The 288,358-nt window shown below is 39.5% G+C and overlaps 1 protein-coding gene and 1 pseudogene across 3 annotated transcripts; both read left to right on the plus strand.

The window, feature by feature from the left end:
• The first annotated feature begins 89,449 nt into the window (after nt 1–89,449).
• On the plus strand, nt 89,450–89,787 carry LOC112425839 (10 kDa heat shock protein, mitochondrial pseudogene; annotated as a pseudogene).
• A 14,400-nt stretch (nt 89,788–104,187) lies between these two features.
• Nucleotides 104,188–215,681, plus strand: LOC105477278 (prostate androgen-regulated mucin-like protein 1). 3 transcript variants are annotated; one of them, XM_011733733.3, is made up of 5 exons: nt 104,356–104,443; nt 124,836–124,903; nt 181,333–182,058; nt 202,079–202,157; nt 211,698–215,681. In XM_011733733.3, the coding sequence occupies exons 3-5, from the start codon at nt 181,395–181,397 to the stop codon at nt 211,780–211,782; spliced, it is 828 nt and encodes a 275-aa protein (XP_011732035.2). In that variant the 5' UTR covers nt 104,356–104,443; nt 124,836–124,903; nt 181,333–181,394; the 3' UTR covers nt 211,783–215,681. The 3 variants fall into 3 exon arrangements, with proteins under 3 accessions (XP_011732034.2, XP_011732035.2, XP_070949607.1); XM_011733732.3 differs by lacking the exon at nt 124,836–124,903 and having other exon boundaries at nt 104,188–104,443; XM_071093506.1 differs by lacking the exons at nt 104,356–104,443; nt 124,836–124,903 and adding an exon at nt 177,813–177,924.
• The last annotated feature ends 72,677 nt before the right edge of the window (nt 215,682–288,358 follow it).

Below are 288,358 nucleotides of genomic sequence, written 5' to 3' on the forward strand. Positions count from 1 at the left end.
AGTGAACAGACAACCTATAGAATAGGAGAAAATCTTTGCAATCTACCCATCTGACCAAGGGCTAATATCCAGAATATGCTGAAGAGGATGTGGAGAAATAGTAACGTTTTTACATTGTTGGTGGGAGTGTAAATTAGTTCAACCATTGTGGAAGACAGTGTGTCAATTCCTCGAGAATCTAGAACTAGAAATACCATTTGACCCAGCAATCCCATTACTGGGTATATACCCAAAAGATTATAAATCATTCTACTATAGAAACACATGTTCACGTATATTTATTGCGGTACTATTCACAATATCAAAGACTTGGAACCAATCCAAATGCCCATCAATGATAGACTGGATAAAGAAAGTGTGGCACATATACATCATGGAATACTATGCAGCTATAAAATAGGATAAGTTAATGTCCTTTGCAGGAACATGGATGAAGCTGGAAACCATCTCTCTCAGCAAACTGACACAGGAACAGAAAACCAAACACCTCATGTTCTCACTCATAAGTCAGAGTTGAACAGTGAGGAAACATGGACCCAGGGAGGGGAACATCACACACCGGGGCTGGTCGGGGTGTAGCAGGGTAGGGAGGGATAGCATTAGGAGAAATACCTAATGTAGATGACAGGTTGATGGGTGCAGCAAACCACCATGGCACGTGTAAACCTATGTAACACACCTGCACATTCTGCACATGTATCCCAGAACTTAAAGTATAATTTAAAAAAAAAGAAAAAAAAAGAATTTCAGCAAATTTTTACAGTTTCCTTCATATAGGTCTCACACATCTTTGTTTTATTCCTATAATAAATGATTTAAAAAAAAAAAAAAGTATGGCTCAAAAGACAAGAAAGAAAGGCAACTCTCAAGTTGATCAGGAGTCAAGCTCAAATCTATCTCCCTCTGCTGGCTTTGAGGCAGTATTTTTATTGGAAAAGGTTAGAGGGTAGATTCTGAGATTAGTGGGTAATTAGTGGAAACAAAGGAGAAGTAGGGAAAGTCCTTGAGTGTGCACAGTTATTTCTTCATGTTACTTCCTGGGTTTCATGTGCAAATGTGAGGGGAGTTAGTATAAAACATGCGGTGGAAATTCAGTCTGTGACATCTACAAGCTCCTTCTGCCCAAACTCCAGGTGGCCATCTTGGTTCAATTTCGGCAGGTTCTTTTATTTCACAAGTGGAGGGAGTTTCAGTGTTACAGCGAGTTGTTTCTTCTCTTATTTACCATCCTGCAAACTCAAGAATTTCTGTTAGTCATAGATTTCTTTAATTATTTGAGACATGGTTTCAAAAGTCTAAAAAATAAAGCATAATTATATTTTCAGTGGAAACAATGTGCCTCTCTAATAGTTCTGGCAAAGGCCATGGTTTGATGCTTACTGACCTGACTTGGGTCATATGATTACCCTTGAGCCTACCTCTGTGGCTGGGGGATGGAACACTCTGATTTATTGGTCCTGTATCATCTCACAAGCACAGAGTCAAGGAAGAGGTGTGCTCCCTCCCCATCTCCTTCCCTCTCCCTCTCCCACCTTCATCATCCCTCCAACCCCTGCAACACACACACCCCACGGACTTGATGAGCCCATAGTTACAACAAAAAACATTCAGCATTGCTATTGCCTTTTTTTCCTTCAAATTTACACTTAATAGAAGCAGAAGACAAGAACATTTTCTGAAATGAGATGTCTTTGAAGTTTTCTAAAAATTACGTTTGCGGTAACACTTTGAAATGGGACATGGAATCATAGTAAACAGCTAAAAAAAGTCTTCTTTCCTATTTTTATATAGTTCAAAAACATGTAAAACTAAAAGTATATGATTTAGTATACATACTTATGCAGCAAAACCTATGAAGAAAAACAAGGGGATTTTTAAAAACACAAAATTCTGGGCAGTGATTACTTTTGGGGAGAGAACAAAGGAGGGATTGGATCAGAAAGGGCACATAGGAAGTGTCAAAAATGATGTTGATATTCCATTTTTCAAACACGGTCTATGGATATTCATTTTATTCTTACTCTTTATGTTTTATATATGTTATACAAATATTATTGTAGGAGTATTTAATTTTAATTTTTGAAATTAAAGAAAAAAATTTAACATGTTTAACTTGAGAATTTTGTAACTAGGAGTTACAGAGTTTAAAAGGAGTGTGGTTTGGCTAGAATATCATATAATTTGCAGGAGCTATTTGAGAGGCCCACCGCTCTGCATTTTCTTCACCTTTTCCCTTCTATTTAGCTGCTAGAACCTGCCCAATTCCATGAATAAAGCGGGAACTGAATTAGACAGTCATGCCACCACCTTCTCTCCAGTGGTCTCCTCACCACCCATGGCAATGGGACTGCTTATGAAATATTCATGAAAGGCCTACACTAAATACAGCACAATTTCAGAATCTATGGTGCTGTGCAGTTGCTTTGGATTTAGAAAGAAGAAACAAGAAAGTTTGAAGGGCATTCTGTTCTGCAGGCTTTCTCCCAACACCCCTGTGAACTCTGGGTGCCATGTGTAAAACAGATACTCTAAAATCTCAGGTGCTTCATCAGAGATGAGACCATGTGCTGCAGACGAAATGTTTGTAACACCCAAAATTCACATGTTTAAGCCCTGTGCCCCAGTGTGATGATAGTTGGAGATAGGGCCTTTGCAATAGAATTAGGGTCAGATGAGGCCGTGACCGTGAGTCCTCCATGGTGGCATTAGTGCCCTCATAAGAAGAATCATCAGTGAGCTTGCTTGTGCATTCTCTCTCTCTCTTTTTCTCCCTCTCTCTCTCCACATGCACCAAGAAAAGGCCATATAAGCACATAGCAAGAAGGCAACCGCCTATAGATTAAGAAGACCACCTTCACCAGAAGCTGAATTCTGCTGGAGCTTCATCTTAGACTTTCCTGCCTCCAGAACTGTAAGAAAATAAATTTCTGTTGTTAAACCCACCTGATCTATTGTATTTTGTTATGGCAGCTTGGGCTGACTAATATAATGACTGATTATATACTAATATGCTAAAATATTAATATAATGACAAACTTTATGTTGGTATACTGACTAATGATAACGAAGTCGTTATCATTAGTTACACAGAAACAGGGTATGTTTCCATGGATTTCATTGTCCTGAATATATGCAAATCCCTCCTAAAAAAAAAAAAAAAAAAAAAAAAAAAAAAAAAAAAAACTGAGTTTTTTGACTGGGTACGATGGCTCAAGTTTGTAATCCCAGCACATAGGGAGGCTGAAGTGGATAGATCACCTGAGGTCAGGAGTTCGAGACCAGCCTGGCCAACAAGGTCAAATTCCGTCTCTACTAAAAACACAAAAATTAGGTGGCATGGTGACCCATGCCTGGAGTCCCAGCTATTCTGGAGTCTGAGACAGGGGAATCTCTTGAACCCAGGAGGCTGCAGTGAGCCGAGACTGCGCCACTGCACTCTACCCTGGGCGACAGAGTGTGACTCCATTTCAAAAGAAAAAAAAAGTTTTTAAATGATAAATTTCAGCTATTTTTGTTTCATTCTACATATGGCCAACCTTACTTGGAGTAAAATGAGGCAGTTTTGTGCACAGCCTGATTTCAGGGAATTCAACCTCCTTGAAAGAACTCACGGAGGACTTTGAAGCTCTGCAAATCCTGTTTCTGTCACTCTCCAGCTGTGTTGATTTATCTTCTCTGAGCCTGAATTTTCTCATCTGTAGAAATAAAATAACAATTCTCACCGTGGAGGCTAAGGTACGGCACCCTTACATAGGTAATCTATGTAAAGCATTGAGAACAGTGCCGGACATATAATCAGTATGTAATACATGGCAGCTCTTATCTCAGCCGGACTTTTCTAGCCAGCAGTATACAGTCCATCTCAAATCACTAGTGTCTAGCAGTCTCCAGCACAAAGGAGGTGCTCAGAAAATGTTTGTGGGATGAATAAATGAATAAATGAGCAAATGAATGGATACAGGAAACATAGTAATTTCTTAGATAAATTATACTGTTTTCAATGTCCTCTAGGCAAAGACCACAAAGAACACACCTGTAGCTGAACAAATTGGATTTCTTATCTCCATGGTTGGGAGGAATGTATACCATGGGGAACAGTGGGGCACCTCAGTAAGAGTGTTAGAACGAACTTATAGGATTCAGGCTTTGGGTTAGGAGACTTTGGAGAAAGGTTTAAGAAAGTGGGAATTTGATCTGAATTCGGTGTTTTCAGAAAGTGGGTATAAATCTATGATTGGCTTTCTTAATAAACCTTTATCTATAGAGAGGGAAGACTAGAGCAAGGTTAATATTGTAATTAGTGAAAAAGTAACCATTTCTTGTATTAGGCAGGATAGAGGGACATGAAATCCAGTAGGTATACTGTTTAGTCACTAGAAAGGAATATCAGTTTGGGTTCTGCAGGTAGCAGACACCGAGACAGATTTAGAAACGCAAGAGGTTCATTGGGAAGCTGGTGGAGGGAAAGAATACCCTTGAAACACAGCGCAAAGAAGCAGGAATGGCAGAAAAACCTTTCAGCCCTGATGCTTACCAGTCCTCTGCGAAAAGAAAGGGACGAGAAAGCAGGATTGGACTGGGGCAGCCTTAGGCCGTGATGCAGATCTGACAAGGCTCTGCCAACCCAATGAGTCACTCAGAACCACTGGGCAGAAGCAACCTGGCCCTACGGACTCCGTTCTGCCAATGCTTTCAGTATTGTCCAGAAAATGCTTGGCCTCAGGTGAAAAGCTTTGGTGGATCCTCAGTGTGCTGCAACTGGAGGCTGTCAGATAACTGCCCTCTCTGCAGTTGGAAGCAAAATATTTCATGAAAGGAGACCCAAGTGGGACAGCCCTTAGCTGTCTCAGAAGGTGTATTCAGCAAGGAGTAGGAGCTCTTCCTCAGGATCTGCTGCATCCAAGGGGAAGTATCTCCGAGTAATTCCGTTTAGTCCTGGATTCATGTGCATAGAGCAGCATTCAGTTGGCTCTCTTTGTTTAGTAGGTGCCCTAATACTAGAAAACAAGTAATCAAGAAAGCCAATTCAAAGAATAACATCACTAGGGAAAGAGACTGCTCACTGAAATGAACAAATAGACCATCCCAGCAGCATGGCTACTGGGTCACTTCCTGATTATACGGCTGACAAAACCCATCCACAGTGAGGTTAACTCACTTACCTAAATCACAGAATCATGGAGCTAGGGAAGAACTGAGGTTCATTCTGCCTACTCACTCTCCTTAAGAAGCATCGGCACACAATAGATCCATCACCCCTGCATAACCAAATGAAAATTGTTTCCAAGCATGAAAAGCTAAGTACTTGTTTTGGATGCTGTTTAGCATATCACAGCTTAACAGCCCGTGAAATCTCTACAGAAACAGTCTGTTAAGTACTACTCACACATATCACACCTTGCATTATACCAGACATTTTTAATGACTTTGGATTTTCAGTCTATTAATGTTGCTGCAACTGAAAAAGATTCACAGAGGTTAAGATAAAATTCTGTGCTCCTAAATGGAATATGGGCATGTTACACATTTTAGTGTTGGCCTTTACTTTGAGATTATGACCACGGGTCATGTATATTTTATGGAAAATTTCCATAAAGTATACAGTGAAGAGATAGGAAAATATTTAAATTATAAATCAGTTATTATTACTTTAAATCAGTCTCCTTACGAATTGTTTTTGTTGTTGTTGTTGTTTGTTTGTTGTGATTTTTTTGTTTTTTGTTTTTGAGATGGAGTCTAGCTCTGTTGCCCAGGCTGGAGTGCAGTGGCATGATCTTGCCTCACTGTAACCTCCACCTCCTGAGTTCAAGCAATTCTCCTGCCTCAGCCTCCCAAGTAGCTGGGACTACAGGCGTGCACCACCATGCCCAGTTAATTTTTGTATTTTTAGTAGAGATGGGGTTTCACCATGTTGGCCAGGATGGCCTCGATCTCTTGACCTTGTGATCTGCCCCGCCTTGGCCTCCCAAAGTGCTGGGATTACAGGCATGAGCCACCGCACCCGGTCAAGAATTTTTTAAAAGTTCACTGTGGGCCGGGCGCGGTGACTCACGCCTGTAATCCCAGCACTTTGTGAGGCCGAGGCGGGCAGATCACGAGGCCAGGAGATAGAGACCATCCTGGCTAACACGGTGAAACTCCGTCTCTACTAAAAATGCAAAAAATTAGCCGGGCGTGGCGTCGGGCGCCTGTAGTCCCAGCTACTCAGGAGGCTGAGGCCGGAGAATGGCGTGAACCCGGGAGGCGGAGCTTGCAGTGAGCTGAGATCGCGCCACTGCATTCCAGCCTGGGTGACAGAGCAAGACCCCGTCTCAAAAAAAGAAAAAAAAAAAAAAAAAAAGTTCACTGTGAGTCTATATTTATCAAATACAGACAAGGGAGAAGAGACAATCTGCATTTAAATGAGATAGTATCTCTACTGTCACATCCTCCTTGCTCACTCCCAACCTCAAATTAAAATCAAATCATTTTGCCATATCGGCAAAATTCATAGGCAGATATCTAAATGTTTTCTAAAACAAAATACATAGAAATCCCATTTGGCAAGAGATGGCTCAAGTTTTAATACGCTGTAGTTAGAATTATTCGGCCTCTTCTGCTGTGCAAATGACACTCCTAAGCTCATTCCTACATTTCTGGCCATTTCCCAGATCACCTACCTTACTCTTCCATTCTGTAGACCTATCTATTCCAGGTCTACTGAAGAAGCAGGCACAGTTTGACATTTTCTCTCCCTCCCTCTTATTCCATTGCAACCTGTATCTTTTTGCTATCTCATGTATCAGAATGTTAAATCATTATTATTTGGGCTCTTATTTGTAAAATGTCTGTCTCTCTACAAGACTATTAAGTCTCTGAGGGCAGAGGCTGTGTCTTCCTTGTTTTATGTTGTATTTCAGAGATTGGTGTTCATAGTGTTTTGATAAATACAGTTTTCTTCCTTCAGACTCAGGTACACACAACTGGATCAATCATTTCTCTCTGCTCATGAAGCACAATCAATGCTGGCCCATGCAGGCCTTCCTTTAGTGTATCCTCCTCATGTTTCCCACTCAATTAGTTTGTTCTTACTCACATTTCCCCCACACCTACCTGCCTTCTTCTAACTACTGGCAAGACATCAACTTTGCTGTATTTTGTATGTAATCTGCTACTTGACATCACTGGAAATTATCACTATTTTCTAATTCTCTAACTAGGCAATGGTTACTTAGACTGAAATGTATACTTGAAGATTATGTAATGGTATTTTATATATGTAATTATTTTTAACATAAATTTTATTCACGTGCGACATACATACTGAAAAGCAAAATCATAGATGTACAGCTCAGTGAAGTCTCCAAAATGGGTACAGTCATATCAGCATCCATGGAAGGAGCACCACCAGCTCCTCCAAGAGGCCCTCTGTACCTCCTTCCAGACACCTCTTTCTCAAGCAAGAGTAACCACTATCCTGATCTTTAATACCATAGATTAAGTTTACCTGGTGTTGGACCTTTTTTCACTGAATCATATAGTGTATACTCTCTTGGGTCTGGCTTCTTTCTCTCACGTGATATTTGTGAGATTCCTCCTTACTATTGTCTGTACTTGTAGTTTATGTATTCTTATAGCTTTATCATATTCTATTATATAAATATATATCATTATTTATTTACATACTATAATTGGAAATATATATTATCTTCAGCTATTATTTATAGTATCTATATAAATATTCTTGAACAAAGCTTTTGGTGAACCTACGTACACATTTTTGCTGTTTACTTACCTACGTGGGGAATTATAGATCTGTCTGATGTGAAGGTTTCTTTTTGAAATATACACTCAGATGTGGGATTGCTTGCTTAGAGAGTATTTTCATAGAGTTGTACTACATTGGTCTCCAGAGTGAATGTACCAGTTGTCACTCCCAGCACTATGCATGAGGGCTGCATATCCTACATACCTTTGCTAGCACTTAGTATTAGCTAACTTTCTAATTCTTGACAAAATGGTGTGTGGCAAGTGATATCTCTTTCTCATTTAATTCATATTTTCTTGATTAATAGTTAGGTGAAGCTTTTTGGGGTGGACGGAGCACTTAAGTATTTATCAGTCATGTGGTTTTCTACTTCGTGAATTGCCTCTTCACGTCTTCTGCCATTTTTGTTTTGAATGTCTTTCTCTCATGTTGATTTGCATAACTGTATTATATATACTAAATATGAATCACTTGTTAGTATTGAAAATATTCCCTTCCAAATATAAACTGTCTATGGGGGTACCTTATTACACACACACAAACATTTAATTTGACTTTATTTAGTAAAACTCTTCTTTTTTTTTTCTCTTTTTTCTTTCATCTTTAGTGTTTGAACTTGTGAGGTCTTATGTAAGAATGCTTAACCAGTCATTAGATCAACAAAAGCTTTGCAGTTTTATCTTTTATAATTAAATCTTAAATCCATTTTTTCAGTATTGTGTAAGGAATCCAACTTTATTTCTCTCCATATAGTGAACTAATTTTTCCTGATATGTGATGCTCTCTGACATGTAATAAATATTCAAACAAATATAAATCTGTTCCTGGACTCTCTATTCCTGCACTAGTGCCACTTTAAGTATAAAATATAACTAGAAGTGAGAATTTCTACTCTTTGATTTTTCTTAGCTATTTATAGACTTTTACTCACCCATATAAATTTAAAAAACTGGTCAGCTTTCTTCCAAACAGATCCTACTAGTACTGGTATTGGAATTATATTGAATTTATAGAATCATTTTAGTCAAATTGACATATTTACAGTATAAATTGTTCAATCCATGAATATGGTCTTTCTCTACATTATATTTTCTAAGATCTAGCTGAAGACATTGTATAATAGTGTGTTAAATTGTTATAGTACCTACTGTTATACACAGGAGTAAATACAATGTTTTATGGGAAAGATACAAACATAAATGTAATTTATTGTCACCCTTTTTCTTTGTAAACTGTACACAGGGATTGTGCTTGTTTATGACTTAGAGAGCATAAAGATAGTGGGGAAAAAAACATGGACTAGAAAGTTATGAAGACAGGCAGACAAGGAGTTGAATTCCAGACTCTACTCACAGGCTATGAAATGTTGAGCAAATTACTTAATCTCTTGTGCCTGAATTTCCTAATCTCCCAAATAGAAGCAATGTCCATGCATAAGTGAGATGACGTATAAAATGTTTGGTGCATGGTGGGTGTACAGTAAATGCAGCTTTCCTTCCCTTTTCTCTGGTTTTCTCCTAGGAATCAGTCCTATGCAAATGCTTTAAGTCTGTCATTCCCCAGCACCTTTCATACAGGTAGACTCATTTTCAACACCCCACATCCCACCTCCACAGTCAGCTCTCTTGTTCCCAGGGTGACAAAACAAAATTCATTTTCATCCCAGAAGAAGCTGCAGATAGACGTCTCCCCTTCCTTATGTACTATATCATTCAACTACTAAATCATCAGGCCCTGAATACAAATAACTATGACTTTAGCCAGGCGTGTATCACTGAAGTACAGATACAAAAGTGCCCTTCTTCTCCATTCTAGACATAAATCTCTGTGTATGCCCTATTTTTAGTCATACATGTAATTGCATTTGATATTTCACATACATTTGAGTAGCCTTCTAGCTATCCTTTACCACTTTGCCCTGTTTAATTCCTGCGTGCATTTTTCCAGTTGCAATTATACCTTCATGTTAGTTTACACAATGTTTTCTCTCTCTTCCTCTATACCATAAGCTCATGAAAACAGTAACTCTAATGGTTTCATTCATCAATGTATGCCCAGGACCTGCACCCAGGACAGAGTGTTCAATAAATACATGTTGACTGAATGAATTAGTTTCTTGATTAATTGAATGTCTAGGTCCGAGGGGCAATTTATTATCAACCAGATAAAGAATTTTCTTTAAAGACTTAAACATTGATATACATTGTTTCTGCATATCCACGTTACTAAATTAGACCCTTTGATTTTTCAAGGTATTTAGAGATTTTCAATGATGAAACTACACAAGAAAACACTAGATATCACACCTTCAATAGAAATTAATTCTTCTCTTTCCATACCATTTTTTCATAAAGGAGGTATAACCATAAAGCATAATTCTATACACAGAGTAGGTATTCAATAATTTTTGTAAAACACACCAATTAAATTAGGATGAGTTCATGTCCTTTGCAGGGACATGGATGAAGCTAGAAACCATCACTCTCAGCAAACTAACACAGGAGCAGAAAACCAAACACCACATGTTTTCACTCATAAGTGGGAGTGAAACAATGAGAACACATGGACAGAAGGAGGGCAACATCACACACCAGAGCCTGTCGGGGGGTTGGGGGCTAGGGTAGGGATAGCCTTAGGAGAAATACCTAATGTAGATGACGGGTTGATGGGTGCAGCAACCACCATGGCACGTGTATACCTATGTAACAAACCTGCACATTATGCTCATGTATCCCAGAACTTAAAGTATTATTTAAAAAATTTAGACACTAAAGCTGAGATTGTTGCAAGACAGTTACAGCAGAGTGTAAAGAGAATAAAACTTTAGACTTCTAGTGATTAATGATATATCAAGGAAACTTATAATTCTAGGAAGAGTAAATAAGATGGGGTACATGGGTCATGTTCTGCCTTGTAAGACATTAGTACAAATACCAGAAAATTTCCATCACATTTTTATAACACACACACAAGCTCCTCCATTAAAGTTCACATGGCTTTTACATATAAATAGCAATGGACCAGATTTTTAGGGATCTTAATTGGTACAGCTTGTATTTGAGGGCTTGTGAATGCCGGGTTACAGAGTTTGGTGTGAGGAAATACAGTATTCCCCCTGGGAATCCCCAGATTTTCACACCCTCTGAGTTATGGAAGTCACCATAGCAACATCTGTGTACATCACTGCTCTAGTACGGATAGGCCACAGCTGCTAAGCTTTACCAGGGATCTATCATGCCCTGTCTGGCTGAGACTAAGTCACAGTCTTAGTCGAAGCTTTCTGAGAATCTATGAACCCTTGAACTCATCCCAGGAGAAATAATTAAAGTCACACTGATTCGCGTAGCATACGGGACAGCAGTATGTCATTAGCTATGTTACGGTTCTAGACTGACAGTCCTTGCAGAAGGCAGCTGACTGCATCCGAGAGGTGTGGCCCCTGAGTGGCCACAGAGTGGCCAAGAGGGAAATGCACTAAGCAATGAATTATCTCAGACTGAATTATCTTGGCCAAGGAAACTGGACAAAACTTCATGATTCCAGGTCACTAACCACACTTTTTGTTAGGGGTCATAGGCCTTTTCTGATTACTGTGCCTTAAATTTAGAAATGCAGGCTATTACTCAACTACCTCGGTAAATGCCTCTGGGATTGTCAAGTTCTGAAAATGTCTGAACACGATGGAGAAAATGTACACTATAAAGATATCCAAGTGGAGAAAAAGAGTCCACGTGTGCTTCTCATGGGCTGCCAGGTCTAATCTGTCACATGATCTGTCATCACTGAAAAGATGGATATTAGAATAATATTTATTTCTCAGGAACTAGTAGTTATATGCTAAGTATCAGACCTAATATACCCTAAAGCCTACTTTGTTAGGACCCCCTACTCGGATATGTTAAAAATCCACTCTCCTTCTAGTACATATGTTCAGATTGTGCTCTGTTCAGGTGTTATGTTCAGGTATGCCACAACCATGGGAGCACCATTCACATCATGGACACGTGATAACATTTGAGGGCATGTGAGCCAATGTAGAGATTTAACCTAATAGCCAAATCCTGGATCAGCAGGTATATTAGCCAGGGTTCTCTAGAGGGACAGAACTAATAAGATAGATTAGATAGATAGATAGATAGATAGATAGATAGATAGATAGATAGATAGATAGATTAAGGGGAGTTTATTAAGGAGTATTAAACTCACACGATCACATGGTCCCACAATAGGCTGTCTGCAAGCTGAGGAGCAAGGAAGCCAGCCCAAGCCCCAAAGCTGAAGAACTTGAAGTCTGATGTTTGAGGGCAGGAAGCATCCATCATGGGAGAAAGATGTAGGCTGGGATGCTAAGCCAGCCTAGGCTTTTCACGTTCTTTGGCCTGCTTTTACCACAGCCATGCTGACAGCTGATTAGATTATGCCCACCCAGATTAAGGGTGGTCTGCCTTTCCCAGCCCACTGATTCAAATGTTAATCTCCTTTGGCAATTCCCTCACAGACACACCCAAGATCAATACTTTGCATCCTTCAATCTAATCACGTTGACACTCAGTATTAACCACCACAGCAGGCAAGACATCCTTTTACATAAACCCACACTCACACATGTGGTCATGCACATATCTGGGGGAATATGCATGCACACACGCTGTAGCACACACATATGTGTATGACTGTGCCTTATTATGAGCTCACTCTGGGTGTTCCCTGAAGTTACATTTCTTGCTCACTACTCTAAGAGTCTTCATTCCTACCCAACACCATGCCAACCTGCCCTGGTCATCTCACAGTTGGTGCAGAAAAAGTGTGCTAGTTTCTGGTGTCCAGGATGTGGCACTGAGTGTCCAGAATTCTACAAATCTCTCAGAGAGTGGGTACAAGTGCATACAACAGTCAAAGATGTTTAGAGAAGCCAGATGTTCCAAAGGGTAACATCAGAAAATAAACTCTAAGAAACAAAGTTCTAAGCATTTAATTATAAATAATCCATATGAAGAAAGAAATGGAAGGCTTAGTAGGAAACTCCTGTTGCTCAAACAGTATGTCAGTGAGCCTGGGTTTAAAGAAAGGAGAGACATGAGGGGTGCTCAGGATTGAGGGTGAATATCGGACAATAAGGAAACTTGTACCAACAGTATAAGGAAGACAAACAGAAGCTTGAAAAAAAAAATCAAGTAAGTGAACAAGAAAGGGATGAGCCACTGAGGCATATGGAGAGAGGGTGAAGCTAGTTGTCTAAGGTTACATAGACACAGAGCATAAATGACAGAGCCAGATTTTGGACCCAGGTCCCTGCCAAACTATTGTAATACTACTCCTCATGTTCAGTCCATCAGTGAGTCCTGCTGGGTTACCTCTGGCCTTGTTCAGGCTCTCATCTAGATAATTACTATTTCCCCAGATCAATCTCTGCTGAAATCCATTCCCCAGGATCTGTGTAGACTAATCTTCCATCTGATCATGTCATTCTTTTTCCGAAAACCCTTCTAGGGCTTTCCATTTTTTCCCTAAATATGATAGCTGGCTCTCCTTGATTTGACCCCCATATCCTCTGCAGTTCCAACTCCTGGCACTCCCCTTCCAATACTCAGCAGTGAGACTGCACATCTAAAGGGTCTGTAAACTTCTTCATGTTTCCCTGCCTTTACTCACGTTGCTTCCTCTGCTAGGAATACCTTCTTCTCAACCTCCCATCACAACATCTTTCAAAGCTTCGTATAAGCTCTACCTCCAACCTCAGGATACCTTTTCTGAACTGCCAGCCTCAGAGAAGCATCCTATGTGAATTCTGACCATGGTACCTTGACCCTCTTACAGTGCTTACATGGCACTGAAACTTCCTCAGATACTTATGGATCTTTCTCCCTCACTAGAGTTTGAACTTTTTAGGACATTAAACATGCCTGATTCATTTCCCCCGCAACATCTACACAAGCACATTGGCTGCTCAAAAAAATGTTCGTTCAACTCTACATTACATTGAGCATCAATTCCTCTGTGGCCCATAGAGCAGGGTTCCCTAACCCCAGGGCCTGTACCGGTCTGTGGCCTATTAGGAAACAGGCCGACAGAGCAGGAATTGAGTGGCAGGCAAGCGAGCAAAGCTTCATCTGCATTTATAGCCACTCCCCGTTGCTCTTATTACTGCCTGAGCTCCGCCTCCTGTCAGATCAGCAGTGGCATCAGATTCTCATAGTGGCACGAACCCTGTTGTGAACAGTGTATGCGAGGGATCTAGGTTGTGCACTCATTAAGAGAATCTAATGCCTGATGATCTGTCACTGTCTCCCATCACCCCCAGATAGGACCATCTACTTGCAGGAAAACAAGCTCATGATTCCCACTGATTCTACATTATGGTGAGTTGTATAATTCTCTCATTGTATGTTACAATGTAACAACAATAGAAATAAAGTGCACAATAAATGTAATGCACTTGAAACATCCTGAAACCATCCTCACCCTTCATCCCCACCCCCACTCCTGGTCTGTGGAAAAATTGTCTTCCATGAAACCAGTCCCTAGTGCCGGTTGGGGACTGCTGCCATAGAGCCTTTCATTTATCTTTTTTTTTCATTTTAATATTTTATTTTATTTTATTTTATTTTATTTTATTTTATTTTATTTTATTTTATTTTATTTTATTTTTTGAGATAGTCTTGCTCTCTTGCCAAGGCTGGAGTGCAGTAATGTGATCTCGACTCACTGCAACTTCCACCTCCTGGGCTCAAGTGATCTTTCCACTTCAGCCTCCTGGGTAGCTGGGACTGTAGGGGCACACCACCACATCCAGCTAATTTTTGTATTTTTTTTTATTTTGTAGAGACAGGATTTCACCATGTTGTCCAAGCTGATCTTGAACTCCTAGACTCAAACAACCCACTCCCTCAGCCTCCCAAAGTGCTGGGATTACATGCATGAGCCACTATGCCTAGCCCCCATAGAGCCTTTTATTGTTTGGCCATCCAAACCAATCCAAAGTTTCCCCCGCTCCTCCCTTTTCTATGGAATGCACCTTACAGCTCTAGACTCTCTGTTCTCCTCATAGTCCTAACTGCACACCCTTTCATTCCCATGGCTCCCTCTCCCTGAAACACCCTCCTATTGACTGTGGAGATGCCAGTAAGATGCCATCTATCCTCCTTCATCCAGACCAAGGATAAACTTCTTCATAAATCCATTCATGACAGCACTGGTCTACTTTGTTCCTTTCCATACAGCAACGACACTCAGTAACAGCCAAGCAGAAACTCTCTATGCTCAGGCAGGACTTAATGACTATTCGAGCTAACTCTAGGATAATCAGAAAGTGGGTAGGCTTGTTGGTCAAGGGTTCCCAAATGTCAGCAGTATCTGCAGGTCTTCTCAGGCATGGAAGTTTCTTTCAGACACTAACTTTTCACACTTCTGGCTGGGGGAGTACATCTGGCTGCAGCTTTTTGAAAGCGGAATTGGGAAAAGAGGATTGTGGAACTCACCACTCAGTGGGTAGACATTTATTTAATTTCCAGTTTTCACACTTGCTTTCTGACATGACCAATGTCCTCAGGTTTAATTTCTCTAGAAAGTAAACTCATGCTTTCCTTTCAGGGTAAAGGAAGGAATCCAAGGATCCACTTGTTCCATATAGAGTGTTTCAATCAATTCCCCTACTTCCAATCCCATCTCTTGCCATAACGTCTGAAATAACAGCTACTCCAACTCCTAAGCCCTTCTGGGGCTCTCTGGAGTGAATAGGTTTCCTGGTGTTTATCCTCCCCTGAAAGATGCCAACTTGCAAGATCTATATTAAGTTTCAGGATCTGATCTGTATTTATTTTTTAAAAAATTTATTTTCCACCTTCCTTCAAAATATAAGTCAATGGAAACTAGCAGAAATTCTGTTTTGTTTACTGCTAAGAAGAGTGGCTGGTAGTACTTTGTATGTGCTTTCCATTAAAGCCATGGGACTCGTGATGTTTCAGTCAACAATGGGCTGTATATACAACAGTGGTCCCATAAGATTATAATGGAGATGAAAATTTTTTATTTCATCAATTCCTGTATGCTTTTTGTGTTCAGATATATTTAGAAATGCACTTACTATTGTATTACCCATTGCCTACAGTGTTCAGTACAGTAACATGCTGTACAGGTTTGTAGCATAGGAACAATAGGCTATACCATATAGCCTAGACGAGTAGTAGGTTATGCCATCTAGGTTTGTGTAAGTACATGCTAGGGTGTTTGCACAATGAAGAAATTGCCTAATGACATGTCTCAGAAAGTGTACCTGTTAGTCATAAGACTATGTATATACGCGTGTGTCTATATAATCTATCTAAGTATGCATCTTGACGGCTGAAGTAGTTTCTCTCTCCCCACCTCTTTCTCTCCTTATGGGTTTATAATAGTTTTATTTATATACTATTATTTTAGTGGAATTTCAGGGGACACACAAGGTAAATGCATATATTCAGTCCACTGGGGTTAATGAGAAGTCTGTTCCTTTTTTTTTTTTTCTTCTACATCCTCTTGCAGTTTATTTTCCACAAGAATCCATGTAATTCTGTTGAAACTTAGGTCTGATTGTATCTTTCTGTGCTCAGCATCATTCAGTAGCTTCCCAATTCACTCTGGGTAGAATCCAAATCCCTATCACGTTTACACAGTCCCACAATTTGGCTCCCTACTACCTCCCCACTGCGTCTTCACTCACAGCTCATGCTACTCCTCCCCTTCACTCTGCTCCAGCCACCTGGCCTCCTTGCTCTTCTCACAATACACAAAGCACATTCACACCTCAGAGGTTTTTTTTTAAATCTCTGTTCCCTCTTCCTGGAATGTTTTCCCCTAGATAGTTACATTACTGACTCTCTCAATCTCGTCAAGCATTTCATTGAACAACCCTTTCTCAATGAGTCTTGCATTGACTACCCTGTTTAAAATAGCAACTATTGCTGCCCCCATCTCCTCCCCTGACACTTGCTTTATTATCCTCCATAGAAATTATGACAACCTAATGTTCTATGCATTCGATTTTTAATAGTTTATTTTCCACCTTCCCTCAAAATGCAAGTCTATGAAGACAGAATCTCTTTTGTAATCTGCTAATAATAGTGCCTAGAACATAATAAGTGCAAAATTGATATTTGTTTCATGAGTGAATGAGCAACTTCTATTCTTTGAGATTTCTAGTTAGGAAAAGCTGTCAGATAGCACAAGGTGGCCCTAACCAAAGTCTACTGCTAGAACATAACCCAAACGAGAAGTGAGAACTTCCCAAAAGGAAAGGGCAAGCCCACGATCAACATAAGACCCTAAGATTTTATGGGAGAAGCTGATTCCAGCACGGCATATGCCTGAGACTGAAAACATCTCCAAATCAACTACCTAGCATTCCTTACATGGCATCATAACAAAAAGAACACTAGCCAACCATGTGAATATAAACTGTGAAATAAGCATGGGATAAGACCACAGGTTTAGAAATACACTTACTATTGTATTACCAATTGCCTACAGTATTCAGTACAGTATTCAGTACATGGGGTAAGTTTGAAAACCTTCTGGAAAGGATTCACCACTCAGGATCCATTCAGAACCATTCACTCAAGCTTCAGCAACAGTGTGGCTGCAGAGCAAGTGCCTACACATGGGACCACTCAGAACCAATAGTCAACAACGTAGACACCATAGGGTTGAAAGCAAAACAATAGTGCTTGTGAACTGACAAGGCTCTGCAAGTTCCTCTTTCTGCTTGGCCTATGACAGCTGAACTGACCTTCTTAAAACCAAATAAGCCCTCAGAATTCTGGAACAATCAAAAGGGAACTTCTTTATACCCGGGTGTAAAGTGATTAAGCTGGAAATAAAAGAGATTAGGCCAGTTATTTATATAAAGCTGGTGAAACAAGCCATGATGACTAGAGTATTATGTATTTAATAGAATGATGAAGATTATTAACTGTCTTTTAGACTTCCTCTGATAACACAGGCATATATTCTTTTCTTGCACTTCACTTTATTGTGCTTCACAAATAATGTGGGTTTCTTAAACAAATTAAAAGTTGGTGACACCATTGTGTCTAGCAAGTCTATGGGCACAATTTTCCAACAACATGTGCTCACTTTGTGTCTCTGTGTCACATTTTGGTAATTCTTACAATATTTCTAACTTTTTATGTCTCCTATATCTGCTATGGTGATCTATATAATCAGTGATCTTCAATGTTACAATTAAAATTGTTTTGGGGAGCCATGAATCAAGCCTATATAAGACAGCAAACTTAATCAGTAAATGTTGTATATGTTCTGACTGCTCCACCAACCAGCTCTCTCTCCAACTTATCAGAAGCCCGTATTGTTTGACACACAATAACACTGAAATTAGGTCAGTTAATAACTTTAGAGTGTCTTTTAAGTGTTCAAGTGAAAGGAGGGGTCACATGTTTTGCTGTAAATCAGTGACTAGAAATGATTAAGCTTAGTGAGAAAGACATATCAAAAGTCAAAGTAGGCTGAAAACTATGCCTCTTGCAACACCCAGGCAAGTTATTAATGCAAAGGAAACGTTTTTGAGAAAATTTAAAAAGTGCTACTTCAGTGAAGACATGAATGATAAGAAAGCAAAAATACCTTATTGCTGATAAAGAGAAAGTTTTAGTGGTCTGAATAGATCAAACCAGCCACAACATCTCCTTAGGCAAAAACCTAATCCAGAGCAAGGATAACTCTGCTTAATTCTGTGAAGACTGAGATAGGGGAGGAAGATGGAGAAGAAAAGTGGTAAGCTGGCAGAGATTTGTTCATGAGGTTTAAGAAAAGAAGCCATCTCCATGACATAACAGTGCAAGGTAACGCAGAAAGTGCTCATGTAGAAGCTGCTGCAAGTTATCCAGAAAATCTAGCTAAAATAGCAGATGAAGATGACTGTACTACATAACAGATTTTTCTTTTTTTTTCTTTTTGTTTTTTTAACTCTCTGTTTATGTTCAGGGGCACATATGCAGGTTTGTTATATAGAGAAACTCCCGTCATGGGGGCTGTTGTACAGATTATTTTGCCACTGAAGCACTAAGCCTAGTACCCAGTTGTTATTTTTTCTGATTCTTTCCCTCTTCCCGCTCTTCACCCTCAAGTAAGCCCCAGTGTTTGTTGTTCCCTCTTTGTGTCCCTGTGTTCTCATTATTTAGCTCCCAGTTATAAGTGAGAACATGTGGTATTCGGTTTTCTGTTCCTGTGTTAGTTTGCTAAGGATAATGGCCTCCAGTTCCATCCATGTTCCCTCAAAGGACGTGATCTTGATCTTTTTTTATAGCTGCATAGTATGCCATGTTGTATATGTACCACATCTTCTTTGTCCAATCTGGCACTGATGGACATTTAGGGTGATTCTATGTCTTTGCAATTGTGAATAGTGCTTCAGTGAACATATGTGTGCATGTATATGGAAGAATGATTTATATTCCTTGGGATATACACCCAGTAATGGGATTGCTGGGTCAAATGGTAGTTCTGCTTTTAGCTCTTTGAGAAATTGCCACACTGCTTTGCACAATTTTAAACTAATTTACACTCCCACCAACAGTGTGTAAGCATTCCATTTCTCCACAATCTTGCCAGCATCTGTTGTTTTTTGACTTTTTAGTAATATCCATTCTGACTGGTGTGAGATGGTATCTCATTACGGTTTTGATTTGCATTTCTCTAAAGATCAGTGATATTGAACTTTTTTTCATATGCTTGTTTGACACATGTATGTCTGCTTTTGAAAAGTATCCGTTCATCTCCTTTGCCACTTTTTAATGGAGTTGTTTGGATTTTTCTTGTAAATTTGTTTAAGTTCTTTGTAGACTCTGGATATTAGACCTTTGTTAGACAGATAGATTGCAAAAAAATTATCCCATTCTGTAGCCTGTCTGCTCACTCTGATGATAGTTTCTTTTGCTGTGCAGAAGCTCTTTAGTTTAATTAGATCCCATTTGTCAATATTTGCTTTTGTTGCAATTGCTTTTAGTGTTTTCATCATGAAATCTTTGCCCTTGCCTATGTCCTGAATGGTATTGCCTATCCTACCTTTGTCAGATGCATAGTTTGCAAATATCTTCTTCCATTCTGCAGGTTGTCTGTTTACCCTGTTGATAGTTTCTTTTGCTGTGCAGAAGCTCTTAAGTTTGATTAGATCTCATTTGTCAATTATTTCTCTTGTTGGAATTGCTTTTGGCATCTTTGACATGAAATCTTTGCCAGTTCCTATGTCCAAAATGGTATTGCTTAGGTTGTTCTCCAGAGTTTTTGTTTTATCATTTTTGTTTTTGTTTGTGTTTTGAGATGGAGTCTTGCTCTGTCATCCAGGCTGGAGTGGAGTGGCACAATGTTGGTTCACTGCAAGCTCTGCCTCCTGGGTTCACGCCATTCTCCTGCCTTAGCCTCCCAAGTAGCTGGGACTACAGGCACCCGCCACCATGCCCGGCTAATATTTTGTATTTTTAGTAAAGATGGGGTTTCACTGTGTTAGCCAGGAGGTCTCAATCTCCTGACCTTGTGATCCGCCCACCTTGGCCTCCAGGGTTTTTATAATTTTGGGTTTTACACTTAAGTCTTTAATCTACCTTGAGTTGATTTTTGTATATGGTGTAAGGAAGGGGTCCAGTTTTAATCTTTTGCACATGGCTAACCAGTTATCCCAGCACCATTTACTGAATAGGGAGTTCTTTCTCTATTGTTTGTTTTTGTCAGCTTTGTCAAAGATCGGATGGTTATACGTGTGCAGCTTTCCTTCTGGGCTCTCTATTCTGTTCCATTGGTCTATGTGTCTGTTTCTGTACCTGTACCATGCCAAACAACAGATTTTCAGTGTAGACAAAACAACCTTCTATTGGAAGAAGATGTCATCCAGTACTTTTACAGTTAAAGAGAACAAGTCAATGTCTGGCTTTGAAGCTTCAAAGTACAGGCTGACTCTCTTAGAGGATAATGCAATTAGTGACTTTAAAGTTAAAGCCAATGCTCATTTAACATTCTGAAAATCCTAGGACCCTTAAGAATTATGCTAAATCTATTGTGTCTGTGCTTGATAAATGGAACAACAAAACCTGGATGACAGCTCATCTGTTTACAACATAATTTACTGAATCTTTTAAGCCTACTGTTGAGACCTACTACTCAGAAAAAGTCATTTAAAATTACGGCACATTGGCAATGCACCTAGTCACCCAAAAGCTCTGATGGAGATGTACAAGAATATTCCTGTTGCTTTTCTGCCTGCAAACATGGCTTTCATTCTGCACCCCATTCATCCAGGAGTAATTTTGACTTTCAAGTCTTGTTATTTAAGAAACACATTTTGTAAAGCTATAGCTGCCATAGATAGTGATTCCTCTGATGGATATTGGTGAAGTAAATTGAAAACCTTCTGGAAAGGATTCACCACTCGGGATCCATTCAGAACATCTGTGATTCCTCAAAAGAGGTCAAAATATCAATATTAACAGCAGTTGGTAAGAAGTTGATTTTAACCCTCATGGATGACTTGGAGGGGTTCAAGACTTAAGTGGAGGAAGTAACTATCGATATGGTGTAAATAGCAAGAGAACTAGAATTAGAGGTGGAGCCTAAAAATTCGGAGTGAATTGCTGCAATGCCGTGATCAAGCTCGTGTGGATGAGGAATTGCTTCTTATGGATGAACAAAGAAAGTGATTTCTTGACATGAAATTTAGTCCTAGTAAAGACACTGTGAACATTGTTGAAATAACAACAAATAATTTAGAATATTACCTAAGCTTAGTTGATAAAGAAATGTCAGAGTTTGAAAAGATTGACACTCCAGCTTTGAAAGAAGTTCTAGTATAGATAAAATGCTTGGAAACAGCATTTCATGCCAAGAAATAAACATTTTAAAACGTCAATTGATGCAGTAAACTTTAGTGTTGTGCTATTTTAAGAAACTGCCACAGCCTGCTGAGCCTTCAACAACTACCACCCTGATCAGTCAGCAGCCATGAACATTGGGCTAAAACACTCTACCAGCAAAAGCATTACAACTTGCTGAAGGCTCATACGATCATTAGCATTTTTTAGCAATAAAGTATATTTAAATTAAGGTATGTACATTGTTTTCTTAGGCATAATACTATTGCACACTTAATATACTACACTATAGTGTAAACACAAATTTAATTTGCATTAGGAAACCAAACAATTCGCATGACTTGCTTTATTACCATATTTGCTTTATTGTGATGGTCAGGAACCTAACTCTCAATGTCTCCCAGGAAAACCTGTAATCACAAAGTACCTAGCAGTGTCCAGCACACAGAACTGTTCAAAAACTAGGAAATACTATTAGAGCACCTGAAAAATATTAGTTACATTTAAATGACCATAGTGTTAAACACTATGACAATACAATTTTCTCAGTTACTCCTCATTGACAAATTAAAAAGTTGGACATCTTCCATCAAGGCACTCAAGTTGTGTCACTAGTATTATATGGGGGAAAGCTTACATCAGCTTCAAGGAAATTAGTATACATGACTTAATTGCAAACCCTAACAAAATAATACAGGCCTTTATTCAAGTGACCTTTTAACTATATTACTCTCATTTTTAATTCAATTCCCTCCTCTGTAAAAAGGAGGGAACTACTACCTCACAAGCATTTTATGAGGATCAAATGAGATAATGTCTGTTGGCAACACACAAATGTAAGATTTACTGTTGTGATTGCTGATTCACTTCAGAGTGCACACTCACTGTATGCTTTGAAAAGGTACTCTTTGCACAATCCATGAAGTGATGTGTTCGGAAGCCTCCGAAAGATGGATTAAGCCAGACTTCTGGGCTCCCCTTCTGACTTCCTGGCATCTGTAAAATGGGGACAATTTATGTGAATGTTCCATTTATAAAGTTCTGGAATGGTTTCATACAAAAGACACTGTATGGTGGCATAAGGACATCTTTACTTTCATCCTAGGGACAACTTGGAATTGCAGACATTACTAAATCTGAATGGGTTGTGTAGTGCAAAAAACCATGTTGACAATGCAATCCCCAACATTTCTTCCATGTGTTACTCAGGTGTACATGAATAAAAGTGTGCTATGTATTTAATTCAATATAAATATTAAACCCGTTATGAGTAATTCAGAAATCAAATAATCATGGATTCTTTGGGATTGGAATTTTACAATACATTTATGTAGTTTTTTGTATTTTTTATTTTGTTTTTGAAGGAACTTTGAAGCATTTCCTGCTTTTGCCTTCAAGGTAGAGTTGCCAGATTTCACAAATGAAAATACAGCTGTGGCTCATGCCTGTAATCCCAACACTTTGGGAAGCCAAGGCGGGTGGATCACGAGGTTGGGGGTTCAAGACTAGCCTGACCAATATGGTGAAACCCCGTCTCTATTAAAAATACAAAAAATTAGCTAGGCATGGTGGTGGGCATCTGTAATCCCTGCTACTCAGGAGGCTGAGGCAGGAGAATTGCTTGAACCTGGGAGGCAGAGGTTGCAGGGAGCCAAGATCATGCCACTGCACTCCAGCCTGGGTGAAAGAGCGAGAGTCCATCTCAAAAAAAAAAAAAAAAAAAAAAGAGAGAGAGAAAATACAGCCAATAAAATTTGAGTTTCGAACAAACAACAAATAATTATTTGCCTTTTATAGCGAGTTGATCACTGATTTTTGTTTTAATCCAAAGGAAATAGTTGTCTATAGTTGTATTTGGGAAATTAAAAACGACTCATATTTTAAGGCAACAACAAACTTACACTTTCTACATAGATTTTTTCTTAGTATAGCCTGCAACTGGAAGAAACTGAATGTTTTAAATATGGGAGTCACATAATCAGAACTTTAGGACAAGCGTTCTGGCACATAGTGTGTACAACAGATGAGGATAAGCAAATCCATTTAAGATTTTCTTGTTCAGGGAAAGACAGAAGTCTGAAACTCAAGCGACAGAAACAGAAATAGAAAAGAAAGGAAACAGTGTATGAGAGACGTTGTGGGTGATGAGTCTACATGGCCAACCATTATTAAATGAGGAAGAAAAGAGAAAATTAAATGTCAAATGTAACTCTAGAGTTCTAAGAAGAATATGTCCCACTTGAGAAAAATAGGGAAAATCAGAAGAAAAGGCTGAATTTGATGAAAAGAATTCTAATATATCTTTAGATCTTGCAAAGTTTAAAATGTCTTACTGATTGAGCATATCTAAAGCAAAAGGCATCTAAGTCTAGAAGTGAATTTAGAATGCATGAAAGTGACCTTCCAATAAAAGTAGAAAACATATGTACTTGAGCACATGTGCATGTATACATACACACAGCTTTAAACATAAAAATTTATGTACTCCTCCTGGCATGACACGTTCTGATTGTAATTTCATCAATTCAATTAATCTTCTTTCCAAGAAAAGCAATCATAGTATTGCTTCATTTGCTTAATCCAACCAATATTTATTAAAAGTATTGTCTTGGGTCCTGCAATGTCCCACATGCTGAAAATACAGAGGTAGACACAGACAGGCTTCTGCCTTCTAAAAGGCACACCAAAGACAAGAGTGATACCTAAATACACCATACCCTTTCATGGGGAGGTAAGCATCAGGAAGAAAAATAAAGCAGGATATATACTAGAGAATTACTGGTTTTCTGGGAATCTATCTCAGAGGGAGGTCAAGGAAGGCTTTCTGATAAGATAATATTTGAACAAGAACCTAGATAAAACAAAAGAGAGAGAGAGAGAGAGATGGGAGAAAGAGGACCAGGAAGAATAAATAGCAGCAGCAAAGTCCCTGAGGCCAATGGGGTAGAGAGTATTACTTATTCACAACTCTCCCCTCTGCTCCTGTTCATGACTCACTCCGGGCAGAGTTACGTCCCACCAACTTTAGGCTTGGGTGTGTGTTTTGCTTTGAGTCCAATGGTATGGGAGTGAATATAATCACATATGTCTAGAAGACTTGAATATTCTTGTATGGTTTAGCCTTGCCTCCAATGCTCCTGCCACCTGCCATAAGAAGAGTATGCCCTGAGAGTTTGCTGCTCCCAGAAACACATGGACCCATCTGACTCTGACATATATCAGAGATACCCCAATCAACACACAAAGCCATGAGCAAGAAAAACGTTTTTGTTTTAAGCTACTGAGAATTGGCGTAGTGAGGTGGTGTTACACAGAATTATTATAACAGAAACATGACAAGTACAACAGAAATGAGCTCGAATATCTTTGGAATGAGAAAAGGCCAGCATGGCTACAGCAGAGAACATATCACGAAGGATTCATGGAAAAAAAGTTGGTAAAAAAAATAACAATGGACTTTGGATGCCACTAGAAGGGGTTCAAGTTTGAAATGTTCTCTAAGTGTGATAGAGGAGACTGTAAGGCTTATGCTTTAAAAAGAACTTCTGGATGTTGTGTGAAGAATAGATTTAGAAGGAACAAGAAAGAGAAGAGCTACCATTAAGAGGTGTTGCAAATTGTCTAGGCAAGAGATGATGATGATTAGACCCAGAATGTAGCAGTGGAGAAGAGAAGAAGTGATTCTATTTGACACATATTTGAAGATTGAGATGGCAGGACTGGCTAGGTTTTGGAGGTGAAATTGCGGGTCAGGAGGCATCAAGTGGTCCAGAGGTCCCTAAAGTTTGGGCCTGAGTAACTTCCTGGTATTTTTCCAAAACTGCTACATGCTCTAAGGGAGACAAAAGAAACAAAAGACATGGTTCTCATGTACTGAAACCTTATAAAATAACCTATGAATTTTAAATTAAAATAGCCTTTGGTTTGGACCAACTAAAATTCAAATCCTATATTAAATGCTGAAGATGTCAAAGAACGTGTTATATAAGAAATTGCATTGTTTACGTGTATATGTAGATTTGTACACCTATATTCACACACACACAATTGTAACTGCAATTTATATCTACCTTAAGGATTACATATACTGAGTTCTGTGTGATTTGCTGGCAACTCTAATTTCAATTACAATATTAATATTAGACACTAATGAGAAGGGACAAGTGAGAAATGAGAAAGACATTACCTGGAATTCTTACATAGGAGAAAAAAAAGTACATCTTTTAGGTTTTAAGTATGGATGTCTTGGAGAGACATCAGCTCAAAAGTAGCAGAGCTGGGCTAATGGAGCCAGCCAATCTGATTCTAGAGCAGTGCTATACAGGCCAGAGGTTGGGGGAGTGTGTACAGAGCTTTATGAAGTCAATGTATCTTTGGCTTCTCCTTTAGTCACACTTAGACTGGTTATCATTGGAACTGCTGCAGGTTATCTGCTTCTGGCTTGTCTTTCCTTTCCATCCTGGTTTTAAGCTCCTGGAGAAATTCCATATTCTGATTAATCATTCTGACTGCTTAGCAAAATGTTAGACATGATTCATTCATTCATGCACACATCCATGAAACAAATATTTACTGGGCTCCAATGATGGAGCAGGGCCTGTGCTAGAAGGAGAAGATACAAAGGATAACCTAAGGTCTTCACTTGTGAAAGGACAGGTTGTAGTGGAAAAGCCAGAGATATAAGTTCACCATTACAGTGTGCTGGGATGACAGATGTATAGAAGTGAAGTGCTGTGACTCACAGCAGGTGCTCAGAAAAGTAAGACATGCTTTTGTTCCCTTTGACCAGGTATTAGAAGAGTGTATGGACATCCGAGGACTGACATCTTAAACTTACTATGCGCTGGGTAGCTTAAAACAACAGAAGTGCTGTGACTCACAGCAGGTGCTCAGAAAAGTAAGACATGCTTTTGTTCTCTTTGACCAGATACTAGAAACATTCTTCTAGTATGGATGTATGGACATCCGAGGACTCAGATCATAAAATTACCATGGACTAGATACCTTAAAACAACAGAAATGTATCCTGTTCACAGTTCAGGAGCCTGAAGTATAAAACCAAGGTCTTAACAAGGCCACTTGCCCTCCGAATGCTCTAAAGGAGAATCCTTCCTTGCCTCTTCCAGCTTCTGGTGGCTCCTGGTGTTTTTTGGCTTATGGAACCATGACACCAATCTCTGCCTCTGTCTTCACAAGGCCTTGTTTTCTGTGTGTGTCTCTCTGTCTTCTTCTTTTCTTATAAGGACATCAGTTGCTGGATGACTAGGGCCACCCAAAGTCCAGGATGATTTCTTCTTGAAATCCTAAACTAATTGTATCTGCAAATACCCTATTTCTAAATAAGATCACATTCTAGGTTCTGAAGTTCTTATTCTGAGAAAAAAGAAAGCTCTTCTTAGTCAGGAACAACTTTGGTAGCAAGTGAGAAAAATTCAACACAAGCTAACCAAGGCCAAGGGGAAATTTGGAACTCACATAAGCAAAAAGGGCTGTTTCATAAAGCAGGGGCTCAATACTGCCAAATCGTTTCTCCTAATTTGTTGCTTATTCATCCTGGCTTATCTCAATGTCAGCTTCGTTCTCTCTCCCCATAGACAGCCTCTCCATAAGGCTGGAGACAGGGCCACTAATATGATTTGGCTGTGTCCCCACCCAAATATCACTTTGAATTGTAATAATCCCCAAGTGTCAAGGGTAGGGCTAGGTGGAGATAATTGAGTCATGGGAATGGTTTCCCCCATACTTTTCTTGTGTTAGTGAATAAGTCTCACAAGAGCTGATGGTTTTATAAATAGGGGCTCCCCTGTACAATTTCTCTTGCCTGCTGCCATGTAAGATGTGACTTTGCACCTCATTCACCTTCCACCATGATTGTGAGGCCTCCCCAACCATGTAGAACTGTGAGTCAATTTAACCTCTTTCCCTTATAAATTACCCCGTCTTCAGTGTGCCTTTATTAGCAGTGTGAGAACAGACTAATACAGCCACTGACCGCATCAGCACTCATGCCCTTCATCTACATGCTCAGAAAAGAAAGGGGCAGGTTGCCCAGCTCCAGCACAAAAAAAATCTCAGGGAAGAACTGACTGTGTAGGCTTTTTCCCCTAATAAATAGCCATGCCATATAAATCTTTAAAAAGAAAAAGAAAGTTCTCCTCAGATGGTCAAAAAGGAATAGAAAGGGCTGCACCTATTGCCAATCTAAAGAGTCAAACAGAAATGTTTATACTTAAAATTTTTGAAAACGATTTGTAAGTTTTTAACTGTCATTCTTCTAATAAAATAACAATTTAAGAATTTTTAAAGCATTGGGAAGAAAATAAAAGGAACAATTCATTTAACTGATGGGACAATATGACAGGCATCCATCCATCTTGGAGAGAAAGGTAGAAAAGAACCTCTCTTTGGTAACAAAAGGTCACCATGAGATTTTTATTTTGAACTCTCTATGTAGGATGTGAATAGTATGAGAGTAAACACATTTTTCTATGGAAAGTCAGATGTAAATAGATTAGGATTTGTAGCCTAAAGGAAGAAAAATTTGAGGTACTATGGAAGTATTTATATAACCATCTTTAATATAATTATTTAAAACTATATTAAAGAGAAAAAAAATCCTTAGCTTACAGATCATACAAAAGCAGGTTCCACGCTGGGTTTGCTCTACAAGGCCATGGCTTGCCAACCCTTGGTGTAGGCCATCAGGCAGCAAACCTTCAAAGTCTCCCATTGAGGCATAATCTTGGTTTTCTTTAAATTCATATCCAAATAACATTAAAGATGATTAAGACTCTAACAGCCATCTTTTATTTTTTTTGGAAATAGAGTCTCTTTCTGTCACCCATGCCAGAGTGCAGTGGCATGATCTCTGCTCACTGCAACCTCTGCCTCCTGGGTTCAAGCGATTCTCCTGCCTCAACCTCCTGAGTAGCTAGGATTACAGGCACCTGCCACCACACCTGGCTAATTTTTGCATTTTTAGTGGAGATGGGGTTTCACCATGTTGGCCAGGCTGGTCTGGAACTCCTGACCTCAAGTGATCCACCTGCCTCAGCCACCCCAAGTGCTGGGATTACAGGTGTGAGCCACCAGGCCCAGCCTCCACCAGCCATCTTAGTTTGATTTTTTCATTTCACCCATAAGGAAACTAAGACCCAGGGATGTGAAGCAACATGTCTGTGGTCCTTGGGCTCATCTAGAGAAGAACCCATACAAGAACTCAGGTTCTAACTCCTGGGTTCCAGGACTTTGTACTCTATACCAAGATGCCTCTTACAGGTTCATTCATCTCAAATAACCCAAACCAGTGTACTCAAGCTTGAATACTCAAGTGTCTCTGCCTCGGCTAGGCTTGATCACATAGTTGGGTCTCAACTCAAAGATTAATGCAAATGACATGGCAAACGAGTCAAACGACATGACAGTTGTGGGAAGGGAGATGTCTCTTTTGTGAAGTGCACTTTATCAAGTCTGCAAGGCATCTAGTGCTGCATGCAGCTCAGGCCACCAACCTCCCCACACTTTCACACACTGCAGTGACAATACCATTAACAATAACGAATAACATTTTTGAACACTTACTCTGTGCCAAGCACTTTTGTTACATTTTATAAGCATTGATTTATTGTTTTAAGATTCCAAAAGAAAAATTCATCTTAGATTTTCTTTTGCGTACTTTCAGGAGACATATACAGGCTGAACATATTAATAACGCACATGGCATGACTCAATTTATTTGTCATTATTGAGGCTCGTTTTGAAGGCTTGTAATTTATGGCTCTGACATTACACTATAAATTAAAACAGGGTGGATGTCTAATATAACTCACAGGAATGACGTTCCACCCATGAAGCACAAATGCTCAAAGATGGAAAGCAGCCAGCATGACATGTAAAACCTTATGTATGATAACTTCTTGTGTTCCTTGGCATGCAGCAGATTTACTTCACAATAGACACCTCTACCACCCTCTTCCGTAGGTGATTTGCTCTCATCTGTTTTGGATTTTCAAGGCATTTCATCAAATCCCACACGTGGCACCAGAGATACTTACACTGAGACCACCATGGAAACAGAAAATATTGCGAAATGAATTTTGAAAATTCGACCTTGTTTACTGGCAGAAAAGACAAGGATGAATAAAAAGTTTGTTTTGCACAATAAATACAGAAAAGTTCAGTTTAAAGTGTCTACATAAACACAATAATTCTAATAACAAGAAAATAAGCATTCACAGTTCTAACGTCAGATGCCTAACTGCCTCTTCAGCCTGCCCTTCAGTCAATCCAGACTAGTTGGGGGGATCTGGCAAGATGGCCGAATAGGAACAGCTCCGGTCCACAGTTTCCAGTGAGACCAGTGCAGAAGGCAGGTGATTTCTGCATTTCCAACTGAGGTATCCTGTTCATCTCACTGGGACTGGTTAGGCAATGGGTGCGGCCCACAGAGAGCAAGCAGAAGCAGGGCATGGCATCACCTCACCTAGGAAGTGCAAGGAGCAAGGGGCCTCCCCTTCCCAGCCCAGGGAAGCCACAAGCAACTGTACTATCCAGCCCAGATACTATGCTTTTCCCACTATTTTTGCGATCCGCAGACCAGGAGATTCCCTCGTGTGTCTACACCATCTGGGCCCTGGGTTTCAAGCACAAAACTGGGAAGCTGTTTGGGCAGACATTGAGCTGGCTGCAGGAGGGTATTTTTAATTATTATTTGTACCCTAGTGATGCTTGAAACTCCAGCGAGGCAGAACCATTCATTCCCCTGGGAAGGGGGCTGAAGCAGGGGAGCCCAGAATGCTAAGAACCACTGGCTTGAAATTACCACTGACAGCAGGGAAGTCTGAAGTCAATCTGGAACAATAGAGCTTGGTGGGGGAAGGGACATCCGCCATTAGTGAGGCTTCAGTAGGCAGCTTTCCTCTGACAGTGCTAAGGACTGGACGGAACACAACACATCGCGGCCAAGTGGATGTGGCCAGACTGCCTCTCTAGATTCCTCTTCACTGGGCACGGAATCTCTGAAAGAAAGGCAGCAGCCCCAGTCCGGGGCTCATAGATAAAGCCCCTGGGACAGAGCACCTGGGGAAAAAGGCAGCTGTGGGCACAGCTTCAGTGAACTTAAACATTCCTGCCTGCTGGCTCTGAAGGGAGCAGTGGATCCTGACAAGGAGTATTCTCCCAGCACTGCGCTCAAGCTCTGCTAAGCGGCAGACTGCCTCTTCAAGTGGGTCCCTGACCCCTGTGCCCCTGACTAGAAGAGACCTCCCAACAGGTGTTGACAGATACCACATACAGAAGAGCTCTGGCTGGCATCAGGCCAGCACCCCTCTGGGATGAAGCTTCCAGAGGAAGGAGTAGGCAGCAATATTTGCTGTTCTGCAGCTTCCATCAGAAAAAAGGCAAATAGGGTCTGGAGTGGACCTCCAGCAAACTTCAGCAGACCTACAGAAAAGGGGCCTGATTATTAGAAGAAAAATTAACAAACAGAAAGGGATAACATCAATATCCACAAAAAGGAACCCATACAAAAACAATTCCCATCCAAAGGTTGTCAGCCTCAAACATCAAAGGTAGAGAAATCCATGAAAATGGGGGGGCGGGGGGGGCAGTAAAAAAATGGCTAAAAATTCCAAAAACCAGAATGCCTCTTCTCCTCCAAATGATTGCAACTCCTCTCCAGCAAGGGCACAAAACTGGACAGAGAATCAGTGTGATGAACTAACAGAAGTAGGCTTCAGAAGGTGGGTAATAACAAACTCCTCTGAGCTAAAGGAGCATGTTCTAACCCAATGCAAGGAAGCTAAGAACCATGACAAAAGGTTACAGGAACTGCTAACTAGAATAACCAGTTTACAGAATAATATAAATGACCTGATGGAGTTGAAAAACAAAGCACGAGAACTTTGTGAAGCATACAGAAGTATCAGTAGCCGAATCAATCAAGTGAAAGAAAGGATATCAGAGATTGAAGATCAACTTAATGAAATAAAGCATGAAGACAAGATTAGAGAAAAAAGGATGAAAAGGAATGAATAAAGCCTCCAAGAAATACAGGACTATGTGAAAAGACCAAACCTATGATTGATTAGGGTCCTTAAAAGTGACAGAGAGAATGGAACCAAGTTGGAAAACACACTTCAGGATATTGTACAGGAGAACTTCTCCAACCTAGCAAGACAGGCCAACATCCAAATTCAAATATTCCCTATTTAATAAATGGTGCTGGGAACACTGGCTAGTCATATGCAGAAAATTGGAACTGGACCCCTTCCTTACACTTTATACAGCAGCACATCAAAAAGCTTGTCCACGACGATCAAGTCATCCCTGGAATGCAAAGATGGTTGAACATATGAAAATCAATAAACATAACATATCACATAAACAGAACCAATGACAATACAAAGAGCACCACTGAGATACTCCTCAAGAAGAGCAACCCTAAGACACATAATCATCAGATTCTCCAAGGTTGAAACGAAGGAGAAAAATGTTAAGGGCAGCCAGAGAGAAAGGTCAGGTTATCTGCAAAGGGAAGCCCATCAGACTAATAGCAGATCTCTCTGCAGAAATCCTACAAGCCAAAAGAGACTGGGGGTCAATATTCAACATTCTTAAATAAAAGAATTTTCAACCTAGAATTTCATATCCAGCCAAACTAAGTTTCACAAGTGAAGGAGAAATAAAATCCGTCACAGACAAGCAAATGCTGAGGGATTTTGTCACCACCAGGCCTGCCTTACAAGAGTGCCTGAAGAAAGCACTAAATATGGAAAGGAAAAAACAGTAACAGCCACTGGAAAAGCACACTAAAATATAAAGACCAAGGATACTATAAGGAAACCACATCAACTAATGTGCAAAGTAAACAGCTAGCGTCATGATGGCAGTATCAGAATCACAAATAACAGCATTAACCTTAAATGTAAATGGGCTAAATGCCCTAATTAAAGACACAGACTGGCAAATTGTATAAAGAGTCATGACTAATCGGTGTGCTGTATTCATGAGTCCCATCTCACATACAAAGACACACATAGGCTCAAAGTAAAGGGATGGAGGAATATTTACCAAGCCAATGGAAAGCAAAAAAAAAAAAAAGAAAAAAGCAGGAGTTGTAATCCTGGTTTTAGATAAATCAGACTTTAAACCAACAAAGATCAAAAAAGAAAAAAGACAAAAAGGGTGTTATGTAATGGACAAGGGATCAATGCAACAAGAAGAGCTAACTATCCTAAATATATATGCATCAATACAAGATGACCCAGATTCATAAAATAAGTTCTTAGAGACCTATGAAGAGACTTAGACTCCCACACAAAAATAGTGGGAGACTTTAACATCCCACTGTCAGCATTAGACAGATCAATGAAACAGAAAGTTAATAAGGATATTCAGGACTTGAACTAAGCTCTGAACCAAGTGAACCTAGTAGATATCTACAGAACTCTCCACCCCAAATCAACAGAATATACATTCTGCTTAGCACCACATAGCACTTATTCTAAAATCAACCACATAATTGGAAGTAAAACACTCCTCAGCAAGTGCAAATGAACAGATATTATAACAGTCTCTCAGACTACAATACAATCAAATTAGAACTAAGGATTAAGAAACTCACTCAAAAGAACACAACTGCATGGAAACTGAACAATCTGCTCCTGAATGACTACTGGGTAAATAAGGAAATTAAGGCAGAAATAACAAAGTTATTTGAAACTAATGAGAACAGAGGCACAATGTACCAGAATCTCTGGGACACAGCTAACGCAATGTTTAGAGGGAAATTTATAGCACTAAATGCCCACATCAGAAAGTGGGAAAGATGTAAAATCGACATCCTAACACCACAATTAAAAGGGGTCAGTGACAATTTCACTATCAGTGATAATTTCAAGCCAGTGGTTCTTAGCTTTCTGGGCTCACTTGCTTCAGCCCCCTTCCCAGGGGAATGAATGGTTCTGCCTCGCTGGAGTTCCAAGCATCACTAGGGTACAAATAATAATTAAAAATATCCTAAAATCACAATTAAAACATCACAATTAAAAGAGAAGCAAGAGCAAACAAATTCAAAAGCTAGCAGAAGACAAGAAATAACTAAGATCACAGCAGAGCTGAATGAGATAGAGACACAAAAAAAAAAAATTTAAAAAAAAAATCAATGAATCCAGGAGCTGTTTTTTGAAAAAGTTAACATATGCATAGACCACTAGCCAGACTAATAAAGAAGAAAAGAGAAGAGAATCAAATAGACACAATAAAAAAATGATAAAGGAGATATCACCATTGATCCCACAGAAATACAAACTACCATCAGAGAATATTATAAACACCACTACGCAAATAAACTAGAAAATCTAGAAGAAATAGATAAATTGCTAGACACATACACCCTGCCAAGACTAAACCAGGAAGGAGTCAAATCCCTGAGTAGACCAATAACAAGTTCTAAAATTGAGGCAGTAATTAATAACCTGCCAACAAAAAAAGCCCAGGACAAGATGGATTCACAGCCAAATTCTACCATAGGTACAAAAAGGAGCTGGTACTATTCCATCTGAAATTATTCAAAACAATAGAAAAAGAGGGACTCCACTCTAACTCATTTTATGGGACCAGCATCATACTGATTCCAAAACCTGGCAGAAACACAACAAAAAAAGAAAATTTCAGGCCAATATCCCTGAGGAATATCGATGAGAAAAATCCTCAATAAAATACTGGCAAACCGAATCCAGCAGCATATCAAAAAGCTTGTCCACAACGATCAAGTCATCCCTGGGATGCAAAGATGGTTGAACATATGCAAATCAATAAACGTAGTACATCACATAAACAGAACCAATGACAAAAACCACATGATTATCTCAATACATGCAGAAAAGGTCTTCAACAAAATTCAACACCCCTTCATGCTAAAAAAATCTCAATAAACTAGGTATTGATGGAACATATCAAAAAATAATAACAGCTATTTATGACAAACATATAGCCAATATCATACTGAATGGGCAAGAGCTGGAAGCATTCCCTTTGAAAACCGGCACATGACAAGGATGCCCTCTGTCACCACTCCTATTCAACATAGTATTGGAAGTTCTGGCCAGAACCATCAGGCAAGAGAAAGAAATAAAGGGTATTCAAATAGGAAGAGAGGAGGTCAAATGTCTATGTTTGCAGATGACATGATTGTATATTTAGAAAACGCCATTGTCTCACCCCAAAAACTCCTTAAGCTATAAACAACTTCAGCAAAGTCTCAGGATACAAAATCAGTATGTAAAAATCACAATCATTCCTATATACCAATAACTGACAAACAGAGAGCCGAATCATGAGTGAACTCCCATTCACAATTGCTACAAAGAAAATAAAAAACCTAGGAATACAATTTACAAGGGACGTGAAGGACCTCTTCAAGGAGAGCTACAAACCGCTGCTCAAGGAAGTAAGAGAGGACACAAACAAATTGAAAAACATTCCATGCTCATGGATAGGAAGAATCAATATCACCAAAATGGCCATAGTGCCCAAAGTAATTTATAGATTCAATGCTATTCTCATCCATGTACCATTGACTTTCTTCACAGAACTAGAAAAAACTACTTTAAATTTCATTAAGAAAGGCTGTATATTGTGATAAAAGATAATCCTAAGCAAAAAGAACAAAGCTGGAGGCATCACGCTACCTGACTTCAAATTATATTACAAGGCTACAGTAACCAAAACAGATGGTACTTGTACCAAAACAGAGATATAGACCAATGGAACAGAACAGAGACCTCAGAAATAACACCACACATCTACAACCATTTGATCTTTGACAAACCTGACAGAAACAAGCAATGGGGAAAGGTTCCCTATTTAATAAATGGTGCTGGGAACACTGGCTAGCCATATGCAGAAAATTGAAACTGGATCCCTTCCTTACACTTCATACAAAAATTAACTCAAGATAAATTAAAGACTTAAATGTAAAACCTAAAGCCATAGAAACTCTAAAAGAAAACCTAGGCAATACCATTCAGGACATAGGCATGGACAAAGAATTCATGACTAAAACACCAAAAGCAATGGCAACAAAAGCCAAAATTGACAAATGGGATCTAATTGAACTAAAGAGCTTCTGCTCAGCAAAAGAAACTATCATCAGAGTAAACAGGCAACCTACAGAATGGGAGAAAATTTTTGCAATCTATCCATTTGACAAAGGTCTAATATCCAGAATCTACAAGAAACTTAAACAAATTTACAAGAAAAAAAAATCAAAAAGTAGGCAAAGGATATAACAGACACTTCTCAAAATAAGACATTTATGTGACCAAAAAACATATGAAAAAAACTCATCATCACTGGTCATTAGAGGAATGCAAATCAAAACCACAATGAGATACTATCTTACACTACTTAGAATGGTGATCATTAAAAAGTCAGGAAACAACAGATGCTGGCAAAGATGCAGAGAAATAGGAATGCTTGTACACTGTTAGTGGGAGCGTAAATTAGTTCAACCATTGTGGAAGACAGTGTGGTAATTTCTCAAGGATCCATAACCAGAAATATCATTTGACCCAGCAATCCCATTACTGGGTATGCACCCAAAGAATTATAAATCATTCTCTTATAAAGACACATGCACATGTATGTTTACTGGAGCACTATTTACAATATCAAAACTTGGAACCAATCCAAATGCCCATCAATGATAGACTGGATAAAGAAAATGTGACACATATACACCACGGAATATGAGGCAGTCATAAGAAAAGATGAGGTCATGTCCTTTGCAGGGACATGGATGAAGCCGGAAACCATCATCCTCAGTAAGCTAACACAGGAACAGAAAACCAAACACCACATGTTCTCACTCATAAGTGGGAGTTGAACAGTGAGAACACATGGACACAGGGAGGGGAACATCACACACCCAGGTCTTTTGTGTGCTGGGGGCCTAGGGGAGGGATAGCATTAGGAGAAATACCTAATGCATGTGGGACTTAAAACCTAAATGATGAGTTGATAGGTGGAGCAAACCACCATGGCTCATGTATACCTATGTAACAAACCTGCATGTTCAGCACAGGTATCCCAGAACTTAAAGTAAAATTAAAAACAAACAGACAAACAAAAAAATCCAGGCTACTTTCTCTTCTACTACGTCTCCATGTTTTCTAGCCTTTGTCTCTTCCCTCAAGGGCTTCAACACTCATCTCAGATGATGCTGGCTCACGTTAGTAGTGTGAGTGATAGAGGCACATCTCTAAAGGATCATATGTCATTAGAAAACTTTCCCCAGACTCGGGGAACGGTCAGGGAAGCTCCTAACTTAGAATCGTTAGTCCACATAATTGCTTCTCAACTCTGCCTGCACAAGAGGATAACCTGAAGAGTTGGGGGAAAAAAAAAAATAGCACCCAGTCCCAAACCCAGATCCATTGAATAAGTATCTTAAAGGTGATACAAGGCACTGCTGGATTTTAAGAGCTTTGTGGGTGATTCAATCAGGTTTGAGAACCACTGACCTAAATTCTAAATTCTACCTTGTCCCCTAAGACCTTAGCTCTCTTAAACCCCCATTAATAAATACTGCTCTATAGTATCTCCTCTGAAGTTCTGGGATCAGATGTGTTTCAGAATTCAGATTTTTTTTTTCATTCTCTATGTGTGTAAATATGTAATACCTTCAGAAGAGTCTAGGGCAGCACCTCATAATCAAACATTAACCTTCTGCAGTGAAACAAACATCCATACTATATGGAATCAATTAAGACTATAAACAGCCTTATCTTAATTGAGGTCAATTTTTATTTCCAAACGAGTTAAGAAACATTTTTCAATTTCAGAGCTTTGGAATTTTGGAATTGCAGGTAATAGATTGTAGACCTGGGCTAACAAAGTAACTCCCTTACCCAAAATACATTTATTTATCACAAAGACGATCTCTTCCTTGACAATCTTACAATCTAATTGGGGGAATGGGGTAAAAAGTATGTAAGCAGTCAATTATAATCAGGTCAACTTTTCTTAAAGCACGCTTAGTATAATGGTTCTCCATCCTTGCTGCAAGTAAAAGTCACCCAGGAACTTGTAAAAATATTGATGCCACAGCCACACCCCAGATATAATTAAATCAAGTTTGGGAGCATAGGCACATTTAAGTTTGAATAGTAAAATTAAAAATAGTTATGAGACCAGGGAAATTGGCTCACACCTGTAATCCCAGCACTTTGGGTGGCCAAGGTGGACAGATCATGAGGTCAGGAGTTCGAGACCAGCCTGGCCAATATGATGAAACCCTGTCTCTACTAAAAAAATACAAAAATTAGCTGGGCATGGTGGTGCGTGCCTGTAGTCCCAGCTACTCAGGAGGCTGAGGCAAAAGAATCGCCTGAGCTGGGAGGCGCCTGAACCAGGGAGGCAGATGTTGCAGTGAGCCGAGATGGCAACACCACACTCCAGCCTGGGTAACAGAGTGAGACTCCATCTCAAAAAATAAAATAAAATAAAATAAAATAAAATGTGAAAAAAATATCATTAGAAAAAAGCAAGTAGATCGATGCTCTATTACTGAATATAAGTGAATGTGGTTTTGAAACTTGAAGTCTTTGGAGTTTGGACAGTTGGAAAGAAACTCAAGATAAAGGAGAAAGCTATTGAGAGATATGGAACAAAGATGAGGCATAATAGAACAGGAGATATTTGGTTTTGCTGAAAAAAAATTAATATGCTTTTCTTTTAACCAGTGCTTTTCAGTCAGCTGGGGGATAGAAGATGGCAATGAAGAGCTTGAAGAAGTTTCTTGGCTTATTCTTCTATATTACCCTCTGTTCTCATACCCATATTCCCCACACCAATTGAAAACAACATCTCTAAATCTTCTGCTGTAATGTGGCAATTCATCATATGTGATTGTGTAACATCTCATTAATTTTTGTAGCTGTAATTTAGGTATTTTGCTAAGAGTTAGATTGTTGTATATTTATGCCTTATTTTTCCTAACTAGATTATAAACTAGAGAACAGAGATTTTTAAAATAATTTCCTATAATTCCCCACAGTACTTACTCCTATGTCTTACATAATTTAGATTTTCAACAATATGATTTTATTTTATACCCAAACCATGGACCTCCACTGAGGCTGATAAGGCTGGAAACAAGATAAATCAAAGAAAGTAAGAAATATATGAATGGCTATTTTTCCATATCTCAAATTTTGAATGCTCACTCTTGACCTAAACAATGGAGTGAGAAATACAAAACCCAAACATGAACAGAAGTAGTATAAATCACTTAGCAAAAAGAGAAAGCTAATTAATAGGCAGATGCATCTTTTCAATGCTCATTCTGAATCCAGATGACCTATCTATTCAGTGGTTTCAAAGGTAGCTGAATAAACAATCCCTAAAAAATGGAGAAGAAACTTTAACTAAGAGAATATCTTAATTAGACTAACTTCAAGCCAAAAGAGGAACTATCAGCTCAGTACACAAAACTGAAAAATATAAGTACAGATTGATATCAATGAAATGACACTTCAAAAAGATAATATAAACAAGATTAGCTTTTATCCTCTTTTCTAAATCACATGAAAGCACCCAGCACAGTGAGGAACATGTTGGACAATGTTTAGGGATATGCACAGAAAGAAAAATCTATATGGATGCACCACACTAGTAGCTGTAGATCTCTCTTGAGAAAAGCCTAGAATTGGTGAAGGAGGATTCTCTCAAAATTTAGTCAGACAACTAGACCACTAGAGAAAGAATAAAGTATATGTAGAAAATTTATACATGTATATACACACACAAACACATATATGAATTTTCTTTTTACAAGAATGTTACCTGGTAGATGGGAATGAAAGATGGCTGGAAAAGGGGGAACAGCAAAAACATTCTGGAATCTACAGACACAGCCAGAAGCAGAAACATAAAGGAAAGCAAATTCTAGGAAATGTAATTTAGCCTAATCACATTACAAATGTGACACATTACAAAGTCGCCACAGGGGCTTTAATTTATATTATTAAATACATTTTTGGAGGGCAAAGGTATTTTAAAAACTCAAAATGACTTTTTTAGAGTTTTTAAAAATAAATCAAATCTAAACCATTAAACTATGTCATATAAACAAAAAATCAATAATTTATTTTTAAGGCTATTATGACACTGATAACATTCACTCTAATGATTTATGTAAACAATCAAAAACAAACAAAATATATACAAGCTGGATGCTTTGAGAATATCTCTTCAGATATTGAGTGAGTTTTCTCAGCTGAGGGATGGTGTAATAGTGGCATGCCCTTTACAATGTCCAAAATTCTTACATAGTCAAGGATGCAAAAGTTCTGAAGTGTAACATCAAGCATAACATCTTTTTCCCCTTAATTAACCACAGAGAATTCTCAACATTCAGCAAACGGCTCATCACATTTTTGCTGGATTCCTTTTCTACTAATTCTATTCTTTTAAGTCATAAACTTCTTAAAGTAAATGAAAGTGAAAAAATAGCAATTGTCTGAAAGGGAGATACCCTATATTTCCCCCAGCTGTTTTCTATGAAAAATCAGCTTTTTGTGGAATTTGAAATAAAATATTGGCATATCTGAAAACCTTACTTAATTGTGACCTTGATAATATGGTGTTGCTGTTGTTTTTATGCAACTCAAATAAATGTTCAGACTGCGTTAAGGTGGGGCAGCAGGAAAAACAACTCCAATAATGAGATGTTATTACAGCCCTAGGAATCATAAGTCTCTTGTACATTTGTATAGCACTGACATACCAGCCTGAAGAGCTTTGAAAATGAGGTTTTCCAAGCCATGGATCAGCACACATTGACTTTTGCCAAGTTGTAAAGTGTTGGTCTAATTCTTTACATTTAAGCCCGTCCACCCTATGGCTGACAGCCAGTGAAATCAGGCCATGGGCCTTTCATTCACGGATCTTTAGGCCTGTAACAGGCAGTGAAGTGTTAAGCATTTTATATACATTATTTAACTTCACCTTTGCAGCAGACCAGTGAGGTAATTATTATCTCTGTTTTGCTAATGAAAAGAAGAGTTGAGTAACTTTTCCAAGATATGTCTGATTCCAAGCACATATGTAACTATTACATTAGCCTAGATTCATCTGGTTCTATTCATGATGACAGCCCAGAATCTTCCTTGCCTTAGTAATAGCAGCCAATATTTATGGAGTACCAACCTGTAACAGATGTTGGGCTAAATGATTTATGACATTTTAATCATCTGATATTCACAGTCTGTCTATGAGATGGAGACTACTATTATCAGCAAAAGGAAAGTGAGTCTCAACAAGGTTTCTACAGTGAGAAATGGAAGGATTTGAATCCTATAGTGAGAAGAGGAGGAAGGGTTTAAATTATCAGATTGGTTCAAATCTCAGTGCTGCCAATTGCTACATCTTTATTTCAATTAAAATGAAACACCCTCAGCTCATGCACAATCTACTTTGTTTCTAGGCATGCTCTCATTACGATAAATTGTCACTTCCAGCTCTCTCCAATTTTTGATACTGCTCTGACCTTTGATGTTATCAAATTTGGTTTCTCTTGCTTGACTCTTTATGCACTCTAAGAACTTTGGCTGACACTCAGCCTCCAAACTGAAAAGCCCTCCTGATGACCATGTGCAAGATATTCCATTTTAGCAACCAATGACTCTAACCCTGGATCAGGTTCTTGCCCCCTCATGAGAAGGATTAGGACTTGAGCCAGGCCAAACCTTCCTCAGTGCCCTTAGCATCCGAGACCCCCACCAGGAAATGTCAAAGACAATATATGTCACATCAAAGCATCAATATTTTTATATTTTTGTTATTTTTTAAATGAAAATACATTTTATGTCAGATATATATATATATATATATGTATGTGTGTATATATATATACTGCTTAGTATTAGAAATGCTGTTGCCATGTCAGAGCATTTGTCAAATCTAGCCTTATGCCTATCCTGTATTTTGTTTCCAATATAACATTCTATGAAAACCTTATTTTGCACAGGTATACGATAGCAAAGATAACATAAAACAAAGGTTTCTCAATATTTAGGTGATTCTACATTTTACCATGGATAAGATCTATTTCATATTAAAGAGCACAGTTCTCACCTTTTAAGGAAGCAAAGGCTACAATTGTTCACTTTCTAAAGACTTGATTTGTTTATTTAAATAAACTTGAATGCTCTTTATTTAAAGGCTTCTGAAAGGGCTTACACCTCATAAGGAATACATTTGTATAGTATGAGTGTTTAGCTCATTACATTGTGATAATATCACAAATTTGTTGAAAGTTCACCACTCCAGGCAACATAGACAAGAAATCTTAATTGGATTGCCTATATTAACCTAAAGAGGTATTTGTAAGTCCTCACTCTGCATCAGTGCATAAATCAAACTTCAGGGGTTTCTACAGGTAGCTTCCTGAAACTTTTGGCGCACATTTTTTTTAAAGCAGATAATCTAAAAATAACGAGAACAGCCAAGAAAAATGTATGTAATTTGTTTTTTTACATATACATTGTAAATACATTTTAGGAAAAAACATTTTCAGAACTTCTCTCTTCCTAGAAGAGCAATTCACTATATCTTAAGGAGCCTTAAAATTCTTTTTCTTCTTATTAAATTGATACAGAGTCTCTGTCTCCCAGGCTGGAGTGCAGTGGCACGATCATAGCTTACTGTAACCTTGAAATCCTGGGCTTTCAAGTGATCCTCCAACCTCAGGCTCCCAAGTGGCTGGGACTACAGGCGTGTGCCACCATGCCTGAAAGAGCACTAGAATTCTTAAGTATTGTGAACAATCTGGGAAATTATAGGTTAAAGTATTATTCCTTGGCAGTAATATGTGTACATTCAAACTTCTGGGAGAATGCCTTAACTCAATGGCTTGAAAGATTCCTGCCCAGAATGCTAGCAACCAAAGTGGATCAGGGAACTTCTAGTCAGCTTTGGGTATCAATCCCACTAAAACAGTTTCCATTCTTGGGGCTTGGTTATCAGGAGTCTGAAGTGCAGTCATGGGTGTAGTTATAGCCAACTAGTAGAATGGAAGGATTTGGAGCTTGAGTCAAATAGTTCCGGGTTTGAATCCCGGTCATCTTTTAAAAGTCGTTCCCTCTTTGTTCCTCACCATCTATAGCATACACATAATAATAATACATGTGTGCATTTTAAATAAATAACATGAGTGTCTATAACATGCCACGCTCTGTCCTAGATTATAATAATATAGCTGTGAAAAAGACAGACCAGGTCCTTTTGGGAGTTTATAGCCTAGCAAGGAGAAGACAGATAATTAGGAAACAAGGAAACTAAAAAGATAATCATAGTTTGTGCCTAGTACTCTGAAGATAATAAAGCCAGCTAATGCATTAAAACTGTGCTATCAGATATAGTAGCCATTAGCTACATGTGGCTATTTAAGTTGAAATTGATTAAAATTAAATAAAACTAAAAATTCAGTTTCTCAGTTGCAGTAGTCACATTTTAAGTCCTCAATGACCATATGTAACTAGATATAAAATTGTTCTATCATCACAGAAAGTTTTATTGGATAGCACTGTTAACTAGATAAGGAGAGGTTGGGGCAAGGGAATACTTCAAATGATGTTTATGTATATAAATAGCTAGTTCAATGCAGGAAACAATCTGTAGTGGGATCCAATATATTGGAACTATTATTATGTTAACATACCTTATGAGTCTATATACTTTTTCCCACTTTATTCATTAATTTATAAAGGTTTGGAATAAATCCATTTAAATGTAGCTAATTTGTTATTTCCAATTTATGGACTACTAATATATAAAGTTCTAGGTTAATAGTTTAAGCCCAAGACACTTATGAAAAGTATGTTTTTCTGCATAGGTTTCTTGATCCAAAAAAAAGAAAATTATTTACTTAAAATTTTGATGAATGATAAGCCTCAGAAAGTAGCCAAGTGCAGTAGGCAGAAAGGATAATGGAAGCAATTTCTTAAAGGTTGAAATTATATTTGAAGTCAAAATAGATAAGGCTTACTAACAAGGGTCTAAATTCAAAAAGCAAATTCTTCTGTCTCTGATTTTCTGTAACTCTGACACTGATGTACTCCACCTACCACATCTTAAAGATCTTTATGACAATCACAGAACTGGTATTATCGTACCCAAAAGCTATGTGTATAGCAGTATTTGTGCATTGAATCATATTTCCCAGTGCATGTTATTCTGAGAATATGTTTTACTTAGATAAAAGAAAGTAGCACCAATACAGAAAAACAGCCTTTGAGGACTTACTGAATTCTTGAAACATGCCCAATGAAACATGCCAAAGAGAAACAACTACTTATAACTAAAAGTTTATAATACTCTCTTTAACACAGTGTGCTATGTAAATTTATTTTTTAATATGCTAAGATAATAGTCTGATTAATGTTTGAGCCCATTTATATTTGTACATTTATTTAAGAAGCACACACAGGTTAATGTACACCAGCCAGATTTCATTTCTATTTCTTTGAAAATGACTAAGCAGAAACATTAACTATGTTTGACTGTAGAATTTAGCAGAATTAATTCAGTGAAAAATCTCTATGGAGATATATTTCCAGCTAAAGCTGGAGGATTAGTTGAATCTCTGTTTCCCAGTCTAATAGTAATGGTGTTAATGTCTGTAAGTGTGAAAATTATAAACTACTCTATAACAGCCATTAAAGTTTTGTTGACCAAATGGCTAAATGAAAAAAACAGGTTAACCATCTCATTAGGAGAACTGAAAAGTGTTGATTGAGCCAGCAGGGAGCTCTGAAAATGATTTCCTCTTCTTGGAGTTACCACCTGGTGCCCTTAGGGTAGACAGAAGTGACATGTTAACCATGTATATGGAAATCGTGTCCAAATGTATTAAGTGAACAAATGTGAAACAGAAAGCTCTGTAGGAGGAACACCTTCTAGCTAGGTTTGGCTAGCCACACAGCTGCTCCTAGGACCCAAGGGCAGCTGCTCCTAGCTACATTTAAAGAAACCAGTGAAAGCGCCTTCAATCTTCTCTTTGTGGGCTAATTACCCAGTGAAGCAAGCAAAGCAGTCTATGTGTACCTTTTCATTGTACAAAGAAAAATCTCAAAGCTATGCCTTCAAAAAGCTTTAAGAAATGGACTGTGTCCAATTACAAAATAGAGCTCTGGTTACAGCACACAGTGATTTGAATTGCATCATCTTCCACATCCCCACCAACAACTCTTGGAAGCAAAATATAAGCCTTAGAACAAATTAATAACTCTTTAGGGTCATGCAACAAATAACATGCTTTTTGTCTCAGCCACAAGACTCATTAGCAAATCTGAAGTGGTAGCTGCATGCTCTGGCTTCATGGATTATTCCTGATCCCAAGAACACTAAAGCAATTGTTCATGATGTTTTGCACCAATATTCTATAGGAATATGTTTTTTAAAAAAGTTCTAGGATAGATATCTTAAAAGACGTGTTACTTAAAAAAAAAAAAAACAACTTGGTACTAATACTCTACTATGCAGGTAACCATATTTATAAAATATTTATGGTGGCATTGCTTTCTGCTTCCCAAAGTATTATATGTTCATGCCTTTGAAAGGAGGAAATACACAGAAAGCCAAAATGGAGGTTGTGAAGTTTTACTTGCTTTTTAACTGTTTTTGTTCACTTCATAATATATTATAAACATTTTCCCATGTCATTAAATGTTCTTCTAAAGCATAAGTGAATGCGTAAGTGAATAGTGGTACAGAACACTCCAATTTTAACAATTCCTATTTTTGAACAGTTGTGGGAGTTCCAAATTTGCTGTTATAAATAACACTTTGAGAAACATGCTCATACATAAATCTGTCTGCATATGTTTCTTTGAGATTATAAAAGTGGAAGCACTGGGTCAAAATATTTTAACTATTTTTAAAGATTTTGATAAGAGTGGTTAGGTTCAAACAGCCACTCTGATTTATGAATAAGAGAAAAGGAAAAATAAATAATCATGCCGTGGAGTATTTACTGGAAAGAGCTGAACACAAAATGGCCAAGCCTTTGCTTTTATGAGTTCTTCACCACAAGGGCAGTGCTTGATCCTTCTTGACCACCAGATGGCAGTCTAGAACACAGCAAACTGAACAAGACCTAGAGGGGAAGAAGAGGAATCCACTCTTACTTAGCCTTATATACTTAGCCATTGGTTTTTTCTTAGGCAGCTAGGAAGATTGGGCCTATCATATAAACAAAAAAATAAATACTATCAATCAGATCAAGCACAAAGACGTTGGAGGAACAGATGCCTTTCATTGGACCTGGGGTTAAGAGCCACTAATCTGTTTTGCTTTATGTTTTCTTAAAATTCTCTTCACACATTGGTCTCACTGCTGATCTTTTTCTGAAGTAGGTTTTGGTTTCTCTGGAAGCAGCCAAACATTTTGTGTGAACTCCTGTACTTGCTCACTAGCTCACAATGAAGCAAAGTCTGGGTAAAATGAATACTTTCATTATTGTCTTTGGGTTTGCCTGTTTAGTAGCTAAACAGGAAGTCACCAAGCAAAGAAGAGTGGTTGCTGTGAGATACCCCTCCACATTGACCTTAGACAGTCATTATTATTTATTCTGACTTTAGCGGAAAGAATACTTCTTTGCCTCCTTTTCCTGTCTCTGAGGGAAGGATATTCCAGACTGTAATGCATTTGGAGTTTCCAAAGATATGGTAGAGCTGTTCTCAAGATGCTTGAGACATGCAGAAAGCTTCATGATTGCACAGTGATGCCACAGCTGCACGAGTCAAATGCAGTTGGAGTCTCTATTCAGTTTACTAGTGCAGCTACCTGAGCAAAGGATAGAAAAAAAGGAAGTAACAACACAAGGGTGCCTCATACTTCCATCACCGTTATGAAATTGAACTGAGACTTTAGTCTAGAATATGCAAAGGCCAATTAGAAGGAATTTTTAAAAATACTAGTGCTCTTATCATAAAAACATCTTTATGTATAACAAAAATATAAACAAAAAATGAGTAGTCTACTATTTAAGAGTAAGGATACTAACATCTGTTGAATAATAACCCCTTCTTAAAACACCTAATAAGGACGTATTAAAGAAAAAAACAGAGATCAGGAAAAAGTCCTGAACCTACAATCATAAATTAAATTGTACAATATATGAGGTTCATTAAGCCAAGTACTTTACATGACTTCAAGTTTCCCTTTAAACAACTGGGCAATGTAGCTAGCAGAATAGAAAAAGTGAGTGTTTTTTTGGTCTACACTCATAGAAATACAGTGAATGTAGTTACAGGAAACTTCTACCTCACAATCAGAACACATTTGAAATATTTTGCTCAATTCAGAGGAGCAATGACAAACTGGACTCCATCTAGAACAGAGCAGTAGAGTATCAAAATTATGTCCTTTCTACAAGGAATGAAGGTTTCCCTGAAGAGAAGACTTAGGTAACAATATGATAGTTCTCTTTGAATACTGAATGACTCTTACATTAAAAAATGGAATTTATCCCTCCCTCTGTAGTTCACAGAACTAGATTCAATGAGTGAAAGTCATAACTTACCAGGATTTGCATATACCCACAGGGAGCGCCTGTTTCCAATTCCCACAAAAGTACACTGCGGGCTAATCAAGGCCATGTTCAAAAATTACCATGAGATCCAATCAACAATGGAAGGGTTGCCTGGAATGCAATGAGCTCATGAAAGGCTTTGAGTAACCTGAGTAATTATTTTGGCAAGAATATTCTAAAAGGGGCTCTTAAACTTCAGGGTTTAAGACTTTCATGGAGAAAGATGATCCATGAAAGTTCTTCTAAGATTCTGTGATTCCTTAAAAACCAGAAATAAGTCAGGAATTGCAAAAATAAGCTAACATATTCAAGGGAAGCTTTCTTTTCAACTTTTATTTTAGGTTCAGGGGACATATGTGCAGGCCTTTCACCTAGGTATATTGCATGATGCTGAGGTATGGAGTAAAAATGATCCCACCTTGCAGATACTGAGCATAGTATCTTAGATACTGAGCATAGTATCATAGTTAGCTTTTTAACCCTTGTCCCTTTTCCTGCCTCCCCACTCTAGTAGTCCTTAGTTTGTATTGTTTGCCATCTTTATGTCTGTGAGTACCAATGCTTAGTTCCCACCTGTAAGTGAGAACATGTGGTATTTGGTTTTCTGTTCCTGCATTAATTATCTTAGGATAATGGCCTACAGCTGCATCCATGTTGCTGCAAAGAACATGGTTTCATTCTTTTTTATGGCTGCATAGCATTCCATGGTTTATATATACCACATTTTCTTTATCCAATCCACAGTTGATGGGCACCTAGGTTGATTCTGTCTTTGCTATTGTGAATAGTGTTGCAATAAACATACAAGTAAATGTATCTTTTTGGTAGGAAAATTTGTTTCCTTTTGGATATACACCGAGTAATGAGATTGCTGGGTCAAATGGTAGTTCTGTTTTAGGTTTCTCTGAGAAATTCCCAAACTACTTTCCACAGCAGCTGAACTAATTTACATTCCCATTGACAGCGTATAAGCATTTCCTTTTCTCCACAGCCCCACCAGCATCTGTCGCTTTTTTACTTTGTAAAAACAGCCATTCTGACTGATGTGAGATGATATCTCATTGTGGTTTTATTTGCATTTCTCTGATGATTAGTAATGTGAAACATTTCTTCATATGTTTGTTGGCTACTTGTATGTCTCAAGGGAAGATTTTTTAAATGAAGTTTTAAAATGTGATTTGGGAGTCAGTAGGGAGAACATTATTATTACATTGGCTTAGGTTAAGATACCAGATACTTCAATTCCTAATGCAAGACCAAATCTTAAGCCAAGAGTTTCAGGAGTAAAGATGAGGATAGGGACCTTGTGCAGCTTGAAGAAAACAGTATTGATTGACTTTCTAAGAGGCAGGAAGGGCCACGCTGAAGTCAAGTAGAATCAAGTTTTGGGGGGTTGTTTTTTGTTTGTTTTGAGACAAAGTTTAGCTCTTGTTGCCCAGGCTGGAGTGCAATGACATGATCTCAGCTCACTGCAACCTCTGCCTCCCAGGTTCAAGTGAGTCTCCTGCCTCAGCCTCCCAAGCAGCTGGGACTACAGGTGAATACCACCACACTCGGCTAATTTTTGTACTTTTAGTAGAGATGGGGTTTCATTGTGTTGGCCAACCTGGTCTCAAACTCCTGACCTCAGGTGATTTGCCCACCTTGGTCTCCCAAAGTGCCGGGATTACAGGCATGAGCCACCATGCCCAGCCAGAATCAAGTTTTAAGAGCCAAGAATGAAGAAGGATACCAAGCCATCTCCACAATATGACTTGGGAACACTAGGAAAAGCCATATACATTTTAAAAACTTCTTTATATCACTGATGATAACTGAATGTCAATAATTGAAGCTTTTAAAAAGCTCCTTTTTGAAACTTTCTTTGTCCATTTTCTTTTCATGATTGTGCACTTACCCAGATCTCTTACAATTGTGCTCTATCTGTTTCCTAGGCTCCTATTTCACTGGTCATTCCCCAAATACTCATGTCCCACTAAGTTCCATCTTCTGCCTGTGGCTCTTTCTTCTCACAAGCAACCCCTGGGTGAAAAACAAAAAACAAAACAACAACAACAACAAAAACTGCTCTTAGGTGTTACTAACCTTTGAATGGTGGTAATTTCCCAACTCTAAGTCCCCAGGCCAGACTGATATAAACAAGCACATGTTGAACAGCTCCACTACGGTGTCCCATGGTCCCAGCAAAAGTCAACATGTCCCTAAACAAAGGCAGAATATCCTTCCTCGCACTTCACTATCGTACCTGCTCTTCTTTCTATAGTGACCATTTCCATTAAGGACATCAGAATGCAACTAACCACTCAAGCTAACAATCTAAACTTCCTAATTTTCCTCCATCTTTCTCATCTCCTATATCCAAGCATCAAGTTCCATGAATTCTAGGTTCCCTAAACTTTTCAGATTCATTTCATCTGAATTTTATCTGCTGTGTCCTCACATGGTCTTTTCTCTGTTTACTCGCATCCCTAGCATCTGCTTTTGTGTGCAAATTTCCTCTTCTTCTTTTTTTTTTTTAATTATATAAGTTCTAGGGTACATGTGCACAACGTGCAGGTTTGTTACATATGTATACTTGTGCCATGTTGGTGTGCTGCACCCATCAACTCGTCAGCACCCGTCAACTCGTCGTTTACATCAGGTATAACTCCCAATGCCATCTTCCCCCCTCCCCCTCCCCATAATAGGTGCCAGTGTGTGATGTTCCCCTTCCAGAGTCCAAGTGATCTCATTGTTCAATTCCCACCTATGAGTGAGAACATGCAGTGTTTGGTTTTCTGTTCTTGCAATAGTTTGCTGAGAATGATGGTTTCCAGCTGCATCCATGTCCCTACAAAGGACATGAACTCATCCTTTTTTATGGCTGCATAGTATTCCATGGTGTATATGTGCCACATTTTCTTAATCCAGTCTGTCACTGATGGACATTTGGGTTGATTCCAAGTCTTTGCTATTGTGAATAGTGCAATATGTGTGCATGTGTCTTTATAGCAGCATGATTTATAATCCTTTGGGTGTATACCCAGTAATGGGATGGCTGGGTCATATGGTATTTCTAGTTCTAAATCCTTGAGGAATCGCCATACTATTTTCTACAATGGTTGAACCAGTTTACAATCCCACCAACAGTGTAAAAGTGTTCCTATTTCTCCACATCCTCTCCACCACCTGTTGTTTCCTGACTTTTTAATGATTGCCATTCTAACTGGTGTGAGATGGTATCTCATTGTGGTTTTGATTTGCATTTCTCCAGAACCTACAAAGAACTCAAACAAATTTACTATATAAAAACAAACAACCCCATCAAAAACTGGGCAAAGGATATGAACAGACATTTCTCAAAAGAAGACATGCATACAGCCAACAGATACATGAAAAAATGCTCATCATCACTGGCCATCAGAGAAATTTACTCTTATAAGAACACTTGTCAGAGTGAATTTGGGGCCACCCTAACAGCCTCATTTTAACTTAGCCACCTCTTTAAATATATTTTCTCCAAATATAGTCACATTCCAAGGTACCGGGGTTAGGGCTACCACAAATGAATTTTGGGACAACACAGTTCAGCTCTTAACAAAAAAACTGCACACTTACTCTCTCCTCTGCTTGATAAAGGCTTTGCTAAAGATGACAGAGAGTGAGGATACAGAGGGTTGGTCAGGGGAAGAGGGTGTGTTAGGGCAGAGTAGTAGAAGAAACATCAACACAGAAAGGAATGAAAATTACCAGTAAAATTATCAGTAAATTCTACCAACCCCAACCCCCCCGCCCCGCACAAGCTTGCTAAAAAGAATATTCAAGAATGCTTTCTGCTTTCAATTGTCAAAAAGGATATGAAGAGAGAATATCACAATCTCATGAGCAAACGAAACAGGAGAACATAAAATAGGCAGGAAAGCAGCTTCTCCAACTAGGCTGGGATTATGGCACACAGGCCAGAATGTTAACAGGGTGGCCCTAAGCCTGATACATGAACAAAACACCATACAAAATATGTAAAGATGCACACTCATGGCCAGTATCAATGTTACCCCAAGTTGGCTTTGATAAAGTATGTCTGTTCGAATGAGTTAAGAGACATAAGAAACGATTTTTGCACACTTCCAAAAAGAGAACCTAAATGTAATTTAGCATTTCAAGAGTATTCTCAATGCTTTTAATCTATTGTTATTCTAGACAGAAAACTAACAAAATATGCCAGCCTGCTCAGACATTAACAAAAAGTGAGACTTTGTATATATTAATCTTGAGTTTCAAACACTACTCAGCTGATGGATAAATGCATGTCATTGTTCCCAATTATAGCAAATGCACATTGTTGCCTGAAAGTCACTCATCAGTGCTCTTATTTTCATCAATGATTGCTAATATCTAAGCACTGACCACAGTAATAATACCAGCCAACATTTGAATAAATTTTAACAGCTTACAGTGTGCTTTCCAATACATGTGAGGCTGAGGCTCACCACAGAGGGGTAGGACAGGGAGACCCTCTGGTTAAATGCACAGGTTAGTACATGATAAGAGTTTTAAAATATTCATATAAAATTAAGAATCAGAAAGGTCAAATGACTTACCCAAAGTCACACAGCTGATAAACGGTGGAGTTAACACCTAAGCCTCATCTTCTAAATTTAAATTCAGTGTTTTTGCACTCCACTAAACAGGAGTTCATGTATACATCCCTACAACTGCATGCCAAGCTTTGTAGATGCTGTGAATTTACAGATGCATGAGGTTCAATCCCTACCTCCAATCTTTCAATCGCATTAGAGTCTAAAAGGGAGAGACAGACATGTAAATAAGAAACTGTAATAAAGTGTGGAGAAACTTTGACATAAGTATATGCAAGTAACACAAAAGAGGATAGACATTTTTCTCCAAAGAATGGTGAAGGGGTGAGGAATGTCTGTATAAAAGAAGGACTTCAGATAGGTAAGTAATCGTCAAATGATAGCAGAGGATATTGCTGGCCAAGGTGGCTATATTACCAAAGGCCTATATATTTGAAAAAGACTGGATATATAGAAAACAATGCAAATATTTTGATATAGCAAAAGCATAGGGTTATTGGAGATGAGAGAGGCAACAAGAGATAAGGCCTGAGAGACAGGGGCTTGACTATGCGGGGCCTTCGTAGCAAAGCAAAGACTGGAAGCTGTGTCCTGTTAATAGGAGTTTTCTGAAGCATGGATGTATATGAATTGATGGGCATTGTGACGTTAGTAATGTGGAAGATTGGAAAATGGATTGTATGGGGGTAAGACAAGAGATAGGGACATCAATTTGGCCTGTTCCTCTAAACCAGGCAAAAAATCATATGAACCAAAAGAAGCAATGGAAATGAAGGAAATTCAGCTTTAGAAACTCTTCAAAACGTGGTGACTACTCAGTGGGGGGCAAAAAAAGAACTCTCTGGGATGATGTAGGATTCATTTTTATTAGTGTAGGGATAAAGGAAAGAGAGAAAGAGAGAAAGAAAGAAAAAGAGAGAGAGAAAGAAAGAAAAAGAAAGAAAGAAAGAAAAAGAAAGAAAGAGAAAGAAAAGAAAGAGAAAGAAAGAAAAAGAGAAGGAAAGAAAGAAGAAAGAAAGAAAGAAAGAAAGAAAGAAAGAAAGAAAGAAAGAAAGAAAGAAAGAAAGAAAGAAAGAAAGAAAGAGAAAGAAAGAAAGAAAAAAGAAAGATGGTGGAGACAGGAAGGAAAGCAGATAATAAATTTTGTTTTGAGTAAGTTGAGTTTAAGATCCCTGTGGAATACCAGGAACCAGCATTCAGTGGGTAGTTTTCACACAATAATCAGAACTCAGGGGAGAGTTGGGTAGAGATTTGAGTCATGGTGAAAACAGGGAAGTAGATGCCCAGAGAGAGAATGAAGAACAGAGAAGGAAGCCAAGAACAACCTCCAAGGAGAACACAACATTCAAGGTACATGTAAAAGAACAGAAGCCAGTGAAGTAGAGAAAGAAGGACAAATCGGAGAGGAGGAGAGCCAGGAGATACCACTCAGAAGCCATGGTATTAAACATTTCCAGTGCCCAAATTAAGTCAAATAAGGTGGGAAGTGGAAACTAAAGAAGTTTGTTGGACTTGGTGCTTTGGAAGTCACTGGAAATTACCGCCACAGAAATTTCAGTAGATTAGCAAAGTGTTGACTAGAGTACTATTAAGAGTGATTGAAAGGTAAAGAGACGAAGACAACAAATAAAGGTTATTCTTCTAAGAAGTTTATCATGAAGGTAAGAAGAAAAGGTAAGAATGGTAGCCAGAGAATAATGTATATATGTGTTGATAAAAGGATTTATCTATTTGTTTATTTTTTGGTGGAAGAAATTTGAATATACTTAAGGCTGAAGGAGATAGTAGAGAAAGAAAGGATGAAAACAGGATAATGGAGTCCTCCATGCAGCAGAATCCCAGGAGAGGCAGAGGAAACAAGATGAAGCACTTATATTAGGGAATCATGTTTGAACAAATGAAATGGGATAGAAGGAAGGTGAAAACCAGTGGAGTAAGAGAAAGGGTAGTTGAAACTGTTTACAATTAATTACCACAAGTTTTATAGTGAGAGAGTATGGGCAGCAGGCAGCAAGAGAAGAAGACGGTGAACGTTTGGAGTTGCCATGGCCGACAGATGAGGGAGCTGATCAGAGGTATGTAAAACTGTTTCAAAATAATGCTAAAGACCCCTTCAGATGGAGACCATGATGTAGCAGTGGTTCCAGTTTGGAAGACGGTTTTTTTTCCAGGAGCTTTCACCAGTCCTGGGTGCTATAATAGGAAAGGCAGACATAAACCAAGGTTGGGGGCAACCAAAGTAGATGCAACAGATAGAGTTGTGGTCAGGACACTAGGGGGCTTTTTATGAAGTGGCTGAAGATGGTGTGGTAGACAATATAGGCAGACTTAATTCAACACGCAGGCCCACCCCTCTTCTCCTTTGTCTTCCCCTCCTACTGAAGCTAGAAATACTTATTTCCCAGTTTTTATTTCAACTGAATATGATCTCATGACAGGTTTTGCTTTCCTGATGAAAAGGAGCAGGTGTGGATGATATACAGCCCATTTTTGCTTCCTCCTGCTCCTAGTCTGGAGTATGGAGCAATCCTAGAGGTGTAGCAGCTATCTGTTATGCCTGAGCAAAAACCATGAGAATCAAAGTCAACAGGGTGAGAGTAGTGAGAAGAAAGGTAGAAAGTGCCTGGGGCCATGTCGACATTATGGAATATGTTATGGGCTGAGTTGTGTCCCCTCAAAATTTAAATGATGAAGCCCTAACCCTCAGTGCCTCACAAAGTGACCTTATTTGCAAATAGGGATTTTACATAGCTAAGCAAGTTAAAATGAGGTCATTGAGGTGAGTCCTCATCCAATCTGACTGTTGTTCTTATAAAAAGGGGAAATTTAGAGACAGACACACATGCAGGGAATGCCATGTGAGGATGCAGAGACCAGGGTGATGCTTCTATAAGCCAGAGAATGACAAAGATTGCCTGAAAACCACCAGAAGCTAATGGAGAGACAGAACAGTTTCTTCCCCACCAAGCTCAGAAAGGACCAACCCTATCTACACGTTGTTGTTGTTGTTGTTGTTGTTGTTGTTGTTGTTTGCCCTAAAGCAATGAAATGCAGCTTGACATCTTGATTTTGGACATCCAGTCTCTAGAACTCTGGGGCAATAAATTTCTGCTGATTATATCACTCAGACTGTGGTACTTTGTTACAGAATCCCTAACAAAACACTCCAGAGCATCTAAAACCCCTAAAGTAAACTCCTACCTCTAAATGTTCTATTACATGAGAAAAATAAGCAACTATTTATTTAAACTAAACTACTGGTTGAATTTTCTATTTCTTATAGTGGAATGCAATCTCAGCTAGATATAAACAGGCAAAAGAGATCTAAATAGGAGGGAATTTTGAGTTATTAAGGGGATGAAAGCTAGGATGAAATGATTGGGTCAAGTATGTCAACGAGGTCAAAGGCAAATATAAATTAGGTTTAGAGGTTAGACTAAAATGGAATTCAGAATTCCAGAAGTGGAACAGTTGTATGTAACAATAAGTTAATAGGTGTGCCCATGGATATAGATTGCTGTCATCAGATGATAATTAGTGAAGTTAAGGATGTCAGGAAACTCTAAAGCCAGGTTGGTACACTATTAAAAGCCAAGGGGCCTGACATCACACATGATGATGATAATGTGAAGAGATGAGTCTGAGACTATAAAGAAAGACCAGGAGTGAGCTAACTTGAATGATACCAAGGAAGATGATATAATCTGAAGGTAGAGCCTCATGAAGAGAGAAGAATTTTGCTTGAAGGATGAAAAGTAATAGTTTAGAAGCAATCATAGTGTTTGATGATTGATAGTATTCCAACACCATTGCCAGACTCCATGGTAGATGAAATATGGGAAATAAAGTTCATTCATCTCAAGAAAGCTACCAGTAAAAGAGTGGCCTTGAACTTGGATAATACATACACCTTATCACCTGAATTTTTCAAATAATTGATGCCAAAGAAAATTTAAGAGCGTAAATTATATAAGTGAGTTTCAAATTTGGAAGGGATTTTGTGGGTATTCAGTTCAATCTCATACGACTGCAAGAGTACTCGTCCTCAAGTTTTCATCTCAAGTTGCAGGTACAGTCCTGGCCACACAGTTTCTCTTGATTATATAACCATACATTAGAGAATAGAATGAGAGAAAGAATGGTTGATGACACATTGTTCCAAGTATGTTGGTTCAGCAGGTTATATTTAAATACACCCAATTTACACTCCCATTTTTTTTCTTCAGATTCCAGTGCAAAGGGATCTCTCTCTAAAGAAAGAGCTCTTGTAGCTATAAATATCAGCTGACAAATTGCATACCGAATGCTTCAGCAAATAGGTCAGAATATCAGAGCTACCATTACACAAATTGCAAAAGATAGTAATAAATGTATGTTTACTACACATCATTTTACTCCTTACACTTTTGAAATATTATTATCATCCTTCAGGAGATAAAGAAAGAAAAAATTTGTACCTTTAAAATGGGGCATGATTCCTTGATGTGCTTGATGTGCTCCCTGACCTTTCAGAAATCTAACCAGACCTGGAGCTATAAAGGGAATAACATCTCTTTGCATTAGGGAAAACTATTGACTTAGAACTAAGTGACTGAACAAAGTGCATTACTATCGTTACCCCCTCCCCCTTCTCTCTCTTCCATTAGAAACAAGGCGAAAAACACTTAAAAGCAAAATGATCTGAAAAGTGCTCACTGCTGGGAGGAGAAGCTGCCCTGGATTTGGCAATTTGTCACCCTGACATTTACTGCCTGATGAACAGCCACTCGCTAAATTTTGCAGAGAGCTAGACTGAATGAGACAGACCTCTCTGGCTATTAGAAGGAGAGCTCATAAACACTGACATTCATAGGGTTTGGATTTTTTTAATAATAAAAGTAAGATCCTGATTAAGTACATGCAAATTATGTGGTGGAGAGGCATACCTGAAACTATAAACACTTTTTAAAAATTACTAAGTGGGAAAGCTTTACGGTAAGAAAACTTCCAGAAATAACAAAATTTGAGCAGCTCTCTTGACTCTCCTTGAAGCACAGAGGGTTAATGTGATAAGGGAAATATCTCTGTTAATACACATTAATCATTTTCTGCAAAAGGTACATTTTATTTTTCTGGAGTTAAAAAAATCAAATTACCCTAAAAGCAATAGTTTTTAGAAATATATAATTCTTAAATGAAGTAAAGTAGCTGAGATACACCAAGCCATACAATTTTACTTTGCTAATTCCGGACTTACCAGCCCCAATTTTTACTGTAAACGGAAATGCTTAATTGTACCATTTTAAGATAACTTGGTTCTTGTGGTTTACTTCTGTGGCTCTTTTGGTTAATTTCTCTTTGGTTCAGGGTTTTGTTTCTCCCTTACTTTCAGGCAGCATCTGGATGTAAGGGAAACTTACATAGCATCCCAGCCCCAGTTGGTGGGTAAAGAGGGTGCATGGGGTCTGTGTGCCCTCCCCTATCCTACTAAAGAAAAAAATTATTCTCACACTTGTTAAAATAGTAAGGAAGACTTTATTCAAGACTATTGCAATAGAGGTTTGCAATAAAGGAAAAAGACTGGGCTCAACTCTGAATATAGCAAGGACAAGTACTTATAGCCAATGGGCAGAGTGAAGGAGTCATTAGATGGAAAATTATTAAGAGGAGAGATCAAGAGTAGGGGGCTTCTTGCTAAGCTAACATAACAGAATTCTTACTCTGAAGTCAGTCCAAGGACTTATACATCAAAGACAGGGGATAAAGTGTTTGATCAGATATCAAGGGTGGGGAGACAACTTAGCAGGATTCCTCACTAAGACTGAGCTAGGCAGACCAAAGACAAGATGGTTCTATGGTCAAGGCCTAGTCAAAAAGAGGGTTCAGAGGAGCCTAAGTTTGGTCAAGGAGGTAGTCTTTGTCAGTCCTTGCCAGTCTCCATTGAGGCACAGTTCATCTTAACTGGTCTTGGGCCTCAGTCATTTTCCTCTTAGCACGTGATGCTGAGGACCTCAGCCCACCTTGTCCTCTACATATCAGTCCACTCATTCTCATTCTCTGTCTTTCTAATTCCACTGCTGAGGTCTTTCCTGACTAGCCACTTCTGCATCCTCCTTAGGGACTCAAGAATTCTAATCTGCATTTCCATACAATATTGAGATGCCTTGAACATCATCCACCTAGACATTTTTCATAGCTTCTGTTACTCTACAATGGGAAAGTCTTTGGGTTAATCTTCAAGACTAGCATTCTTTTTGACTAATTTTGGAAGGCTAAAAGTTGTCCATTTTATTTGAAAATCCCCATAATTTAACAGGAGCTTCCACTCATCTAGACTAATAATAAAGAAAACAATCAATCCCAATCTGCCAAGCTTTACCTCAGATTTGAAGAAACTACTGGGAAAACCCATACTGTAATTGAAGTATAAAAAAAAGAAAGAAAGAAAGGAGGAAAAACGAGTGAATCTTCCCTTCTGTAATATTTTTTCAACTGACAACATTACCATCTAGAACTGGCAGACATTCCACATATATAGGATTGTCCTGAATTAAACTCTGCTGCCTCTTTTTAACACATGGGATATATAATGTTACTTGATTCCGAAACCAGAAAGTAGTTTTCTGAATATGATACTTTCTATATATAATTTCAGTATATCCTCCTCTGGTAAAGACAGACAGAACTCTGAAGTGGAAAGAGCACTTGTCAAGATATCAGGAGATGAGGGCTTTGTCTGAGTTCTGTCACTAACCAGTGTATGTTCTTGACCAAATAATTTTACCTCTCTCAACCTTGGTTGCTCCATCCGCCAAACCATAGACATCTGAATACATCAGCTTTTTTTCTGTTACAACACTTGATTACTTCATCACCAGAGGCTGAGATCCCAGCTTCAGTATGCAACATGTCTGGACATGTTTGGCTAACTACTGTGGCAACCAGCCTGCTGGCCATTGCAGAATGACCCAGATGCTTCCTGAGAGAACTCAGGTTTAAGGAAGAGAAAAACAAACTCCAGAAGTCTGACAGCAACAAAGCCTTAGTTGACAGAAAGGTAGTTATTTTGGTTCTTATTTGCCTCCTAACTCCATGTCTAAGTTCAAGGAAGAGCACATTAATTAATAAAAACTGAAAGACTGGGTTTGCTAAACAACTTTTTTAAAATATAGGGTCAAAACTGTTTTGTACACTAATGAAAGAAATTATACATGACACAAACAGAAAAACATTTCATGCTTATGAATCAGAATTAATAGTGTAAAAATGACCATTGTGCCCAAAGCAATCTAAAGATTCAGTGCATTATCATTATCAAAATGTCAATGTTGTTTTTCACAGAATTAGAAAAATCAATCCTAAAATTTATGTGGAACCAAAGAAGAGCCCAAATAGCCAAAGCAATCCTATGCAAAAAGAACAAAGCTGGAAGCATCACATTACCTGACTTAAAATTATATTACAAGACTGTAGTAACCCAAACAGCATAGTACTATTATAAAAATAGACACATAAATCAATAGAACAGAATAGAGAACCCAAAAATAAAGGCACATATTTATAGCCAACTGATCTTTGATAAAGTCAATAAGAAGATACATTAGGGAAAGGACACTCTTTTCAATAAATGGTGCTGGGAAAATTGGATAGCCATATGCAAAAGAATTAAATTGGACTCCTATCTCTCACAATATACAAAAATCAACTCAAGATGAATTAACAACTAAAACATAAAATCCAAAACTATAAAAATACTAGAAGAAAACCTAGTGAAAACTCTCCTGGACATTGATTTAGTCAAAGAACGTGTAATTAAGACCTCAAAAACACACACAACAATGGCAAAAATAGACAAATTAGATGAATTAAAATGTTTCTGCACACAACAAAAAAATAATAACAATCAATAGACTGAACCTATAACCTTCAGAATAAGAGAAAATATTTACAAACTATTCATCTGATGAAGGACTAATATACAGAATACATAAGGAACTCAAACAACTCCAAAAAATAATCCCAGAAATAATCCGATTAAAAAGTGGGCAAAGAGGCCAAGCATAGTGGCTCATGCCTGCAATCCCAGCACTTCGGAAGGCTGAGGTGGGAGGATTGCTTCAGCCCAGGAGTGTGAGAACAGCCTGGGCAACATAGCGAGATCACCCACCTTCCCCCACATCTCTGCAAAACATAAAAAACTAAGCAGGCATGGTGGTGCACACTATAGTCCCAGCTATTCAGGAGGCTGAGGGTGGAGGATCTTTTGAACCTGGGAAGTTGAGGCTACAGTGAGCCATGATTGTGTCACTGTGCTCCTGTACTCCAGCCTGGGCAACAGAGTGAGACCCTGTCAAAAAAAAAAAAAAAAAAAAAAGGTGGGCAAAGAATGTGAATAGAAATTTTTTAAAAGAAGACATACAAATGGCCAACAGGTATACGAAAAAATGCTTAACATCACTAATCATCACAGAAATGCAAATTAAGTCAGAATGGCTATTAATAAAATATCAAGAAATAAGAATCACGGATGAAGATGCAGATAAAAGGGAATTCCTATACACTGTTGTTAGGAATGTAAATTAGTACAACCTCTATGGGAAACAGTATGGAGACTTCTCAAAGAGCTAAAAATAGAACTACCATTTGATCTACCAATCTCACTACTGGGTATCTACTCAAAGGAAAAGAAATCAATATAACAAAAAGATTCTTGTACTCACATTTATCAAAGCACTATTCACAATAGCAAAGTCATGGAATCAACATAAGTATCCATCAACAGGTAATTGGATAAAGAAAATATGGTATGTATACATAATGGAATACTATTTGGCCATATAAAGAATAAAATTCTGTTTTTTGTAGCAACACGGATGGAACTGAAAGTCATTATTTTAAGGGAAACAAGTTATACAGAGAAAGTCAAATATCACATCTTCTCATAAGTGGGAGATAAACAAAATGTATACACATAGACATAAAGAGTAGAAAGATAGACAACAGAGACTTGAAAAGATGAGGGAATACCAGGAGGATGGATGATGAGAAATTACCTAATGGGTACAATGTACATTGTTTAGGTGACAGATACCTGAAAAGCCCTGACTTGACCATTATACAATCTATGCATGTAACACAATTTAATTTGTACCCATAAATCTAGAAATTAAAAAAACAAAACAAAACAAAAAAAAAAACAGTATTTTGTGATCCTTCTAACAAACTCTGACACAAAAGGAGAGACGGCATTTCTTCACTTTGCCTCAGTCATAGCAGAATCCTGGCATCAAAAGTCCTCCTATGTTTTTGCATGGGTCATTGATGGAGGCCCAAAATTACACACAAAGAAGTTGGGATGCCCAGAGAGCAACAGTTGTACCAACTAAGACAAGGCAATATCAAGTAAATGGCCACCAGAATTTGGCAGTGTGTGGCCTCAGCACAGTAGTTTTGATGAGATATCTCTGATACAGAAGTGAGGGTGTGGTAGCTCCAATGGGATTGTCCTGTGTTCCTAGGGTTTTAGGGTGAAAAAAGCATTGGTATTTCCTGTGGATTATGCATGAGAAAGCTGGTGTGAAGCTTCTAAGATGCTGTCTAAGAAAACACCTGAAGGTCCAAGGGGACCTCAGCAGAAGGAACCTAGAAAGTTTCCACTGGGTGCTTGGGGATAAAGGAAGGATGGAATCATTGCCTTCCCTTGTGCCAAATGGACTTCAGGCAAAAGATCCTAGTAAGAGAATCATTTAATTCTTCAGTCTCCTCAGTTGGTTTGGACGTATTAGGTCTTGAATTGAAACTGCATTTTGGAACCATGCAGGGTAACCAAAAAAGAGCTACCCCTACAAACGTCAAAGTGGGCTTGATGAGGTGCACAGAAGGTAAAGTTGTTTTCTCATCACACTCCATGAGTCCTGCTTGGCCAACATAATCATTACATATTCATTAAGTCTTTATATTTTCTTGATCATTTAATGAAGGTATTCCCTGTGAGTTAAATGTTTCTGAAATCAGAACTCACACCTTGCAATTAATACATACATTTAACATTATGGAAATAGTGTGACTTTTTTCTTTCTGGAAATGAGTTATTAAGTTGATAGTGAGCCTTGGAATAAAAGAAATACGGTAATACAGAGAAGACACTACAGTCCATTAGCACTCCATCCCCACCACCAAGTCAGAAACTGCATGGGCCATATTTGTATAATAAAACATGACAGCCTGATCAGGAAGTACTGGCCTTTCAGCCCCTTATGTGGGCTACCCCCACTTTTCTAAAATCCTAACAGCTGCATTAACAAGTACACAGTCATGAGATGAAGTGACAAACTTGTGATTGGCCAAACTGTCCAGCAGAACAGGCTTGAGAGCCTGGCAGATTCCCTAATCTGCATCACTGATTTTGGCAGCATCACTGTCAGGGAACCCACATGTCAGCACCAGCCTCATGTCCCCAGGCTCAGGAAACAGGGCAGGACAGAGTAGCAGAGAATGTCTGGGCCATGGAGGTTTCTTCAAAACAGAAGAATAGATTGTCAGTGACAGATGGCCAGAAAGCAAACTGAACAGATCAACTTTATTAAATTTTGAGAGCAACAAATGATTAAAATTTATTTCACAGCTATTTACATTCCTAAAGAAATTCTTTTTCTGGGTGAGGTAAACAGTGATGGCAAAACATGCTGTTTTATGTCCCTTCCCCTGCATGTGTGCTTCTCTCCAGTCGAGCCAAGTATCTCTTTCCTCTTGGAGTGAGCCTCTCTGAGAAACTGATTAGCCAGAGGCCAAGGCTTCTTTCTCTCCATCTGCTCCACCTGGCCTGAGTGCCTCTCTCTGACACTAGGCCTCAGTCAGAGACATCCCTTTCACTTTGACAAATACGATGTCTGTAACTTTGAATTCAGGCTGAAAGGATTGAGTCTCAGTCCTTTCTCTGCTGGAATTTCACCAGGACCCTTTGCAAATTTGTCAATATCCTGCCCACAAAACTTCTATATATCAACAAATTTTGTGACAACAGGGATAATACTTTAAATGAGTTAAATTCATTTGGACTTTGCTCCACCCAGGAAGCATGTTTCTGGTAACTATTCTACCATTATACCTTTGGGGAAGGGTGAGGGCATTGCATTCCACTATGAAAATGAATCCAATATAATGTGAAGGAAATCCCTCTAAGAATAGGAATAAGGATGAGAAGGGATGTAAGAGAAAATCTGTTCAGTCCCAGCCCAGGAATATCTGTGAAGGAGAATGAACAGAGAGGAACAGAAGCAGGAGTCAGCCCAGCATGTCTTGTGGAGACCCTGCACTGCCCCAGGCAGAAAATCTCTCTGTTCCAGCATATAAGTTAATAGGGGTGAAGGTTAAATAATTTTTGTGACATGTACTGGTTGAAATCCTGAAGGAGACGAAAGTGCAGTTTAGCCTCATGGTAACAGTAACATGATACCAAAAAAGCACAGTGAAAATGATAGCACAACGTATTTAAAGAGATAAACCATCCAAGCCAGCATGCCAAAGTGCTTGGTTCTCATATAGAAGAGCGCTAAGACAAAACTCAGCAGCCCTGCTGCACAAAACAACCTGAGGGCCATGGGTGAATGGAGGTGCAACTTCCCTGGCCGCAACCTCTCCATCCAAGAAACCAGTCACAATAGCTTTCTAACCTGAGTTCCCTGCGTTGCCTAATTTATTCATCCACCAAAGCTGCCATTTACAATGGAAGACTAATAAGTCACACAAGACTAATGTCTTACTTTATCTTTCCAACAGGAGACAGGGTAGTTAGTCTTCCTGGGCAAAGTTATCACAATATTAGTCTTTTGTGACTCTTTCTGCTCCCCATCAATGGGAAGAGTGAGGAAGGGAATGGGCAGAAAGAAGACTTATAGGCATCTGCAATTTGGGGGGTTTAGGGGAAAAGAAGCAAGTCAGCTTTTAAAGTTCATGACGGATTTATGCACATATATCTAAGTGTTAGCTCTCATTCCTTCTGATCCAACATAGAAAATAAAGAAAGTCTATTTTTGTCTTACATACCTGAATAGTAGAGCAGAAAAGCTTTATGATTTCATTTTACAACTGCTGAGAAAAACAAATGAGCTCTGTGTAACCAAAACTCTTACCACAACTAGATTGGTTATTATTGTTATTATTAATTTATTATTGGTTTTCCTTGTCAAGGAATGGTCATCGTTGTCAAGGAATGGTCATTAGCATATTTACTAACTGAGATGAAAAATATAAGAGAAAGATCAGATCTGGGACAAGAAAGAAAGATAATGAAAAAGATCAAAGTATGAAGTCCAGGGTTCATTCTTATCACGATTTTATGCCTGCAATTCATATGAGGTTAGAACTGGAAACACTAATTGGTAAAATTATCTGCATAAAGACCATTGTTGAAACTGTAGAACTGAATGAGACTGGCCTCACAAAAAAGTAAAAAGAAAAGATAATCTTGTGGGACAAGTTCACTTCAAGGGCAAATGGCTGAAGATGAATAAGAAAGAGAAAAGTCAGTGAGGTGACCACCCCAGGAGCTATAGACACCAACAGAGAGCATAAGAATAGCTCTACATTGAAACTTTATATAGCTCATTTTCTATTTTTTTAGGATAGGGAAGAGAGAATGAAGTTAAAGCATTTGCTGAAATTGAGGGATACAGTGTTGCTATTGACACCTGGAGGAGAAAAGTTTTACAAATACTATTATTTAATAGATGAGAATGAAAGAATTGCAGAGCAGTGGGAAGGATGAAGCTGAAATTACAGTTGAAGCTATAGGAGATCAAATGAGAATGATTCTTGTGGACTCCCCTAAAAGACACCAGGAAAATGTAGCAAGCAAAACTAAGTTTATTAGACTTTCCTCAGTGACAGAGAAGAGCCTCTTGATACAGTCTTAGTAGCATCCTGGAAGAAGGAAATCAGAAGGGGATATGTATAGGCTTTAAGACCTGACTGGGTGGTTTTTAGGCAGGTCTTGCAAGGCAGGTCACTGGTTGAGATTATGGAGCATCATGACCCAGCAGCTTTAGAATAATGTGCACAGTAAGGCAAGGGTCTCAAAGCAAATCTTGATGATTAAGCTGTTAATTTAGTTGATTCAGAGTCTTATTTTGAGGAGCAAATATTTCCTGTGACAAGAAGCTAAGTTATTCTTGTTCTTGGCATTATTTAACATGAGACAGGAAAGCCAACAGTTATTGTTTAGTGTAGGGACAGGAGATTGTTTTACTTTCAGTTCTCATTTCATAATTTTATCTGGGGATAGTAAGAAAGGAGCCAGAGGAAAAGGGAAATGTGGGGATTATCTAGCATTAATAATTGACAAGCTGAATTAGATAATGGTGAAAGAGGGAACAGTCAAGCCAGATCCAGAGGACATAGTTGAAATAGTGGATTGCAGGGTAGGAAAGCAGGAGCAGAGGTTGATAACATGTTGTAGCTCAAAGAAAGAAAGGATCTGAAAATATTAAATAATAGACAATTAGGCTGAGAAAGGATAACAACATTTTAATATATAAAGTGAAAAATGATGTATTATACTTTTTGCTAATTACAAATAATAGATTCACTTAATTACACCAATATTTATACAGTACGCTAAAATAAAATATTCATCCTTTCCCCCAATTTTTTGACAGGTAAATTCATCCTCATACTTTAAAACCAGTTCAGATCTCATCTCTGACAAGCTTTCCTGACTTTCTGAAGTACCTTCTCTCACTCCCACAGCACATAGCATGGTCTAAGATCTCCACAGTGATTCCCAGCACCGTATATAGTTCACACATGCAAGGGAGGGGAAAACTACATCACTATTTAAAACCAACACTGACTTGCAGCCACTTCACCCCCTAAGGAAGTGTAAAAATTTTTCCGTAGGGTAGAAAGTCTTCTACTTAACAAAATTGGTTCCCAGTCTACTGTGGCTGTAAAAGAAGAGACCTCCAGAGTATGATTTGGAATGGTTCAGTGAAACAAAGAATAAAATTACCTTGCATTCAAAATGAGCAAGAATTTAGGGAATTGGAAGCAAATTCCAAATATAAGGACACTATAGAGCGAGCAAAGGATCAGACAACACCCACATATGGGAGGTCATTAGATCAAAATTGGCCAACTCCTGATAGTAGAATTGACCTAAGAAATTCTAAAAAGAGAGTAACACTTATGTTTATTTTCCATGTGTCCTTTGTCATCACATCACCTGAAACCTTTAACAATGCATAGTACATGCATTAATGCCTTACGTTTTACAGGAAATCAAGAAAGGGGGCTGAATTCCACATATGGTGTGTGCATGGCATAGAAAATAGGATAGCCATGGAAGGGGAAAAACAAGTAAAATCAATTGTAGAATGAGGTGACCATAAGACTATAAACCCATAGAGTCGGAAACAACAAAACCTTGCCAAGGGCCATGGGCTTCCTCTGGGATAAGCAATAAGTATCTGAACAATGTTTCTTAAATGTTCAAGGAAAGGAGTTGTCAGGTACCATCTGGTGTCCACTAGCTGACCTTGTGTTCCCCACTACAAGAGTGAGTCCTTCAGGGTAGGGAAATGTATCTTAAACATCATTGCACCCTCAGTGCCTAGCAGAGTAGTAAGTAGTCAATAAGTACTTGTTAAATAAAAGGATAAAAATATAAAGAAATCAATTCTTTTTTATTAGGGCAAGATGAGATAGTGTCTTGGTGGTATGAGAAAAGTATCAAAATGAAAAAAGGAGTGTGGAAGCAGTAGAGCAGTAAAGTCATATTCAAAGACCTGTAATAGGAAAGGGCTCATGTCATGTTCTGCTCTTGGAAAGTATGAGTAATAAAACTGGAAGTGTAACACTGCAGTCATTAAAAAGAGAAGGCAAAATATAGAGGAACATGAAGTCCTCATGAAAGACTACAGAGATGTGCAAAGACTATAGAAAAAATTAACGATCAGGTTGAAAGCTTAGCCTCAACATTACAGTGTTACATAGGTGATCATTTCTTATATCATCTCTGTGAGCAGACAGCAGCAACAGTTATACAAACAAGAGACCAGAGGCAAAAAAAAAAAAAACCAACCAGAATTGAATTAGTCTATGACATTCTCAAAACCCGGTTTCCTATTCCACATTGGCAGTGAGGAAACCAAGACCTCAAAGGAAAGACCACTCCCCAGATTCTCTGCCAACCTCCCTGGAATTATAAAGCCCTGTGGGAATTTTATTTCACTCCCCATCTCTCTGCTGAAAGAACCACACCTTCCCTACACTTGCTATTATTTTGAATAATAACCTTTTAGAATTTTTAGATAACACTGGAGGCATTTTAGAAAGTTAAGAATCACTGTATTTGTGGTAAGTAGTGATTTTAAAATAATGTATTGCAACTTGAATTTCATACACCTAAGTCATTTTTTCCAAAATGAGCAGAAAAAGTACCATTCTGATAGATCTAAAACAATAAATTTGGCTTCGAAGAATTAGATTTACAGGCCATATTTATAATATTAAGGCACTCTTCCATACTAAAGCAGAAGAACAAAGAGTATGGTACAGTTTTTCTTTTTATAAAATCAAGACAAGGGGACTAAATTCAATATGATAGAAAGTACTGCCAACAGGACTGGGGGGCTGGTGTGAGGATTACTTCAAGCCATAAAATTACTCCATATAAATATGTAACTTTGGTAGTAGCTTTCTTTACATTGTAGGGAAAAACAGTCTAAATTTAAAATTCAGCAACTATTTATTGGGATTTTGTTTTTATTGCTAGGAGTTGACATAGCATACACAGTATATAAAAACCTGTCATACAGACTAGCCAGAATAGTTATCATAATATTTAATGAGAAAATACAAATCTTTATTCTATTCTCCTAGAAAAACCAACAACGCTTGCACTTCTCATTTTTGAAAAAGACTTTATAATATTTGATACCAAATGACTTTTTCAAAGTGCTTTTAGAACCTATGTAAGAAGATCGCTCTCAGATACAAAGCACTGAACCTTTTCTTCTTTCTTTACTTGTAAAAAATAAAGACTCCATCTAGCCCATCAAGTCATTGTACAAAGCCAAACAAATCACTTATTTTCCTCTCCTTTATGTTTTTCAGAAGATTCCTAGGCAATTTTCCAAAATTATTTTTCCTTTATTTTAAACAAAAGAACCTTTTCTCACTATCCCCTCACAGTTACCTTTCATGTCTGAAACCGACTTGGTATTTTACTACCTTTATGAGCATTGTTACAGATATTCTAAAACAAAGCTAAGTCACAATGATTAGAAACTGTAGAAATAAACGATGACTGCTGAAATGAGAACAGAGGCAATTTATTTAGAGTTTGCTCTAGCAAGGAAGTCAGCCACCATCACTTGCATTTAGCAGAAATTCAAAACTGGACAAGGAAGTGGGAAAGTGAACAAATTAGAAGGTTTTTAAATAGTGAATAAAAAAGAAGGCTTCAGGTATGATGTGATTGGAGACTCTTGCACTGGGAAGCTGGAAGAGGGATAACTAAAATAAGGACATTATATGTATGATATGCATCATATGGCTTACAGAATATACAGTGTTTGGCTTTCTCCGGTTGCTCCTGAGTTGGAAGCAAAAGCAAACATAGGGAAGCTAGCAATGATTAACCACGTCCTGATCATTGCAGGGCAGTTACTGCAGAGTTGTGGCTTAGCTTCCTTGGCTGTTTGCTGCAGAGATTGGGGGTCAGAGTTCTATTGTGATATATGGTCTGTCCACCATCTAATTTTGTAGTCAGTTTCTCAGTCTTCATTTTTGATCAGTATCTCACTTGTAAAAGGTTGACTGCTTCACAAAAGGCTATATATTAAACCTTCATTTTCAGGGATTTTTCACCCACTTCCACAATCAACTGCAAAATCAACTGTCTTGCCCTTTTTGTTATATCATCATGGCAATCATGTAAGAAGAGAGCAGTTTTTCTGGGCAGAATGGAATGAACTAGTATAATGACCACTATGGGAGAATCGAGAATAATTAATCGTTCCTGTAAGATGCACGGAACCGGAAATGCCATCCAATTACCCAACCAAGGCCAAGAACAAATTTCATAGACCTGAGAATCAGTCTTAGAGAAACAAGTAGCTTTTTCATTAAGTTGATGTATGGCCTGTACTACCCTGTCTGTTTCACTGATACAAGTAAAGTAAGAATTAACAATGGCACAGATGCTACCACTACTAGCCAATAAGAGATCTAGAGCAATGTGATTGTCCATCACTACTCATGGCAATGAGTTGAGACTGGTCTGTATTTCATCTAAAGCAAAGGTGATATCATTAACAACTTTTGCCAATCTTGATGATCAGTTTTTTACAGTGTTTCATGTCTGTATGATTCCCATGTGTGGGAACACTACTCTGATTGTTTGCATAAACAATGAGTCAATAATTTCCCCAGCTAGGAAATCCGAATAATCAAAGGTGGCATTGTTTTGAAGCTTGTGTGTGAATCAGAATTTACAGTCTTGGTGATTTATAGAATCAGAGTCTCTATGTTCAGAGACAAACAAGTCTCCAAATACTGTTCCTAAAGTGTATGAGGTGACAGTCTGAGGCAAACAGGATCAGGCATCCTTAGCACAATGGAAGTGGTATTCAGTTAGGGGCACAGGGAAAACCAGGAAAACGGAGTCGTTTTGACATGAGGTCAGAACCAGGCCTTATGTTAATTGCATTACACATTTGGGTCCCTTTTGTCTCATAAGGTGGCCAAGCATTTGGCCCTCTGCCCTGTGGCCCACACCCTGTGAAGGTTGTTAAATTAAAGTTTAGAATAACCTAGATTTTATCAGTAGATTATAATAATTAGTCATTTTTCTTAGAGAAAGGGACTCAGCAATGTCATAGGTTGATTTGTTTAAAGTTATCTGTGCATGGCAGTGTAGGTGGAAACACCATCAGCTAAAATTCCCTCTGATTTCATTTCATGAAGCCAGAAATTATCCCAGAGGTTTTATTGTGGGGATTCAGTATTGTGGGGATTCAGTGATGAGTGGGATGTCCAGCAATCAACAAGAATGGGGACAATGACTACTCTTTGGGGTAAACCTAATAAATGAATTAAAATGATTATATTCTGATCTGACAATTATCATAAAAAAGAAAGAAAAGTGAAAAGAGGCTATTATGAGTGGATGACAATCAGAGATCTATAGAAAATGAGAAGAAGAATGATTGTAAGTAAGCAGTGACAAACCAAACAAGTTATTCAGGGGATCTGGTTCAAGATCTTGTTTGGAATCTGTCTACTATTGAGGTCATTGGCTTCTTCTGAAAGTCTTATGTCAGCAGTCAGCTTCTGAAGATGCTGAAGATGAGCAGCTTCTAGAGGATCTCTGAAAACCCTCATTATTGAGATCCCCTGTTGGAGTAGACTTCTTATTGTGTGGAATTCTGGTTGCTTATTTAGTTATGAAATATAAACCTAAAGATTGGCTCCCTATCATTTCACTGCTGTGGTTGTTGCTAACAATACCTGATAATGTTCAATTCAATAAGTTTTGAAGGCATTTTTTCTCTCATATCTCTTCCAATGGAAAAACACCTACTGATTGAAGATCACAAAGAGACTGTTTAGGAAGATGTGGGAAGGTGACCTTAACCTATTAAGGACAGGATTGAATAAAGCATAGGCACTCCTTTCAATATTTTGTCACCTCTATGTGAAGCAGGGTGGGGTCTAGTACTGGAGGTGAAATTCCTCAATGTATGGGCCTTGTACTTACCAGTTCACAGAGGGAAAACCAATGTGTCCCTAAAGGAGTCAGTCATATGCCTGTAAGGGCCATTGAAGGTATTTTGGCTGTGGGAGCTGCAGGATTTTTTCTGAAAGGTTTGGTAATTTTAATTTACAGATGACACTGGTTTTTTGAACCTTTCTAGAATATCATAGGTAGTAAAAGCAGTGTAGTTTCTGAGTAAGGGGTAAAACCTTACTGAGTTATTTTATAACAGTTCTCATAAAACGTGTAGGTTGGTCATTTGATATATACTTGGTATCTCCAAGTTGAAAGCATTAGCAGCTTTTTAACAACTGCAAGTGCTATAACTTTTTGGCAAGGAAATGCTGTTTCGTCCTATATTGAAAATAAACTTACAACAATAATAAGGTATTTGAATCCTAAAAAGGAGGAGAGTTGGATAAAATCCATCTGCTGGAGTTCAAAGGGCCATTAAAGTTCTATTCCTGACCATGTCTCACCTTTAGAGCTTTTCCAGGGTTATGTTACTGACAGATGACAAATGACCTTCAGCTATCTTCTTAAAGCTTCCCAATTAATGTTGATTTAAGATGCTAGTAACCAACTTGTTCACATCAGGATGAGTAGTCTCATGGAGAAATTTAACAGTATAGATCTAAAATCATCTAATGCTACCAAACAGCAAACTTAAGAGCATCAGAGATCACCTAGCGAAAGGTATAACCACGTATTTTCCACTCTTCCTCTTACAAACCAGGAACTAAACATTGATATTTTATAATGATATCTGATTTCCTCCAGAAGTTTCCTTTGAGAGTTTAGTTAATATCACAACCTTGGTTAAGATTACCTGTTTGGCATAATAATCTTCCTGAGCATTTCCTTTCACTTCTCTGTGATCACTTTTGGCCCGGGTCTCAACCTTTATAATAGGCACCTCTCTAGGAAGTAGGACTGCATTTACAGTTCCTTAACTTGGTGTTCATTGTTGATAGAGGTTCTAGCAGTGGTGAGAAATCCTTTCTGTTTCCAAAGCATCCCAAAGTCAGATAACACTTCAAAGGTATACCTGTTCTCTGTGTATATATATACAGAGAATCTCTGTATATATATTTTACATATATGTTTACTCTGTAGTTTTTGACTAATTGACAGGTTCTAAAAAGTACAATAATTTCTGCTGGCCCGGTTTTACTTCAGGAGACTATATTCTAAAGGATAACTTAAATTAATGATAACATACCCTGTTTGATAACTTCCAGTTTTAGTTTTAATTTTGAGGTAGAATCCATCAACAAATAATATTAGATTGGGGTTCTCAATGAGAGTCTCTAGTAAATCTTAGTGAGGCACAGAAAGTTTTCTAACTAAGGTTGTGAAAAGGAAAAGGATTGTGAGATTCCACTTCTTCTGGTAGAGATAGTAGAGTGGCAGGATTCAGGGTGATATAACAGTGAATTGTAATGTAAGAGAGTCACAGTAACAAAATCTCAGTGAGTAGGAATGTCTATACTGTCTGAGGAACCAAGTAGAGAACAGAGGACTAGTTCACCAGAAGCATCAACAAATTTGGCAGTTTGCTGCTATCGTCCTGAGACAAGAGGGCCTTTGCAACAAGGTCAGGATTGAGGCTGTAAGGAATGGTTTTCGTGGTGTACATGAAGTTTAGTTAAAGCCACAGGGGCTCATCTATTTTGTTTATGTACAAATAGACAAAGGAGTTTTGCCTGTTTGTTTGTTTGTTTGTTTTTAAGACAAGGTCTCACCCTGTCATTCAGGCTGGAATGCAGTGGCATAATCAAAACTCACTGCAGCCTCAGCCTCACAGGCTCAGGTGATCCTCCCACCTCAGCCTCCCGAGTACCTGAGACTACAGGTGTGCCACCCTCACATCTGGCTAATTTTTTGTATTTTTAGTAGAGACAGGGTTTTGCCATGTTGCCCAGGCTGGTCTCAAACTTCTAGGCTCAAGGAATCTGCCTGCCTCAGCCTCACAAAGTGCTAGTATTACAGGTGTGAGCAACCTCGCCCAGCAGACAAAGGAGATTTCTGTAGTTAGGAATGCTGATAGGGGTACAATTGCTCCCACCATCACCAAAAGATATGTTGAAACTTTAACCTCTATCTCAGAACATGACCTTACTTTGAAATACAGTGGTTGCAGATGTAATTAGTTAAATTAAAATGAGGTCATACTGGGATACAGTGGGCCTTTAATCCAACCTGACTAAAGCCCTTATAAGATAAGGAGATGCCAAAGGGAGAATATGGCCATATGACATCAGAGGCAGAGATTGGAGTGATGCCTCTACAAGCCTATGAATGTCGAGGATTGCTAGAAAATACCAGAAGTTAGGAATAAGCAAAGAAAGGTCCTCTCTACAGGTTTCAGAGAGCATATTGCCTTGATGCCTTGATTTGACACTTCTAGCCTGCAGACAAGAGGCTGAAATAATAAATTTCTGTTGTTTTAAGCCATCCAAAGTATTTTGTGGTACTTTTGTTATGGAATATTTAGGAAACTAATAAAGATGCCTAGGAAAGGACACTGTTGAAGAGTTCTCAGGTTACAGAAGACCTGTTCCTATTTGGGCTCCCAGGGGACAGAGTCTCTTACTAAGGATTCATTCACTTCACAAAGAAGTGTCAAAATTTCGGAAAATCTTTGCACCCATTGTCTGCAATATCCAGTTAAACCTAGTAGTCCTCCAATTGTCATTTCGTGAGCAATCTAGGATACATTTGGATAGTCTTTATCAGGAGAAGATGTTTTTCCATTCTTAGAGAGATCATGCCCTATATGTTGTTACATAATAATAAAAAATACTGCACATTGTGCCTGAATAATCTTATTTCCTTTCTTTTCTAGGTTACTCCTTATACAAATAAACAATTTTGTTCACATCAAATATTCCCCAAAGTGGTCATTGAAGGTTCAAAGCATCCTTGATGAAGTTATACAACCTAGAGATATGGTAACATAAATAATGAGAGTACAGGTAAGACACAGAAATTTTTCCTGTAAGAGAAAAGGATTTAAACCTAGACAACTCAATGACAGCTAGCAACAGTCAGGCAAAAATGATGCTTATGCGCTTTGTGTCTCAGTTTTCCAACCTGATGTTGTCCCACCTGTATTTTTAAGGTTTTTTGGAGAAACAGAACAAATAGGATATACTATATATAAATATGTATGTGGAGATTTAGTGTAGAAATTACTTCACAAAATTATGGAGGCTGAGAAGCCCTGTGATCTGCTGTCTTTAAGCTGGAGAACAGGAACAGCAGTGGTGTTATTCAGACTGAGGCCAAAGACCTAAGAACTGACGGGTGGAGGAAAGGAGCTACTGGGTAAGCTGTGGAGTACAAAGGCCTGAGAACCATAAACTCCAGTGTCTAGTAGCAAAAAAAGATGGATGGCCCAACTCAGGAAAGGAAAATGAATTCATCCTTCCTCCACTTTTTTGTTGTATTCAGTTCCCCAATGGATGGGACAGTACCCAGTCACATTAGTGATGGAAATCTTTACTCTCAGTCTACCATTCAAATGCTAATTTATTCTAGCAACAACTTCACAGACACGCTCAGAAATATTTTACCACTATCTGGACGTCCCTTAGTCCAATCATTTTGACACATAAAATGACCCATCATACCACCTTTAAATGCAGATGCAACAACTTACCTTCCCCCTTCCTCTCACTGGCAGGTGGAAAGCTAGCGAGAGTGCTTTCTCTGAATCAAAGTCAAGTTCTCCAAACAGAAATCAAGGCAAAAGAAAAACTTTATCCAGTTTTATTGGAGACTCATATCATAGTACATCCAAACAGATGCCAGTCCCATGAGAATTTCAAGCTCACCAATCTGTAAGGCCAACTGGAACAATAGGCCTGGAGCTCCTATGCCAGTATTCTACTGTTTGATTCTCCTTATGGCAGACAACACTATTAGATCACACAATACAAACAGAAAGCACAAAAAGAGCAAAAACAGATAAAAAGGAATGACTTGATTCTACCAAAGATGTCAAACAGAAAACAATAAAACAGCTTGGCATCAAACCGTGAATAAATATGCAAGGAACACAAAGCATAAGAAACAGAGTTCAGGTCTGTGCAGACTTATGGAGTCAGAATGGATTGGACAAGCCATGAGCAGCAAAGCACAGAGGCCTCTGTGAGCACTGCACCTGGTCAGAGCCTTGGGTCCACAGCATTGAGCAGTGCATACTGAATCTTGGTGGGATTTCAAAGAAAACACAAATAAACAGAGACTGCCCAGATGAGAACAAGCAGAGAGTACATATTCAAAGCTTATAGCAAAGAACTCAGCATCATCACATGTTTGGGACATACTCAAAGACAGAGGGGGGGAATATGGAAGTTTTGCAGTAAAATAGTAAAGAGATGGCTTCAGCTATGATTTGTTTGGAGGCTGTTTGGATGGGGAAACTGGAGAAAGGATAACTGGATGTGACACATTTTATGTGATTGTTTTGGGGGGTACATTGTCTTTCCTTGGTTGGTACAGATTTGGAAGCAGGGACAAAAAATAGAGAAGCTGGCAGTGACTGACCAGGTCCTGACTATTCTGGACTGATTGCTGCAGAGGTTGTGGGTCAGTGTTCTGCTGTCATATATCACTTGGTCATTGTTCCTTCAAACATTCAATGTCTCAAAGCTAAAGTATCTATTTTCTTGTATCAATCCCTGTCTTTTCATAAAAAGTGTGGTATTGTACCACAGATATCAAAATTCAAGCAGTGAAGATTTCTTGTTAAAATAGTTAAAGAGGGAGTAAAATGGGATTAAAAACAAACTTCATCTTTGAGAGGTTTACTTCTAGTTGCTCCAGTTAAAACTAGGTTGGTTGGCCTTTCAGACTATAAGATATAATTTTCGTGTAACATGATATTTATTAAACCAAGCTCTTGATAGTTAAATTTCTTGTTATGTTTGCCAAAATTCAGAGTAGCCACAGCACTACGAAATTTAAGAATATGTAATAAAACTTTATTAACTGACTTATTAAATTCAAAATATACGATAATTTGAATAAGTAAAATACTGAAGCTTTTAAATCCACAAAGAAGTGTGTTGCTAAGTAATTCATAATGTATACCCGTAAGTCAAAGTAAGTTAAAAAAAATTTTTATTTCTTTTTAGACAAGTTATTAACCAGAATTTTCACTAATGCTGATCAGCTCCCAACCTCACTGGTCTAAATAAAGAGGACTTATAAATATGACATATTGTGCTTTAAGTAAAATAATGCGCAAATGTGAAAAATCACGTGCCTTTAATAATGGTGTAAGTAAAGAAGTAGTTTCTATTGAGGTAGCTGAATCTTACTGCATTTAGTGTAAACATAAGTCTCACAATTTGGTATGACATTTTCCCTATGAAACTCTACACTATTCAACAATACAGACATTTTCTTCCTATAATTACTAACTGAAAACAGAGAAGTAAGGGTTGTAGTTAGATTTGCATAAATAATAGTTCCCAGTATAATAAAACAGAGTTGAACTTGGTTACCTCAAAGATCTCTTTTAGACCCTGGGGTTTGATTGATAGCTCACCTTTGGGTAAAGTTTATTATGTGCCAAGCTCAGTGTTAATCACCTTAAAAATGTGAACTCTTTTAGTGTGATTCTAACAATAATAGTTATTTATTGAGTGCCTGCTATATGCTGAATCCATGTAAAATTATTGTCTGTTTAATCCTGAAAATAATCTAGCAAACTGGGTATTATTATTTTCTTTTTATAAATAGAAGTGGAATTCCAGAAAGATTAAATACTTCGACTACAAGTTCATTCTCTTTCTATTTTACCAGTCTGTTCTTGCTCCCTCCTCTGGCAAATCCAGGGAAGGAAAAAAGGGGGCCTTGGGGTCTAGGATGGTGGACAGGAGACAGTGACCTGGGACTGGGAGTCTTGTCTCCATGTTCTGGGATGAGACAAGCCCTCCCAAGCCACAAATGGGGATCCAAAATCAAATCCAAAGCAACCACACCATAGGTTAGAGAGCGAAGAAGCTAAGGCGGAAGCTATATTGTCAAATCCCAGCTAAAGAAACCTAAAGTAGCCAAGTTGAAAAGGTTATTTGACTTAAAATCCCAGATTGTAAGGTCATGGAGTGCAACAAAGGGGCCCAGAGAAGACAGAAATAACTCCAGAGCAGGCGGCTGCCCTGGTTCCTCCCAGCTCCTGCAGTTCCAGATGAGGAGGAATTAAATCAGACTGCATATGTATGGAGCACATAACAGAGGGAGAGTGGTACCAGGAGACCTTGATAAATGGCGGCCCTTGAAAATGGCAGCTGCAGGAAGCAGAACTGCTGAAGGAAAGAGCAAGGACTTAGCAACTATATTATTCTGTTCTCACACTACTGGGTACCTGATATTGGGTACTTTATAAAGGAAAGAGTTTTGATTGGCTCACAGTTCTGCAGGCTGTACAGGAAGCATGGTTGGGGAGACCTCAGGAAACTTATGGGAGAAGGCAAAGACCAAGCAGGCATGTCCTATATGGCTGGATCAGAAGGAAGAGGAAGAAGTGGGGAGGTCCTACACACATTTAAACGACCAGGTCTCATGAGAACTCACTATCACAAGAACAGCAAGGGGAGAAGTCTGCCCCCATGATCCAACCACCTCCCACCAGGCCCCTCCAACACTAGAGATTACAATTCAACATGAGATTTGGGTGGGGACACAGAGCCAAACCATATCAGGAACTTTCTGGGCTCTGTTACTCACTAGGTGAGGGACTTTGGGGAAAGCCGTTTAACTTTTCAGAGCCTTAGTTTCTTCATCTATAAAATGGAAATAATAAAACAAAAAAAGCATTTTTTATGCAACCAAAAATAGTAACATTGACTGCAAGTAGCTAGAGCAGAAGATGTCCTCCTGTTACTGGGCTTCAGCCTATTCCTGACCCAAACTGCATCAAAACAGTGCTATCTAAACAACCTGCTCTGTTGGAGAAATTCAATGCAATGGGTTCTGGGAGAATGTAATTCATTGTTTTGTTGTTATGTACAAAGCTAGAAGGAAACAGAAGAGACCTCTGGTAAGTAGTTCTCACTTAGGCTGGCAGGAGGTATTCAACTGGTGTCTCTTCATTACCCAAACCTAATCCAGATCTAATAAAATTCATCTTGACTATCTTCTTAGAGACAAATCTTTCAGCTACCTTGTGCTTCCATAGGTTGCAAATACTATATACTAAATACTATAGTACAGTATTCAGCACAGATGTTTGCCAAATGGACTTGCTTCCACTTTGAGTTCTATGCCTGTTTTGTACATGAGGAAATCAACGCCCAAAAAGACAATATGTCAATGAAGAGAAAGAGAAGTCTCAAGAAGGAGTATTTTTTATTACTATATCTGATATACAGTCATACAAGGCTCCTAGATACTAGGTGAAATAAGGACTTCTGTGGTTCATTGTTTACTATGTTTTTGTTCCTCATGAGTTTCTATTGATGTACAATACAGTATTACAATGTATTTTTGGCCTATAGTAATTTTTTCTCAAAGAAATCTTTCCAGAAGAAGGAGGAAGAGAAAGGAGAGAAGGAGGAGGAGCAAAGGATGGGAAAGGGGAAGAAGAAAGTAAAATCAACATGACCAATTTGGCTTCTGATTTGGAGGTGCATTTATATGAAAAAATAATAGGACAAAATACTTAAAACAGATACTTCTGGGGAATCAGAGATGCAACATTGCCACACCAATAAAAGACAGCTGCTAAAAGTCTGTTCATAATTAGCTGGCTTGTTCCTAGCCTGACACAGCAATAGGATGGCTTATAGAAGAAAGATGCAGCTAATCAGTCCATACCAGCTTCTTTCATTAGTTTCACATTTCGGATAGCACTGAAACCAGCGTCTGACTGGAAAGAGCCATTATGCCAAACAACTTTGAAACTGTTGGTGTTTTAATGTGCTTGTTTACTAAAGAATGCTGTAAATGATTTTTAGCCAGTATATTCTTTTGGTTGCTGACTCATACATTTTTCCCTAGTTGGAGGGCTTTTACACATGCTGCTCACTCTGCTTAGAATTCTCTGGCTCCCCACATCTACTCCCACCCCCTCAATTCTCAGCTCTTGTCTGGCTCATTCCTACTCAAATGCCTAATTCACAGAAATGCCTTTCTGACTCCCTAAGTTGAATGAGATTCCTGTACTCCTCTTTTTACTCATCATATTTACCAAGGATGTTTTGGGGTATCTGTCTTCTCATGCCCCTTCCTCCCATTCATTCCAATTAATCCAACCCCTACTCTATAAACAAAAGAGGATCCTGCTCATCTTTCATTGCCGATGCCTAGCATAGTGCCTGGAACATTAAAAAAAAAAAAACTCAAAATAAATATTTGTTGAATGAATAGATGGATAGACAAATGGATATAGAGACAGACTGAAAGATCACACACGTATCTTGCTAAACATGCTATATTAATCAGAGTAACACTAGTTTTGATAACAAATCCCAAGATTCAGAGGCTTAACACAACAGATGTTGCTTGCTTGGTCGTATGATAATTTACTACAGGTTTTCTTAGCTGGGGAGAGACGCTATCTTCTCCGTGGAAAAGAGAGCCCAGACTCCTCCTATATTGGGGAGAGAGGGACAGAACAAAGTAGAGAAGTCTCTTGTGCTTCTTACAAGTCTCAGTCTGGGAGGGACACAGATAGACAAATTCTGGTTACATTCCCTTCAAAAGCACTAACATTATCTGGAGGCAAAGAGGAGGTGCTGAAAAATGGAGTATTTTTCTGGACACCCTCCTTCCAGTGACAATACCATATGTGAAAAGGAGAGTTCAAACTTTTACTAGACAGCTTACATAAAACTGGCCACAAATATATATAATGAATCAATCCAGATAACTCAAACTAAAGCACACTCCAGTCCCCTGATCTGTACATCACTTGTTAATTATGCAGACTTCTACTTCATTTTGCCTATCAAATTATGGCCCTAATAAGACCTTTCTTGCACTGATTTGAATTATTAAAAGTCTACAAACCCCTTCTTAAATTTCTTGAAGTTTTTATAGCTTTCTTACATTATTATATAGCTTTATTAAATAGTATGTCAAAATTTTACATATAACAAAATGATCTAAGTATTTTTAATGTTGCCCTGACTGCCAAAATTCTCTTCTAATCACCAAGCCTACTCTTATTTAATTATAAGTATTATAATCTAAGGTAGCATGACTGCATATTCAGAAATATCTTTGAAATAATATTTTTAAATATAAATAATTTAAAATAGAACAGTGCTGGGATTTAAACTATAGCTTAGTGGGTTTTTAAAAAAATTAGCATCAAAGGGAAGAAATAATACAAGGATCTCTAATTGATTTTAAGGAATTCTTGCCACATCTAAAGACAAGGATTACTAGTTAATCTCTTTGGATGTTTTATAAGCACAGAATATTACCTAAATAATTGCAAGCATATACTCAAATGATAGATGGAATAAACAGAAAAAAATTTTGCATGTAACAGTCAAAACAAATTCACAGAAGATCATAATCTTTACTTGGAAGTACTATAGGGAAATGGATTCCTATTTTAATGCAAATGCCAGTAGAATTATATTTCCACAAGATAATATTCTTGTGAGGGCACACTGATTTAATAAGTTGAACTTGTAGTGAGGATGCTGATCCTGTGATGGTGACTACTATGTTGACTATTTCTGCTCTCCTGAATAATCAATATGCTCTGCTCCCATCTAATGGCTGTTGATGCAACGAAGAAACATTTATTCATTTCACCACCAGTGACCTCTTGCACCCTGATTGCTTCAGGGTGCAGATTTATTGTGCTCATCAGCACAGATGGGTTGACCCAATAATTTACGTAGCCTTATTTTCCTTCCAGACAAGTGACTTGTTACTAATTTAAGGATTAAGTGATGTGGGAGTCAATTTTAGTAGAAAAGTTACACCACTATAACTTTGCTTTCTACCATAAGATCTGTCTAGGATGAAAATAACATCAAAATTGGTTACATACTGAGACTGGGTTTACAACACTACTGGCATCCAGTGATTACCCAAAAGGGTATATCTTCATTAGCTTGAAGGCAACAAAGATATGCAAACAATTTCTATCCCAGGAAGGCTCTTTGGCCTCATCAGTTTCTTATTCGTCTAGTATTGACATCTGTTTTCCTTTGGGGACCTTCTTGGGTTAGGGGTGGCACTTAACACAAGTCAGGCCAATCAGACTCATTTGCTCAAGATTTTTAATCTTATGTGGATAATTTAGCAACTAAAATGGATGAAGATAATTCTTGAATATTCTGACAGGACTCTTTAAAAAATAAAATGGTCCTTTCGCTCCTGCTGTCCTTTTCCTGGAGGGTTGCTAGTTCCTGAGGCTTGATGTTTCACTTTTCTTTCCATTTTGAACTATCTGTCAAATGAACACAGTTTTTTGCTTAAATTAACTGGGATCAGTTTCTGTGGCTTGAAACTCAAGAATCTGGCAATAGAAAGACTTTAACATTTGTGATTAAATAGTCATTTAAAGTCACGATTTTCAGGATACAACTGGATGTCACGTTTTATAGGTGAGCACTTTTGCCACATAGACAAATATGAAAGAAAGCCTCTCGAGTGTAAAGGATTTACAGCCATTTTAACTGCCAAAGAAGAGCCAAATTCGGGAGCCCTCTTCAGTGGGAATAGAGACATCCAAGAACAAAGCAGACAAGTGAACTGCATGGACTAGGAGACTAAGATTTACATTATGAAATCCTTCAGATAATTGAAGTTTCATCAGTATTGCAGACAAGAATCCAGTCATTACCTCAGCTAATATCTTTTAGTCATTACATATATGAGGAAATATCCCCAAAATGTCTTGGAATTTGGTAAATGTTTTTGTGGTGGGTAAGCATATTTTAAAACCAGGAAGATTTAAAATTAAGTATAAAAATACTTCAGAGAACCAAAACTATTAAAAAAATCCATAATAAACATATTTTTGTGATTTGGTAATCTCTTCATATTTTATAATTTATGTACTTCTAGCACTTCAGAAAATGTGACCTGTTAGTAAAATAATTCTTATAATTCTATTTTAAAATACAAGGATTTGTAATTTACATTGGTGATTTTAAATGGAAAGATTTTAGTTTATATACTATGTAGTTTAAAAAACAAAAATTTTTCTGAGCTCTTGAATAAGTTGAATTTAATTTCTTATATTTAAAGGAATTACTCAAGAATTCAGGGAGGTTTTTTGTTCTCAGTAAGCCTGAAAACAGAAATACCTAAAAGAAAAAGAAAAATATTAAGCTTATAATATTACAGTTTTTTAAATACATATTTTAAGTTCTGGGATAAATGTGCAGAATGTGCAGGTTTGTTACATAGGTATACTATACACATGCCATGGTGGTTTGCTGCACACATCAATCCGTTATCTACATTAGGTATTTCTCCTAATGCTATCCCTACTCTAGCACCCCAGCTGCTGACAGGCCCCAGTATCTAATGTTCCCCTCCCTGTGTCCATGTGTTCTCATTGTTCAACTCCCACTTATAAGTGAGAACAAGCAGTGTTTGGTTTTCTGTTCCTGTGTTAATTTGCTGAGAATGATGGTTTCCAGCTTCATCCATGTACCTGGAAAGGACATGAACTCATCCTTTTTTATGGCTGCATAATATTCCATGGTGTATATGTACCACATTTCCTTTATCCAGTCTATCATTGATGGGCATTTGGGTTGATTCTAAATTTTTGCTATTGTGAACAGTGCTGCAATAAACATACATGTGCATGTGTCTTTAGAGTAGAATGATTCATAATCCATTGGGTACATACCCAGTAATGGGATTTCTGGGTCAAATGGTATTTCTGGTTCTAGATCCTTGAGGAATCGCCACACTATTTTCTACAATGGTTGAACTAATTTACACTCCCACAAACAGTGTAAAAGCATTCTTATTTCTCCACATCCTCTCCAGATCTGTTGTTTACTGACTTTTTAATGATTGCCATTTTAACTGGTGTGAGATGGTATCACATTGTGGTTTTGATTTCCATTTCTCTAATGATCAGTGATGAGGAGCTTTTTTTTTTTTATATGTTTTTTGGTAACATAAATGTCTTCTTTTGAGAAATGTCTGTTCATATCCTTCACCCACTCTTTGATTGGGTTGTTTGTATTTTCTTGTAAATTTGTTTAAGTTCTTTGTAGATTCTGGATATTAGCCCTTTGTCAGATGAATATACTGCAAAAATGTTCTCCCATTCTGTAAGTTGCCTGTTCACTCTGATGATAGTTTCTTTTGCTGTGGAGAAGTTCTTTAGTTTAATTAGATCCCATTTGTCAGTTTTGGCTTTTGTTGCCATTACTTTTGGTGTTTTAGTCATGAAGTCTTTGCCCATGCCTATGTCCTGAATGGTATTGCCTAGGTATTCTTCTAGGGTTTTTATGGTTTTAGGTCTTATGTTTAAGTCTTTAATCCATCTTGAGTTAATTTTTGTATAAGGTGTAAGGAAGGGATCCAGTTTCAGTTTTCTGCATGTGACTAGCCAGTTTTCATAACATTTATTAGCTAGGGAATCCTTTCCCCATTGCTTTTTTTTTTTTTTTTTTTTTTGTCAAGTTTGTCAAAGATCAGATGGCTGTAGATATGTGGTATTATTTCTGAGGCCTCTGTTCTGTTCCATTGGTCTGTATATCTGTTTTGGTACCAGTACCATACTGTTTTGGTTACTATAGCCTTGTAGTTTGAAGTGAGGTAGCTTGATGTCTCCAGCTTTGTTCTTTTTGCTTAGGATTGTCTTGGTTATATGGGCTTTTTGTTCCATATGAAATTTAAAGTAGTTTTTTCTAATTCTTTGAAGAAAGTCAATGGTAAATTGATGGGGATAGCATTAATATATAAATTACTTTGGGCACCATGGCCATGTTCACAATATTGATTCTTCCTATCCATGAGCATGGAAGTTTTTTCATTTTTTGTGTCCTCTCTTATTTTGTTGAGCAATGGCTTGTAGTTATCCTTGAAGAGGTCCTTCACATCCCTTCTAAGTTGTATTCCTAGGTATTTTATTCTCTTTGTAGCAATTGTGAATGGGAGTTGACTCATGAGTTGGCTGTCTGTCTATCATTGGTGTATAGGAATGCTTGTGAGTTTTGCACATTGATTTTGTATCCTGAGACTTTGCTGAAGATGCTTATCAGCTTAAGGATATTTTGGGCTGAGATGATGGAGTTTTCTAAAAGTACAATCATGCCATCTGCAAACAGAGACAATTTGACTTCCTCTCTTCCTATTTGAGTACAGTTTATTTGTTATTCTTGCCTGCTTGCCCTGGCCAGAAATTCCAATACTATGTTGAATAGGAGTGGTGAGAGAGGGCATCCTTGTCTTGTGCCAGTTTTGAAACGGAATGCTTCCAGTTTTTGCCCATTCAGTATGATATTGGCTGTGGGTTTGTCATAAATATCTCTTACTATTTTGAGATATGTTCCATCAATACCTAGTTTATTGAGAGTTTTTAGCATGAAGGAATGTTGAATTTTGTCAATGGCCTTTTATGCATCTATTGAGAGAATCATGTGGTTTTTGTCATTGGTTTTGTTTATGTGATGGATTACATTTATTGATTTGCATATGTAGAATGAGATTTGCATCCCAGGGATGCAGCCAACTTGGTCATGGTGGATAAGCTTTTTGATGTGCTGCTGGATTTGGTTTGCCAGTATTTCATTGAGAATTTTTGCATCAAAGTTCATCAGGGATATTGGCCTGAAATTGTCTTTTTTCATTGTGACTCTGCCAGGTTTTGGTATCAGGATGATGCTGACCTCATAAAATGAGTTAGAGAGGAGTCCCTCTTTTTCTATTGTTTGGAATAATTTCAGAAGGAATGGTACCAGCTCCTCTTTGTATATCTGGTAGAATTTGGCTGTGAATCCATCTGGTCATGGACTTTTTTTGGTTGTTAGGCTATTAATTACTGGCTCAATTCCAGAACTTGTTATTGGTCTCTTCAGGGATTCGACTTCTTCCCTGATTTAGTCTTGGGAAGGTTTATGTGCCGAGGAATTTATCCATTTCTTCTAGATTTTCCAGTTTATTTGCATAGAGCTGTTTATAGTACTCTCTGATGGTAGTTTGTATTTCTGTGGGGATTGTTGGTGATATCCCCTTTATCATTTTTTATTGTATCTATTTGATTCTTCTATCTTTTCTTCTTTATTAGTCTGGCTGGAGGTCTATCTATTTTGATAATCTTTATAAAAAACAGCTCCTGGATTCAATGATTTTTTGAAGGGTTTTCTGTGTCACTACCTCCTTCAATTCTGCTCTGATCTTAGTTATCTTGTCTTCCAGCTTTTGAATTTGTTTGCTCTTTCTTCTCTAATTCTTTTAATTGGGATGCTTGGGTGTCGATTTTAGAACTTTCCCACTTTCTCCTGTGGATATTTAGTGCTATAAATTTACCTCTAAACACTGCTTTAGCTGTGTCCCAGAGATTCTAATACATTGTATCTTTGTTCTCAGTGGTTTCAAATAACTTATTTATTTCTGCCTTCATTTCATTACTTACCCAGTAGTCATCTTTCAGGAGCAGGTTGTTCAGTTGCCATGTAGTTGTGTGATTTTGAGTGAGTTTCTTGATCCTGAGTTCTAATTTGATTGTACTGTGGTCTGAGAGACAGTTTTTGTTATGATTTCTGTTCTTTCACATTTTCTGAGAAGTATTTTACTTCCAATTATGCTGGCAATTGTAGAATAAGTGTTACGTGTTGCTGATAAGAGTATATATTCTGTTGATTCGGGATGGAGAGTTCTGTAGATGTCTATTAGGTCCACTTGGTCCAGAACTGAATTCAAGTCCTGAATATCCTTGTTAATTTTCTGTCTCATTGATCTGTCTAATATTGACAGTGGAATGTTAACGTCTCCCACTATTATTGTGTGGGAGTCTAAGTCTCTTTGTAGGTCTCTAAGAACTTGCTTTGTAAATCTGAGCGCTCCTGTATTAGATGCATACATATTTAGGATAGTGAGCTCTTCTTGTTCCATTGATCCTTTTACCATTATGTAATGGCCTTCTTTGTCTCTTTTGATCTTGGTTAAGTTTAAAGTCAGTTTTATGAGAGGCTAGGATTGCAACCTCTGCTTTTTATTCCTTTCCATTTGCTTGTTAAATACTCCCCCATCCCTTTATTTTGAGCTTATGTGTGTCTTTGCATGTGAGATGGGTCTCCTGAATACAGCACGCTGATGGGTCTTGACTCTTTATCCAATTTGCCAGTCTGTGTCTTTTAGTTGGAGCATCTAGCCCATTTATATATGAGGTTAATATTGTTATGTGTGAATTTGATCCTGTCATTATGATGCTAGCTGGTTATTTTGCTCATTAGTTGATGCAGTTTCTTCATAGTGCCTATGGTCTTTACAATTTGGTATGTTTTTGTAGTGGCTGGTACCGGTTTTGCCTTTTCATATTTAGTGTTTCCTTCAGGACTTCTTGTAAGGCAGGCCGGTGGTAACAAAATCCCTCAGCATTTGCTTGTCTGAAAAGGATTTAATTTCCCCTTCGCTTATGAAGCTTAGTTTGGCTGGATATGAAATTACTGGTTGAATATTCTTTTTTTTTAAGAATGTTGAATATTGGCCCTCACTCTTCTGGCTTGTAGGGTTTCTGCAGAGAGATCTGCTGTTAGTCTGATGGGCTTCCCTTTGTGGGTAACTCAACCTTTCTCTCTGGCTGATTTAAATATTTTTCCCTCGTTTCAACCTTGATGAAATTGATGATTATGTGTCTCGGGGTTGCTCTTCTTGGGGAGTATCTTTGTGTTGTTCTCTGTATTTCCTGAATTTGAATGTTGGCCTGTCTTGCTAGGTTGGGGAAGTTCTCCTGGATAATACCCTGAAGAGTGTTTTGCAACTTGGTTCCATTTTCCCTGTCACTCTCAAGTACACAGATCAAACGTAGGTTTGGTCTTTTCACATAGTCCCATGTTTCTTGGAGGCTTTGTTTGTCCCTTTTCAGTCTTTTTTCTCTAATCTTGTCTTCATGCTTTATTTCTTTAAGTTGATCTTCAATCTCTGATATCCTTTATTCAGCTTGATCGATTCAGCTATTGATTCTTGTGTATGCTTCATGAAGTTCTCGTGCTGTGTTTTTCAGCTCCATCAGGTCATTTATTTTCTTTTCTAAACTGGTTACTTTAGTTAGCAATTCCTCTAACTTTTTTTCAAGGTTCTTAACTTTCTTGCATTGGGTTAGAACATGCTCCTTTAGTTCGGAGGAGTTTGTTATTACTCACCCTCTGAAGCCTACTTCTGTCAATTTGTCAAATTTGTTCTCCATCCAGTTCCTTTGCTGGTAAGGAGTTGTAATCCTTTGGAGCTTTTTTGCTCTTGTTTTTCCTCATCTTTGTGGGTTTATCTACCTTTGGTCTTTGATGTTGGTGACCTTCGCATGTGGTCTTTGTGTGGACATCCTTTTTGTTGATGTTGATGCTATTCCTTTCTGTTTGTTTTCCTTCTAACAGTCAGGCCTCTCTGCTGCAGGTCTGCTGGAGTTTGCTGGATGTCCACTCCAGACCCTATTTGCCTGGGTATCACCAGCCGAGGCTGCAGAACAGCAATGATTGCTGTCTGTTCCTTCCTCTGGAAGCATCTTCCCAGATAGGCACCTGCCAGATGCCAGCCACAGTTCTGTCTCACTGGCGTTCCAGGCTCCTGTGTGAGGTGTCTGTTGACACCTGCTGGGAGGTGTCTCCCAGTCAGAAGACATGGGGATCAGGGACCCACTTGAGGAGGCAGACTGTCTCTCAGCAGAACTCAAGCACTGTCCTAGGGAGATCCGCTGCTCTCTTCAGAGCTGGCAGACAGGAATAGTTTAAGTCTGCTGAAACTGTGCCCATAGCCACTCCCTCCCTCATGTGCTCTGTCCCAGGGAGATGGGAGTTTTATCTATAAGCCCCTGACTGGGGCTGCTGCCTTTCTTTCAGAGATGCCTTGTCCAGAGAGGAGGAATCTAGAGAGGCAGTCTGGCTACTCCAGCTTTGCCTAGCTGCAGTGGGCTCCACCAAGATTGAACTTTCTAGCAGCTTTGTTTACATCATGAGGGGAAAACTGCCTACTCAAGCCTCAGTAATGGTGGACCCTTCTGCCCCCACCAAGCTTGAGCATCACAGGTCAACTTCAGAATACTGTGCTGGCGGTGAGAATTTCAAGCCAGTGGATTTTAGCTTGCTGGGCTCCATGGGGATGGGATCCGCTGAACTAGACCACTTGGCTCCCTGGCTTCAGCCCCCTTTCCAGTGGCGTGAATGGTTCTGTCTCGCTGGTGTCCCAAGCGCCACTGGGGTATGAAAAAAAAAAAATTCCTGCAGCTAGCTCAGTGTCTGCCCAGTCACCCAGTTTTGTGCTTGAAATCCTGGTCATGTAGGCACCCATGGGAATCTCCTGGTCTGCAGGTTGCAAAGGCAGTGGGAAAAGTATAGTATCTGGGCCAGAATGCACTGTTCCTCATGGCATAGTCCCTCATGGCTTCCCTTGGCTAGGGGAGGGAGTTCCCTAACCCCTTGTGATTCCCGGGTGAGGTGACACCATACCCTGTTTCAGCTCCCCCTCTGTGGGTTGCACCCACTGTCTAACCAGTCCCAATGAGATGAGCCAGGTACCTCAGTTGGAAAAGCAGAAAATACCCACCTTCTGCATTGATCTCACTGGGAGCTGCAGACTGGAGCTGTTCCTATTCAGCCATCTTCTCTTTTCCAATATTACAGTTTTAAATGTCCTAATATGTTTGACTTGCTCTGTATATGGGTCTAAATATTATCCAAAAACTTTAAAAATTAATGAAATTTGACTAACAAATAGAATAAAATTTGTAAATCAACTATAAAAATGTCAGCATTTATAACTCTATTCGATTTTTTTTTTGCTCAAAAACAACCAACAAAAAGGTCACATTGGCAGAATTCAGAGTCTCTAAACCTGTTGTGTTAGCCATGTTAACAGTAAGTGTTTTCCTACAATGAAAATATATTATTTGATCTGCTGGTTTGGTTTTGTTTTTCTCAGCCTCAAAGTGAAACTTTTCCTGTGCTTTTCAAATACATAATTTATCCTGAAGACACATACATAAAGTTATTAGAGCTTAAATTTATTTTTCTGAAGGAACTGGTCTACTATATATATATATATATATATATATTTTTTTTTTTTTTTTGACACGGGGTCTCAGTCTGTCACCCAGGCTGGAGTGCAGTGGCAGAGTCTCGGCTCACTGCTACCTCCATCTCCCAGGTTCAAGCGACTCCCTTGCCTCAGCCTCCCAAGTAGCTGGGACTACAGGTGTGTGCCACCATGCCTGGCTAATTTTTGTATTTTTAGTAGAGACAGGGTTTCATCATATTGGCCATGCTAGTCTCAAACTCCTGACCTCAGGTGATCCACCCGCCTCGGCCTCCCAGCGTTCTGGGATTACAGGGGTGAGCCACCACGCCTGGTTTACTACTTCTTTCTGTATTACCTAAACTCACAAAGGCAAGGAGAAGAAATTACTTTAAATTAAAGAGTGTCATGAAAACAGTACTGAACTAGTCATTGTTTGAGTTAACTATGAATTTTAATCTGAACATGGTTAACTACAATTTTGGATATATCACTTAACCACTCTGTGAAATGAGAAGTTAAACAATAAAATTCTTTACAATTTTTGCCCACCCTAATATAAAATTCTATTGTTCTAAATGGAATTTAGACTGAAGATATTAATATCTTAAACTATGATTGATCTGTCAAAAAACACTTTTTAAAGAAAAAAATCATGATCCAAAAATTGAATTCATTTCAGAGGGCAGGGCTGGCTGGCCTTTTTACCTGTCCCAAGGACCTGATTTCAGATCTTTTCTTGCAGCTGCAGTAGGAATGTAGAGTATGAGCTTTGGTGCAGGAGTCTTGGCAGAACAAATATTTAGAAAGTTGATTTCTCTGTCTGACCGAGTATTGGTTGAAAGAACTGTAGCTGAAACTCTAGCCAAAAGAGGCATGATGCTTCCAGAACAAATCTCAAAGAAAAGTATTACCTCCAGCAGTAGTAGCTGTTAGATTGGTCTCTAAAAGAAAGGGTGGAGAGATTCAACCAGTTAGCATCCAACTTGGAGATAAAGTTATTTTCCCAGAATATGGAAGCATCAAAGTGCTTTAGACAAGGATTATTTCTCATTTAGAGATAGTTTAGAGATGGTGACATTCTTGGAAAGTATGCAGACTGAAATAAATCACTCTTGAAATGGCATAATCGTGAAGCTGCCCATTCTGAATCTGAAAGTTCTGAAATCTTTCATTATGTCTCTCTTTTGTAATAAACTAATAATAGCTAAACTAAAAGGAAAATGAATACAGTCCAGGAAGATCACTTGAGTTGGAGTTCAAACCCAGCCTGAGCAACATGGTGAGGCCTCATCTTTACAAAAGTGTTTTTAAAAATTAACCAGTGTGGTGGCCCACATCTGTGGTCCCTGCTACTTGAGAGGCTGAGAAAGGAGAATCTCTTGAGCCTGGAAGGTCACAGCTGCAGTGAGCCATAATCGCACCACCACACTCCAGTCTGAGCAACAGAGTGAGACGCTGTCTCAGAAAAACAATAATAGTACATGTCAAGGGTTTTATTTAACTCCTTGGTTAAACGAGGCAACCAGTGAGATATTACAAGTGCTTCAAAGAACACGTAATATCATACATTTATAGGCAGAGAAGAAATGCTGAAATAAACTTACAAATGGATGCAAAATTGGCAAAAACTAGTCAGTATCCACAGGGTGATAATTAATTTTACTCCACTGCACAAAATTTGCATATCTGTAGACTAAGACAATTTTTATTACTATGAATCTTGTACAGGTTTACAACTCTACAAAGTTGTAAAATAGTTTAAATAGTTCAGTCAAAAGCAAAAGTGCATACTGGCATGTCTTCAGTTGAAGGATATTTAACAATTTCTTTCATCCATTTCAAAATCTTCGAGAGTTGAAATACAAACTGAGTGCTCAATGGAATTTTGTAGAGGATCAACAATGGCATAAGGTAGGAATAAGGGTTAGTTATTTACATCTTTAACTGTTATTCGCTCTATTTATTGAATCATTTAGAATATGACCCTAATTTAAGTAGGAAAATGGATATAAAAGGGTTCTCAAAATACTTTATTTCTACAGAATTCCACAGCTCAATAAATAAGGCTCCAGAATTGGTCCAGCATGATCTGGAAGTCATACTTGATTCTTGCCTCTCCCTCAACTGCACATCGTGCCATTAGTTAGTAGTCCTGTTGTTTTTATCCTTAAAATGTATCTCAAATCTGTTTTTTTCTTTCTATCTTGACTGCCACTGACCTATTTCAACCACCCTCAACTTTTGTCAGAATGATTATCATTACCTTTCAAATGTGTGGCAGAAAAATATTTTAAGCTAAAATACCTTTTTAAATATTGCTGTACTTTTTTCTTATCCTGTCTTCATTCAAATAAATTGATTCAGTTCTCACTGCCATCCTGGAGGAGAGGGGTGTGGAGGAAAGAGTTGTGGAAGAGCAAAATATCAGAAATTGCTTGGAAATCTTTCAGGCCTTTGTTTCTAAACAGCTAATTCTTAAAGGTGGGAGAAGATTAGGGTATAGACGGCATATTTAAGCAAGAATCATGATAGGAATATGATTTCCCCAAAACAAGAAATCCCTGATGTTAGAAGGATAGGTTGAATAGTGAGAACAGAGAGTTCTGAGTGTGTAAATGCAGAGGAGACCCGTGATCTACTTTGTAAGCATAACCCCTATAGCAGCTGGAATACTTCAGTAATAAAATGACTGTTTGGTGGGAATCTAGGCAACTTTGCAAAGAATTCTATACTTGAACCCTAGCAGAGAGCCCTTGGATTTGAAGAGCCATATTACAGAGAATAACTAATTCTTAGAAGTACATGGGGTTTCAGAATGAACAGACAACTCGATAACCAAATGCTCTCACTTAAACTCCAAATTTTAGCATTGCATAAGATTCTGCAGCTACGGTTAATAAAAAATCCAGAAAGATAGGAGTGACTTATAATAACTAAGGTTAAACTTTTCAACCTGTGTAATGATATGGGAAGCTTAAATTGGAAACTGTGTTAGAGAAAGTAAACAAAAAATAAAAAAAGAGAAAGAAAAAACAGGGCTAAGAAAACACAAGGGACTTTCGCTTCTGTAAATATAGAGGCGTGGCTATTCTGAAAAACCATATCTACTGCTATAAAAGATCTTTAAAGTGCTGGATAAACTATCAGTTTTTATAAACATACAGAAACACTTGAAAACAATCAAGGGAAATTTTTAGGGCTATCAAAAAGATGTGGAATGGAGCTGTAATTACAGTGCCCAGCAGTAGTTGAAGCAGTAGATGCCCTAGGTTTAATGGCCATATGAGATACAAAAGATAAGCACTTACTTGGCTTCAATAAGCTGGAAAAACGGAACTGAACTTGCATAAAGTCAGGGCCTTTGAAAAGTAGCTAGAGTTTAAATGAAAAGCTATGTTAGGAAAAAAATATGCCTCATGGTAAAAGGAGACATAGAAGATAATTTGTAAAAATCTCAACTAAGCTCCATAGTGAAAAAGGAAACAAAACAAATAAGGAAAATAGTCTATCTCATAAATCAGAATTATAGCCCTAATCTCACATGGATTTGGAGTTTGAATATACACTAACTAGCTCAAGAAACCCCAAGCTAATAATTTGAAGTTGTTATAGGATTGAACTAATCCAGAATATGTAGCAAAATCAAATGGAAATCTCTAGAGCATGGGTTGATAAACTATGGCCAGCAGGCCAAATCTCTTTTTGTACAACCCGTGACCTCGGAATGGTTGGAAAAATGCCAAAGAATATTTAATGACACCTGAAAATGATTTGAAATTCAAATTTCAGATTCTATAACAAAAATTATATTGAAACAGAGCTACAGTCATGTCTTTACTGCTTGTGGCAAATTTCATACCACAACAGCAGCGTTAGTGCTGAGTAGTTTTGACAGAGACTGTGGCACTTTCAGGGCTTTGCACTGCTTTTTGGTACACTACAAATTACAGTGAAAAACGCACAGGTTGGAAGCATTTTGAGTGTCACACGTATTGCCTGTCTTTGTTTTGTGCTGCTACAACAAAATACCAGACACTGCATAAATTATAATGAGCATGAATTTATTGGCACATGTTTCTGGAGACTTCGGCCAAGATCAAGGGGCTGGCATTGTGTGAAGGCCTTCTTGTTGTGTCATCTCATGGCTAAGGGCAAAGGAGGGCATGACAGAGAGAAAGGGGTTGATCTTTTATATCAAACCCACTCTCATGATAATAACATTAATTCATTCACTTTACCCCCATGGTCTAATCATCTCTCATTAGGCCCCATCTCCCAACACAATGTACTAGGAATTGAAATTTCAATACATGCTCTTTGGAGGACACATTCAGCACATACCACTGCATTTTATCTTATTTTTTTTATTGTTATTGCATACCCATCCTGCCAAAATAAAACAAACAAGAAAATGAAGAGAAAAACAGATTTTGAATATCACATTTTAAAAATAGAATGGAAAGTAGATTATTTTGTTATCTAAATCAATGGTAAGCATTGTGTTTTATACATGTTATTACATCATTACTACATTAAAGGAATACAACACAGGTCTACAGTACAAGACCAAATAATTGCCACACTATCTTTGATGTACATACTCCCTGAGTCAGAAAAATTTGAAACTTTAAAACAAAATATCTCAGTAGATTTTTCCCACAAAAGTCTGAAATGAATCTTCAACCAAAGTAATTTTCCAAGTAGTTTAGTTTTTAGTCAAGCAAGAACAGCCATTTACCAGATGTAAGTTAATTAAATTTTATTCAATTGCAGCAACAACAACAAAAATAAGATGTCCAAAGAAAATAAACTTGTTTAGATTATTAATCTTTCTGTGAGAACAGTTGCTTAATAAGTTGAGGATGTTGGGAGTCAATTTTGGATAAATTAAGAAACAAGGAAAATAATTTTGAATGTTTTTCTTTGACTCTTGATGAGTTGACAGTTGTTATCAAATACTATTCAGTTGCTGATGCTTATTTGCTAATTTAATACTGACTTTGAAGTGAATAACATGAATTCATAGCCTCTATGAATGGTCTGAGTAAAACTGCAGTCAGGAATATTTTCAAAGTTGAGAAAACTCAAATTCAGTGTAATCTGAGGTGGAATCTACTAAAATGTGTAACAACTGATGCTAGTAAAAATGTTCAGAAAAAAAGACAGTTGGACAAATTCATAAAGTTTGTGAAAATATAAAGTGTTTAGAGGCAAGGGAAATTTATCAAAATGCTCACAGAGTAGCAGGAAGGGCAAGAGTGTGGTCGGGCCTCAGGGACAAGTGGAACCAGGAATTGGAATGGTACCAAGCCTTCTGCCATTTCTGATTCTCTCTGAGAGTTGGGTTTCTTTATCTTATTTTAGACTAGCTTTTTCTACATGCTTGGGTAATTCACCAAAATGCCAGAACTTCATAACTTTGTTCTCAGAAAGCAACTATTAGTGGCATTTTCTGGTTCCAAGTTTAAGAATTCTGAGAAAGTATACTGAATATACAGAGTCTGGTGTCTACCCTATAACAGTTACCCACACGGTAGGAGGCAACCTCCACAGGAAAAAAGCCACCACCATTTAAACTAGTTGCTTAAAGCAGAGGAAAGAACACTTACCTGAAGAAAGGGATACTCTAGGCAGATAAAACAGTTAATGTCTTTCATAATTTTCTAACATATTTCTCTAAGCCAGCAGTTCTCAAAGTGCGGTTCACAAACTCCTAGGAGTCTGATCCTTTAGATCTGCAAAGTCCAAGCTATTTTCATAATATTACTAAGACGTTATTTATCTTTATTTCTGCATTTTGATTTTCCCATTGATACCACAAAAGCAATTCTGGATGAAACTTCTGGTGCTTTAACACAAATGTAGGCAGTGACACCAAACTATACTAGTAGTAATTGCATTACTCACCACCATTCAGGTCTTTATGAATGTCCTTGATGAAGCAGCAAAAAATCTTAATTTTTATAAAATCTTGATCTTGAACACACATCATTTTCATATAAATGAATGAAAAGTATGCATAAAGTATTTTTGCTGAATACCAACGTAAGTGGTTGTTCCAAGGAAATGTATGTGCATGATCACTTGAATTGAAAGCTAAACTAGCCACTTTTTTATGAAACACTATTCTCACTTGAAAACATTACTAACAGACAAACTATGATTATTTAGGCTTCAGTATTTTTGACACGTTTTCTCTATGAAGTTAGCATGTTGTGTCAAACAAAACAAGTGTGACCAGGTGTAGTGACTCACACGTGTAATCTCAGCACTTTGGGAGGCTGAGTCTGAAGGATTGCTTGAGTTCAGGAGTTCAAGACCAGCCTGGGCAGCACACAGAGACCACATCCCTACAAAACATTTTTAAAAAATTAGCTAGGCATGATGATGCACACCTGTAGTTCCAGCTACTCGGGAGACTGAAGCAGGAAGTTCAAGGTTACAGTGAGCCATGATCATGCCACTGCACTCCATCCTGGATCCTGGGAGACACAGCAAGACTCTGTCTCAAAAAAAAAAAAAAGAAAGAAAGAAAGCAATGAAAAATAAATGAAAGAAAGGAAGAAGGGAAGGAAGGAAGGAAGAAAGGAAGGAAGGAAGGAAGGAAGGAAGGAAGGAAGGAAGGAAGGAAGGAAGGAAGGAAATAATATAATTGATGTTGTTTGGTACCAATAAGATTCAAGCTTTCAAGGGAATATTAGAATTCTGGGAAACTTGTATTTTTTACTATTAGTTTGACAGTTTCCAATGATTAAAGATTTTTCTGATGATATAGGTGAAGATGTTAACAAATGTGACTTTTTGATATTGTATAATGAAATATGTTAAAATTTGAATGAACTTAGTGAACCAATATTTTCTATGTGACCAATGCATTATGATATAAAATCATGCATGGACAAAAGATATATTCAATATATAAGATAGATCAATGGATTTTAATTTGACAGAATATGAAAATTACATTGAAATGCTTTTGGATTCTGTATTGCAACAAACTTTTAAGAAACTACTACTTGTTGAGTATTCATGTAGTATAAAAGAGGACAGATTCCAATTATCTGAAGGGGATCTTAAAATGTTCCTTCAACCTAAATAAACAGTTTGGCCAGGAGTCAGGGGCAGGTTCTTAATAAGTGTTAGGGGTATAAAGGTTTTTTGGTCCTAAAACCAAAAAGGTTGAGAAATGCTACTCCAAACTACGCATATGTAAATTTCTAAGGATAAGGGATATTGTCAGTGTCTTTGAGTAGTAAGGAATCTAATTCTTCAAAATATTACAGAAATATTTGGCATGATTTTACTATTTTTATTTTTTATTTACTAAATGTATTTATTTGTTTTGAGACAGGTACTCACTCTGTTGTCAAGGCTAGAGTGCAGTAGCACTATCACAGGTCACCGCAGCCTCAGCCTCCTGGACTCAAGTGATTCTCTCATCTCAGCCTTCTGAGTAACTAAGACCACAGCATATACCACCACACCTGACTAATTTTTTTGTGTTTTGTAGAGTCAGGGTCTCCCTGTGTTGCCCAGGCTGATCTTGAACTCCTGGGCTCAAGAGGTCCTCCCACCTTGGCCTCCCAAAGGGCTGGGATTACAGACATGAGCCACCACACCCAGTCTGATTTTACTATTAATTATAATTTCTCAACATCATCATAATCATTTCTACCAAAAATAACAGCAAATATTTGTTAAGAGTCTACTCTGTTTAGGCTCAACTCCAAATAACTTCCATGCATTTAATACTTAAAACAATGCTTTGAAGTAATGGATTATTAATATCATCTCCATTTCACAAATGGAGAAACCGGGGGTTACAGGGGTTAAGTAAATTGCCTCAGGCCATGCAATCAGCAAGTTTCAAGCTTTCAACTACTATACAGTACTGTCAGCTGGGAAAGCCTCAGTAGCACTGTTTCTTACTTTTATAGAACATATTCAGAGGCATGGCAAAAGACTAGGTCCAGGTTCTAAAACTGCACTGTCCATTATGATTGCTATTAGCTATGTTTGGCTTTTGAACACTTGAAATTGAGATGAATTCATGTCTGAATTACAATTTCCTACAAGTATAAAATATACACTAGAATTTGAAGATTTTGAATTTTTTAAATGAAAAAATCTCAATTTTTTATATTTATTACCTGTCAAAATAATATTTTAGATATATTGAATTAAAGCATATTGTTAAAATTAATATAACTTAGTTTTACTTTTTAAAAATGTGTCTACTAGAAACGTTTAAATTTCTATGTGGCTTGTAATTTATTTCTATTGGATAGTACTGTATCAACTCAATTAAGTTTTACACTAGTTTAAATAGAGATTTCATTATGTGCATCACATCTAAGAAGGAGTTTCTTCCTTCCTGAAATATTGTCAGGGCTGTAAACCAAAAAGTATTTGAGAGAAGTCTTCATCAGTTTAGAAGTTTATTTTGCCAAGGTTAGGGACATGTCCATGACACAGCCTCAGGAGATCCTGAGAACATGTGCCCAAAGTGGTTCAGGCCATGACTTGGTTTTATACATTTTAGGGAGACAAAAGACATCAGTCAATACTTGTAAGATGTACATTGGTTTGGTCCAGAAAAGCAGGACAACTTGAACTAGGAGCTTCCAGGTCATAGGTGAATTCGAAGATTTTCCAATTGGCAATTGGTTGAAAGAATTGACCCAAAGACCTGGAATCAAGAGAAGGGAGTATCTGGGTTAAGATAAGGGACTGTGGAGACCAAGGTTCTTATTATGCAGATGAAGCCTCCGTGTAGCAGGCTTCAGAGAAAATAGATTATAAATGTTTCTTGTCAGACTTAAAGAGTCTATTCTGTCAGTCTTAAGGTCTCCATTTTAATGTTAATGATGATCATCTATGCCTGAGTTCCAAAGGGAGGAGGATTAATGAGGCATGTCTGACCTCCACTTCCCATCATGGCCTGAACTAGTCTTTCCGGTTAACTGTGGAATTCCCTTGGCCAAGAGGAAGGGTTCATTGGGTTGGTTGGGGGACTTAGAATTTTATTTTTGGTTTAGAGGGCTTTATTCTTAGTTAAAATAAAAATTACTGACACATGGTTTATTGTCCTCAAGTACCTCATGCAGCTTCAAACAATGAACAATGTTATTTAAATCAGGGACATTATCATGTTTCATCATGCTCTTTTAAAACTGCCCCATTCAAGCAGATATGTCTTAATTGAGTTCCAAATTTACCCTTTTGCACATATTGCACTTCTTCCTTTAATCTTTTTTGCCATTAAAATTAAAAATTGGAGTTAAGAAGAGAAAAACAAAGTAATGGGGAGAAGTATGGCAGACCCAAAGAAAGTATTTTGCAATGCAGCTTGGAGAGAGAGAAATAAAGCCAAGAAAAAATATATCAGGGTCTTGCGGCTGCTGCATTTTTGCCTTTGGGGAGGAGGGTGAGGTGGGGAAGGGGCTGACAGAGATAGTTTAGAACTTTCCACTGCAGCTCAGTTGTAGCAGGAGAGTGATTACTAGAGGTAGACCCCAAGACACATGGTACTGTGTGTCAAGAAATAGCCACAGCAGGTATTAATGTTTTCTTCTTGTTTTTTTTAAATTTTTTTTATTTTTTGTAAGACAGAGTTTCGCTCTTGTTGCCCAGGCTGGAGTGCAAAGACGCGGTCTCAGCTCACTGCAACCTCTACCTCCTGGATTCAAGCGAGTCTCCCACCTCAGTCTCCCAAGTACCTGAGATTACAGGCATGTGCCACCACGCCCAGCTAATTTTTGTATTTTTAGTAGACACGGGGTTTCACCATGTTGGCCAGGCTGGTCTTGAACTCCCGACCTAAGGTGATCTGCCCACCTCAGCCTCCCAAAGTGCTGGAATTACAGGCATAAGGCACCATGCCCAGCCATTTTCTCCTTGTATTTTAGAGCATGTAATGTTTTAACATACTCCAAAGTTTCTCCTCTAATAATGGCTGATATTCATTGGTACTTAGAACACACCAAGCCTCTCACATATATAATCCTTTCAATCTTCCCTATAATGCCAGGAGGAAACTATCCTATGCTTGTACCACTCTTATATTTTGGAAGCACAAAACTTGTCTGATTTCATAGGTTCACAGCTACAGAGGAATTTTGCCTCACAATGAATTATACCTCAAGTCTCACCCATATCTGACTTGTATAGTATTTCAGTGAGACTTTGGATTTTAGATGCTGGAATGGGTTAAGGCTTTTGGGGCTGTTGGGGTGGATGGAGTGAATGTATTTTGCATGTGAGAGGACATGAATTTCGAGGGGGCCAAAGGGTGAAATGTTATGAACTGAATGTATCCCCCAAAATTTATATGCTGAAGCCCTAACCCCCAACAGACTATAGTTGAAGATAGGGCTTTAAGTAAGTAATAATGGTTAAATGAGGTTATATAGACAGGACTCATCCAACAGGACAGGTATCCTTATAAGAAGAGGAAGAGATACCGGGAGTGTGCACATACAGAGAAAAGGTCAAATGAGAATATAGTGAGAAGACAGCCACCTGTAAGACAAGGAGAGAGGTCTTACCAGAAACCAATACTGCCAGCACCTTTGAGACAGGAATAATACAGGGTGGTAGGAGGAGATTAGAAAATTCCAGACAGCAGTTTTGCCTGACTAGCAAAAGGAAACTGTTGAAATAGCTGCAGAAGCTAGGAACTGATAAGACCCTGAAAACCCGAGGTATGGACCCAGCTGGCTAAGACCAACTGGACCCAACATGGCACTGGATTTGACCTAGATTTCTCTGGGACCTCATTATATTATTGTTAACATTAGCAATTACATACCCACCAGTGCCAGGACAGTCTGAGAACACCCATATTTGGTGTAAAAAATAGGTGGTACCACAGTTCTGAGAAATCCCGAACTTTTTCCAGGAATTTTAATGAATACTCCACCCCTTGGTTAAAGAAGCCCATAAAGACAGAAACTCCAAACTCCATTGAACAACTCTGTCTTAAGTACCCCCACAATCCCCTTTCTCGAGTATATGCTTTTCACTTCGCAATAAATCTCCTACTGTCACTATTTTCTGACTCATCCTTGAATTCCTTCTTGCAATGGTGTCAAGAGCCTGAACACTGGTATCGCCTTGGCCTTAGACATCCAACTTCCATAAAAGGGAAAGAATACATTTATGTTGTTTAAGCCACCTAGTTGGTGATGTTCTGTTATGGCAGCCCTAGCAGACTGATACAGAAACAAAGGAATAGAGGTGCCAAATAATTAATTAGAATCACTCAGTTAGTAGATGACAGAGGGGATTAGGACCCAACCTCTAACCACTGCAGCTCTCTCAGCCAAGTTATTCTCTCACTTAAGCCAAGAGACCAGATGAAACCAGCTCATGATATCAAGAATCCAGAAATAATACTTCTATATTATCTAAAATTATAAAGTATAATATATTCAGGATGTAAAAATCTAAGTCAGCCAAGAGTAATTTTTTTTGGTAAAATATTAAAAGTCCACAACACTAAAAATTCATTTATCAATGATCAAAAAAGAGTCAAAGTCAGTAAAAGGTAGATTTATCTGAAACTTTATCCCAGTGGAGTATTATGAAAGAACTAAGAATTCTACTAAGAAAAAAATGACTTTTGCTGTAAGTCAATGGGTTACATGCAAATTCCATCCCTGACCGCACTGAGGAGTACTAGTTCCCCTGCTATTATATCTCATTGCATCCCTTAGTTTCCTTCAAAGTTTTATTCTGTATAAGTATTTCTCAGTTTCTTACTTTGTAAAATTTGGATAATAATAGTATTTGGGGGGAGAAAAGATAAGTTTTCTCTCTATCCTTTATGAGTTCTAAGCTGGGATCCCCTATAACAAAAGACAGATTAACAACAACAACAAAAATCCCACAAGTTTATTAACATGTATATTTCATATATATATATATGAGATAGGGAATTAGTAATTTTCAAAGAGGTGGCTTTGAATTCAAACTTAAATATCATCTTCAGCTGAAACAAAGAAAGAGGAGTATCGGGGTAGGGGTGCAGTTATGAGGAAGTGACCAGGTAAAGCATGGTAAACAAAGGTAAAGTTTGTTATGCAGATTTAAGTCAGTGCCCTCTCCATTAATAAGAGTTTCTAGTAATTTAGTGCCATCCTTTTCTTCCTAGTACTCAGAGGAAGACATTCTTACAAATGAAAATTCCCTTTATAGATTTAAATTCACCCTACAAAAAGGTAATTCCACTCTATTCTCAGAGTTGCTCCTATAGCTGCTGTTTCTCAAACAAATACTTATACCAAAAAGACATATTTTGAAGTGGCATATTCTGGTCTTCTACAGTATCTATCTCACAAAGTCAGAGTGTACAAATTTAAACACATGACTGTACATAAAATGCTTGGAAAAATTAACAAATTTTCATTATTATTATTGTGGCATTTAATATAATGCTATTGTATATGTCTTTGTGATTATTCATTCAATGTTTAACTCCCCACTACTAGAAAGTAAGTTTCCTGGTGCAGAGACAATTAGCCCCTGTGGCACACATCACAGTGTTCCTTGCTATAGAGTTCTCGTCTCTATCCGAGCACACAAAAATAACATGCTTTCTTGCTTTCCTGAAGTTGGGCATGACCATTGACTTGCTTTAACCCATAAAATATGAACAGAAGTGTCACTTTTAGATGGGAGATTTGAATACTTAATTCTCCACTTCTCTCTTCCCCTAACTCAGTGGATGTGAAACTGTTAGCGGTGGAAGCTATCCAAGTCACTGGCGGGGAATCAGTACAGGTCTGCAGCAACCTCAATTCTTGCCTCGGAAGAAAAAATACAATTGAGAGGCATAAGGCAGAAAAAGAGACTGAGGCAAGTTTCAGAGCAAGAGTGGAAGTTAATTAAAAAGCTTTAGAGCAGCAAGGAAGGAAGTACAGTTGGAAGAGGCCCAAGCGGGCATCTTGGAGGTCAAGTGCCCCATTTGACCTTGGACTTAGAGTTTTACATGCTGGCCTACTTCTGGCATCTTGCATTCCTTTAATGCCCCCAGAAAGTCATATCCCAGTTAAACTCCACCATTTTGCATCTTAATGCACATACTTGAGTTCAGTTGCCCAACTCCTGAGATCTTATTGGAAGCTGCTGATTACCAGTTTCAGGTGTTCCCTATTTATGGGGAGATGGCCATTCCCTCGTGCCAGCTGTAACCAATTATTATTTTAGAGTGATAGTTAATAACTGCCTGGCCACCACATGATGGTTTCCTGATTTTCCTGGTGGGGTGTCGGGGGAGCTCTCTCCTGCCCCACTCATGCCTGGCTAGCTACCTATTGTAACAAAAGCAGGTTTCGATATGGTGGTACAACACTGAATCCTGAGGACAGCTACTCTGAGGAGTAACCTAGATCCATAGCAGATTTTGATGAGCAAGATATAAACCATTATTGCTTAAGCTTGGGAGACTTTGGGCTGGTTTATTACAGCAGCAAAACCTACACTACCCTGGCTATTACAACCATTATATTCCCATTGCCTAGCATAAGGGCTGGCATAAAATAAGTGATTAAATATGCTCTCATTAAATTAATAAATTAAAATTTTTAATCAGCAATTAAAATGAACTATTTTAATCAAATAAATTATTTCAACTCTATCCTGCATACAATAGAAAAGTGTTGGAAATTTTCACTGATTAGTGTGTAGGGATCATGATTCTTTGAGAACCAAACCAGTATCTTAGATATCAAGGTTAGAGTTGCACATGCTTGGCACTCCGGAAAGACTCCTTAAAGTTTTGCTGAATTTCAATTGAATAAATTTTTCCTGTGAAGTGGTCTTCAGAAATCTTTATTTCTGCCATACAGTCACTTACTTAACCTGCCCTATTTAAAGCGGCCAGTGCCTGATAGAATGTCGCTACATAACTCCATCTGTGTGTGGTCCCTGCATCCATGACAACTAAAACCCAGATGCAGAAATTGTTCATAATCACACAGATTACCCTAGAAACCGGAAGTACCTTGAAGTCAAAAGCATTCAGAGAACGTGTTGAACAAATTGAATTTGCAGTTTATCTGGCCAGGGAGGACGGAGAGGGGATGGGCACTTGCTTTGAGTATTTTTTGTTTCTCATGCCAACAGAAATTTACCAACACAAAGAGAAAAAAATGTGATCCAAATTTAATCTTGTTGTGGAAGTGTGAGCAAAATCTACAAGTGGTAGTGTGATAGAGTCAGGCAGAGGAATTGACCATAGATAAGGTGCTCAGGCCTCCTAGAGTCAGCTTCTGGTATGTGAGAAAGAAGTGAGAACAGAGCCCATGGCATATGAAGAAGATATCACAGAAAAAAGAAAGCTGTCTTCCACGCAAATAATTTCTTTACAAAGGCTTGTTAACTCCTGCAGTGCCCTAGCTCTGGTGACTAGGGGACCAACAGGTTCATTAATAACAGAATTGGGAGAGAACCTGCCATCTGCTTTGATCGAAGTGTGAGAATTAAGCAAGCCTAAAGTGTAGCAGGAGCAGGGAGGGAACTGAATGAAAGGTCAGTTCTAATCTGTAGGCTTTGGAGAAGCTTTGGGCTCTGGAGAGAGAGTAGAGTACAGAGGTTGAGCAGGGTGCCCGGGCAGGCATCTCATCACTACTTGCGAGTTGTTTGAACTCGGGCAAGTTAAACTTCTCTGTGCCTCCACTTCCTCCCCTGAAAACGAGGAAATAATCTCCAAGGATTGTTGTGAGAACTAAATGACTTGGTTGATCCTTGAACAGCCCGTTGTCCAGAGCCTAGCACATAGCAATCACTCAGGAAATGTCAGCCTTTGTTATTATGGGCCTAGTGCACAAACTATTCTTACCAGTTATGCGACCGAGAGAACACTGTCTTCTCCGTGCCTTCATTTTCTCACCTGTAAAATGGAATAATAATAATTCTTGGAAGGATTCATGAAACAACGCCTAGTAGGGTGTCTGGCTTAGTTATTCCACCATCAGTTACCTGACATTAGTATTTTCTTCTAGTAAGAAGCTGAATACAGCGGCAGACATGCCGGTTCAGGCCCCAGGAAACTCAGCCGGGTTGAATGTGGATGAGGGTTTACTATGTACATGCAGAAGTGTTTGGACAAATGAAGAAGGTCCTCATTCTTGGAACATGCGTCGGTTCTCCGAGGGAACACCTAAAATGACATAAGGTCACCTCTCTAAAGGCTGTAAGCTCATGTAAGAAAAGCTGAGCTAGATTCCCAAGGGCAGAGATGTGCTCACACTTCTTTGTATCCCTAGTTCCCAGCACAGTGCAAGGTGCTGCAAACATTTACCGAACCCAGGGGCTCGCGTCCTGACTGTCCAGCAGAGGCCGCTCTGGGCCGGGGCTCTCGGGACCTGAGGGCTGAGAGATGGAAGGCCAGGGGGTGGCCCTGTCATTGCCGCGGGGCCCGGGTGGGAGGGGTTTGGCAGCGGCAGGCGCGGCGGCGGCGGCGGAGGCGGCCCCGGGCTCGGGCGGCTGGGATGGAGCAGAAGCGCGCGGAGCACTGGAGGGCACGCAGCTGACGGAGCCGGGCTGCGTTCGCCTCGTCTGCCTCGCGCCTTCCACTGTAGCTGTCCGCGCTTCCCGGCTCCCACCGCAGCCCACCCGGCAGAGGAGTCACTACCGGCGCCCAGTGCGCTCTGTCAGTCCGCAAACTCCCTGCCGCCCGCTCCGGGCTTGGCACCAAACACCAGGCTACCATGGTCTGCAAGACTCTCTTCGCTCTTTGCATCTTAACGTCAGGTAATTGGCGCCATCCTCCCGGAAGGGCAGGTCGCGGGGTGGGCCCCAGTGGCGAGCGCGGGGTCGGGGCTGAAGCTAGGAGACCCGGCAGCTAGTCGCCGCGCGCCGGCGCCTCGAGTGGTGCGAGTCTCCGGGTTGAGTGCGCAGGTGTGTGCGCACTTAGATTTGAGGTGATGTGCGCCTTTGGCCGTCCCGAACCGTGCAGAGGGAGGGGACGATGGGGTCCTTCCTGCCGCAGCCCGCGCCCGCACCCGCTCAAACTCCAGCTTTGTGGAACAGGTGGCTGGCTGAGCTGCACGTTCGAGCCCAGGGTGGGCAACACGGACTGCGCCTCAAGGCTTCTCTTTCTTCACCAGGGTTTCGGAGCGCACTCTGCCAGAGTACGGGACCAGACTTCTTGTTGCGGTTCGGCACTGGAAGGGATGAAAAAACCGGGGAAGTGGGGGTGGGAGGTTCGCATCTGGGAAGGCTTCAGCAGCGGCTGCGCGCCTGGCGGGGCAGGTTTGCTTTCTGGAGTCTTGGCGGTCTCTGATCTCCGGCGTCCATTCCTAGTTACGCTTAGGATGATGTGGCACTAACAGCAGCGGCCCGGCCTTGGTCAGGCTCGCAGTCGTCACTGGGGGTTGCAAGGCTACCTTCTGCCCCAGAGCTCCCCAAAAACGTATCTCATGGAAGAAGCTATTAACTTAGCTAAACTAGCATCCTCTCCCCTCCCCCTGCACCACCTCTGAAAGGCTTCCTAGGAGCCACTCTCGGGTTTCGAGACCACAGACGGCAGCGACCTCTGGCAGCGGGGATGGGGAAAAGGGGAGCCAGACGCCTGAGCTCGGCTTGGCGGGGACCGGGGAAAGATTCAGAAAGACGCTTTGAATCTGGAGTTCAGGTACCCATTTTTTCCAGAAAATGTCTCCCGCAAAGGGACAACTGGCTGTGGATATGGTGCTGGTGGAAAAGGTAGCCCGACTGCGCGGCCACTGGCATTTTCAGTTAAATGTGAACCAAAGTCACATAGCGCAAACCGATTCTACTCATGCTTGAGTCTGTATTTCCTCCCTCTGATTTCGTCGGGTTCCTGCAATTGTGGACACGAGTCGTCGCAATCCCTTGAAAAGAAGCTAGAGGTTTCCTGGCAGCTCACAATGGGTAATGCAGTTATAAGGAAAAGTTTCCCAATTTGAAACTATAGCGTATTTTCTCTACTTACTGAACATCCGTCTGAGAAAACCTCTTTCGCGCTGGTATCTCGGCACGGTTTGGAGACGCGTCCGCGGACAGTTCCCGAACCGCTGGGCTTTGGCTGCCCAGCCTCGGGCTGGGCTCAGAGAGCCTGGGTCAGGCAGGTGTAATAGGCAGCGGAGCTCCTGGCTGGCTGCCGGTGGTAATTCCCGTAATCCTCAAAGCAGGAGATGCTTACGTAATGACACGGAAGGTACCTTTACTTCTCCTCACTCAAAAATCTTTTCTTGAGGTTAAGAAACCCTTGAGTGAGTCAGTAGAGGGGTTCGTTTGCTAATTTGATTTAGTGGTTTGTCTTATTTATTTAATCATTTCCTTTTTTGAACAGCTCTGGCAGTTGTCAAAACCGGGATTAACCAGAACAAGCAATGTATTGTAGCTTCCCCACCCCCACCCCCAAGACGCTTTTTTTTTTCTTTTCTTTTTTTTCTTTTTCTTTCTTTCTTTCTTTTTTTTTTTTTTTTTTTTTTTTTTTTTGGTTCAGCGTTACAGTTTAGTTTAACTCCGCTATTGCGGGAGGAATATCACCCTTGACCCACCACCAGAGTGAGGACTGGTGGGCCAGGGACCGGCTGAGCACCACACCTACCCCCATGCACTAATTAGGATCAGATTCCAGATGGTCACAGCCTTCCAGCTGTGAGGCTCGAGACTCAGGAAGACATACTGCCTCATTTCCCTAGTTATGTTTCGATGTGCATATCCCAAGCGGACAATGATGAAGCTAATGGACGCTGCATTCCCGCTGAAGTTTGTGCCTCTGAAGGAATCTCTTTAAGACATCAGTTTGTTGTTAGAGCTACTTTGCAATAAATTTCATGAAAAAAAATGAAAATTGGCATAAATACCTCATGAGATTCTTTGCACCTTAATTTTAAGGTGTTTTCAGAATGTAAAATATAATTTTTAAAGAAAAAAATAGACGTGTTGGTAAAGAAGAAAGAGATGAGGACTCTTGAAGTGAAAGTGGCACATGTGTTTTGGGGGCTTATCCCAGAACTCCCTAGCAAACCTCTAGTTAGTTTCACCAGGCCTTATTTCTTTTCTGTTTCCTTCTCTTTTTCCCCTTCTAGCCATAGGCTTCAAAAATATTTCTGTAAAATTCTTAAGGTGATACTTTCTTGAGCCAGGAAAAGCGTTACACAGGGGCTTATTTTTTGGCTCAACAAATCCTCTCAAAATATACATAATATTTCCTCCAGCACATATAATGGACACTTGCAAATATGTGTGCATTGTCAACAAGCCAGCAAGGGTAGATCTCCACATTTATTCACTCGGGTATATATAAACATATTTATATATTTATGGAGAAAGGGCCTAGCTCTGTCACCCAGACTGGAGTGCAATGGCGCGATTCCAGCTCCACTGCAACCTTGGCCTCCCCATCCTCTTACCTCAAGCTTCCGAGTAGCTGGGACTACAGGTTCACACCACCATAAACAGCTTTTTTTTTTTATTTTTATTTTTTGGTAGATATGAGGGGTATTCCTATGTTGCCCAGGTTGGTCTTGATCTCCTGAACGTAAGTGATCCTCCCACCTTGGTCTCCCAAAGTACGGAGATTACAGATGTGAACCACTGTGCCCAGCCTCATTTGTATTTCTAAAAGGAGAGAGAAATCTTAGATGGTCTTCAGTTCTCTCAAGGTTGATTATAGTAGAAAACTAGCATGTCTATTGTATAAACCATTATCAAACACTTCTTATGCCAGTATAAGGCATATTGCAGTACTGATTCCAGATTAAAATACAAACCAGAGCCTCCAGCGTTTGTCCCCAAAACCAAGAAGGGAACGAGAATGGCAGGCCCCTGGTAGCTTCCACCTTTATCCCTCTCCTGCTCCCCATCTGGATTCTCTTCCTTTGTTCTTGCCACCATGGTTGTTACATTCAAGATTTTCATGGCCCTATTTATTTAAAAACTCCCTCAGTGAAGTATGAGATATATTAGAACTTTCAAAGGCATTTTCTGAATACTCAAGAAGGACAAAAAGGAAAGACACTAGGTAAGAGAGGCACAAACCTCTTGGTCCTATTTCTCCTGCACTGGATCTGCTCTGTTTGCCCCTGTTTCCTCTCAGGACCTTCCCCCCATTACCCAGCCACCCTGCGCAGACATATTGGTCCCTTGGTGATTAAGACGTAGATCACCAGAGAGCTAGATTCCCAGTCTGCCACACAGCTAGGGATCCTATTTGTGTTCTGGTTCTGGTAGGTACCTCTTCTCCAGGTAACTAACACCTAGAATGTCCTTATCCTTGAAGGAAGACTGACTTCACCCTGCACATTTATGACTCTGTACTTGATATATGTCAGCTTAGTAGCCTTATCACACATATATTAAAATGCACAAAATTGTGCACACATTTAAAGGAACAGGAAGGTTGATTATGGTTTGTTGGGGGTGGTTGTGAAGAGTCACTTGCATTCCTTAGCCTGAGAAACTCCTATTCCCCTGAAATCTTTGGTCACAGTCAAAGATGTGACATTTCCTTCACATGAAAACTGACCTGAGAAGGTGCATGAACACTCTTTGTTGTTCTCTTTGTTGTTAACTGATGCATTTACAGAGGTAGTGTTTCAAGATGGTAGGTGCGTAGATTCTGCAGCTAGATTGCCTAGGTAAAAATCTAAGCTTTACTACTTACTAATTGTGTGATTGAGGGCAAGTACATTAACCACTCTGCATTTTCTTATGTACAAAATTTGGAGAGTAAAAAATTGGAGTTATTGAAAGTGTTCAATAACTGAATACACCTATAGGTATACAGTGCTGGAGACATAGCAAATGCTCAATACGTGTTAGCTGTTATTGTTGCTATTATTCTTATTAGTGAAGTGTACTATATTCTGCACTAATTAGGTCATTCTCTCCAAAAGCAGAGTTTATATGTTTGTACTTGGACTATGTAAATCAAAGATCTCAACTAATATTCCAGTGCAGTGCCAGCTGTTCCAGCAAACCAATGTGCAAATTAAGAAAATATTCAGCTGAGCCTACAAATGCCTAATTTGAAAAGGTTAATAATGTGCCAACTCAGATTTAGCACAAGAGTCCAAAAAATTCTCAGTAACAAATAGATGTAAAGTCTCATCAAGGACTTTTATTTCTTCCATAGAAACTTTTGCAAACTGGTGTGTTTCAAAAACTCAACTCAGCTAAACCTCAAAGGTCAGTTCCCCAGAGCTGCAAACTTGAGATAATTCAGATTAACAACTTAGGAAAAGACAGGTCATTTTGTCCGAATGCTCCAAAACAATGGCAATCATCAATAATTTCCACATCTCTAATTTAACTTCAGCATTTGACCCCAGTCTAATTGTGCTTGGGTTTTTATGAGAAAAACATTGGCCAAATATTATACTGTTTAAGCAGACTTTCTTAAGCAGTAATTTACCCTAAGGGGGTTATAGCACCCCACCGGAAGCAATGGACAACAACATTTTTTAAGTGTTTTCAAAACGAATTTGACTGTCTTAAATCTAAATGAAGGAATCCTGCAATAGCAGTTAAGACTGTTTGCTTCCAAAAGAAGTATCTATCACTAAAATTGGGCACATTAGTTTAGAAATCAAACTTATTTGTCTTGTTCATAAGATATCAAGTGAAGCAGTTTCTTGGAAAAATTCATGTTTTATGTAGAAGACGTGGTAATTCTGAGAAGAGGTGGGCAGATAGTGAATGTCTGCTTTATCCAATGTTTGCTTTTTACTTAGACATACAGAGCTAATAGGTTGTCATCTAGTTAATGTGCAAGCCGGGCAACTATTCAGTAAGACTGATTTGTGTATGTAGTTCATGACATTTATTTTTTTAGTTACAGCTTAAATTATTTAAATGACAGGGTTGATGTAACATTGTATTTTCTGATGTGTGAATCTTTAAATGTTCCTCACAACCCTTTACACCAGCATAACCAATTTCTTTCACCTGTTTTAACATGGCTTATAGATGTTGGGAACTTTGCCATTGGGTAAGTAATAGAAATCATTAAAATGAAATAGACAGTTATAGAATTCATCTCATCTGTGCTTTTCATTGGTACAGGATGGTATAGTGTCAATTGAAAATAGTCTTAATTTTCCTTTGGTTAGTATTGCCGAATTTAGTAAATAAAAAACAAAGGTTGTCCGGTCAAATTTGAATGTAAAATGAACAGTGAATTCTTTTTTTTTTTTTTTTTTTTGAGAGGGAGTCTGGCTCTGTCGCCCAGGCTGGAGTGCAGTGGCCGGATCTCAGCTCACTGCAAGCTCCGCCTCCCGGATCTCAGCTCACTGCAAGCTCCGCCTCCCGGGTTTACGCCATTCTCCTGCCTCAGCCTCCCGAGTAGCTGGGACTACAGGCGCCCGCCACCTCGCCCGGCTAGTTTTTTTTGTATTTTTTAGTAGAGATGGGTTTTCACCGTGTTAGCCAGGATGGTCTTGATCTCCTGACCTCGTGATCCGCCTGTCTCGGCCTCCCAAAGTGCTGGGATTACAGGCTTGAGCCACCGCGCCCGGCATGAACAGTGAATTCTAAGTACGTTCCATGCAATATTTGGGACGTACTTAGACCAAATCTTTCTTTGTTGTTTATCTTAAATTCAAATTCAACTGGTTGTCTTGTGTTTTAACTGCCAACCATACTTTTGGCCTTTCATCTGCAGTTCATTTATGCAGAGACTTTGATACAGGATTAGCTTTATTTTGAAGGCTGCCTCATGGGGCTTTAGTTACCCTGCACCATTTCATTAGAAATAATCTGTTCATGGGAAAACATGGAGATTTAGGAGAAGCTCTCTGGGTTAGCAACTATATGGATTAGGATTTAGAGGCAGCACTCACGCCAATGAGATATTTTGATTCTGATTATATATCCATTAACTGTGTATTTCTGAACATTGATGGGATTTATATGGCCTCCCTAAACAACTTTAACCCCTTTTGACTCTTCCTTTATATAAAAAAGCATATTTTTAATGGTAGCAATGGTCTTGCTCTTGGGCCTGGGACTCGAAGCCTTCCGGACTCTAACTGGCATTTAATTTAAAAGGAAAGTTATGATTAAAACTGAAAACTTTGAATTTCATTGCTGTCTTTTGTGCCAGGATCTTAAGAAATCTCACAAATATTAATTATATAAGGTTTACATAATCCCTGCTGGGTAAGTCTCTTGGTATCACTTGGAAGCTGTGGCTATATAGAGCCTGAAGCAACATATTAGATAGAATTTTAAGACAGATGTTTAAAAAAATCCTTTGATCAATTGAACTGTGGTGGATATTTGTACCTTTTATACCTAAGGCAAAAATCTGTGAATACCTTACTGTTAAGTGGAAAAAATATTAAGATAAATTACCAGGTGTGATATTTAGAAAACATGTCTATTCAATACAAAATAAGGTGAGTGGTGGAATACACCTTTGATGATAACATCTTCCACTTACATTTCAAATTCCAACATTTGATTTTCTTTTCAATGAACAAGGAAATAAGGACCTGGGAACTTCAGTGCAGGTGTTGAACATGAAAGGAATTAGATGACAGAGGGTTTTGTTTATTTGTTTTTTTGTTGTTGTTGTTTTGGCCATGGTTATAAACTTGGAGCTACCATTCAGACTTCCTAGAGGTTAGAACACCTTATATTTCCTAATACGAAGTTAACAAAATACACTTTACCTTTTACGTTGTGATATTTTTACCAGGGGTAGTATACAAGCATAACTTCATTACTTACAGAGTTCATTCACCCACTATTGTATCCATAATGGATAGTTATTGGTCCTCTATCCTTTATGACATGGTTTTAGTTTTGTTGGAAAAGCTTTTGTGATCTGTCTTAGTTCGTCCAGGCCACTATAACAAAACACCATAACAGGGAGGCTTATAAACAATATTTATTTCTTACAGTTCTAGAGACTGGGAAGTCCAAGATCAGGGCATCTGCAGATTCTGTGTCTGGAGGGGGCTATCTTTCTGGTTCATTAGCTGTGTCCTCCTCATGTGGTGGAAGGGGTAAGGCAGCCCTCTGGGGCCTCTTTTATAAGGCACCATCCTCATGGTCTAATCACTTCCTAAAGTCTCCACCTCCTAATACCATCTTTACCTTGGAGACTAGGATTTCAACATATGAATTTTTTCAGAATGCAAATATTGAAGCCATAGCATGATCCCACAGATAGACAGCAGATAGATACCATAACTAACTAGTGTTGACCATTATTTGATTGTTAGAACACTCCATACTGTAGGACTCTTGCTTTGTACTGTAATTGGATTCTTCAGGAAGAACAGTAACAATTATTGTAAAGGTTAAAGGCGGTCTGTTTATTTAGTATGTTAGTTACAATGCACTGACTATATGTATTTAGGACGATGTTTAAGATCCCAGTCATTCTATTAAGTTAATGTAATGTGTCATATTAGGAGAGGATTTCAGTGTATTTCAGAATTACAACATGAGGTGACCTCACTGCCACTTGTTCATCAGAGGGTCCTAAAGAAAATCTGGTGGATTGAAGATGTCTTTCTTGGCCTTGAAAAGAGGCAAGTTATTGGTAGATCACACACTCTACTGATCATGGGAATTCTTGCTATTAATGAGCATTGCTGCCTGAAAGGCAACATCAAGACATATACTTTTACCACATTCAACTAGTGGGGAACCCTGGATGTTTTATCTTAAAAATTACAATGTTGATGGAAATGACATTCAGGAGGAGAGCCCAGATAGTCTCCTTTTTGGAGACCTATTCAGATAGGTCAGACCAGAATAAAAAATATTCATCATTTACATGATAGGAAATGTTGCTGGGGGCAGGAAGTGTGATATCAAATTACGTGCAGAAACATGGTAAGAAATGCGCAGTAGGAAGGGGCAGTGGCTGTTTCAGAATTTCTGCACAGATTACGGAGGAGAAGTTGGGGGCATAATGTTTCATGAGACCAAGAAAACATCAAATGGCTGAATCAGGGGAGGAGGAGGATTAAAATTATTTTGGAGTACTAAGTCTGAAACCAACACTAGATGCTACTTCTAGATATGAAAAATTCATTTGATTTCATTTTTAAAGGAATAAGGGATACCTCTTCAAATTTATATGAATATAATATTTGTTTTAGTATGCCTCCTTAGTTCTGTGAAAAGTTACAAAGTGAGCCTTTCAGATGAAATGATGTGTTAGACTTTATGGTGGGTAATTAAGGTAACTTTGGCATCATGAAAGGGAGTGAAGAATAAGAAAATGCCCTGTGATGTAAAGATAAAAGCAGCTACATGGTTTAACTCAGTTAAGGAGGGCAAAGTGGTCTAGGGTTGCCTACCTCCAGGTATCCTTCCTAGAACTGCTCTTCAAAAACAAACTGATTATGAGAAGACTCTCCTTTAGATGCTCATATGAAGAGAAACATAGCCCTGATATTTATCAGGTGATGAAGGGATTTGTGTTATTTTATATGAGAAGCAATATGGTGTGGTAACAGAGGCTTTAGAGTAAGATAGACCAGCAAGAAATGCCAACTCTGTGCTCTCAGTTTCCTTCCTTGTAGGGTTATGACAATAGACATAGAGTGCCATGGGAGTAGACATTCAACCAGTCTCTATCGAGTATGTACACCAACAGGAAAAGGATTTATTTTATTTTACTTCATTTGCTTTCTCTGTCTCCCACTACGAGATTGTAAAGTGCATGAGAACAGAAATGATGGTGTTTTTTTTTTCCACTGTTGTATCCCCAGCATGTAGAACAGAGCAAGAAACATAATGTGTGCTTTATAAATTTTCATTCAGTTAATTTTTAGTTGAAAATCGACATGTGCTAAACCCTGTCCAAGGTTCTGGATATACATTAATGAACAATGACAAAATTGCCCTCAGGGAATTTACATTCTTTGAGGATGATAAATTTTGACTTAGTCAAAAGGAAATCAGTAGTTGAATATCTAATAGTCATCTCAAACTCAACATGTCCAAAACTGAGCTCCTAGACTTTCTTCCCCTAAGGGGCTTACCTAAAGCCTTCTCCATATCAGTGAACGGAAATGCCACCTTTCTAGCTGCTCAGACTGAAAATCATGAGTCATCCTTGAGTCCTCTTTTTCTCTCAACACTCCTCATCCCAACCTTCAAGAAAGTCTGTCTGCTCTTGTTTTAAAATATGTACAGAATCCAACCACGTTTTGCCACCTCAGTTTCTCCCACTCTGGTTCAAGCTACTACTATCTTTCTCTAAGAGCACTGCAGTGGCCTCCTCTCAGATCTACTTGCTTTCACCCCTCCACTCTCAGGTCTGTTTTCTGCATAGCATAGCAACAGCGAATTCATTGGAACTATGTCAGTCACTGCTCTGTTCAGAGTCCTGTAATGGCTCCTCATTGTTTTTAGAGTAAAAGCCAAAACCCTTAGAGTGACCGTCAAGACCTCCATGAGCTGGGGCTTCGTTGGTTCTTGAATCGGATCTTCTACACTCTTCTTTGCTCACTCTGCACCAGCCACAGGACTACCTAGTAGCACATAGTAGCCAAGTCCTCTGTCTGGAATGTACTTTCTCCAGATACCCACATGACTAATTCCCTCACTTCCTTAAAACTTTTGTCAAATGTCACCTTCTCAATGAGACTTAACCCTGACCGACCTCTTAAAATTGTAGTCTGTTCCACTTGCCAACACCATATTCCTGGTGCCCCTTATCTGACTCTTGCCTCTACTTTTTCTTTAAAGTCTATTGCCCTCCAACCCTCCTTATGCCTCACTAAAACATAGCTCTAGGAGGACAGAGATTTTTGTCCCTCTTGTTTGCTATGGTATCCCACTGTGTTAGAACACTGTGTGGGCACATGAGGATACTAAAAATCTATTTGTTGAATTGGATGATTAAAATACATTTCTGAGGGCTGGCAAAATGAAGACTTAATTCAGATTTTGCCTTAAATGACCCAAAAATGAGACATTGGCAAACTTGCTTACTATCAGGTGCTTATGTCTAGTGCTTCCAAAAAGCTTTAAAAAAAAATGAGTCAGGCCTTTAGTCTTCATTGAGGATTACAGAAGCTAAACTTTGAAAATCAGCTATTTTTGAGCTATACACACACAAAATTCTTCTTCTTAAAATGTAAGCTTTATTTGGTGCCATAGACATCATTTAAAAATAGCTGAAACTTTATAAATTCCCTGGACAATTAAGAAAATGTCACCTTTGAGCTCAGCTAGGGAAGATAAAGATACCTTCACCATTTGAGCATTTTTGAGAATTCCAAATAACTAAAAATAACCTGGTGATGAAATGTGATTTGAGTCTAAGGGAAGCACAATTGAAAGTTACCCAGTTAAGTCTGAGAAATTTAAGTAAATTAAGATGATGAGTGGTAAAGTTATAAGTTAGTCACTAATAAGCTCAAGAACAGAATGGGAGCTTTGTTGACCTTAGAGACCCTGTGCTACCGTCTTTGGTTATTCTGAAATATGAATTGTGTTTTATACTAAGCAATGGATAGAAGGGATGCAGAAGTCTTGCCTCAAATAAAACCTGTACCTTAGCCGAGGTTGGAGAAGGAAGCACTTGTCATCTACCCAGCAGGGCTGACACCTCTTGATGTGGCTGGTGTTAAAGTCCCCAAGGTTGGCATATCCCCCAGCTTCATCATGAAACAGATCCTCATGGTACATACTGACTTACTCAAAATAAGAATGTTTAATTATTTTTTGGCTGACAAAAAGAATATGAGCTTAAAAAATAACATGCTTGCCTTGCAGCCTTAGTAATCATGGTAAAATTTAAGATTATATCAACTCGAAGAGCAACCTATAAACAAACCAAAGAAGAGGATGGCACTCTGTGTTTATCTAAAATATTTGCTATGCTTGTTCCATGATATGTCCATTTTTCCATTCTTGAGAAGGGCAGGCTCTCAGCCATCTTGATGTCAGCAGCCCTGACTGTAAACAGAGGTGTGTTCCCAGAGAGTAGCTCTGACCTGTGCTGGAGGCCCAGCAGGGAGCTGTGTCTGGTCTTGTGCTTGTGGCGCTGGAGGACAGGTGACCATGGCCCCACCTCTTCTCCCATGGGAGTCACCATGTTCTCCGAGTGAAATGAAAAGCAGGGCCTAATTTCTCACCAGAAGGAAAAGAATTGCACATCAGCAAGAGCAGGCAGGCTTTCAATGCCTCCAATCTCAAAGACAAGTGTGGCTGCTCGGGAAGTGAAAATGGTTCCATCACTGAGAATAGAGTTTCAGATTGGAGGGGTAACAGAGAAGAGGAAAGTGTGGTTTTTGAGATTCAGAAATTTACAGCCAAGATTTTGGTTAAAAAAAAATTAATGTCATAAGAAACAGCTGTCTCTTGTTTTATAACGGTTTTTTAAAGCCACATTACACAGAAATAGATAAGAATGTATCTGTCACCTACCCATACCTGATTCAAAGTCCTGTTTGTTTGCCTGTTTGGGTTAAGAACTGTTTTTAATAAAAATAAGTTAGAAACAATGTAAATGTCTAACAATAATGTGCTGGTTAGATCAACCAACATAAATTCAACATTCATACTGGGCAATATTAGGCAACTGCTTAGAATAATGAAATGGTCCATGATGTACTGACATGCAAAAATGAATTTAATATATTGACATAATATATTGTAGCTTTATATTTCGCAGTACATTGGAAAAGCAAACTACAAAATTAAATGTGCATTGTGTGTGCCTGTGGAGAAAGAGTTTAGAAGGATACAGTGGTATCTGATAAGTGAAACTTGGGTCACTTTTACTTTCTCTCCCTCTCTCTTTCATTCCCTGAACTTTCAAAAAACAGTTTGTACTCCCTTTACAATTTTAAAAGTAGAGATATTATGAATATTGTTAATCCCTCTTTAGCAACAGTTAATGTGGTTATAGTGACTGCTAGATGGCTATTTTGATGTTTAAAATCTTGATTCAAAATTCATTCTACTGGAGCCCTCAAAAATAAGATTTTAGAGAAGCAAATAACCTCAAAAACGTTTACCGGGCATCACTGATGTAATGGTCAGAGAAGGTTCTGGGAAGGAATTGACTTAAAGAAATATCCCATTTTCTAAAACCAGATGCTGCGTAAGTCATTGATCAGGATAACCATCTTGCATAGTATTTTAAGGGACTCTGTCCTAACTGATCAGTATTTAATATACTTTGTTAGTTTTTCAGGTCTCCTCTCTTCATCATATATGGGAGCAATTTCTTAAAACATTATTCTGAGCTCTTCTAAAATGAAAGTGGCCAATACAGATACCAAAAAAGAAAAACAGGCCGGGCGTGGTGGCTCAAGCCTGTAATCCCAGCACTTTGGGAGGCCAAGACCGGCGGATCACGAGGTCAGGAGATCGAGACCATCCTGGCTAACATGGTGAAACCCCATCTCTACTAAAAAATACAAAAATAAACTAGCCGGGCGAGGTGGCGGACGCCTGTAGTCCCAGCTACTCGGGAGGCTGAGGCAGGAGAATGGCGTAAACCCGGGAGGCGGAGCTTGCAGTGAGCTGAGATCCAGCCACTGCACTCCAGCCTGGGTGACAGAGCAAGACTCTGTCTCAAAAAAAAAAAAAAAAGAAAAAGGAAAAACAGCCCTCAGAAGAATATACAATTTAATTTTCCTTTGGCAACGTTAAATTTGTTATATAATCTTTTCAAAAAAATAATCGATAAAATGTGGTGTAGGCAAATTACGCTGGAGGATACATTATTAATACCCTATGACATTATCAGAGAGCAGCACAGGTGTGACTGGGGAGAGAGCCGGAGCAGAACTGACTGGAAGTTTTAGGGGTGATCTAGGCCAACCTCTCACATTATAGATAAAACTAGATATTCGGGAGTGTCACATTTTAAAATTTTTAGTTTTGCTAGGTATCACACATTGTGCTACATTCATTTCATCTGCCACTTCATCTAATCCTCTCAGCACCCTAGAAAGTAGGTTATTCCCATTTTGCCGTTCAGGTCACTGAGGTTCAGAAGTCAAGTAATGAGCCACAGATCACACAGTAGATAAGTAACAGAACTGGACTGGACGTTGAACCCAGGTCTCTACTTTTTACCCACCTCTGCCCCATTCGCTTGAACTACCAAATCAGTTGCTAAATTCTCTTGCATAAATGTAACCTCCAGAATTTTTGCCAACTCTGCTTCTCTTCCCCATCCCCACAGCCTTGTTTGAGAGCCTTATCATCTCTTATCAGTAACTCCTAAACGGTCACCCCTTTTCCTCCCACAGTCTCTTGCCAGTCTTGGGATTCATTTAGGCCATGCCAAATTGCCTGCTCTTTTCCAAAGGAAGAGGATAATCTTATAGGTGCTCAGATTATGATTTGTAAATTTTATTTCCGCTAAAAAGAATGAAGGCTCCTTGGAGAAGTGGCTAATTCCAGGTCTGGGTTAGGAAATACGTAAGATGAATCTGGAATATCTTGTTAGACCAGAGAGTAAACATATTCTCAAAGAATACTAGGATCCTGTCAGAAGGACTCAAAACCACTTAATGAGGCACCAACTGGCCAAAGGTGGGACAATTAGATTATTGATGATGATTATAATTGTAATAGATTGAAACACATTAAATACATTTAAACTCGTAAGTTCACAATAATACCAAAAACAAAACAATAATAATACAAAATTCATTGACCTTCATTGGAGAATGCTAATAAGCAACACATTATTTTGAATATATAATAGATGACTAGAAAAAAAATCAAGTATTTTATTGATTTATTTATCTAAGCCTGCCTTTATTTTATGAAGTGTACCATTGAGTGACCAAATATTAGATGATGGGATAATTTTCTCTATAGGATTATTCCAGCTAATAAATGAAGAAGGCATGAAAAAAATAGAATATCACCATATTGTATGACCTACTGAGTTAGTGGGCTTGGGTACTAATCATCAGTGACTGCCACCACCATGGAGTATGATGCTCTCAGGTACTACATCTCCTAATGGAGGAATGCACCATCCCCTATGAAGCAGTATTGCCAAATTGAAAGAAACCTACATCTGATCAAGCTTCTACTTCCAACAATAAAGTCACAGGAAATACAGAGGACTGGGGAAGATGTTAAATCACACTGTGGGGATGATATCAGCAAACTCCAGACTGTGGAAAACTCTATGGGAAAAATAACCAAGTTTCTTCAATAAATAAATTGCAAGGAAAAAAAAAAGAGATTGAGAGAAAGATTGACAGAGATAGGAGGAATTTATAGTCAAGAAAGAGACTTAAGAGACATAGTAGCCAATCACAATTATGAACCTATTTGGATCCTGAATCAAACCAAAAAAATGATGATATTTATGAGACAATTGTGAATTTGAACACTGACTAGATATATGATAACATCAAGGTATTAATATTTTCAATATGATAATATAACCCTTATGTTTTCAACAACCCTTATCTTTTAGAGATACATACTATTTTGTTTACAGAAGAAATGCTATGATGCTTGGAATTTACTTCAAAATAATATGGGAGTGGGAATATTATAGGAAAAATGACCGTGAGTTAATAATTGCTGAAACTGACTGAAAGGAACATGGGGATTCATTATACTCTTCTCTCCTACTTTGCAGATGATTACATTCTTCCATTATAAGAAGTTTTGAAACAAGTCCTCTAGACCCCCTAATTGCTTGCAAAACAAGTCCACAGTGTTTAGCAAGTGACTTGGGATCTGAACTAGAGGTGGAACAAAACAAGGGAGGTGCCTCTTATCATGATGTGAAAGGCCAGAGAAGCAGAGGTCATTCTTGTTTGGAAAGTCTTCCCCAAGAAGACTGTTGGACACTTTCAGGCCTCTCTGCCTTTGCTCATGCCATTTCCTCATTCCAGAATGCCACAGTCCTCCATTCTCTGCCAACCAAAAGTCTCTTCATTTTTCAGGCTCAAATTTTTCCCTGTGTTCTTCACATGTCAGCCCTACTAGTCTTTCAGCTTTTAGAGAACAGAGATCATGTCTCAGCTTCATGTCCCTTCCTCCCAGGTATGAGCACATATGTGGTAAGTGCTCTGTGCTTGTCAAATTGAACTGCAGAAACTGAGGCTCAAAATGTGGACTCCAAGGTCTCACAGCTAGTTAGTGAAAGAACTTAACTAAAAATCTCATGTAAATGTTAGTCCCTTGACTTCAGGACCTCCAAAGCCTCTTCATGCTTGTTCACCAGCATTCCTTTCCTTGAGAGTTAAGATTTAAAGGCTTTATGATCTCTGAGAGAAGTAACACATTAACTTAGAGTAGTTGAAAGTTATTATCCATTACCATGTACTGGCGTGTAGAAAAGGAAGGCCCTGGGTGAGTGGCCTATAAGACAAATACATCTTATAGGGAAGAAGGAAGTAGGCTGGAACCTGCAACCACTTGGATCAGAAATTGCACAGTGAGAGGCATGGTGAATGCACTGGACATCAAAAAGACACAGAGGAAACACGGGAGAGATGACAGGTTCCAGGAGATCCAGCTGGCCGGTTTCCTGTGATTACACATCAGCAAATGGAATTTGAAAGGGCATTATAGGCCAGGCGCCATGGCTCATGCTTGTAATCCCAGCATTTGGGGAGGCTAAGGTGGGCGGATCACAAGGTCAGAAGTTCGAGACCAGCCTGGCCAACATAGTGAAACCCTGTCTCTACTAAAAATACAAAAAGTTAGCCAGGCATGGTGGCAGGTGCCTGTAATCCCAGCTACTTGGGAGGCTGAGGCAGGAGAATTGCTTGAACCCAGGAGGTGGAGGTTGCAGTGACCCAAGATCATGCCACTGCACTCCAGCCTGGGAGACAGAGCGAGACCTTGTCAAAAAGAAAGAGAGAGAGAAAGAGAGAGAGAGAGGAAGAAGAAGAGGAATAAGGAGGAGGAGGAGGAAGAGGAGGAGGAGGAGTGGAAGGAAGGAAGGAAGGAAGGAAGGAAGGAAGGAAGGAAGGAAGGAGAAAGCAAAGGCATTGTAATACATGTGTCATGGTGGTTTGCTGCATCCATCAACCCGTCATCTACATTAGGTATTTCTTCTAATGCTATCCCTCCGCTAGTCCCCCACTCCCTGACAGGCCCCAATGTGTGATGTTCCCCTGCCTGTGTCCATGTGTTCTCATTGTTCAACTCCCACTTATGAGTGAGAAAATGCGGTGTTTGGTTTACTGTTCTGGTGTTAGTTTGCTGAGGATGATGGCTTCCAGCTTCCTCCATGTCCCTGCAAAAGGACATGAACTCATCCCTTTTTAAGGCTGCATAGTATTCCATGGTGTATATGTGCCACATTTTCTTTATTCAGTCTGTCATGGATGGGCATTTGGGTTGATTCAAAGTCTTTGCTATTGTGAATAGTGCTGTAATAAACATACATGTGCATGTGTCTTTATAGTAGAATAAGTTATAATCCTCTGGCTATATACCCAGTAATGGGCTTTCTGGGTCAAATGGTATTTCTACTTCTAGATCCTTGAGGAATTGCCACACTGTCTTCCACAATAGTTGAACTAATTTACACTCCCACCAACAGTGTAAAAGCGTTCCTGTTTTTCCATATCCTCTCCAGCATCTGTTGTTTCCTGACTTTTTAATGATCGCCATTCTAACTGGCATGAGTTGGTATCTAATTGTGGTTTTGATTTGCATTTCTCCAATGACCAGTAATGATGAGCTTATTTTCATATGTTTGTTGGCCACATAAATGTCTTCTTTTGAGCAGTATTTGTTCATATCCTTTGCCCACTTTTTAATGGGGTTGTTTGTTTTTTTCTTGTAAATTTGTTTAAGTTCCTTGTAGTTTCTGGATTGTCAGTCCTTTGTCAGATGGATAGATTGCAAAAATTTTCTCCAATTCTGTAAGTTGCCTGTTCAGTCTGATGATAGTTTCTTTTGCTGTGCAGAAGCTCTTTTGTTTAATTAGATCCAGTTAGTCAATTTTGGCTTTTGGTGCCATTGCTTTTGGTGTTTTAGCCATGAAGTCTTTGCCCATGCCTATGTCCTGAATGGTACTGCCTGGGTTTTCTTCTAGGGTTTATATGGTTGTAGGTCTTACATTTAAGTCTTTAATCCATCTTGAGTTAATTTTTGTATAAGGTGTAAGGAAGGGGTTCAGTTTCAGTTTTCTACATATGGCTGGCCAGTTTTCCCAACACCATTAAAAGTATCTTCTCAGTTCTGTGTAAGTATTACTGGATATGGGAACATAAGAAGTTACAAGAATCTTTCACTAAAAAATATAGAAAATGTGACCTTCTAGGACAGTGGTTTTCTGTTCGCCAATGTGAAAAGTGTGTGTTTATGTGTGTGCGTATGCAAAATGTGTATATGCATATATTCATGAGTGAGATATATGTTTTCCTCTTTCCTTACCTGCTTCATTCCTTACTAAAGTAATTAGAAGTCTTTAAAAGGAGACCAAATAGCATTGAAATAATTTCTTAAGAGAAAATTAATATTCAATAGATTAATACATTTTCTGGAGCATCTAAAATTCACTTTCCCTCCCCACAAAAATAAGATAGTCTATATATTGAAGAGCCATAATCATATACATCCATTTCTTCTGATTAGTAACTACAATGTTTATTAGGTAAGCAGGGACATTTGTTTGGCTCTGTAGCTACCTATTTCATGTTCTTTTGGAATCACAGCTTTCCTTACATGTCATAGTGAAAATCAATATTTGAAACTTCTTCCTCTGTAAAAAAATGTAATTTCCCTTATAGGAGATTTAACTACGTAAATAGTTCTGCTTATATAGGCAAGAGAAATATTCTAAGAAAAAATGAGAGGTCTGCTGTCTAAAGCCTTTATTGATGAGAGTTATTATTTAAGGAATAAAAAAAATTAAAGCTCTGATGCTGCAAACAAAGCTCCTTGATGAGAACTGAGTTCATGCTGAGATAAAAAGTTACAAAGCAAGAGAACAGCCTCATTATATTTTTAAAATTCCAGGGAAAATCATTGTTTTGCTAAAGCAATGTGGCAAGACAGCCTGGGACCCAACATTGGTGCCCAGGAGGGTAGGAGTAAAGAGCTTTAGAAGCTTTGAATCTTTTTCTAAAACAATTAAGATTAAAGGACTTAATCAGGAAATCTGAGGTTATGTAAGAGGTGAACAGGTCAACCAGCTCATATATCTGGTTTGGGGGCACATGCTTTGGATGACCAAACTTTTCCATGGAAGATTGTACTTTATGATAATTCTTCCAGAATGAAAGAACTGACAAGAAACATTAAAGTTTGAAAAGCGATCCCCACCACCACTGACATCTGAGAACATCCTGGCCTCTCCAGAGACATCTGACTGAGGGAAACAGGTGAGCCAGCTTGGGCTCCAACCCCAGGAAGAGGAAGGGAAGTGGGTCATGCCTGGTGAAGTGGCCTGTCTCTCTTGGCAAGTCAAGCTGAGTGATTTGGAGACTACAGACTTTATCTTGGCTGGCCTGGCCACCTCACAACCTCCTCTCCAAAGGTGACATGTACTGCAGCTTAAGACATTACACGGCACCTGAAGCAAAAACTAAGAGTAGATATGGAATAAATCTTCTAAAGCTGTAAGGCTTGATATCCACAGTAAATTATTCTTAAGTTAGTGAGAAGAGAAAATTCACTATTTCAGCAAGAACTACCCAGGAAGAACCAAAAGCCTTCTGAGATGGTGTGTTCAGGGACAGGAATTTAGGGAATAGACCCAATTTTTCTTTTACTTAATCAATGTTGGGTTTTGGTGTTTCTAGGAGGGCACAGAAAACTTGAACTGGAGAAGCAAGGTTCATTGGCATGTGGCCGTTGATACTTCACTAAGTCTTTACTAGTAAAAATGATGACATTTATCTTCCTTCTTAAGCCATGTCTATTCTGTTCCAATTTTACCAAGAATGACACCTAGGATTTGAAAGTGTGCTTGTGTTCTTTGCTGAGCACTTACTGCAAGGTTTCTAGCAATGTAAACTTGACCTGTGTTTGACTCACAATGCCCAACAAAAAAATACTGCTGTTTTGAAATTATAGAGATAGCAAAGTGTAGCTTGAATCTTGCTGTACACTCAGTGATTCTACCTGCTCGTTTTCTTTTCACTTATGATGCTGATGGCCTATTCTAGCATCGTGCCGCATCATGTTAAGAAAACACCAATCAATCCTGCACCTGTGGGAGAGCAATTTCTGCTGGTTTCAATGACAGTGGAAAAGTAATAGGTCTCAAATCCTATCTGCAATGAGAATGTTGGCCCTCTTCACCAAGGCTTCTAAATGTGCAAATTATATTGTTTATGCATTTTCTTGATCTTATTGTTATAAAACTGCTTTTTTCTTAGCATCAGACTTCAGTAACACTTGATTTTTCTTTTTAATGAGGAATTTGGCAGAACCTAGGCAATTATCTGGGAGCTGTGTAAATTCAGGAAACCTGATTAACAGATCATAATTCACCTAGGAATTTAGGCTTAAGCCATGGTGGATAAAGTTTCTTTCTAAAAGTGTTTGGCAACTTGGCTTTAAAAGGAGCACTAGATTAATTCAGTCTGTGCTTTCTTGCCATACGACATCATTTCAAGATACAAATTCCATTTATATTGTTGAAAATGTATAAGATATGCATAAGTTTATTTTGATTTAACAGGGAGGATAAATGAAATGTTCTGCTAATGAACATATTCCAAATAACTAAGCTTACTCTATATAATGTAGGCTGCAGATTTTGAAAAATGAAAAAAAACTCATTAAAGCTATATTTAGCAGTGGTAAGGTCACTGATAAGCTCCATACCTCCAGTTATCATCTGTTAAATAAGAGGATGAAATGAGATGATCATTAGTGTCTGCTCTTCTTTATGATCTGAAACGGATTCTTAACCTGAGGTCTATCTAAACATAAATGAACCACAAATGAGCAACAGAAAGCCCACAAAACACCCGAAATTGTATAAAACATTATGTGTATGTACTTATTTGCATTTTTTCTTGGATGATCCATAAATTTTATCCAAGACCTGAACTTTGTGCCCCTAGTAAGTTTAAGAATATCTAACATTCATTCTGTGATTAACTTAACTGTTAAGTGATGTAGCCTTTCTTTGAAAATTCATAAGGCTTCTCAGGATATTCTAGTATTGGCTTTAGTTTTTTGTGGCCATAGCTTCCACCACGTAGATGACTCTTGCATAAATTCATCTCACCCTCAGATCACCCTTGAAGAAAGACATTGTCCTCTCAAGTTACAGATGAAGAAATGGAGGGGCAGAATGTTCAGGTATGTCAGTAAACATAGGAGTCAGTTATAGATGTTTTGGTTTCCTGGTCTGGTGCTTTTCCCATTACAGTCCATTATGTAGAGTATCACAAAACTTACATTTTAATGCACAAAGCTCAGTATTTTGGAAGCTACTTATGTATGCAAAGGTCTCCAAAGTTTAGACCTCAAAAAGAAAAAAAACTAATTCAAAAGAAATCAGACTAGTAGCAAGTATGAATTTTAATTTAAAAATGGAAAATACCAGCTGAACATACAGTTCTTCAGTTTCTGCTCTCTAAATTCTGATTTTAAAAATTTATATAACACAATGTGATTTCTTTTACAGAGCTTTCAGGTGGAACACTCAGTCATCAAAAGCTCTTGGTAGTCAGCTAATGTCCCCATTATAGAGATGACAAAAGTCAAGACTCATAGAATTGAGGTGACATGTACAAAGTCAGAGAGAAAAGTGCAGACCTAGAACTTGATGCTGATCTCATTACTCCAAGTTTGCACTTTTTCATTGCACCCACAGCTGTCTCTGCAGTGTCCTTAGGGCATCAGGGATAGGGGAGGGGTGCATGGGCTGGGAAATATGTTGCCAGGTGAGACCATTTGTATAGACTCATGTGTTGGAGAGGGAACTGTCTGCAAAATAAATGCCATAGTAAGATAAACTACATTTTCTGGAGTCTAGATTTGAAAGTTTTTTCTGAAAGTTCAGAATCTTTCTCCATACCAAACAAAGGACAAATGTATCTATGAACAGCAAGAAAACAACTGAGACTGAAATCTTCCCCGTTGTAAATGCAGCTTACAACTTTTTACAAGACCAATTTTTGTGAACTTGTATTTCTTTTCTTTCCAGGGGATGACATGGCCTGATTCAAAACAGGGGGACTGTGGGAGAGATTTAGCACAAGAAAGGCTATTGGTGTTCCCTATGTCTTATTGGCTTTTTGCGAATTCCCTAGAACCTGAAGCCCAGTAATTACTCTATAATCTTTTGCCAATGTTAAGCTTTTTTTCCGAGTAGGTCTATGACTTTAAGTAGCTGGTATATATTTTTATGATCAGGCTGTACTGCAGGCACATTAGAATGCACTGGGAGATGCATGATTTATATATTTTGATTTTGACTTCTACAAGATTTACATCTGGGCTGAATACATAAATTAATAGTGGTTTGCCACTATAAAGGAAAGAATCATTCAAGTTCAGCCAATCTGATTGTATCACCAGAGTGGTGGAGGAGCAACTCAGACAAGTTCTCATTACAGATGTGCCAGGAACTTGGGTTTGGAGACCCACCTCCCTGCTTTTGAATTACATCTCTGCCATATAGTGGGCAAGGGAAGAGGGAACGAACATTTATTAAATCTAATAAGGTGTCAACCATTGTGTTAGGCACTTTACAGACATTTAAATTTCTACTCTATACCAGCCCTGGAAAGTTGGTACTACTGGTTTCAATCTCCAGATGAGAAAACAGAGATTTAATGAGGTTTACTAATTTGTCCAAAGCCACAGAGTTACTGACACCCACATTTGAACTCAGGTGTTTCTGCCAATAAATTCATGTTCTTTCTATTACTCAGCACTTCTTATGTGGGCTTTAATGTCTCCATCTGTAAAATAAGATCAGTAAGCATACCTTTTAAGACTGCTGGATTATAAGAGATTAATTTATCAAGAACAGTCCTAATATACAGGAAGTCTTGGATGAATAGTATTTCTCTCCCTATACTTTGTTCTGGTAATAGCTCTGATTTTGTTGTTTGATTTGTTTGTTTGCTAGCTTGATTGATTAGGGGTTTTTGTTCTTTTTAAAGATCTGGGCCTACCTCAGCTTTTTCTAAGATGCAGAAGCAAAGAGATGATTCAATATAGAGGTGCCTCTATGGCATTAGAAGACAAGGAGAACCAGAATAACATTTTGTTCTTCTGTCACTGATCTAGAGTAAAGAGCTGCAGGCAGGGAATGGGGTGGTGCTGTTCTGCACCCTGGGAGAATGTGTGGGGTTGCCAGGTGTCTTCTTCACTGTGCACCAAGACCTTTGTGCACAACTTGAATATTCCTTCCTTAAGCAGCTACAGTCTGTCACTTCAGGGAGGGGTTGAAGGTAGACAATGGCCAAGCTGCACCTTACTAGGCCTGCAGTATTCCAAATGGCCTCTTACTGCAGGCAGGTAGCCCAGAGTGCTGCCCATGCCTGGTGCATGGTAGGAAATGTGAACAGAACTTCATGAGAATTGGTAGGGAATGGCAATATTTTCTTGCCTGTAAATGACAGACAACTACTCATAGAGAGGCTTGGGAATAACTACTTATCTCAGAAATAATGATTATTTATTTATTTATACCTTGCTCCTGGCATGAAGGTGCTGGAGCTCTCTGCTTACAGATAACAATCTAAAACTGCATGTTCCAAGAATAATGGAAAGCATCTATATAAACCAGAGTGGTTGAAAAGGGTGATGACGCTTAATCCTAGGAAGATATTTTGATATTTTTATTCAGCTAACCTTGACTCAGCACTTTCCTTGAACTAGGGATATACAAAAATAATTAAGGCACAGCCTTCATCTTTAATGTACTAACAGTCTGGTAGGGGACCAGACATGTGTACTGAGACTATAAGGCAGCCTGGTAGGTTCTGTGCTGGAGGTATGAATGGGATATAGCAGAAACCCAAAGCAGACAGGGTGACTATTTTACTTGATGAAGAAGTAATATTTGAGTTACTTTTTAAAGGATAAATAGGAACTTGCCAAGCAAAGAAAATGAAAAGTGGGGGGTAGAGGAGTACTCTGACAAAGTATATAGAAAGGTCCAGTGTCCACAAGAAAGATTGTGAGGAATTTATGAGGCTCGGCCATAGGACAGTAAGACCAGAGACCAAGGTTGGGTCCAAAGTGAAATATCTGGTACTCTGAGAAATGAGAGTTAACGGGATTAAGCCCTAGCACTGCCATTTCTAGAATGTGGCTCTGAAGAACTTACTAAGTCACTCTGAATCTTGTTTTTCTCATTTGTGAAATGGGCCTAATAATAGTTCCTATCTCCAAGAGTTATGAGGATTAAGTCAAAATACCCCTCTGGACAATTCTAGCACATGGTCATGCTCAATAAATGCCAACTCTTTGTAGTATTTTTAGTAGCAATAGTCAATTATTATAATAAAATCAATAGCACTATCTAAGAACATAAATAATGTCCACATTAGGCTTCTCAAGAGTCTTTTTAAAGGAAAAGATCTGGAATAGGGCTATCCAATACAAAACTCTCTGTAATGATGAAAATGTTCTCTATCAGTGTTGTCCAACTTATTAGTCATTATCTGACTACTGTGTCTGACTACTGAGCATTTGAAATATGGCTAGTGCAATTGAGGAACTGAAGTTTTCATTTTATTTAATTTAAATAGCCATGCATCTTAGTGGCTGTTGTATTAGACACTAGAGATCTAGGTTTATAAAATCATAAAATGTTTTATCTGTAAAAGACTTCAGAAATTGATATAAAGCTCTTATCCTCCCCCCATCACCATTTTACAAATGTTTCTCAGAGGGAAATTGATTTGCACAGGGTTGCATAACTAATGACAAACCTGGTGCTAGAACCCAGCAGCTCTTCTTGCATCCTAGGCAAAGTTCTCATTATTCTGAAGTCTGGTTGGATTATTCTTTTCACCTTAGAAAGTGTCTGTTGCAAAATGCATCATGGGTTCTGATGTTCCACTCAGCCACCTTTCCTCCCCTCACCATGTTCATTTCTACTTCTTTTTTTAATAATATAATATGCATGCTACATCCAGTAAATCCCAAGTGATCCATAACTCACTGATAGATATTTTAGCTCCTGCTCATGGGAACATTTTGTATCAGCAGCAGCTCATTTAGTACAAAATTCTCAGCACCATTATTTTCATAACTAGTGTTTTGTTCTTTTTGTTGTTATACTATTATTAATTTTTGTTACTTTGCCTAAGTATTAAACTCGTGTCAACAAAAACATTGATCTTTTTTAGCATTTACAAAACTTAAGTTCTGATTATTCATCATTAAGAAATTAGGATGATCAAACCAGTTAGCAGAGTCATCGGTTAAGAAGGATTGATCAGAGCGCTATGGGAATATGGCAGAAGAGGAAGCACCAGTTTCCCCATCTAAACAAAATTGCAGTTGCAGAATCTGTCTGGTCTATTTTGGAATTCTGGAATCTATTAGAATGATTGTAACTTCCAGGGAAATGATTGGTAATAGTAAATTTTGGTTAATTTCAGCTTGCAACATGGCAGCAGCTATTCATTTTCCAGCCCCATGGCAGGCAGTTGTGCACATGTTTCATATGTAACTTGCAGGCAGTTTGTAGGTGCCAGGGTGAGCAAAAGGAATCCTACAAAAACTGGAGATATATATTCTGATTGCTGATTGCTGTGTCTAATCTTTGAGGTACACACATATAGGAGGAAGCCATTGTTGCAACCCTTTCTTCACTGTTGCAAGCCCTTCTCCCTTTGGCTAAAGCAAATTTCATAAGATCTAAAGGACCAGTGCACTTTTATTTTATTTTTTCTTCTCCTCCTCCCACTTTATTTTTCTCTTCTTCCCCTTTTGGAAGACAGACATTTAAAGTCTAAGACTTCTAAAAACAACCACGTATATGGGGCATTTAGAAAGTCACAACATATGCCCAGGGAAGGACACAGTCTTAAAAACTAACTGAGAAGACCTTAAGTTTACATGTTGGGCTTATCACCAGCACTGACACAGCCTATAGCAATTAAAAAAAAAAAAAAAAAAAAAACAATTAGCAAACCCTGGGGAAGGGGAAGAATCTAATTTCCAAAATCACTACATTATTATATTCAAAAGTCCAGCATTCAACAACAACAAAAATCACAAGACACAAAAACGTAGGAAAGTATGTGTGGCCCATTCAAAAGGAAAAATAACCCAATAGGAACATACCTAAAAAATACCCAATGGAAGATCTGTGGTACAAAGACTTTAAAACAACTGTCTTAAAGATGCTCAAAAACCTGAAAAATGATGTGGAGAAAGTCAAGGAAACAATGTATGAACAAAACAGAAAGATTAATAAAGAGAGAAAAAAAACTAAAACAAAACCAAAAGGCAGTTCTGGAGCTGTAAAGTACAATAACTGAAATAAAAAATTTGCCAGTAAGATTCAAAGACAGATTTCAGCAGACTGAAGAATCTGTGAACTTGAAGATAGGGCAATGGAAATTGTCAATTCTGGAGAAAACAGAAAAAAATATCAAAGAAAAGTGAGCAGAGTGTAAAGAATCTGTGGAATATCATCGAGCAGACAAATATACACATAGTGAAAGTCTTGGAAGGAGAAGAGGGATAGAAAAAAGGGAAGCCAGATTATTCAAAGAAATAATGACTGAATACTTTCCAAATTTGATGAAAGACAAGAATATAAACATTCAAGAAGCTCAACAAACTGTAACTAAAATGGACTCAAAGAGACCCACACCAAAGCACATTATAATCAGACTGTTGAAAGACAAAGACAAAGAGAGAACCTTGAAAGCAGCAAGGGAGAAGCAACTTGTCACATATAAGGGATCCTCAGTAAGATTATCAGCGTATTTTTCATTCTAAACTTTAGAGGCCAGAAAGCAGAGGGCTGATATATACAAAGTGCTGAAAGAAAACACACAAACAAACCTGTCAACCAAACATCCTGTATCTGTCAAAACTGGCTTTCAAAAGAGAAGGAGAAATTAAGACATTTCCTGAAAAACAAAACCTGAAAAAGTATATTACCACTAGACCGGCCCTAAAGAAATGCTGAAAGAAGTCCTTTTGGTTGAAATGAAAGAACACTAGGCAGTAATTTGAAGACATGTGAATAAATAATAAAGATCTCAATAAAGGTAAATACACGAACAATTATAAAATCTGGTAACTTTAACACTTTGGTTTGTAACTCCACTTTATGCATTTTATATGATTTAAGAAACTAATGCTTATTTTTAAAACTATTATCAGTTTTAAAATCTAGTCTTATTTTAACTTTGGTTTTTAATTCTACATTTTGTTTTCTACATTATATAAGAGATTAATGCATAAAAATTAGTTTATACCTTTGGACCCACAATGTGTAAAGATACAGTTTTGTAATATCAATAACTAAAGAGAGGTGGGAGTGGAGCTGTATTGGAGCAGAGTTTTTGTATGTTATTGAAGTTAAGATGTATAAATTCAAATTAGAATGTGATAACATTAAGATGTTAAATATAATACCATAAAAACCACAAAGAAAATAGCTAAAGAATATACAGATACACAGAAAAAGGAGAAAATAATTAATGCATTTAACTGCAAAAAAAATCAACTAAGCAGAAAGGAAGACAGCAATGCAGGAAATGAGGAACAAAAAAGCTATAAGGAATATAGAATAGAAATAAAATTGCAGAAGTAAGTCTCTTCTTATCTGTCATTATTTTAAATCTAAATGGATTAAACTGCCCAATCAAAAAACAGAATGAGAGAATGGGTTTTATAACAGTATGATCCACCTATATACTATCTACCAGAGACACTTCAGATCTAAAGACACAAATAGGTTAAAAGTGAAAACACAGAAAAAAGTATGCCATGCAAATAAGAGAGCAGGGGTAAATAGGTAGGCCAGTCACAAAAAGAAAAATACTGTTTTATTCCATTTATTTGAGGTACCTAAAGTAGTCAAATTCATAGAAACAGAAAGTAGAATGGTGGTTGCTAAGGGTTGGGAAGAGAAAGAATGAGGGGTTATTCTTTAATGGGTATAGAGTTTGAGTTTTGCAAAATGAAAAGAGTTCTGAAAATGGATGGTGGTGATGATTGCTCAGAAATGTGAATATACTTAATGCCATAGATCTGTACACTCAAGAACAATTAAGACATCTTAAATTGTAATCCCCACATGTCAAGGGTGGGACAGGTGAAGGTAATCAGATCATGGGGGCAGTTTCCCCCACGCTGTTCTCATAAAATGAGTGAGTCTCACAAGATCTGGTGGTTTTATAAGTGTCTGGCATTTCCTCTGCTTGCACTCACTCCATCCTATCATGCTGTGAAGAAGGTGCCTGTTTCTCCTTTGCCTTCTGCTATGATTGTCAGTTTTCTGAGGCTTTCCCAGCAATGCGGATCTGTGAGTCAATCAAACCTCTTTCCTTTATAAATTACCCAGTCTCAGATATTTCTTCATAGCAATGTGAAAACAGATTAATATAGATGGTCAATTTTATCTTATGTGCATTTTACTTCAATTTTTAAAAATGTGTTATTTCTTGAAAAGGTATATTAAACCAAAAAGAATTGAACATATAATTCAAACAGATACTTTTAGCTAATGTTCTTAACATCATTAGTGACAATAGCCAAAATATGGAAATAACCCATGTTCATTAGCAGATAAATAGATAATCAAATATGGTATATACATGCAGTGAAATATTATTTAATCACAAAAGGGAATATAGTTCTGATCCATGCTACAATGTGGATGAACTTTGAAAACATTTTGCTGAGTGAATGAAGTCAGACATAAAAGGTCGCATATTATATGATTTCATTTATATGAAATATCTAGAATAGGCAAGTCAAAGAAACAGAAAGTAGATAAGTGGTTGCCAGGGGCTAGGGAGAGGAAAGAAATGGGAGTGATTGCTTAATGGTACAGAGTTTCTGTTTGGGATGATTGAGAAGTTTTGGAAATAGATAGTGGCAATGGGTGAACAACATTGTGAATATAATTAATGCCACCCCATTAAGCACTTAAAAATGTTTAAAATGGCAAATTTTGTAATATGTTTACATATTATAAAATTTACAAATCTTTCTATGTGCCAAAAAATAAAAATAAAAATGGGATAATCAGGTGTAGACAAAGACAAGATCTTTGCAGCAATCATTGTAGTTAGTTATCCTTAAACTAAGAGTCAAATGTGCTAATGGGACTGTTGTACCTGATCTACACAAGTGTATCTCTTCCCTTCTGCAAAGAGAAATATCACTCTTTAGCTGTAAATGACCCTCGTTAGGGAATGGCGCATGGTGTCAGGGAGTTTGAGTAGACATTGAAAGTTTGCTGCTTTCTGCTTAAGACATGGGCATGGTTGTGTAGAAGCAGGGAGGGATAGCTAAGGAAGAGAGGGACAAGTCAATTAGCGTTATACTCACAGTTCAAATAATACTCTTCTTTTATGTGAAGGAGCTGTTATTAATACTTAGCTCTTGCCTTCCTGAGCACTTACCAGTGAGCTCTACCTGGAGAACAGCATTCACAATCTTAAACTTGGTTTTAGCCTGGCCTGCGTGATTGATGAGGTCACATTAGTCCCCCCACTTCAGACACGCTGTCATCTTAAGTTCCTAGAACATTCCCGCAGGTCCTGCTTTCAGCATTGGTCTGTAATTTTCCTCCTATTAGCCAGTTTAGCTAATGCTTACTCAAGTCTTCAGATCATTTGCAAATATTGCTCCCTCAGATAAGCCTTCCTGACCCCTACTCTTAAAAAGTAAATCAACTCCTTCCACACATGGCAAAATACACACACACACACACACTGTCACTCATTGCATCCTTCCTTGATCTTTTGTTTATGATTCTCTTCACAGCTTTTAATACACTTCATTTTTATTATTATTTGTTTAATATCTATCTCCTCCTTAGACTATAGATTCTATGAGGGTAGAGACCCTATCTCTAGGGTCTAATCTGTTCTCAGACATTCAGTAGGAGCTTAGTAAATATCTGTTGAATTAAAACATAGGTAAATAAAAGAAAAACTCTATTAATGGGTAGTGACTATCAACTAAACACAATGAATAATTTTTTGCTAAGTGAGTAAATGGATAAATTACCTGTCCTTATGAGAAATCTAGGTTAGTTTCTACTTCTCTTGAAAGTTTAGGAATAGACTTGCCTAAAGACCAAGAACTAGAAAGAGACTGAGACTCAAACTAGTAAAGCAAAATAATAAGTGAATTTGTGATACTTTGTGAATATGACTGTTAAGAAAGCCCAATGTTTAACACTTGATCAAAGTAAGCTCCTGTTCACTCATTCTACCCCCCAGATTCCAGCAGCAAGACAATTTGCTTCAACCTTCTAATTCGCTTCAACCTTCCAATTCATCATGGATGAGGGGCATTGTTCAGAACTCAGTTCTCACTGATAAATTGTGGAGTAAAAATGTTCTTAAACTTTTTTTGTATAAACGAAAAAAGTTATTTGAGATTGAAAAACTATTTCTTAGTTATTAATACTATCTTCAGGTGTCTTCTGTGCAGATAGTCTTCAGAAGGTCTTTTGCTGAACTAGATGATGGCATGCAGATGCATAGCAAGAAGAAGTGGGGATCTGGGGTACAGATGGGCTAGAGCAGGTGGATTCCAGAAACTTCCTGGGCAAGTGGAGGATACAGGTGCTGTCCTTCCTTTGTAAAAGGGCAAAACTGATATTAGAAGGGATTTTCATTAACTTGTGCTCTGTTATATGTGGTGTAACTTTCTCCTCTTTTCCTTTTCCCACCTTCCAGTATGAAATCTTTAGTAAAATTCTTCACTAAAGCCTTGAGAGGTGAGTTTCACTTTGGTTAGCAATGAGGTATGAAGAATCCTGCTGTAAGGTTAATGAGCAAAAATTGCCACATCAAAAAGTCATCTCAAAAACATGACCGTGTGATTAGAAAAATAACTTCACTTCTATGGTATTCTTTTCAAAAAATCATGGCCCATCTAATCATGGGAAAAGCATCAGACCAACCCGCACTGGGGACAGTCTCCCCAGTACCTGACCAGTGATTCTGAAGGGTGTCAAGGTGCTGAAAACAAGGAAAGGCTAAGATATCATTATATAACAGAGTAGACTGGGAAAACATTCCAACTGAATGCAATGGAGTTCCTGGATGAAATCCTGGAACAGAATGAAGGCATTAATTTTAAAAACTGGTGAAATTCAAATAAAGTCTAGATTTAGTTAATAGCCATGTACCAATGTTGGTTTCTTAGTTTCGACAAAAGTAAGATGTTAACAATGGGAGTAAGTGGGTGAGGGGCACATAGCAACTTTTCTATAAATCTAAAATCATTCCAAAATAAATAGTTTGTCTACAGGTAAAGCCTCAAAACTAAAATAGTCAATTTTGGCTTCTTGCTGAACTTAAGCTCTTTGCTAAGTGGACAGTGGTTGTCACCAAAGTCCCTTGACCTTTGGCTCCCATTAAACATAGCTATCATGTTAAAAAAAAGTTTTAATTCTTAAAATGGCAAGAAAGACTTTATTCAGGACTATTGCAATATGTGTCAAGACTATTTTAAGAGGGAAAAGCAATCAGGCTCAACTCTAAATACAATAACGACAAATGGGGGTTTATAACCAATGAGTAGAGTGAGGGGCGAATGGACGGCAGATCACTGACAGGAGACATCCAGGGTAAGGGGAAGTTGCTAAACCAACTGAAGAGGTTTTGAAGGCAAGCCAAGGACTTACACATCAAAAGTGTGGGGTGAGGAACTTGATCAGATATCAAGGGTGGGGGAATTCTCACTAAAATGACTTGGCAGAATTCTTGCTGAGACTGGGCTAGGCAAGCCACAGACAGGAGAGGCGCCAAGGTCGAGGCCTAGTCAAGAAGAGGGCTGAGGGTAACCCAGCTGAAGTTCAGTCAAGGAGAGGGTCTTTGTCATCATCAGTCACACTGTTTGAATTTGAGTGGTGACTATCCTACCCACATTCACCTCATAGCTTGACTTGTATCCAGATGATTTGGTTGTATTAATTTTCTTGGCCTGGGAGCAGATTCCACCTAAGATTTCACATTCACCATCTAGAGTTTGGCCATTGGCGTTACCAGTGTTGATGTTATTTGAGCCAATTTCCTCCCAAATTGATTGGTTTGTGGTCCTGGAGACAGTAAACTTTTGGGATTTGGCATGTGATTTTACAGATGATTTGGTACCTGGAATCCACCAAGCCGTTCTTTCTCAGAGCCAAAGCCCTTGAAATATGTTGAACTTTCCAGTCAAAAGATCCTTATCCAGGTATAAGAACTGTAAGAATTTTACATGTAATGAAAACATGAATTCCATAAATCTGCCAATTTAGGTATAAAAGATAAACTACAGAAGGACTTTATTTTCCTCTGGGCCAGTCCAGCACATTAATTCACATTAACATATTGAGGTATGGAAGGCTTTGAAAAAATTAATAAGCTCAGTTTCCACTTTGCATTATTTATTCTTGAGAATGAGTGTTTTTGTTTGTTTGTTTGCTTGCTTGTTTGTTTGTTTTGGTCATTTGGGTAATTCCTGGAGCAATGTCTCTCCATGTAAAACCAAGTGACAAAATGAGTGCAGTCAGACAATTTCAAATGGAACCAGTTTTGTTTTTTTGGCCTGTATTCTGACCTAAAATAATCTGCACAATAACCCCATTTCTTCACCTGACTTTGGCTCTCGAGACGCCTTAGAGTTCTGTCTGCAGAGACACAGATTGCGTCATGGAGAGCCCCAAAGCAGAAGCCTTGTTGGGGTAGGGCCAGTGGAGGCTGATAGTGGCACATGGGCTGGGCTAGTGAAAACAAGTTCAAAGTTGGTTGGATTTTCTTGTTTTGTTTTGTTTCAGTTCCAAAAAAAATTTTCATAGGCGAACGCATTCTGACTTTCCCAACTTCATAAATAAACTCTGAAAAGACATGAAAGAAGGTCACAAAATCCAACCAAATACATGCCTACCTGTAACGTCTTGTTCTGCTGTTATTAAACTTGTGGTTTTTCCTTGGGGAATCTTTTAATATAGGGAGAAGGTGAAACCATGGTTAAAATATTGGGCAAAATGTAACTGTTATTAATAAGCAACACATAGATGGATTGTTAGCCAATACCTCACTGCTTTGGTGGGTTACTTAAGTATCCCACCAGCACAGTGGTAAAGTGGCAAACACAGAATTCTGTTGCCTTAGAAGAAACTGACCAGAAAATATAAGTGTTTCATTATTTCTGAAGTGTTTGCAGGTTCCTCCCCTTTTCATTTTCCTTCTCGCAAAACTTTTTAATTTTAACACCATCTCTTAGCCAGCTTTTAAAATAAAATTAATATATGTTATGACTTCATTTCTTTTCAACAGTTTATGATATTTAAGGACAAGCCAACCACTATTTATTTATAGAACTTGATCCTATTTCTGTTTCTCTATTTTGTCTCCTGGAAAGCAGAGGAAAAGAGCTCTAAATTTATCAGAGAAATTAGACATTGAACTTTACTTTCCCCAACTTCTACAAATAAACTTGAGCATTTGTTTCAAGATAAAATTAAGAGAAAAAAATTATATCATTTGAAAATAAGATTACTAAAACATTGGCCGGGCGCGGTGGCTCAAGCCTGTAATCCCAGCACTTTGGGAGGCCGAGACGGGCGGATCACAAGGTCAGAAGATCGAGACCATCCTGGCTAATCCGGTGAAACCCCGTCTCTACTAAAAAATACAAAAAACTAGCCGGGCGAGGTGGCGGGCGCCTGTAGTCCCAGCTACTCCGGAGGCTGAGGCAGGAGAATGGCATGAACCCGGGAGGCGGAGCTTGCAGTGAGCTGAGATCCGGCCACTGCACTCCAGCCTGGGCGACAGAGTGAGACTCCGTCTCAAAAAAAAAAAAAAAAAGATTACTAAAACATTAGGTCTAGATAATTAAATCTGTACAGGTCAGGAAATATAAAAGTTGATTATTCTGATTTTAAGCATTATTGTTTATAAGGATGCTGTAATGCTAATAAGACTTCAGCACTTCCTGAATTCTATATCATTTCAACTTCAAATGAGATTTAAAATTTTTACATGTCACACCCTGATTATTTGTCAGTGTGCATAGAAGAAGAAAGAGGAAGGGAAAATAATTCTGGAACTTAATTAATTGTGAAACCAGCCTCAGCCCCTGGACGTGGTCTTGTTGACTGCAGAGATAAGGCAGTTTGGGGTCAGTTGTCCATTGTGCTTTCTTTTGCCAATGATTGTCCTATTCATTAACTCATTCATTGCATTTTTTATTCATTCATTCAAAACAAATGAAAGAACTTTTCCTTTTGGCCATTTACTTCTGTTCCCCTTTGCTCAAAGGTGGCAAAATACATGATGAAACGTCTTTGAACAGAATTAAAACAAGCCTGAGTTTGGGAAGGTGTCAAAATTAAATTCTAGAAATACGGGTAGATCTGTAGGATTTTTGGTTTCCGGTCATTCTGAGAATAGTGGTGATTTCCCATATTTAAGAAATGTTTTGAAAGACAGGCTTTGAAAGTAGGCTGTGGGCTGGTTTGCCAGAGTTTATGTTCAAAAATGGAAATAACCTTCTGACAGAGAAGCAAAATGGACTAAATACAAGCACATGGTAAACCAAGTTTTGGCTGCTTCTCTCTCCTTGCAGGTGGACATTGTGACGGTAGGTGATGGTGTGTGCATAGGGCTTCTCCTGATGATGAGGGAGAGGGTGCAGAAGGGCAGCTGACATCCCCTGCTGCTCTTTCTCATTTACAGAAGTACCCAGAGAGAGCCAAGCTCATGGGTCCCTTGTCATTGTGTTGGGGGGCAGGTGTCCAAGGCCCTTTTATGGCTGTGGTAAGCTGTTTAAGGAGGGTTTGTTGGCACTTAGAGGGAAAGCATGAACCCAAATTTCTATTTAACATGTAAGAAGGGACTTAAATGCCAGAATATATAGTACAGCACTCAGAATGTTGTATCACCCAAGTTGCAGACAACCAAGTCTGAATGTAGTTGCCACTCCATTGTATCCAGGGCTAGGACATGTGTCATGTCTTCCAGACTCACCCAGTGGTCCCCTGCAGTCAGAGGAAGGCGGAGAGGGCACACGGCCTCACATTTCATGAGGAGGGCTAAAGGGCCCATCTTGCTGTGAAAACAGTCAGTGTTGCAAGAGGAATGATGTGTTTCTCAAGCACCTGGTCTGGAGGCAGAGCTCTGAGGCTGTCTCCTTTCTTCATCAGGCAGGGAAACCAGAGAAAATAAAAGTTAAAAGACTGAGTAGTGTTGCGATGAAACTAAATACCTAGTGAGAAAGCAGATGTCTTTGTTCCCCTCCCAACATGGTCAGCTGGGCTGTTCCTTCTTTTCCGGGTGCCCTCAACACCTTACTATCAGCCGTCACCCAGTGGATAAGAATAAAGTAGCCGAGGAGCAGCAGGGGTTTTGTTTTTCACCGTTTTTGAGATTGTAGAAATTGATAGCGCACTACACTCTCATCTTGAGATCTGTGGGCCAAGCTCCCAGGGTTCTTAACATGGGCCAAGTTAGTCTGGATGCAACCTTTTGTTATTGTCTAAGTCACTGTCAGACTTAAAAATCACAGCGGTTCACAACCAGATGATGATCAGCCTAGGGATGGAGGCGGGACAGGGGGTAGTCAGTATCTCCACTCACATGTCATCTAGTCACGATGCAGAGGTTGAAACACTGAGTTAAAGGAAGCTTATCTTCATATGAAGAATTAGAGGCCACAGCTCCTTAAGCTAAATTTAGAAGTGTTAGTATGTGAACAGGAGATATACAGTATCTCAGGTTTCCTGGGGCACCAGCCAGATAAGACATTCCAGATAATTCTCCTCCTTGCCTAACTTGTGCCTCACCAGGCAGGTCAGAGGAGGCACTGCAGAAGGAGCTATCCTCTTGTGTGGCTCTGTTCTTCTTTTCAAGTTTGAGGGGTTTGTGGACCACGTGAGGCTGGACGGCTCACATGTCAGCTGCCAGGCTCTTAGTCACAGACATGGCAAACTTCCATCATTTAAGCAGTGGCACAGGTGTTGTGGAGATGTCCCAGAGCTCCAGCTGTGTGACAGAGGGAAGGGCCAGGTCTGTGAGAAAATAAAATTATTCTCAGCCTTTTTCCCATATTCCAGTAAGTCTAGATAGAGTAAAACGTCTAATCTAACTGGATAAATAGCTATTCAATTGCCTGGCAAGTGGATTACCTGTTTTATAGATTTTACTGAGCATGTTTCAAATCCAGAGACCCTGTCTTGTTACCCTGGCAAATGTCTACCCAGGCTGCTTCCAGCCTGCCTGCATGTGTTCAGGGCAGCAATTTAATTTTTATGTTATCATAAGCTAAACCTAATCAGGAGGCAAATGTTCTGCTGACTAATTTAGCTCTGTTTTCCAGAGCAAGAGATAAATACCTTAGAGTGAGAGGCAATATAGAGTTGTGGGAGCCAGCACAAAGGAATCAGGGGCCTAGTGTCAGTCCTGGCTCTGCTCCTTCTTCACTCAGTGACTTTGGGATAGTTTCCCCACACCTGGATTTTAGGTTTCTCATTGGAAATGAAGCAGCATGAGCATAGTGGGGAACAACAGGAGACCTAAGGACTGAGAAGTGAACATTTGGAGGCAAGTTGCTTACTATGTCTCATCAAGATATCCCTTCTAAGACACTGTATTAGTTTGTTCTCACAGGGCAAATAAAGACATATCTAAGACTGGGTAATGTATAAAGAAAAAGAGGTTTAATGGACTCACAGTTCCACATGGCTGGGGAGGCCTCACAATCATGGCAGAAGGCAAAGGAGCAAAGACATGTCTTACATGATGGTAAGCAAGAGAGTGTGTGCGGGGGTGGGGAGGCTGCCCTTCATTAAACCATGCGATCTTGTGAGATTTATTCACTATCACGAGAACGGCACAGGAAAAACCTGACCCTGTGATTCAATTACCTCTCACCCGGTCCCTCTACAACACATGGGGATTATGGGAGTTACAATTCAAGATGAGTTTTGAGTGGGGATACAGCCAAACCATATCAGATGTTTGGGGTTTTTTCCCAGCTTTTGTTTTGTTCTTTTGTTTTTGCTTTTACCACTTTAAAAATGAGATGTGTTTCACAATCAGTGGCATAGCCTATTTTATTAACAGCATTTTGTGTCACTCTTAACACTACATAAAATAACAATGTGTCTGATAGTTGGCACTTTTTAGATTTGATGAAATACAGTTATGTTTATGTTTCTGAGCTGAGTTTGCTTATCTGAAAATAAAGCATGTGGGCGAGGCAAGTCCTCAGATCTCCTTCCTGTCTGAGATTCTGAGTCTTGCTTTGCTGAATTGCATACTCTGTCACCTACTTGGTACACTAGTGGGGTTAATGAAGAGCTGGCTTAACCTTTTAATACCTTACTTTTGATCCTAATCTTTTCCCAGCCTAGTCTAGACTATTCTTTCTAGAAGAAAGTTTTCAAGGTTTCTGAGAAGTTCAAGGTCTTGGGACACATTCTTCCTGCAGCACTGATTAGCTGGATGGTGTCTGCTCCTAACAAGACCAGAGGACCTCTTTCACAGCCATAAGCATAATAATTTTCTATCACACATATTTATTATTCATATGTAGCTCCTTGAAGTTGCTGGTAGTGAGGGTATGGCTGGAAGTCTGCAAGGATGAGCAAGGATGTTGACAACAAGCACGCCCTGTCTCTGAGCAGGGAAGGGGTAAAAACACTGAAATTCCTGAGAATGCTCAGTGGAGCAGTGCTGCCCACGTCACCTTACCATGAAACTACAGGGACAGAGGGAACATGAGCTGAAAACAGGGCCACATGGCTCTGGGATTGCCTGAGCATCTGCAAGATTGTGGTGTACTGTTGGGGAGCCCTGATTTTTGCCCTAAACATTGGATTTGCTTTGTTTTTTATAAGGCAAAAAGAAAATGCCTGTGGTAATACTTACCTTTCACTCATATTCATTCACTTAGTTTTGAAACCTCTTTCTGTTTCTTTTAGAATCCCTTTATTTGGCACTGAGTTACGTGTTTATATGCTTCATACAATAAAATAACTTCAGAAAGAAGCACAAATCTAAGTCAACACGTTTCTGAAATCTTTACCTTTTTGAACATCTGCAGATGGATCTGAATATTCTCAAAATTATGTCTTAGTGCAGCTCTTCGGTAGTAATATGTGAGTTTTGACATTCTGCTGTAAATAGCTTCTTGGAATCAAAAGTTATATTTGAGAGACTTGTTTCTTAGCACGCTTATGAAAATTCTTCTGGTAAATACACAAACTAGTACTTCATGATTTCTTTTTCTGGTCAGCAGAAAGTAACATAAGCTCAATCTGAGCCTAGTAACAGGTGAGCCTCTAAATTATTTGGGTTATTTTATTTTAAATGTTAAGTCCTTGACGGTGTCATCTTGCTGATGCCTCAATGTGTGCAGGCAGTAAAAGGAAATGAAGACTTACACTGTGGGGACAGGAGGCTTGAGGACATCTGCAAGCTGGTACAGTGCAGTGGGGAAGGCAAGGCTTTGCTTTTGAGTAGATGACAGTTGAAAACATTGGCTCTGCCCCTTATCTACCATGTGATGTTTAGTTCTCTGAGCCTCATTGTCCTCACTTGCACATAATGAGTCAATCACACCTCACAGTGTTATTCTGAAGATTAAACAAAATAACGTAAGAATGGATTTTCTACAACCCCATCCCATGGGAGGTATTTAGATTTACTCCTCTTTCTCATGTCCACACTGCCTTTAGGAGCCTTGTTTAACATTTTTTGGGTTTGAATTTTGATTTTTGATTTTGTTTTTCCATCAATGAAGTATAAAATCCGAATATTTTCACCATGGTACACATATATAATATAAACTTAAAATAGAAAAATTAGTGAAACCTGCCATCTGAAGATACTGGACAGTACATATGAATATATAAAAAAATTTCCAATAAATATGAACAGACTTTTAAGGTGTTTAAAAGAATAAATGATCTCAGCATATAAAATGCTTTTATTTCCTAAAAGTAATTTTATTTTCCCCATAAAGATCTCAGCAACTTGTAAACAAGAAACTCTCCCTCCCAACCACCCCCCTGCCTGCCCCCGAGTTGTATATCACAGTCCAGGGATAGAACTGGAGACATCCGGTCTCCTCATCTGCATCTGACTCCTGGAAGGCAGTACAAGTTGAATACAAAGTCCTGTCCGGACGAATCCTTCCCAGGACCCTCTTGCAGTGGCACAAGCCTTAAGATGGCCATAAAGTTAAATAGGCCATTTTTTTAGGTAGATAAAACCCATACTATTCACACTCTGTAGATTCTGGTTGTCTTCTCTCTCTTGACAGAAATTCCTGCAGAGGAACCCAGGACACCACCCTCAGATTTTAGGACACTGGGATCCTATATTGATCATGATTAGAGAATCAAATAATAAAATATGTTCCGTGTGTGTGTGTGTGTGCACGCACGTGTGCGCGCGCATAGAGAAAGAGAGAAAGAGTAAGAGAGAGAGGGATTTATTATAAAGAATTGGCTCGGATGAGTAATTACAGTGGCTGGGAAGTTCCACCATCTTCTGTCTGCAAGCTGGAGACTCAAGAAAGCCAGTGGTGTAATTTAGTTCAAATCTGAGGGCCTTAGAACCAGGGTTGTTGATGGCGTGATTTAGTTTAAGGGCCAGAGAAGATGAGGTGAGATGTCCCACATTATGCCATGAGGCAGAAAAAGAAGAGGCAAATCCCTCCTTCCTCTGTGTGTGCTCTGTTCAGGCTTGCCATGGATTGGATAATGCCCACACACTTTGAGGAGGGCAGTCTACTTTACTGAGTCCATGGATTCACATACTAGTCTCATCCAGAAACACCCTCACAGACCTTACCCAGAAATAATGTTTTTCCTGGGCACCCTTTGTCCCAGTCAAGTTGACACAAAGAATTACCCATCATGGGTCCCCAGGTCTCCACTGTCATAGCAATGACGCCCTAGGAGGATGAGCCACTGGAAGTTGTTAAATAGCTTTCAACAGAAGACTTGTCCAGTTTTTCAGACTCCTGTATCTTTGTCAATATAATTTGACTCATTCAAGCTCAGGAGGCATGGAGACATATAAGGCTTTTATTCCCAGCACTAGCCTGTCAGAAGTTTTCTATTCTCTATTATGGTTTGTTACTATAGAATGTAGAGGTGATTGCAGTCATAGTAGAGAAAGGTAAATGTGAATGCAAATGTTATTGTGACCTCCCAAAATTTGGCCTGAGGGGGTGACTTTCAGGGGCAGTGCTATGGACTGAAATGTGTTCCCTTAAAATTCAGATATTGAGGCCCTTAACCTTCTATGTGATGGTATTTGTAGACAGGGCTTTCAGAAGTAATTAAGTTTAGATGAGGTCATGAGGATGGGGCCCTTGTAATGAGAGTAGTGCCCTTCTAAGAAGCAACACCAGAGAGCCTGCTCTCTGTCTCTCTCCATCATGTGAGGACACAGGCAAAAGGTGGTCATTAGCAACCCAGGAAGGGGTATCTCCCCAGAACCTGACCATTTGAGACCCTGATCTCAGACTTCCAGCCTCCAGAAATGTGGGCAAATACATTTTTGTTGTTTAAGCCACATAGTCTGTGGCATTTTGTTATGGCAGCCAAAGCAAGTAATATGGACAGCATCAGACACTGCATCAGACATTGCACATTCCCTCTTTCACCTAACCTTTGGATATCAGTGCAGTCTCTGCAAAGCTAAAACAGGTGGACTTTGGCATCCAGTTTTTGAAACATTCCATCCTCTGTTAGATGTATTACACATTCTGATGTATCACTCTTTAAAAACCAAAGTATCTTTAGCCTGGCTTTAGAATTACACGAACTCTAGTTAGTCATAACCAGACACTGCAGTTAATGAGAGTTTTGCTTTTCCCAATCATGTTAGAGTGTGGTATTATTTTTTCTGTAAAACAAAACAAAAGCATAGGATGTGAAGCTCCACCTAGAAGTAGTTCAGTGATTTCAACTTCTTTAATTGACTTTGTGTGAGTTTTTGAGTAGTTGAAAGACATAACTGTGGCTGTGAATAGAAGGGAAAGCATATTCTTTACTAGGTTTTGGCATTTGCCAGAAATTTTACCAGGACATGCACACCAGAGAAGTTTATAAAATGCATGTATTTCATGAACATGAAGTCAAAGGTATATTTTGTAAACATGTAGTCGCCTTTGACTACATTTGTTATGTTAATTATATGCATGGGGCTAGGAGAGACAAGTAAATTGGTAGTTCAACAACTTCTGCATAATTATATAATCAACCTCGCAATGGCTTGAGTATAATTTTTAATTAAGCTTTGCATTATTATAGTTGCAGTATGTAGATATTGTAGAAAAGTAGAACATTGAAGCAATAGGGAGGAGGGGCCAAGATGGCTGACTAGAAGCAGCTGCCATCAGTGGCTCTCATGGAGAAGAATGAAAATGGCAAGTAAATCCTGCACCTTCAGCACAGGTATCCAGGTTTTTCTCATTGGGGCCAACTAGACAGTTGGTACAACACCCAGAGAGTGAGAAAAAGCAAGGTGGAGCCACGGCCCACCTGAGAGCCACCTAGGGTAAGGGGATTCCTACCCCCAGCCAAGGGAGGTGGTGAGTGATTGTGCTACCTCATCAGGGAAACCATGCTTTTTCTGTGGATCAGAAAATTCCCCTGTGAGCCCATGCCACCAGGGCCTTGGGTCCCAAGCACAGAATCATATAAACTCTTTGTGGCTGTTTGAGTTGTAGCCAGTGGCAGCAGGCTAGAGACTGCCTAAGATGACCGAGTTCCTGGAGAGAGGGGTGATGGCCATCACTGTGGCTCCAGTCTGCCATTTTCCCCTGCTGATGCCAGGGAAGCTGGGCCGTTTGGACTGGGAGGAATTCCCACAGTTCTTTACAGCAGCTGTTGCAGATCATGGCCAGGCTGGTTCTTTAGGTGGGACCTGAATCTATTCCTCCTCGCAGTGGGGGGCCTCCCTGGGAATTTCAGCAATTCCAGCCAGGGCTTTACAGACAGAACTCTGAACTCTCTGGGATGGAGACCCTGGGGGCAGGGGTGGCCACAGTTTCCACAGTCTAGTGGACTTTGTCTTTCCTGCCTGCTTGCTCTGAAAAGTCTGGGCAGTCCAGATGAGGAGGACTTCCCCCATTGCAGGGCACCTGCCCTGCCAAGGGGTAGCCAGAGTATATTATTAAGTGGGTCACTGATCTGGTGCCTCCTGACTGGGTGAGACATGCCAACAGGGATTGCCAGACACCTTATACAGGAGTGTTCTTGCCGGCATCAGATGGGTGCCCTTCTGTGACAGGGTTCCAAGAGGAAGGAGCAGCCAGCCATGTTTGCTGTTCTGCAGCCTCCACTGATGACACCTCCAGGTGCAGGAGGGACTCAAGTGAATAGGGTCTGGAGTGGACCCCCAGAAAACCACAGCAACCCTACAGAAGAGGGGCCTGACTGTTAAAAGAGAAACAAACAAATATAAAGTAACAACAACAATATCAACAAGAAGACCCCACAAAAACCCTAACTGAACTAACTGAAGGTCATCAGCCTTAAAGATCAAACGTAGATAAACTCACAAACATGGGAAAAAATCAATGCAAGAATGCCAAAAACTCAAAAACCCTGAGTGCCTCTTTTCCTCCAAATTATTTCAGTACCACTCCAGTAAGGGAACAGAACTGGGCTGAGGATGACATGGATGAATTGACAGAAGTAGGCTTCAGAAGTGGATAATAACAAACTTTACTGAGCTACCAGAGCATGTTCTAACCCAATGTAAACAAGCTAAGAACCATGATAAAACATTACAGGAGCTGTTAACCAGAATAACCAGTTTAGAGAGGAACATAAATGATCTGATGGAGCTGAAAAACACTACAAGAAAACTTCACAATGCAACCACAAGTATCAATAGTCAAATAGACCAAGCATAAGAAAGAATCTCAGAGCTTGAAGACTATCTTCTGAAATAAGACAGGCAGACAAGATTAGAGAAAAAGAATGAAAAGGAATGAACAAAACCTCTGATAACTGTGGGATTATGTAAAAAGACTGAACCTATGACTAATGGGAGTACATGAAAGAGACAAGGAGAATGGACCCAAGTTGGAAAACATTCATCAGGATATCATGCAGGAGAACTTCCCTAACCTAGCAAGACAGGCCAACATTCAAATGTAGAAAATTCTGAGAACCCCAGTAAAATACTCCATGAGAAAAGTAAACTCCAAGACACATAATCATCAGATTCTCCAAAGTTGAAATGAAGGAAAAAATGTTAGGGGCAGCCAGAGAGAAAGGCCAGGTCACCTACAAAGGGAAGCCCATCAGACTAACAGCAAATCTCTCAGCGGAAACCCTGCAAGCAAAAAGGAATTGGGGGCCAACATCGACATTCTTAAAGGAAAGAATTTCCAATCCAGAATTTCATGTCAGGCCAAACTAAGCTTCATAAGTGAAGGAGAAATAGAATCCTCTTCAGCCAAATAAATGTTGAGGGAATTAGTTACCACCAGGCTTGCCTCGCAAGAGCTCCTGAAGGAAAGGAAAAACCATTACCAGTCACTATAAGAACACACTGAAGTACACAGACCAATGACACTGTGAAGCAACTACATTAACTACATTAACTACATTAACAAGTCTGCAAAATAACTGGCTAGATTCATGATGACAGGATCAAATTCACACATAACATCATTATCCTTAAAAGCAAATGGGCTAAATGCCCCCAATTAAAAGACACAGAATGACAAGCTGGATAAAGATAAAGAGTCAAGACCTCTCAGTGTGCTGTATTCAAGAGACCCATCTCATGTTCAAAGACACACATAGGCTCAAAATAAAGGGATGGAGGAAAATTTACCAAGCACATGGAAGCAGAAAAAATCAAGGGCTACAAGCGTAGTTTCAGACAAAATGGACTTTAAACCAACAAAGATCAAAAAATACAAATAAGGTCATTACATAATGGTAAAGGGTTCCATTCAACATGAACAGCTAACTATCCTAAATATATATGCACCCAATACAGGAGCACCCAGATTTATAAAACAAGTGCTGAGAGACTTACAAAGAGAATTATACTCCCACACATAATAGTGGGAGAGATTAACACCCTACTGTCAATATGAGACAGATCACCAAGACAGAAAATTAACAAAGATATTCAGGACTTGAACTCAGCTCTGAATCAAGTGGAGCTAATAGATATCTACAAAACTTTCTACCCCAAAATAATGGAATATACATTCTTCTCAGAATTGCCTGACACTTTACTCTAAAATTGATCACATAATTGGTAGTAAAACACTCCTCAGCAAATGCAAAAGAACTGACATCATAACAGTCTCTCAGACCACAGCACAATCAAATTAGAACTCAAGATTAAGAAACTCACTCAAAACCACACAGTTTCATCAAAATTGAAGAACCTGCTCCTGAATGACTCCTGGGTAAATAATAAAATTAAGGCAGAAACCAAGAAGTTCTTTGAAGCTAATGAGAACAAAGAGACAATGTACCAGAATCTTTGGGATGCAGCTAAAGCAGTGTTAGGAGGGAAATTTATAGCACTAAAATGCTCATATCAAAAATCTAGAAACATCTCAAATAGACACCCTAACATCACAATGAAAAGAACTAGAGAACCAAGAGCAAACAACCCCGAAAACTAACAGCAATAAGAAACCACCAAGATCAGAGAGGAACAGAAGGAGATAGAGACACAAAAAACCTTCAAAAAATCAATGAATCCAGGATCTGGTTTTTTGAAAAAAAATGTTAAACTAGGCAGACCACTCGCTAGACTAATAAAGAAGAACAGAAAGAAGAATCAAATAAACACAATAAAAAGTGATAAAGGAGATATCACCACTGACCCCACTGAAGTACAAACAATCATCAGAGAATACTGTAAACACCTCTATGCAAACAAACTAGAAAATCTAGAAGAAAATGATAAATTCCTGGACACATACACCCTCCCAAGACTGAACCAGAAATAAGTTGAATCCCTAAATAGACCAATAACCAGCTGTGAAATTGAGGCAGAAATAAATAGCCTACCAACCAAAGAAAGCCCAGGATCAGACAGATTCATGGCTAAATTCTACCAGAGGTACAAAGAAGAGCTGGTACCATTTCTACTGAAACTATACCAAAAATTTGAAAAGGAGGGACTTCTCCCTAACTCATTTTACGAGGCCAGCATCATCTTGATACCAAAACCAGGCAGAGACACAACAACAACACAAAAGAAAACTTCAGGCCAATATCCCTGATGAACATCAATGCAAAAATCCTCAATAAAATACTGGCAAACCAAATCCGTCTGCACATTAAAAAGCTTATCTGCTGTGATCAAGTCGGCTTCATCCCTAGGATCCAAGGCTGGTTCAACATACACAAATTGATAAACTTAAGTCATCACATAAACAGAACTGAAGACAAAAACCACATGATTATCTCAATAGATGGAGAAAAAGCCTTTGATAAAATTCAACATCCTTTAATGTTAAAAACTCTCAGTAAACTAGCTATTGTAAGAACATACCTCAAAATAATAAGAGCCATTTATGACAAACCCACAACCAACATCATACTAAATGGGTAAAAGCTGGAAGCATTCCCCTTGAGAACTGGCACAAAACAAAATGCCCTCTGTCACCACTTCTATTCAACATAGTGTTGGATTTTCTGGCCAGGGCAATCAGGCGAGAGAAAGAAATAAAGTGTTTCAAATTGGAAGAGAAAAAGTCAAACTGTCTCTGTTTGCAGATGACATGATCCTATATCTAGAAAACCTCATCATCTCCGCCCCAAAGCTTCTTAAGCTGATGAGCAACTTCAGCAAAGTCTCAGGGTACAAAATCAGTTTGCAAAAATCACAAGCATTCCTATACACCAACAACACACAAGCAGAGAGCCAAATCATAAACGAACTTCTATTCACAATTGCTACAAAGAGAATAAAATACCTCAGAATACAGTTAATAAGGGAAGTGAAGGATCTCTGAAAGCAGAACTACAAACCACTTCTCAAGGAAATTAGAGAGGACACAAGCAAATGGAAAAACATTCTATGCTCATGGATAGGAAGAATCAGTGTCGTGAAATTGACCGTACTGCCCAAAGTAAATTATAGATTCAATGCTATTCTCATCAAACTACCTTTGACATTTTTCACAGAATTATAAAAAAAAACTATTTTAAACTTCATATGGAATCAAAAAATAGCCCATATAACCAAGACAATCCTAATCAAAAGGAAAAAAGCTGGAGGTATCACACTACCTGACTTCAAACTATGGTACAAGGTGACAGTAACCAAAATGGCTGGTACCAAAGCAGTACTGGTACAAAAGTAGACACATAAACCAATAGAACAAAATAGAGAACTCATAAATAAGACCACACATCTACAAACATCTGATCTTCGACAAACCTGACAAAAACAAGCAATGGGGGAAAGGATTCCCTATTTAATTAATGGTGCTGGGAAAACTAGCTAGCCGTATGCAGAAAATTGAAACTTCCTTACATCTTATATACAAATTAACTCAAGATGGATTAGATTTAAATGTAAAACCCAAAACTATAAACACCCTAGAAGAAAGTCTAGGCAATACCATTCAGAACATAGGCACAGACAAAGATTTCATGATGAAAATGTCAAAAGCAATTGCAACAAAAGCAAAAATTGAAAAACGGGATCTAATTAAACTAAAGAGCTTCTGGACAGCAAAAGAAACTATCATCAGAATGAACAGACAACCTAGAGAATGGGAGAAAATTTTTGCAATCTATCCATCTGACAAAGGTCTAATATCTAGAATCTACAAGGAACTTAAACAAATTTACAAGAAGAAAACAAACAACCTCATTAAAAAGTAGGCAAAGGACATGAGCAGATACTTCTTTAAGACATTTATGTGGCCAAGAAACATATGTGGCCAAGAAACATATGGAAAAAAAGCTCAACATCACTGATCGTTAGAGAAATGCAAATAAAAACCGCAGTGAGATACCATCTCACGCCATTCAGAATGGCAGTTATTAAAAGGTCAAGAAACAACAGATGCTGGTGAGACTGGGAAGAAATAGGAATGCTTTTACACCGTTGGTGGGAATGTAAATTAGTTCAACCATTATGGAAGACAACGTAGCTATTCCTCAAACACCTAGAACCAGGGCTAGGTGCGGTGGCTCATGCCTGTAATCCCAGCACTTTAGGAGGCTGAGGCAGGTGGATCATGAGGTTAGGCATTCAAGACCAGCCTGGCCAAGATGATGAAACCCCGTCTCTACTAAAACTACAAAAATTAGCTGAGTGTGGTGGAAGGCGTCTGTAATCCCAGCTACTCAGGAGGCTAAAACAGGAGAATCGCTTGAACCTGGGCGGCGGAGGTTGCAGTGAGCTGAAATTGTGCCACTGCACAACAGTCTGAGCAACAAAGTGAGACTCTATCTCAAAAAAAAAAAAAAAAAAAAAAAAAAAAACACCTAAAACCAGAAATATCATTTGACCCAGCAATCCCATTACTGGGTATACATTCAAAGGAATATAAATCATTCTATTATAAGATACATGCACTCATATGTTTATTGCAGCACTATTCACAATAGCAAAGGCATGGAATCAACCCAAATGCCCATCAATGATAGACTGGATAATGAAAATATGGTACATATACACGATGGAATACTATGCAGTCATAAAAAGGAACAAGATCATGTCCTTTGCCAGGACATGGATGGAGCTGGAAGCTATTATTTTCTGCAAACTAATGCAGGAACAGAAAACCAAACACCACATATTCTCACTTATAAATGGGAGCTGAACAATGTGAATACATAGACACAGGGAGGGGAACAACACACACTGGGGCCTGTCAGGGTCAGGAGTGAAGAGGGAGGGAGAGCATCAGGAAAAGTAGCTAATACATGCCGGGCTTAATACCTAGGTGATGGGTTGGTAGGTCCAGAAAATCATCATGGCACATGTTTACTTGTGTAACAAACCTGTACATCCTGCACATGTACCCCAGAACTTAAAACAAATAAAATTAAAATTAAGAAAATAAAATAATAAACACATTCACATAACTTTTTTAAAAAGGAAAATTCAAGCAACAAACTTTTTTTAGTAGCAACTTTCTCTTCTCACCACCCAAAGATCACCACTGTACAACCTTAGTTCTTGAGTATATCTTTAAAATGAAGTCAGAGACTCCTAAGATTAGGGTTTGAAACTGTGCCACCATTGTTGAATATGGATGTATTCCAGAGGCAGGGCTCTTTATTTCCAGGGTAACTTTCAGAAACAGTTCCCTCCGGGAACATATTCAGAGAAGTTCTTTAAAAGAAAACATTCTAAAGCAGTCTCCTTAGTGATATGCTTGAATTAAGTTGTCACTATTCCATGACACGTACCGTTTAGTCCTAATTCATTTTATACACAAAATCATTATCACTCCTTCAGTCAATCAGCTCACTATTCAGAGGACAGCTCCCTGACCCCATGAAGTACACTTCCTAGTTTCATACTTTTATGTTAACACTGCAATAGGGAAAAAAAAAAAAATTGAATATCTACGGCCTTACCTCACCACTGACATCATTTGAAAAATTGTTCCAGGGACCAGATATTGCCTTGTATCTATAGTGACAACTCAGAGTCTTATACTAAGTTAGAGGGAAAATTAGAGGAACTGATTTCAACTCACGACCAGGACAGGTCTTATAAGGAGACTCTAGAGCATTCATCTGACCCGCCCCTCATGTACTATGAGAGTCATTATATATCTCAGTAGATAGTGGATTGTTGTGGCTTCAGTCACTGAATATGGTCTGGGAATAGGTTTTTCAGAAAACTAAAATATCCTTTTATGGAGAGAATGTCTGAAATCTTATAACTATTTTGAGGGGGAGATCTTTTAAACGTATGCTTTTCTGACTCAGGAGACGAAACAGACTGTGCATCATTCTTGCATCTGTGGATGACTCAAGGTCATTGTCACAGAACTTCAGTGATGGAGTGATGTCATAGGATGCTGGTACAGTGGATAGCACTACCAGTTATGAGACTTCAGGAGGAGTTTCTCGTCCTATCTGGAAAGCTGGCTATGCTGGTGACCGTGACTGGACCTGATTTATATCATCCCTGTCAATGCTTCTCTCTTCTGTATCTTCTGCAGCCCATGGCTCTATTCCTTCAACTTCCCCTCCTGCTCCCATGTACTTTATTCCACTACTTTTCCTCTCTTCTTAGATTTGGCCCTGGAGAGTTTACCTTTTTAACCAGAATGAGTGCTTGGACAGTTTTTGACACTCAATTATTATTGTAGTTCCTTTTGGCTTCCCTTTCCACCTCACCCCTTCACCTTCCAGTTCAGCAGTCCTTCAAAACTTATTGTTGTCTTTATTCTTTGTATCATTGATGTATTCTTGTCTGTTTTTTAAAGTTTATCTTTAGAGATGGGGTTCTCGCTATGTTGCCAGGCTGGACTTGAACTCCTGGGCTCAAGTGATCAATCACTTGAAATATTTCAGGAATTCAAGTCTAGCCTGGAAACATAGCAAGACCCCATCTCTAAAAATTGCCTCAACCTTCCAAGTAGCTGGAACTACAGGTGTGTGCCACCACACTTGGCTTTCTTGGCTATTTTTATCATCTTTTTCCTCAGAGGGTGTCTGGACCATTAAGAGTTAACCAATTAGTGTGGCTTACTATCTCCTGTCCTGTGAGGAGAAATCATTCTACAGTCACCTGGAATCAGTAAAGGAAACTGCATGCTCCTCTGAATTCCACACCAACCACACTCTAGTTGAAAATAGTGGTCTAAAAATTGAAAACTGTTCTGTTATACACCCAACTGTACTTCACTAAGCAGTAACTTAATGACCTGAAACAGGGTTTAACAACCTTTTTCATGCCTTGACCCACATAGAAAATGATAATATTTGCACAGTGCTCTGGAATAAACAGATGAAGGTGACCATCTGCCCTGAAGGTGGAGGAGTTCAATATCTACACACATACCTGTAACCTATTCTTGGCACCATGTCGGGAAGCCTGACATAAGGAGTTGCCCTGTTTCCAAAGACACAGAATTTACTTAAAGGAGTGAGAATAACTAGTCACTGTGCACTGTATGTTTTCCAAAAGGTTCTGTATTGTTTTCTAACGTTATTTGGAGTACTAGGAGGGTTTCCTTAGGCTTGGAGATTAACAAAATAAAAAAGCATTAAGTGTAAGAATAGCTAATGTTTTTTTGAAATGTCATTAACATAGCATAGACTGTTTTAAGTGTTTTACATGGATATCAGGGAAGATACCAGCCTCCTAAGAGCTGAGGTCAAATCCAGCCCTCAGCCTATTTTTGTTCAACCTGTGAATTAAACTTTTTTTTTTTAATTTTTAAAAGGTTGTTAAAGAAATAATACACTAAGAAGAATATGCAGTAGAGACTATGTGTGGCCCCAAAGCTTAAAATATTTACCTTGTGGCCCTTTAGAGAAAAAGTTTGCCAACCCTTGTCACAGAGGATGGCAGGGAGTGACAAAGCTCCAAAAAAGATCCAAAGGACATGAGTAAGCAATCGGGAAGGCTGGCTTTCCACAGCCCCATAGATTCCAAAAGTAGACAATGAGATTCAATGGATCTGAGCAAGACCATTTTTATTTACAGCACAGAAAGCAGCAGGAACATCACATGATACTGCCAGTTCCTCTGCCATTACATCCCACAGAACACAAAAGGCCCAGGTGGCAGCTATGCAGGCAGTTGTGCTGCAGCTGAGGAATCTAGGACCAAGCCCTCAGTACCTTTTACGGCAAGTAATGAACAAGCCAGAATCTTTCCCCTGAGGAGTTAGTAGTCATATGGTTGTTCATCTGTGTCACCATGACCTACTTAATTGGCTACGTGAATAGCTACAGAAATGGCTCAGCATCATAGGACAGCTAGGCCCTGCATTTTGGCATACTCAGCAAGGATGGGTGCAGATGCTGGGGCCCATGACAGACTGCCTTTTCCAACATTGGGCTGTCCATTTCTTCCTTATCGCAATCCTGAGAAGAAGATACTACTATTATCCAGTTTCACAATGGAAGAAATTGAGGTTCAGTGAAAGGGAAGTAACAAAGCAACTTGCTTAAGGTCATAAGCAACTTGTCCAAGGTCAAAAGTAACTTTCCTAAGGTTGCAAAGCTAGTAGAGAGTGAGCAGTGATTTAACCCTACTCTGTCTGAATGCAGGGCCCAGACAACATACAACTGCCTCATTCCATTTGGCAGGAAATTGAGAACCACAAGGAACAGACTTAAATTATGTATCTGAGAGAATAATTCATTGGGGTTTTTTGTTTGGTTGTTTTGTTTTGTTTTTGAGATGGAGTCTCACTCTGTCATCCAGGCTGGAGTGCAATGGCATGGTCTCGGCTCACTGCAACCTCCACCTCCCAGGTTCAAGTAATTCTCCAACCTCAGCCTCCTGAGTAGCTGGGACTACAGGTGTTTGCCACCACGCCTGGCTAATTTTTATATTTTTAGTAGAGACAGGGTTTCACTATGTTGGCCAGGCTGGTCTCAAACTCCTGACCTCATGATCCACCCGCTTTGGCCTCCCAAAGTGCTGGGATTACAGGCATGAGTCACTGCACCCAGCCCTAGAATAATTCATTGTTTTGTTTTTCTCTTTTAATGATAATAATGCTGAGAGATGGCATTTTGACAATACATGGAGTCTTTGGTGCATAATAATTTTAAGATTTATATATGTTCAGATACTAGCAAAAGCTTGCTAAAATCTTTCCTGATTAACAAATAAAAGGATTTGGCTAGATTTTACCTTTGCCAGTGGTTTGGAAAAGTTTCCTTTGCAGTATGAAAGGCAAAACACAGATTTAATTATCTTTCTCTAGCTAATGTTTGAACTGCCTAATTATACTCAAAGTGCCAATTACAGATATTACAAATTGCAACTCACAATAAAATATTTCTTCATGACTTAACCAGGCCCATCAATTAAATGAAGTCCCAGACATCTTCTTCCATACCCTTTGTGTTACTCTCTCTACATTTCCACAAACCAGTAACTGAGTTGTATGCACAGTATAGAAACAGGTGCAGAGAGGCGTTGTGCATATGTGTCTATCTGTGAAAAACTAATACAAACAGCAGAAGAGGTTGCCGAAAACAAGAATGACAGCACATACACATGAAACTTAGTGGCAATGCTAGGTCCAACACAAGGGGGTGGAAAAGAAGGGGGCAGGGCTGTTGCAGGGGACTTTGGGGTTTCAGGTAACTGAAACCTGTGAAATTGTTTAAGCAAAGGAAAAAAAAAATCAATGGAAAAAAAAATGGCCTTCCTTGTAATATCCAGGGCAGAAAGTTCAGACAAGTCTTAGACAAGATCAGGAAACCTCTTGCTAAGGAAGCCTACCAACTCTCTGTGATCCCGTGGTCCCTCACACCTGCTCTACTGCTCCAGGGTAGTAGAATGTCAGTCAAAAGCTGGGCTCTGGAGTCAGACAGCTAGATTCACACCCCTGCTGTGCACTTCCATTGATCTCTCTTTGTGTCAGTTTCTTTAACTGTAAGCACTTGAGTTTAATTGAGTTCTATGAGAATTAATTGAGCTAGGACCTAACACATACTAAATGTTCAATATTATTAGCGCTTCTCTTTGATATTTGCTTTATCCTTTTCCATCATCAAATTGGCTTCCCCTTCTTTTTATGCATGTGATAAGATGTCTTCCCAATTTAATCATTGATTCTAATAGACTACCTAGTGCCTCAGTCACAAATACAATTTCCTAGAGGAAAGAATCTGGTCCGGCACTGGTAAGGTTCTATTCCTGGTCCAATCAGCTGTGGTTGGAGGACAGGATCACAGGGTTCAGGTGTGACTACAGAGACCCATTTCTTTGTTAGCTGGGGGCATGAGGAGAGACAGAGAACTTCCTTGGTACTTTTGAATTCAGTATAGATATTAATAGTTATTGATATTGAATGTTCTACTGTTTATAAATGGTAGAACATCTTAATATATAAGGAAAGATGCGTGTAAATCAAAACCTGTTCTAAATGGTGTCTAAGAAGATCATCAAGTAAAATTATTTGTAAAAACTTCTTTTAAATTTGAAATAACATACTGAATATTTATTTTGTATATTAAAAATGAAAATATTCAAGGTGTTTGTTAAGACAGGTAATGTCAACGTCAAGAGATGAAATTGTGAAGTTTTAAAGTTTGCCATGAAGTTTGCTTTATCTCCTTTTAAAGAAACTAAACTCGACGGATCCTGTGTTGTTTGTTGTATTTTCTTATGGTTGATCAAGAAGGACAGAATTCTGTTCTTTTTTTGAAAGAGATTAAAATCAGATGTAAAGAAACAAGTTGGCACCTACTTCCTCTGAGGATACTACGTGATCTTTGTTCTCCTTTCAATTATTCGAGATACAAGCAAATAGATCATCAGTATCCTTCTGATTCTTGATTGTGTTATTTCATTTATTCAGAAAAGTTTATTTCTGCTCAATTTCACTTTTACTGTGTGTCATGTGAGGCCCTGGGCTAGTAGGCTTGTGAGTGAGGTCAGGAGGAATGAAATGTGCTCTTTTCCCTTGGGGACTTCATTATGGGAGAGATGGCTGTGTATGCAGGGGATACATTTATTTACACAGCTATGGTAGGCATGGCTGTGTATACAATGAGTACCTTTATGTAACTGAGAGATGGCCGTGTGTATGGTGGACACATTTACACAACTGTAGGAGAGACAGCCATGTACACAGCGGATAATTTACACAACTGTGGGAGATGGTCATGTGCACAGTATACATATTTACCCAGTGGTGGAAGAGATGGCTGTGTATACAGTAGACCTTTTCACAACTATAGGAGAAATGGTTGTTTATACAATGGACACATTTACACAACTGTAGGAGAGACGGCCACGTATAGAGTAGACACATTTACATAATGGTGGGAGAGATGGCAGGTATGCAGTATACATAGTTATGCTGCTGTGTAAATATGGGAGAGATGATGATTAGTGGGAGAGATAAGAGAGACATGGGAAAGATGACCATAATTCTGTAAACTCTGTAGCATGGAACTTTCCACATCATTGGTGCTCAGTTCTTGTTGAGTGAATATACTAACTAGTGCATCAGGCAGTATGATAAAAGTTTTATTGGACAAGCACAAAATATTATAAAAGTGCAAAAGAGAGCCATTCACTCATTAAATAAACATTTCTTATATGCCTACTATATATCAGGTGCTGTTTGAAGCATAACTATATGGCTATTACTTCTGGTTAGAAACTTTTAGAAAATGACAAAGGAGTTGGCATGCTAGAGTTGGTATGCTAGACCTTAAAGTCCCAATTCATAGATTTAAACAGGCAAAATGGGCCTGAGAGAATTCCAGGATCAAAGCTAAGTTTGGCTGGAGATGGCAGATGTAAGGTGAGGCACAATGGTTAAGATTACAAAGGTAGTATAAGCCAAAACCACTGAGGAAAGGGCATTTGGTGCTGAAGGGTTAGTTTGGACTTAGTTTTGTGCACAGTGAAGAGTTGTTGAAACTTAGAAGTCCTATAAGCTGTTTGTCTTTGAGGGTGTCCAAGGACAGAGAGGAAAAAACCAAAGTATTTTTTCCTATTCTCTCTTATGTCTTAATACAACACAGCACCTCTGGTCACCAAAATGTGCGGGCATTTCTCCCCATTAGCAACCAACCCTCCCGCAGATACCAGCTGGGTCTCCTCTAATTCAATTTAATTCTTATACTATCTACCTGAAGGTAGGGTCAGATCCCACAGCTTAAGGGCTCAGTCCCACAAGACTGCCCCTACTTCAGACAGCAATCCCAGGAAATAGGTTGTTATTTATATTTCTGACCTAGTGGCTATAAATCAAGATTCCTATACCCCCTCTTTGTGTTCAATTAATTTGCTAGAGCTGCCCACAGAATCCAGGAAAACACTTACATTTACCAGCTTATGTTCAGGGATATTACAAAGGATACAGATGAACAGCCAAGTAAAGAGATGAATAGGACAAGGTATTTAGGAAGGGATGTGGAATTTCCATGCCCTCTCCGGCAGCCACCCTCCAGGGACCTCCCTGTGTTCAGCTGTCAGGAAGCTCCTCAAACCTGTTCCTTTTGGGTTTTTATGGAGACTTCATTAGGTAGGCACAATTGATTAAATCAGTGGCCATTGATGATCAACTCCACCTCCAGCCCTTCTACCCTCTGTAGAAGTTTTAGAGTAGGACTGAAAGTCCCAAACCACTAACCCTGCCTTTGTCTTTTGGTAACCAGCCCCCATGCTGACTGCTGTCTAGAGTTGCCAGCCACCAGTCATCTCGTGAGCATACAAAAGACACTGTTATCACTCTAGAGATTCAAAGTGTTTTAGGAGATGTATGTCAGAAAATGGGATAAAGGCCAAGTATATATATCACAATATCACAGAGGAATTCACCTAGCAATGCTGTGTGGATTGTATTGGTTGCCTCACCAGGAATGAGGCCTTGCAGCAAGGGAGTGATCATGGGAATGTAGAAAAAAATATGAATATGATAAACACTGGAGGGTTAGAAACTATAACATACAAGAGACGTTTCCATGTAAAACTTATGGAACTAGAGGACATATCAAGTAATAATAAGAGACCAAGGCATCATAGATGATTCCTGAGCTTCACAGTTACCTGTTTAGGAGATTGAAGGCACCACTAATGAAAATAAGGATCACAGGGGAAGGATCAGATTGGCAGGGAAGATGCATTTTGGACATACTAGGCTTGAAATGAGAGCAGAGTATGCACATGGAAATGTGTAGTACATTCATTACACAGGGTTATTTATTCAAGCAAGCAAGGCCTGGGAGCAACTGCAGTAGGTCCTTGAAGGAGTGACTTTCACCTATTAGATAGTAATCTCATTGATATCTTCATCTACAATATCAGTGTTTCCAGCCGGAAGGAGGAAGAGTTTTGCAGCTGCAATGTAAATAGGGATTAGTGAGCTCCTCCAAAATACTGTTGGCTTCAGCACAACACAGAGCTGGCCAGAGATGAAACTTAGATATGCAGGCACAGTACCAGAAACAGCAAATGGACTTCAGGCTCTGTCTGTGATCCAAGAGACAAGAACTTAGGACCATCCAGGGAAAGTCTTGGAAAGTCACAGTTGCTACTGGCTGAGTTGGGAAGACACCAAAAATCCCAGCAGAGATGTGAGGATCAGAAAATAGGGAGTTGGCCAAAATAATGTGTGTCAACCAAGCATAGTAAATTAGGATAATCAGACTAATTTTGCCAGATGGCAAAATTTTTCACTTGAGTTCACCTTTAAAACACTGTATTTGGCACATAAATGCCAGTTGGAGGTCCTCCGGTGTTATAAAGTCGCTGGTCAGTATTTGACAAAGATAATAGCTGAAACCGTCAGATTGGATGACATTTCAAAGGTGTTTTCTCGTATTTATGGAATGGTAAGAGGAGCTAGACTTGAAGAAAACAGAGATAAGAGAAAGACCAAAAGGATGTAGTGTTTTTGAAGCAAAGGAAACAGACTTCACAGCCAACTTTTCCAAGAGACCAAGTAAAGATAAATATATACTTTCAACATGTACATAGCACTGTGTTAAGTGTAAAAGAAGTCAGATAACATGGGTTCTGCCCTACAGAAGCACCTTTTCTTGAGCATAAAGGATATATAAAAAGTTTGGGGGGTAAGTTGTGTTACAGGTTATTAAAGCAAATGGGAAAGATTTCCACCTCTGAACATGATGGAGTAATGGAAACCAGATTCAACTTTCTACCTTAAACAGCTAAACAAAAAACAAATCACAGACAAAATATATGAATCAGTGGTTTTCCACTATTGGTCAACAGGCAGCAATTTCTAACAAGAAAAACAAAGTGAGCCCTACAATTGCCTCAACTTGATACCTAGACAGTTTCCAGGCTAGCGTTTCAGGGAAAAGGAATCTAGGCAGAGCCAGGCAAGCTTCCTGAGTTGAGAGGCACAGTTGAGAATTTTAAGGTAGCCTAAAGCAGTTAGGATTCCTGAGGTAGAATACCAGAGATGCAGAGATAGTGAGCTCCAGAACCTGAAGAGGATTCCTTTTAAGTCCAAAGCTGAGTACGCATGCTTATGTAGAGACATCACCAGAAAAAAATTAACAGAACAATTCATGACAGTAATTCAGGACTGGAAATAATTCACATTTCCAGCAGCCAGAGGAAAGAACCCTTGTAATACAGGGGGCATTAGGTTGAGTACTCAAAAGGGTATTACATAAGTAGAGGGGCCAAATTAATGAAAGCTGCTGTGGTCCCCACATAACAAAACTTAACTGCAAGCTGAGAGAATCAAAATGTTTCTAAGTAACTTAAGCATGTCCCAGAGCAAAGTTCAAAAACAGTAAAAGTAATGCAAAAACAAACAAACAAAAAAAATTAACACCAACCAGCATTGTCACAATGTCTCTCACCTAATAAAAAATGAGTAAATTTGAAGGCAAAGTAATAGAACGTTTTCAAAATAAAACAAAGAAAACAAAACAACAAAAAAAAAAACAAAACAACAGAGCAGCAATGAGTTGCTGAACAACTTCAAGAGGCTTAGGACACATATCCTCAAAGAAAGAGGCAGTGCAGAAAAAATATTTGAAGATCTAATGGCTTACATCGTTTCAAATTTGATGGAAACTATAAATTTAGAAATCCAAGAAACTCAACAAAGTCAAATAAAAGAAACGTGAAGAAAACTGCATTAAGGCACATTTTAATGAAATTTTTTAAGGCCAGTGGGGCAGGGGAAGTCTTTACATCAGCCAGAGGAGAAATAAAACCACAGTATAGAGCTACAAAGAAAAATAACAGCAGAGTTCTCAATGGAAACAATGCAAGTGAGAAGAAAGTGAAGCAACAGCTTTAAAGTACTGAAAGAAAACAAACATTCAATTTAGAATTCTATACCCAGCAAGAATGTGTTTTTAAAAACAAAGGCAAAGTCTCTTTCAGACATACACAATCTGAAAGAATGCACTGTTATCAGATAAGCAATGCAAGAAATTCTTCAGGCAGAAGGAATGTGACGCCAGATGAAAATCTGGATCTAAACAAAGGAATGAAGTGCTCCAGAAAGTGTATTTTAAAAATAAAAATAATAATAGTGTGTTGTAAACTTTATAACATATATACGAATAAAACATAGTAGCAGACAGTTTCTAAATAGCTTCTAATTATCCCCACCTCCTGATGTAATGCCCTTCCCTTGTATGTAAGATAGACTAGAGATTTATTTCTAATGAATAGAATATGCCAAGAGTATTAAGATGTCAGTTCTGAGATTAGGTTATAAAAGACTGTGACTTTCATTTTGCTTAAACTCTTTCCCTGTTTCTTCTGGCTTGCTTGCTTGGATGAAGCCATCTACCATTTTGTGTACTGCCCTATACGGAAGCCCATGTGGCAAAGAACTGAGGGTAGCCTCTGTCCAGTAGCCATGAAGAAACTGAGGTCTTCCATTCCAAGGTCACCAGGACCTGAATTCTGCCAACCACCATATCAATGAGCTTAGTAGCAGTTTCTTCCCCAGTTGAGCCTAAAGTTGACTGAAGCCCTGGCTACACCTTGTTTGCGGCTTTGTGCAAGACCCCAAGAGAGGATCCATCTGAACTGCTCCCAAGTTACTGATCCACAAAAACTGTGAAATAATAAATGTTGTTTTAAGCTACTAAGATTTGGGATAATTTGTTATGCAGCCATATATAACTGATACACCAGGAGAAGTGAAATGAATGTATATATGAGGATCAAAATAAAATATTTTCCCTTATTTTTTACCTGTCTTTAAAAGATAATTGAGTGTTTAAGATAAAAATAATAACAATGGATTATGATTTTATAACAAACGAAGAAGTGACATGTATGACCATTTTTTATTTTTGATGACAGAAAGCAGATAACTAGTTGTCTGAGACACGGCTAGGCATGAAGAGTGGAATTGCAAAGGGGTATGAGAAAACCTTTGTAGGTGATGGGTCTGTTCATTATTGATTGTGGTGATGTTTTCATAGGTAGGTACATATGTCAAATCCCATCCATTTTGTACACTCCAAATATGTACTTTATTATACATCAATTATACCTCAAAAATATAAATAAAAGTCTAAGGAACAGACAATAGAAGTTTACAAAAGAGAGAAGTTGATGTAGGTGTAATTATTACAAAAGACTTCACAGAGGACACACCAATAGAATCAGGCTTTGATAAAATGGCAGAAGAAATGTAAGGAAGGAATTAAAGTGGAGGACAGTAGACTAACAGGGCCAAGAAGGAGGAATTGGTGTGATGTGTAGAGGGAAAGAACATTGAGCAAAGCATGCCTTCTGAAGAAAACCAGCTTGCAAGGATAATTTTTTCCTGAAAACCCCCAAGAGGCAAATTCTTATAAATCAAAAACATAATTACTATTATTTTCAAGAGATGTTGATGCATCCTGAGACCCCAAATTAAGCCACTCATACTAAAACAACACCAAATTGCCTTAAAATGGAGACTGTTGCTTCAGCAGATAACATTCCTCGGCATGGCATGGCCTTCCCAAGCAATTTCCCTTCATTAATTATCTTGTAATAAGGCTGAATGTATTTGCTCAGCTCATTTATGGCTAATGCATAACATAAACTTAAACCTTTGCTGTCCTTTTTTAGGCCACAAAAAGCTAAATAAATCAATTAAAAAACAATGCTGGCCAGGCACGGTGACTCACACCTGTAATCCCAGCACTTTAGGAGGCCGAGGCAGGTGGATCACCTGAGGTCAGTACTTCAAGACCAGCCTGGGCAACATGGTGAAACTCCATCTCTACTAAAAATACAAACACTTGCCAAGTATGGTGACAACTGCCTACAGTCCTAAGGCAGGAGGAGAATTGCTTGAATCCAGAAAGCCAAGGTTGCAGTGAGCTGAGATCACACCACTGCACTCTAGCCTGGGTGACAGAGCAAGACTCCATCTCAAAAAATATGAATAAATAAATAACAATGTAAATGATGCATAAGATTGTCACTGCAATAAACTTAAAAACCAAAAATACTGGGAACACTTCAGAACTGGGAAGATGACCTCATAAGGGCTGTTGTTTCCTGGCGCTCAGTTACTTGGGAGGTACACACAATCCAAAACAGCTCTCATAAATGTGGGTGCATGCATCATAGGCCAAAGCAGATATTATATAAAACTCCTCACAAATTTAAATTTTTGTAAACTAAAGGGCATATCCTGGGATATAACTGTAAAGTGAAATACACTTAGAGAAGATTAAATATGACCAGGCTGGAGAAGTGTTTGCAATGTTGGATTAAGGATTTGGAGCTTAATTGGGAGTCTTATAAGATCTGAATAAAGAGAGTGACATCATGAAAGATGTCTTTAAGATTAATCTAGAAGTCATGTGCAGAGTAGAATTAGACAGAGTACAAATAGAAGGAAAGGTGATTTAAGAGGCCATCATGGGGTAGATTGAGTGAGATGTGGTGAGATTGTGTATAAAGGAAATGACAGTACAATCCTGAACACATTTACTACTAATTAACATTTATTGAGTATTTTCATGTGCCTGGCACTGTTCTTCATGTTTACATGTATTAACTGTCCATTTACTAAGTGTTTACTATGGAATGTATACCATTATTATCCCTACTTCACTTTTGAGAAAACTGAGACACAAGAGAGAGCTAGTGAGGAACCCGGTCAGGGTTTGAATGGGGTAGTCTGGCTCCAGAGTTTCACACATACTCTGTGCCCTCTTAAGGATCCATTCACTCTGCATGGGTCCTATGAGAAGTACTCAGAGTGCCATTAAAGAAGGAGCCAAGGCCAAGAGAGATCCTGAGTGCATTCACTTTTCTCCATGGCTACTACCTTAGGCCAGGACAATGTCTTCTCTCAACGTCAGCCCCTAGCAGCTTTTTCTGCCTCCAGATGTATCCTCCTCCATCAATCAGTTGTCTGCCCTCACCAGAGTGATCTTCCAAAAGCATCACGCTTATCACATCATCCCTTGGTTCAAAATCACTGAGATGAAGTTCAGAGCTCATACGTGTCTTACAAGGTCGTACATGATTTGGTCCTGGATGATTTTTTTAGCCTTGTCTCTCATCCCTCTCCATTTTGCATTCTAAGTCCCAGATATAAGGCTTCATATGCTCTTATGTCTGGAATTTTTGACATAATGCTTTTAAAGCTGGAAATGTTATTCCCCCTTCCATCCACACCACTGTTCTTCCTGGACTGACTCTTACTCATCTTTTCCATCCAATCTGAGGGTCACGTCCCTTAGAAAGTCTACCCTGACACCCTGACCTGCATCTGTTGTAGGCCTGCCCCCACGATGTGCTTGGACAGGCCCCTGTGTTGTCACTAATTATACCACATTCTAACTTCATACTCTGTGGTGGCTCACTCCACTGAATATTGGTGCTGTGAGGGCAATGACTCTGTGCATTATTTTATTCCCAACACTTAGCATGGTACCTGGTACCTAGTGTGCTCTAAATAATTTTTTAAATTGAAGAATAAACGAGGATTGAGTTTGACAGGACGTAGAAAAGAAAAGCAAGAAACAAATCAAACTTTCTTCAAAACATTAAACCTGACCGGTGCTATTGGCAGAATCAGGGAGCATTTAGGAAAATTGTTTTGGAGGTGGGCAGTGGGGAATTGCTTAGTGTAGATTGATCTATTGCATTTGATGATAAAATGTCATCCAAGAAGAAATGAATGCCCTGTGTGCAGCTGGAATGATGGGATCAGGGACTCATTTGAAAATGAGCCTGGAGATTCAGACTTGCTAATTCCTGGAGATTTTACTTTTCTCTTAGGGAATTTTGCTGTTCTCCCTTTGCTCTGTAGTTTTTATGGAGATTGATTGATTGTTTTATTTCAGTGAAACAGAAATCAAAATTATTACCAGACCCATTCCTTCCCAGATTGTGTGGGTAGTCATACATAGAAAGGAGAATTAATTTTCTCTACATCTTTCAGAAAGTTTGCTTGTAGTTTTTATATGATGCTCATACTTGCTTAGCTAGTGAACAAAAGGATAGATTTCAGAGAGAAGAACCAAAGCTGAAATGCTTTTGATTCAATTACATAGGAAATAGAAATGCTATTTCTGATTTTCTGAAAAATAATTTTGGCTTTTCTATATGTGACTATTTGATAAGGACTTAATAAAAGGTAGATTTTCTGGATGAAGACTAGTGAATGCAATTACAGCCCCCTAGCTACACCAGGCTGACATGCTTGTGTTTCCAGCTGCAGAGACCTGACTCTCAGCTGATAAGTGCCTTTAGGATGAGATGAACCTGTCATGTTAAAAGCAGCCTCTGAGCTAGAGAGAAGGTGGATCCATAGTCTCACTGACAGGTAGTTTCTACCAAGGGACATGTAGGCATCTATCCTACGGTCTGAAGAGTGACACACCCATTGCCTTCTGGGTAGCTATATGAAGAATGTGCACATTTGGCTGGACAGAAAAAGTTCTCTCTCTCTGATGGATCATTTAGAAGGGTATATATGTGGATAATATTTCAGCCCACTGAAAAAGAAGTGCTTTCTTTAATGGGCATCATGTTTATAGAAGTAGGATCCTCCTTCAAAAAGACCTGAGGGATTACTGGAATTGTCAGACCTATCTGAGCCCAAATCCCAGCTCTGCCTCTTGTGAGCTGTTTGACTTTGAATTAGAACTTGGATAACGTGCAGGATAATGACAGAAATAAGGGAGCTGGTATGATGAGGGAAAGATAAGCCAGATATGTTAGATTTACTGACTTTGAATATACAGCCCAAAAGACAGAGGACCGGAATACAAGAGAGAACACAAAGCTGGATATCCAGATTTGAGACTCACCTTTAAAATAAAGTCAAGCAGTAGAGGTGACTCTGCCTCAGATGAAGCATGTGTATATTTGGGGTGTCACTGTATATTCCCAACATTGCCAGAGGGAACATAGGAATATATTAAAAAGTGGTTTATAAGGTTTAAAATGGGCAGAGTTATTTTTTGAATATTTTTTCTAAGCAGCGACACATATAGATTTATTCTAAATAAGTGCACCAAAAGTAAAATTATTCTTTGAGTTGAGCTCAACAGAGCCAATTTTTATACAGCTTCCGCAATTCACCCAAGTTAGCTCATGTCGCCAGATTCTGTCCTTCCAGATTGATGTGTTTAATAGCATCTGTCAGCAATGGTTGCAGAGTAGCATTTTAATAGTTCCCACAGATTTTCATCAGAATGTGCTGTTCTCCAATCACAGTGCCAATGACAACTCCCCAGTTGGCGTTGCAAACACTTTCTTTAGCAGAGGTGGCCATGCTGCAGGCGTTTGAGAGATACTGACGGTTGCAGCAGTTGGAGGTTGGTTAACAAATGAAACACCGAAGATGGTGTTTATGTGTCTATGTGTACCCAAGTAGTGATTTATGTTATTTTCAGCAGAGATGCAAACTCTGTAAGAGCAGGTTGCCTCTTTCTGGAATAGTGAATGTGTTAGGTAACAAAAGCATAAGAGAGTCTGGACTTTTAGGCAAATTAAAAGTCTAAAAGCTTCTTTCACAAGAGACAAATTGGAAGGTAATTAATTACACGAAATGAGGATTCACCATGGAGTTTCTTCAAACGTCCAGTTTCCCTTGTCACTTAAAGTATTTGATTAAAATTCATTACCCACAACATCTCTTACATAAAGTATGGCTCCCCACATTGATTTCAACTGATTTAATTCATTATGAGGAACATTTTTGCAGAGGGTATTCATTCCTACAAAATTAATAGGTTACCTTGATAACATCTGAACTGGAAATCAGATTTGTTCCAGCTTAGCTTTATGCTATTCATATTTTGGTGTGAGCTACAAGCATGCATGCATTACAGTAATCTCCCAATAATTGACTTCCATTCTCTAGCCCCCTTTCTTTATTCAGGGAAAGAATGAATACATGGTTCCTACGCCCCTCGGATTGCCTGCCTATCTTTGATGATATATCAGGACTTAGGAAATATTCCACAAGAAAGGAAAACCCAAAGGCTCTCCTGGAGTCTCTGGTGATAAGTTAGGTCCTGCTGTACATTGTGGCTCCATCCACAGCCTCCTTCCTCCACTCAATCCTAGTTTTTAAAATGACCACACAGCATAGAGTGTCTGTGACGGGAAAGAGTGTTAATTATCAGGGGCACTGGGTCTCATAGACGAGAAGCTGCTTACCTAAAGACCCACAAAGCCAGATGGAGACTTCAGAGATCCAAACTCTGCCTCAGTACATTCAGCCTGGTACCCTCAAGGGAGCAACCAACTTCATTCTCATTTAGATGTCTATAGAGGACAGTGACTCTCGGATTCTAAGAACTACATCCCAACACTGTAAGTTTTAAAAGCTGCTATTTAGAAGACAGTTTAGGAGGAAGAAAAAGAGCTGAACCTTACACTGGGGCATTACTTAATTACTTACCAATCCCTTCCTCTCAGCATGCTTGACGAAACAGACCATCTGTGGGGAGAATAGGTGGGAGAAGAGAAAACACGACTATTCCACTATCAGAGACCTTTATTCAGAGAGGTCAGGTGCAGGAGACATTAAGCATCAAAATCCATGAAGGGTAAATAGGGCCGAATTGCAACAATCATGGAAAGATTGTATGAAATATATAATAAAACAAATGCATATGTTTTTCCAGTATACCTTCCCTCATATAATTTAGATGCCTGGGTTCCCTGTGCACAGCAGGCACTCTATACATAGTTGTTGAATTGAACTTAAACAAATAAAAATCTAAAAGAATATTTAAAAAGTAAACTAAGCAATGCATGAAATAAATAGTATAATAGGATGCCATTCTAATCAGTGTGTGCAAGCTTATGCCTCACAGCACTGATAAATTCAGGCCAGGTTTTCTAAAAACAAAGTGTGGTCCCTGATTGTTGTTGAGTGCTGTTTCCTCTGCTTCTTCAGCCTCCAGGAGCCATTCAGCCTGATGCATGTCATACCATGACTCATTTTGAAAACTGCCCCAGAAGTTTCTGAACTTTTTTTTAATAAGGTGGAAAAACACAATCATATTTATCTGGGTTTTTTTCTTTTTCTTCCTGGATGCATCTGTGGGTGTGTGCAGCAGCTTGGCTTTCCTGGGCATCAGCTTAGAGAGTACCTCTGGGACACTGACGGGTCCAGCTGCCTCTTGCTTTGTGGAAGGATGTGGAAAGCACTCCATTCCTGCCGCTCACAGCTGATACCATGAGGAGTAATCATCTCCCTCTGATAGTGGCCGCAAAGCACTTTTAGAAAATCATTAGCAGATTACAAGAGGTGAGAGTCTTTGGGCCCAGGTTCCAATCAGACAGAGGTTAACATAGTAACCTCATATTTATTGAGCTCTTTGTGTCAGGCATTGTGATTAACTCTTTACATGGCCTAACATTTACTTATATTGCAAATAATGGGAAACCTGATGAACCATGCCTTAGCTCCCAAGGTATATAGCATGTATTTAACAGGAAGTCTGGAGATAGGCATCCCAGGCCTGGCCTGGTGGAGCAACAATATCATCAAGGAGGAAGTCTCTTTCTGTCTTTCATTCTCATCATTCTTAGTGCGTTTACTGGCATCCTCGGCTTCACAGAATGGCTGCCACTGTGCTAGACATGGTTGTGAGAAGGAGGAGGAAAGAATAGTCACCAAGACTATTCTTGGGTGTCCTTTCTTATACGTTGCTTTTATAAAGAGGCAAACACTTTTCCAGATGTCTTATAGCATATGTTCCGTCAATCTCATTTTACAGAACTGGGGCACGTAGACGCCCTTAGTTGCAAAGAAGGCCACAAAGAGACCATTTAGCTTGGAAATGGATTGGAAGTGGCTGTCGGATTACCCAAGCAATAGTATCTGCCTTAGTATTTATTTAATTCCTAAAATATCGCTTTGACTGGAGATATTGTTGTTATTTCATGTTTGTAGATGAGGAAGCAGAATGATTAATGAACTTGTCCAAGATCACAAAGCTAATAAGTGGTTTGACCTATAGTTTTAACCATTGCAGGTAGCTATATGGCTTGGTGGTTAAGAGGGCAAGAGATAATTCAAGGTATACTACTACTTAGTCCAAGGTATACTACTTTCTAGCTGTATATCTTGGGATGCTATTTAACCTCTTTGTGCCTCAGTTGGTTCTTGTAAGATGGAGATATAATAATACTTCCCATAGGTTTATTGTAAAGATTAAGTGACTTATTACTTATAAAATACACAGAACATGGCATGTAATAAGCATTAGAAAAGAGTTACTAAGAAGCCATGAAGCAAGCAGCTTGGTTTGTAATAATCCTGAATCAAAAACAGCCTAAATGCTCATCATTTGTAGAATGTGAAAAAAAATGAGGCATATTCATACAACCAAGTACAAGTTATCAATGATAAATGATGAGTTAGTAATACACATAGCAACACAGGTAAGTCTCCCAGTGAGTGAAAGAATTGAGACAAAAGAGAATACACTGTATAATTCCATTTATGGGAAGTTCAGATACAGAAAAACCTAATCTATTGTATTAAAAGTCATAATGTTCCATCAGAATAAGCATTACCTTTGGAGAATTAAGTGTTGAGAGGACATGATGGGGTGTTCTGGGTGATGAAAAGGTTCTGTATCTTGATCTTGGTGGTGGTAGCACAGGTATACACCTGTAAAAATTCATTGTTTTGTACAATTAAGACGTGTGCATTTCACTGCATGCAAGTTATATTTTATTTTTAATAGTAAATAAAAACAAAGAAAAGAAACCATGACGTATACCCATTCATGCTGACTGGCATCTTCGGTGAAAATCCTTAGAAGAAAATGGTGGCAGAGAGAAGAGAAAGGGGCACATCAATATTACAGATTATTTGCCTTCTCTCAGAAAGTCCCTAGTTTCCTCTCCCCCATCAGAGGAAACACCCTCTAAGTTTGAGCCATTTTTCCCGTTGTGGAGATGTGTTTGCACTGGAATCATCTCTGTCCCCTTCCCTGTTCCCTGGATGGTCAGCAGTGAACTTTGGCAGTGAAGCCAACATGAATACAAAGCCTGCTTGCATTTTCTGAACATTATCCTGTAATCAGTCAAATTGCCTACTGATTCACCAAAAAGAAGGCCAGGATGCATTAGCCTGGGATGCCACTGAGAACTGTCCTTTCAAAGGCAAATTGCCATGGAGCTGACCACTTAAAGGGCTCCAGCTCTCTGGGGAACAAAGAGTCATGGATGGTGCAATTCGCTGAAGTAGAGACATCAGGAAAAGAAGTGGACAAGTGGCTACAAATAAAGCATTAGGCTACAAGAGCAGCCTCAGCCATTTGGGCAATTCTAAGCCTAGAAAAGATCCTCTGAAGGAAGAGGTTCAGAATCAAAACAAGGCAACATGTGGGCTTTCTTAAATTCTGGTTGTTGCCAGGGGCTATAGGGCTTGAGAAATGACTGGATAGCAGTTTGTGCTTATAAGAGGTGGGTTTCTAGAAGGGTATGCCACCCCTCAACTAGGCAACAGATACCTGAATTTTACAAACACCCAAACTCAAAGAATTTTTATCTTTTTGAACCCATGATAATTTTTTTTTAATTTCAGTGAATGATTGAGCAAACAAGAGAAGTATACAAGGAGTAAACTGGTCCCCCAGGCCAGTGTGTGTGACCTGCAGGCACAGGAGTGAGGGTAGGAAGGAAAGAATCACCACCTTGGCTCTAGAGAATCAGAGTGTCTGTCTTTGTTTAAAGCTGGTCACTGGCAAAGCATTCAAAGTGCTGCCTGAGTTCTCTCCCTCCCTTCTGCTTGAAAATGCCTGAAAATTCTGCCAGAAAAGTGAGGCATAGAGAAGGGAGACTGCCCACCAAAGCTGCCCAGGAAGCATGTCCAGGTCAGTCTCCATCTTGGCTCCTGGTGGACCCAGCCGCAGCTTTGGCCTACCCTGCCCCAGCAGATCCCTTGTCCCATTAGCCTTGGGTCTGCAGAGGGTTACCCTGGGAGTGGGCTGCAGGGCCCAGGATGGAGCACAGGCTGAGCTATGGGCACATCTTAATTTGTAAGTTACATATTTAGACATGCTCTGTGTGGGCCTTTGTTTGTACTCTTGCCCTGGGCCCCACAAATGTTGGGACCGGGCCTATGAAAGGAAAGAATCAGAGAACCTGATGTTGTCCTTCAGAAAATCTCCTTCCCACTCCCCACCACCATGCCCATATCCACCTTCAGCCACAAAGTGATGGAAGAGAAGCTACTTGCCCTCCTGCATAGTCTCTCTTTATCTCCATTGCCCCACCCTGAGAAACCCCAATATGGAGATTTCAGGCATTCGTTGGCATCCTTGCTCAGCTCGGCTTCCTTCTGATATGACCACCATAGTCCCTCCCAACCTAGAAGCAGTAAGTTTAAGGGACTGACAAAGACAGATGTTGCATCTAAGGAAAAAAAGAAAGAAAGAAAGAAAGAAAGAAAAATGGCATATTTTTCTCCCAGGAAGTACAGCATTCTTCACAAATGTTATTCTTTCATTAGAATTCACAGCACCATGGGGAGCCTGCTGATATCATTAGAACTGATTTTATGGATGGAGAAATTGAGTCATTCACCAGGTCTGCAGGTTGTGATTCGGTGGCTAGAAAACAGAAGCTCTTTCCTCTTTTTGGATTGAATTATGTCTCATTTCCATAAGCAAAATACTCAGGAGAATATGGCTTTCCTACTTCAAACAAGTATCTTCTTAGACACAGTTTGATGGCTTTGGGGCATACGCATTCTGTTTTGACATATGATAGCTTTCAAATACCATATGGTTGGACCACACTTTAATTAGGAATGGTTTTGCAGATGTTAGATGAGCCTTCTGGAGCATTGGCTGCCCTCAGCAGACCCCACCAAAGACAACATGGGAAACTTTGTAGGTGCGAAACTTTTGTAGGTCCCTAATAGTGATTCAACCTAAAACACACTAAAACCTAGCTTTGAAATGTAAATAAATAATTATCATTTTAACATTCTCTCTCTCTCTCTCTTAAATACCTGCTGAAATTCAATTCATTCAATGTGAAGATGTTAAAACTAGCCTGTGTTTGGCCCAACTGATAGGTGGTCACCAAAAGCTGCTGACCTTGGTCTAGATCATGCATAAAGAAAGGAAATCCATGCAGTCTCCAAAGTAAAAACAAGCAAACAAATATAACAAAAGTCTGTCTGGAGGCCCATCCACAATTTTGTGTTAACAGGTCATTTTCATGGAGCTTACAGACAACTCAAAGGGAGGATACATTTCTGTTATCATGACTCAGCATATAAGCCAGAGAACATTTCTGTTTTCAAAGGGTAGAAAATCCATGTTGCTACTCAATGAATATTTATTGAGCACTTTCTCTGTGCCAGGCACTAAGACACAAAGAACAAGTTTAGTTTTTATTATCAGGGCTGCCAGCCTGAATGGGGACAAGCGTGGAGAAAGACTATGGCTCAATATGATGTGTGCTGCCATTAGAGTCTGTGGGAAGTGAGGTGGCTGCACACAGGAGGAAGGGTCTATCAAGTTGGAGAATATTTCATAGAGAAGGCAAGGCTCTGGATTTCTCAGAACTGGGATGGCAAGAGGGGAGACATGGAGAGCGGAGTCAGGGTAGAAAGAGCAGCAGTGCAAAGGCAGGGAGGCAGATGGCCATGGGATACTTCAGGAGCTTACGGTGATTCAGACTGACAAGACCACAGGCTCATGAGGGGTAAACTGGACAGACTATGAAAGGTGGCATGTCTTGTGCCAAGGAGCTCAGATTTTATCCCAAAGGCAGTAGGAATTCTGTGATCAGATTAAAGGGGAGGGGAAGGGTTCATACAGTCTAATAACTTTTTAAAAGTCACTTAGTTGCCCACACTACGGAATGTACTAGGGAAGACAGAAGCAAACTGGTTACCGACTGCCTCACAAACATGGAACCCAGACTTCGAAAACACCTTTGCTTTTCCCAATTCAATACTATAGAATCATTAAAAAGCTGATGGTTAAAAGTCAAATGGTGTTGCATTCAAGCTTCAGCTGTACCGTGTACTAGCAGTGTGACTTTACGAAAATTACTGAACTTTTCTGAGCCTCTGTCTTATCATCTGTGAAACTTGAGATAACAATAGTGCCTACCTCACAGAGGTTATATTTTGATTAAATGAGATGATGCATGTAAAGTGCTCAGTACACTTGTTAATATATATGTTAAACAGTCCCGCTGGCCTTTTCAGCAGTTCACTATGGTGGCCGTAACAGGTGGAGAAACTGGTAGCAATTACTCAGCACACAGACCTTCAGCAGCTGTGGGGCCTCTGCCAGGGGACCACAGGCAATGCTCCCGGCTAACTTGGCAGCAGCAGGAAAGGGCTTGACTGCATTTTGATCAAGTTTCACCAAGTTTGCCAAAGCTTTGTCACATGTTTTCTCACGTGCTTGACAAGCTAAGAGCAGGGGAAGACATGGCTGGGGCAAAAAAAAAGAATAGGTGAGCAACACAGAAAATCAGTCTGTCTGCAACTCTGCCACTGACCCAGGTTGTTGCTCATGGAATCCAAGAAAAGGTGACAGAGTTCAGAGCACTCACTGCCTATATTGCTGACACGCAGTCAGGTCAGGAGGCACAGAAGGCAGACTCTGTACGCTACAATGCCTTTAACTCCTCTCAGCATGGTAAGAACTCGCCTGCATATCTCAACAATCAGCCCCTACATCCCTCCTAGCAGGTCTAGAAACTGAGGACCAAGCCACACACTAGCTCTTTTAAATATCGAAGAGATGTAAACTATAATAGTGGTCTCCCCATAGAGGACAATACACATGGAAACAAATAATTTTCTATCTCACTAAGAATCTGGTTTTCTTCAGAGCAACAATTTGTCAGCTATTCTTGCCACAAAAAAAGCTTGAACCTGACCAAACTTCAGGAACCACTGCTAATTGTAAGCTTACAAGGAGGAATTCCAGATTGAATTGGTCATCAGGCTTTTCAGCTGCACACGTGGGCTAAGTCTAAGAGATGCCCTTCCCTGAATCTGTCCCTTTCACGTCTGTGGGCCTATCACAGCCCAGGCAGGGCATACCATCCCTGGCAATGTCACTGTGTTTTGAAACAATGCTCATTCACCTCTAACTGAGAAATTAATGGGTTCAGTTTCTTCATCCTATCTTCTCAAGGAAATACTAAAACTAATTCTTTTCTTCAAAGAAAAGTGGCTGTGCTTTGGGTGGGAAGGTGTATGGAGGCATGACTTTTTTACTTCTTTTATTACGCTTTAAGTTCTAGGGTACATGTGCACAATGTGCAGGTTTGTTACATATGTATACATGTGCCATGTTGGTGTGCTGCACCCATTAACTTGTCATTTACGTTAGGTATATCTCCTAATGCTATCCCTCCCCACTCCCCGCATCCCACAACAGGCCCCGGTGTGTGATGGCCCCCATCCCATGTCCAAGTGTTCTCATTGTTCAATTCCCACCTATGAGTGAGAACATGCGGTGTTTGATTTTCTGTCCTTGTGATAGTTTGCTCAGAATGATGGTTTCCAGCTTCATCCATGTCCCTACAAAGGACATGAGCTCATCCTTTCTTATGGCTGCATAGTATTCTATGGTGTATATGTGCCACATTTTCTTAATCCAGTCTATCAATGATGGACATTTGGGCTGGTTCCAAGTCTTTGCTATTGTGAATAGTGCTGCAGTAAATATACGTGTGCATGTGTCTTTATAGCAGCATGATTTATAATCCTTTGGTTATATACCCAGTAATGGGATGGCTGGGTCAAATGGTATTTCTAGTTCTAGATCCTTGAGGAATCGCCACACTGTCTTCCACAATGGTTGAACTTAAATGTTAGACCTAAAACCATAAAAACCCTAGAAAAAAAACCTAGGCAATACCAGTCAGGACATAGGCATGGGCAAGGACTTTATGACTAAAACACCAAAAGCAATGGCAACAAAAGCCAAAATTGACTAATGGGATCTAATTAAACTAAAGAGCTTCTGCACAGGAAAAGAAACTACCATCAGAGTGAACAGGCAACCTACAGAATGGGAGAAAATTTTTACGATCTACCCATCTGACAAAGGGCTAATATCCAGAATCTACAAAGAACTTAAACAAATTTACAAGAAAAAATCAAACAACCCCATCAAAAAGTGGCAATGTATATGAACAGACACTTCTCAAAAGAAGACATTTATGCAGCCAACAGATACATGAAAAAATGCTCATCATCACTCGCCATCAGAGCAATGCACATCAAAACCACAATAAGATACCATCTCACACCAGTTAGAATGGTGATCATTAAAAAGTCAGGAAACAACAGGTGCTGGAGAGGATGTGGAGAAATAGGAACACTTTTACACTATTGATCGGACTGTAGACATTTTTTTAACTTCTTTAGCTGCCCAGTCTCACATAGGCTCCTCATTGCATTCTCTGTAATAGTGGTTGCTAAAGTAAGTTCCACTAGCCTTTTTGAGGCTGGGACACAGGGTATCAGTGGGGATCAGAGAGCAGGAGTTCTAGTTCTGACTGTCCCTGCACAGTTCTTTCCAGGTAGACACTGTCCAATTCTTCTTCTTAGTGTAAGGTCAGTTACACCACTTCCTCTCTCTGTGTCTGCGCCCTCATTTATCAAATGAAGGGTTATACTCACTCATTAGTTAGACCCTCTCTAGCTCTAAAATTTCCTTGAAATCCTGAGAAAGGGTACATTCTTGCTGGTTTGACTTATGCAGTTTGTTATTCCTGCAGAGACACGAGTTCTACAGTGATTCTGAATGTTGAAGCTTTAGCCCCCAGTGTGATATTTGAGGATGGGGCCTCTAGGTAGTAATTAAAGTTAGATGGGATCATGTGGGTGAGGCCCTTATGACGGGATTAGTGCCCTTATAATAAGAGACATTAAAGAACTTGCTCTCTGTCTTCACTCGCATGCCATGTGAGGAAAGGTCATGTGAGGACACAGAAGGCGATCATCTGCAAGCCAAGGGGTTGGCCCTCACCAGAAACTGAATCAGACAGCACTTCGATCTTCAGCTTCCCAGTCTTCACAGCTGTGAAAAATAAATTTCTGTTATTTAAGCCACCCCATCTGGTATTTAGTTATAGCAGCCCAAGCAGACTAAGACAGCAAGCATTCTCTAGGATCATCGTGGTGCCTTAGCCTTGGCTATCTTTACATTGGAAAAAGACCTACCCCAGGAGTCAGTGCATTATGGAATGTACCATCAAATAAGGCAAAGCAGAGGCTTCTAAAGCCTCATTCAAACGAAGATAACCAACATTGTCACACAATTTCATGCATTGTTAGTTTTATAGGAGCAGAAATTGCCTGAACTAGGCTGTAAAGTAAAGTTCTTTAAATAAGTACTCAGTAGATAGCTATGGGAAATGAATGACCACTTCCAGTCTTCTTTGGAAGCAGGCGAGGTAGGAATTATAAAAGTGTATTAGTAAAATTAAACAAGAAAATGGATATTTCCAGCAACAAAACCAATTCCCAGAGCTTGTCATTTTCAGCACTATAATGATTTCCATGGTACAGCTTTTAGCTCCAGTGGAAACAACAATGCAAGTGTCATTCTGAACATCACATATCTTAAGTGGTATCTTCTGCATTCTTATTCTTTCAGGATGAATTCAATTATCATCTCTTCTGTGACTTTTCTAAATGTCATTCGAAAAATGACATTTGTATATTTTTACATTCCACGGTATCAGTACAGAACTTATTAATCTTTCCTCAGGGTTTCCATTACAACTTGGTTTTACTTTTATATAGCACTTATCATGTCATATTACAGGAAGCTGAGTATGAGCTCTCTGAGGGAAAAGCTCAATAAATGCTTGAATGAATGAACGAGTGAATTGGTTCTCCTTTGTAGATGACTGATTTCTCATTTATCTCAGGCTTGGCAAGACTCTTTGACTCGACTAACAGACTGAGGCTCTCTCTACCTCCATCTGCCTATCTATTATATGATGCTATGCATGGTAAATGGTGTCTTTTTTTTTTTTTTTTGCCCTTAGAATCTTCAATCAGCCATGACAGCTGCCAGGATGCGAAGCCAGTAAGCTCCAAAGGTCATAGACAAGATCCCATGTTTTAATAATATTTGTTCCAACTGTTGTTTTGTCCATATTTCAAAGATTTCTTGATCTGGATTCATTCTAAAACTGTTGACAGTTCACAGCTGCCAAAAGACCACTCTAACAGCATGGAATAGCATGTGGCCTAAGTTGGGAGGTCTGTCCTCTTCTTTACCAGGAAATTAACTCTCCTAAGCTTATGGCCTTAATGAACTCCTTTTAAATAAAATAAAGCCAATTATTTTGATGATAACCCAAATGTTAAATTCAGAATAAACTCTGTAGCACAGCCTTCCATCAGCTCCTGAGTCAGCTGAGTGGCAAATGATGATGTAAACAGATTTTACCCTAGTACCTGAATGTTTCCCTTTTGATTTTTTCTCCCTTCTTCTGACTGGCATCTAGGCAGTGTTCTATTCCTTTTGAATATTGATTATGATTGGCCTTTACCTATTTGACACCTTCAAGGAAATATCCTCAGGGTACGTAGAGTTAAATAGTTGAAGACCTAACTAGACATCAGTCATAGGCATATGTCATGTTGGAATTAAAATGAGTAAAGCTGATCTTTAAGCAAGAATCTTGCCCTCAAATAGTACCAGGTAGGCAGCCCTCCCTGAGGAAGCCATGATGGATGTGGCCATAACTAAAGTGACATGTGGAAAAGAGTGGAGAGATGTTGGAGTATTCATGAATAAGGTTCTTGGGTTAATTCATTTTTCTACTCTTCCTTCATTTCTCCCACAGGTCCTTATTAAGCACTTACTATGACCTAATGCTGTCCTAGGCTCAGGAGAAACAGCCATGAGTAAGACCAGGTCACTGTGCCCTCATTGAGCTTCTATTCTAGTAGAAGAGAGAGACAATACATAAGTGAATAAATAAATACATAATTTCAGGAAAACCCTTCTCTTATTGTGAAAAACAAAAATGAGCAAAAGGTATGGCATTTCCTCAAAAAATTAAGCAAAAAATTACCATATGATTCATTAATTCCACTTCTGGGAATATGCCCCAAAGAACTGACAGCAAGGACTCAAACAGATATTTGTTCATCCACATTCATGGCTGCAATATTCACAGTAACCCAAAGATGGAAACAGCCCAAGTGTCCATCAGTGTATGAATGGATAAGCAAAATGTGACATATACATACAGTGGAATATTATTCAGCCTTAAAAAGGAAGTTTTAAGTCATTATGCTAAGTGAAATAAGCTAGTCATAAAAGGACAAATATTCTATGTGAAGTACTTAGAGCAGTCCAATTCATACAGACAGTAGAGTGTAGAATGGTTGGTTGTTTTTATGCCATTCCAATGTGGAAAGGGAGTTGTTTAATAGGCACAGAGTTTGAGTTTGGGAAAATGAAAAAGTTCTCCAGATGAATAATGATGGTTGCACAATATGCATATAGTTCCTGCCATTGAACTGTACACTTAAAATTCATTGTAATAGTAAAGTGTTATGCATACTTTACCACAATAAAAAATTTTTTAAAACATTTAAATGGACAATGGGCTAGAGGAGAAAAGAATTAGTTAGACTTGTCTGGGATGATTCCTTTGAGGAAGAGGTGACATTTGATTAGAGACCAATCAAATTGATGACGAGAACATGAAATTACATAGGGAAGCAATTCTGGATTTTGTTCTAAGTACAACAGAACACCTTTGGAGGGTTTTGATCAGTGAAAGGACATGAGCTGATTTACTGCTATAAAAGATCATGCTGGCTGCTCAGTGGAAAGCACGCTAAAAGGGAGGAAACCTGGGGGCTAGAAGACCAGTTAAGAGACTGTTGCAGTTGTGTTAGGCTATTCTTCGCATTGCTATAAAGGAATACCTGAGGTCGGTTAATTTACAAAGAAAAGAGGTTTGATTGGCTCATGGTTATGCAGCACTTGCTGTACAAGCATAGCAACAAGTCTACTCAGCTTCTGGTGATGCCCTCAGGGAGCTTTACTTATGGTGGAAGGGGAAGTGGGAGCAGGCACATCTCATGGTGAGAGTGGGAGCAAGGGAGTGTAGGTGGGAGGTGCCACATGCTTTTAAACAGCCAGATCCTGATAGAACTCACTCACTACCATGAGGACAGCACCAAACCATGAGGGATCAGCCCCCATGACAAAAAAAAAAAACACCCCGCCAGGCCCCACCTCCAACGCTGATGATCTCAACCTGAGATTTGGAGGGCACATCCAGACTAATCAGCAGTCATCTAGGCTAGTGACTATAATGGCTCAGGGGGATGGGAAATAATAGGAGAGATAGTGAAAAGTGGTTGAATCAGGATTGTATTTGCAAGGTAGACTCATCCTGATTCACTAATGGAATTGATGTGGGATGTGAGGGAAAGACATGCCTGAAGGGTGACATCTTGGTTTTTAACTGAGCAACCTAGTGAATGGGGTTGCCATCTACTGAGATGCAAATGACTGGGGGAAATACTAGTCAGGGAATGACAAGGGGGTGTGGGGAGGCAATCAAGAGATGTGTTACCTAAAAGTGAAACCATAAACCCCATGTCCAGGAAAGTACTGGCACATAAAAACCCTTTATTAAATAATCATTGAATGAGTCAGTGAATGAAACCAAATGCGTAAGCGTGGGGAAGGAGAAAGGAAGAATGGAAACTAGCTCTAAATTTCACTACATATGAAGGAGTGCATTTGGCAAATGATATGATGGTAAGGACCCTGGGCTAGAATTTCAGACAACTGGGTTCTCAGAAAATATTTCCAAAGCTCAGATTTCTCTTTCTAGCTTTTATTCTGGGACCTCTCCCTTTTTCTTTCTCTGCAGGAAATGTGTTCACATATTTATTCATCCCAGCCAGCAGGTCCATATCCCTTACATCCCTGTGCGTAAGTGCAGAATGGGTAGCCCCCAAGACATGGAACAGCTAATCAGTGAGCTCCTCAGCTGTGGGATGGAACGAGACTGAAGCCCCCTCCTGCCAGCGACCACACTCATCACCAACCACTCCTTCCCCACTCCCAGTGTCCACACTCCCAGTGTTCCTACTGGAGCTGTGGAGTTGGCTGCTCGACAGACCAGACAAATTCCCATAAATCAATTCCCCAGAGGGTCTTACTCTCTAAGGACATGATTTTAAGCAAGTTGGGGACAAGATTAGTTCATACCATGCATTGGCTAGTCTTGAATTGACAGTCCTACTAATTGTTCTTATGGAGTTTGGGGCAGGTTCCTACTGAGACTTGCAGAGCAATTGGTGGGAAGAAAATCCGTTAAAAGTTGCCTTCACAACTGCGGCGGGCACAATGCAAAATGAGAAATACCTGTGAAAATACTGCAAAACAGCTGTGGAGTAAGAGCGTTGCCTCTATTTCACATATTACCGTGTTTCATGTATTAACCACTTTTGTACTGGCTCTTCCACAGGATGGAGGGTACAGAGTCTGCCGACATCAGCTCCTTTGCCCGTTTCTCTTCCGGCAAACACTATGCCACCGATCACCATCTGGACTAGCTCTCCACAAAACACTGATGCAGACACTGCCTCCCCATCCAATGGCACTCACAGCAACTCAGTGCTCCCAGTTACAACATCAGCCCCAACATCTCTGCTTCCTAAGAACATTTCCACAGAGTCCAGAGAAGAGGAGATCACCAGCCCAGGTTCGAATTGGGAAGGCACAAACACAGACCCCTCACCTCCTGGGTTCTCGTCAACAAGCGGTGGAGTCCACTTAACAACCACTTTGGAGGAACACAGCTCGGGCACTCCTGAAGCAGGCGTGGCAGCTACAGTGTCGCATTCCGCTGCTGAGCCTCCCACACTCATCTCCCCTCAAGCTCCAGCCTCATCACCCTCATCCCTATCAACCTCACCACCTGAGGTTTTTTCTGCCTCCATTACTACCAACCACAGCTCCACTGTGACCAGCACCCAACCTACTGGAGCTCCAACTGCATCAGAGTCACCGACAGAGGAGTCCAACTCTGATCACACACCCACCTCACATGCCACAGCTGAGCCAGTGCCCCAGGAGAAAACATCCCCAACAGCTGTGTCAGGCAAAGTGATGTGTGAGCTTATAGACATGGAGACCACCACCACCTTTCCCAGGGTGATCATGCAGGAAGTAGAACATGCATTAAGTTCAGGTGAGTCTCTGTCTAGTCCACTAGTTTTCTTTACTACATCCACACGTTAAGAATGCAGTTCAGTGAACCAAATACAATGGAAAATTTGAATTTTGCAGTGTAACACCTAAGTTGAATTATAATTCACAAGAATTTCCACAAGAGTGCAAACTTTTAGTCACTTAACAATTTTCATGATTCACTGTGGCCAATTGCACCTTTATGGCCTGTTTTCACAAGTCATAATGATGCTACAGGGAATGTAAGCACATAAGACCAGATAGCAAAGGGATTAACAGCATGGCTTTGGCCAAGCTTCCTAGGTTTCAACTCTGGCTCCTGACCTTAGGCAAGTTACTTCACCTCTTTGTGCCTTTATTTTTCCACATCTGTGAAATGGGATAAAACAGGTTCTACTGCATATAGTTCTTGTGGAGATTAACTGAAATGACATAAAGCACTTAGAACAGTTCCTGGCAGGGAGTAAATGCTCAGGAAAAGTCATTTGTATTATTCTGCTCAGCGTTTTAAAGTAGTGTCTCCCTTTTGGAAACCAGTCAAAGTAGAGTAGGAGTGGAGAAAACTTACTTATTCTTTATAGTCACTGATGTAGTTCAAGGGAAAGACAATAAATTTTACAAGATGTCACATCTGCTTTTATTTTCCCAGTAATTCTATGAAGTTAGTATTATTTTTATCTTTGTTTTGTAATCTTGGAAATTATAGTGGAGAGAAATCGAGGGCTCTTTCTGAGGTCACCCGCATCTGACATTGATGTGAAGACTATACAATTTAGCGTGTTGGGCAGGAAGAGGCTTTCATGGGAGCATTTGGCCACTTAGCTGAGAAAGAGGGAGATGAGCTCATTTTAGATGAGCCAGAAGTTAGCGGGGGAAATGGAGCTGCAGCCCCTCCACTGGGTGGTCCTGTGAGAGATGTGGACTGAGAAGGTCATTTCCAGACAGCACCCTGCATGGTCAGTTGGGGTCAAAGGAATGGCCATCACTGAGGAGAGAATCACAACTTTTAACAAACAATTGATGTACATCCATCATGAATGGAAACTGTGCTTAACAGCAGAGGTAGGAAGAGACAGAACTAAGATTAACTAAGATGTGATTCCTCATGGAAGAGCTCACAATTTAGTAAGGGAAGAAGTCCCAAAGAATTGCACATTTTTATTTCAAAGGTCCAGTATATCATTGAGGATCTCGACAAGAAAAAGAGAGACACTCAGACTGGGATAAAGGAACTAATGACAAAGGTCTGACTGGGGAATGGGAGAACCACAGGGGTCGTGATAACAGGGCTGTTACAGGCCAGACCTAGGAGGAAAGGAGAGAGTAGTAACCAGAACCCAGAAGGAGAGGCCCAGTAGAGTTGACCACGCCAGCAGGAGCGGTGACTCTTGGCTGACGGACACAATGATCTCAAGGTTAACCTCCCTGGAGTGAAGGGAATGACTACTGTGCCCTCCCTCTCCCAGCTCCTCTGATACGCAGCCAGAAGCCAACAACGAGACGCACTGGTGTGGTTCATGCAGGTTGACCTCCTAGAGGGCTGGTCAGAGAACCACACAGAGAAGGGTGGAGAGTGGATCTGCAGAGGTGAAGGAGGGAAATCTGTTGACTCCTCTGTGCAGCCCATCACCCCATTAGCACCCTTTTTATATCTCCGGGCCAGCACTTAAAACATTGAGCTTGAATGTATATCTTCAGTCTGTCTCTGTCCCAACCCCTGCACCCCAGGCTCCCAGCATGAAGATAACATCTCTGACACTGGTACCTGGAGCAGAGTGGGTGTTAACCTTGATGCGATATCTTAAGAACCATCTTAAACAAAGGGAGCATCAAAATACAGTGACCCCATCTCTTTTCTTTCCTAGTTCAGGCCCTCACCACCACTTGTCTGTACAACTTTTTCAGTTTTTAACCGGCCACCCTCTCTTCACTTTCTGTCCCCTTCAGGATACCTTAGACATAGCAGGTTGATATTCCTGAGCACAAAATCTAAGCTTAGCATACATGAATCTCTAAACTGACACCTCTACTCCTTCCTACAAGTACCCTAGTTTTATGGGCTGGATTATTCAAGACAGTTCTGTTCTAATATCTTGGCTTGATTTTAGGCTCTATATCTTGATTTCCTCAACTCTAGGCCAGCAGGGTCAAGAGGCCCCAAATTGGTGGCAGTTGGCTCATAAACCTTGCAGTTCATGGGAATATCATATACAGCAGAAACTCAGAATAAACGACAGAATGTTGAAATGGCTGGGGAAGAGACGTGTGGCAGATTAGAGGGACATCACTGACCAGTGCACATTTCACAGACCAAAGAGTGTTTATCCCTATGATCTACTAAATGAAAAAATCTTCAGATTGCATCTACCAAGACCCTCTTCTTCATGCAAACAAGTACGAGACCTATCCTTTGAGATTTTATCGTTTAAGTAGAGAGAAAGGACACAGGACAAGTAACTCTTAATATCACTACTTAGTTTCTAATATGAGAATGAACCCTGGTAGGCAGAAGGATCTTTGGGATGATATGATAGAACCTGCTCACTTCAAAGGTGAAGAAACTATGTCCCAGAAGTCTGAAGTGCCTCACCCAAGATCACACGGCTCAGTGGCAGCATTGGGCCCTGTGCCCAGGGCCCAGATCTCTAAGCCAAGTCAAGTCCTCTCTCATCACTCTGAATTGCTGCACTGCTCCTTTATTAGCTAGCAGACCAAGCAGCATTCTGTGGGTTTGCGCTTCAGGTTACTATTTTGGGATGCTCTTATTTAGAGATTCTTTATACTGCTTTTAGTAGTGGCAGTAATAACACCACATTTTGCATAGCATCTTGTCTTATCCTGTGTGGGTTCACATAGTATGTTTCTATTAATCCAAGGATTCACCCACTCAACAAATATCTAAACATAGTCACCAATGAATAATTCTGAAACAAGGTGAATATTGTGGGAGTTAAATTTAACTATAGATGTTAAGGAAGGGCTCCATGATGGAGAGAGCAGGGAGCTGAGTTGCAGGAAATAAAGCAAATTTGGGCCTAAAGGGAGATGAAGGAGATTGGGGCAAAGGGAGTTTCAGGTGCTCATTTACAAAGGCAAGGAACCAAGAGCACGATCGTTAAGGCTGGACACACTTGCATTCAGAATCCACCCAGAAGCTGTAAGCACTTAAGCTGCTCTTGTTGAATAATCCAGTGCCCTCCACATTGCCAGGTCTAATGGTAAATTCTTAGACCTATTTTATTTGTTTATCATTTCAACTTTTATTTTAGATCAGTGGGTACATGCCCAGGTTTGTTACGTGAGTTTATTGCGTGATGCTGAGGTCTGGGGTACAACTGATCCCGTCACGCAGCTGGCGAGCACAGTACCCAATAGGTAGTTTTTCAGCCCTTCCCCAGTTCTGCCTCCTTGCTCTTGTATTCTCTGGTGCTTCGACCTGGTTTGACCTGACCTGGAGCAGTGTCTGACTCAGATGATCACTGCCCTCATCGTTAAAGCACTGGCTCTGCTCAACGTTCAGGGTGTGCATCTTCACTACCTTCTGTCTCTGCTGCCTTGCTTCACTTCCTCATTTTCCTTCACTATCCAGGTCAAGTACCTCGGGCCTCCTCTCTCCCTGATCTCTCCACTGTCACTCTTGAGTGGATGACTCATGACTTTCAGTGTCATCTGTGTACTGATAACACTGAGATGTAAAATTCTCCCCCTGTTTGGCTTCACTGAACTATAGACATGAATAGCCAGCTGTCAGCCAATTCATCGTCTCCACTGGGTGGCTCATAGGCATCTCACACTTAATATGTCTAAGGCGAATTACTGATTTCCTTAACTCTCGGCCTGTGCCCCTTGATCATTTCCTGTCTTCTGTCAATTCTTCAGGCCAAAACCCTCGAAGCAATCCTAGACTCCTTCTTTCTCATTTACTCTATATCCAGTCCATGAGATCAGGGCTGATCACCTCTCGTCCCTCTGTCATCTTTCACGCGTGTCACTTTAATATTCCTGCAACTGATCTCACTATTCACTGCACCCTTGTCGGGCAGATCTTTTCAAAACTCAGAACAGACTCCACTGTTCGTCTGCTCTCACATTCCAGTCACTCCCCGCTCTGAATCAGAGTAAAAGCCAAAGTCTCTACCATGCCTACAAAGCTCAGCAGGATCTGACCATAGGACATCTACCCTCACCTCTTCCACTCTCACCCTCAGACACACTGGCAGTCTTACTGCTTCTTGAACATACCAGAGATACTCCTGTCTCAGGGATTTTGCACTTACCATCCCCCCTGTCTAGAACATTCTCCCTCCAGATCTTCAGTGGCTCCCTCCTTTTCATCAGTCAGGATTCTGTTTACCTGTCACCTCCTGAGCAAGCCTTTATTCACTCCCCCATCTGAAATAGTAACCCCCAGCACTACTGATCCCTTTCCCTATTTAATTTTTCTTTTTATCACTTAACCATTTTCTGACATCATATGATTTATTTGATAAGTTAGTGTCTGTTTTCTGCCACTAGACAGAGTCAGTGTCTGTTTTCATGTCACCATGAAAGCGAGGACCTTGTTTGCAAATAGGAAGATATGGGCTACACCCCCAACTCCTAGAACAGAGCCCAACACATGGTAGACCCTCAATAACATCTGTTGAATACATGAATAAAACAGTCAATCAACTGATACTAGAGAAGTTAGTAGATCTCCCTGAGCCTTGATCCTATCATCAGTAAAATGGGATAGGGATAGTATTCACATGATGGGGTTATTGGTAGGTTCAGGTAAGATAATAAATTTATAGCATATGGCTATTGAGCAATAGCTCAATCAATGGCTATGGTTGCTACTTTATTATTTATTTACCATTATTACTATTCTGCTGGTGTGATTATCATTGTTATTATTTTATTTATCATGTTGAAGAATGCCCACCATCTTCAACAAATTTTATTGAGCTTTTACTATGAGCCAGGCATCTGGTTAAATACTAAGGATATAGCCATGAGTAATACAGTCACTTTACTCATGGACATTACAATGTAGTGTGCACATGGTGCAAGGCATAGTGAGTAACCTAGTTTGGGTCCCAAGCTACATGGAGGGAGACACTGCAGATGTAGGAAGATGCCTTCAGGACAAGCATTAGAGAACCCTAGGGAGCAGCCTAAGACAATTGGTTATACTTTCTAGGCCATTGATAGTCACCAAGGGCTTTTGATCAGGGGAAGAACATATTGAGAATCATATATTAAAAGTATTCAACTGATGGTAATATGTATGTCAAGTTGCAGGGAGTTCAGAATTGGAACCATGTATGCCAGTTTATAACTGTTTTCTGGTTTGTCATTGTTGTGCACTGATAGTAGGCACATCACTTAACTACTCTAACTTAAAAGGGCTTGGTTGTAAACTGAATACAGGAGAAGCAATCTCTCAGGTCCTTTTGGCTTTTTATACTATGGTAATTATTTATTACAATTATCCTTTACAGAAGACATGAGGTTCATGGTCATATGAAGCGTACTGAGAATATGTATGTTCCAAGAACTGGGCTAGGGACTGACACAGGTAGCCCTCATCTGATCCCAGTAGCGTGAGCTCAGCAGTATCTGTTCTACAGGTGACAAAACAAGTCCAGAGAGACTAAGTTCTCACTTGAGTGACCAGACCAGGATTGAAATCCAGTTCCTCTGACTGACCCTAAGTCAAGTGTTCCTTTCACAATGCCCATCCTACCTGAATTAGTAGAAACACAGAGTTAGGGAAGAACTGATGGGCTTCAGCATTACTGCAGAAATGAGCTAGATGGGCTAGTTGCCAGATGTTGCCAGCTGGGTCCCAGGGGTGGAGGTGCCCAGTGAGAAGAGAAGCAGATGGTGGTAGCCGCCATGCAAAATTGGCTGTGCAGAAGACGAGTTTTGATGGATTTTCATTTTTTAGCTTTTGTTTGGCTCTTAAAGGAAGAGAGAAAGATGTGATGTGTTAAATTTGGGTCACTTTGTTTTATTAAATCAGAGCTCTTCAAGGATGAAAACTATGACTACAGTGTGTTTTTGACTCCCTGAACAAAATTGAATGGTGCTATGAACAATTTGGTGCTCAGTACATGCTTGAGGGATTAACTGACATTGCAAAACAAGTAATATTCAAAACATCATCAGTTCTTGCATATGCAAACTTTAAAATTATAGTCACTGTGCTTGTTGTAAAGTGGATATTCTCTTTTGTCCGTAAAATCCACATGTACACTGGTCTTTCACTATCCTATTATTTTCATTATGAAGAGAAGCACACACAACCGTGAAAATTGGTGAAGACCATTGAACATTAAATTGCTGATCTGAACCGCAGTATTTACTCAGTGTAAGCTATGCCAATAAATACCTTTAAATAAAGGGCACTAAGCAGGCACAGACATCTAGACATCTCTATGTCCATACCGGCAAGGGACTTTCAGCTCTACAAGACACCCATCAACCTTAGATTTGAAAAAAGACTCAACTTGTAGAAACGATGAAACAATAATTTTAAAAGGATACGTAGAAAATTTCAGAAGTGAAAAAATGTATATTGTAGTATGTTAATGACCATCATGTTTAACTGACATATTAAAAATAGGTTAAAGGGGAAAACAATTATTTAATTTAAAAAAAAAACAACAACAACAACATAGGTGTGAGAAGACCATGGTAAACATTTCCTGGTCAAATTCTTTTTAAATGGCCAGAATGTATCAGAAAGCAATAATCCTAACAAGTATAGTATCTTAGGCTCAACTTTACAAATATTAGATCATTGTACATGCCCAGGCCTGGTCCTCTTATGGTGAGTGCTGCCACCATCTTTTCAGTTTTCTTTCTCTCCCACTCCCTAGCTCTACTCTGTCACTGAGTACTGTTGATTTTGAACTCTTGGTAGCTCTCAAATTCATCTACTTCTCTTTGTTTTTATCTCAGAGCTCCCATAATCCCACTGCAATAGCCTCCCAACTGCCCCTCATTTCCCCCCTGCACCCATCTCCCTACTCCCTGTTGTCCACACAGCAGCCAGAGTGACAATTAAACACAAATCTAATCAAGTCTCACATAACCTTACTACCACCACCATCTCTGGGGGCAGTCCACTGCTTTTAGGGTAAAGTCCAGACAACTTCACTTTATGGGGGCTCCACTTGTCACCCCAGTGTCATCCCACAACCCTCCCCTCGCTCTCTGCACCACCCACACTGGCTGTCTCTCAGTTCCATGAGTGCCTACATCTCCCTCTTGATTTAGGGCCTTCACTCACTTGGCCGCTACCTGGGACTTTCTCACAACCCATAACTTCACCTGGTTAATTCTAGCTCATTCCTCAGGTCTCAGCTCAAATAGCACCTGGTCAGAAAGTCTCTTATGGGGCCCCCTGTCCAGTGTTGGCCTCCCAGTTACAAGTTGTCACAAGTCAATCACATCTGTTCTTCACAGCATGTGGAGAACACATTTTACTTATATTTCTTTGTTCATTGCCTTCACTGCTTTTAAAGTACCTGAGAGTGGGTCCTTGTCTATTTTGGCTAACAAATATATTCCCAGCACCTAACAGTGTCTGGCTCAGGGTAGGTTTTCAATAAATGTCCAATGAATCAATCAAATCAATCAGTGATTTTTGGTGACAATATCAATCTTTAGACAATAAATTCATATATTGTGTTAGCCTCATTAATCCTGTGCTTTGAAATGAGAATGAAAAAAAATTGAACATCCTCACTGTGTCTACAGAGACATCCCTTCGGATGCCTTTAAGAAGTGTAGATGTCTAAAGGACTTTCTGCTGCCCACCCCAAGCCCAGCCCACCTCTCTTCTCACCATTCTGACTCCCTTCTTTGGCTTTCCCATAGACTCCAGGGCTGCCAACGCTATGGGTTGTTATAAACTCTCACTCATATTTTTTCTTTTGTGCCCAGTTCTTTTTTTTTTTTTCTTTCCAACTTTTATTTCAGTTTTGGAGGGTACATGTGCAGGTCTGTTGCATGGGTAAATTGTGTGCCATGCAGGTTTGTTGTACAGATTTTGTTACTGAAGTAATAAGCATAGTGCCCTATAGTTTTTTTATCTTCACCCTCCTCCCACCCTCCACCCACAAGTAGGTCCCTGTATCTGTTGTTCCCTTCTTTGTGTCCATGTGTACTCAAGGTTTACCTTCCTCCTAAGTCAGAACATGTAGTGTTTGGTTTTCTCTTCCCACATTAATTTGCTTAGGTTAATGGCCTTCAGCTCCATCCATGTTGCCGCAAAGGACGGGATTTCATTCTTTTTATGGGTGAATAGTACTCCATGGTGTATATGCACATTTTGTTTATCTAATCCACCATTGGTGGGCATTTAGGTTGATTCCGTGTCTTTGCTATTGTGAATAGTGCTGTGATGAACATACATGTGCAAGTGTCTTCATGGTGGAACTATTTATATTCCTTTGGGTATATACTCAGTAATGAGATTACTGGGTCAAATGGTAATTCTGTTTCAAGCTCTTTGAGAAATCTCCAAACTGCTTTCCACAGTGGCAGAACTAATTTGAATTTCCACCAGCAGTGTATAAGCATTCCCTTTTCTCTGCAACCTCACCAGCATCTATCTTCAACTTTCTAATAATAGCCATTCTGACTGGTGTGAGACGGTATCTCATTGTGGTTTTGATTTGCATTTCTCTAATGATGACTGGTGTTGAGCACTTCTTCATATACTTGTTGTTTTCCTATTCTTTAAACTTAGTTTAAACCTCAAAGTTTCCTAAAGCCAGATAAACTCCCATAAGGGGATCCAACTGTCAGATTTTAATTTAAGTAAAAATTATTCCGAATTATTGTCTCTTCTTCTTCTATTTCTCCTTTGGCTCAGTTATATTACCTAAATCTTAATCTGGTTTTGAAATGTTTCCAAAATATCTTTTGAGATATATATGTCAAGGTAATAAAATCAGCTATTTACTATCTATTTAGTTTGTCATGTAGTAGCAATATAACTCTATCACATATTTTAATTGTCCCAACATCACCTTTTATTACATTTGGAAAGCTTTTGTCTTTACAGAGCAATTTTCTTTTTCTGTTTCAAACGCTTTCACCAATCGCATATGATGAAAGTGGCTGTGGAAATGGTTTACTGAGAAGGTGGGATTTAACTTATAAACACAGCTGATACCATTAATATGTCGGATATGGATATGCTTGATTCCATACCCTGACTGAACCCTTACTCTAATTTTCCAACTCAAAAAAGCATGTCTTTTTAGTTATAAAATAATTTGGCAGGGAAATGAGAATGGATGAACACCCTCCCATCATCTTTATCAGAAAGGTTCTAAAAATCCCATGTCAGAGAGTCAAGTCAGGAATATTGCATTAAGAGTGCATAAAATGGATGCTAACTTAATATTGTCCTCAGCATGCTTCGTTCCCCCTCGGGTCCTAGGATACAAAAATATTGGCCAAAAAGAGATGATATTTTATTTAACAGTATAATGCTTTTATTGTCAGACTCATGAAGGCAAATGTTAAAATTATAAAATCTCAGTAGGTCCATGGATGTGGGCCATCAAAAACACTTTGCCATATTTCCATGTGGAGAAATCATGGAGTCATTTCAAAGACAGGCTCTAGGAAGGCAAGAATGGTAGTAACAGCACAAGCTTTGGCATCAGACTGCCTGGTTAAAATCTCACCTGTGCTATTTGCTAAATGGGAGAAATGAGCAAGTTTGTTTATCACAGGTGTTCCATTTTCCTCATCTAGATGATGAGGGTAATTATAGTACTGTACCTGTTTTACAGGATTCTTATTAGGGTTACATGAGACAAGTATATTAAGTGCCTCTTACATAGTTAGCACTGTGTAAATGTTAGCTATTATTATTACAGTTGGGTCCTTAATTCTCAGTGTGGATACCAACCAGCAAGAGTTTTGACTCTTCTAGACTTTGATTTTCTTAACTCGAAGAATTAGAATGTTTGTAAAAACACTTTAAGATTCCCAAAGGGATTATTACTGTGACCATTAGATAATAAAAGTCCACTTAAGTACCCGCCTATAGCATAATACAGAAAAGCATAATCCAAAAAGTGTAAAGGAGAAAAATAGCTATGTTCACATTTGAAACAATAACAGTTTCAGAAAACTTGGAAAATCCAAAGAAAAGTGGAGTCCAAACAACTGAAGGTTTCTAGCTAAGAGAAAGGCAATCTTGGGGCATTGGGGGAAACAAAAGCTGAGCTGCAGGATTTAGCCTGGGTCCCATCTGCCCCCAAGGTTGGACAATTGAGACCTAGAAGTTGTACTCTTCCCTTAACTTGCATCAAAGTTTGGAAATTATTTTTCTTTCCAATGTTTTTAACTCCAAAACTTTGAATTCCTGAGTCTGGGAGAAATTAACACTTGGTAAATACAGTATTCAAAAGCAAGATCCTGCGTGGCCTTGCTGATTAATGACATGGAGTGAGGCTAAATTTAGCTTGTGGTTCCTAGGAGATCCCTGAGTCCTTGGGACTGTAGTAATTATATTGATGTCACTGCCCTTGGCCAAGGTGTCAGGATAGGTAACCTGAAACTATGACTCTCTGTTCCCTGCCCATATTCTGTGATAAAAAAGATAAACTTGCACACTGCTTGGCAACCAGGGTTACGACTTTGTCTTGGGCTCTTAGAAGTTCTTCCTTCTTGCTTATGTCCTCTGAACCAAGAAAATACCAGTGTGGAAGCTCTCACCTGCCAAGGTTGGTGAACTCCACAAGAATCTGAGCCTTTACCTTAGCAGACTGGATGATTTTTGCAAAGGACATACGCTAACTTTTCTCATTTATTTTTCCCTTTAGTTTCTTGTTTGTTTGTTTGTTTGTTTTCTTTGAGACTGAGTTTTGCTTGCTCTCGTTGCCCAGGCTGGAGTGCAGTGGCACAATTTCGACTCACTGCAAACTCCACCTCCTGGGTTCAGGGGATTCTCCTGCCTCAGCCTCCCAAGTAGCCGGAATTACAGGTGCTCACCACCACACACCACTAATTATTGTATTTTTAGTACAGACAAAGTTTCGTCACATTGGCCAGGCTGGTCTCGAACTGCTGAACTCAGGTGATCCACCCGCCTTGGCCTCCCAAAGAGCTGGGATTACAGGCGTGAGCCACTGCTCCCAGCCCCTTTAGTATTATTTTATCCATGGTCATGCCTTGTTTTCATCACTGAAATACTAAAGAGATAGAGGAGACAGTTAACAACAACAGCAACAACAAAAAGCTCTTCTCTCTCATTGTTCACGGAGATGCTGGCACCTACTGAGCAAGATGGTGGCATGCTTCCTGCAGTCCATATTCACTCCTCTAAGCTTCCTTCACAGAGATGACCTAGGAGTTGAGATTCCCCAGCCTGGCCTCTGATGTTCCTCATTCCTGGCACACTTCTTTTGATCTGGGGAGCACCATTAGCACAACTGAATGAGGGGATTGATCCTGGACACTTAGCTGGAGTTGCTGTGTGTTAATCGGTTGTTCTAAGGTGGAAAATGGCTGCTTTGCCTTGAGAAAAGGCAATGAAGAATATCTCTCATTATTCTTAGAAAACCAGTATAGTTCACATTACAGGTGTCAAAAGAGAGCTGAGATTGAACAACCTGAACACACAGTTAAAATAAAATCCAAGTGGAAAAGAGGCTTCATTCGTGTGGGAAAAGATTGTAATTCTAAGTGAAGTGAAGAAACTTTAAAACCATGGTAACCAAGAACTGTGCCGACATGTGTGCCTGGTTTGCATTAATTGCAAACGTGCGCTTCCCAGGTCCTTAAAATACAGCTGATGTGCCCCTATGAGAGAGGAATGAAGAAAGAGGAAACAAGCACTGGGCTTGTGCAAGAGCAAGTATTTTATTATCTCAACCAAGATTAATATTTCTAGCATACATTTTTAACTACAGGTTTTAGGTAGGTAACATCCTTTTAGATAAAAGTGAAGCCAGTCTCTAAACCAGGTCTTCTGATAACATGAAGTGGAAACATAGATGTTGGGATCCTACCCCACAGTTCGAATCCCAATTCTGCCCACTAACTAGCATGTAGATAAGAGTACAAACATGAGGTAAAATATTCCAGCTGTGATAATACTTGGCTAATTTTGATAAAGTTTACCTCTGCCACTCTGTGTAAACAAATGACTAGTAACTTAATGATGTAAAGATTTTGAGAGAGGAGTAATGGGGAAAAGGGCTAATTTACTTATTTACAGGACAAGCTTAGGTTGTGTTAATTAAAAACACTTCTGTAGTATACTTTTATGCAAGCTGTTTTCTTCATAAAGATGCGTTCTTTTTGCAACGTAACTACTAATAAAGTTCAGGTTTTTAAAAGTAGCTGTGCTTCAGAAGAAATCAGAGTTATTTTGTGAATCACTTACTTTAGGCCTAGACAAATAATAAAGTATAATGTAGTATACCTGGCTTTAAGAGACTTTCAGTCTAGAGAGTAGGCAGAACGTATTCCCATAAAACCACTGGTATGACAGTGTATTTCATACATCTACGTCTTATATGTATAATATGCATAACCACCCACAGCTACATATGGCAGTATCAGTTACATACTAAAATAAATTTACTAAATTGTCCCATACACAATAAGACAGCAAATGTCTAGAAAAAGAGGACTCAAGATAGTGACTGTCATCAGGGATGAGTTCCAAGAGAAAGCTGGACTTGAGAAGGATTTTGCATAAAAGGTGCATCCTTCTTCCCAAAGCATTTCCATGGTCCCTGCTCCCCAAACTATCAAGCCAAACACCATGATCCCTGGCTTTCAGAGTTTTTATGATTTGGTCCTGAGTACTCAACCATTTACATGATCTCTGTTAGTTTCCATTATGCCTTCTTATATAGCCTGTGGTCCTCGTTTTGTCACTTAGTCAGTCCTGCAGCCTTTCAGTCTCCTAATCCATAAAATGAAGGCACTGGCCTCTACAAAGATCTCAACAGCCCTCTTTGTTCATGCTAATTTACAAAGCATTTCATCTCATTTGATCCTCCCAGTAGCCCTGTGAGGTGGAGAGGACAGGGATTAGTCCATTTTTTAGATAAGAACACCAGTCAAGGTGCTCTGTCTTTAAGCCCAGTGCAAACCCTTCAGGCCCATAAATGTTGGGTGTCTGCTCTCCTCCGAGGTGGTTCCTGCCTTGATCCTCCATTGCTGTCTGTCCAAGTCCTGCCCCATCCATCAGAGAACAGCTTCATTCCCAGCTCTTTCCAAGACTGCTCCAGACTTTACAGGCCCACCCACCTTAGTTACAGGCAGAAATACAGAGGCTGGCACTACTCACCTCTCTTGCCTCCCTGCCTGTCTATCCATCCAATCCTGCACACCCCAGTATGGTTCCTGGGGCCTGACACTTGTCTCTGCCATGGAGTGGTGACACCTCAGGGCCCTGGCCTATTGAGTCTCTGTACCCCACACTGTCCTGGCTTAAGGTGAGCCCATGGAGTTCATTCAGGAGAAGCTTATAGGGTGGATTTGGGGTAAGAGGGAGGAGGCAAGATGTGCTTCCCCTGGCATGGGGTAGAATGGAAAGAAGAATGGGAATGAAATCCAAGCAGACAAGGCCAGAAGACAAAGAGACTTTCAATAATGGTAAAATTAGGATCTACCTAGGTTGCAGTGTCTAAGAACTGAGGTTTTCTTTTCTAACTTTCTCTCCATCTCACAAACTACACCCTGCTCCCACTACCACCCCACTAGAAGCAAATTGCAGTTACCATGTACCCTGGGTTATTTAATATACTGAAATGAACAGCATTTGGCAGCATTCTGAGCAGTTATTTTGCACCACAACACACACTAGAAACCAATGACCCGAACAATCTAAGGCTGCTGTTCTAGAACTGTAGTCTGCTTCTAACTAGCCCTCTTTCCAATTAATTTGAATTATTGAGTTTCAATCTTCCTTCACCAGTATGTACAAGAGGACCCACGTCATCACACAGCCTAAGGCAGGCCCTGATTCCAGGGCAGCTAAGAGAAAGCAGACAGAGGATGCACCAGAGCTGTAGGTTTTATTTTAAAACAGTTGAAGATTTAGTACTAGAGCCCAGGGTGGCAGGAGAGCCTAGTGGGTAACACATGGACTCTCGAACCTGTGCTTGTATCCCAGTTCTTCTACTTAGCAGTTCTGTGGCTTTGGGTCCTTAGCGTCTCTGTGACTCAGTTACCCCAACTGTAAAATGGAGATAACAAGAATACCTACTTTATGGAGTTCTCATGAGGATTAAATGAACTGAAATAAGTGAAGCTCATAGAACAGTCCCTGGCACACAGTAAGTAACTGGAAAATGTTAGTTGCTTTTATTTTTGTTGTTGTTTATTTCTCTTGCTATTACTGTTGTTCTTTGGAGGAAGGAGACATGATCTGATACTCTTGCTGTGAAAATGAAGAGCCTAGCATAATATATAGAGATTCAGCAGGCACAGAGTTCTAACTGTCAAGCCCTCGCCAGTGACCCACTTCCCTCCTCCAGCACATCCACAGACACATGCTTTTAAAGAGAAAGAATTCCTCTGACACAAAATGTTCCTTCCCTCTTGGTGACCTTGACTGAAGGAGCCGCCACACACTCTGAAGTGGCCACCTGCTCCTCTTCTCCGATTCTTACCTAATCTCTGGACCAGGAAGTGGAAAGAAAAGAGCAAGAATATTGAAAAACAGTCAAGAGGTTTGTTAAAGACTCTTCTCAAAATAGATCAGAGGCATGCACACATACTCAGGAACTTGGTCAAGTATCTACATGCACCTTCTAAATAAGCTGACTGGTGAATTTTCAAGGAGAATGTGGCTCAGGAGTCATCTATGGATAGCAGTGAGACACTCACCTCTTTTTCACCTCTGGAAACTTTCCACCATCACCTCCTCCACCCCTAGCTCTCTCAGAGCAACAAAAACTTGTTTAAAGAGCCCAGCAAAGTTCTTTCTTCAGAGGTTGTTTGGGTTCATCCCATCATGTCCTAGTATTTACATTTTTGATACAATTGGGCAAATACTAATATTTCTTCCAAAGAGCTCAAATAAAATGTTTATTTCATGTTTAAAGTGAAATAAAAAGAAAATCCCTCAATGAGAAGAGTCCCTAGAGGAACATTTGAGGTTTGAGAATATTGCTAAGCCCAGGAATACAGAAGGACCCTTTTAGTCAAGTGAGAGGCAGGAGGCTTGGATGTGAACAGAACCCCTTCTGAGTGTGTGAGAAAGAAAAGGGGCCCATGTGTGTGGCGTGTGGGCCCATGGGGATGTGTGAGTGTGGGGAGAGAGACTCTTAAATGATGCCACACATTCCTGGACTGCCTCAGGGTATAGAACAGAGCTAAAACAGGGAAAGGAATAACCCCGAAGGCAGCCTCCTTCCTCAGGGTTGTAGGGGAGTGGAGTAGTGGCCGACCAGGCTGACCAGGAGTTTACTCTGGCTGCTTCAAGGATGTTATCTGACTCTATTTAGACAATTATTCCTTGATAAAGTTTGGCTGTGTGTCCCCACCCAAATCTCACCTTGAATTGTAATAATCCCCATGCATCATGGGAGGGAACCAGTGGGAGATAATTGAATCATGGGGGTGAGTTTTACCTATGCTATTCTCATGATAGTGAAGATCTGATGGTTTTATAAAAGGGAGTTACCCTACCCATGCTCTCTTGCCTGCCGCCATGTAAGATGTGCCTTTCACCTTCCATCATGATTATGAGGCTTCACCAGCCATGTGGAACTGTGAGTCCATGAAACCTTTATATATATATATATATATATGACACCCAGTCTTGGGTATGCCTTTATTAGCAGCATGAGAATGGACTGATTCATTCCTAAATGAACTCTCCTCCAGCTAACCACCTTGGTCACTGATGGGGACTTTCAAGTGCACAGTGAGAAGGGCAGGGGCTGGGGAGGTGGGACCACAGATGTAGTCGTAGGAGTAGGTACTCAGGTAAGAACTGGAGCAAGTGATTCCAAGGTGAATATGTGGTGAGTCAGCTGTGTGGAAACTTTCTTAGCACAGCTATTAGGGTATAAAAAAATTTCCAGTAATCTTTTTTAAGCTAAAATTATATTTGTTTATTCAACATTAAATACATCAGTTAAGTATCCTCTGTGGGACAAAGATGGTGCCTTAAGCTAACGGTGCACAAAGAAATGGGAAGAGATGCAAGATGGCCATGAATAGAATTGACCTAGGGAAGCATATGAACATAACACAGAATGCTTGAAAGAAGTTGATGCTGAGATCTGAGAACACACGACACTGTAATTTATTCAGGGGTGTCAAGGAAAACAGCTCAGAAGAGTTGATATTTAGCTAGATGATGAAGAAGAATAGGAACTGGCCAAGCTAAGAAAAGTTAATGATTAAAAATGCAAAACCTGGATTAAATAGTACTGGGTCCAATTGCTAGTTCAATCATTTACCTCATGTAAAACCTTAATCTCTCTGAGCCTTAACTTCCTCATCCATAAAATGGGAACAATTCTTCCACCTTGTAAAGAGAATTAAATAAGATGATAGCTGTACAGTTTTGCGCACAGTCTCAGCCCAAAGTAGTCGCCTGCAAACGGTAGCTACGATTATTCTTTAGCCCATTTATTCTGGTCCTGGGACATTAAAAAAAAGTGGCAAAATGCAACCCTGAGGAATTCCAGACTTCAGGGAGACCAAAATTCAGAGAGGCTTTGGTTCACAGGCCTTCACCAACCCTTTGGATAGGCAGAACATGTTGGTAGAGTGAAATGTGCTAGTACGGTGGAATATTCTTGTATCTTGGATTATAAAACATATAGATAAGTTTCCTCCAGTTCTTAATTTCTGCCCATTCCAGGGCTTTATCACATGAGTCACACCCACTCTCTAACTTACAAATCCCAATGAGGAAGAAATGAAATGCGAGCCACCTTCCCCGTGTCTCCACTCCCAGTGCACTGCCTGTCAGTGTCCCGCACCTTCCTCATAAGGCAGAGGCTCCCCTGCCCCCCAGCCACACCTTCCTCATTTTTTCTCTCCCTTCCTCATATTGAAAAATGTAAGAGGAGGAGGAGGGGAATTCCAGTTTAGTTTAAACAGAACTCAGGGGGAAATGGCATTTGTTTTCACAAGGAGGAAATAAAGCCTTTTCAGTCACCCTATAAAGTTGTGCTAACATGGGCTCAGCAACCCCTTCATGTTCTCAAACTGTGATGCCCTCAGGTGTGGAACTTCCCAGGGCTGATGTTACCAGCTGCTTCTGAAAGTAGCCACTGCTGTGGAGGTAACAGCAAGCTCAGGATACAAGATCTCCTAGGCTCAGGGCCAGATAAAGGTTTTCTGCTTCTGGAGGACTCCTGTTCCCATGGCTGGCATCCACTGAGAAGAGTCAGTGGGTAGCAGAATAGTTAATACAGTGGTTCAAATATTTAAGTACTCTCTATTTTATCTTATACCATTTGGCCTTATATTGGGATGTACAAACTCTCAGAAGTGCCCCTTTGCCTAACTGCCCTCAAGGGCCCATCAGGAGGAAAATAACTGGCTAATTCCAGCTCTGGTCATATAGGCTGTCTTCTATGGACATGGTAGGGTGACGTGGAAGAGCCCCATTTGAAGATTGGGGGTAAACTTGGAGCTAGAGAGCCACCCATTACATGGAGGAGAAGTGGTCACTCTATCACTTACAATCCAAAAAAAAAAAAGAATGCACTTTAGTTGGAGAACCTGCCTGATTTATCTTTAGAAAGAGGTGGTATATAAATAAACTCAGTAAATCACAAAGTTGGAGGGGACCCAACTGCTAAAGCTAGAGAAGAATCTCTGAAAAAGGCCAAACCTGTGATTTCCTATATTAAGCTATCCCTGGAGCAAGAAAGAAGAGTCTTGCGGGAAAATCAGCTATATTCCTTCTTTTTTCTTCCAGTTTTAAAAAAGAAAAATTAAATTAAAAGGTCAGTGTTTTACGCTTCTCTTAATTGCAATTACTGTATCTTTTTGTATCTTAAAATACTCCTATCACCTTACCCTGTGGTTATAACCCTCCTTTCATAAGCTTTTAAAAGAGCTATTACGAGGCTTCAGTGAACTTTGAATTGTTCTAATTTCAACACAGTTTAGAGGCCAAGAAGCCAAGAGGAGTCTTTCGAAGTAGGAGTGGAGGTTTTCCATAAGGGGAACTGACCTCGGATGTTCTCTACTTGACCCAGTCTGCACATTTGATCATTCAGTGCCGTAATTCTGTCTTTACAATAGTAAAAAGGGAAAGAGAATTATTATGATAATTATATTAATCTGGCTCAAAATGATTCCAGGAGCAAAGAAATGGATCTGTGAGTGTTCAGAAGCTTGTAAGCTCTGAAATGGTTAAATATGATAAGTCTTCGTCTCAGTTTTAATGTTAGCAATGATTTTTTTTTTAATCTCTCTTTTAGAAATTATAACCAACAGGAGCATAGATGTCTGATGTAGCATTCTTTCATCCAAAGCTTTTGAGAACTTACTAAAGAATTAACAAGTGGACTGATTGGCTTCTTAACTGTGCTACAATTCTTTTGGTGGGAAGGCTAATAAAGCGAACAGTAACAGGAGCCATTCATAACCAGCAGACAAAAATAAATAAATAAAAGAAGAGATACTAAAATAATCTACAGTGATAAATCTCCAAAAATGTGGGGGAGAGTCATCACTTTTGAGACCTAGTACACGAGAGATGAGAATTGGTCCAGGATCATATATTTGCATAGTGCTTTAAACTGGTGCACCTGGCATCTCAATTAATCCCCTTAAAATCATGCAAGATGGGTAGATCACTCTTATTCCTCTGTCTCAGCAGGTAAGTAGTGTAAGAGTCGTCAGGGATAAGTAAATAGTTCATGGTCACACAGCTACTAATAGTTGGACCACACTCAAATCCACATATTCAGACTCCAAATCTCTTGTGCTCTTTGCAGTGTGTTTAAAAGAGTCCAATTCATTTGTTGAAGTACTAGTAAATAATTTCCCAGTTGCCTAAAAGAGTAAATGGGGTCCCTAACACCAGCTTTAGTGCCAAAAACTCACTTTAAGTAGTAGGGGACAAGAACCCAATTGATTCTTGCCATTTTTAAGGTGAAATACTAAAGTATATTCATTATTAATGCAAAGCTCACACAAAAAGCATGTTGTGCTTCAAAGTAGTATTTGAAGGAGGTATGGTTATTCTTACATGGGTACATGCTCAAAGAGTTTTTTTAAACTGCCCATCAAAAGTTGCTTTTGGAACCAGATTTCAAACTACAGAATAAAACATTCACGTTACTTTATATCGCACCAGGATATTTCTACAAACACAAAATAGTGTTACCTATCAGACCTGACCTTATTCTATATATCAAACTTTGCTTTATTCTCTATAAAACCAAGTTTACTATTCAAGAATGAAAACTGAACATATTTCCCACAGAGGAATGTTTTAAAATGCTTTGACTTGATTGCCTCATGAAAATTAGTGTATTTCCTACCAAGGCGACCCTTTTAAAGTGGATACTGCTGATATTTTTATGAAAAAACCAACCACATTACTTTGTAGTGACCCTTGAATAAAACATCCTAAGTCTCTCAATATTTCACAAGTAGTAGAAAGAAGAGGCAGAGCCCATAAAAGAAGAAAATAGGACAAAAAGAAATGTAAAACCCACTACCCCTGCAAACAACAGCAGCAGCAACAACAACAGATTGATGTCATTCTTAAAAAGATAATCAAAATATGACTAAGTACTCCTCTCTGAATTCCAGGTCAGCCAAAAAGTCTTGATAAATATTGATCATTTACCCAATTTTACCTGCATAAAAAGTGTTTTGGTAACAGAGTTAAGTTCCTGGGTTTTATTCTAACTGTGAATGTCATACAGAATGATCTGAAGTAGCTTTTTCCCCTTTCAGAGAAAAGATGGGATCAGGCAGAAGGTGGATACGATGCACGCCAAAGTCACGTGATGCCCCGTATCCTCATGTATCTTCTTTTCTGTGCCCTTCCTCCCCCACAGGCAGCATCGCCGCCATTACCGTGACAGTCATCGCCGTGGTGCTGCTGGTGTTTGGAGTTGCGGCCTACCTAAAGATCAGGTGAGACGCAGCTTAGTCTTCTCTTTAAAGAAAAGGATTCTGTGTTATTGGGCTCTGGTTCTGAGCGCTGTTTTGCTGGATACTTGTTCCTTAATAGGTATCTGAGCCCTCAGAAATATTGGCAGAGAAGTGAAAAATGGTGGGTGTTCTCCTACTTCGCACAACACAGGTATAGATGTACCTTGGCAAAGTAGAAGAAGTAAGCTGAGATATACAGCATGATGATGCAATGGAAGAAGAATTAACGTGGAGTCAGGAGACTGAAGCCTAGGCTCTCTGTCCTGAATGTACCTCATTACCCTGGGAAAGCCACATGCCTCCTAAAGCTCACCTATTCTCATCTGTGAAAGGGGGTAGAAGGGTGGGATCAATGGTTCCTAGATTCTGATGTTCTGAATACCGAACTGTGGATTTGTACCCAATCTGTTAATGAGGTTTCCACTGATTCTCATGCAAAATGTAAAAAATATAAGGAAGGTGTGGCTTTTCCTATAAAACTATTTTTTCCCCTGTGATTATGTCTTTATATTTTTGGTTTTAAAATATCTTTTCTCCTATGAAATTAAGTAATAGTAGCTGAGATTTTACTTTCTTTAGCCTAATAGGAAGTTGCAATACTCTGTGAGTCCTCCATTTATGTCTTCTATTGCTCTGTGAAATCAAGTCTCAATACCACATTACTCACAGTCTCTGAGTGTCCTTCCAGCTGTAATATGCCAGATGGCAAGTGACTGTCTTATTTCCCAGTCTGTGCAGTGCCCATAACAAAGGACAGAAAGACACAGGCTGCATGGTGAGGACACTCACCTTTGACCTCCAATTCGTTCTCCTCTCAGCAGCCAGAACTATTTCTATGTAAGCTCCTGTGCCCTGTCACTCCCTTCCTGAAAAACCCCAGTGGCTCCCCTTGCACTGAGAATTAAATTGTAACTCCTCAGCATGGCCCTCAGTCATCCTGGACCATGCCTGCCTCCCTCTTTCCAATCATCACATCCCTCTCTCCCTCAGAAGCCCTGAGCTCCAGTCACTCCAGCTCCCTCCAATTCTTAGGACACATCAGGTTCTGTCCTTCCTTCCCCAGGCCCTGGGATCCTGCTAGTCCCTCCCTGAGATGCTCTTCTTCTAGCTCCTTCTCATGCTGTGTACATTGACTTTCATCTCATTTCCTTTGAGAGATATCCTTTCCAGTTTAGGGCCCGTGTTATTTACTCTCTTAGTGCCTTGTTAAGTCCATCCTGGCTATGACCACTGTCTATTATTTTATTTTCTAGCTATCATTTTGTTTTTGCATATGTGTTGCTTATTTATTGTCTCTTTTCCCCACAAAAAATGTATGGCCCTTGAGGACCTGGATTTGTCTGTGAGGACAGTGCTAGGGACCAAGACGGTGCTTGATATATTGAACAAATAAGCAATGAAACATAAAGACACACAATCCCATGGGCACTGTGGCACACACACAGACACCCGTGACTTGTACCCCCAGCAGCCATGCTTCTTCCTCAAGAAGCTGTGCCACCCTGTCCTTCCCTCCTGCCCTTGTTCCCATGTAGAGCTCATGGATATGATTCCTCATCTCAGACCACACATCCACTCTGCTGCTGCCTCGTCTCATCCCCACTCATCGCCCAGCCCCACCCAGTGCCCACTGGGAGCGCTTCCCTCCTCCTTCCCTTTCATCTCCCTCCATCTTGTGTTCTAAATGTGCACCAAATCAATCTTGATAATGTCAAGTATGAGAGTGCCTTGCAATATCACCTGCATCAACGATACAAAGAACAGGAAAGCCAGGTTTTGAAGAGAAATTGGAATGAAAGGGCCCACATGATCTGTTTCTAATAAAACATTTTATAAAAGCATCCAGAAGTTTCCCCCAGATTTAAAAAAATATTTCTCTTCATTAAGTCTGCATGTCCTTGAGCACTCAACTTAATTTTATAAATTATGTCTTACTGAATGGTACCTTTTTCTATCTGGTTTAATTATTAGTTTATTGCTGCAGATACACCATATTTTAATTATGAGTTAAATTGGCTTTTATGAACTACTCTGGGAACCTCGTTTCCATTTTATAACAAAGTATCTGTTGAAAAATATGTTCTGCCCCTCCTCCCCAAAAAGGAACTTACACATACATTTTAGAGTCATTTTAGACTCACCAATGGTGAGTTCCTAACGGGCTACCGTATCAAAAATACAACCTTCACTGACGTGTGGAGTGAAATAGAAACATTTCCTTCTTGCTACACACTTCCCCAAAACGGTGCGGAAGTAACTGGAAGGACTCTTCCTCTTCACTTTGGCAAGAATTCAAGTTTACCACCTCTAAACCCACACTGGCTATACGCAGGCAGTCTAAAACAGTGATTAACAATTCAGACTCCACAAGCAGGGAGACCTCAGTTCAAATCCTAGCTCTACTATTTCCAGCACTGTGACATAGGCATGTCATAGAGCACCACTCACCCTCATTTCCCTCACCTGTCAAATAAGGGCAGTAGTTTCTACCTCGTAGCTTTGTTTGGAAGCAAGTACATAGCACTGCCAACATCATCATCATCATCAAAGTGGTAGACTGGAAGGAGCCCTGGGAAGACAGTCCTTGATAAACCGCTGTAGAGCGTCAGCCATGTGCCAGGCCACATCAGTGATGTGACACAGTTCTGCCATCACAGAACTTACCATGCTTGGAAAATTTTGTTAGCAGGCCATTACAATTTGCTCTGATGAGTGCTGATTAAAATTTTATTTTAAGCCATATTTTCCCCAGGCCTTCAGAGCACCAGATAAATTAAGTAAATGATTAAATTGAATAAATCATTATTATTCTTCCCCATTCAGCTTCTGTCTCCTAAATATAGTAAGATCCACAGCGGCATAAATATAAGGTTGCTATTTATCTATTATGCTACTTAAGTTTAAGCACTATAAACTTAAGAATGAATGGATACAGTTATTAGACCCTTAAGGGGTTTCAGAAACCCCCTAAGGAAAGCCCCTTTCTGCTTCTCTATTAATTATTTCGGTAAAATGATGACATAAAGAGATTAATCGTTGTTATGAATCTTAAGGCTATGCTAAAACCCCTTCAACTGTTATTTTGCCAGATTGTCGGAAAGCCCCATTAATCATTCATCAAAAATACTTCAATTGACATGTGTGTGTGCATGTATGTTCCTAAGGATAGGCTTTGCTTTGGCTGGGAACTTACTCTTCTTTCTTCATTCCAGATTTCTAAAAACAATAACATAAAAAAAAGTTTGTTTTCTGTGGTCTTTTAGCTGGTTTGGCTGGAGCAGCAAGTGACTAAAATCACAACCCATAGGGAGCCATTAGCTTCTGACCTGCAACCATAGGATATGGCCCTGGCCCAGCCAAGTTCTCTGCAAATGCAAGGGGAGAATCTGCTTGAAAAGGCAGCCTCATGACCAGAAAAATAGAATGCTTGGCAAGCTCTGCTAACAGTGGGTTGGGACTTTTCACCTTTCTTCCCAAATCCTCATTTCCTCTAAAGACATTGTAAACTTAAGAGCCATCTGCTTTTCACACTCCCTTTCTCCAGGGACCCATGACCCCTAGTTTTGTCACAGTGACCCCTGCCTGGAGAACCACATCTTTTTGTAACCTGAGCCACTTTTGGATGTGACTTATAAAATGAACTGCCCTGAATGCAGGGTCCTTCTTGGTTTATGACCCCAGCTTTTAACCTGCAGCAATGTGGTGTGGAGGGAAAAATGTGAGCTTTGCAGTCAAGTTTAATGCTGACTCTTCTACTTACTATTTAGGCGGCCTTGAGCAAATTATTAACTCCTTGATCCTCAATTTCTTTAATCTGCAAAAAAGAGAGCTAATAATATGTATCTTTCAAGGTTGTTTTAAAGATGAAATGAAGTAATGAATGCAGAGTAACTGGAGTGACTGTAGCATGGTGACTAAGAACATGCACTCTGGGACAAGTTTCTTTTTTTTTTGAGATGGAGTCTCACCCTGTGGCCCAGGCTGCTGGAGTGCAGTGGCGTGATCTCGGCTCACTGCAATCTTCGCCTCCCGAGTTCAAGCAATTCTCCTGCCTCAGCCTCCTGAGTAGCTGAGACTATAGTCACACGCCACCACACCCAGCTAATTTTTGTATTTTTAGTAGAGACAGTGTTTCACCATATTGGCCAGGATAGTCTCGAGCTTCTAACCTGGAGATCCGCCTGCCTCGGCCTCCCAAAGTGCCGGGATTACAGGCGTAGGCCACCGCGCCCAGCCTGGGGCAAGTTTTTTAATCACTCTGTGCTCAGTTTCTTCATGTAAAATGAGACTATAATAATAGTAGTACCTAACTCAAGATTGTTACAAAGATTAAATTATGATACATATAAACGTTCAGTGCCTGGTATGAGGTGAGGATGATGGAAGGGCAATTACTGTTACTGCTGTAGTCATTGTTAGAATAGTGCTTAGCAAATAGGGACTCAGTAAACTGGTAACCACCAACACATAGGCTGTGAGGTTGGGAGCGCAGTGTCCATCCTACCATTTCCATTCAGTAGGCATAGGAATTCAAAGGAGAGGGGAGAGGAGGAGGAGAAAGATGGTACAACAGCTCATTTCCTAATTGAATATTGATATAGCGGTCTTCCATGTTCCAGTTTGGCAGTTTCGTTAGTGCTGTTCTGAAACGCCTGTGAAGTTGCATCCATGTTACACATTTATAAATGGAAACTATCTCTGAGCAGTCTTTATGCCAGGGTTTGTTTGCAACTTTAAAAGAAAGCAAAGGCCCTGCCTGCCTTTTGCAGAAGTGTCTTTAATTAGTGATGATTGAAGAATGAGATAAGTCTGTTTTGATTTGTTTAAATTGGCTCAAAACTGTTCAACCAAGAGATAATCTCCCTGCACAGGAGACCATATCTGCTAAGACCAGTGATGTGGATGTTGCTATAATTAGGTGTGCTAGTGACCCAGACAGACTACATGGGGTGTTCTCTTCACAAAAATAAATGCAGTCTTGATTTATAGACACAACAGGACCTGTCTTTTAAGATCTCTTGTTAGACGTCACCTATTTTACTTTATGTCTTCTAGTGATTGCATGTTGTACAGTTGGATTTCTTCTGGTTGTTAGAGTAGGCCCAGCCAGCCATAAAGGCCGAGATCTTCTAGAATTTGTTATACACAGTTGATTTTTTCAGGTCACCTTTTGGAGTTCTGTAGGTCTTGTTTACTCCATTTTCTCCCTCAGTGGTTCTTAAACTTGACTGTGCATAAGAATCAATGGGAGAGCTTATTAAAAACACAATTTCCTGGGTCTCATCCCCATAGATACTGATTCAGTAGGTCCAGGTGGGGCCCTTGCACTTACTTTTCTAACTAGCTCAAAGGTGATGCCAGTGCTGCTGGTCCAAGGATCACACTTTGAGTGTTTTACCCACTCCAGACACACTCTCTGCTGTAGAGTTTCTCAGAGAGATTGCCTTGTTGTTTCGTATATATTTCAGATATGTTGCCCTGTTTCAGATATATCGCCTTTGTAATTTTGAACATGCTGATCTTTCTGTGAGAGGTGTTTGGTTCACCCCTTTCTCATCTGGCTAATTTCAAGTTGTCCAGCTCAAGAGAGACCTTCTCTGGGAAGCCTTCTCCCACCTCTCCATACTGAGTTCCTTGCTGTGCATGCTTCTCTCATACCATGTGCTTCCCTGTACTGGAATCAGTGCATTCTCTACCAGTTTCCTCCACTAGAACAATGTCAAGTCCCTGGCATAGTAGTTGCTTAATGAACATTTATTGGATGAGTTAATGAGTCTGAATAGGAAAGTTTGGAGGTGCAGCAATAACATTTGTTTACTCCTAATCAAGAAGAACCAGGGCTTGGGGAAGGGGAAGCCATGGGAATCTGTTAAACCACACAGACTTTTACTAGCTACCTTGTGGCACCGAACTAGTTTACAAATAAACAGATGTGCCAATGTGTAGACCTTTTCTGTGATGATTGTCTGCCAATAGTAAGCCATCTGACCTAGAGAGAAAGTTTAACATGCTCACTAATTATTGTCCTCTTATCACACATACAAAAAAAAAATGTGTTTGTCTTACTCTTACTACAATAGTATCCAATTTATCCAAACCTGGCTGGAATCCCTGCACACCCAATTTTTCCTGTTTAAGCTCATTAATGTGGTAAATAAGCCCTATGGGTTCAGTACATTCCCAATTTTGGTTCATCCATATCTCTTGTATATCTTTCCTCACTTATCAGCATTTTACTCAACTCACTGTTTCTTCAATGGGAAGGCAAAAAAAAAAAACAAAAAACAAAAACAACAACAACAACAAGAACAAAAAAAAATGGAAAGTAAAGGCCAGTCTTTCTCCTTTATTTTACTAGTGTTTGTATAGATGTGTCTTACAATATAGGAGATTCAGATATAACATTAACCAAATAGTCTTGCCTAAGATAACCATAGCCAGTAAAACCTGATAGCCCGAAGATTTTTAAACCTCTAATCCCCATTCCAACATATTAATAAATTTTAAAAATTCAAATACAATAACAATCATGTAAGAAACTGGTTTTATAACTATGCCTGGGATATAGTTTCAAGAGTTCCTACTGGGAGGGAGGTTCACTTTTCATTCAATGACATTTTTTACTATTTGGCAGATTCACCATGTGCTTGTATAAGATTTATCATATTAAAAATTAAAAAACAATATTGGCCAACATTCAGTGTGCATTTACTATGTGGCAAGCCTTTTATATTCATTACCTTATTTAATCCTCCTAACAACCATAAAGCAATTTTTTAAAAAGTTTCTCCATTATATAGATGAAGAAACAGGGGGTTAAAAACTTATTCAAGGACATACATTTATTGACCAAACTTGCATTTTATGGGAATAAAATTATATGATAGATATAAAAATTCTGTGAGAAGTTCAATTACCATACAAAGGTGAAGCAGGAGTACCCTATCAATAAAGCAGCATGTTTATTAAGTAGATGTTTGCCAGGCTTGCAGCAGTAAGTTATGCTGAAATTTAGGCAGGGCTCCAGGGCTTTAGTTACAAGCTTTTAACTTGTTCATTCTATAGTTTCCATTTCTCAACTATCCTGCTAAAGGACTTGATTGGAACTGGAGGTTTTAAATTTGGGCCATAGACAGCCCATGACCTTTGTTTACCAAAACGACCTCCCTTATTTCTATAGATCAAAGAAGCAGTAGTGTTTCTGGGTTTCTATTTGTGGTCTCTTTCATTCCCACACCCACAGAAATGAATGTGAGCCTTTATGGAAAGCAAAGTAAATTGTGGAACATCTTCAGGTTTTCGGGTACTTAGATTAGGTCAGCAGAGTCAGCCTTCAGGACATAAATCAGAATTTTGAAGGCTAAGAGTTTGAAATGAGCACAGCCAAGGTCTAGTTCTTTGCAAAAAAAAAAAAAAAAAAAAAAAATTCATCTTTTTGCAAATACCTGGCAGATGTAAATAAGCTTCAAAAGTGCAGTAGCAATTATTTTAGCACAGACAAAAGTACACCAAATGCTTTTGCACCTTCGAATTGTGTTTTCATTTTGTTTAATTTTCACATCTAGCTGAGATAAAAATTAGTGGGAGTGGTCATTTTTGTGCTGTATCTAGCATACATGATTTCCAGTGGCAAGGTATAATAATTTATATGCTAGCATGAGCCTTAGAGGTAACAAATGCTCATTTTGTGATGTTCTTCTAATCCTGCCATTGGTTTTAGTCTTAAAATGACCATATTCCTTTCCAGGAAGCTCCCGTCTTATGAACAGATCAGTTTTGAGGGGAACTCTGGATTTATTTTTTACAATCACTGTTTCTTTCATAAATACATATTGAGGACTTACTATGTGTCAGATATTCTTCTGGGTGCTGGAGTTAGAGCTAAGAATAAACACAACAGGCAAATAATCCATACCTGCATGGAGGTTATAGTCTAGTTAGGGAAGAGAAGCAATAACAAGTAAATTATATCATGTGTTAGAAGGTGATGAGTACTATGAGAAATACTAAGCTGGGAGTCTGGGGTGGGGGTTGAAAACTTAAATTGAATTGTGTTTTAGTCCGTTTTCACATTTCTGATAAACATACTCGAGACTGAGCAATTTACAAAAGAAAGAGGTTGAATTGTACTTAACAGTTCCATGTGGCTGGGGAAGCCTCAAAATCATGGCGGAAGGCAAAGAGGCACAAGTCGCATCTTATGTGGATGGCAGCAGTCAAAAAAAGAGAAAACTTGTTCAGGGAAACTCCTGCTTACAGAACCATCAGATCTCATGAGACTCATTGACTATCATGAGAATAGCACAGGAAAGACCCGCCCCCATAATTTGATCACCTCCCACAAGGTTCCTCCCACGACATGTGGGGACTGTGGGAGTTGCAATTCAAGATGAGATTTGGGTGGGGACGCAGCCAAACCATATCAAGTTGTTAAGGAAGGCCTCACTGAAAAGATGACATTTGAGCAAAGACTTGAAGGAAATGAAAGAATGAGCTGTGTGGAGAACTGGAGGACAATTGTTCCAAGCCAAGGGAATAGTCAGTGCAGAGGCCCTGAGACAAAGTTGTGTCAGGCATGAGAGTGAGGAGAAGGAGACAAGTATGGTTGTAGCAGAGGGAGCAAGGGTCCTTTAATAGGGGCTGGTATGCTCAGAAAAGTACCTGGGGCCAGACCCCATAGGGCTTTGCAAGGCATTTTAATGACTTGGCTTTTACTCTGAAAGGAGGATCCATTCAAAGGTTTTGAACAGAGGAGTGATAACAATCTGATTTCATTTCTTATAGATGTATTATTAATTATGAGAGAGGGTCTCACAATTAATTATCCACCAAATTCTGCTTAACCCATATTACCATTCAACTAAGGTGCTAATGAGACTCTGGGAACTTGAACTCTGAGTGCTGGATTTAGATACAGGAGATGGGGATTTGGCTGACAGCTTAGTTGGATGACTTTGGGCTCTTCAAGTAACATCTCTGAGCCCCATTTTCCTTGTCAGAGAAATAAGTGTAAACTATACCTGCCCCATGGCTTTATTCTAAGGATCAAGTAAAAACTAAATATAGAAGCACTTCATAAATTATAAGACAATATAAATGTCAGGAGAGGTGGTGATAGCAACAGTGGTTGTGGTTGTGTCACCATTATTTCAGGGAAAATTAAGCCCAGAACCTATGTCAGAATGTTAGGAATGCAAGCTTCCCTTTCCCATCTCTTCTTATTAAATTACTATGGAAATGGAGCCTCCTCTTCCTTCCCCAGCACTGGAGATCCAGAAGACAAGGACTCAGATGATCCCAACAGAACGTGCCAGTCGGGATCCTAGCAGGAAGAGTTGTCACTGACAGGGTGTTTGGTAGACCGGGACCTCCACAGTGGGTGGGTCTGTTGTCCTAGTGACAGCATCACACCTTTGCCTCTCTTTTGCCCCGTAAGCATCCCCAGTTCAGTGCAGGGCATTACGCTGTCCTCAGATGGATGATTTTCCAAGTAATCACCACCCTCTTCTGTTTCTCCACCAGGCATTCCTCCTATGGAAGGCTTTTGGACGACCACGACTACGGGTCCTGGGGAAACTACAACAACCCCCTGTACGATGACTCCTAACAACGGAATATGGCCTGGGATGAGGATGAACTGTTCTTTATTTATAAGTGCTTATCCAGTAGAATTAATAAGTACCTGATGCGCATTGAACGACAATCTTAAGTCCTGTTTTGTTGATATGGTTGTTTTTGTTTTCCTCCCTCTCCTCTGGCTGCTACAACTTCCCCTTTCTGGTACAAAAAACCATTCTTTAAAGGTGAGTGGAGGCTGATTTGCCGCTGAAGTGGGCCAGCCTTGCACCAGCCAGGCCAGACCACCATGGTGGAGGCTTCTTTCCCCACTGCAGGACCCACTTTGAGAAGGACCGAGGAGGAGGATTTGGGTTGTTTTGTCAGGGGTTACTTTCAGGGGAACATTTCATTTGTGTTATTTCTTAAACTTCTATTTAGGAAATTACATTAAATATTAATGAGGGAAAAGGAAATGAGCTCTATGAGGATTTCACCCTGCATGGGAGAGAGCAGGGTTTTCTCAGATTCCTTTTTCATCTCTATTTATCTGGTTGTTTGTGACAGGATGCTGCCTGCTTGGCTCTACAAGCTGGAAAGCAGCTTCTCAGCTGCCTAATTAATGAAAGATGAAAATAGGAAGTGCCCTGGAGGAGGCCAGCAGGTCACGGGGCAGAATCTCGCAGGTTGCTGGGGGATCTCAGTGTGCCCCTACCTGTTCTCCCCTCCAGGCCAGCTGTCTCTGTAAAGGATGTCTGCTCTGTTCAAAAGGCAGCTGGGATCCCAGCCCACAAATGATCAGCAGAGTTGCATTTCCAAAGAAAAAGGCTATGAGATGAGCTGAGTTATAGAGAGAAAGGGAGAGGCATGTACACTGTGGGGAAGTGGAAGAGAAGCTGGCGGGGGGAGAAGGAGGCTAACCTGCACTGAGTACCTCATTAGGACTAGTGAGAATCAGCTGTCGATAATGGCCGGAGACATCCACAGCTTGGAGGAGCCCAGAAACTCTTTGCTTTATACCCACACAGCAACTGGTCCACTGCTTTCCTGTCTGTTGGATAATGGCTGTAAACTGCTTAAAAACAAAACAAAACAAAAAAGAGGCACTGGTCTATCTGCAATTACTCAATGAGGCATTTTCATAGGAAACAGACTATGATTAATCCGTTTATTCTTCCCACACACTGACCTTACTAATTCTTCCCTTTAATAAATGAGCAACTCTGGGTATAAAGTTCTGCACAATAAATTTTGAGAAAGAATTGTTCCTCTTTGTTGGCATCCGTGTATTGCAATCATTCTCAGCCAGGAGGTGATTTTGCCCCCTGCCTCCACCCTAGGGACTTTCAAAAATGTCTGGTAACACTTTTCATCGTCATGACTTGGGGGTGCTACTAGAGACCAGGAATGCTGCCAAACATCCTACCATGCACAGCATAACCTGCCACAGCAAAGAATCATCCACCCCAGAATATCAATAGTGCTGAGACTGAGAAGCCCTGATTTATCACAGTGCCCACTGTGACAGAACAAGACACTCACAGATCAGTGATACGTTTTACTGTTAATGAAGTGAAATGATCTGTTAAGTTTTTATCTCCAAAGCGTTTAGTTTATTGGCTGGTGGGTTGTTCTTGGTATGCATGGTGACCTTTTTATTTCTGTGTGCTTCCTAGAGAGCTTTATTTCGTGGCTACAACTCTGTCTTCTTGTAACAGCTGACATTAGCAAGCAGCATCTATGTCCTGATTTCATGTAGTAGAAAACAAACATTGGGTCTGACTTCAAAATGTGTTATATTGTCCTACGGTGTCATAAAGAACCTGAAAATGGACTTTTGTTTCTCAAGTTGGACCATGCTGTCATGACTGTTTAGTTTACAGAAACTTGACCCCGGCTCGTCCTGTCTCTGGCTGTGGCCCGGCAAAGCACTGACATGAAAACCACCCTTGCTTTTCTAAACCCCTCTGGTCTCAGAGACAATAGGGGCAGTGCCACTTTCTACAACCTGCCAACCCACGCACTGGAGTAATTCTGAAAAAAAATTATTCCTAAACTCTGTAAGTGCAAACGGAGAATGAGCAAGCCCCAGCAGTGTTTTACAACAACCAGAGTGGGTAATGAGGAGGGGGCTTACTGGAATCGTGATATCTCTGAATATTGAAAACAACAACCAAAAAAGTCACCTTGTCAGAAAAAAAGGGCAGCAAATGACCAAGGGTGCCCCTTCTGGCCGTGCTTGGCTTGAGTAACTGTCTCTCTTTCCCCACCCCCATCATAGGGCTTTCAGTTTGGCAAAGGAAAAGCAGATAAAAACAAGACATTCCATGTGTTGTTTTCTCCCTTGGCCAAAAACATTTTGACACAGTGTTTGTGAAACACCTTTGGAGAGGTGCACTTCTGATGGCTGCCTCTGCCGTCAATGCTGGGGCAAGCCTCTTCCCAGGAACCACGGCCTTCTATAAACCGTGAACTCAAGCAGGCATTTTTTTTCTTACTGAAGGCTGCTACTGTGCAAGGGCACATAATGGGTTTGTTGCTCTTATTGACTTCCAAATGTGTGTGGCAAAGAGAGAGATGTGGGCCTAGAGCAGATGTATTCAGCAAGGCGACAGTTTCCCATAACAATTCTAACACTTCTTATGTTATGTGAGTGTAAAATATGTAAGGGTTGAACCTTATTTTGCCAAATGTATCTTTTCTGCTTTTGAATTGGCCAAAGGATTTTAGCAACTATATTCTACAAATGTTACTTAAAACACACACACACACAGACACATACACACACACACACATATCTGAAATATATACCGAAAATCGACGTCCTTGACCTCAGGGAGAGCACCTGTTCAGGTCTACCTAAGGGAAATGGCTCCAGTGGGTCTATACAACCATGTCCCATCCGTGGATAGGTCTAGTCATAACACTTTAGAGAGAATGTCAGAGCAGGAGGGAGGCAAGCTGCCTCTTTTCGACCATCGACCGCAGATGATGAAAGAGCGGGATTCTACTTTGTTTTCTTTTTCTGTGGCCACAGTGAAATCTCCTGCCCTCCCTGCACGTCTGTGTCTTCATTTCTAAAATGGGGGTGATGCTTTCAGGTTGATCTCACCCCATACTACCTCACAGATGTGTTGTGAGGATTAATAAAATTACGTCTACGGTATTTTCAGTTTCTGGAGAAAAATACTTATAGACAGTTTGACTATTACGTAGATGTATAAGTGATCCCAGTTTCTTGTTTGCTATGATACTAGTGTGTTGTTTTTACTTATTCTCTAACATGACAGTTGTGTCCTAGCCACATCAGACAGCTGTCTAAGCTCTGGACTACCCCTTTGTGCAGCTGAATCACTGCAGGGTTGACCATGCCTGGGGTCACAGCAATGGTTTCCATTTCTAGATGAAAGGATGGCCTAGGACATAGGTCTCAAAGACTCTTGAGTCAGAATCAGGAGATTAGGGAAAACAGGATGGACACCTGAGCACTAACAGCAGTAGACGTAGACCTCTGGCCTTTACCATCTGAGGTCTTCTGGATTATTTGTGGGGTTGATTTTGATTTGATGTCATCTGTTTGCCCTTCATCTTGTTGCAAGTGTGCATGGTTCAATCCCTCGCATCCAGGAAATGAATTTTGCAATTGGGCCAGACGCTAATTTGCACGTTGATTCACCTTCCTTGCCTTTAACCTTTTTTTTTTTTTTTTTTTTTTTTTGGCAAATGAATGTACCATTTCATCTTTGATTTTAATAGTGCTAGTTGATGTTGGTAATAATGCTAACCAAGAGATCAATGCCAGATTTCTCTCTTGGGGTGAGTTAGCTGAAGTCATTTAAAGATGGAAAGATGGGAAACTTCTTTGATATTTGATGTCATTGTATCCACATTTGTTGTAAGACATATTGCATACCAATTATAATTATATCAATTAAAGTTGATAAAAGCTTCCGTCTGGCTGTGGATGATTCACATTTTGATATATTTTGTTATTTAAACCACTTGATTGATATGCTCAACACTGCTCATATTAAGTAGTTCTGACTTGTTCTTAAAGAAAATGTATCCCACACCAGTAAATATTTTCTGCATAGCAGAAAGGGCTCTCTGACCTTAAAACAGAATTGAAGAATGTCAGAATTGAAGAAACTTTTCAAGCAGTGATTTTACTCCCAAATATACTCTGGGCCTTATAAAATAGATGTAAAAACAAACACTTTGATTCAATGAGTTGATAGCAATACATAATCAAGTCATATTAAGGCATATTGGCACTAGTGACACATTTGACACTTGCTTCACTCCCCTTTAAAAATTAAATTCAGCATACTCATCCTTATCTGACAGTTAAATAGCAGGCAATTTCAGTCATCCAAAATATAATTTCAACCCCCAAAAGCTAACTGAAGATGGTTCTGATTCCAAAGAAAAGAGCAGCAGCAAAACCCATTCATTTTGTTCCATAGGAAAGGAATGGATCACCTACAAACTAGAACTTGTTGATTAGTTTAATAGGTTTAGTTACTTGGTCAGATTTCATAAGTTTAGTTACTCGCTTTCAGTGACATAGCATGGAGGATTGACTGGAAAGAGTCAAGATAGGGAATGAGGATTGAGCATGAAACAGGCCCTTTCCATTAATTATTTGGTCATTTCTTGAGGGCCATTTCATGGGCACAAAAGCAACTAAAAACCCTATTATTCGAAGCTTGCCTGAATGAGGATTGGTCAGAAAGTTACCTTAAATGGGCATAGAAAGCAAAGGCTTAATAAGAATGTGTGGTGTTTACATATTATGAATTTTTGTGTCCAAATCTAATTTTTCCTATAGTATAGGTTTTCTAGGTCAGACAATAATCTATTTAGATTATTTAGTAACATATCTGTGATCTTTTACTCCCCCAAAATTCAATAGCACTCTACAATAGCTGGCTACATTTTGACTTTTGTCAGAAAGCACTGAATCATAAATGACTTTTAAAAGCACTGATCATATTGGGAAAAACCTATAAGAGGCATGATCGCTTCCTTTAAAGGATCTAGTCTTTGGCAGATGTAGACTACATTTACTGCACCAAAACACCATTAATCAGTTTGACTCAACAAATGTACTGAATTTTTATCCTAAGCAAGATAGTCAATAATTACTACAAAAAAAAAAGGAGTATAATATTCTTTAGGGAACTTGGGTGTCTGTGAGCATTATCTAGTATAATCCTTGCATCTGCTTTAGTGGTCATTACATTATCTCCATTTTACAGATGGGGAAACTGAAGTTCCAGAATGTTAAATGTGTTCATCCACGTACTAAATCCTTCTATGTACTCTGTAATGAACAAAATAGTCCCTACCCTCCAAGTATTTACAGTTTAGTAAGTGGCAGAGGTGGGGTTCAAACCATGTCCATCTGGCACCAGAGCCCTTGGTCTTTTATCACCCAAAGGACAAGTGTCCAATGTAAATCTTATCTGGGTATTAAGACCCTCATACCTCCTGCTCATATGAGACCTTCCACCCCTTGCAGAAATTGCTGAAGTCCCTCTCAGCTATTTCAGGCAGTCTCAAGGGTGTCTAGCATGCAGTCCAGAGCAAGCCCAGTCAGCTCTTAAAGCACATATCCCCTGCCAGACACTGTCGCTTTCTGCTGACTCCCACATCTATGGCTGTGTTCTTTGCCAAGGGGGAGACTGCTTTCCCTCCTGTCAGGACGCCAGCACAGAGCCCCATTGTCTCACAGAATTTTGGCGAAAACTTCTCTTAATTTCAACTTACAGCCTCCCTGCTCTTCCCAGGAATCAGATGTGAATTCATGACAGCCTAGGCTAGAGATGCTGCCCTCGGAGTCACTCCCTGATCTTACCCTGAGATTCCATCACTGGGCCAACTTGTCTTTCCTCAGGGTAGTAATAATAATGACAACTTATTCTTACATATCACTTACTATGAACTAGATACTGCTGTAGGAACTTTACCTGGGTTAACATCCCTGTGAAATAGATATTATTAACATCTCCATTGTACAGAAGAGAAAACTAAGGGCCAAAGAGGTGGAGAAAATTGCCCAAGGTCACACAGCGGTGGGACAGAATTGAAATGGGAGCAGTGGGTCTCCAGGGTCCATGCTCTGGACCACTCCCAAGCCAAATTCTCCCTCCATGCCAGAGATGCTTGACATGTACGTACTGCTGCCCATCAAACATGCCCAGCCATGTGAGATAACCTGAAGCCAAAGTTGAGCACCCAATGCAGAAGCAGCTTTCTCCCTGAAGAAAGGTTTCTAGAGTGGCCCAAAGGGCCTATTTTAAGGGCACCCACAACTGGGCAGCTCTGTGGTTGATTGAGCCTTTACACATTCATGTTTGTCAGGATGGTGGCTTGGGATTTTTTGAAAACAGTGGCACCCTCAGAACCGATGACCTGGCAGATTCTGACTTGTCTCTGTCTACACCATGGCACTTCCAGTCAAAGTCACTGATCCGATAACCACCAGCTCAACAGCAGGGCACTCCAGGCTGACACTTCCCTTGTGACCAGATCCATACAGCAGCTGTAATGAGACAGTCTAGACTACTGTCTTGTTCTCCCACTAGCCATTTCTCCCTTGGCATTTGGATAGAATTTGCTGCCACAAACACCACTGAGAAGAGTGTTGAAAAGTTCACATCGGTCATAAGCCAAGTGTTGTCAGGTGGTAAGAGACAAATGCTCACTGCCAGCCCCTGTGCCAGGACATTCAGAGGTTTGACATGAGAAACCAAGACACTGCTCTGTGTATTTCTGGAATATATGTTAAAGTATTGATACAAAGTTGTGGATTTGGTATAAAACTTAGTTTCTTATACAGACACTGAGAGAGCAGGAGAAAAGGTTAGGGAAACCACCGGTAGATAATTGCTAAAATGCCAGGGTTTCTGGAAAACGGCCACCATCTCAGGCTACAACAGTAAAGTGAATGGTTCTCAAGAGCTCACTGGAAAGTTACACCTGCCCACACACCTGATGGCAACTGTTTCTGAAGAAGAATGGCTTTGCCTTTTTTCCATCTTCCATATCTTGCCTGAGAACCTCTCATAGACAAACTCTAGCCAGAGCCATAAGGGAAAGAGCATTCCGAGAAATGTAATATCTGGCTTCTCCTCTGTATGACAAAGATCTTAGAAAGGTGATAATGCTGAGCTAAAAGTAAGCAAATAATCACAGGCCACCTCTGTTACCACAAATGAGAACTTGGCAAAAAGTCAATAACAACAATATGTTATCTGTAACATTATGCAACTGTTCCTTACACAACTGAGGATGCACACACCTTCTCCCTAAAAAGAAAGACACATCATTCTATCTGTTGCTTTATCTCCAGGAATATTCATGCCTTTCCCAGTTCAGATGCAATCTTCCTTTGATACCAAATTATATGGTTAGCCACTTTAACTCACTTTATATTGGACAGGGGGGGATAAGAAAGGACAGAATAAAGAAGTGATTTATACACACACATATACATATCAAAGCAAGCAAGAGAATATGCATAGTTACTAAAAATTCCCTTTTACCCCTAGTCATATGACCATATTGGTATTTATAACTTTCTTCTTCCATTAATCATTGCGTGTTCCTCTTGTCCTCAGTCGACATTTCATTTGGTCCTGGTTCTTTATGTGGCAGGGTGACTCAAATCTGTCTTCAAAATACAGCTAACACTTGGGTACTAGGAAAGAAAAAGGGAGTTAGTAAACTGAATAATGTTTCTACCACTGAAAAGAAAGACCAGCTCACATTGCATGTAATGTTCCAAATATATTCCCCTTCCTATTTTCATTGTTTTTTTTCTCTCTCTCCTCCCCCATCCTTCCAGCCCACCTCACCAACCCTTATCAAAAAGGTAAAGAAAAAGTGGGGGAGAAAATAGAGAAGGGATTCAGAACCATTCTCAGCCCTTGGCTTGCTGCCTGAAGAACCATGGACCGTTCCATGCCCCCATCTGCCCACTAACTCCCCCCAGCTCTCCTATCTCTGCTTGAGCTCTTCTGAGAAGACCTATGCATCCTTCAAACAGGGAAGAGTTGATAAAAGACATGCCAGGAAGTGTGGGGGAGAGAAAGAACAAGGTTTTCTTAAATGTATTCACTTTCAACTTAGAAGTGCCATGAGCCATTTCATACACATGTCAGGCTGCAGATGCTTTTACTGAGCCACTGATAACAAGCTCTGGAGCTGATAAGCAGTGAAATGAAATACACTTAACTTTTATAGGATGAGTAATCCTCGATGACAATTAATCTCATGTCCTTACGCCCAGGGACTGTCTGAGGGGTTGTCGCATCCTCCTTCTGAACATCCATTTCTAGAAAGAAGTCAAGTTCATCAAGCAGCTCTACTCAAGGGAACACAACCTGAGGCCTTTACCTGTCCCCTTCTAAGGGTTTCCAGAGTAACCTGGCTGCTGGCTTCTCCTCCAAAGGGTGGAGAGGCCGGATTTCATGTCTGTCTCCTATAGGCCAGTTTCAATGTTTCATCTATCACAGTTCAGGTAAATCCCTGAGCAAGAATTTGGGGCACTGACCATTTGAGCAATCCCAGGGGGCTGGCAGGTGGCTTTTCAGTAAAGAACGGCACAATCATTCTTTCCTAGTCTCCTTGATCTCCTAGAAACTTAGGCAGCTGGTCCTTGAAAAGTAACAGACTCTAAATCTAACCATAGCCAAAACCATGAGCAAAGAAAAACTGGTAGACTGAAAATTCTGACAACTTTATATCCTTTTTCCCTTGGTTTCTCCTATAGAGAAGCGTAGGCTTGAGACACTAGATGCAAGAAGACAGGGGGCGGTGGGAAATCCAGGCTGCTACCTGATTACAGGCAAATGCGAGTTGAAACCAACAAGGATGCGTTTGTTCACAGAGAGTCTCAATGTTTACTCTCCTAAAAGCCCCATGGATTTCTCTAAGGAACGGCCTGTGATGGAAATTACAACGTTGGAAGTAAAACATACATTCATTCATCCATTCAATCATTTAACAAACAGTATTATTTTACATGTTCTAGATACTTTCTTAGACATTGCATACAATATTTAGGTGAAACAATAAAACAAGACATGACCTCTCAAAAACTCATCCTCAAAATGCTTTGAATCTGTTAATGAAACAGTCCAATCTACAATTCTGTAGTGTATAATGGGCACCTTTTGGTAGAGCAACGTGCAGGGTACACAAGGAACAAGAAGAGGTTAAGGCCAAAGGATATGAAAGCGTCCTGATAAGTGTTTCCTCTCTTCCTTTTTTCCAGATGTCTCTCTGATACTCATGCCCCACCATCTGCCTAACTGACTTCCTGGGCGTGAATTTGTTCTCTGGGCTCTCCCTGTGAAGATCTATCCTTTGCCATCAGTCTCAGATTTCATCAGGGAAATTTGATTTGTTCCTCCTAACTGACCTGTTTGAACCAGGTGTACTGGCCTTTTCTAACCCTGGTCACAGCCAGAAGAACCCCTCTTCCAGTGTCTGCAATGCCACAACTGGAACTTGATATATAGTATGTCTTCATGGAAAAAGAGAGAAAGTAGGCGTCTTTCTTTATCTTGCCACACTATCCTATGGTAATAATTCCCTAATGATATCCAAAGAGCTAGAGTGGTTTTCTTGACTATGTTTTCTGATGAAAGGTTGAAGAGAAGAGAAATGACATTTGTTGAATGCCTGTTATGTGCCTACACATGAGAAATTAAGATCTTTTCAGAGAGCAGAAAACTGAGGCTTAGACAGTTTAAGTGACATTCCCATGGTTACACAACTAGTGGGAGTCAGAGTCTGAATTTTAACCCTGGACCTTCTTACTCCAAAATCCATGTTCTACCTAGTATGGAAATGTTTCTCAAACTCTAATGCACATGCAAATTACTGGAGATCTTGTCAAAATGCAGATTCTAATTCATAGTTTTCAGGTGGAGTCTGAGATTTGCATTTGTAATAACCTCCCAGGTGGTGCTAATGCTGGGATACTGCACCCAATTTTGAGAAGGGAGATAATACTGAAGACGCAACCTTCTACACATAAGCCTAGGTAAACCCAAAAGACCCCACAGGATTCAGTTCTTAATAGGGGTGATAACACCATATCTTCCCCCAGGGCAACAAAGTGTGGCAGCATCTCTTAGTTGTGTTTTTCAGTTGTTACTATGACTGATGTCGTTACTGGCATTTAGTATCTGGGAGTCAAGGATGCTGCAAATGCTACAGTGAAAGAAATAGTCCAGGTTTATTTGCTCAGGACAGTCCTGCACAACCCAGAATTGTACCACCTACAATTTTTATAGCATCCCCATCAAGAAACCCAGAACAGCAACGTGGAGAGGTGCACACCACTGTCAGCCACGAGCCCTTTGGCTGCCTTATTTCCATGACTTGTTCTCAGTCATTAGAAACTCAGGTCTGCCCTCCAGCTGTTCTGTTCCAAACTGTCATCATTGACAGCTGCTCTGCAGGATATCACTGCACACACATGAGTGCATGTTGATGTCTTGCTAACTGAAATTCGTAAGTGTCAACAGAAAAGATGATCCAAGGTGGGCCTAATCAGAGAGAGGTGTGTTCACATATTTCTGTGTGCCTTCCAAGAGTACAGGGAAGCCACTATTACTTAAAATCGGACATTTTAGTAAACCATGTAGGCCAGCTGAAAAATTTATATCATTTTGCATTCCATGAGAATTTCAAAGGGTATTTATTGAAAAGATAGGCAAAGAGCTCGCATCTACTAAGCTTCTTCTCTACGTCAGGAACTGGGCAGGTTCTTTACAAATGTTATTTCATTAGCTCAATAGCATAGTGTAGTCATCATAGACTTAGACTACTGTGGAGCTACTGTGTCTGGGTTTGAATCTTGGCTGAGCTAATTGCCAGTTGTGTGACCCTGAAAAATTTGTTTAATCTCTTGTTTCCTCAGTTTTTTCATCTGTAAAATGGGGATCAGAATGGCATCTGCCTTATTAGGCTGTTATGAAATGAATAGTACCTGGCACAGAGCAAATGTACAAATATTGTTTCATTAGATCCACAGCATAATAAAATATTTTATTTAGAAATAAAAAAAGCATATTATTGCCAAATAAAATTGCCATGTAAGGTAAATGATTTTCCTCATTTTACAGATGACGAAACTGAGACAGTCAAGTTGAACACAGCCACAGTGTAGTAAAATCTGATTAATCATGATAAAAGCTAATATTCACTGAGCACTTATTATGTGCCAGATACTATTCTAAGTGTTTTATCAGGATCAACTCAATCCTCACAACTACCCTAAAAGATAAGTATTTTATCCCCATTCTACTGATGGCGGCTCTGGCCTGTCTGGAGCAGCCCCTGTGGGGATGCTAACTGCAGGCTGGGAGGCATGGCCCGGGCTGTGCTCTCGGAGCTGGCAGGGCTGGGAACAGGCGGGAGCCCCGGCCCTTATCCAGTTGGTGGGACAGGAGCCCCGCAATACCTGGCACAGCTGCAGCCGCCCAGCCAGGGTTCTGGACCCAGGCATCACTGCGCTTTCCGGAATCCAGGAAGTTCCCTCCCCCCACAGGCTTGAAAGTGCCTGCTCCGGCTCCTGGTGCCCATTCTGGGCTGGAGCAAAGTTGTGGCCAAGCCCAGGCACTACTGCAACCTGGCTGGGTGTGCACGTGCTCAGGGCAGCACTGAAACACTAGCCCCCTGCCACCTCAGCCTCCTCTGGACTTTGGGCATTAACCAGCATGGGAGGGAGGATGACGGGGTGCTGAGGGCTGCTTGGGGTGGGCCTGCACCCTTTGGCAGGAACAGCCTGGGCACCATGGATGGCGCATTGATGGCAGGAGGCAGATAGGTTCCTGGGCTGAAAAGGGTGGGTCCCTTGTGAAACCCCACCTTCAAGCCAGGGATGGCCTGAAGCCTGAGGGCCGGCCAGTTCCAGGTGAAGTCCCCGGCCAGGAGTGAGAATTTATACTTTTTCCAGGCCCACCCATGGCCGTCCATGAACCAATCAGCATGCACTTCCTCCCTTCTGAGCCTATAAAAACCCTGGATTCACCAGCATCCAACAGGTATGGGGACAACCTGCCTGCGGAAAGGAGCTACCCACTGCAGGTCTCCTCTCTACGGAGAACTGGACACTCAATGGGACGACCTGTCTGTGGAAAGGAGTTACTCACTGTGGGTCTCCTGAGAGCTGTTCTGCCTCTGAATGAAGTTCCTTTCTGCCTTTTTCACCCTCCAGTTTTCTACATAGCTCTTTCTTCCTGGATGCAGGACAAGAACTCAGGACCTGTCAAATGGCAGGACTGAAAGAATCATAACACAAACAGGACTGAAATATCCCTGCCACCTCACCATGCTGTGGGCAACAAGGAGAGAAGAGCTGGGGTCCTTCAGGGAGCCCAGACCTAGGGGCTCCATGAGCCAGGACTGTGACACCCTCTTTGAGGCCCTGCAGTTCCTGGCATTTCCAAGCTTCTGGGCATCAACACATCCCGCTCGTCCAGATGCAGGTGTCCACAGCAGAAGCTGCATGGGGTCCATCTCCAGCCACAGTCTTGCACGGGGCTGGCACCTGTCCTGGCGCAAGGAGCAGCCTGCCCTGCCGCAACAGCCAGCATGCCTGGCTGTGCACAGTGGCCAGACCACGCACTCACTCACCCACACACTCTTTGCAGCTCCATGCCTGGCTCACCCTTGGCAGGTGTGGGATCTGAGCCAGTAGCATGAGCCAAGCGCAGCCCACTAGGCCGAGTGGGCGGAACAAGCCCAGCAGGCTGAGCAATGCTCAGGCAGAAGGTGCCACCAGCCACAGAGGTTAGCTGGCAAAACAACACCCCAAGGATCCCATGACATTACCATGGAGGAAACTGAGGCACAGCTAGGAAGTAAAAGTTACTCACCCAAGGTAACCTGTTTGGTTAGTGGTGAATCAAGGATTTCAGCCCAAGGGTTTGACTCTGGAGCCTGAGTGCTATAGTTCCCAAGTCCATGCTTTATCCATCTCCTCCCCTTCCTATTATTCATCTATTATGTATCCAGCCCTAAGCTAGGCATCCTGTAGGATAAAACAAAGTAAAACTCACAATGATTTTTGTTTGTTTGTTTGTTTTGAGACGAAGTCTCATTCTGTCCCCCAGGATAGAGTGCAATGGCGCCAACTCGGCTCACCGCAACCTCCGCCTCTCAGTTCAAGCGATTCTCCTGCCTCAGCCACGAGTAGCCGGGATCACAGGCGCCCGCCACCACGCCCGGCTAATTTTCTTGTATTTTTAGTAGGGACGGGGCTTTACCATATTGGTCAGGCAGGTCGCAGATTCCCGGCCTCGGGTAATCCACCCGCCTCGGCCTCCCAAAGTGCTGGGATTACAGGCCTGAGCCACCGTGCCCAGTCTAGACTCACAACGTTTACTTTCAAACTAATAACTTCATGCCACACCTTTATCTTCGTGTTGGATAGATCATTGGCAAATTGGCGTGTGAACATAAAACCGCAGTTAAGTCTCAGGTCTGCAAGTTACTGTCTTTAATGACCTTGGGCACATAACTCAATCTCCCATAGCCTCCAGTTCCTCACCTAAAAATCCACAGATAATAAGTCTTATTTGGCACTGTTGTTTCTAAGGACTAAATAAGATCCTTTGTGCATAGCGCTCAACAAACATTAACCGTCATTTTTCTTTTCCTTTCTCTGTGCCTCAGCAGGAATGACAAACTGAAATTAGAAATGCAGATCTTGTTGACAAATTATTTACAATAAAGTTTCTGGATGACAGCTAAATTAGTTGAAGTTTTATAAATTTGAGTTTTGTCCCTAAAATCCCATTTCGCTTAATTAAAATGCCAAATACTCATGAAAAGAAAAACCCCTACACTTTGTATACACACTTTCATAAAAATATATTTAGTATGTAAAACCAAACACGTGACATAAATCTGCATTTGAAAATATCTGTGATGAGGGAGGATATAGGCTAATTGTTTAGTTCCTGAAAATGAGAATCCAGTGGACTAAAGAGGCCACCTTTTCCTGCTAGGTTTCTAAATAGTCAGAATCCGCAAATTCTCTTTGCTCCAGGGACCTAGAAATGTTCAATATTTGGATTGCCTGGGGCAAAATTTTCCACTGATAAGCCAGTGAAGATGAATGGTCAATTCTAAGGGAGGAGTTTTCAGGTGACTTCTCTTACAGAGATCTCCTGTTTCCTTTTCAAAAATTAAACACCCATCTTGAACAGTAGCTCATTTTCAAAGACTTCAGCTAACTTCTCTATATCAACCCTTTCAGCTTGCGCTAAAATCTGATAATTTGATAATCGGTTCTCTTTTGGAATGTTCAAACCATCTTTTACTCCATTTATCATGTTTCTGTGATGTTTTCACAAGCTCTGTTTGTAAGAGTTTTAAAAAGAGATAATTACTGCCCTTGCCAAAATTTATAGCTTAGTTCAAGGGCATGTTCTTTAGCCAATCATGAATCCATATCATCACAATTTTTCCACCTCTCAAATTAGCACATCACATTGTCTTATCACTAATTATTTGCATTGACTTTATTCTGAGAGAACATCAGTTTCAACTGTTAGGTAATCATAAATAAAAATTTGTTCTTTATGATTAAAGCCCTACTTATGATAAGCCTATAAAGATGAAAGTTCTCAAGTTAAACCACCCTAAGTCAAGTGGTGCCTGTTTCCAAATATACCATTAATCACCTACGCTGTCTTTGCTCAAAAGGGGTACTCTGGCCTGTTAACTAATCCTACTAACATCACTTCTCTGAGAGCTAGGAAAAGATTCTAGGTCTCAATTGAGTTATTTTTGGCATTTGGTAATTCCTGTCCTAGAGACGAAGTTCTTTGCATAATCAAGTTTTTAAATGTCAATTGTAGTTTGGAGTGATATAAAAGTGTTTCTGACTTTTGAAAAGACTTCCAAATATCCTTAAGTCTATATAATCTTTTCTATGAAGTCAGATGAAAGCTGAAGTTTTTTGTCAGTCTGAAGAGGGTCCCAATACAGGGTTATGAATACTGAGTGTTATGTCTGCACATTTAGTCCTGAAGTATGTAGTCCTACATCCAGAGTAAATAGCCCAGCCTTGGAAAAGTTGAAGTCACAAGCTCAAAAAACTTAAACAAGCAAAAGAAGTAATGAAGTATGTTTATTGCTCTTTAATAAAAAACCTATTTACATTTAGCATATTTTCAACCCAGCGTTCTACCCAATTTTATTAATAGGTCCTTCTAGGAATTTGGGAGATTGAAGAATGGAATAGTGTCTTAAACCCTGACAGTAAACAAGATCAGCATGCTTCAAAATCCTCTGCTGTGCACCATGTAAAAGAAGTAGGAAAGGTGGAAAAGAAACAGTTATTGGTCTGGATGACGTTAAAAGGTCAGGTTCAGAAATATTCATGCCTACAGACATTTTATGAAAGAAAAAGTATAACTAGTAAATGAATATGTAAGAATATTTTCAACCTTGGTAGTAATTTTTTAAAATTCTAAATAAAACTGATATACCATTTTTGCATAATAAAGTTAGACAACAAAAAATACATTTCCAACTTTAAAAATCAAGGTATCCAATGCCAGACATACTTTAATAAAATGATTACTATTTTTTCTAGTGGAATATATGTTGGGGAAAACCTCTCACAGATCAGAAACCTGAGGATCATTCTCCAAAATGGAGATTTGTGTGCAGGAGGCTTATTGGAAAATGAATTTGGGATCGGCACCTGAAAGGGAGAGAAAGAAGGAGGATTGGGCAGGGGGCAAGTTGGAACTGCAGTGTAGTTGCGGCAAAGGTCTCAGCCAATCCTGTGAGGACCTCTGAGTCTGAGGTGCCCCTTCAGCTTTGTCTTCAGTTGGTGATATTACAGGTTCACCTGTCTCCTCACCCTCACCCCACAGGGACATAAATTCAGACAAGACACCTCTCTCCACTCCATGGCAAGTCCCAGAAAGGAAGCTCAACTGAGACTATCCGCCACCAACACTCTCGCCAGCTGGGGGGATTAACAAACAGACCTGGAAGGGGATCTGGTTGGCACACCATGACCTTCACTGTAGACAACTTTTGGCACCATTTAGATCCATTTGTTTCATGTAATAAATTCTGGGAAAACTCCAGTATTCTGGAGGACTCTTATAAGAGAAAGGTTAATGAGAGAAACTACCATTCCTGTCATTGCAACTATCTCAAGAAAGTAACAGACAGTCATCTTCCCTGTCCTCCACCACCAATTCTAGAGTGTCCTTTCCCTCAACTAGCATCTCTGCTGGTCTAGGTAGCTAGGCTGCTGATGTGATAGACTCCTAGGGTTGCCATTGGCAACTCACTGGTCACCATGACCTTCTCAGGCCATGATTGCTGTATTTGTTCATTTACCATCAAAACTGGGCAAAGGGTTGCCAAGAGCAAACCAAGTGGATCACCTTGGTGCCAAATATATCATTCTCTGTTCCTATATTGCTCCACAGCAGCTGACGGTTAGGGTCAACTATTCCTGCCAGTATGGCGATTACTTTTCTTGCCCACTGGTCTCTTGAGACAAGGTCTTTGAAGTAACTAAGCAGCAGTTCTAACCTTACATAATCTTTCTCTGTTCCTTGGTGAAACGATTTACCCTCTAAAAACCAAGGCCACTAAAATGTCAGAACCCAGAGTTGTAGAGAAGGGAAGCACACAATTTCCCTAAGGGGGCCACTAGGGTTGACTGTAACAGGGTCACTACTACTTTCACCTCTTGCTTTCCAGATCTATATAGTCTACGTTTTGGAAACACGGTATGTGTAACATGATATGTGTATGGATTTGGGGTGTATACTACATCCTAGAGGATGGTGTCCCATCTGCACAAGGCACCCTTTCCCAGACAGTAGGTCAGCTGGGCCTTTGACAGACTGCTTTACTCTCAGTCCAGTAGCCTCTAGGTGGTGGGGTATTTGATAGGACCAGTGGATACCATGGCCCTATGCCCCCTGCTGCACCTCCTTTGCTATATAATGGGTGTCTTGGCCCATTGCAATGTTATGTGGGATCCCATGCTATAGCTCACACTCTCTCTCAGCCCTTGGTTAATGGTGCTGGATGAAGCTCTGCAGACAGAAAAGGCAAACCCATATTTGGAATAGGTGCCAATTCCAGTGCAGAAGGGGTGTCACAGCCTAGACTTACTGCAGATCCTTTTATGTCCTGAGCCCCACACAAAGTTGGAAGTCTTATGTGTCACCCAGTGTACGGGTTGAAGCAATATTCTTAAGTACATAATATGCTGCCTCTATAAATCAAAGATGCCTGCCAGGCATTTTGTACTTCCCTAGTAATGGGAAGTATAAGACGCAATAATATTCCCCTAACTTTGGAGAGAATGTTCAGTGTGCCTCACACTATTAGGCCAAAAATCTCATTAATCTTGTGAGACCCTGAATTTTCTTAGTGTTTATCTCCCACCCTCTAGAACATCTTGTGTTAAATTTTCTGTTGTTACATAAAGAATTACCACAAACTCAGCAGCTTAAAACAACACCCATATATTAGGTCAGAAGTAGGTCAGAAGTCCAGGCAGGTTCAACTGGATTCTCTGTTTAAGATCTCACAAGGCCAAAGTCAAGGTGTTGGCTGCATGTCATCTAATTCACCACCATTAAAATGTTGAACAACTGCACCACCATCACATGTCTTGGGCTATCTGTGTTCTACCTTCCATCAGTAGATTTCATTTGCTGCTCAACTTTTTAAATAATTCATTGAACAGAAAACACTAGGTAACCACTATGTATATTTACAACTTTCACTATTCTCTCTAAAATCAAAACCTGTGGCCTACTTGACCACCAACTATCCCGTGTAAATAAAACAGTGAGTGATTTCACATTTCAGTAGACTCTCTTTGACCTGAGGTAAACATGGCTGGTTCTTCTTCAGTACTAATCTCCATGTATGTTTCCTACATACATCATGATTTACAAAGTTATTCCTAACTAAAAGAACACAAATCCCCTATATCATGGGTTTTCAGGAATAGATAACACAAAAAATTATCAAGCAGTTTTCCTTCATATATAACTTGACAAATGTCAGGAGCTAGTTTAAAACTCTGAATCTCTGTGGTTTTATACAACTGCCAAGTAAAATATTTACCATTATAATGCTATCATAATAGTAGTTGCTTCTTCACATTACATTTTATTGATACTGAGCAATGCACAATGGAGCCAATTCATAAAGAAATTTTACCAATAATCTTCAAACATATTTATCATTAACTATGTGACCAATTTTATAAGATTCTTGTGATTTGTGTAATAAGTACTAATTTTTTGTCATAAGTAGTGTGACTTTATTCTTGCATTTTGGTCTCTTCACCTTTAACAATAAAATTTATTGGTTTTATACTAGAAATCATCATTTTGTGCTTACCCTTGGGAAACAAATTAGTTTACTATGGAGGTCATTTGTGGAAGAAACTGTTAGTTGACTTAAAATGCCCATATTGCCCTTCCTCCTTAGTATCAGAACCTCACATTTAGGATGGACACTGTGATGCTCAGATGGAAGACTACCAGCCCACCTTCCTTACTGCTAGGATTGTCATGTGACTGCATCCTGGTATGAGATATAGATAAATGTGTTTGTGTTAGGACTTACAGGAAGCCTTCTTGAAGGAGAATGGGTGCACCCATCCTTACTTCTTCCTGCTGGCTACAGTAAGATTGTGTTGCCCGGAACTCCAGCAGCCATCTTTGACCATGAATTAAAGGTAAGAAAGAAGCCACGCACTAAGAAGGTAGAATAAAGAGTAAAGAGCCTGGGCTCTGATGACACCATGGGGCCACTATACCAACCCCAAACTGCCTAACCCCAGATTTCTTTGAGAAAGAGAAATTAATCTCAAGTCATTGTTATGTTGGGGATATTTCTTATATGCACCTGAAATTATCCCCAGTGGGTATATTATTAAACTTTGTTTGAAAAAGACTACAATGACTCCATGCTATTTTTCCCAAAGAACAATACACTATAAGGGAAAATTAAATTGTCAGTCCAGAAACACTCAAATTCAGGTATTTATGGTTGTGCTTTCTGATAATATATTTTTTCTTGTGTAAAATCATTATTGCCATGGATTTACTTGTCCCAGTTTCTGGAATTTCACAGTGCTTACTATTATAATTATGTTTATACATCAATAAACCCTTTTAAGGCTTTGAATCACTTTGACAACATCAGTATATCATGCAACAACCAAAATAAAAAATAACAAATATAAATAATAACACCAATGGTAAAACACAGTGCTAGCAAGGAGCTGAGAAAAAATACTCAACTTGTCGGATTTTCTCTGCAAAATTGTGAAGACCTCATCTCCAGTTTAGGTGCAACTAGAGATGGTTTAGTTTCTCTGGATAAAGAGCTTGTGAGTGTCACAACTGTAAAGCAGAGAGTTATTGATGTGAGCATTCAAATGTGTCATGCATGTAGTATGAATGACACTGATTAAGATGTTGGGCATAAATTGGGGCACTAAGATAACATCCATATATTTTTAAATCAGTAATATCAGGTAATGACCATTTCTTAAGTTTTGGCATGAATTGACTGTGGAGTTAAAGTTCAGAGAAAACAGCTGTGGACAGATAGAGGAAGCTAGAATGGCCAACTGGCCAAGGAGATGACAGCGAGGACTGGGTCCCACACCCCACAGACCCTACTTCCTTCTGACTTTCAAAACCATCCTCAAACAAAGTTGCTTTACAGGCAGCTTTCATGTAAGAGTTTGTGAGGAGCATCTGCTACTTGTACGTTCATTTGCCCTAAGCCCTGAAGAGCTGCTCAAATGTATTGTGTTATCTCTGTGACTTTCCGTGTTTCCGGCCAAGATCTGAAGAAACTGTCACCTGCTCCTGCATTCCTTACTTGTCAAATTGAGATTTGGGAAGGGGGGAATGCCTAAATGTTTAAAGAAACCTTGCTTTTCCCATTTATTCTTGTTCCTTATGAGGCCTGAGACAAAATCTGTGTGTGTCTGGGGCAGTGATTCCAAACTTTTTGAAATTCAAACCTAACATGAACATAGTAATGAAGATGAACCAGATGTCAGCAGAAATAGCTGACCCGCATGGTGTTTTGACAGAAGCAATACTTTTAGAACATTTTGGTTTGTTAAGAATGTAATAGAATTTCTCCAAAGCCTATAATTAATCTTGTATTGCAAATATGTGAAATAAATATGGAGAAAATGGTCATTGCTCTTTCCTGTAAAATCATCACACTTTCTGAGGACGTCTTGATAAACTGCTAGGACAACCAAAGGTATCAGGAGTCCTTGAAGAACTCCTGGGCCTCTGAAGCAGAAACGTCACAGAGAGTTTAGATCAGAAGAACCAAGAAGTTCTGAAAACACCATTTTGATGTGAAAGATTGATAAGAAGGGGCCCCGGCTATTATTAAAAATTCAAATAATAATAGATTCTGGCAAGGCTGTGGAGAAAAGGGAATTCTTATGCACGCTGGTGGGAATGTAAGTTGGTTCAGCCACTGTGGAAAGCATTTTGGAGATTTCTCAAAGAGCTTAAAACAGAACTACCTTTTTGTTTGACCCAGCAATCCCATCATTGGGTATATATGCAAAGGAATATAAATCATTCTACCAAAAAGATACAAGCACTCGAATGCTCATTGCAGCAGTATTCACAACAGCAAAGACATGGAAACAACCCAGGTGCCCATCAACTGAGGATTGGATAAAGAAAATGTGGTACATATAAACCATGGAATACTACACAGCCATTAAAAGGACAAAATCATGTCTATCAGCAACATGGATGTAGCTGGAGATTGTAATTCTAAACAAATTAACACAGGAACAGAAAACCAAATACTGCATGTCCGTGCTTATAGGTGGGAGCAAAACACTGAGTACACAGGGACATAAAGATGGGAACAATAGACATCGGGGACTACTGGAGGGGAAGGGATGGAGAGAAAGGGGACATGAGTTGAAACTGCCTATTTGGTACTATGTTTACTATCTGAGTGGCCAGATTCATATCCCAAACATCAGCATCACCCAATACACCCATGTAACAAACCTGCACATGTACCTCCTGTATCTAAAATAAAACTTAAAAATATTTAAAAGAAAATATAAGCAGAAGCTGGTAACATTAATTGAGCACAAACCATGTGCCAGGAACTGTTCTAAGCACCCCACATTGGTTAATGTAGATAATATTCAGAATAAGCCTTTGAAGTGAAGGCTATCATTATCCCCGTTTAGTAGGTGAGGAGACAGAAGCAAAGAAGTAGAACTTCACACAGTGAGAGACAGTGCTGAGATATGCATGCAGATGCTGTGACTGAGGGTCCAGAGCCTAACCCACTCTGCTTTATTGCTTCTGCTTTTTAAATGCATGTTCAAGGTAAGCACCAGCAGGTAGGAAAGAAGGGAAGACTTCTGCAGTCCCCAGATCTTGCCTACACACCTTTTTCCTTCTGTACCCCCCAAATTTACATCCACCAGAGCCTCAGAATGGAAATATAATCTACTTGGAAATAGGATCTTTGAAGATGTAATTAGTTAAGGTGAGGTCGCACTGGATCAGTGTGAGCCCTTATAAGAAGGAAATTTGAACACAGATAGACAGGGGAGAAGGTCATGTGAGACGGGGCATCAAGAAGCACAGGAAAGCCAAGGATTGCCAGCGAGCTACCAAGGTGGTAGGAAAGTGTCATGGAGCAGATTCTCCCTCAAGCTCACAGGAGCAACCAACGTAGCTGGCATCTTGGCTTGAGACTCTGGCCTCTGGATCTGTAAGAAAATTAATATCTGTTGTTTTAAGCCAGAGAAAGAAAGAAAGAAAGAAAGAAAGAAAGAAAGAAAGAAAGAAAGAAAGAAAGAAAGAAAGAAAGAAAGAAAGAAAGAAAGAAAGAAAGAAAGAAAGAAAGAAGAAAGAAAGAAAGAAAGAAGGAAGGAAGGAAGGAAGGAAGGAAGGAAGGAAGGAAGGAAGGAAGGAGAGAGAGAGAGAGAGAAGAAAGAAAGAAAAAGAAAGAAAGAAAGAAAGAAAGAAAGAAAGAAAGAAAGAAAGAAAGAAAGAAAGAAAGAAAGAAAGAAAGAAAGAAAGAAAAGGAAAGAAAGAAAAAGAAAGGAGGGAGGGAGGGAAGGAAGGAAGGAAAGAAAAGAAAGAGAAAGAAAAGGAAAGAAGGAAGGAAGGAAGGAAGGAAGGAAGGAAGGAAGGAAGGAAGGAAGGAAGGAAGGAAGGAAGGAAGGAAGGAAGGAAGGAAGGAAGGCAGGCAGGCAGGCGGGCACCACTCAAACAAACTATGTCTAAAACTAGAGTATCATGTGCAAATTCATCTGAAGATCGCAGCAGCCTGTGTGCAAGTCCTTCAGGTCGGTTACATGAGCATAGTAACCGACCTGTAAATGACAGCTGCCTAGGAGAGAGGAGTACATATTTTTAAAAATAAAGCCTGTTGGCCAGGTGCATGGGCTCACTCCTGTAGTCCCAGAATTTTGGGAGGCTGAGGTGGGCGGAACACGAGGTCAGGAGATCAAGACCGTCCTGATCAACACGGTGAAACCCTGTCTCTATTAAAATTACAAAAATTAGCCAGGTGTGGTGGCACACACCTGTAATCCCAGCTACTTGGGAGGCTGAGGCTAGAGAATTGTTTGAACCTGGGAGGCGGAGGTTGCAGTGAACCAAGATCAAGTCATAGCACTCCAGCCTGGTGACAGAGTGAGACTGTGTCTAATAAATAAATAAATAAAAATAAAGCCTGTTTTGCTTCGCGTACTTTTATGATCTCTGACCTCTGTTTTATTCCCAGCTCCAAGGAGACTTACTCTGAATATTCAGAAAAAAACATTTCTGTGGAGCATAACTTTATGACTGCCCCTCAGCTAAGGGAAGAAGGATGTGTTGTGGGGCCTTCAGTTATTCCATCTTGGGAAGTGTAAGGGTCAGGATCACCTCCATCCAACCCCTACCCCAAACCATTGCTGGCTAGAAGGTTTAAGCCATCTTCTTGGGCATGGGCAGCAGAACCAGGGGAGTGAATTAAAGGCCACAAACAAAGCTGCTGCATCTGGCCACTCAAAGGCAGTGCCCTGCACAGCTGCCAGATACTCTTCCCAGTGTCCACAGTGTAAACAGCACTCTCTGGGGTTGTGTAGTGTGGTGACCCTGGCCCAAAAGTCCCTTCTGCCTTAAGATATCTTTCCCACCAGTCTACCCCAGTGCCCAAGTTTCAATACTATAGAGCCTTTTCAATAACAGTTGTCACACTTAGCCAAGTATAATGAACTCTGCAAATCTAAGATATTTGGGGGAATATGGTACTATTTCCAGTAGTTAATGTATCAATACCTAGGGGGACTAACTTATTAAGATATTAACTCATTTTAATAAGTTGATCAAATGACATGATATACTTAAAAGCACTTAGCAAACTTTAAAGAAACTCTACAAATGTAAGACACTCTAATGATAATAGTAATTGTCTGGGTAAAAATATGATTTAATAAACAAAAGAGCCCCAGAAGAATAGGATGAAGATAGGAAGTATAATCTAAATGTTTGTGTGTTTCCCAAATTCCTGTGTTGAAATCCTCGTCTGCAAGGTGGTACTATTAGGAGGTGGGGTCTTTGGGAGGTTAGTAGGTTATGGGGGTGGAGCCTTCAGGAATGGGATTAGTGATGTTTTAAAAAGAGACCTCAGAAAGATCCTTCATTTCTTCCACCATGTGACGACACACACAAGACTGACACCTATGAGGGGGTGAGCCCACACTAGACACCAAATTTGCCAGTGCCTTGAGCTGAAACTTCCCAGCCTTCACAACTATGAAAAATAAATTTCTGTTGATTATAAGCCATCTGGTCTATGGTATTTTGTATAGCAGTCTGAACTGACTAAGACAGCAGGTAAGATTCAATGGGAGAAAGAGTCCTGCTGAGCCATGGTGTAGCATGAAAGCCAGGGGAGCAACCACAGATGGCATAAGGTCCCATGCGCCTGGTGCAAAGTGGTGAGAGGGCCCCCAGGGGATCCATGGAGATGCCAAAAATAGACTCGCAACCTTAGCGATTTACCTGTTTGTTATCACAGACATTCTATTTTGGTTACTCTCTATCTTCTCCTTTATCTATTCTTGTTAGGTTTCAGTTTGTTAAAATAAGAACTAAGCTTCTCAGTTCACTCAACCAGAACTGTTACAAGATTAATTCAGTCCTCAGGTCTCCTCGAGTTTCCTCTATTGGGAATAAACACACACTGCCCACTTTCTTTGCTTAATGAAGTCTTAGAAGGCTGACCACTGAGGGTATCACCTCTAGTTTTCTTCTCATGATTTTTGTTCTCACCTCCCCAAGAATTGGTTATGTTCTCTTCCAGAGACCAAAGTCATCTTACAATTGTTCTCTTCCCTTCCCCAAAACCCGCTAGATTTTAAATTCTTTGAGAGCAATGCCAGCATCTCCTTCCTCTTTCCTTCCCATGTGCTTAACAAGGCAGAAGATTAATGCTTTTAATCTACACTAAAATATTGAAGTAAGCGGTGTCACAGTTGTGCTATTAGCCTCAATTAAGGAAGCAAATTTTATTAAGAAAAATGTAAGGATCAAACCTTTAAAAAAACAAGAACCATAACACTTAATTTCTCCTTAACAAGTGGGAAATGGTACTCGTTACTTCAGTTTTTTGCCCATGGTGCTCTGGGTCCACCGTAGATACAGAGACACAGGTTCACAAGAGTCCAGGCCTCTCATGCCAGAGTCCCAAGTTCCCAGAAAAGATCGCAAGAGAGACAATGTTTCTATTATCACAAAACTTTAAATCTAACGGGAGAAGACAAATAATGAATCAATGAATAAACCATAAAGAACCTGACAGGTAATACTGTATACTTGGAATTTAAACCCAAATTATGATCAATAAGACTCCCGTTCTTATTTGTAAGGAAACTAATATATAATTACATTAAAATCCTTCTCTTATGTGAGATTGCATTTTAAGTGTGAGGTGGGATCCTGAGCCTCTTTAGAATAATACTTCACATAACTTTGTAAACTTAAGTCATAGTTAAAGGGTAATCTTCAGAATACCTTACTGGGGGTGGGGAGTAGTTTAAATCAAAGCCAAAAGAAGTTAGCTCTAAACTGGAAAATATTGGTATGGTGGTCTGTTCTGTGTCAACTTGGAAAAGCTGAAACTACATTTCCTAGAATGCTTATACCTAGGCTGTATATTATACAGAGTCATATTCGTCAAAAGTGGAATTTGCATAGATTTGGGAGATGGAAATGAAACAGTAGCCATTACTCTCTGAACATCATCATCCTGGAATGTGGTGTCAGACAGATACAGGTGCCAGAGAGGTCCAAATTGTTGTCACTCTCCTCCACCTAAGGTCAACCTTTTCTTCCTGGCCATTCCCTCTGCTGTTTAAGAAATCCCAGGTCCATTAACAAACATGGCTGTGGATCCAAACAGGCAATAGCTGCCCCCACAGTCCTCTCCATCAGCTCTCCCTTGGTCTCATTTTGGTGGCTGGATGTGCTTGGGTTTCAAATTTATGTATTCTCTGATCCCCAGTCACCCTTCATTTCAATTTCCCCCCTTCCCACAATTGTATAAGGGTCTCATTCCTATAATAAATCTCTTATCCATAGCTCAGAAAGATCAGCTTCCTGGCTGAACTCTTGATGTGGCAATTGGCTAAAAAGGATTATTTCATTCCATTAACATTTGTTGAACATTGATCTGGGCCGAATGTCTTCCACATACACTAATCCCATTTTATTATTATGATCTCTATGTGAGGTTGACATCATAACCTCCACTTACAGATGGGAAAACAAAAGCTGAAAGAGATTAACTGGCTTGTCTAAGAGAACCCAGCTAGAAGAGGATGATAAGTGCAGCAAAGCATTCTCCTTGGCCTGCCAGCCCCTGCCCACCTACTTTACATTATATATACACACCCAACAAAGAAAATGCTGCCTTGGCACACTCTCAAGACCAAAGGAGAAATAAATGAATGACAACATGGCTAAGGAAATTCAAGTAATCAGGTTATTAGTGAAGCAGGCCTAGGGCTAAATCAGAAGAGTGAGGGAGAAGAATAATTAAGCATGCTAAGCACAATCCACAAATTCTCACAGCCTCTAGATAGGCACTACTTCTATCCTTTTGCAGACAAAAAAACAAGGTATAAAGCCTCCAAGTGACCAAATCAAGATAAAACAAATCTTCAAACATCCTAATTCTTCAAAAGCAGAATATATAGCCAAAATTCTTTAAAAGCCACATGAGTTTCCCACACAAACAAAAAAAGAAAGGGATGGTGAGGAATCACAAGAGACAGAGAAAAAAAGAAAGAAGAGTGATAGAAGAAAATGAGAAGCAAAGGGAGAACTGAGAAGCAAAGAAGTGATGATGTCAGATGATCCCCATGTATTCCAAAAACATTTCTTGGTCACCTGCTCCAGGTCTGGAACCATGCAGAATCCGGGTATGTGATGTGAATAAATCGCCTTCCCCTCCAGGGGGCTTGCATTTCAGCAAGTAAGTCAGACAATAACTTGCAAATTTAACAACTGCTACATTGTCTGCAATTAACTTTAAATACTTCATAGACTGTGTTTATCAATAGGTGGGCATTTTAATTTATGTCTTAGAGGTGGTTGATTAATATCAGAACTACCCTAATCAAAAATACACACTCCAGGATGATTACTTAGCATTTGAAAGACTAATCAAAATCCACACTCAGGAGGCAGCTATCAGAAGGCTAGTTACCTTAATATCTGATCAACAGCAAGTTTGTTACTTAGTACAATGGATATTATAGATGATTTTTCTCTGGTCAAATAAAAGATCTGCCATTTGTATGGAATGACTAAAAATATTCTATAGGCACTCCCAACCTTGCAATAAACACATATAAAAATCTAATATTTAATATAAGATATAATAGCCTTATATCTTTTGAAATAATGTCCTAGACCTTGGTATTTCTTTGGGTCCTACCATTTAGTCAGTATTTGATCCTGATTAGAAGTTTAGCTGATTCTTGTTACTGAATATTTTCACATCTGCCTCAAATGAATCCTTTAATTAAGGGCTAGTTTGGGTGCTTAAAAAGACAAAAAGCTCCCAGTACTTTGGGAGGCCGAGGCAGGCGGATCAGGAGGTCAGGAGATGCAGACCATCCCGGCTAATGCGGTGAAACCCCATCTCTACTAAAAATACAAAAAATTAGCCGGGCGTGGTGGTGGGCACCTGTAGTCCCAGCTACTTGGGAGGCTGAGGCAGGAGAATGGCGTGAACCCGGGAGGCAGAGCTTACAATGAGCCGAGATCGTGCCACTGCACTCCAGCCTGGGTTACAGAGTGAGACTACATCTCAAAAAAAAAAAAAAAAAAAAAGAGAAAAAGAAAAAAGAAAGAAAACAGAAAAAAGACAGAAAGCGAGGATTTCACTGTGCCAACAGAACAAGCTGTGTGACAGTTTTTGCGCCTGCTTAGTATTTGTTGTGTAGAATCTGTTTTGAAACCTGCCTTCAGTGTAGTATCCTCGCTGGTTATGCATTCTGGAGAAAACATGATAATTGCAAATGACCAAAGTGGCTTAGGTCATTTTACAACAGTAATGAATTTCAAATACAGATGTCCTGAGAGAAAAACACAGGGTAACATGGAAGCATAGGACATCTATTCCTGACCTGATCTAATAAAACAGCATTAGGGGTCACATGGTGTGGTGAAGATAGGGTGACAATGAGAGCTGACCTGAGTTAAGGTATGAAGGAGCCAAATCACACATGAGGGGCCTAGGTAAAGATTTTAACTAGATTGAATTAAAATAGACAAAATGAATAAATGAGTGAGACTTTCCAAAGAAGAAACAAAGTGAAATAATACTAGGTTCAACACACAAAGTATTCCCATTTGGCAACAACCAAAGACAAAGCTAAAAAGGTGTTTCTAGGAGAAGCTTCACCTTGGTCAACTGAGATAATACTTCAACCTTAGCAAAAAAATCCTGGCCTTATCTGAGTTCTCAGGGCATTTTATCTTATTGGACATTTATCCTGTAGGCACTGATGTACTTAATCTGAAATAGGGATTGGTGGGAATCTTTTTGGCAGCACTGTATTTGGCAATGGTATTTTTGTACCAGTGCCCAATTAGCCCACAACTCCTCAGTGAACAACACACCTCAGTCATTTGCATAATTATTTCCTTTGCTGCTTCCTTTATAAAAAATAATGAGGCATTATGCACATAATTAAAGCAAGCTTAACAAATGAGGACCAAGCTGACACGAATCACATGAGAAGGTCAGGAGAAATTAGCATTAAGGCCTGTCTGCTAAGCATAAGGCCAATCTAATATGTACTGCCTCCAGGGAGCAGAAGGACTCCTAAGAGGCCTCTGCCTTTGGATCTTAACTGAAGTCAGACCTCCCGGAGGAAACAAGATTTGACTTCATCCAACCCTCTCCTTCTTCTTTCCTTTTCCTCCTGTCCTTCTCAGTGAGAAGATTCTGGCATGTTATTAGAGCACTATGAAATAAATTCTAAATAATTCCTCCTTCTTCTGAGTCAAACAGATATTTTTCCCAATGAATCTTACTAGGAAACTAATAGAAATAAGCCAAGTTCTTCTTCTTATTATTATTATTATACCTTAAGTTCTAGGGTACACGCGCACAACGTCCAGGTTTGATACATAGGTATACATGTGCCATGGTGGTTTGCTGCACCCAATCAACTCATCATTTACTTTAGGTATTTCTCCTAATGCTATCCCTCCCCCAACCCCCAACCCCCAATCCCATGACAGGCCCCAGTGTGTGACGTTCCCCACCCTGTGTCCAAGTGATCTCATTGTTCAATTCCCACCAATGAGTGAGAACATGCGGTGTTTGGTTTTCTGTCCTTGTGATAGTTTGCTAAGAATGATGGTTTCCAGCTGCATCCATGTCCGTGCAAAGGACATTAACTCATCCTTTTTTATGGCTGCATAGTATTCCATGGTGTATACATATCACATTTTCTTAATCCAGTCTATCACTGATGGACGTTTGGGTTGATTCCAAGTTTTTGCTATTGTGAGTAGTGCCGCAATAAACATACTTGTGCATGTGTCTTTATAGTAGCATGATTTGTAATCCTTTGGGTATATACCCAGTAATGGGATTGCTGGATCAGATGGTATTTCTAGTTCTAGATCCCTGAGGAATCACCACACTGTCTTCCACAATGGTTGAACTAATTTACTCTCCCACCAACAGTGTAAAAGCATTCCTATTTCTCCACATCCTCTCTGACATCTGTTGTTTTCTGACTTTTTAATGATTGCCATTCTAACTGGTGTGAGATGATATCTCATTGTGGTTTTGATTTGCATTTCTCTAATGACCAGTGATGATGAGCATTTTTTCATGTGTCTGTTGGCTGTGTAGATGTCTTATTTTGAGAAGTGTCTGTTCATATCCTTTGCCTGCTTTTTGATGGGGTTGTTGTTTTGTTCTTGTAAATTTGTTTGAGTTTTGAGTTCTTCGTAGATTCTGGATATTAGTCCTTTGTCACATGGGAAGATCACAAAAATTTTCTTCCATTCTGTAGGTTGCCTACTCACTCTGATGGTAGTTTTGTGTTTTTTTGTTTGTTTGTTTGTTTGTTTGTTTTACTGTGAAGAAGCTCTTTAGTTTAATAAGATCCTACTTGTCAATTTTGGCTTTTGTTGCCATTGCTTTTGGTGTTTTAGTCATGAATTCCTTGCCCATGCCTATGTCCTGAGTGGTATTGCCTAGGTTTTCTTCTAGGGTTTTTATGGTTTTGGGTTTAACGTTTAAGTCTTTAATCCATCTTAAGTTAATTTTTGCATAATATGTAAGGAAGGGATCTAGCTTCAACTTTCTGCCTACGGGTAGCCATTTTTCCCAGCACCATTTATTAAACAGGAAATCCTTTCCCCATTTCTTGTTTTTGTCAGGTTTGTCAAAGATCAGATGGCTGTAGATGTGTGGTATTATTTCTGAGGGCTCTGTTCTGTCCCATTGGTCTATATGTCTGTTTTGGTACCAGTACCATGCTGTTTTAGTTACTGTAGCCTTATAGCATAGTTTGAAGACAGGTAGCATAATGCCTCCAGTTTTGTTCTTTTTGCTTAGGATTGTCTTAGCAAAGTGGGCTCTTTTTTGGTTCTATATGAAATTTAAAGTAGTTTTTTCCAATTCTGAGAAGAAAGTCATTGGTAGCTTGATGGGGATGGCATTGAATCTATAAATTACCTTGGGCAGTATGGCCATCTTCACAATATTGATTCTTCCTATCCATGAACATGGAATATTCTTCCATTTGTTTGTGTCCTCTTTTATTTCCTTGAGCAGTGGTTTGTAGTTTTCCTTGAAGAGGTCCTTCACATCCCTTGTAAGTTTTATTCCTAGGTATTTTATTCTCTTTGAAGCAATTGCGAATAAGAGTTCACTCATGATTTGGCTCTCTGTTTGTCTGTTAATGGTGTATAGCAATGCTTGTGATTTTTGCACATTGATTTTGTATCCTGAGACTTTGCTGAAGTTGCTTATCAGCTTAAGGAGATTTGGGGCTGAGGCAATGGGGTTTTCTAAATAAACATGTCATCTGCAAACAGGGACAATTTGACTTCCTCTTTTCTTAATTGAATACCCTTTATTTCTTTCTCTTACCTGATTGCCCTAGCCAGAACTTCCAACACTACGTTGAGTAGGAGTGGTGAGAGAGGGAATCCTTGTCTTGTGCCAGTTTTCAAAGGGAATGCTTCCCATTTTTGCCCATTCAGTATGAAATTGGCTGTGGGTTTGTTATAAACAGCTCTTATTATTTTGAGATACATTCCATCAATACCTAGCTTATTGAGTTTTCAGCATGAAAGGCTCTTGAATTTTGTCAAAGGCCTTTTCTGCATCTATTGAGATAAGCATGTGGTTTTTGTCGTTGGTTCTGTTTATGTGATGGATTACATTTATTGATTTGCATATGTTGAACTAGCCTTGCATCCTAGGGAAGAACCTGACTTGATCGTGGTGGATAAGCTTTTTGATGTGCTGCTGGATTCAGTTTGCCAGTATTTTATTGAAGAATTTCACACTGATGTTCATCAGGGATATTGGTCTAAAATTCTCCTTTTTTGTTGTGTCTCTACCAGGCTTTGGTATCAGGATGACATTGGCCTTATATAATGAGTTAGAGGAGATTCTCTCTTTTTCTATTGATTGGAATCATTTCAGAAGGAATGGTACCAGTTCCTCTTTGTACCTCTGGTAGAATTCGGCTGTGAATCCATCTGGTCCTGGACTTTTTTTGTTGGTAGGCTATTAAATATTGCTTCAATTTCAGAGCCTGTTATTGGTCTATTCAGAGATTCATCTTCTTCCTCGTTTAGTCATGGCAGGGTGTATGTGTCCAGGAATTTACCCATTTCTTCTGGATTTTCTAGTTTATTTGATTAGAGGTGTTTATAGTATTTCCTGATGGTAGCTTGTATTTCTGTGGGATCGTGGTTATATCTCCTTTATCATTTTTTATTGCATCTATTTGTTTCTTCTCTCTTTTCTTCTTTATTATTCTTGCTAGCAGTCTATCAATTGTGTAGATCTTTTCAAAAAAAAAAGCTCCTGGATTCGCTGATTTTTTGAAGAGTTTTTGGTGTCTCTATCTCTTTCAGTTCTTCTCTGATCTTAGTTATTTCTTGCCTTCTGTTAGCTTTTGAATTTGTTTGCTCTTGCTTCTCTAGTTCTTTTAATTGTGATGTAAGGGTATTGATTTTAGATCTTTCCTGCTCTCTCTTGTGGGCATTTAGTGCTATCAATTTCCCTCTACACACTGCTTTAAATGTGTCCCAGAGATTCTGGTACATGTGTCTTCGTTGTCATTGGTTTCAAAGAACATCTTTATTTCTGCCTTCATTTCATTATTTATCCAGTAGTCATTCAGGAGCAAGTTGCTCAGTTTTCATGTAGTTGTGCGGTTTTGAGTGAGTTTCTTATTCTTGAGTTCTAATTTGATTGCACTGTGGTCTGAGAGGCAGTTTGTTGTGATTTCTGTTCTTTTACACTTGCTGAGGAGTGCTTTACTTCCAATTATGTGGTCAGTTTTAGAATAAGTGTCATGTGGTGCTGAGAAGAATATATATTCTATTGATTTGGGGTGGAGAGTTCTGTAGATGTCTATTAGGTTGGCTTCTTGTAGAGCTGAGTTCAATTCCTGGATATCCTTGTTAACCTTCTGTCTCGTTGATCTGCCTAATATTGACAGTAGGATGTTAAATTCTTCCATTATTATTATGTGATAGTGTAAGAGTCTTTGTAGTCTCTAAGGACTTGCTTTATGAATCTGGGTGCTCTTGTGTTGGGTTCATATATATTTAGGATAGTTAACTCTTCTTGTTCCATTAATCCCTTTACCATTATGTAATGGCCTTCTTTGTCTCTTTTGATCTTTATTGGTTTAAAGTCTGTTTTATCAGATACTAGGATTGCAACCCTTGTTTTTCTTTGCTTTCCATTTGCTTGGTAGGTCTTCCTCCATCCTTTTATTTTGAGCCTAAGTACATCTTTGCACATGAGATGGGTCTCCTGAGGTCATTACACTGATGGGTCTTGACTCTATCCAATTTGCCAGTTTGTGTCTTTTAATTGGGGCATTTAGTCCATTTACATTTAAGGTTAATATTCTTATGTGTGAATTCAATCCTGTCATTATGATGTTCACTGGTTATTTTGCCCATTAGTTAATGCAGTTTCTTCATAGCATCAATGGTCTTTACAATTTGGCATGTTTTTGCCGTGACTGGTACCTATTGTTTCTTTCCATGTTTAGTGCTTCCTTCAGAAGCTCTTGTAAGGCAGGCCTGGTGGTGACCAAATCTCTCAGCATTTGCTTGTCTGTAAATATTTTTATTTCTCCTTCACTTATGAAGCTTAGTTTGGCTGGATATGAGATTCTGGGTTGAAAATTCTTTTCTTTAAGAATGTTGAATATGGCCTCCACTCTCTTATGCCTTGTAGGGTGTCTGCCAAGAGATCCACTGTTACTCTAATGGGCTTCACTTTGTCGGTAACTCGACCTTTCTCTCTGGTTGCCCTTAATACTTTTTCCTTCATTTCAACCCTGGTGAATCTGACAATTATGTGTCTTGGGGTTGCTCTTCTCGAGGAGTGTCTTTGTAGTGTTCTCTGTATTTCCTGAATTTGAATATTGACCTGCCTTACTATGTTGGGGAAGTTCTCCTGGATAATATCCTGAAGAGTATTTTCCAAGTTGGTTACATTCTTCCCATCACTTTAAGGTACACCAATCAAACGTAGATTCAGTCTTTTCACATAGTCCCATATTTCTTGAAGGTTTTGTTTGTTTCTTTTTACTCTTTTTTCTCTAACTTTGTCTCCTCACTTTATTTCATTAATTTGATCCTCCATCACTGATACCCTTTCTTTCACTTGATCAAATTGGCTATTGAAGTTTGTGCATACGTCACAAAATTATCGTGCCATGGTTTTCAGCTCCATCAGGTCATTTAAGGTCTTCTCTACACTGTTTATTCTAGGTAGCCATTAGTGTAATCTTTTTTTCAGGGTTTTTAGCTGCCTTGCCATGGGTTCTAACATCCTCCTTTAGCTCAGAAAAGTTTGTTATTACCAACCTTCTGAAGCCTACTTCTGTCAACTTGTCTAAATCATTCTCCATCCAGCTTTGTTCCATTGCTGGTGAGGAGCTGTGATCATTTGGAGGAGAAGAGGTGCTCTGATTTTTAGAATTTTCAGTTTTTCTGCTCTGGTTTCTCCCCATCTTTACGGTTTTAGCTACCTTTGGTCTTTGATGTTGGTGACCTACAGATGGGGTTTTGGTGTAGATGACCTTTTTGTTGATGTTGATGCTATTCCTTTCTGTTTGTTGATTTTCCTTCTAACCATCAGGTCCCTGAGCTGCAGGTCTGTTGGAATTTGCTGGAGTTCCACTCCAGACCCTGTTTGCCTGGGTATCACCAGTGGAGGTTGCAGAACAGCAAATATTGCTGCCTGATCCTTCCTCTGGAAGTTTCGTCCCAGAGGGTCAGCCACCGACATGAGGTGTCTGTCGGCCCCTACTAGGAAGTGTCTCCCAGTTGAGCTACACAGGGTTCAGGGACCCACTTGAGGAGGCAGTCTGTCCATTTTCAGAGCTCAAATGCCATGCTGGCAGAACCACTGCTCTCTTCAGAGCTGTAAGACAGGGACATTTAAGTCTGTAGAAGTTGTCTGCTGTCTTTTGTTCAGCTATGCCCCGCCCACAGAAGTGGAGTCTAGAGGCAATAGGCCTTATTGAGCTGTGGTGGGCTCCTCCCAGTTCAAGCTTCTGGGCCACTTTGTTTACCTACTTAAGCCTCAGCAATGGCAGACACCCCTCCCCCAGTCAGCCTGCCATCTCACAGATCGATTTCAGCAGTGAGCAAGGTTCCATGGGTATGGGAGCTGCCAAGCCAGGCACAGGCCCGGGAGAGAATCACCTTGTCTGCCAGTTGCTGAGACCTTGGGAAAAGCAGGTATTTGGGCAGAAGCATCTTGTTTTTCCAGGTAGTCTGTCATGGCTTCCCTTGGCTAGGAAAGGAAAATCCTCAGACCCCTTGCACTTCCCAGGTGAGGCGATGCCCCCCCCCCCGCCCCCGCTTTGGCTTGCTGCGTCAATCACACTGGGAGCTGCAGACCAGAGCTGTTCCTATTCGGCCATCTTGGAACACCCTCTTAAGCCAAGTTCTTTAATGCTAAGAAGTCCAATGATAAGTTTTATGACCACTAATATGTACTTCTTTAAAATGGCAATGCTCTTTGATCACAGAGTGTCAGAGATTAATAAGTACATTTTCCCCTACCTCCATATGACTTCTAAGCATTTTCTTTCTTCTAGTACCATTTCTATCTTAGTGTCTTACACAGATCCTGGTGAGTTTTTTATTTCTCAGGCTGAATGTCCCAGATACTGGTGGGTGCCACCAGTCATTCTGCGAGCTGCAGATTCTTAGATGATTGGATTGTCATTAATGAGTGACACAGTGAATGTTCCATTCTCCCTTGGCTAGAATCTATCTCTTAGAGCCTTGTTAGTCAATATTCAGTCCGAGGAACAACTGCATCACCTGGGAACTTGTTAGAAATACAGAATGTCAGGCCCTGCTGCAGACCTATTGAGTCAGATGGGCATTTTAACAAGATGCCCAGGTAACGGGTTTCCACATTAAAGTTTGGAAAGCAATAATCTTGAAACTTCAGTGGGACTCCTTCAGTTCAATTTCTTCTCCTAGGGTGTTTGACAGCCTTCTATTTCACCTTGCTGTTTAAAGGATTCTCAGCCTAGATTTATGGGGATGGCCAAACACACAACACCTGAAACTGAACTGATGTGATCACAGCTGTTTGTTAGTACATATACTTACAGCACACAGTGGCATAAGAAACACTGCACACTTCACTGGGTCATGGAGAGATTGCATTCAGGAATAAAGTCAATAACTGAGGGCTATGGGAGGCAGACATTTTAGTTTCAAGAGGGTGAGCTGCCCCCTATTTCCTGTGGAAAAATATAAGTGATTTTTAAAAATAAATCTACAGACTGTCAGGGACTGAAATACCTATTCAAGGATAAGTAGGAACTGCCCCGGTCCCTTTGATTAAGAGAGTCATCTTGTTGGAGACCTTATCTATAAGAGTGGAGTGGGGGCCGGGCGCGGTGGCTCAAGCCTGTAATCCCAGCACTTTGGGAGGCCGAGACGGGCGAATCACGAGGTCAGGAGATCGAGACCATCCTGGCTAACATGGTGAAACCCCGTCTCTACAAAAAAAATACAGAAAACTAGCCAGGTGAGGTGGCAGGCGCCTGTAGTCCCAGCTACTCGGGAGGCTGAGGCAGGAGAATGGCGTAAACCCGGGAGGCGGAGCTTGCAGTGAGCTGAGATCCGGCCACTGCACTCCCGCCTGGATGACAGAGCCAGACTCCGTCTCAAAAAAAAAAAAAAAAAAAGAGTGGAGTGGGGAGAACTTGTGATTGGGACATTCAAGACCCTCCAGGCCCCTGATTTCACCAGATGTAAAGGCAGCGCAAAATGTTGGAACTTAATTTTAGGCTTTATACCTCATAAGTAAGTAATCTTATAAAAATACTTACTGATTCCATGATATAAAACTATATGCATGTAACCACCAAGTATAGTGCCTAGACTATGGAAAGTATTCAATTAATATATAAAACTCCTGCTCTCCTCTTACAGTCTTGGCCATATAATAACCATAGTCTACAATGATTTAGATTCAACTACCATTGCATGAAGACCTACCCCATGCCAGACACCATTAATTGCTCCCACATACATCATCTTATTTAATCTAATATTCACCCCAATGCTATGAATCAGTTGTTCTCATCTCTGCTTTATAGACCAGGAAATTGAAGACAGTTTTACCCAGTCACAATGGACCCTGCTTCATCATGTCTCATCATAGCCTTCATCAGTGCAATCTGTGATCCCTTATAATTATATAATGATAACCCAGCAATGCAGTAGAACCTTCACAGATATACAGATGCCAGTCATAATTTGTGAGAAACCAACAGTAGAAAAACAATTGAATTTATTTGACTAACTAATAATATGAACAGCAGAAAAGATAGACATGTATAAAATGTTTTGGACTTGGTTTGCTAGGCTGATACAGATAAAATATGACAGTAACTAGAAGATTACTTAAGAAACTGTTAATTGAACGAGACAGTCTGGACATAGTAACTATCAATTTTTCCAGGCTGTGTAAGTTAGATTATTAGGTGCCATGCACCTGAACTGTATCTTTTTAGTCACCAGGAAAAAAAATGCCCTGCTTCCTCATAGTTAGAGGCAGTGTAGCATAGCGTGTAGGAGTGCAGACTGTAGATCCAGACATCCTAAGTTGAAATCCTAGCTCTTCTGCTTTCTGCTAGTAGTATCTGAGGTCAGTCACTGAACTTCTCTGTGCTTCATTTTCCTCCTGCGAAACATAGACAACAACAGCTTCTATTCAGAGTGGTTGCAAAGATGGAATGAGTTAATATATATAACACATTTTGAAAATTGCCTGGGACAAAGTAATGCTATGTAAGTAGAAGCTTTTATTATTATGAGCCAGTGTTATGTCTTTGACTTCCAGGAAGGATCAATAAAATAAAGTGATCCCATGAGACTTACCCAAATAAATAGAACAAAATAAATAGCCCAAGAACAGACATTAGTATATAAAATAATTTAGTTTATGGTAAAGAAGACTATTTCAATCAGTAAAGAAACATTTAAAATGTCAAATGTAAAATAATGAATTGGGTTATTCAATAAAGGATGCCGGGAGAATTAGACAGCTTTATCTCCTGACCCCTCACCCTCCACCTGCACTCCATTCTATGCTACTACTGATGATACTTTGAGTAATCATGATAACACCACATACCATGGATTACCAGTGTCCCAGCAAAAAAAAAAAAAAAAAAAAAGGATGATTTATCTTTGCATCAAATAAGTGAGACACTCAATCCCAAAATCCCATTTTAATAGCTTATTTCTGAGACCCCTCTTGGTACCAATTATGTAATCCATTAGGGTGCTTGTAGCACATAGATGACACATTCATTTAGGGTAATGGACAAAAGTTTAGCTAAATGATTATTGAAAAAAATGTGGTGGAAACCAGTGATAATGGCAAAGAACCCCAGGGCTAGCAACAAGAGGTCAGATACCATATCTAGGTCTAAAGGGGCATTTATCAGAATGCAGTAAAACCTGGAGCTATCAGGTGGTCCCCTGACAGGAGCTGTGGCTTTGGCTGGGCGATCACAGCCACTGCCAACCTGAAGCCTGACATATAGAAAGACAGGGGAACAAATGCTTCACCCCTCTCTTCTCTGTCACCCTCTGAACCTCTGGAAGCCAGAAGACAAGAGAGCCTGGTTGATCTGGTTGTTACAGATCAGCTTCCTGGGGGCTCAGAGGAGAGTAGAGAGGGAAAGAGAGTGAATCTTAAGGAGTAAACAGCAAATAAGAGAATATCTAGCATACTCACTAAGGAAGTAAATATGTCATCCCAAATAATTGAGAGGAGGGCATTGTCTTCTTAGCTTGCTGAAGTTTCCCAATAACCAAAGGATATCAGTCTAGGATGGGACTAGATCCTTGTCTGTTACACTGATGGGAAGGGTCTATTTACAGCTGTATTGATTGGTCCAAAATTTAAAAGAGAAAGCCACATAACTCACATACCCTAGATTTGCTCATGTTATTGCTAATCTTCAAGTTATATTAGAATCTGGGGCCTCCATCCAATTGACTTCAATCTTTGGATTTTAAGACATGCAAATGTGTTTCCATATAACTATAAAGCCCTCTGAATTTGGTGGATTTCTATTCTTTTATTTTCTGTTTCATAGAACCAAAAAACTCTTACAAATATTAAAGTGACATCTGATTGAATTCTCGATACATCTCAAGTCTTTGGCTTTGCAATCTAAAGTAATTCTACATCTGGTGTTACTCTATTGTTCACCCTCAATAGCGGACGACCTTGCACCTTTCCATTCTATTTCTACACTCCTGGTGCTATCGAAACGCTAGCTACTTTATATTCTCTATTTTATAGCTTCTGTTTACTCATATCTTCTGCTTACTAATGGTTTTCTCTGTCTTGTGGGATTTTTGCATGCATTTTCCCATCATATCCTTTTGTTACTGACCAGCTATATCTTTATTTACAATCCCAAGGCAAGTAATAAAAGAAATTTCTTTGTCCAGTCATTCCCATTTGGACAGAGCTATCATGCAAGGCCACCTCATAGTCCCTTAGCTGGTGACTTGTGAAATTGGTTCCCTGCAGATTGGTTCTCTAGGGATGTGTGCACACCTCTGGCTCATTCAGTGGCAGCCAGAGTAGACAAGTGGAATCACATGGTAGAGCATATGGAAATCTGCACAAGAGGCTAAATAGAACTCTTCGTTCAGAAGGTGTCAGTGGTAATGACGGATACCTGGATGGGTCTTTCCATACAATAATTGAATAAAATAGACAAAAAATTTTTAATTTTAGAACTGTAAGAAAAAATAGGTGGGTATATATGTAATTTCAGTGCAGGAAAAGTTTTTAAAGCATAAATACAAAGGGAAAAAACATAAGGAAATTTATTAATATATACATTAAAAATGAATTAACTTTTATGTTTAAATATTATAAGGTTAAAAAGAAAGTTGCTAGGTGTAGTACCATGTGCCTATAGTCCTGGCTATTTGGGAGGCTAAGGCAAGAAGATTTCTTGAGCCCAGAAGTTCCAGTCCATGTTAGGCAACATAGTGAGATCCTGTCTCAATTGAAAATAAATGTATATATAATAGCAACTACCTGGATAAATATATTTGCAACATATTGACAGGCATTTAAATTATTCCTATCTTAAGAAGAACCCTGATAAAATAATTGGCACAGACCTTGAATAGAGAATCTGCAAAAAGAAGCAGAGGAAGGAAGGAAGGAAAAAGGAAGGAAAGAAGGAAGGGAGGAAGGAAAGAAGGAAGGAAGGAAGGAAGAGACGGAGGGAGGGAGGGAGGGAGGGAGGGAGGGAGGGAGGGAGGGAGGGAGGGAGGGAGGGAGGATCAACTTTGCCAATAATCAGAGAGATAAAAACCAATTTAACAATGTTTTGACAGACATAGCTTATGCTTCTCAGGTTAGGGGTATTATTACGGTAGAAAATTCATTCTCCAGAGTTTTTGGAGGGTCATTCAGGAATACATAGGAAAGCCTTAAAACTATGCCCACAAAAAATACTTTAACTTCTAGGAATTAATCCTAGGTAAATATTAAGTAAAAAATTAAGAATAGAGATGCACCATTTACATACATGGTTTTTCATAATAGTATTATGTATTATGAAGAAAATAAGCAAAGAAGAACATTTTTAAAGGGAACAACTTTATGGTATATGATAGGGGATTAGTTAAATTGTGGATAGTGGAATACCATGCAGCCACTACAATTTATGTTAGGAATAAAATTAATAGCATGAGAACATGTTCACAAAATGTTGGTGAAAAAAGTAATTACAAAAAAAATAAAGAATATGATCATTGTGTTTATTAAAATGTATATATTTATATGACATATGAACATAGTCAAACAATTGCTATTGAGAGGTGACAGTAGATTAACCTTAGATGTAGAATGACCTTAGATTGTTAATCAACAGCCACAAGAAATATCGAGATTTTAATCAAATATCACTTTAGTATCTTTAAGAATTTTCTGTCCCTACCACACAGGAATGATGTATATCAAAATGTTTTCTATGACCTGGATGATGATGACAAATGTGCTTTTCATTTTCTAAGTTTTTAATGCTGTGTTTTAAGTTTTCAGAGTTTCTAAATGGAATTATAACTTGAAGTTTTGACTGAGTCACCAAGATGAAGTAGAATGGCATAAGGTAAAACATGAGGCAAAGATGCAAATATTCAAAGGGAATATCTAGACACTTTAAGAGTTTATAACTCCTAAGCCTCTCACCCATAAGAAGGCTAAAGAACAGTTGGGTTGGCCGGGCGCGGTGGCTCAAGCCTGTAATCCCAGCACTTTGGGAGGCCGAGACGGGCGGATCACGAGGTCAGGAGATCGAGACCATCCTGGTTAACACGGTGAAACCCCGTCTCTACTAAAAAATACAAAAAACTAGCCGGCCGAGGTGGCAGACGCCTGTAGTCCCAGCTACTGGGGAGGCGGAGGCAGGAGAATGGCGTGAACCCGGGAGGCGGAGCTTGCAGTGAGCTGAGATCCGGCCACTGCACTCCAGCCTGGGTGACAGCGCGAGACTCCGTCTCAAAAAAAAAAAAAAAAAAAAAAAAAAGAACAGTTGGGTTTAGTGATTGAGAAAGAATCTGAAAAGGGATTTTTAAGGAAAATTTCTTTGCAGAGAACTGTTCTGTTCTAGTTCTTGCCCCTCACATCAAGCCTATAAAGAGGGCATCCAATTCAGTTTGCTATATGCTACTTACAGTTCAGGGGGAATAATGAACTTGTGTCTGATTCTCACCAGGAAGGCACTGGCAAGCCCCCTCAATAATGGGATCAAAGGTGAGTTTGTTGCACTAGGTGACCCAAAAGTCTGAAATTTGTTGGGACAAAGGATGTTTGAGTATTTCTTTCAGACTAGATGTGTTACTTGAGAAAAGCCAGGTTGAAGCTATTTTAAACCTTGTCCACTGGAGTATCCTGAAAAGGTGATGGGACTTACCAGAAATACTCTGTGTGATGGTTAACTTTATATTTCAATTTTCCTAGGCTATTGTATCCAGTTGTTTGATCAAACACTAGTCTAGATGTTGCTGTGAAGGTACTTTTTAGATGAGATTAACATTTTCATCACTAGACTTTAAGGAAAGCAGATTATATTCCATAATGGGGGTGGGCCTCATTTAATCAGTGGAAAGCCTTAAAAGCAAAGACTGAGGTTCCCAAAGAAGAAGCAATTCTGTCTCAAGACTGCAACACAGAACACTGACCTGAGCTTCCAGTCTTCAGATTCAAATTCAAGACTTATTCAGAGAAGGCTCAACTCCCCTCTGAATTTCCATCCTGCCAGCCTGCTCTACAGATTTTGGCCTTGCCAGCCTCCAATCATATGACCCAATTCCTTAAAATAACTTTCTCTCTCTCTCGCTCTCGCTCTCGCTCTCACTCTCACTCTCATTCTTGTTTCTGTTTCTCTGAAGAACCCTGGCCAATACAGTCAGTGTCAAGTGAGCTTCTGGAACACAAAGGCTGAGAGAGGAGCTGCCAGCAGGAGGAAATTCATTGCCTGCCTCTCAGGACACACATTCAGGAGTTCTTAGAAAGACTTCTGAAGAGGAAGAGAGAGGAACAGTCCATAGGAAACACTTGCCCAGGCCAAAGAATGCACAGCCGTCTAACAAAAATGCCCATACAATTAGAGCTTTTCTATCCCTATTGCTTCTCCTTCTTATATCACTACACCCCTCATCCCTGCCACCACACCAATCCTGGTAAAGATAGAAAGCCACAATTAGCAAGACAAAACAAGGGGATGGAAGCCTAACTTGAGAAAGGAAAGAGAAGGGTGATACCTCTCCTTCCCTGCCTTCCTGCCTGAAGAAAATCACCAGCCATGGGAGCAGAAATACTTTAACCTTAAATCAAGGTCAGAGTTTGCATCATTCCTTGGGACTGGATTGAAACCGTGATTGTGACTATAACATTATTTTTTATTGTTATTATGTAAAAGTAAACCAGGGTGGGGAAACACTTTCTCCACTGAATGTATTTATATAGACAGTGGGAAATTAAAAAAAATAAATAAATACGCTTTTCTAATACATCCCAAGAGTCCTACATGTTCAATGTGCCACTTACACAAATATTACTTTTTATGATTGAAAAAAAGCCAGTATTATATTTTCAATATTAATTTAATGAATATGTGCATATCTCACATAAATGCTAGTTTAATATATTATGACACACTATCTAATAATGTCTTTTATATGAGAACTTCTGTGATAAATTCTTCCAAAAATAAATTTAGTCTCCCCAAAAATTAGACTTTCCAGAAATATATATTTTTTAATTTACAATAAAAATCATAATACCTTTATTCCAACAAATATTTATTGCCAAAAAACTACATGTTATCCATATACTAATAATAACAAAGTGGATATTGTTTCTGCCGCATGAGGCTCGCTTGCTGGTAGAGGAAACAGTCGTTACATAAATAAACATAGAATTACAAATTTTGGTAAGCACTTAAGGAAAAGCATTATGTGAGAATAAATACAGAATAATAATTTAGATCAATATATTTGGAAAGTGTCCCTCTGAGGAAGTGACATTCGAGCCTAGATTTGGATGATTCACAGATGCTAATTAGGTAGAGAGAATCAGAACCTAGGAGAAAAGCATCCAGGTAGAGAGAAGAGTGTGCCCCAAGGTCATGATGTGGAAAGCCCTGGGTATACACAAGAAAGCATGCTGGATTGTAAAGAGTGGAAGGGAGTGTTATGGTAGAGGAGGCTGGAGAATCAGTCAGATCATGCATGCCTTTGTAGGACACATTATAACGTTGGATTTCATCATAAGTTCCCTGAGAAGCCATCAAAGGATTTGTGAGAAAAGACAAGACATCCGGGCATATGTTGTTTTATTGCACTTCACTTTACTGTGTTTCTCAAATATTGCATTTTTTTTTACAAATTGAAGGTTTGTGGCAACCCTGCATTGAGCAAGTCTATTGGTGCCATTTGTCCAATAACATATGCCCACTTTGTGCCTGTGTCACATTTTGGTAATTCTTGCAATACTTCCAGCTTTTTTCATGATTATTATATCTGTTATAGTGATCTGTGATCAGTGATCTTTGACATTACTATCACAATTGTTTTGGGATGTCATGAACTGTACCCATATAAGATAACAAACTTAATCAATAAATATTGTGTGTGTGTTGACTGCTCCACTATCAACCTTTCCCTCATTTTTCTCTCTATTCTCTGGTCTACCTAACTCCTGAGACATAACAATATTGAAATCAGGCCAACCAATAATCCTACAATGATCTCTTAGCATTCAAGTGAAAGAAGAGTCTTATATCTCTCAATTTAAGTCAAACTCTAAAAGTGATTAAGCTTAGTGAAGAAGGCATGTTCAAACCAGAGATAAGCCAAAAGTTAGGCCTCTTGTACCAGTTAGCCAAGTTGTGAGTGCAAAGGAAAAGTTACTGAGCAATTAAAAGTGTTACTTCAATGAACATGTGAATGATAAGAAAGCAAAACAGCCTTATTCTGGATATGGAGAACGTTTTAGTGGTCTAGACAGATCAAAAAAGACAAAACATTCCCTTAGACCTAAGCCTAATCCAGAGCAAGGCTCTAACTCTTTTCAATTCTGTGAAGGCTGAGAGAGGAGAGGAAGCTACAGAAGAAAAGTTAGAAGCTATCAGAAGTTGGTTCATGAGGTTGAAGGAAATAAGTCATCTCCGTAAGTGAAGCACAAGTGAAGCAGCAAGGTGCTGATGTAGAAGCTACAACAAAAGGTGCTGATGTAGAAGCTACAATAAATTATTCACAAGATCTAGCTTAGATCATTGATGAAGGTGGCTACAATAAACAATAGATTTTTGTTGTAGATAAAACAGACTGTTCCTGGGAGAAGAGCCCATCTAGGACTTTCATAGTTGAAGAGGACAAGCCAATATCTGATTTCAAAGTTTCAAAGGGCAGGCTGACTCTGTTATTAGGGATTAATTCAGCTTGTGTCTTTACATTGAAGCCAATGCTCATTTACCATTTTGAAAATTCTAGGGCCCTTAAGAATGATGCTATTAATAAATCTACTCTGTCCGTGCTCTGCAAATGGAACAACAAAGCCTAGATGACAGCACATCTGTCTATAGCGTGGTTTACTGAATATTATGACCACTCTTGAGACCTACTGCTCTGGAAAAAAAAAAAAAAATTCTTTTCTGAAATATCACTGCTCATTGACAATTCACCTGGTCATGCAAAAGCTCTGACAGAGATGTACAAGGAAGTTATTGTGGATTGTCTGCTTGCTAATACAACATCCATTCTGTAGCTTATGGATCAAGGGGTAATTTCTAATTTCAGGTCTTATTATTTAAGAAATACATTTTAGTTTGCTGTATTCAGGAGATCCATCTCATACGCAGAGACACACATAGGCTCAAAATAAAGGGATGGAGGAAGATCTACCAAGCAAACGGAAAACAAAAAAAGGCAGGGGTTGCAATCTTAGTCTCTGATAAAACAGACTTTAAACCAACAAAGATCAAAAGGGATAAAGAAGGCCATTACATAATGGTAAAGGGATCAATTCGACAGGAAGAGCTAACTCTCGTAAATATATATGCACCCAATACAGGAGCACCCAGATTCATAAAGCAAGTCCTTAGAGACTTACAGAGACTTAGACTCCCATACAATAATAATGGGAGACTTTAACACCCTACTGTCAACATTAGACAGATCAACGAGACAGAAAGTTAACAAGGATATGCAGGAATTCAACTCAACTCTGCACCAAGCAGACCTAATAGACATCTACAGAACTCTTCCCCACAAATCAACAGAATATACATTTTTCTCAGCACCACATCGCACTTATTCCAAAATTGACCACATAGTTAGAAGTAAAGCACTTCTCAGCAAATATAAAAGAACAGAAATTATAGCAAACTGTCTCTCAGATCACAGTGCAATCAAACTAGAACTCAGGACTAAGAAACTCAATCGAAACCGCTCAACTACATGGAAACTGAACAACGTGCTCCTGAATGCCTACTGGGTACATAACAAAATGAAGGCAGAAATAAAGATGTTCTTTGAAACCAATGAGAACAAAGATACAACATACCAGAATCTCTGGGAAACATTTAAAGCAGTGTGTAGAGGGAAATTTATAGTGCTAAATGCCCACAAGCGAAAACAGGAAAGATCTAAAATTGACACTCTAACATAACAATTAAAAGAACTAGAGAAGCAAGAGCAAACACATTCAAAAGCTAGCAGAAAGCAAGAAATAACTAAGATCAGAGCAGAAGTGAAGGAGATTGAGACACAAAAACCCTTCAAAAAAATCAATGAATCCAGGAGCTGGTTTTTTGAAAAGATCAACAAAATTGATAGACCACTAGCAAAACTAATAAAGAAGAAAAGAGAGAAGAATCAAATAGACGCAATAAAAAATGATAAAGGGATATCAGCACTGACCCCACAGAAATACAAACTACCGTCAGAGAATACTATAAACACCTCTATGCAAATAAACTAGAAAACCTAGAAGAAATGGATAATTTCCTGGACACTTACACTCTCCCAAGACTAAACCAGGAAGAAGTTGAATCTCTGAATAGACCAATAGTAGGCTCTGAAATTGAGGCAATAATTAATAGCCTACCAACCAAAACAAATCCAGGACCAGACGGATTCACAGCTGAATTCTACCAGAGGTACAAGGAGGAGTTGGTACCATTCCCTCTGAAACTATTCCAATCAATAGCAAAAGAGGGAATCCTCCCTAACTCATTTTATGAGGCCAACATCATCCTGATACCAAAGCCTGGCAGGGACACAACAAAAAAAGAGAATTTTAGACCAATATCCCTGATGAACATCCATGCAAAAATCCTCAATAAAATACTGGCAAACCGAATCCAGCAGCACATCAAAAAGCTTATCCACCATGATCAAGTGGGCTTCATCCCCGGGATGCAAGGCTGGTTCAACATATGCAAATCAATAAACGTAATCCAGCATATAAACAGAACCAAAGACAAAAACGACATGGTTATTTCAATAGATGCAGAAAAGGCCTTTGACAAAATTCAACAGCCTTTCATGCTAAAAGCTCCCAAAAATTTTGGTATTGATGGAACGTATCTCAAAATCATAAGAGCTGTTTATGACAAACCCACAGCCAATATCATATGAATGGGCAAAAACGGGAAGCATTCCCATTGAAAACTGGCACAAGACAGGGATGCCCTCTCTCACCACTCCTATTCAACATAGTGTTGGAAGGTCTGGCTAGGGCAATCAGGCAGGAGAAAGAAATAAAGGGTATTCAAGTAGGAAAAGAAGAAGTCAAATTGTCCCTGTTTGCAGATGACATGATTGTATATTTAGAAAACTCCATTGTCTCAGCCCAAAATCTCCTTAAGCTGATAAGCAAATTCAGCAAAGTCTCAGGATACAAAATCAATGTGCAAAAATCACAAGCATTCTTATATACCGATAACAGACAGAGAGCCAAATAATGAATGAACTCCCATCCACAATTGCTACCAGGAGAATAAAATACCTAGGAATAAAACTTACAAGGGATGTGAAGGACCTCTTCAAGGAGAACTAAAAAACACTGCCCAGTGAAATAAAAGAGGACACCAAAAAAATGGAAGAACATACCATGCTCATGGTTAGGAAGAATCAATATTGTGAAAATGGCTATACTGCCCAAGGTAATTTATAGATTCAATGCCATCCCCATTAAGCTACCAATGACTTTTTTCACAGAATTGGAAAAAAACTGCTTTAAAGTTCATGTGGAACCAAAAAAGACCCCACATTGCCAAAACAATCCTAAGCCAAAAGAACAAAGCTGGAGGCATCACGCTACCTCACTTCAAACTATACTACACAGCTACAGTAACCAAAACAGCATGGTACTGGTACCAAAACAGAGATATAGACCAATGGAACAGAACAGAGCCCTCAGAAATAATACCACACATCTACAGCCATCTGATCTTTGACAAACCTGACAAAAACAAGAAATGGGGAAAGGATTCCCTATTTATTAAATGGTGCTGGGAAAATTGGCTAGCCGTAAGCAGAAAGCTGAAACTGGATCCTTTCCTTATTCCTTATACGAAAATTAATTCAAGATGGATTAGAGACTTAAATGTTCAACCTATAGCCATAAAAACCCTAGAAGAAAACCTAGGTAATACCATTCAGGACATAGGCATGGGCAAGGACTTCATGTCTAAAACACCAAAAGCAACGGCAACAAAAGCCAAAATTGACAAATGGGATCTAATTAAACTAAAAAGCTTCTGTACAGCAAAAGAAACTACTGTCAGAGTGAACAGGCAACCTACAGAATGGGAGAAAATTTCTACAATCTTCTCATCTGACAAAGGGCTAATATCCAGAACCTACAAAGAACTTAAACAAATTTACAAGAAAAAAACAAACAACCCCATCAAAAAGTGGGCAAACGATATGAACAGACACTTCTCAAAAGAAGACATTTATACAGCCAACAGACACATGAAAAAATGCTCATCATCACTGGCCATCAGAGAAATGCAAATCAAAACCACAATGAGATATCATCTCACACCAGTTAGAAAGGCAATCATTAAAAAGTCAGGAAACAACAGGTGCTGGAGAGAATGTGGAGAAATAGGAATGCTTTTACACTGTTGGTGGGACTGTAAACTAGTTCAACCATTGTGGAATACAGTGTGGCCATTCCTCAAGGATCTAGAACTAGAAATATCATTTCACCCAGCCATCCCATCACTGGGTATATACCCAAAGGATTATAAATCATGCTGCTATAAAAACACATGCACAGGTATGTTTACTGCAGCACTATTCACAATAGCAAAGACTTGGAATCAACCCAAATGTCCATCAGTGATAGACTGGATTAAGAAAATGTGGCACATATACACCATGGAATACTATGCAGCCGTAAAAAAGGATGAGTTTGTGTCCTTTGTAGGGACATGGATGCAGCTGGAAACCATCATTCTCAGCCAACTATTGCAAGAACAGAAAACCAAACACCACATGTTCTCACTCATAGGTGGGAATTGAACAATGAGACCACTTGGACACAGGAAGGGGAATATCACACACTGGGGCCTATGGTGGGGAGGGGGAAGAGGGGAAGGATAGCATTAGGAGATATACCTAATGTAAATGACTAGTTAATGGGTGCAGCACACCAACATCGCACATGTATGCATATGTAACAAGCCTGCACGTTGTGCACATGTGTACCCTAGAACTTAAAGTATAAAAAAAAAATACATTTTATAATGCCATAGCTGCCATAGAGAGTGATTTCTCTGATGGACTTGGACAATGTAAATTGAAAACCTTCGGAAAAAAGTTCACCATCTAGAAGTCATCCATAACATTTGTGATTCATGGGGAAAGGTCAAAATATCAACGTTGATAGGGGCTTGAAACAAGTTAATTCCAACCCTCATCAATGAGTTGGAGACATTCAAGACTTCAGTGATGAAGTAACTATAGATATGGGGGAAATAGCAAGAAAACTGGAATAAGAAGTGGAGCTTGAAGGTGGGATTGAATTGCTCCAATCTCATGATCAAATTTTAACAGATGAGGAGTTGCTCTGACAGATGAGCAAAGCAAGCAGTTTTTTGAGATTAAATATACCCCTGGTGAAGATACTGTAAACATTGTTGGAATGACAACAAACGATTAAGAATATACTTATAACTTTATAAGTAATAAGCTTTATAAATTTATACTTCATTGATAAATCAGAAGCAGAATGTAAGAAGATTGATCCCAATTTGAAAAAATTTCTACTGTAAGTAAAATAGTATTTAACAAAATACCAACAATATCACAAAGCTACAGAGAAAGCTTTCATGAAAGGAAAAGTCAATTGATGCTGCAAACTTCGTTGTTATTTTAAGAAATTGCCATACCGAGTCCAACTTTCATAAATCACCACCATGATCAGTCAGCAGCCATCAACATTGAGGCAAGATCCTCTACCAGCAAAAAGGTTATGACTTGCTGAAGGCTCAAAAGATTGTTAGCAGTTTTTAGCAAAATAAGGGTTTTTTGGGATTTTTTGTTGTTGTTGTTATTGTTTTCGAGACGGAGTCTCGCTCTGCCACCCAGGCTGGAGTGCAGTGGCATGATCTCGGCTCACTGCTAACTCTGCCTCCCAGGTTCATGCCATTCTCCTGCCTCAGCCTCCCAAGTAGTAGCTGGGACTACAGACACCCACCACCACGCCCGGCTAATATTTTTTCTTGTATATTTTTGTATTTTTAGAGAGACTGGGTTTCACCATGTTAGCCAGGATGGTCTCCATCTCCTGGTCTCAAGATCCGCCCGTCTCGGCCTCCCAAAGTGCTAGGATTACAGGCATGAGCCACCATGCCCTGCCAAAAAAAAAAAAGGTTTTCTAACTAAGGTATGTATGTACATTTTTTAAGACATTATTCTATTGCACACTTAATATACTATAGGATTGTGTAAACAATTTTTATACGCACTGGGAAACCAAAAATTCGTTTTTGGTTTCACTTTATTGCTTTATTGCAGTGGGCTGGAACTGAACTCATAATACCTCCAAAATATACCTATATTTTGATTTAATCTCACTTTTTTAAAGTTTTATTTTTAATTTCTGTAGGTACACAGTGGTATATATATGTACCTCATGTACATATATATACATGTACATATATACATGTACATATATACACACACGGTACATGAGATGTTTTAATACATGCATGCAATATGAAATAAGCACATTATGAAGAATGGGGTATCCATACCCTCAAGCATTTATCCAATGAGTTGCAAACAATCCAATTACACTCTTTAAGTTATTTGAAAATGTACAGTTAACATAGTCACCCTGTTGTGCTATCAAATAGTATATCTTATTCATTCTTTCTATTTATTTTGTATGCATTAATCATCCCTACCTCCCTTCAAAATCCCCTACTACCCTTCCCAGCCTTTGGTAACCATGCTTCTACTCTCTATGTCCATGATTTCAATTATTTTGATTTTTAGATCCCACAAATAAGTGAGAACATGTGATGTTTGTCTTTCTGTGCCTGACTTATTTTATTTAACGTAATGATCTCCAGTTCCACCCATGTTGTTGCAAATGACAGGATCTCATTCCTTTTATAGCTGAATAATACTCCATTGTGTATGTACCACATTTTCTTTATTCATTCATCTGTTGATGGACACTTAGGTTGCTTTCAAATCTTAGCTGTTGTAAACAGTGCTGCAACAAACATGGGAGTGCAGATATCTCTTCATTATACTTATTTCCTTTTTATGGAGTATATACCCAGCAGTTAGATTGCTGGATCATATAGTAACTGAATTATTAGTTTTGTGAGGAACCTCCAAACTGTTCTCCATAGTGGTTGCACTAATTTACATTCCCACAAAGAGTGTACAAGCATTCCCTTTACTCCACATACCCTCCAGCATAAGTTATTGCCCATCTTTTGGATAGAAGCCATTTTAACTAGGGTGAGATGATATCTCATTGTAGTTTTGATTTGCATTTCTCTGATGATCAATAATGTTGAGAACCTTTTCATAAGCCTGCTTGCCATTTGTATATCTTCTTTTGAGAATTATCTACTCAAATCTTTAGCCCATTTTTTAAATCAGATCATTAGATTTTTTTCCTATAGAGTTTTTTGAGCTCCTTATATATTCTAGTTATTAATCCCTTGACAGATGGATAGTTTGCAAACATGTTCCCCCATCCTGTTAGTTGTCTCTTTATTTTATTTATTGTATCCTTTGCTGTGCAGAAGCTTTTTAACTTGATGTGATCCCATTGGTTAATTTTTGCATTCGTTGCCTGTGTTTGTGTGTTATTGCTCAAGAAATTTTTGCCCAGACCAATGTCCTGGAGGTTTTCTCAAATGTTTTCTCATAGTAACTTCATGGTTTGAGATCTTATGTGTAAGCCTTTAACCCATTTTGATTTGACTTTTGTATATGGCAAGAGATAGGGCTCTATTTCATTCTTCTGCATATGGATATTCAGTTTTCCCCACACCATTTATTAAAGAGACTGTCTTTTTCCCAGTGTATGTTCTTGGCAACTTTGTGGAAAATGAGTTCACTGTAGATGTGTGGATTATTTCTGAATTTTCTATTCTGTTTCATTGCTCTATGTGTCTGTTTTTATGCCAGTACCATGCTGTTTTGGTTACTACAACTCTGTGGTATGATTTGAAGTCAGGTAATGATGATTTTTTCCCTTTTGTTCTTTTTACTTAGGATAGCTTCAGTTATTCTGGGTCTTTTGTGGTTTCATATAAATTTTAGAATTATTTTTTCTATTTCTGTGAAGAATGTTACTGGTATTTTGATAGAGATTGCATTGAGTCTATAGTTTGCTATGGGTGGTATGGATATTTTAACAATATAAACTCTTCTTATCCATAAAAATTGAATATTTTCCATTTTTTAGTGTCCTCTTTAATTATTTTCATCACTGTTTTATAGTTTTTATTGTAGAGTTCTTTTATTTATTTGGTTGTTTTCTAGATATTTAATTTTATGTGTGGCTGTTATAAATGGGATTACTTTTTGGTTTCTTTCTCACATTGTTCACTGTTGGCATAAAAAATGCTACTGATTTTTGTGTGTTGATTTTGTATCCTGCAACTATATTGAATTTATCAGGTCTAATAGTTTTCTTGTACATCTTGAGGGTTTTCCAAATGTAAAATCATATCATCTGCAAACAAGAATAATTTGACTTCTTCCTTTCCAATTTGGGATGTCCTTTGTATCTTTGTCTTGTCTTATTGCTCTAGCTAGGACTTCCAGTATTATGTTGAACAACAGTGGTGACAGTGAGTATCCTTGTCATGTTCCAGATCTTAGAGGAAAGGTTTTCAGTTTTTCTCCATTCAATATGATACGAGCTGTGGGTCTGTTGTGTGTGGCTTTTAATATATTTAGCTATGTTCCTTCTAATCCCAGTTTTTTTGGGGAAGGGGTTAACATTAAGGGTTGTTGATGTTTATCTAATGCTTTTCATCATCAATTTAAATGATCATATGATTTTTATCCTTTATTCTGTTGATATAATGTATCACAATGATTGATTTGCATGTGTCTAACCAACCTTGTATCTCAGGGATAAATCCCACTTGGTCATGATGAATAATCTTTCTAATGTATTGTCAAATTAGGTTTGCTAGTATTTTTTCTGTTGAGGATTTTTTTATTATACTTTAAGTTTTAGGGTACATGTGCAGAACGTGCAGTTTTGTTACACAAGTATACATGTACCATAGTGGTTTGCTGCACCCATCAACCCCATCACATTAGGTATTTCTCCTAATTTTATCCCTCCCCTAGCCCCAACCCCCTGCCAGGCCCCAGTGTGTGACGTTCCCCTCCCTATGTCCATGTGTTCTCATTGTTCAACTCCCACTTACGAGTGAGAACATGTGGTGTTTGGTTTTCTCTTCTTGTGATAGTTTGCTGAGAATGATGGCTTCCAGCTTCATCCATGTCCCTGCAAAGGACATGAATTAATCTTTTATATGGCTGCATAGTATTCCATGGTGTATATGTGCCACATTTTCTTTATCCAATCTATCATTGATGGGCATTTGGGTTGGTTCCAAGTCTTTGCTATTGTGAATAGTGCTGCAATAAACATATGTGTTTATGCCTCTTTAGAGTAGAATGATTTTAATCCTTTGGGTATATACCCAGTAATGGGAATGCTAGGTCAAATAGTAATTCTAGTTCTAGATCCCTGAGGAATCGCCACACTGTCTTCCACAACGTTTGAACTAATTTACACTCCCACCAACAGTGTTCTGGCCCAGGGTGTGTCTAGAAGTGTTGTCTGGGAGTTAGGGCCTGGAATGGAGGCCTCATGACTCTGACTGGTGCCCTATCCTGCTGTGGCTGAGCGAGTATCCAAGATGCAAGACAAAGTCCTCCCCACTTCTCCCTCTCCTCTCTTCTAGTGGAAGGAAAGGGTTTCCTTTGGAGCCATGAGCTGTGCAGCCTGGGTTTAGGGGAGGGGTAAGGCCAGCACTCACTTGGCTGCCCCAGCTGGTGTCTCAGTATGCTGCTTGCCCCCCAGTCTGTTGTCTCTGGGCCTAGTTCTGTCCTAGGATTTGTCTAAGAGTTGCAGTCCTTACGGCTTAGACTGTCTTTCAAGTTTACTTAGAGATGCAGAGTCCTTTGGCCCTCAGTGGTGACTTTTGCGGGCACTTAAGTTCTGACTACTGGGATCTGTGATTTCCCTGTGGCTAGAGTTGGTTTAAATGCTCCCTCTGTGGGTGGGCATCAGCTAAGTCTGATCTTGGTTCTACTGTCTGCTCTAACAGAACAGCACTGAGTTCAGTGCCTCACAATTGCTGTGTTCTTCCCCAAGTGCCCAGAAACACTCTTTGCCCCACTCTGCTGCTACCAAAGGGGAAGGAAGGGTCTGTGGCAGCGATTCAGGACTGCTTTGTCTATCTCTTTAGAGCCTATTTCAGCATTATAAAGTTAAAACCAGGTATATAAGTGCTCACCTGATTTTTGGTTCTTATGAAGGTGTTTTATCCGTGTAGATAGTTGTTAACTTGGTGTCCTTGCATGGAAGATGATCAGTGGAGCTCTCTATTCCACCATCTTGCTCCACCTTTCTCTGATTTATGCTCACTTTGGCTGTGGTGTAGAGAATAAGTTCAAGGTGGGAAAGAGTGGAAGAGGGAAGACCCCCTAGATAGCTATTAATGATGGTTAACATGGTTAAGCTATTAACGATGGAAAAGATCATGGAGGCTAGTGGAGTAGAGAGACCAGGGGTGTTTGAGTTTTCTTTTGTCAGGGCAAGTGATTGGTTGGATGTGGAGAGTGAGCTGAGGGAGGAAACGTTTAAGATGACTCCCAGAGTATCCTTTACTTCCCCTCTACTGCTCTCAGCTCTGACCCACCCCTCTCAAACTGCCATCCATTTAGCACTTGTGTTCAGCAAAGATGATATGAGGCAAAAGGGCACTCTTTCCACTACCCTGGAGTTTGGTCAGACATCCACACTGGGAAGATGAAAAATCAGAGGAAAAGTATAGATCATAGCACTAAAGCCACTGATAAGGAACTTAAACATTTGGCCTGTTATAGATTGGCAAACAACAATTATAGGCCCTAATGACAGCCCTTATCAAGGCAGTATATTCTTTTTGACACAATATTGCATTATAACTGGAATTCATCATCCAAATATTAGCATAATGTTAAATTTTAAATAATATTTAAATGTGAATGATTCTAATTTATCACTCAAACATTAAATAATAATGGGAGCATTCATCTTAGAATCACAGTGTTCTCTTGCTTTTATTGTTTCTAAAGTTATTCTACTCATTTTATCACTGCTATATGGCCCAAACTCAAATGATGTCCTAGTGCCAGAAATTTCATAGATCCATAAATCAGACAGATGAGTACAACAGAATATCTTAGCAACGGACTCCGAAGCATGCCAGAGAAGCATGCATTATAGCTAGAATAAACTTTAAATTACTGACTTAAAAGAGGAAATAAATAAAAAGAATGACTCCAGGGATTCTGGCACAAGCAACTAGGTGGATGGAATTAGCATTTATTAACATAGCACAAAACAAAGGGGGCTGATTAAAGTTTCAAACATGTTGAGTTTGAGAGGCTTGTGAGGTATCTGGGTGGGGCTACCAAGTCAGCAGTTGTATATATGGATCTGAAACTCAAGGTAGAGATAGAAAAAAAAAATGCTTAACTTGTTGGAATAAAAATGACACGTAACAGTTTGTTAGAGGGCAAGATTTTCTAATAAAGTAAATGTAAAGTAAATTGGAAAAAAAAAAAAAAAAGTCCAGGCCAAAGTCCTAAAAGCTCCTACATTTAGAGGCCAGATTAAGGAGAAGAATGCAAAGATAACAAGAAGTAGTGGCCTGAGAGACAAATGAAAAACAAGACAGTGGTGTCATGACATCCAAGAAGAAAACAAGTTTTCCCTATTTGCTTTTAGGAAACTTACCTGGTTCTCAGTTGTGGTAGCCAACTCACTCCTATGTTTGGTATATTTTGAATACTAATATTTCTCCACTCTCTACTGTTCTGTATATCTCCATGTTTTATAAACTTTGCCTGCCTGTTTGTTGGTGTGTTACAGACAGCATGAGTTATGTTGGGCAATTGCTTGGGAAAGCAAAGGAAAATTAGCTGAGAGCTGCCAGTTGGTCTAAGAGAAAGCTCATATTCATAAAATCTGCCTTCATATAACTTCCCCATTAAGATCTCATACTCAACTTTCGTGACTTATTTAAATGAGCAGTTGGTGTGGGAGAGGAACTAAAAGAGACATATTGGAAAGCAAAGAATGAAAGATTTTAAAAGTGAGTAAGTTTAGAAGGATGTCTCTTCTACTAGATTCTCATCATTTAAATCTTCTGCCAGACCTTAAAACCTTTAGATGGTCAATCACTATTTTGGAAAAGAATGATCTCAACATGGAGCACAATTTAGGGTCAAGCAAATAACTTAGAGGGCCTCTGCTTGCTACAGGAAAATTTATAAAGCTAAAGGGAAAGTGTCAGCTCAGAATTCCCCAGACTACTTTTAAAACAGTACTAGATCACTCAAATCATTTCCAAAAAAAGGCCTTAACATATTTTCAAAAGTGAGCAAAATTATTGTGACTCAAATGTTCAACTGACATTCACCAGAGTTAGTGGGTTGATGATAGGTTAAATATATTGTGAAGCTGAATTATGATGTGAAATATGTACCTTTAATGATATGTTGGAGACTTATGTGTACAACATAAACATATTTCTGAGAACATAAAATATGTAATATTTTCAATTATTTTAGATGTCTTTGCTGTTGTGTTTTTATGTTTTGGCAAAAAAAGATTATATCCATGGCTATTTAATTCTAAATCTTAAATCAGGAATGCAGCTCCAAATTATAATACTGTTGCTTTTTTCTTTTTTTCAAAACAAAAGGTATTTAATAATAGAGGTAAGAATTAGATCTGCATTTAAAACTAGATTCTACAACTTAAAATTACATTATATGACCTTAAGCAAGATACCTAGCCTGTTTAAGCATTAAAGTATGTGTCTATAAAATGGGAAAAATAACAGTATGAACCTGAGGATTAAACGACATAAGATATAGGATGCACTTAGCTACTTAGCTTATGTTCCTTACTGCCTTTCTAGGATACCTTCCTAATGCAATCCTCCATGCAGTTGTAGATGCCCTCGTAGACTTCACAGTGGACCAAACAAAGATGTCACTATCAATATTAAATAGTATTCTGATGTTAGCTATTGGAGATACAAAGGAAAAGCACTAGTTATTCCAGTCAAGTAAATCCTTCATATTTCTGGGTGAGAGCATGAGCCAGAAAAAAATTAATATGGTGCTGATAGTCATTCCCAAGACCAAGAGAGAAATGCTCCCACCTACCCAGGTTTGCATTATTGGACACTACATCACTGGAGAATTCCACCTCATTCACTTTTCCTTTTTTGTCAGGAACATATCTTTGAAAGGTGATAGAGGCAATCCGGAGCAGCATAAAAGGTGTGCATGGGCATCATTGCAAGAATGTGATGACAGCAGACATATGGCCATCCATACAGAATAGGAAAAAGAAAAAGGATGACTTAAAGTCCCAGCAGTGTTACCAACATCATCTGAACATTTCATTACTCCAGTTTTGGAGATGAACAAATGAAGATTCAGAAAGATTAAGCAACCTCTCCAACACATTTAATTAGAAACAATAGGGCTAAAATTTATATCCACATCTCTGTCATCCTTGCACAGTGAGAGAGACAGCATTAATACCCCACCCCCACAAGTCTTTACCCTCCCTTGTATCTATAACTTTTGCATGTAACTGTAGGTCTCTTCACTACATAGAGGAAACCTATTTCCACACTTTTTCACTTTGGGTTTAGCCGTGTGGCTTAAATTGTCACTAGTACAATGAGTGGGGAAGTTATGATCTGCTAAAGCCCTCAGAGGCCATGTATGTCTTCCTCTTGCCTTTTGGCCCTTTATCATGACCATGAAACATGTTTATCGAGGCTAGTTCACTGGTCCCACGGGGAGGATGAGAGACACGTGGAACAGAGCCATCCCAGGCAAACCCCGCCTAAAGCACCCAACCCAGAGTTGATCTGTAGCTATAGTGCTATAATAGTAAATTATTATTGCTGTTAACCACTGAATTTGGGGGGAGTTTGCTTTGTAGCAATGGCTAACCAGTGTACATGCTATCAACAGATTAAGCTTGACGTTATTGTTAATCTCATTAAAAATTTTTGTTTTTGCAATTATGCGGATAGAGACCCAGAAGATCAGCTCTAACTGACACTTTCGAGAAAGTTATTAAAGCTATTACTAAGAAGTTAAAAAGGGTCATTGGGGTGTTTGATATCTTATATCTAAGGAGGAGCTGCACCATGTAAACTACTTTTTTTTTTTTTTCTTAAGAGACAAGGTCTCACTCTGTCACCCAGGCTGGATTACAATGCCATGATCGTAGCTCACTGCAGATTTGAACTCCTGGACTCAGGCAATCCTCTTGCCTCAGTCTCCTGAGTAGCTGGGATTACAGTTGCAAGCCACCACACCTGGCTAATCTACTTATTTAATTTCTTTTCTACTGACATGGGCCCTGCTAAACAACTCCAGAAAGAGATGTTAAGTAAAAGGAAGTGATTTTCTTTTCTATTTCAAATCAGTATCATCTGAGGGGGTAAATTCCACTTTGCTGACTTCTTAAACTCCTGCTCTAACTTCATGCAAATGCAATACCAAGTTTTAATAAATTAGAGGATTATTTTGTTTCATTTTTTTCAAAAAGTGAGTTCTATATTGTATTACAAAGTCAAAAGGCACAAGTTTCTCTTCTATTTCTGATTTTCCTAGGCTGACATTTTGCCTTAGTTTCCCAGCCACAATCTAAATTTTGTGTTTCATCTATTGTTTTTTGTATTATGCTTCATCAGTGTTTCCCAAATTACAGTCCATCCAAAAATAGATTTCTTGAATGTTCCATCTTTTATTTTCTCTTACTCTTAGCCACTTACAGTCATATTGCAGTTTTCAATTTCAATTTCTGAAGCAGACCATGTCTTTGTTATTTATGAGAGCCTGTTTTTATGAAGCAGTCTCTTGAACATAGATGTCATCTCCAAAATATTAAATAATTGTGACCTTCCATTGGTAACAATCTGAGCTACATGCAGAGGCATTTATACACTGTAAAGGCTATCTCATTCATCAGTAAATTCCAAAGTGGCTATCTCCCTCTGTGTTCGTTCTTCTATATCATCTCTTGTGTAGTCTTTTTTTCAGGTTTTCAATAAAACTGCAATAAAAAAATTAGGATAATGATCTCCAGAGGCAGGGGGAGCACTGGCTCCTCCATAAAAACATTATAACAAAATGGTATATAATTAATCTTCAAGTGTATGATTATTTTTCTTTCTTAATTGAACTTGCAATACAATGTTTTCATGTATGTGTGTAGATAAATGAAAGTATTTGTTTTGCTATTTCTAACTGAATGTGGCTTTCTTAAGGATAAGAACTATGACTTTTCATTTCCTGTGGTCTTTGTGCCCATCAGCACCACGATCATAATAGATGCTCAATACACATTTGGTAAGCAAATGAATAAATCTTCATCCTGCATTGCTCAATATTCAATTCTCTGGATTGATATCTCTCATTTTAATTCTCTTCAGTTGTGATGACCATGGAAAGTAACATTTAAAACCACCCAGCACAGTGCCTGCATGGAGACTGCTTTGTTCATTAAATACATTTCTCATTCTTGAGGCACCACAGTACTCTCACACAGGTAAGTGCCAACAGTTACTTTAAAATTAATAAACCTCAAGCAAAAGTAACAGAAAACATTCCTTCCCACATGCACAATCTAATAGCATAATCAGTAGCTCTCCAATAGTGCAGGAACCCCTTCTTTTATTACCTTTTGTTCTTCCTTTCCCCCTCTCCCCACACAACCACACACAGAAATCAGGACTTGTTTGAGTAATATTTATATTATATAACTCTCACTCAACAATTTGGCTCCATTAGGTTGTCCTCAGAAAATAAATGAAGAAAATGCAAGTCAGTTTTACCTGATTCATTGTTATCTGAGTCCAGGTTTCTAAGTCCATCTTGAAAGAATGACTCTCTACAGCCCTGTTCAGACAACCTTTGCTGGGACTACCTCATGGTCTCTATCTTTTATGGCATCCTCATTCCACTTTATTTCTCATATTGCACCATGGTGATCTTCTTAAAATAAATTTTCCTTCTATTTGAGAAACAAATAGAGCAGTAGTTGTTAACCTCTTTGGAGGAATCTCCCCATTCCCATCCCAAATATCCAAAGGCATAAATCCTCTAAACATTATGTACAACCTTAGATGTTCCTTAGATCCCTGGGCTAAGACCTTGAAGCCCAGAGAGATGTTTCTACTGCTATATCTAATATTTAAGGTCCTCCATAATCTCCTCAAACTTTATTTCCAAACAATCTCATCTCCCCAAATTCCCCAAACTAAATTCCAGATAAATTTAACCACCCAGAAAGCTTTACCCATCTACATTTCTATGACTTAGAAAACTGGACTGGAATTCAGGAGTTCTGGCTTCCACCTAGCCAAGCAACTTTATAAAGTCACTTGTACTTTCTGAATATAATTTTATGCATGTACAAATTGATGGAGCTGATTTAAACCAGGATTCTCCAAAGTATGATATTGAACAACTGAGTTTAGATGGTACACAATCTGTTTCTTTTTATTTTAAAGATTGTGTGTTTATTTTAATGTGATTTGTGAAAATATATATATTTATAAATTTTATATTTCAATGTATAATATGAAATTAATATAATATATGTGACACATCTAAGCTATAATTTACAGGTATTTTCATGTAGACAAAGTACTAAAAGTGAGTCAATCTAGAATTTATTTAAGTATATATTAAGTAAATAATAAGCAATATAAAGATACAACAAGATTTATCAAGATCATATGCAAATATGAATATTGAGGAGAACTGGACCAATTGATCTCCAAGTCCTGTTCCAGTCCTAGGACACCATAGTTCCTTAACTTAGACTCTCTCTTCAAGAGGAACATTCTTCCTAGAGCTCAACATAAGCAGCTCGCCCAGAGACAATAAGGAAGGAGATCAAAGAGCTGCTGCTTCATTCTCAAAAAGGAAAAAAGGTGAGTTTAAAAAAAAATAGTTCCCATTTTTAGATGAAGACAAATAGAAAAGATTTTATATAAGCTACCCAAGATCCATCAGGAGCCTACTGCTGGGAACAGATCCCAGACTTGCTCCCATGGGACTGGCATTGACAGTTTTGTTGGGACCAACTGATGGCATAGTTATGACTCAAAACATAAAGGAGCACAAATTTTTTTCTTAATGACTAACACATACACACTCAGATTTAGATAGAAACTGCAGCTGCTCCCTCCAACTACAAGTTTGATGAACAGATGGCAGGCTTCATCTGGGAATGGAAAGATTTAGGGCTAGAATTGCATAAAGTTAGAAGACCAGAAAGAGAGGGTGCTGTAACTACAAATGCATTTAAGAATTGCCACAAGAAAGGTCTGGGTCTTGTGTGCTGCACATCACTCATGGCTACAGTTGTTTTGTGTTTTAAATATTGATGAACCAGAGAACAAATATCATTCAAGCTCTGTGTGTGTTTGTGTGAGATGACTATTGCATCCAAAGAGATGACTGCTTCTTCTAGATGAGTTTTCCCCACTAATTTTGAGACACCATCCTAGTATCCACATCTTTACATAAAACTAGGTCCTAGGAATTGGGAGCTGATTCCTTCCCTGATTGCAGTCCAGAGAATTATCTTGTTGTATGTTCTTATTCTTCCTAATGTAAACTCAAGCCCAAGGGGAAAAGAGGAAGTTGTTTAGTGGGTACACAGTCTCAATCTGCAAGATAAAAAAGTACTGGAGATCTGTTGTACAACAGTGTGAACACACTTAAAACTGCTGAACTATACATTTAAAACTGGTTAAGATTGTTTTAAAAAATCAGACAAACTGGAAAGCATTAAATGTTCAACCTGAAGAGCTTCCAATAATCTAGGATTGAAAGCAAATCTGAAAAAGCAAAAGAAGAAAGGGAAATAAAGCATATGGCATATATTCAAGGATGCATCCAGCTAATGCCCTCTGGAGGGAAACCCATTAAGAGGAACATAAGGCAGCTCAGACTGAGCACTGAGAGATAGAAATCATCAGGGGAAACAAAGGGACTCCTTATAAGGGAAGTAAAGACATCATAGAAAGTCACTTATTTCAGAGGATGGCTCTGATAGCAAAATTTAGATCAGGGAATATAGGCTTAATTATGAGATGATGATCAAGAAGGAGAGGTGCACATAGGTAATTTAACCATGGCTTGGATAATAGTATGTAGAGGGCTCATTGGGAAGGCCTTTCTGAACCTTACTATACCCTTCTTCTTCACCCAATGCTTCATCATTTATGATTCTAATTTTTAAGGAAAAACTAAGACACAATTTTTAAATAGTAAATTGAGAGTTAGGAGGCTTACATTCTGGTCTTTGAAATGTGATTAACCAGCAGTTCCCCCTTGAAAACTCTTTCCTTCTATCTCCTCATTTCTAAAGCAAGAGCTGGACACCCTGGTATCTAATATCTCTTCATGTATCAGTAGTCATTGATTGATATTAGGAAAGTTTGTTGTCATATTTGGTTCTCTACCTCTTCTGCCCCACTTGTGTAACATGTTACCTGTCACTTCACAGGGAAGAGATCTTAAAATTGTACCTGAGGATCATTCAGCCTATCAGGTTATCTTGTCATCTGGAGGAGCAATACAAAAACATATATATTTGAAAATGGAAGAGGATAAGAGCTACAATATGGTTCTGAAATAAAAGGAATTAGTCCTTCAACAGAAATGCCAGAATAAGGTGGAGGAAGATGGCAGAATAGAAGGCTCCACTGTTTTATCTCCCATCCTGCAAGGATACAAATTTAACAACTTTCTACACACACACATACACACACACACACACACACACAAAAAAAAAAAAAAAAAACAACACCTTCATAAGAAGCAAAATCTGGTGAGCACTCATGGTACCTGGTTTTAACTTCATATTACTAAAAAAAAAAAAAAAAAAAAAAAAAAAAACCTCACAGCGTGCCTATAGTCCCAGCTACTTGGGAGGCTGAGGAAGGAGAATGGCGTAAACCCAGGAGGTGGAACTTGCAGTGAGCCAAGATCATGCCACTGCACTCCAGCCTGGGCTACCGAGTGAGACTCCATCAAAAAAAAAAAAAAAAAAAAGGTGGGGGGGCATTCCAGGATGGTCAAAAAGGAACAGCTCTGGACTGCAGCTCCCAATATGATCAGCAGAGAAGACAGGTGATTTCTGCATTTCCAACTGAGGTATGTGGTTCATCTCACTGGGACTGGTTGGACAGTGGGTGCAGCCCACAGAAGGTGAGCCAAAGCAGGGTAGGGCATCACATCATCTGGGAAGTGCAGGGGTCAGGGGATTTCCCTTTCCCAACCAAGGAAAACTGTGACAGACTACCTGGAAAAACAGGACACTCCTGCCCAAATACTATGCTTTTCCCAAGGTCTTAGCAACTAGTAGACAAGGTGATTCTCTCCTATGCCTGGCTCAGGGGGTCTCATGTCCATGGAGCCTTGCTCACTGCTAGTGCAGCAGTTTGAGATCAATCTGTGAGGTGGCAGCTTGACTGAGGGAGAGGCGTCTACCATTGCTGAGGCTTGAGTAGGTAAACAAAGCGACTGGGAAGCTCAAACTGAGCGGAGCCCACCACACTCAACAAGGACTAGTGCCTCTAGACTCCACTTCTGTGGGCAGGGCATAGCTGAACAAAAGGAAACAGACAACTTCTGCAGACTTAAATGTCCCTGTCTGACAGCTCTGAAGAGAGCAGTGGTTCTCCCAACATGGCATTTGAGCTCTAAGAACGGACAGACTGCTTCCTCAAGTGGGTCCCTGACCCCCATGTAGCCTAACTGGGAGACAATTCCCAGTATGAGCCGACAGACACCTAAAAAAGGCAGCTGTCCCTCTAGGATGAAGCTTCCAGAGGAAGGATCAGGCAGCAATATGTGCTGTTCTGCAACCTCCACTGGTGATACCCAAGCAAGCAGGGTCTAGAGTGGAACTCCAGCGAACTCCAGCAAACTCCAACAGACCTACAGCTGAGGGACCTGATGGTTAGAAGGAAAACCAACAAACAGAAAGGAATAGCATCAACATCAACAAAAAGGTCATCTACACCAAAACTGCATCTGTAGGTCACCAACATCAAAGACCAAAGGTAGATAAAACCACAAAGATGGGGAGAAACCAGAGCAGAAAAGCTGAAAATTCTAAAAGTCAAAGTGCCTCTTCTCCTCCAAAGGATCACAGCTCCTCGCCAGCAATGGAACAAAGCTGGATGGAGAATGACTTTGATGAGCTGACAGAATTAGGCTTCAGAAAGTCGGTAATAACAAACTTCTCCGAGCTAAAGCAGAATGTTCGAAACCATTTCAAAGAAGTTAAAAACCTTGAGAAAAGATTACACATATGGCTAACTAGAATAAACAGTGTAGAGAAGACCTTAAATGACCTGATGGAGCTGAAAACCATGGCACGAGACCTTCATGATGCATGCACAACATTCAATAGCAGATTCGATCAAGTGGAAGAAAGGGTATCAGTGATGGAAGATCAAATTAATGAAATAAAGTGAGAAGACAAGGTTAGAGAAAAAAAGATAAAAAGAAATGAACAAAACCTCCTAGAAATATGGGACTATGTGAAAAGACCAAATCTACACTTGATTGGTGTACCTGAAAGTGATGGGGAGAATGGAACCAAGCTGGAAAACACTCTGCAGGATATTATCCAGGAGAACTTCCCAAACATAGCAAGGGAGACCAACACTCAGATTCAGGAAATACAGAGAACACCACAAAGATACTCCTTGAGAAGGGCAACTCCAAGACACATAATTGTCAGATTCACCAAGGCTGAAATGAAGAAAAAAATGTTAACAACAGCCAAGGAAAAGGTTGAGTTGCCCACAAAAGGAAGCCCATCAGGCTAACAGCAGATCTCTTGGCAGAAACCCTACAAGCCAGAAGAGAGTGGGGGCCAATAATCATCATTCTTAAAGAAAAGAATTTTCAACCCAGAATTTCATATCCAGCCAAACTAAGCTTCATAAGCGAAGGAGAAATAAAATCCTTTACAGTTAAGCAAATGCGAGAGATCCTGTCACCACCAGGCCTGCCTTATAAGAGCTGCTGAAGGAAGCACTAAACATGCAAAGAAACAATTGGTACCAGTCACGGCAAAAACAGGCTAAACTGTAAAGATCTCATCGATGCTATCAAGAAACTGCATCAATTAATGGGCAAAATTACCAGTGAATATCATAATGACAGGATCAAATTTGGAAATAACAAGATTAACCTTAAATGTAAATGGACTAAAAGCCCCAATTAAAAGACACAGACTGACAAACTGGATAAAGAGTCAAGACCCATCAGTTTGCTGCATTCAGGAGACCCACCTCACATGCAGAGACACACATAGGCTCAAAATAAAGGGATGGAGGAAAATCTACCAAGCAAATGGAGAACAAAAAAAAGCAGGGGTTCCAATCCTAGTCTCTGATAAAACAGACTTTAAACCATCAAAGATCAAAAGAGACAAAGAAGGCCAATACATAATGGTAAAGAGATCAATTCATCAGGAAGACCTAACTATCCTAAACATATATGCACCCAATACAGGAGCACCCAGATTCATAAAGCAAGTCCTTAGAGACTTACAAAGAGACTTAGACTCCCATACCATAATAATGGGAGACTTCAAAACCCCACTGTCAACATCAGACAAATCAACGAGACAGAAAGTTAACAGGGATATCCAGGAATTGAACTCATCTCTGCACCAAGCGGACCTAATAGACATCTACAGAACTCTCCACCCCAAATCAACAGAATATACATTCTTCTCAGCACCACATTGCACTTATTCCAAAATCGACCACATAATTGGAAGTAAAGCACTCCTCAGCAAATGTACAAGAACAGAAATTATAACAAACTGTCTCTCAGATCACAGTGCAATCAAACTAGAACTCAGGACTAAGAAACTCAATCAAAACCACTCAACTACATGGAAACTGAACAACCTGCTCCTGAATGACTACTGGGTACATAACAAAATGAAGGCAGAAATAAAGATGTTCTTTGAAACCAATGAGAACAAAGACACAACATACCAGAATCTCTGGGACACATTTAAAGCAGTGTGTAGAGGGAAATTTGTAGCACTAAATGCCCATAAGAGAAAGCGGGAAAAATCTAAAATTGACACTCTAACATAACTATTAAAAGAACTAGAGAAGCAAGAGCAAACACATTCAAAAGCTAGCAGAAAGCAAGAAATAACTAAGATCAGAGCAGAAGTGAAGGAGATTGAGACACAAAAAACCCTCCCAAAAATCAATGAATCCAGGAGCTGGTTTTTTGAAAAGATCAACAAAATTGATAGACCACTAGCAAGACTAATAAAGAAGAAAAGAGAGAAGAATCAAATAGACACAATAAAAAATGATAAAGGGGATATCACCACTGACCCCACAGAAATACAAACTACCATCAGAGAATACTTTAAACACCTCTATGCAAATAAACTAGAAAACCCAGAAGAAATGGATAATTTCCTGGACACTTACACTCTCCCAAGACTAAACCAGGAAGAAGTTGAATCCCTGAATAGACCAATAGTAGGCTCTGAAATTGAGACAATAATTAATAGTCTACCAACCAAAAAAGTCCAGGACCAGATGGATTCACAGCCGAATTCTACCAGAGGTACAAGGAGGAGCTGGTACCATTCCTTCTGAAACTATTCCAATCAATAGAAAAAGAGAGAATCCTCCCTAACTCATTTTATGAGGCCAACATCATCCTGATACCAACGCCTGGTAGGGACACAACAAAAAAGGAGAATTTTAGACCAATATCCCTGATGAACTTCGATGCAAAAATCCTCAATAAAATACTGGCAAGCTGAATCCAGCAGCACATCAAAAAGCTGATCCACCATGATCAAGTGGGCTTCATCCCTGGGATGCAAGGCTGGTTCAACATACGCAAATCAATAAACGTAATCCAGCATATAAACAGAACCAAAGACAAGAACCACATGATTATCTCAATAGATGCAGAAAAGACTTTTGACAAAATTCAACAGCCCTTCATGCTAAAAACTCTCAATAAATTCGGTACTGATGGAACGTATCTCAAAATAATAAGAGCTATTTATGACACACCCACAGCCAATGTTATACTGAATGGGCAAAAACTGGAAGCATTCCGTTTGAAAATTGGCACAAGACAGAGATGCCCTCTCTCACCACTCCTATTCAACATAGTGCTGGAAGTTCTGGCCAGGGCAATCAGGCAGGAGAAAGAAATAAAGGGTATTCAATTAGAAAATGAGGAAGTCGAATTTTCCCTGTTTGCAGATGACAAGATTGCAGATGACAAGAAAGGGAAAACCCCATTGTCTCAGCCCAAAATCTCCTTAAGCTGATAAGCAACTTCAGCAGTTCCAGGATACAAAAATCAATGCGCAAAAATCACAAGCATTCCTATACATCATTAAAAGACAAACAGAGAGCCAAATCATGAGTGAACTCCCATTCACAATTGCTACAAGGAGAATAAAATACCTAGGAATAAAACTTACAAGGGATGTGAAGGACCTCTTCAAGGAGAACTACAAACCACTGCTCAACGAAATAAAAGAGGACACAAACAAATGGAAGAACATACCATGTTTATGGATAGGAAGAATCAATATCGTGAAAATGGCCACACTGCCTAAGGTAATTTATTGATTCAATGCCATCCCCATCAAGTTACTATTGACTTTCCTCACAGAATTGGAGAAAACTACTTTAAAGTTCATATGGAACCAAAAAAGAGCCCGCATTGCCAAGACAATCCTAAACCAAAAGAACAAAGCTGGAGGCATCATGCTACCTGACTTCAAACTACACTACAAGGCTACAGTAACCAAAACAGCATGGTACTGGTACCAAAACAGAGGTATAGACAAATGGAACAGAACAGAGCCCTCAGAAATAACATCACACATCTACAAGCATCTGATCTCTGGCAAACCCGACAAAAACAAGCAATGATGAAAGGATTCCCTATTTAATAAATGGTGCTAGGAAAACTGGCTAGCCATATGGTGAAAGCTGAAACTGGATCCCTTCCTTACACCAAATACAAAAATTAATTCAAGATGGATTAAAGACTTAAATGTTAGATATTAAACCATAAAAACCCTAGAAGAAAACCTAGGCAATGCCATTCAGGACATAGGCATGGACAAGGACTTTATGACTAAAACACTGAAAGCAATGGCAACAAAAGCCAAAATTGACAAATGGAATCTAATTAAACTAAAAGACTTCTGCATGGCAAAAAAAAATACCATCAGAGTGAACAGCAACCTACAGAATGGGAGAAAACTTTTGCAAGTTACCCATCTGATAAAGGGCTAATATCCAGAATCTTAAAATAACACAAACAAATTTACAAGAAAAAAACAAACAACTTTATCAAAAAGTGGGCAAAGGATATGAACAGACACTTCTCAAAAGAAGATATCTATGCAGCCAACAGACACATGAAAAAATGCTCATCATTACTAGTCATCAGAGAAATGCAAATCAAAACTGAAATGAGATACCATCTCACGCCAGTTAGAATGGCAATCATTAAAGTCAGGAAACAACAGATGCCAGAGAGGATGTGGAGAAATAGGAACGGTTTTACACTGTTGGTGGGAGTGTAAATTAGTTCAACCATTTTGGAAAATAGTGTGGCCATTCCTCAAGGATCTAGAACTAGAAATACCATTTGACCCAGCCATCCCATTACTGGGTATATACCCAAAGGATTATAAATCATTCTACTATAAAGAGGCATACACGCATATGTTTATTGTGGCACTATTCACAATAGCAAAGACTTGGAAGCAGCCCAAATATCCATCAGCGATAGACTGGGTTAAGAAAATGTGGCACATATACACCATGGAATACTATTCAGCCATGAAAAAGGATGAGTTCATGTCCTTTGCAGGGACATGGATGAAGCTGGAAACCACTCTCAGCAAACTATCACAAGGACAGAAATCCAAACACTGCATGTTCTTACTCATAGGTCGGAACTGAACAATGAGATCACTTGGACACAGGGTGGGGAACACCACACACCGGGGCCTGTCAGGGTGTCAGGGGCTGGAGAGGGATAGGGTTAGGAGAAATACCTAATGTAAATTATGAGCTGATGGGTGCAGCAAAGCAACATGGCACATGTATACCTATGTATCAAACATGCATGTTGTGCACATGTACCCTAGAACTTAAAGTATAATAATAATAATAATAAAAAGAAATGTAGACAAAAAGCACACACACAGAAGAGATAGAAAAAGCAGTTTTGAATCACCAATGCCTCCCCTCCCTAGTCGGCTGGCAATGCCAGTGTGGTGCAGAGACAATATGAGCACTTGAGAGAGGTAGAGCACAGCAGTAGTGAGGCATTGCATTGCATTCATTGCCTCTTCATTACAGCAGAACGCAAAACCAGAACAAACTCAACTGACACCCACCCATGGAGAGAACATTTAAATCAGCCCTAGTCAAAGGGGAATCACATATCCCAGTGATAGAAACTTGAGTTCCTGCAAGCCTCACCCCATGGGCTAAAGTGCTCTGGGGCCCTAAATAAATGTGAAAGACAGTCTGAGTCACAAGGAATGCAACTCCCGCATGAGTCCTGTTGATGAACTGGGCTCAGAGCCAGTGGACTTAAGGGGGCACACAACCTACTGAGACAGCAGCCAGGGTGGCTAAGGGAGTGCTGACTCTACCCCTCACCCAACCCCAGGCTGCACAGACAGCAACTCCAAAAGAGGCCCCTTCCTTCCACTCGTGGAGAGGAGAGGGAAGAGTGGGGAGGATTTTGTCTCGCTCCTTGGATACCAGCTCAGCTACAACAAGATAGGGCACCACTCAGAGCCATAAGGCTCCCTTTCCAGGCCCTAGCTCCCAAATGAGATTTCTAGACACATCCTGGGCCAGAAGAGAACCCATTTCCTTGAAAGGAAGGACTCAGTCCTGGCAGGATTCATCCCCTGCTAACTGTCGAGCCCTTGGGCCCTGAATAATCAGCAATGATACACAGGTAGTATACAATGGCCCTTGGATGAGACTCTGACGTTTGCTGGTTTCAGGTGAGATTCTGCACATTCCCAGCTTTGGTGGCCACAGGTAGAGACTCCTGCTTGAGAAAAGTAGAGGGGAAAGTAAAGGAGACTTTGTCTTAGACTTTAGGTATCAGTACAGTCACAGAGATAACATTAGAGCATCAAGTGGGCTCTTAGGGTCCCTGATTCTAAGCCTTGACTCTTGGATGGCATTTCTGAACCTGCCCTGGGCCAGAAGGGAGCCCACTGCCGTGAAGGGTGAGTCCCAGGCTAAGAAGCATTCACCACAAACTGACTGAAGAGCCCCTGGGCTTAAGGGAACATCAGTGGTAATCTAGCAGTACTACTCATGGGCCTGTGGTGGCAGTGGTCATGAGATGAGGCTCCTCTGCCTTTTAAAAGGGGAGGAAAGGACTACATCTTGTGGTTTAAGTGTCAGCTCAGCCACAGTACATTAGAACACCAGGTGGACTTCTAAGGTCTTTCACTCTAGTCCCTGGCTCCCGGACAGCACCTCTGGACCCACCTGGGGCCTGGGGACACTCACCACCCTGGAAAGAATGACACACGCCTGGCTGGCTTTGCCACCTGCTGAATGTAGAGCCCCAGGGCCATGAGCAAACCTAGGCTATAACCAGGGAGTGGTTACAGCATTGGATGTAACCACTCACAGGCCTTGACTGAGACCCAGTACTGTGCTGGCTTCAGCTCTGATCCAGCACAATCATAGTGATGGTAGCCACAGGGGTACTTGTATCACTCCACCTCCAGCTCCAGGCAGCTCAGTAGAGAGAGAGAGAAACTCCATTTGTTTGGGAGAAAGTAAGGGGAGAAAACAAGCGTTTCTGTCTGGTAATCCAGAGAATTCTTGTGGATCTTGTCCAAGACCACCAAAGTAGTATCTCTAGGAGTCTGCAAGAACCATAGCATTACTGAGCTTGGGGTGCCCCCTAATGCAGATGAAGCTTAAATCACAACACTCAAGCACTTTCAAATACTTAGAGAGCCTTCCCAAGAAGAACAAGTACAAACAAGCCCAGATTGGCTGGGCGCACTGGCTCATGCCTGTAATCCCAGCACTTTGGGAGGCCGAGGCAGGAGGATCACGAGGTCAGGAGATCAAGACCATCCTGGCTAACACGGTGAAACCCTGTCTCTACTAAAAATACAAAAAAATTAGCTGGACGTGGTGGCAGTCGCTTGTAGTCCCAGCTACTCGGGAGGCTGAGGCAGAAGAATGGTGGGAACCTGGGAGGCGTAGCTTGTAGTGAGCTGGAATCACATCACTGCACTCCAGCCTGGGTGGCAGAGCGAGACTCCATCTCAAAATAAAAAACAAGTCCCGATTGCACTGACTGCAATGAATACATAAGTCTTCAATGCCAAGACACAGATGAATATCCACAAGTATCAAGACCATCCAGGAAAACATGACCTCACCAAATAAACTAAATAAGGCACCAGGAACAAATCCTGGAGAAACAGAGATAAGTGACCTTTGAGACAGAGAATTCAAAATAGCTATGCTGAGGAAACTCAAAGAAATTCAAGAGAACACAGAGAAGGAATTCAGAATTCTATCAGGTAAATTTAACAAAGAAATTGAAATAATTTAAAGGAATAAAGCAGAAATTCTGGAGCTGAAAAATGCATTGATACACTGAAGAATACATTAGAGTCCTTTAATAGCAGAATGGATGAAGCAGAGGAAAGAATTAGTGAGCTCAAAGACAGGCTATTGAAAAATACACAGTCAGAGAAGACAAAACCTTTCCAACAGGAAATGCTACAGAGAGTACTTCAATCAGAAAAAACAAGGATGTTCATGAACTATAAGAAATCATCTGAAAATACAAAACTCACTTTTAATAGTAAGTACACAGAAAAACACAGAATGATATAATATTGTAACTGCGGTGTGTAAACTACTCTTATCTCTAATAAAAAGGCTACATGATAAACTTCAACCAAAAATAACAACTACGATGTGGAAAGTACCATGAAATATAAATAGAAATAACAACAAGTTAAAAAATGAGACGACAAAGTTAAAATGTACAGTTTTTATTAGTTTTGTTTTTGCTTGTTCCTTGGTGGAAACGGTGCTAATTGTTATCAGCTTAAAATAATGAGTTACAAGACAGTATTTGCAAGCCTCAGGGCAACCTGAAGTCAAAAAACATACAACAGATTCAAAAAATCAAAAGCCAAAACCTAAATCATACCACCCGAGGAAATAACCTTCACTAAAAGGAAGAAAGCAAGGAAGAAAAAAAGAGAAGACCACAAAACATTCACAAAAAAATAAAATAAAATTTCAGGATTTGAATGGACTAAACTCTCCAATCAAAAGACATAAAGTGACTGAATGGGCTTAAAAAAAAAAACAAAAACAGAAAAACAAAACAATGACCTGTTCCCTATGAGAAACACACTTCATCTAAAAAGACACACATAGACTGAAACTAAAGGAATAGTAAAAGATATTCCATGCCAATGGAAACAAACAAAAAAGCAGGAGTTACTATGCTTACATGAGACAAAACAGATTTCAAGACAAAAATCTATAAGAAGAAACAAAGAAGGTCACTATATAATGAAAAAGGGATTAATTTAGCAAGAGGATATAACAATTTGAAATATATATGAACCCAATCCTGGAGCACCCAAGTATATAAAGCAAATATTATCAGAGCTAAAAAGAGAGATAGACTCCAATACAGTAACAGACAGAGACTTCAACACCACACTTTCAGCATTTGATATATCTTCCAGAAAGAAAATCAACAAAGAAACATTGGACTTAATCTGCACTATGAACTTAATAGTTATTTACAGACCATTCCATCCAACAGCTGCAGAATACATCTTTTTTTCCTCAGCAGTCCCACTACTGAGTATTTATCCAAAGGAAAGAAAGTATATTGAAGAGATATCTACAGCCCCATGTTTATTGCAGCACTATTCACAATAGCCAAGACATGGAATCAACCTAAATGTCCATCAACAGATGAATAAATAAAGTAAATGTGACATGTGACTGGGCACAATGGCTCACGCCTATAAACCCAGCACTTTGGGAGGCTGAGATGGGTGCATCATGAGGTCAGGAGATCGAGACCATCCGGGCTAACATGGTAAAACCCCGTCTCTACTAAAACTACAAAAACAAAATTAGCCAGGCGTGATGGCGGGCGCCTGTAGTCCCAGCTACTCATGAGGCTGAGGCAGGAGAATGGCGTGAACCTGGGAGGTGGGGCTTGCAGTGAGCTGAGATCGTGCAACTGCACTCCAGCCTAGGCGACAGAGTGAGACTCCGTCTCAAAAAAAAAGAAAAGGAAAGAAAAGAAAATGTGACATGTATAACAACGAAATACTGTCCAGCCATAAAAAGAATGAAATCCTGTCATTCATGGAAACATCAATGAAACTGGATGACATTATGTTAAGTGAAATAAGTCAGGCACAAAAAGATAAGTACCACACGTTCTCATTTATATATACGATCTAAAAATAACTTGAGCTCATAGAAGTAGAGAGTAGGATTGTGGTTATTAGAGGCCAGAAAGGATTGGGAGAGGAGAAGACAGGGAGAGGTTGGTTAAAGGATATAAAATTACATACAGTTAGATAGGAAGAATTAGTTCTAGTGTACTGTAGGATAAATGTGGTTAACATTTATTGTATTTTCAACATGCTAGAAAAGAGGATTTTGAATGTTCATACCACAAAGAAATAATACATGTTTGAGGTGATAGATATGTTAATTACCCTGATTTGATCATTACACATGGTACACATGTATTGAGATATTGCTCCATACCACATAAATATGTATAAGTATTATGTCAACTAAAAGTAAAATAAAAAAATTATAGCTAGATAGGAAAAACAAGTCCCAGTGTTTTATAGCACTATAGGGTAAATACAGTTAACTATAATTTATTGTATATTTTTAAATATCTAGAAGAGATGATTTTGAATATTCTCAAAACAAACAAATGATAAATGTTTGAGGTGGTAGATATGCTAATTACCCTGATTTGATCATTAGACATTGTACGTATTGAAATATCTCTCTGTGCCCCATAAATATGTACATTTAAAATCTTTTTTAATTTAGAAAAAGAAAATTAGAGAATAATGCCAAATATATAACTGATATTCTGAATTACTGTATTATGTTGAAAATTACAATATCTAGGACATAATGCTACCTGAACTTCCTCTAGTTCCTAGTCTTATTCAAGGGAACCAGATTGCATTCTTGCATTGCTATAAAGAACTACCTGAGACTGGGTAACTTGTAAAAAAAAAAAAAAAAGAAAGAAAAAGAAAAGTGTAATTGACTCAAAGTTCCATAGGCTGTACAGGAAGCATGGCTGGGAAGCCTCAGGAAACGTACAATCATGGCAGAAGAGGAAGAGGAAAGAGGCACATCTTACATGACCAGGAAGAATGAAAAGAGAGTGAAGGGGGAGGTGCCACACACTTCTAAACAATTAGACCTTGTGAGAACTCACTCAGTATCATGAGAACAGCAAGGGGGAAGTCTGCCCATGATCCAGTCACCTCCAACCAGGCCCCTCCTCAAACACTGTGGATATAATTCGTCATGAGATGTGGATGGGGACACATATCCAAATCATATCACACATCTTCCAAGATTCAATGCAGTGTCTCGGTCATTTCATACATCTTGCATTTTTCTTTTCTAGGAGTTTCAGGTTCTGAATAGATCCAGGAAGAACAAGGTGATTTTGGAGAGGCATCGTATACCAGCTTTTTCAAAAGCAAAATTCATAGAATAGAGAAATGAATAGTCAGTTATCTTTTTTAACAAACTCTGGAGCTTTTGTTCAGTGGTTAGACAATGTGAGAGAGATAAAATATTTAACCCTTTCCTTTCAGGTAAGTGAGATAACACTGTTTCAAAGATAAAGCATGAACAGGCCATCTATGCTTTTCTAAATATAGTTCCATTGATATCTATCTATCTATCATCTATCTATCTCCCATTTACATATATTGGATCAAATTTCAACTGGGCATGGTTTTTACATTATCACCAGCGTCTAGTCAATGAACACACAAGTCTAGAGTGGACATATGGGTTGGTAGATGTATAGATAGAAGGAGAGAAACAGAGGAGGAAGGTATGAAAGAAGGAAGGAAGGAAGGAAGGAAGGAAGGAAGGAAGGAAGGAAGGAAGGAAGGAAGGAAGGAAGGAAGGAAGGAAGGAAGGAAGGAAAGAAGGAAGGAAGGAAAAGGAAAGAGAGAGACAAAGAGAAAGAAAGAGAAAGAAAGAAAGAGAAGGAGGAAGAGAAGGAGGAAGGAAGGGGAAGAGAGGAAAGAAAGAGAGAGAGAAAGAAAGAGGAAAGGAAGAAAGAAAGAAAGAGAGAAAGAGAAAGAAAGGAGAAAGAAAGAAAGAAAGAAAGAAAGAAAGAAAGAAAGGAAAGAAAGAAAGAGAAAGAAAGAAAAAGAAAGAAAGAAAGGGAGGAGGAAGAAGAAGAAGAAGGAAGGAAGGGGAAAGAAAGAGACAAAGAGAAAGAAAGAGAAGGAGGAAGGAAGGGGAAAGGAGGAAAGAAAGAGAGAGAAAGAAAGAAAGAAGAATGAAAGAAAGAAGAAAGAAAAGAAAGAAAGAAAAAGAGAAAGAAAGAAAGAAAAGAAAGAAAGAAAAAGAGAGAGAAAGAAAGAAAGAGAAAGAAAGAAAGAAAGAAAGAAAGAAAGAAAGAAAGAAAGAAAGAAAGAAAGAAAGAAAGAAAGAAAGAAAGAAAGAAAGAAAGAAAGAAGAGAAAGAAAGAAAAGGAGGAGGAAGAAGAAGAGGAAGGAAGGAAGGGAAGGGAAGAAGGGGGAAGGGAAGAAGGGAGAGGAATGGAAGAAGGGAGGGGAGGGGAAGGGAAGGGGAGAGGAGGGAAGGGAACATAACACCCTTGGAGGAAACCCTCAACCAATAGGGACTGAATTGAAAGACTAAATACCCCAGTATCTCTGTCTTGGTGTGCTAGACATGTTTCCTCATAGGATCCCCAGCAAGACTGAGATCTAGAGGCCCTCAATTTGTTTGTTAATACACTTCTTATTGACTTTTCCTTATTCTCTCATTTGTGCTTACTCCTTCTCAAATAAATTACTTGCACCCAAGTCCTTGTCTCAGTGTTGGTTTTGGGTGGATTCAAACAAGACACAGATGAAATAAAAATATTGTATAATTAATCTTTGCTGTTGTTTGGGACTTAAAAAATTTCAGCCTAGGACAATAGCAAGATGTTATCAATCTTCAGATGGCATTGCCATCTCATACAACAAACACTCGTTATTTTTTAAATTTGTGTTCCTTATCACTCCTTCATCCTTTGTTGGCCTCTGCTCTATCAGCATGTGTTAATTAGAAACTTTCCCTTACCCATGAACTTCTCTTGTTCTCTCATTTCTCCCTCAGCCCATCTGTAGAAAGGCATCTCTTCCCTGAATGCCTTTTGATGCTCTCAGCAGATGGAGCCAGCCAATGAGAGACTCTGATTGATCTGTCTGGAGGTCTGTGTTGTTTGCTCGCTCTCTCTCTCTCTTGCTCTCTCTCTCTCTCTCTCTCCATATATTACCTCAGTACAACCCATCCACAAGGACTTAACTATGAGCCACTGAATCACCATAAAATTTAACTAGTAGTTTCCTCTAATCCTCAAATCTCCATTAGGACCTTTAGAACAGCTACATATAAGTGAGAAACATCCTAGGCAATGCTGCATATGGCTGAATGACGTCAACAGGAGCAGCACAAGCCTCTTGAGTAATTTTCACATTTGAATACTTTTAGAACAAATCTACAGTTTTCAATA

Source organism: Macaca nemestrina, chromosome 3, assembly GCF_043159975.1.
Source record: "Macaca nemestrina isolate mMacNem1 chromosome 3, mMacNem.hap1, whole genome shotgun sequence".
Lineage (NCBI taxonomy): Eukaryota > Metazoa > Chordata > Mammalia > Primates > Cercopithecidae > Macaca > Macaca nemestrina.

Excerpts from the sequence above, each read along its gene's own strand:
- LOC105477278 (XM_071093506.1), top strand. The coding sequence starts at position 177,828 with ATGCATGGTAAATGGTGTCTTTTTTTTTTTTTTTTGCCCTTAGAATCT. Across the intron at positions 177,925-181,332 it reads GAAGCCAGTAAGCTCCAAAG|GATGGAGGGTACAGAGTCTG; the intron begins GTCATAGACAAG and ends GCTCTTCCACAG. Across the intron at positions 182,059-202,078 it reads AGAACATGCATTAAGTTCAG|GCAGCATCGCCGCCATTACC; the intron begins GTGAGTCTCTGT and ends CCTCCCCCACAG.